At 58.0% G+C, this 278,400-nt stretch overlaps 4 protein-coding genes across 6 annotated transcripts in view; 2 read left to right on the top strand and 2 right to left on the bottom strand.

Moving 5' to 3' along the window:
• The first annotated feature begins 23,133 nt into the window (after nucleotides 1-23,133).
• On the top strand, nucleotides 23,134-200,531 carry ANK1 (ankyrin 1). 2 transcript variants are annotated; one of them, XM_062213779.1, is made up of 43 exons: nucleotides 23,134-23,259; nucleotides 126,713-126,814; nucleotides 148,031-148,129; nucleotides 149,218-149,316; nucleotides 149,437-149,535; nucleotides 150,056-150,241; nucleotides 150,897-150,995; nucleotides 151,338-151,436; nucleotides 151,615-151,713; nucleotides 153,709-153,906; nucleotides 155,032-155,130; nucleotides 155,522-155,620; nucleotides 156,050-156,148; nucleotides 157,698-157,895; nucleotides 158,098-158,196; nucleotides 158,527-158,625; nucleotides 161,959-162,156; nucleotides 162,807-162,905; nucleotides 163,775-163,873; nucleotides 164,035-164,133; nucleotides 164,780-164,872; nucleotides 165,077-165,149; nucleotides 166,058-166,081; nucleotides 166,881-166,977; nucleotides 167,924-168,002; nucleotides 169,904-170,001; nucleotides 170,101-170,325; nucleotides 170,915-171,069; nucleotides 171,310-171,521; nucleotides 171,922-172,126; nucleotides 172,392-172,488; nucleotides 172,661-172,889; nucleotides 174,668-174,793; nucleotides 174,893-175,012; nucleotides 176,272-176,347; nucleotides 176,611-176,685; nucleotides 178,204-178,335; nucleotides 178,639-178,785; nucleotides 189,687-190,224; nucleotides 192,513-192,759; nucleotides 194,902-194,985; nucleotides 195,441-195,506; nucleotides 199,586-200,531. In XM_062213779.1, the coding sequence occupies exons 1-43, from the start codon at nucleotides 23,134-23,136 to the stop codon at nucleotides 199,610-199,612; spliced, it is 5,619 nt and encodes a 1,872-aa protein (XP_062069763.1). In that variant the 3' UTR covers nucleotides 199,613-200,531. The 2 variants fall into 2 exon arrangements, with proteins under 2 accessions (XP_062069763.1, XP_062069764.1); XM_062213780.1 differs by lacking the exons at nucleotides 23,134-23,259; nucleotides 126,713-126,814; nucleotides 148,031-148,129; ... (35 more) ...; nucleotides 189,687-190,224; nucleotides 192,513-192,759 and adding an exon at nucleotides 194,304-194,531 and having other exon boundaries at nucleotides 195,441-195,581.
• Nucleotides 200,532-203,298: 2,767 nt separating this feature from the next.
• On the top strand, nucleotides 203,299-206,601 carry NKX6-3 (NK6 homeobox 3). Its single transcript, XM_062213701.1, has 3 exons — nucleotides 203,299-203,680; nucleotides 204,840-205,009; nucleotides 206,362-206,601. Exons 1-3 carry the CDS (start codon nucleotides 203,299-203,301, stop codon nucleotides 206,599-206,601), a joined length of 792 nt encoding a protein of 263 aa, XP_062069685.1.
• Nucleotides 206,602-216,452: 9,851 nt separating this feature from the next.
• GPAT4 (glycerol-3-phosphate acyltransferase 4) lies at nucleotides 216,453-248,691 on the bottom strand. 2 transcript variants are annotated; one of them, XM_062213755.1, is made up of 14 exons: nucleotides 248,587-248,691; nucleotides 234,547-234,729; nucleotides 233,766-234,412; nucleotides 223,484-223,553; nucleotides 222,969-223,269; nucleotides 221,976-222,050; nucleotides 221,342-221,431; nucleotides 221,119-221,212; nucleotides 220,691-220,806; nucleotides 219,620-219,675; nucleotides 219,340-219,425; nucleotides 218,066-218,194; nucleotides 217,889-217,968; nucleotides 216,453-217,099 (listed from the first exon to the last, which is right to left on the bottom strand). In XM_062213755.1, the coding sequence occupies exons 3-14, from the start codon at nucleotides 233,928-233,930 to the stop codon at nucleotides 216,991-216,993; spliced, it is 1,371 nt and encodes a 456-aa protein (XP_062069739.1). In that variant the 5' UTR covers nucleotides 233,931-234,412; nucleotides 234,547-234,729; nucleotides 248,587-248,691; the 3' UTR covers nucleotides 216,453-216,990. The 2 variants fall into 2 exon arrangements, with proteins under 2 accessions (XP_062069739.1, XP_062069740.1); XM_062213756.1 differs by lacking the exon at nucleotides 234,547-234,729 and having other exon boundaries at nucleotides 248,587-248,660.
• Nucleotides 248,692-270,222: 21,531 nt separating this feature from the next.
• Nucleotides 270,223-278,400, bottom strand: part of GINS4 (GINS complex subunit 4) — a 10,829-nt gene continuing 2,651 nt past the window's right edge. Inside the window, exons 3-8 of the mRNA XM_062213361.1 lie at nucleotides 276,670-276,756; nucleotides 275,528-275,641; nucleotides 273,050-273,147; nucleotides 272,863-272,951; nucleotides 271,097-271,187; nucleotides 270,223-271,014 (exon numbers count right to left, since the gene is read on the bottom strand). Coding sequence (XP_062069345.1) covers nucleotides 270,918-271,014; nucleotides 271,097-271,187; nucleotides 272,863-272,951; nucleotides 273,050-273,147; nucleotides 275,528-275,641; nucleotides 276,670-276,756 — 576 coding nt within the window. The 3' untranslated portion in view covers nucleotides 270,223-270,917. The remainder of the gene's footprint in view (nucleotides 271,015-271,096; nucleotides 271,188-272,862; nucleotides 272,952-273,049; nucleotides 273,148-275,527; nucleotides 275,642-276,669; nucleotides 276,757-278,400) is intronic.

Raw genomic sequence — 278,400 nt, forward strand, 5'->3', positions numbered from 1 at the left:
GCCTCCATCCTTGGCTGTTTTCAAACTGGCTTCCTGGGTGAGGAGTCTGCGTGGCCTTTGTTCTAAGCTCTCAAAGGTGAGAGTCACCTGTGTGGTCTTCAGAGAGCACCCTGCGTCCCCCCATGCACACCGCCAGGACACTGCGGTCGGCCGGGTCAGTGGCCGGCCTGAGCGCTTGCTTCGTAGAACACCTGTGTGGAGTGGCCCCGACACAGAGCCGTTGGGGTTTTTCTGCAGAGAGAACTGCCCAAGAACAGGTTGTGGGTGTGCAAGGCATTGCGCTGACGTTGGCATCTCCCCCCAAGGTCGATCAGCAGAGAAGCAGCAGTCCCACCCTCGTGGCATCTCGGGTGGTGCCCAGCTCCCTTCGCCCCTGGTGACAACCATGTGCGTGCACCAAGCAGCGATTCCTGGCTGTCTGCCTTACAGCTGGGGCAGGGGATGGACAAGAACTCCATCTGGGACAAGAACTCCTATGGGTGGCAGCGGCTCAAGCACTTGGGCCATCTTCTGCTGCCTTCCCAGGTGCATTAGCAGGGAGCTGGACTGGAAGCAGAGCAGCTGGGACTCAAACATGGTAAATGGAGGCTTAACCCATGGCACCACAGCACCAGCCCCCAGGTAACTGCTCTTGTTGCCAAAGCAGTATTTGCAGGACTGCCCGGGTGTATGCTTGGGGTGGCGTTCGGGAAAGCTCCACATCATTCCAGCAAAACGGTTCCATCAGCGAGCTCGCAAGACCACCGAGGGTAACCTCCTTCAACACTGGCAGACGTTTGCAAGTCTTGGGCACGGTCATCTGGACTAACAGCCAACAGACCCACACATTAGTCTCTGAGAAAGGACAGGACAGGTTTGTTACTGGAGCTGACTGTTGCATAGTGCAATGGCAGTCGGGTGGAGTTTCTCCCAGAGTGACAGCTGCTTTCGCGGAGGTCCCTTGCTTTGAAGGACCCTTATGGGGGGAGGGACAAGAAACTAGGCCTGGGCAAATATCAGGGGCTTCTTAAGAGGTTAGATGTTCCCCAGAGTCTAGCGGGCAGGACGTTCTCTGGGAAGGAAAAGTCCATCCCCTTCAGAGAACCTCTAGGCACGCCCGGAGCAGAACTGCCCCTCCCCTCCGGGAAACCTCTGGGTGCACCCAGAGCAGAGCTGCCCCTCCCCTCCGGGAAACCTCTAGGCGCGCCCAGAGCAGAGCTGCCCCTCCCCTTCGGAGAGTCTCTAGGCGCGCACTTATGATGTCACTGCGACCGGCCAATCCTGTAACACCTCAGCACTCTCCCTCAGTATTCTCCAGTATGCTAATTGTCCCTCCGAACCAGCCAATCCCGTGCCACCTCTGCATTCTTTTTTTTTTTTTTTTTACTTTTATTTAATGAATATAAATTTCCAAAGTACAGCTTATGGGTTACAATGGCTTCCCCCCTACCATAACTTCCCTCCTACCCGCAACCCTCCCCCCTCCCGCTCCCTTTCCCCTTCCATTCACATAAAGATTCATTTTCAATTCTCTATATACAGAAGATCAGGTTAGTACATATTAGGTAAAGATTTCAACAGTTTGCCCATATAGCAACAAAGTGAAAAAACTACCATTGGAGTACTAATTATAGCACTAAATAACAATGTACAGCACATTAAAGACAGAGATACTACATAATAGTTTTTTTTTTTTAATTAATTTTCTATGCCATTTCCAATTTAACACCAGGTTGTTTTTTTCATTTCCAATTCTCTTTATATACAGAAGATCAGTTCAGTATATAATTAGTGAAGACCTCATCAGTTTGTACCCACACAGAAACACAAAGTATAAAAATACTGTTTCAGTACTAGTTATAGCATCACTTCACATTAGACAACAAAATTCTCTACCAGCACTCTCCACCAGCATTCTTCGCCAGCGTTCTCCCATATGCTAATAGTCCCTCTGAACTGACCAATCCTACGCATGCGTATTAGGAATATGCTAATTCGTTGTCTATATAACCTGTGTGAAACTGCCGCTCAGGGCTCCTCACCACCTGAGGTGGGGGCCCGTTTGCGCAAACGTTCAATAAAAACCTCGTGCTTTTTGCATCAACTGGTCTGGAGTCTGGATCTTTGGGCGTCCTCCTGAGCAAGTGGGCATCTCTGCAACTGAGAGGTCCAACAGCTTTGTTCACATGGAGCCTAAATGCTGGCCTGCAGATTAGCTACAGGGGTGAAGAGGTGATAGCTGTCATTTCTGTCTAAGATACGCAAAACCGTGGGGTCTGCTGGGCTGCTGTTTGGAAGATCTTTGAAAAACAGCACAGAACGAGAACCACAGAGTGGCGGCTATATGCAAAGAAGCTTCCTACGTGTAGAATATACATTCTTGTTATTTCAAAGGGGAAAAAAACCCTAAAGTTGAACTCTTCACTAAATAGTCCCAAGGCCCTAGCAACCCATCTTCAAAGACAGATGTCAGGCCGGCGCCACGGCTCACTAGGCTAATCCTCCGCCTTGCGGCGCTGGCACACCGGGTTCTAGTCTCAGTCGGGGCACCGGATTCTGTCCTGGTTGCCCCTCTTCCAGGCCAGCTCTCTGCTATGGCCCGGGAGCGCAGTGGAGGATGGCCCAAGTGCTTGGGCTCTGCACCCACATGGGAGACCAGGAGAAGCACCTGGCTCCTGCCATCGGATCTGCGCGGTGCACTGGCAGCAGCGCGCCAACCGCGGCGGCCATTGGAGGGTGAACCAACGGCAAAGGAAGACCTTTCTCTCTGTCTCTCTCTCTCACTATCCACTCTGCCTGTCAAAACAAAAAACAAAAAAAAAAAAACAAAGACAGATGTCAACCAGTGGTGCTGTAGACATGTGCTGTAGAGCCCCCAAGCCCGGGTCTGCTCACGGGACACCCAGCGGCCCGAGCCCTTGTCTCGGCAAGATGCAGAGCAGGGAGCGTTGAATGACCTCTTGGCCCCCAGCCTCCTGTGCACTCTGCTCCGTGCAGGTCTCTGGCTGGCCTGTGGTGCTCAGCGACTGGCCAGTGAGAAGACAGCCATGGGGAGCTGCTGGGAATTTTCATGATGGCCAACGTGAGCGCTGGCTGCTCCAGCGACTGTGTGCAGCTGGCCTGTTGAACTGGGTACTCAGGACCTGGGCACCCATGTGGGCACCGCTCAAGTCCCGGCTGCTCCATTTCCTTTCCAGCTCCCTGCCAGTGTGCCTGGGAAGGAAGCAAAAGATGGCCCAAGTGCTTGGGCCCCTGCACCTGCATGGGAGACCCGGATGAGCTCCTGGCTCCTGGCTTTGGCCTGGCCCAGCCCCGGTCATTGTAGCCATTTAGGGAGTAAACCAGCAGATGGAAGATTCTCTCTCTCTCTCTAACTCTGCCTCTCAAATAAATAAATGAATAGACCTTTTTAAAAAGGGAAGGAAAAAAACTTGTTAGGTGCTCTGGTCCATGTACAAACAAATTTTAATTGTTTAATTGATGTGCTACATTTAATAAAATTGACTTAATCCAATTTTCTTTTGAAGACAGGAAGCCATTGTAGTTAATGATGACGAGGAGATTGATCATAGTTTTGCAAAAAAACTGCAAACCTTGGCAAGGAAGCAGGAATGAAGGCGTCATTCCCCGCAGGGAGCTTGTCCCTATTGCACGAAGTCACAGAGGCTTGTCTTAGCTCCTGCTTAGGAAAAATACCTAGAGCTGACTAGAACTTGTAGTTGATATCCTCAGAGGACATCTTGATTGAAAATTGTCAGTGATCAAGCTGAACACTGTGGATATTCTTTTTTTTTTTTTTTAAGATCTATTTTATTTATTTGAGACAGTTACAGAGAGAGGTAGAGACAGAGAAGTCTTCCATCCCCTGGTTGACTCCCAAATTGGCCTCAATGGCCAGAGCTGTGCTGATCCAAAACCAGGAGCTTCCTCCAGGTCTCCTATGCAGGTGCAGTAGCCCAAGGACTTGGGCCATCTTCTACTATTTTCCCAGGCCATAGCAGAGAGCTGGATTGGAAGTGGGATAGCCGGGACTTGAACCGGCGCCCATAGGGGGTGCGGACACTGCAGGCAACGGCTTTACCTACTGCGCCACAGCGCCAGCCTCAGCACTGGATTATTGCAAGAACAACTTTAAAGGGCCAAGGAAGTAACTCAAAAAATGCAAAGGAAAACAAGCCACAAATGGCCACATAGCCAGCTTATCAGTTATTGCTTAATTCATGGACAGTGCCTTTGTTGCATGAAAATATGTCAAAAAGGTCATGGAAATGGAATTAAAAGGGTTGGTTAAGTCGCTATTTGGGATTCCTGCATCTCATATTGTAGTGCCTGTTTTTTTTTTTTAAATGAGATTTTCTTTCTTTTTTTTTTTTTAATAGATATTTATTTATTTGAAAGGCAGAGATACAGAGAGGCAGAGGCAGAGAGAGAGAGGTCTTCTATCCACTGGTTCATTCCCCAAATGGCTGCAATGGCCAGAACTGAGCCGATCCAGAGCCAGGAGCCAGGAGCTTCTTCCAGGTCTCCCACGTGGTTGCAGGGGTCCAAACACTTGGGCCATCTTCCACTGCTTTCCCAGGTGCACTAGCAAGGAGCTGGATCAGAAGCGGAACAGCCGGGACTCGAACAGGTGCTCAAATGAGATGACGCGTAGCAGTGAGCAGCAGCTTAACCAACTGCACCACAGTGCTGGCCCCAATAAGTAACTTTGAGAAAGGTACGTTAATCTTCACGTAACAGCAGTGAAAGCCCTGTGTGTGTGTTCTGTGACGCACGCTTCCCAAGAACTGCCAGAGCTGGGATCCTCTGCTGTTCTCTTCCTATCTGGGAGTCATGGTTTCGCATGCTGCAGCGAGGCCGGCTGTGTTTGGATGTGGCTTGACATCCAGGGGTTCCCAGTGAGGCGGTGGGGAGGAGGGCTGGGAGCTTTGAGACTTGGGGCCCGGCGGAAGGAAGGGGAACCACTGAGGAGGGAGGGAGGGAGGGAGAGATAGAGATAGAGAGAGAGAGATGGTTCACTCTCCAAATACCTACAGTGGCCGGAGCTAAGGTCGAAGCTAGGATCCAGGCACTCAACCCAGGTCTCCCACGTGGCTGGCAGTGACGAAACTGTTGGAACCATCATCTGCTTCCTTCCGGGTTGAGCCCTGGCAGGAAGCTGGAGACAGGAGGCGGAAGCAGTACTGAAAACCAGGCCCTCTGATAGGGGATGTGGGCATCCAAACAGGGAGCTTAACCACTGGGCCGAACACTCGCCACCCCTGCCCACTGTTTCCCATGGGTTTGGCCATTTCTCCAGCACCATTTGCTGTAAAGGATATCTCATCTTCATCCGATTCACTTTGCTCCTTTGTCAAAGACCAGCGACAGTACGCGTGTGGGTCAGTTTCTGGACCCTCTGCTCCGGTCCATCTTTCTTTTTGTTTTGTTGTTGTTGTTGTTGTTGTTTTGTTTTGTTTTGTTTTTTAACCTATATGACACTCTCTTGATGACTGTTGCTTTCTAGAAGATTTTCTTTTAAGGTTTATTTATTTGAGAGAGTTACAGAGAGAGGTCTTCCATCTGCTGGCTCACTCCCCAGATGGCTACAACGGCCGAAGCTGCACCAATCTGAAGCCAGAAGCCTCGAGCCTCTTCTGAGTCTTCCACCCGGATACAGGAGCCCAGGGACTTGGGCCATCTTCCACTGCCTTCCCAGGCTATAGCAGAGAGAGGGATCGGAAGTGGAGCAGCCGGGACTTGAACCGGCACCCACATGGAATGCCAGACAGCAGATGGAGGTCTCAGCCTATAAACATTACAGTAACTTGCTGGCATTTTGACTGGGATTGTGTTGAATCTACAGATCAGGTTGGGGAGAACTGGCCTGGTGACCACATTGAGCCTTCCAATCCATGACATAGAATATCTCCCCATTTATTTAGCTCTTCCTTGATTTCTTTCCTTAGAGTTTTGTAGTTTTCCTCATGCGGGTCTTATAGGCATTTTGTTAATTTACTCATAGGTGTTTCATTTGGGGGGTTGCTAATTAAATAAAATGTGTATTTAATTTCAATTTCTGATTTTTCCTTGCTGTAAGAAAGCACCTAGTGGGAGGCTTTAGAAGTGAATGAGTGATAGAGTGAAAACCAGTCCTGATAGAGATGAACTGAACGAAACTCTCCTCGTTAAAACACAGAATATGCAGTATCTTTAAAAGTGAGTCGTCCACTAAGCAATAAAGTTTCGACAGTACCAGGTGGGCATGTGAGGTGGTGCCTACGACGTCGGTCGGGACTTCTGCATCCACGTTGGACTGCCTGGGTTCGAAGCCTGGCTCCGCTCCTGAATCGACATCGACATCCTGCTAATGCAGACTGCAAGGCAGCGGTGGGGGTGGCTTAGGCGTGTGGGGCCCTGCCTCTCACAGTGGAGACCTTGGGTGACAGGATCCTGGCTCCAGCCTGGTCCGGTCCCAGGTGTTACACAGGCCTTTGGGGGGGTGCACCAGTGCATGGGAGCTTTCTGTCTCTCCACCTTTTGAATAAGATAAATAAAACTGGTAAAAGCCACAGATGCAAAAAGATTGAAAGACAAAGAGTCAAGCCTCTGACTCACTCAAGCTGGAAATCTGTGACCCAAAGGTAATTAGATAGCTTCCAGATGTGAGGCAGTAGGAAATGCACTTGTTTTTAAAGATGTATTCATTTATTTATTTGAAAGTCAGAGGTACACAGAGAGAGAAGGAGGCAGAGAGAGAGGTCTTCCATCCGCTGGTTCACTCCCCAATTGGCCACAATGGCTGGAGCTGGGCCGATCTGAAGCCAGGAGCCAGGAGCTTCCTCCAGGTCTCCCACGCGGGTGCAGGGGCCCAAGGACTTGGGCCATCTTCCCCTGCTTTCCCAGGCCATAGCAGAGAGCTGAATCGGAGCAGCTGGGACTCGAACCGGCGCCCATATGAGATGCCGTTGCTTCAGGTTAACACCCGTTGCGCCACAGCGCCGGCCCCATGAGATTTGTTATTTTGAAGTACAATGGAATGATACTGCGGTGGTCTCTTTGGAAGATCCTTGTCTTTGGAGGGCAAATGCTGAGTGTGTATAGACGAAAGAACGCACCATGTGAGATTTGCTTTAAAATCATCCAGCGCGGGTAACACATGGCGTCACGTCACCAACGCGCTGGGCTTGCTGGAGCCAGGGAGGACATGGGGTTCGTTGTACTGTCTTCTTCCACTTCTGAATAAGTTAATTGTAATGATAAGATTTTTTTTTCTGTGTCTTTATTAAGAAGAGAGAGAGTGCTTCCAACTGCTGTTTTGCTCCCCAAATTCCTGCAGCTGCTGGGCTGGGCCGGCCAGGATCCGGATTCGGGACCCCCACGTGAGCGGCAGGGACCACCCAAGTACTTCAGCGCTCACCGCTGCCCTGCAGGCTCTTGCAAAGCCGGAAGGTGGAATCGCAGTCTGGGTCGGTGGCAAATGAACGAACAGGAGGCCTACGTGCAGGCAGACCAGGTGTATCGGGGCTCCTGTGTGAGCGCCACAGACAGCGCGGCAGGCACCGGCACCCTGACAGCCGCGGAGCGGGTGCTTCTGTGCGCGGGGGGAGGGGTGGCGGCTCCTGTTCTGCTCAGGAGACGTAGGTTTGCGCCCGCTCTGTGTCCAGACCTGGCACTGTTTGCGAACGACTGGCTCAAAAGGGCAGTGTTGCTCGCTGGCGCCACCTTGTGGGGGAGGTCACACATCAGTCACCCTGGGCTATGCGTGCAGGCTGGGGACATCGCCTGCACTTAGGATGTGGTGGCTCCTTGTTCCTGATTGGTTTGGAGCTGGAGATGGATGCATGTCAGATCCAGAGGGGCTGGATTTAATGAATCCTGTTTCTATCCCGTCTCAGGGTCAGGGTTAGAATCCCGGCCATAGGCGATGGGACACAGGCCTCTTTTTTATGTTTTTATTTTTTGGACAGGCAGATTTATACAGTGAGAGAGAGAGAGAGAAAGGTCTTCCTTTTTCCGTTGGTTCACTCCCCAAATGGCCGCTACTGCCGGTGCTGCGCCAATCTGAAGCCAGGAGCCAGGTGCTTCTCTTGGTCTCCCATGCAGGTGCAGGGCCCAAGCACTTGGGCCATCCTCCACTGCCTTCCCGGGCCACAGCAGAGAGCTGGACTGGAAGAGGGGCAACCGGGACAGAACCGGCACCCCAACTGGGACTGGCACTCGGGGTCCTGGCGCCGCAGGCGGAGGATTAGCCAAGTGAGCCGTGGCGCCGGCCGCAGGCCTCTTAACCACCAGGCTAAATGCCCGCCTCTCCACGAACCTTCAGAAGTCCCCTTGCATCTTCCTGCACACGTATGCGCCGTTCTCTCGTGCTTTATGCTCCTTCCTTCGTCTTGTTTGCACGTGTCCATCTCGGAGAGGTACTGTGTGTATCACCGTCATGGGCATCACCTGTGCTTAGAGCCCGCCCAGCGGTCCACGGCCAGGATGTACCACAATGCCTTCAGGCTGACTCAAACCGCTCCTCACTTCCTCCTGGGCTTCTTGTGGATGCTTGGAGTTCAGGGCCAGCTGCCACCTGTGGTTTGCTCGGCCCAGGACTGTGCATCGGGCGTGCCCTGCCAGCACTCAGATAGAACACGTGCCCCTGCCGCTGGTTCCTGTGGAAGCGCCTTGAATTCTCCGGGCCTGAGCAAAGTCCCCACTCTGGGTCTGCTTTTGTGCCGTGCCTTCTCGCTGAGAGATGAGAGCGCCGGCCTGTGAAATCTTTTGAACTCCATTCTGTGATAAGCCTTTCTCCCCGTTGCAACAGACATCAAAGGAAACTGTAAGGGACACTCGGGGGCCAGGGACAGAGTGTGTCCATGGGCCTAGGGGACACAGCGTTACATGTTTGCAGGGAAGACAACTCCCTTCCTTAAACCTTGCGTTCCCCCAAATCGCCACCCTGGTGCCCTCTGCTCACACAAAGCCTTGACTGCAAAACCAAGAGTCCCGAGCAGCAATTTAGAAAGTCTAGGTCAGCAAGCAGCTAGCCTGGCTGTTAAGGCACCCGCACCCCTTACTGCAGTGTGTGGGTTTGATACCCAGCTCTGGCTGCTGACTCCAGCTCCTGCGAACACGTACGCTGGGAGGCAGCAGTGGTGGCTCTAGTACTTGGGTTCCTGCCACCCACATGGGAGACCGGGGTTGAATTTCTGGCTCCCAATTTTCGCTTGGCCCAGTCCTAGATCTTGTGGGCCTATGGGGAGTGGGCCAGTACATGGGGGGTTTTATGACTGTCTTATGTCTCTGCCTCTCAAATGATGAATTTTTTTTAAAGATTTATTTATTTATTTGAAAGTTACACAGAGGAGAGGCAGAGAGAGAGAGAGAGAGGTCTTCCATCTGATGGTTCACTTGGCCGCAATGGCTGGAGCTGTGACAATCCGAAGCCAGGAGCCAGGAGCTTCTTCAGGGTCTCCCACGTGGGAGCAGGGGCCCAAGGACCTGGGCCATCTTCTACTGCTTTCCCAGGCCACAGCAGAGAGCTGGTTCGGAAATGGAGAGCCGGGTCTTGAACCAGCGCCCATATGGGATGCTGGCGCTTCAGGTCAGGGCCTGTTGTGCCACAGCACCGGCCCCCAGATGATGAATTTCTAAAAATTAGAAGAAATTTCAGGGCCAGTGCTGCTGCCTGTAGCACCAGCCTCCCATATATGCGTCAGTCCCAGCTGCTCCACTGCTGGTCCAGCTCCTTGCTACTGCACCTAGGAAAGCAGCAGAAGATGGCCCAATTGCTTGGGCCCCTGCACTCGCGTGGGAGACTAGCAAGAAGCCTCAGGCTGGCCCAGCCCCAGCTAATGCGAACATTTGGGGAGTAAACCAGCAGATGTCTCCCCCTCTCCCCCTCCCCCTCCCCCGCCCCTCCCCTCCCCCTCTCCCCTCCCCCTTCCCTCCCCCTCCCTTCCGCCTCCCCCTCTCCTCCCTCTCCCCCCTCTCCCTCCCTCCCTCCCCATCTCCCTTTCCCCCCTCCCCTCCCCCTCCCTCTCCCCCTCTCCTCCCTCTCCCCCCTCCCCCTCCCCCTCTCCTCCCTCCCCCTCTCCCCCCCTCCCCCTCTCCCCCTCTCCCCCTCTCCCCCTCTCCCTCCCCATTTCCCTTTCCCCCTCCCCTCCCCCTCTCTCCCCTCCCCCTCTCTCCCCTCCCCCTCCCCTTCCCTCTCCCCCTCTCCCTCCTCTGCCTCCACCTCTTCCCCTCCCTTCTCCCCCCTCCCCCTCTACCTCTCCCCCTCCCCTCCCCTCTCCCCCTTCCCCTCTCCCCCTCCCCTTCCCTTCCCCCTCTCCCTCCCCCTCCCCCCTGTTGCCCCTCCCCTCCCCCTCCCCTCCTCTCTCCCCTCCCCCTCCCCTCTCCTCCCTTTCCCTTTCCCTCTCCCTCTCCCTCTCCTTCCTCCCCTCCCCTCCCCCTCCCCCTCTCCCCTCAAACACAAGCAGAAAGGAGTAATTTCCAGTGTTCCACAGCACAGTTCACAATAACACATTTATTTAGACATATATGTGTGTACAAATAATAGTTTTTATTTATTTGAAAGGTAGAGTAAGAGAGACAGAGAGAGAGGTCTTCCAGTCACTGGTTCATCCCCAAAATGCATACATCAGCCAGGGCTGGGCCAGGCAGAAGCCAGGAGCTTCCTCCAGGTCTCCCACATGGGTGCAGGGGCCCAAGGACTTGGGCCATCTTCTGCTGCTTTCCCAGGCCACAGCAGAGAGCTGGATTGGAAGTGGAGCAGCGGGGACTCAAACCCGTGCCTCTATGGGATGCCGGCACTGCAGGCGGTGGCTTTACTTCCTACGCCACAACACAGGCCCTTCACTGAAAATCTTTCATAAAAATAATTAAACGGGCTGACGCTGTGGCATAGCAGGTAAAGCCACTGCCTGCAGTGCCAGCATCCTATATGGACGCCAGTTTCAGACCCGGTCGCTCCACTTCCGATCCAGCTCTCTGCGATGGCCTGGGAAGGCTGTAGAAGATGGCCCTGTTACTCAGCTACCTACACATGGAACATGTCCAGGAGGAGCCTGGAGCACCAGCTGGATCTCCTGGGCCAGCAGAAGCCCAGGTAATTGTCACTTGCCCAGGTGCATTAGCAGGGAGCTGGATCAGAAGTGGAGCAGCCGGGACTTGAACCAGCGCTCCCATACAGGATGCTGCAATGCAAGCTGCAGCTTAACCCACTGCACCCAAACACTGTTTTCTTCTGAGGCCTCTCTCCTTGGTTTCCACCTTCCTGCCCTGTCGGCACGGCCACCTCTCTGTGTGTCTCCATCCTAACCTCTTTTTCTTCTTTTTAATATTTATGCATTTGAGTTGAAAGGCACAGTTAGAGAGAGATCTTCCTTCTGTTGGTTCACTCTTCAGATGGCCTCAGTGGCTGGAACTGGCCCAATCCGAAGCCAGGAGCCCAAGCGTTTGGACTATCTTGCTTTCCAAGTGCATTAGCAGGGAGCTGGTTGGAAGTGGAGCAGCCAGGACTCGAACTGGTGCCCATATGGGATGCCGGTGCTGCAGGTGGCAGCTTTACCCACTACACCACAGCCCCGGCCCCCTTGTCTCTTCTTATAAAGCCACCAGTCAGGTGGGAGCAGTACCCTGATGGCCTCATTTTAACTTCTCTGCCTCTGTAAAGACCCTGTCTGCAAACACAGTGACACTCAGGAGCTGGGGTGAGGACCTCAGTGGGGGGGGGGGGCATGCCCCAGCCTTGACCCTCTTCCCTGCACAAACCCCAACCCCACCCACCCCTTCCCTGCTGCACCCGCCTGCTGTCCGTCACCCCGAGTGTCCTCGTTATGCAGGGGCTCTCTCCCCCTGCCCGCCTGGAATGGAAGCCCTGAGGGTTAGACTTTGTGCCTGTCTGGGTCACTGCTTTGTCCCCAGTGCCTCTGACACAGCAGACACCAAGCTCATGAGATCCGATGCCTGCACGTGCATTAGTTCATTAGTTAAGGCCACAGCTGCTTTCTGAAACTCCCAGAGCATCCCCAGTGCACGGGCGTGTTAACTTTCACTCTAGGTTCTTGTCTCACACACAGACAACACTGAGAGCAGATGTGTGTAAGGTGCACAGTGATGGCAAAGTTTACTCACGAGGTGAGGAAGAGAACACACACACACATACACACACACACACCCAGGATTTTGCTGGCTGTTGGCTTGGAGGGAGACAGAGGTGGATTCTCGGACAGCAGTCAGTGGGCTGTTAGGTGCTCCAGGTGCGTGCCGGATGGCGGCGGTGTGGGAAGGGTGCAGAGGGTGGAATTCCGGATGTAGTCTGAAGACCACGTGCACGGGACTGGCTGACAAGTTCACACGAGGGACGTGATTGCAAGAGAAGAGCTGAACGGCCGGCCAGCAATGGTTTCTGTTCTGAAAGATGAGGAAGGGATGGACAAGGTGAGACGAGCAGGTGTGGGGAGCAGGGGACTCCACCCTGCACACGGAGAAACCTGCCAGAATCCGGCAGGAGGGGTCAGGTCCACGGCTGGACACGGCACGTGGCTCCGTGGGAGCGTGAAGCTGTGGCTGCTGTCCAGTGGGCGTGTAAACCCCTGTGGCCCACGAGAGCACCCAGAGTGTGGGTGTGGGAGAGAACTGTGGTCCACGCCCCCCACGCATGCCCAGGGCACCCTGGACTGAAAGGCGGGAGGTGCACCCAGGCTGGCGTCGTGGCTGCACGGCCACAGGGATCCTGGACTGGAGGCGAGGACACCATTCCGCTCTGCTCCCCCCACTCCCGCCCCGTCCATGCTGCAGATGGGCCAGGAGCCACTGCTGGGGGAGGTGGTGGAGGCTGCCGGGGAATGGGAGGTGAGGAATTGGGCAGGAGCACCCAGCAAAAGGAGTAAGGGCAAAAGGCTGGAAAGCGAGAGGGGGCCTTTGAATGCAGGGATGGACTTCCTCTTCCCGCCCCCTCTCCACTGTGCTTTCTGGCAAGCGGAGAGGAGGGAGTGGCAGCGTGGCACCTGCCGCGCCCGGCCCTGCCTCTGTGTGTCTTCAGAGGAGCCACCTGACCCAGTTCTGCAGACAGAATCTGTCTGCTCTTTGAGCAGCCACCGCTCCTGGGCTCCTGCTGACTCATCCCTCCCCCCTCCTTCCCCTCCCCCCGGCTGGGGGCTGCTGTGGCCTCCCAGTCCCCTCCAGGCACAGGGCTGCTGGTGACACTGACACACCCTGTCAGAGGCCCATCCTGGCCTGGTGGCTCCTTTGTGCTGGTCACCCCGGTGTGTGCACTGTGGGTACCTGGGGACCAGCAAGGGTGCAATTTGAGCTGAACAGAGGGAGGTGCTCTCTCTGGGGTCAGGGAGGGCTCTCTGGATCCCGGACCTTCTTGGAGCAGCTGCCCTGCTGGGGCACTGAGTCTGACCTAGAGCTTGGGATCTGAGGACAGCAGTGAGGGGTACCAAGCAGGAGAGGGGGCCCTGGGAGCATCCCTGGGGGCCTTCCTGGAGCAGGGAAGCGAGTGGTGTAGCCCCAAAGATGCTGCTGTCCTAGCTCCCGGTAGCTGTGCATGTCAGCTAACGATGCACACAACACAGGAGCAGCTGGGTTATCCTCAATGGCCACAACAGCCAGTGCTGGGCCAGACCAAAGCCAGGAGCTGGGAACTCCACCTGGATCTCCATGTTGGGGGGCAGCAGACCCCACCCCAAGGACTAGGGCCATACTCCACTACCTTCCCCGTGCATTAGCAGGGAGCTGGATCGGAAGTGGAGCAGCTGGGACTCGAACCCGCACTCCAAACCAGCTGTGCCAGAATGCACAGCGTGACCGCTGCTCTAAAGGAAGTGGACACTTGGGTGGGGGACAGATGCCAGTTCAAGTCCTGGTTGCACCACTTCCCGTCTGGATTCCTGTTAACGCACCTAGGAAAGTAGAAGATGGCCCAAGTCCCTGGGCCCCCTGCCGCCCACTTGGGAGACCGAGATGGACTTCCAGGCTCCTGGCTTCAGCCTGGGCCAGACCTGGACGTGTTGCACCCATCTGGGGAGTGAACCAGAGGGTGGAAAAACATCTCGGTCTCTCCTCTCTGTGTAACACTGCCTTTAAAATACATAAATAAATGAATTTCAAAAACGTATTGACAAAATGAATCCGCATGCGTTTAGATGGCCTCAGTTTCCAGCCCCAGGCTGTAGAGCGCAGACCTGGTGAGGCAGCCTCCACAAAAGCCCCGAGCCCACAGGGGGTCCCGGAGCGCACAGACAGCTGGACACGTGGCATGGCGGAGGGTCCCGGAGCGCACAGACAGCTGGACACGTGCATGGCAGAGGGTCCTGAAGCGCACAGACAGCTGGACACGTGGCATGGCAGAGGGTCCCGGAGCACACAGACAGCTGGACACGTGCATGGCGGAGGGTCCCGGAGCGCACAGACAGCTGGACACATGCATGGCGGAGGGTCCTGGAGCGCACAGACAGCTGGACACGTGCATGGCGGAGGTCCCGGAGTGCACAGACAGCTGGACACGTGCGTGGCGGAGGGTCCCGGAGCGCACAGACAGCTGGACACGTGGCGTGGCGGAGGGTCCCGGAGCGCACAGACAGCTGGACACGTGGCATGGCAGAGGTCCCGGAGCGCACAGACAGCTGGACACGTGGCATGGCGGAGGGTCCCGGAGCACACAGACAGCTGGACACGTGCATGGCGGAGGGTCCTGGAGCACACAGACAGCTGGACACGTGCATGGTGGAGGTCCCGGAGCGCACAGACAGCTGGACACGTGGCATGGCGGAGGGTCCCGGAGCACACAGACAGCTGGACACGTACATGGCGGAGGGTCCCGGAGCGCACAGACAGCTGGACACGTGCATGGCGGAGGTCCCGGAGCGCACAGACAGCTGGACACGTGCATGGTGGAGGTCCCGGAGCGCACAGACAGCTGGACACGTGGCATGGCGGAGGGTCCCGGAGCACACAGACAGCTGGACACGTGGCATGGCAGGAGGGTCCCGGAGCGCACAGACAGCTGGACACGTGCATGGCGGAGGTCCCGGAGCGCACAGACAGCTGGACACGTGGCATGGCAGGAGGGTCCCGGAGCGCACAGACAGCTGGACACATAGCATGGCGGAGGGTCCCGGAGCGCACAGACAGCTGGACACGTGGCATGGCGGAGGGTCCCGGAGCGCACAGACAGCTGGACACGTGGCATGGCGGAGGGTCCCGGAGCGCAGACAGCTGGACACGTGGCGTGGCGGAGGGTCCCGGAGCACACAGACAGCTGGACACGTGCATGGCAGGAGGGTCCCGGAGCGCACAGACAGCTGGACACGTGCATGGCGGAGGGTCCCGGAGCGCACAGACAGCTGGACACGTGGCATGGCGGAGGGTCCCGGAGTGCACAGACAGCTGGACACGTGGCATGGCAGGAGGGTCCCGGAGCGCACAGACAGCTGGACACGTGGCATGGCGGAGGGTCCCGGAGCGCACAGACAGCTGGACACGTGCATGGCGGAGGGTCCCGGAGCGCACAGACAGCTGGACACGTGCATGGCAGAGGGTCCCGGAGCGCACAGACAGCTGGACACGTGGCATGGCGGAGGTCCCGGAGCGCACAGACAGCTGGACACGTGGCATGGCAGGAGGGTCCCGGAGCGCACAGACAGCTGGACACGTGCGTGGCGGAGGGTCCCGGAGCGCACAGACAGCTGGACACGTGCATGGCGGAGGGTCCCGGAGCGCACAGACAGCTGGACACGTGGCATGGCAGAGGTCCCGGAGCGCACAGACAGCTGGACACGTGGCATGGCGGAGGGTCCCGGAGTGCACAGACAGCTGAACACATGGCATGGCGGAGGTCCCGGAGCGCACAGACAGCTGGACACATAGCATGGCGGAGGGTCCCGGAGCACACAGACAGCTGGACACGTGCATGGCGGAGGGTCCTGGAGCACACAGACAGCTGGACACGTGCATGGTGGAGGTCCCGGAGCGCACAGACAGCTGGACACGTGGCATGGCGGAGGGTCCCGGAGCGCACAGACAGCTGGACACGTGCATGGCGGAGGGTCCTGGAGCACACAGACAGCTGGACACGTGCATGGTGGAGGTCCCGGAGCGCACAGACAGCTGGACACGTGGCATGGCAGAGGGTCCCGGAGCACACAGACAGCTGGACACGTACATGGCGGAGGGTCCCGGAGCGCACAGACAGCTGGACACGTGCATGGCGGAGGTCCCGGAGCGCACAGACAGCTGGACACGTGCATGGTGGAGGTCCCGGAGCGCACAGACAGCTGGACACGTGGCATGGCGGAGGGTCCCGGAGCACACAGACAGCTGGACACGTGGCATGGCAGGAGGGTCCTGGAGCGCACAGACAGCTGGACACGTGGCATGGCGGAGGTCCCGGAGCGCACAGACAGCTGGACACGTGGCATGGCAGGAGGGTCCCGGAGCGCACAGACAGCTGGACACATAGCATGGCGGAGGGTCCCGGAGCGCACAGACAGCTGGACACGTGGCATGGCAGGAAGGTCCCGGAGCGCACAGACAGCTGGACACGTGCATGGCGGAGGGTCCCGGAGCGCACAGACAGCTGGACACGTGCATGGCGGAGGGTCCCGGAGCGCACAGACAGCTGGACACGTGGCATGGCGGAGGTCCCGGAGCGCACAGACAGCTGGACACGTGGCATGGCAGGAGGGTCCCGGAGCGCACAGACAGCTGGACACGTGCGTGGCGGAGGGTCCCGGAGCGCACAGACAGCTGGACACGTGGCATGGCGGAGGGTCCCGGAGCACACAGACAGCTGGACACGTGCATGGCGGAGGGTCCCGGAGCGCACAGACAGCTGGACACGTGGCATGGCGGAGGTCCCGGAGCACACAGACAGCTGGACACGTGGCATGGCAGGAGGGTCCCGGAGCGCACAGACAGCTGGACACGTGCGTGGCGGAGGGTCCCGGAGCGCACAGACAGCTGGACACGTGGCATGGCGGAGGGTCCCGGAGCGCACAGACAGCTGGACACGTGGCATGGCAGGAGGGTCCTGGAGCGCAGACAGCTGGACACGTGCATGGCGGAGGTCCCGGAGCGCACAGACAGCTGGACACGTGCGTGGCGGAGGGTCCTGGAGTGCAGACAGCTGGACACGTGGCATGGCGGAGGGTCCCGGAGCAAACAGACAGCTGGACACGTGGCATGGCGGAGGTCCCGGAGCGCACAGACAGCTGGACACGTGGCATGGCGGAGGGTCCCGGAGCACACAGACAGCTGGACACGTGGCATGGCGGAGGGTCCCGGAGCGCACAGACAGCTGACACGTGCATGGCGGAGGGTCCCGGAGCGCACAGACAGCTGGACACGTGCATGGCGGAGGGTCCCGGAGCGCACAGACAGCTGGACACGTGGCATGGCAGGAGGGTCCCGGAGCGCACAGACAGCTGGACACATAGCATGGCGGAGGGTCCCGGAGCTCACAGACAGCTGGACACGTGCATGGCGGAGGTCCCGGAGCGCACAGACAGCTGGACACGTGGCGTGGCGGAGGGTCCCGGAGCGCACAGACAGCTGGACACGTGGCGTGGCGGAGGGTCCCGGAGCGCACAGACAGCTGGACACGTGCATGGCGGAGGGTCCCGGAGCGCACAGACAGCTGGACACGTTGCGTGGCGGAGGGTCCCGGAGTGCACAGACAGCTGGACACGTGCATGGCTGAGGGTCCCGGAGTGCACAGACAGCTGGACACGTGCGTGGCGGAGGGTCCCGGAGCGCACAGACAGCTGGACACGTGGCATGGCGGAGGGTCCCGGAGCGCACAGACAGCTGGACACGTGCATGGCGGAGGGTCCCGGAGCGCACAGACAGCTGGACACGTGGCATGGCAGGAAGGTCCCGGAGCGCACAGACAGCTGGACACGTGGCATGGCGGAGGGTCCCGGAGCGCACAGACAGCTGGACACGTGCATGGCGGAGGGTCCCGGAGCGCACAGACAGCTGGACACGTGCGTGGCAGAGGGTCCCGGAGCACACAGACAGCTGGACACGTGGCATGGCAGGAGGGTCCCGGAGCGCACAGACAGCTGGACACGTGGCATGGCGGAGGGTCCCGGAGCGCACAGACAGCTGGACACGTGCATGGCGGAGGGTCCCGGAGCACACAGACAGCTGGACACGTGGCATGGCAGGAGGGTCCTGGAGCGCAGACAGCTGGACACGTGCATGGCGGAGGTCCCGGAGCGCACAGACAGCTGGACACGTGCGTGGCGGAGGGTCCCGGAGTGCAGACAGCTGGACACGTGGCATGGCGGAGGGTCCCGGAGCACACAGACAGCTGGACACGTGGCATGGCGGAGGTCCCGGAGCGCACAGACAGCTGGACACGTGCATGGCAGAGGGTCCTGGAGCACACAGACAGCTGGACACGTGGCATGGCGGAGGGTCCCGGAGCACACAGACAGCTGGACACGTGCATGGCAGAGGGTCCCGGAGCACACAGACAGCTGGACACGTGCATGGCGGAGGGTCCCGGAGCACACAGACAGCTGGACACGTGGCATGGCAGGAAGGTCCCGGAGCGCAGACAGCTGGACACGTGGCATGGTGGAGGGTCCCGGAGCTCACAGACAGCTGGACACGTGCATGGTGGAGGGTCCCGGAGCGCACAGACAGCTGGACACGTGCATGGCTGAGGGTCCCGGAGTGCACAGACAGCTGGACACATAGCATGGCGGAGGGTCCCGGAGCGCACAGACAGCTGGACACGTGGCATGGCGGAGGGTCCCGGAGCGCACAGACAGCTGGACACGTGCATGGCGGAGGGTCCCGGAGCGCACAGACAGCTGGACATGTGGCATGTCAGGGAGGGGGAAGGTGGTGTGCCCTACGCCCCAGCCTGCACACTTTCTGTCTGCACCCTGAGTAGCGCCTTTTTAGTGGATGGCGAAGTGTTTCCCCCAGTGCCTGCCGTCTCTGAGCTGCTCACTGTAGCAACTTCAGCCCAGCCAGGGAGGCTGTGGGAACCCTGGCTCACAGCTTGTTGGTCGGAATCCCGGGCCACAGCCTGGCTTCTGTGCCTGGTGCCTGAAGTGGGGGGTGGAGGGGGCAGTCTTGGGGCCTGAGCCCCTAACTGTTCCTCTGGGGTCTGATGCCATCTCCAGGGAAACCTATTTCCAGGGTTGGATCGAGTCATAGGGCACCCACTGAGTGTCTACTAGCAAACTGAGTTTTGGGGAAGATTTATTTTATAGACTGGCCCCTAGAAAATTGATTTTTATGTGGGGAAAATCCCACCCTCACATCGCCCCCTCCCCCAGATTTATGTATTTGAAAGGCAGAGCAACAGTGAGTGTAAGAGAGAGAGAGATACAGACTGAGACAGATCTTGCAGCCACTGGCTTACTCCCCAAATGGCTACAACGGCGAGGTCTGAGCTAGGCTTAAGACAGGAGCCAGGAACTCCATCCCGGTCTTGGGGCTGAAGCACTTGGGCCATCCTCCGCTGCTTTCCCAGGCGCATTAGCAGGGAGCTGGGTTGGAAGTGGAGCAGCCGGGACTGGAGCTGGCGCTGTGGTACGGGATGCCGGCACGCAGGTGGCGCCAGCCTCATACCCACATATTTTGGTAACCAGAGTTGAAGCTTTGGGTCCAGTGGTGTGTGTGAGAGTAAGAGTAACCCTGATTCCCCTCCCTCCAACCGTTATCAGTGCAATGAAAAGACGGCTGAAAGACTGGAACAGACACTTCATTCATGAGGCATATTTCTAAAAATTAAATATTAAAATTAATTATATTGCACATTTTATTAATATTGAAAAGGGGAATGTTAAGAAGGCCAATGAACGTCTGAAAGAGTTGCCAGCTCACACTGCATTAAAGAGATGCCCGCACCACCACGTATATAGCAGCACCATTCTCAAAAGCCAAAGTCGGGACTCAGCCAAGGTGTCCATCATCACATACACAAAGGAAACTTAGTCTGTATACATGCATGGAAAACTATTACAGGGGCTGGCGCTGTGACACAGTGAGAAAAACCGCTGCCTGCAGTGCCGGCATCCCCTATGGGCGCTGGTTCGAGTCCTGGCTGCTCCACTTCCAACCCAGCTCTCTGCTATGGCCTGGGAAAGCACTAGAAGATGGCCCAAGTCCTTGGGCCCCTGCACCTGCATGGAAGACCCTGAAGAAGCTCCTGGATCCTGACTTCAGATCAGTGTAGCTCTGGCCATTGTGACCAAATAGGGAGTGAACCAGCAGATGGAAAACCTCTCTCTCTCTCTCTCTCTCTCGCTCTCGCTCTCGCTCTCCTTCTCTCTCTGTGTAACTCTTTCAAATAAATAAATAAATCTTTAAAAAAAAAACTATTCAGCATTATTGCACAGCAGGTGAAGCCACCAGCAATGCCTGCATCCCACATGGGCACCAGTTTGAGTCCCGGCTGCTCCACTTCCAATCCAACCCAGCTCCCTGCTAATGGCCTGGGAAATGCAGCAGAAGATGGCCCAAGTGCTTGGGCCCTGTCACCCATGTGGGAGACACGGGTGCATCCGCCCATAAGATGGGTGTTCTGGGAAGGGCGGTGCTGGTGGTGGGGCAGACCGGCCAGGGTGTAGCCCTCATCTGCAGACCCGGAACTTGCCTTTTCCAGAGCGATGACTTCAGTGCATGGCCTGGCTGGGGCGCTGGTCTGTGTGAAGAACCCCGAGGAGTGTGGTGAGGGTGGCTGGGTGACCGAAGATGCCATCACTGGGGACTCAGACAAGAGGGGACACTGATGACCATGTCTCCCTATGGCATTGTGCAGGGGGCCCCTGGCTCCACTCAGCTCCTCAATGAGGCCATAGGACAGTGAAAACCAGCTGTGTGGCCGCTCCCGTGGACACCAAGGCAAGAAAGAATGAACTGGCAATGGGTCCAGGGCCCACGTTGTCGTTGATTGATTGTTTGACATCCGCTTGCTTTATTTTAAAAGCATTACTTTCACGATTTTAACAGACCGCAGTAATTCTACTTATTTATGGAGCGCGTGGTGGTATTTGGATCCACATCCGTCAGCTCCAACATTCATCATGTCTTTGTGTTCAGAACATTCAAAATAGAAGTTTTTATTAATGAGCCCCTAAAAGAGAGCCTTGTGGAGGCAGGAGGAGAACCAGGGGGCCGTGGGGGTCTCGGCCGCCAGGAGAATGTGTGGGCCCCGGCTCTGAGGGCCAGCTCAGCCTCAGCAAACACATGAACTGCATTCTAGCACCTGCAAGACGAAGCCAAAAAATGTCTTCCTGGTTTTCTGCTTTCTCTCAACACCTCAGCTTGAATGCCCTTTAATCTCTTTCCATCCCACCCTGGATGTGCGAGAATTAACATGCCAGCAGGGTTGACCTTGGCTATGAACTCCTGACATTGCCACGGGGAAGCGCTCCCCGGCTGTTCGGCTGTTCGAAGGACTGCCTCACAGAGGAGGGCTGGGAGGCTGGAGGGTGAGCAGGTGCACAGGAGAGGGTGTGGGCTCCACGTGCAGAACCCAGGGTGGCCCCTCAGGGCAGGCTGCTGGCACCAGCTGGCCAGTGCATGGAGGGTAAGCAGAAGATCCCGCCGCGGGCTGGGGCGTGGACGGGCGAGTCTTCCTCACTGTGGGGTTGTGGGTGTCCCTCTGTGTTTCTGTTTCAGCCTCTCCATTCTTGCCTTCCAGAGCTTTCTGGGCTCACACTTGAACTCAGCACCCACTGGCTGTGGCACTGGGCAGAGTTACAGAGAGGGGAGAGGCAGAGAGAGAGAGTGCTGCTGTGTGAAGTGCACACCAAATTTTCGAAAATGCAGAGTAAAAGAAGGTAAAGCATCTCACTGACAGTTTTATATAGATTACATGTGGAAATGGCATTTTGGATCTTGAATTAAAATAGATTTATTAATTTATTAATTTTAGCAGTGCCTTAAATTTTTTTTAAAAATACAAATGAAAGCCAGCCTCGGACTCCGTGACTGGACATTCTGTACGGAGTGACAAGAGGACCCGGCCGCGGACAACGACAGGGTTCAAAGCCGAGGCAGGCGGCCCCTTGGAGGGGGATGTGGGCAGGAGGGGGCTCAGGCCGAGGAGGCGGTGCGGTGGGGAGGTGCGCCCCGGGCGGGCTCCACAGCAAGCCCTGTTCAGGCGGCAGAAGCACAACTCGGCCCACGGCTCCCTCCTGAGCCCTGCGTGGAAGCGGCACTCGGTCCCGCGGGATGGGTGGACAGCAGGGGCCGGCGCCACCAGGGACCAGGGCGGCTTGGCTGAGCCCGAGGCTCGCGGCGGCTCCCGCGGCTGCAGGCGGCCGGGGGCGCGGGGCCTGCAGGTGCACGGAGCCTCTCCCTTGATCTCGGGCGCGTTTTCTGTCTGAAACTGTGCATACACAGACGAAACGCCGCACACGCTTAGAAGCTGGCAAATCACGCCCGGAGCGGGGCTCCTCGCCGCAGCGGCCGCCGCCCGGGGGCGCCCCGAGCCCGGTCCTGGCCCGCTCCGCCGCGCCCCCTCTCGGGCGCCCACGACGCGGCCGGGAGCGCGGGTCCGCGAGGTCGCCGCAAGCCCCCAGTCCCTCCGGCGCGCCCCGCAGCGTGGGGGCGGCCGCCTTTGTTCTCCGCGGCCCGACGGCGCGGGCAGCGCGCGTGGCACCCTGAGGGACACCACCACCATCACCACCACCACCTCCCGCAACCCGTGAGGACCCCCGGCCGGCCCCTCGCGATGCGCCAGCTCGGCTGCCGGCGCGCCCACCTCCGTCCGGCCGCGGGGCCCGGCCCGCCAGCGGCCCGCGCGCCCTCCCGCGTTCCGGGCCGGGCCCGCCCCCTCCGCGGCCCGCTCGCCGCAGTACCAGCCGCCTCCCCGCCCCCGCCCCGCGCCGCCGCCGCCGCCGCCGCCGCCGCCGCAGGAGAGGCGGGGAGGACGGAGGGAGGAGGGCGGCAGCGCGGGGAGGCGGCGGGGCCGTGCCCAGAGCCCGTCCCGGGCGCCGGCGAGCGCGCTGCGGCCGCGGCGGGAGGCGCCATCCGCGGCCGCGGGAGCCGCCGCGCCTCGTCCTCCGCGCGCCCCGCGGCCGCCTCCCTGCGCCGGGGAGAAGCTCCCGCACTGCGGAGCGCGGGGACCCCTCTTCGTCCTGCTGCTCGCGACGGGGGTCGCCGCCAGGCTCGCCGAGCGCGGGGGCCGGAGCGCAGGGGCCCGCCATGGCTCAAGCGGCCAAACAGCTCAAGAAGATCAAAGACATCGAGGCGCAGGCCCTGCAGGAGCAGAAGGAGAAAGAGGAATCAAGCAGGAAGCGCAGGAACCGCTCCCGCGACCGAAAGAAGAAGGTAGGAGGGGGCCCGGCAGCCCGGGCGCGCGGGAGGGCGCGGGGCGAGCCGGGGCGCGGGGCGCGCGGGGCCGCTCAGCACCTTGGACAGAGGCCGGCGGCCGGCGCCGTTCCGGGACCAACTTTTCCCGGCGCCCCCGCGGGCGGCGGTGGGCTTGGCTGCGCGGCCCCTCGGGCTTTGCGGGGGAGCCGGTTGGCGCCGCTCCGCCGGGCACCTCGGCCGGTGAGCCCCCTCTTCCTCTCCGGCGCGGGAGCACCCTGCGCAGGTCGCTCCCGCCCAGGCGGTCGCTGCCCTTGCCTGACCGTTCCCCGACACCCCGGGGTCCCGCGACGAAAGGGAAGGCGCCCCCTCGCCGCATTGACAGCGTGTGGTGTTGCCGTCACTCTGCGAGGGCAGCCCATCGGCGCGCTGGGGACGCAACCAGGCACAGGTGCTGGCCGGCCTGGCCCGAGGGCCTGGGCAGAGGACAGTCCTGCCGGTGGGCAGGCGTCAGGCGTCGGTGAGGAAGGGCGCAGGGATGCAGACCCCCCCAAGCCACTGTTGCCGCTTTCTGCACTCCCTGTCTGGGTCTGGGGTCGTCTTCTACCCCCTGATGGAAACACCTCTGCTTAGAAGCACCCTTGGCTGTGCCCACAGGGAGGACAGTGAACAGGCCCAGGGCTCCAGCAAAGGGGTCCAGGGATGTCCCTGTGAGATCGGGGGATGGAGCTGAGCGCCGGCTCCCGGGAGCCACTGTGACCGGAGCAGGCATTGTCCTGGCTGCCAAGCTCCTTGACCAGGGCATGGACAGGGGCACAGGCCTTGGTTAAGAAGGAAGCAGGGTTGTTTTCCTCCTTCTTCTTTTTCTGAAATTGCCTCATTCTGAGAAAGAAGTTTGGAGCTGGCTGCCTGGCACAGAGCGTGGGTCCCACGCGGCTGGCCAGCAGGTGAGCACATCCAGCCATCTCCTGGAGCTGAGATGGAGGGGCAGGGCAGGACGCAGCCCCCCAGACGTGGCCGTGCGAGAGCCGCCTTGTATAAATAGTAGTTTGCAAAGGCACCGCTGCTTTTAGCAGGACCCACAGGAAGCCCCCCCCCCCAGCCCACCAGTGAATCAGACTTGGAGAGGGAACCTCCTGGCGGGCCCCTGCTGGGGTCTGCACTGCCAGGGCCACTCTGGGGCAGTGGGGGGGGCATGGGGTCTGTTCACTCGCTTCCTTGGTAGGGGTGTCAGCTTCCTGCTGGGACATGATTGCCTCCCTTGTCACCCAGGAGCCCAGGGGAGCCTCTCCAAACTGCTCACCCAGCGTTTTCCCTCCCACTCTCTCCAGTTTCCTCCTTGACGCTCTTGATCCAGTAGTCAAAACAGAACCACCCCTTCCTCCCCCTCAATGCCCTCTCCAAGTCTGTGCCCCTCCCTTCAACAGGACTGGGGATCCGACCGTCTCCAACACATGTATTAAAGGGGGCAATTTTGGTGTTCTTTTGGCTTCTTTGGTTTTTACCTGGGCGTTTTTGGTAAACGTGGTTTCCATTCCACGGTGCGGGGTGATGGCGTGCTCCCCTCTGCCCCAGTTGCGTTATTTTGTTTTAGTAGCAGGTCACAGCATACGTACTGCGCCAGTGACGTCCAGAACTCTTCCGTACAGGTTTTCAGTATTTCATGTAGCATCCTAGGTGCTGTGGTTGATACAGTCAGAAGGAAATCTTAATTCAAAGTGCGAGCCATGATGGCAAACTTGAAGACCGATTCTTTGGGTGTGGGGTGACCTGCTATGGGGAGGAGGGTGTTGGGACGCTTCCTATGTATTCGATCGTGATTGGGAGTCCTCAAAGCCATCGGGCTGGGCTGGAGAGCCATCTCGGAGGACAGAGTTCAAATTCGCAGCAAAATGTAAAGTCACAAGAAGGCAGAAGGCCCTCGGAGGGAATGTGGGGTGGGGGGAGGGCATTGCAGACGGGAGCAGTTGAAGTTCATGTGGGGATTGGTTGAGCAGAGCGCTGGGGGTTAACTTGAAGGTTCATGTGAGGTGAAGTCTAACTCAACCCAGTTTTCCTGGAGGAAGTCATTTCCCAAGGCAAAGCGTATTAAAAGCCAGCCCCGAGCAGTCGCGAGTGCGGAGGGGCTGCCGGGTCCTGCGCCTTTCCTGGGCCAGACCTGCAAACCAGCCTTCCGCTCCAGCTCCTGTGTGGCTGAGCCGGGGGCATGGTGGTGGCGGTGGGGGGCTGACCGAAAGCGAAGGCGTTTGTCCCGTGGGTAACCTCCTTAGTGGGGACTGACGGGCAGGAGCGTGTCCTCTGGTTTGTAGAAATCCTCGCGGTTGTAAGTTCCGCGGTGGCTGCGGTCTTTATAGCTGATGGTCTTGTGTGGGAAGGCGCTCGCTCCGGGCGCTGTGTGATGGCGGGGGCGGCAGTGGGGGAGTGGCAGAGGCTGATGTTGTGATGACACAGATAGAAGCCACCTCGACACAGGGACCCGAGCTGAAACTCTGGCGCTCTGGCAATGCTTGCATTCGTGTGGGCTCCATTCAGTTTTCCAGCTGGGGTAGTTCAGGTGCTTAGCATTGCAGCTGCAGCTTGAAGCAAAAACCAAAACCCAGCATCGGTGGCCGTGCTAAGTCCCCCTGCCTCTGAAGGTGGGCATGTTTGCAATAAGTAAGCCGCAGCCGCAGCGCGTGTGTAAAGCAGGCATTTGTATCCAGAATCGCAGCTTTCGAGAGCTGCGGAAGCCTTCGGCACAAGCATGTGTGTGCTTTTCATGTTCACCCGGAGCCGGGGTGAGGAATAAGGAGAGGAGGAGCGGGTGGTTGGAGAGAGCGTGAGGCAGAAGGTGGGAAGGGGGCAGAATTGAGGGCAGGAAGCAGCGGACCAAGGGGTGGGAGACACACAGGGAGAGGAGGGAGCTACCCACTTGGCCCCTCTTCCCCGGATGGCACCGAGCCGACCTGCCTCCTTGTCCACCTGCTTGGTCCTGTGGCCCAGGTGAAGGGAAAGGCCAGGTGTAGTGTGGACCCAACAGCGTCTGGCACACAAGCAACACGCGATGGATGCTTCTGGAATGAATGATTCCATGGGGTGACGAGTGTGGTCTTTGTTTCTGCTTGCCTGCCTGTTATTGGGGTGAACAGTGCACTCACTGGTTGACTTTTGGGGGCCCTGGAAGGAAGCCGACCTTCCTGTCTTTTCCCATCACTTGCGAAGCAGCCAGGACTGGAGGCGGGCAGTGGTTCTGTCTCATCTTCTGGTGCCGTGGATTCCACCACCAAGCGTGTGGCTGGGTCCTTGCAGGGTCTTCGGTTGTGCTAAATGTCAATCAGAATGCCTGTGGTGTTTGCACAGGCCCTGAGGGCCCAAGCCTTTACAACTAGGGATGGAGGAAGGGTGTGTGCCTGGGAGCCAGAGCCGGGGAGAGGAGGCGTGCCTTTGGCTGACCCAGTGATGGGGATCCCTGGGAGGAGATTTGGAGAGGACCTGCAGGAGCCTGGAGACCTCACAGCTGGGGCTGAGCACAAGGGCAGGGTGGAGGTGGGGGTGGGAGCAGGAGCAGGTGGAGGGTGGAGAGTTAAGCAGGACAGTCTTGTTGGTCTGCTGCTCCCGCATGCAAACGGCTTCTGCAGTGAATCCAGAGGGTGATCTAAGGAATACCGGGCAGGCTGAAAGAGAGCAGTGCTCCATCCGGCGTTCTCTCACCCCGGGGTCCTGTGTGTGCGGCACTGCTTGCTGATCTGTGCCACGGCATGAACTGCTGTTGGGATATGCGTGGCGTCATTATGCATAGCACACAAAGCATTAAAAGTTCAATGGACGACGCACAAGGCCCTAGGCATACCCCGCTGCCGGTGCCCTGCTCTGCTGTTTCTTCTTATTTCAGCACAGGGGAGCCTCCTGTCCAGCCCTGCCCCTCCCTCACCGCTGCAGACGTGGTGGCGGCTCGGGGAGCTGTACCCTGGGAGTTCCCGTCCCTGCCCAGCCACGAACGAGCCCAGGAGAGCCGAGGAGCTGTGACCCCTCATTTGTGCCTCTGCAGTTTGCACTGGGCGGCCCAGAACCACTGACCTCCCCGTGAAGGAACTGAGCCAGCCCCAGGCTCTCTCTGTCTCTCTGGCTCCCAGCGGCAAAAGCCTCTGGCTCACCAGTTCTGCACCGTTTCCTCTCCATAAGGTACTGATTTACTTGTGTGAGAGGCAGACAGACAGACAGACAGAGTGCCCAGCCAATGGTCATCTCCCCAAATGCCTCTTATGGCTGGGACTGGGCTAGGACTCAAGTCAGGAGTTGGAACTCAGTGAGGTCTCCCACGTCAAGGGCAAGAACCCCATTTCTTGAAGCTGCCACCTATTAGCAGGAAGCTGGATCAGCAGCGGAGCTGGGACTTGAACCCAAGCCCTCCGATCGGGCATGTGAGCAATGAACTTCTAGGCCAGATGTCAGCTCACAAGGCTGTATTTTCAACACCACTGGTGTTTTGTTCTCTTCCTTCCAATAAGCAGGAGCAGACACTAAGTGAACGGATGCCTAGTGCCGGGCATGCTGCGTGCATGCTGGCCCATCCCGTGTCTGTGTGTGTGTGTGTGTCTGTGGGATACCTCTGGATGTCCACTTTTTCTGTCTTCTGTGTCAAAGCCCATCGCGCTTTCTGGAAGGAAACCTTCTGACCGCCTCTCTGAACTTCTCGTCACTGCAGCCTTTGTCTTGTTGTGTTTGTCGCGTGTGTCCAGACTTCCTGTCCCATCTCTTCCAGTGGCATGCCAGCCCCTGGGAGCCCACGCTTGAGTCTCTGTGCATAGCCACTCAACACACGTGGGTGGCTCGAGTTGATCTAGAAGCCACCTTGACCTGGACCTTGAACTAGACCCTTTGGTCTTTCTGTTTGACTCTGGAAGAGTTGACCCTGAAGAATTGGTACCAACTCAACATGATGTTGCCCCCTTAGATTATTCTGGCTGAAGCAAAATCTGTTGCTGCCATCTGTGTTTGATTTTTGCGAGGGGCATGTAAGCTCGGCTTTGTGCCCTACCTCCATTTCTTGTTCTCTGAAGGCCCCAGGGTCTCCGTATACCAGAGTCCTGGGCCAGGAGCCGGATGCCCAGGTTCCGTCATCAGCAAAGTGTGCATGAATGAGCCTCTGGGTGAGCCAGTGGGTGGAAGCTTCCTTCTCTCTTCCCCGTTCCCTGCCCCAAATTGAAAGAAAAGGAAAAAGATGAAACTCCATGTATCTCAGGGGTTGTCACTGATAACCGGTTATTGTTAATCCAGCCAGTCATTCTGGTGAGTCCTGTGTCACAGCACGTGCCCGGGCTTGCAGCAGCAGGGTGAAAGGTCACCGTCGGCCCGGGAAGACCAACGCCTCATGACTTCAGTACTGGTAAATGAAAAGAGGCGACTTTACACCGGATCCTCATTTCAATTCCAGAAACGACGGGACCTTTCTCATCTGGCAGATCCATTGTCTCGGCTGTGCTCATCACCGGCCAAGCTGTGGGGTTGGGGACCGTCGGTCTTGGTTGACGTCCTGTGTGGCACGTGCAGCTGTGGAGAGGAAGGGGATGGAACAGCAGATTACAGATTGAGAACACCATCACGGTCCGGCCCTGGTCTGCCGGGCTGGAGTGGGTATTACAGGTGCTGGAACGCCTTCCGTTATGGCATCTCAGAGTGCAAACACAATGCAGTCTCCATGAGAGGGACAGATGTTCAGAGCTGGGCTGTGTGTGCCGTGAGCGTTGTTGGTGTGAATGCTCAGAGCTGGGCTGCGTGTGCCGTGAGCATTGCCTAGTGTGAGTGCTCAGAGCTGGGCTGTGTGTGCTGTGAGCATTGTTGATGTGAATGCTCAGAGCTGGGCTGCGTGTGCTGTGAGCATTGTTGGTGTGAGTGCTCAGAGCTGGGCTGCGTGTGCCGTGAGCATTGTTGATGTGAATGCTCATAGCTGGGCTGTGTGTGCCATGAGCATTGTTGGTGTGAATGCTCAGAGGTGGGCTGTGTGTGCTGTGAGTGTTGTCTGGTGTGAGTGCTCAGAGCTGGGCTGTGTTTGCCGTGAGCGTTGTCTGGTGTGATGCTCAGAGCTGGGCTGCGTGTGCCGTGAGCATTGTTGGTGTGAATACTCAGAGGTGGGCTGTGTGTACTGTGAGCATTGTTGGTTTGAATGCTCAGAGCTGGGCTGTGTATGCTGTGAGTGTTTTCTGGTGTGAGTGCTCAGAGCTGGGTGTGTGCGCCGTGAGCGTTGTCTGGTGTGAGTGCTCAGAGCTGGGTGTGTGTGTGTGCCATGAGCATTGCCTAGTGTGAGTGCTCAGAGCTGAGCTGCGTGTGCCGTGAGCATTGTTGGTGTGAATGCTCAGAGCTGGGCTGTGTGTGCTGTGAGTGTTGTCTGGTGTGAATGCTCAGAGCTGGGCTGTGTGTGCCGTGAGCATTGTCTGGTGTGAGTTCTCAGAGCTGAGCTGCGTGTGCCGTGAGCATTGTTGGTGTGAATGCTCAGAGCTGGGCTGTGTGTGCCATGAGCATTGTTGGTGTGAATGCTCAGAGCTGGGCTGTGTGCCGTGAGTGTTGTCTGGTGTGAGTGCTCAGAGCTGGGCTGTGTGTGCCGTGAGCATTGTTGGTGTGAATGCTCATAGCTGGGCTGTGTGTGCCGTGAGCATTGTTGGTGTGAATGCTCAGAGCTGGGCTGTGTGCCGTGAGTGTTGTCTGGTGTGAGTGCTCAGAGCTGGGCTGCGTGTGCCGTGAGCATTGTTGGTGTGAATGCTCATAGCTGGGCTGTGTGTGCCGTGAGCATTGTTGGTGTGAATGCTCAGAGCTGGGCTGTGTGTGCCGTGAGCGTTGTCTGGTGTGAGTGCTCAGAGCTGAGCTGCGTGTGCCGTGAGCATTGTTGGTGTGAATGCTCAGAGCTGGGCTGCGTGTGCCATGAGCATTGTTGGTGTGAGTGCTCATAGCTGGGCTATGTGTGTGCCGTGAGTGTTGTCTGGTGTGAATGCTCAGAGCTGGGCTGTGTGTGCTGTGAGTGTTGTCTGGTGTGAGTGCTTATAGCTGGGCTATGTGTGTGCCGTGAGCATTGTTGGTGTGAATGCTCAGAGCTGGGCTGTGTGTGCTGTGAGTGTTGTCTGGTGTGAGTGCTCATAGCTGGGCTATGTGTGCCGTGAGCATTGTTGGTGTGAATGCTCAGAGCTGGGCTGCGTGTGCTGTGAGTGTTGTCTGGTGTGAGTGCTCAGAGCTGGGTGTGTGTGTGCCGTGAGTGTTGTCTGGTGTGAGTGCTCAGAGCTGGGCTGTGTGTGCTGTGAGTGTTGTCTGGTGTGAGTGCTCAGAGCTGAGCTGCGTGTGCCGTGAGCATTGTTGGTGTGAATGCTCAGAGCTGGGTGTGTGTGCCGTGAGTGTTGTCTGGTGTGAGTGCTCAGAGCTGGGCTGTGTGTGCTGTGAGTGTTGTCTGGTGTGAGTGCTCAGAGCTGGGCTGCGTGTGCCGTGAGCATTGTTGGTGTGAGTGCTCAGAGCTGGGCTGTGTGTGTGCCGTGAGCATTGTTGGTGTGAATGCTCAGAGGTGGGCTGTGTGTGCTGTGAGTGTTGTCTGGTGTGAGTGCTCAGAGGTGGGCTGTGTGTGCTGTGAGCATTGTTGATGTGAATGCTCAGAGCTGGGTGTGTGTGCCGTGAGTGTTGTCTGGTGTGAGTGCTCAGAGCTGGCTGTGTGTGCCGTGAGCATTGTTGGTGTGAATCTCAGAGCTGGGTGTGTGTGCCGTGAGCATTGTTGGTGTGAGTGCTCATAGCTGGGCTATGTGTGCCGTGAGCATTGTTGGTGTGAATGCTCAGAGTTGGGCTGTGTGTGCCGTGAGCATTGTTGGTGTGAATCTCAGAGCTGGGTGTGTGTGCCGTGAGCATTGTTGGTGTGAGTGCTCAGAGCTGGGCTATGTGTGCCGTGAGCATTGTTGGTGTGAATGCTCAGAGCTGGGTGTGTGTGTGCCGTGAGTGTTGTCTGGTGTGAGTGCTCAGAGCTGGGCTGCATGTGTGCCGTCTCCACTCCTCCGCTGGTCCTGCACCAGCTCCGCCACCCCCCTGAAGACCTGGCTTTTGCACCTGCACTCAAGCCCCTTCTTGGCTGAAGGCAAGCTGACACCCAATCCACGGGGGAGCCTCTCCAGGCCCCGCCTCTCTGGGCCACGCCCCCTCCTAGGGCCACACCCCTCTCCAGGGCCATGCCCCTGGGCCAAGGCTCACTCTATGGATTTCTCCCCCTGCCCCGCTCACCTCTGCCCAACTCACCTGTCCCCAAAAGAATCAGACATCCCAGGTGAGCAGAGGAGCTCACTACGGGCACCAGCACATCATTAAAAAGGATTAGGTGTGGACACGACGCTGTAATGGACAGGCGCCCCCAAGACCGGACAGGAAGTGGAAATGAGCAGTCTGTGACACAGCCAGAGACAAGACGGCTATCCCGAGGCCTGAGCATCCACCCGGAGGCCATGGGCCTGGATAGCGACCTCAGCCAGGTCTCCCTGAACACCCAGCTCCACTCTCCGCCCAGGGCGGCTCTCCCCACAGCCTGTCAGTCATTCAGTTGTGACTGTGAACACCCAGCAGAGCTAGGGTTGTCCCACGGGGCTCCCAGGACCCAAAGAAGGCCGCCAAGTGCAGGGGTCCAGAGTAAGCTCTGCACTGGGCAGGTCCTGCTGGGAGCCCCAGGTCTATGTCACCCAACTACCAAGGCATTGATACGGCACACATGCAGCCTGGCCCCGAGTGGAGCTGGAGTGTGGTCCCGAGGAGTCTGGGCAGCTGGGTCTTGGCGTGCTAGGCCGTCTGTTGTCAACCAGCTTGAACATGTGCGTGTGTTGGGTCTGATACTCCGGTCTGCAGCCAGGGTGCGCGTCCAGAAATGCAAATCACATCTCCTGGAAGTCCTGCTGTGGCTTCTCCATTGCCCTTGAGTCAGGGCCAGGCTTGCTCCTCGGGTTTCCGGGGCAAGCCCTCCGGTCCACCCACGCTGCCTGCCGGTTTCTCTTCCTTCCCTCTGCACTGGGCTGGGCTGCACCCGGACTGTCTGATGCTTTGGGTGCGTGTGCCCTCACTTCTTTTTAAGTCTTCCTGTACGGGGGACTGACTGCTCATCAGAACTGCATTTAAAATATGTGTGTGTGTATATTAAATATGTATTTATTTGCTTGAGAGACTGAGTTACAGAGAGAGAGAGAGGAAAGGAGGGAGGGAGGGAGGGAGAGAGAGAGAGAGAGAGACAAGTCTAATCCACTGGTTCACTCTCCAAATGGCTTCAACGGCCAGAGCTGTGCTGATCTGAAGCCAGGAGCCAGGAGCTTCCTCCAGGTCTCCCATACAGGTGCAGGGGCCCAAGCACCTGGACCATCTTCCACTGCTTTCCCAGGCCATAGCAGAGAGCTGGGTTGGAAGAGGAGCAGCCAGGACTCGAACCGGCGCCCCATGGGATGCTGGCACCGCAGGCAGAAGATTGACCCACTGCGCCACAGCGCTGGCCCCCTAAATGAAGATTTTGAAAGAAAGGACTGCTGTAGGGAGCGAGAGGTTGGCCTGGTGGTGTTCCCCACTGCAGAGCCTCTGTCTAGTTCTCAGCTCCAGCTCCTGACCCAGCCCCTGCTGATGCACACAGTGGTGATGGTTTGAGAGCTTGGGTTCCTGCCACCCACGTGGGAGACCTGGATTGGGTTCCCAGATCCCAGCTTCTGCAAACCCTGACTGTTGCAGGCATTTGACGAGTGTGCCAGCAGCCGGGAGCTCTCTGTCTCTCGAATAAATAAGTCAGAACATTTAAACACATACATCAATATAGGCCCCCAAGTAAGACTTCGCAGGGGGAAGTCGGGTCCCTCTGGATGGCATTGTCGCCTTGTGTATGAGTTGAATGCAGTGAGCTCCTCTCCGTGGATGACAGAAGGTTGAGTTCAAGGTCAGCAGTGGTCATCCAGTGTTGCTGCTGGGTGAATTAGGAGATGTGAACCCGATGGCAGACTCCAGTTCAAGGGAAGAAAGCACGCTAGCTTCGCAGTCTAGAGCTGCACTGGGTTTACGGGGGTGTCAGAGGCACCTTGAGCCTGGAGACTTGGCGATTTCATTCTAATGCCATTTGAGAGAGCGGCGTTGGTGTCTGCCCTCGACAGCACTCTGGACGTGAGACAGCTTCCTGCTGATCGTGGGTCAGGTGGTGCTGTGGGTAGGGAGGCCCGTCCTCAGCTTGTCCAGCCTGAGAAGCCTTCTCTGAGAGGGGTTGGGGACCCAGTTCCTGCCTGTGAGGCTGAGCAGTGTTTTGGAAGATTGATTTATTGGGAAGGCAGAGAGACAGAAAGGGAGAGACAGAGAGCGAGGTCGTTAACCCACTGCTGGCCTGCAATGGCCAAGGCTGGGCCAGGCTGAAGCCAGGAGCCAGGAGCTCCATCCAGGTCTCCCACGTGGGTGGCAGGGGCCCGCGCCTTTGAGCCATCTCCCTCCTGCTTTCCCAGGTGCATTAGTTGGGAGCTGGATCGGAAGCGGAGCAGCCAGGACCTGACACAGGATGGTGGTGTGGCGGGTGGCGGTTTAACCCACCGGCCCCTCTTTTGAGTGCTCTTGAGCAGGTGCACCGTCTGCTTTAGGTTGGGCAAACCGTCATCAGTCTGTCTTCATTTTTTTTTTTTTTTTTGAGAGGTGGAAAGAGAACTCCTGCCTTTGGATCCACTCCCCCAAATACCCATCACAGTCAGGGCTGGGCTGGGCTGAAGCCAGGAGCTAGAAAGTCAGTCCTGGTCTCTCATACGGGTGGCAGGAGCCCAATTACTTTAGCCATCCTTGCTGCCTCCCAAAACCTGCATTAACAGGAAGCTGGAATCGGGAGCAGAGCCAGGACTGGAAACAGGCATTCTCTGTGTGGGACCCAGGCGGCGTAACCACGAGGCTGGACGCCTGCTCCTTGTGTGTTTACTTATTTAACAGTGTCTTCTTGGCTTCCCTTTGGACTGCATTCTTGAACAGGCAGTGTGGTTGCATTTGGGCACTGCAAACCCAGGTGTACGATGAGGCCGCCACCCGGGCTGGATGGCCAGGACGTTCCTGGAGGCTCTGGGCTACTGGGACAGCAGCGGCGCCACCTTCGGACTCTCCAGGAAGAGCTCATCCCTCTCCTCCCTCGTCGCTGGCTGTCAGTGCCGGCACAGCAGCCTCCTAAGAGCCAATCCAGCCTTCACCTTGCAGGCAGACTCCCTTTTTTTTCTTAAAGCGCAGATTTGATAGCTGTCACTTCCTGTCTGCTCAAACCCTCCGGGGAGAAGCCCGGCCTCTTTTCCTGCAGCCCCAGGACCCCCCTGCTCTGCTCTGGGTCTCTTCATCGCCCGCCCTGTGCTCCCAGGGATCGCTCCGGCTCTCGCCTCTGCACCTTGCCTGGCGGATCCCCCTGCGGAACCCAGCCCAGTCCTTTTTATTCTTCCTCTGGCTGCCTGCAGGGAGCTGTCCCCCGGCCTGGGTGCTGCCGAGATGGTGCCTGCCCTGAAGGAGGCTGGGAGCTACGTGGCCAGGACCCCTTTGCTCTCTGCGGCTGCGTGTCAGTCCAGGAGTGTCTCAAGCCTTACCACGAAGTCATAGCGCAGAATGACACCAGCGCGTTACCTGGCGCCTCTCCGCCAACTGAGCCTGCGTGAAATCTGGATTAAAGGGACCTGCTCCCCCTCCCACCCCCAGACTTGTGAGCATTGCCCATGTGCTGAGAGGATTGGAAGGACGAGCCCTGGAGCCACAAGGGCTGGTGTTCGGTTCCAATTCTCCTTACTCTCTTGTGTGGCTTGGGACGTCTCTCTGGGCCTCAGTTTTGCTAGCAAAGTGCTTTGCCAGGAGTTTGTTTGTTTGTTTAGGATTCAAATTTGAAAGGCAGAGTTAGAGAGAGAGAGAGAGAGAGAGAGAGAGAGAGAGACAGAGAGGTCTTCCATCTTCTGGTTCATTCCCTAAATGGCTGCAATGGCTGGGGCTGGGCCAGGCTGAAACCAGGAGCCAGGAGCTCCATCTGGGTCTCCCATGTGAGTGGCAGGGGCCCTAAGCACTTGGGCCATCCTCCACTGCTTTCCCAGGCACATTAGCAGGGAGCTGGATCAGCAGTGGAGCGGCTGGGACTTGAACTGGCGCCCGTATGGGATGCCGGCACTGCAGGGAGAGCTTTTAAGACTCCAGTTATGTGGGTTCTCAAGGCCACAGAGCAGAATGGTTTCCAGCCACCAGCTGGTCTGCCCTGGCCCCAGTGTGCGAGAAGGGGGCGACCTGAGTCGCGTCCAGCTCTGAGACGTGCCAGGCTGCAGGGTGTGTGGGTGACAGCAGTGCATGCAAGACCCTGTGTTCCACCCAGCGTCTCAGTGCCCCCCCACCGGCCCTGCTACGGGCAGAGAGAGGAGAGGAGAGTGTGGACGGGGCCCCCCGGGGGTGCATGTCGAAGGCTCCGCGTCTCGCGGAGCCAGTGTCATTGTCAGGCTCCTCGTGACTGCTGCAGGGGCCAAGGCCAGCCGGGGCCTCTTCGTTCTGTGTTTGCAACAAAGAAGGAGCCCCTGGGAAGGCACGCTGCACCTGTCTCAGGTGAACAGGGGTGCAGGAGGCAGAATGACTTCTATTTTCAGTGCAAGGTGACTGGATCTGTCACATGCTGGCTGTTGAATAGATTTCAAGGTCAGAAGCAGAAGGGGCCTCCCGTGCAGCTTGGCAGCCACAGGAGACTCTGGTTCCGACACAGGAGGGAGCCGGCGCCCCCGCCCCCGCCCAGGGCCAGGCAAGCCCACCACTCTGCAGAGTGCGAGCCGCACACAGGCCTGGCCGGCCGTGCGGGAGCTTGTCTTTCGGAGGCGAATGGGATCTTTTTTGGCAAATCCCAGTTCCCTCATTGACTGTTTTCGGGAGTGGTAAGGACTTCCGGGTCTCCCCCGTGGGTGCAGGGGCCCAAGGACTTGAGCCATCTTCCACTGCTTTCCCAGGCTATCGCAGAGCTGGATGGGAAGTGGAGCAGCCGGGACTCGAACCTGCGCTCATATGGGATGCTGGCACTGCAGGCGGCGGCTTTACCCGGCTACGTGACACCGGCTGCCTGGTTTTAAACTCCTCGCCTCACTGCTGCTGGGGCTATTTTGAGGATGACACGAAGCAGATGAAGCCTGGGAGGGGGTGGGGAGGTGAGGGGCAGGAGGCCAACACTTCCCACGGAGCCGTGAGCCTGCTGGGAGCCTGCAGGTTTCTATAGGTTCGACACCGTGCGCTCAGACCACTTGGGATGAAACTATTCAGAGAAAGGGTGGGCGTTTGGCACAATGCTTAAGACACCGCTTTGGGATGCCCACATTCCGAATGAGAGCGCCTGATTGGAGGCCCCCTTCTGCTTCCGATCCCAGCTTCCTGCACATACACACCCCGGGAGGCAGCAGCTCAAGGAGTTGGGTCCCTGCCACACAGAGGGGAGAACCCAATCGAGTTTGGACTCCTGGTTTCGGCCTGGCTGTCGCATGTGGCTGGTACAGACATTTGATTGCTGTGTGTGTGTGTGTGTGCACCAGCAGATGGAAAATCTCTCTCTCTCTCTCTCTCTCTCTCTGTCTCTCTGTAAAATAAAATTTTCAAATGTAGTGAAAACAAAAGCATCTGTTTTGAACATGTGCGGGCTTCCCCCCCCAACTTGTTGTTCCCCAAACAATCCAGTCTAACAGCTATTTCCATTGCATTAGTTATCATGGGTAAACAGAAGAACACAGGGGCACAGGGGACAAAGCGGGATATTGACAGCTCCAAAGACAGACACCCCCAATGAAGAGGTGGACACAGATAGAGGCTCGGACACTGGTATCGCTTGACCATGCTCTGGCCCCAAATTCATGCAGGTGTTTAAATCCCCAACTCCTGTGGCCTGGCATTATGGCATCAGCCTGTGATGCCAGCATCCCTTATGGGCACCTGTTCAAGTCCCAGCTGCTCTGCTTCCCATCCAGCTCCCTGCTAATGAGCTGGGAAATGCAGCGGAGGATGACCCAAGTGCTTGGGCTCCTGCCACCCAGGTGGGAGACCCGGATGAAGCTCCTGGCTCCTCACTTCGGATCAGCCCAGCTCCAACCAGTGTGGCCATTTGGGGAGTGAACCAGCAGATGCAAGATATCGCTCTCTCTCTCCAACTCTGCCTTTCAAAAAAAACCATAAATTTTAAAAAATAGAAATGCCCAGTGCCCAGTTCATGGTGCCGAGAGGAGTGGGGACTTCATCAAATCTTGGTGTTCAGCAGAAGGGCCTACGGGGGAGATCCTTGGGTCACTGGGCGGAGCCCTCCAAGGCAGTCCTTGCAAGAGGGTTGGCTGTTGAAGCCTGCAGCATTGGCCCAGTGCGGTGCCTACCGGCTGCTGTACCACGTGGCCCGCTCTCTGTCCGCAGGCTCCACCACGGCCCTCTGCTGTCCTCATCAGAGCCCAACAGAGCAGAGCCTTCCTCTTCGTAACAGAAAGCTGACTGATAGGGATGTGGACAGACGCACTGAGACACAGGCAGGGTGTGTGTGTGTGTGTGCACACGCAGATGTACAAGGCAGTACATGCACAGTGCCCTGGTCCTGCCTGTGCCTCTAAGAAAGCCCGCTTGCCCCCTCTGGGTCTCTGGGTCTCCCCTGTAGAATTCAGAGCCGGGCTAGAGAGGCAGCGTCGCGTCCTGGAAGATCTCACAGCCTGCTCTCCGCGGTCTGGAGGGAGGCAGTGACTTGTGCACATCACACAGCTATTTTGAGTGGCCCAGCCAGGTCTCCAGGCCCAACCCTTCTGTGTTCAGGTGAGAAATCCCGGCGGTGAGCCTGGGAGGGCAGGTGGGTGGGGGCACACGCTGTGAAAGGGCGGGAGGGGTGTTGTGCTCGCGCGCCACGTGGAATCAGGCCCACCGAGCAGAAGCACAGAACACGGCACCTGCAGAGATGCCTGTACCATGCTACCACGCTAAATTATTCAGGACCTGCCAGGTGGCGGTGCTGGGGAGAGGGCTGCCAGGGAGCTGGCGACTGGGTGCAGGAGCCTGAGCTCACGAGGGGGCCTGGTAGCAAGAAACGTGCCCTGGATAGATCATCCCACGTGGGTCCTCGTCACAGTGCCCTAATTAGTGCTCTTTGGTGCCGTGAGCCGCCTGGGCGTGGTCAGGGGCTGGTGTGCTGACAGCCGTGGCCTGGGCTACATACTCGCCTTGTTCTCTGTGTCTGGCCTGGGGCCCAGGCAGCATCGCAGGACACGACCTTGGGTCCCAAGTGCAACCTACCCATTCTGCAGGCCGGGAGACTGAGGCCCGGGGCAGGGGCTGCTACTTCTCCCAGGCTCACAAACGACCATCAGCACCAAGAAAAAAACTAAAAAAAGCCACCTCTTCTAGGTTGCCCTCCCAGAAGTAATCACACCCTCTTTTTATTTATTTATTTGAGAGACAGAGAGCGACCATCTGCGGGTTCACTCCCCCAATGCCTGCATCGGCTGAAGCCAAGAACCAGGAGTTTAATCTCCATCTCCCACCCAGCCACTTGAGCCACCAACTCCCACCTCCCAGAGCGCATGTTAACAGGAAGCTGGACTGGAGGAGCAGAGCCAGGATTTGAACCCAAGCCCTCCCATGTGGGATGTGGGCGTCTGACCCGCTGTGCCACACGCCCGCTTGGTGTTCCATTAGCACTGCTCACCTCCCAGCATCGTCCCCGCAGTTCTGTTTGTTCAAATCGGGGTCAGCAGACTCTCCCGGGGAGAACCAGACAGCGAATATTCCCGCTTCTCTTGCAAGTGCTCAGCGCGTGCCTCAGTGGTGTGGAAGCAGCCAGAGACAGCACCCAAATGAGCGTGACCGGGTTCCAATAAAACTTTATTTATAGACACGGAAGCTTCCAGTTCGTTTCATGGTCACACATTACACGATGTTATTTTTTTTTTCCCCTGCATCCATTAAAAAAAATGCTAACACCCTTCTAAGGCCATCCAAGACTGGCAGCAGGGTTTAGACCCGGCCTCTCGGGGACCATTTGCCATGCCCTGAGTTAAAAGCATGCTCACCTGGGGCTGCTGTTAAGGCGTAGAGGGTAAAACCGCCATCTGTGATGCCGGCATCCCATATGGGTTCGAGTCCTGGCTGCTCCACTTCTGATCCTGCTCCCTGCTAATGGCCTGGGAGAGCAGTGGAAGATGGCCCAAGTGCTTGGGCCCCTGCACCTGCATGGGAGACCCGGAAGAAGCTCCTGGCTCCTGGCTTCAGATCAGCCCAGCTTTGGCTGTTGTGGCCATTTGGGGAGTGAACCAGCAGATGGAAGACCTCTCTCTCTCTCTGTAACTCTGCCTTCTAAATAAATAAATAAAATCTTTAAAAACAAACATGTGTGCTCCTTGCTCTGTTGTGCACAGTTCCTGGGTCACGTCACCTCCCCAGAACTGATTGGTTGAGTGCGTGAATGCGGTCCCTGGCCTTAGACGCAGGCACACAGAACAGCCACCAGGAGCTCCTGCAGTCCCTCAGCCTTCCTTTGGGGGAAGCAGGCTGGCTAGGAGTCAGTGCTCCCATTTCCCAGGCAGGAAGACTGAGTCCCTTGCGTCCTGCTGGCGGGGGGCGGGAGGGCGCTCCAGGGGGCCGGGCCAGCGGGAAGCCGAAGCAGCAGTCCGGGGCGTGTCTTTGAGTGTGGAACTAGAACCCACCTGGTGCCTTGCCTGGGCTCAAGGCCTGTTCTTGCTGGCTCGGCTTCCTCCTTGCATCTCGCTGGCACGGTGGCGCTGCTCCGCCGGCCGAGAGTCTGTTCCGCTGGGAGGGATTGTTACACGTGGCTAAAATTAGATGTTTTGTTTGAATTATGCTAATGTGGCTTAATTGCCGGAGAATGTCGGTGTCTTCAGCACACCCGCGCGCTGGGGCTCGGTGAAGAGCGGTCTACCCCTGAGGCTGGTGCCGTGGCTCCGGGTGGGCGCCTTCCTTATCTCACTTGAGGTCTCCCAGCCGGCTCGGGGGCCTGCTCACCTTCCACGCTGCTCGCCCGTGCTGAATTTTAAGCACCTCGCACCTCTTTCTTTTACCCCCGCCTCCACCTGTGCACAGGGAGACCCCTGCCGGGGTCTGGGGGTCCTGAGCTTTTGCCTTTGCCTGTGACTTAGCGCCTGCGCAGACAGGAGTGCATCCTCTCGCCAGCACCACCTGTGCCTGCATCAGTCTGTGCGTGCTCTCCAGCCCCGGGCTGGGGCACAGCACGTGCTCTTAGTTTGTGTCATTTCTGTCTCACAACGCATTGACGGGAACGGGGCAGGGAGCCCTGTCCACGTCTAAAATGTTTCCGCGTGAGCTTTTTCCTTCACTGAGACCTGCATCAGCCACGCAGCCACACTGTGTGCCAGGCACACTGGCCGGCTCCCCTCAGTCTCTGCCCTCTGCCTTGGGCTCCCACAAGCCCTGCTGGCCTCCAACTTCCTGGGGCTTGCGTGTTTCACAGTAGCTCTGTCTTCCCTGCACCTGCCACGGGCTCGCTCACTGCGTCTCCAGTCTCAGCCTAAAATGTGGCACCCTCAGAAAAGAGTGCTTTTCCGAGTTTAGCCCGATGGTGCCCACCGAGCACCCATGCACCCGCACTCCCACATTCCAGAAATTTCCTTCCTGATCTGGGGCGACCAATGTTATTCCCGGTGCTGGGAGAGCAGGGACATGGCTAGCTCCCTCCCACTCTCTTTGCAGTGGTGCACAGTAGGGGCTTAGTGAGCCAATATGGAATGACGCGAATCCTTGGAGCTGCCATGCTAGTCTCATGTCACGTGGCTGAGGTCCTACAGCGCCGAAACAACTGTCCCAAGACGGCGCAGCTGGAAGGAGGGACTGGTCTTCCCCCCACCGCGCTTCTGCACCCACGGCCAGTGCTCACCAAGAGCCCGCTCCTTGTGCAGCCCGGAGCTCAGGCTGTGACAGGCGTCCGCCATCTGGCCTGGCCTTAGTTGCCCGTCCCATAGGACAAGTGACTGCTCTCCTGCACCCCTTCTCTAACTAAGGGGACACCCCCTAAAATAGCTCCTTGTTTGTCTAGAAACCGGCCACAGAAAACTTTGACTTGCAATGTTTAAATATTGTTCAGTAGCGTTGTGGATTGGCAGAGACATGGAGACAGAAAGAGAGCTTCCATCTGCTGGTTCACTCTCCAGATGCCCCCACCAGCGGGGGCCAGGGACTCATCCCGGGTCTCCCGCGTCGCTGGTGGGGGTCTCATTGCTTCAGCCATCACCACGGCCTCCCAGGATCTCTGCATTGCTGGGAAGCTGGAGTTGGCAGAGAACATGGGACTAGAATCCAGCCAGTGCGGGTGTGGGCGTCCCGAGGGGCCTGGCGAGGGATTCCAGAAGCTTCCTTCTGCAGTCCCCAGCGTTGAGTTGCAAGCCAGGCCTTTTGGTGGTGGGAAGGGCAGACCAGGGCTGCTCCTCACCGGCTGAGCCTCGGTGTTCTTAGCTGTAAAATGGGCCAGCATTTCTGTCTTCAGTCTTTCCCTGTGACTGAAGTTGGGAGGTTCTATTAAATCCACTCCCCCACCCCAGGTGCACGGTCGGGGGAGAGTCAGGGCCAGAGGCAAGGCTCAAGGTGCTTCGGGGCAGGAGGACATGTGTTGGGGGACAAGGAAGCGAGCCCTCGGGACAGGGGAGGCCCAGCCGGCACCAATGATGTCAGATGCTTCTTGGATGTCACGGAGACATCCACTCTGGAGCTGAGCCAGGGAGGGCCCCACTGCTGGGGCTCTGGGGAGAGGGAACCAGCGTACACACCCGGCAGGGGGCACGGGCTGGGAGCAGGCGACGCTCCTGTCCCTGCTGTGTGCTGGCTGCCAGCCCGCCAGCCCGTGTGGGTGGGTATGTGTCCTGCATCTCTGAGTGCACCTGTGCCCATATGTGTACTTGTGTACCTGTGTCCGTGCGATTGTGCATCCGTGTGCAGGTGTACCTGTGTGTTTGGGTACAGGCTCCGGCAGGTGCAGCAGCCACAGGTGTAACCCAAATCACGATGGAGGGGGAGGTGCCCCTTAACCTCCTTTCCCGTGCCCGCTGCCTCCCAACCCCTGAGCCTTGTAAGACCGGATCGCAGCGAAAAAGACGAAAGAAAAGAAGGCTGGGAGCACCGTGGCTGGGCGGGCACCCCGCATTCCTGGCCAGTGCCTTCTGACGCTTGGTCATTCCCCAGCATGGGGGCCAGAGGCTCCATCCCTTCCCTCGGCAGAGGAGGAACCCTGGCTGGCACAGCGAATGGGCTCACCATGCTGTGCAGCCTTGGTGTTGAGGCTGGGCCCACTGGGTGGCGCTGGGGCCTGGGGGTTGGATGACTAGTGGAAGTCAAGTCGGCTTCACTGCCTGGCACCTGGCTGAGCCACTTGTGACTTTTCTCTCCTCACCTTGGTGGTTCAAGTGCAGTTCGGCAAGGGACCATGGGTGGCTCCAGGCGCCGGAGACACCTGCCCCAGCAGTCCCGTTATGTGCACCTGTCCCCTCCTCTCGGAAAGACCCCCGCAGGGTCCGCTCCACGGGCTGCAGGAAGTGTCCATCGGTGCAGCCGGGCATTGGCGATGGAAATGAACCAGCCAGCTGTTCCGTCCCAGGGCCCGGCACAGCTCTCAGAAGAAACTCCGTAGAAGCCGGCAAGGATGGCAGTAGAAGTCAGATCCGAAATAGAGGCCTTTCCCGCTTACCTGTGGGGCCCTTCTCTGAAGGTCGCCTCACGGGCTCTGCGGCTGCGGCCGCTACAGGCCCAAGGGGTGGCCTCAGACAAGGGGCGGGTGCCAGCCCTCGGCCTAGTGCACTGGTGGCTACGGGATGCCCCTCTGTTTAGCTGGGCCCCGCTGCTCCTTGCTGTGGGCCTGGCCCTACAGGATAGTCTACCCCAGGCCATTGGCATAGCTGAGATGGGGCCAGGAGAGGTGTGGGGGGTGGCTGGGTTCCTTCTTCCTGCCCCTTGTGCCCCTGAAGTCCTTTGCGTCCTGCTCCACCAGGGCTCTGGCCCCCAACAGGCAGGGGCTCCTGCGTCTCTTCTCAGGGCCTTTGTGTGTGCACGTGTGTGCACGCGCGTGTGTGTGTGTGTGTGCAGGTGCTGATGCTGAGCTCACCTGGACGGTCTGGCTCCTGGAGGGACGTGTCTTCAGCCTCTCCTTGGTTCAGACACATCATGCTGGTGGCCAGGTCTCCCCAAGCCAGACACAAGGTGCTTAAGGAAAAGGCAGCCGTGGTTGGGGTGCGGGGCCTCAGAGGTGCAGGGCCGGCTGGATTTGAAGCGACAGGCACGAGGCTCCTGGTGCCCGGTCGGGGAGCCCCTGCAGGCCCCCAGACATGCCCGTGAACTCCAGCCTGGTTGGAGGGCCCCGGTGTGTGCTGTCTCTTGTGCTTCAATCTTGTGAGAGTGTGGCCATGCCAGCTGGGGTTTCGGAGTGGGGCCAACTCCGATGCAAATCCCAGCTCTGCTGCTTTGTAACCCCAGGCCAGTTAAATACCTTCAGCTTCAGTTTTCTTACCTGTAAAACGGGGAGAAGACTCCTTGACCAACCTGGATTTTACTGTGGTCACTGCACAGATGAGGCCTGGAGAAAGGAGGGTCCCAGAGAGAAGGGGAGCCTATCGGGGTTGCATGGGGGCGAACATGACGTCACCGACTTCCTGGGCCAGCACTGTGGTGCCTGCATCCCATATCTGAGCGCCGGTCCTACCACTGCGCCATTGCAGCCATTTGCGGACTAAGCCAGTGGACGGAAGATCTATCTCTCTCTCTTTCTAATTCTGACTTATTAATAAATAAAATAAATCTTTTTTTAAAAAAAGATATTTAAAATATTTATCTATTTGTACTTATTTGAAAGGCAGGGAGAGAGAGAGAGAGAGAATCTTCTGTCCACTGGGTCACTCCCTAAATGCAGCCTGCAGCCAGAGCCAGGAACCCCATCCTGGTCTCCCATGTAGGTGCAGGGGCCCAAGCACTGGGCCAGCTTCTGTTGCCTTTCCAGGCCATTAGCAGGGAGCTGGATTGGAAGTGGAGCAGCCAGGACTCGAACTGGTGCCCATATGGGAGGCTGGTGTCACAGGTGTGGGCTTGACCCGCTGTGCCGGGACTCCTGCCCCAGGAATTGAGTCCTGTGTTTCCATAAGCCACGTCGCCAGGTGTTCTGCTGTGAGGTCCCTGCCGCCAGAGACCTGGGCCCTTCAGACCCCAGGCTGGGAGCCATTTGGGGTGGGGGAGGAGGTGCTGGGCCAGAACTTTCAGAATACAAATCATCTTCCTTCCTTTCTACCCTTTAGTTCCCTTTATAATGCAGGTTGGGGTTATAGAGCCCAGGGCAGCTGGGTGTGCACCCAAGGGTGATGCTCCCTTGTATCTGAGGGCCCCCGATGCCTGGCCTCCACCCTCATGGCCACCTTCACCTCGTGTGGCCTCCCAGAAACACAGCTTATTCAGCAGGGAGAGACCGGGGCGTGGGCTGCTGGGATCGGAGCTGGCTGAGCTCAGACCGTACCCCGTGTGGCTCTGGCACGCTTTGCACCTGCGCTGTTGCTTTTCTGGGTCTGGAATGGAGGAAAAGCAACTTTGAAGGAGCCCATGGGGAGATGTGCAGAGAGCCTTGGCCCAGGGTGGCTATGGCCATGGGTCGTGATGGTGGCAGGAGGCTCGGGTGTGCAGCGTGGACGCTGGGTGCCGGCCTCACCCTCCAGGGACCCGACTGCTTCCTCCCCCGCCCCCTGCACAGCCCGCACGGTGCTGAGCTGCAGGTCGCCTGCACTGCCGTGTTTTGTGCAGTCAGCTCAGCAGCCCGAGGATCATCTGCTTCTGAAATATTAAAATCCTTCTGGACTGGGTTAGCGTGATGATGGCAGCTTATAAATAATAAACCTGCCGCAGAGTGCTGAGGTCCGGAGCCTCCCTTCTTCCTCTCGCCAGGGTGGAGGGGGTCTCCTCCCAAGCCAGGACCTGGCTTCTTCCAAGACTCCCACCCCCCACCCCTGAGTCTGAGCCCTGCCCGCTATGTGCTGACGGGCCATTGCAGCTCTGGAATTTCACAGACTGCAAACCATGTTTTTCCCTGGGGCTTGGTGCTGCGTGTAGCCTGCGCGGGGCTGCTGTGACAGCAGCCGCGAGGGGGGCTTAGCTCCCAGGAGTGTGCATCTCGAGGCTGCGGGAGCCGGCCACCCAAGGGAGGCTGTGGGGGACCATGGGGGAGAATGTTCTGGGCTGTCTCTGGGAGCCTCTGTTGTGCGCAGCCGCAGTTGCCTCAACCTGCCTGCTCTCTGTCATCACTCACCAGTGTCCGCCCAGCGTCTGCATCAACCAGAGCAGGGCCAGGCTGAAGCCAGGAGCCTGGAACTCCATCTGGGTCTCCCATGTGGGTGCAGGGGCCCAAGTGCTATGGCCGTCTTCCACTGCTTTCCCAGGCACATCAGCAGGGAGCTGGATTGGAAGTGGAGCAGCAGGGACTTGAACCCGTGTCCACGTGGAGTGCTGGTGTCGAAGGTGGAGGCTTAACTCACTGTGCCCCAAACATCCTCATTTGAGGATGGGATGGTCCAGGCCCAGAGCAGAGCTGGAGTTAGGGCTCCTGCTGGTCCCCTCTCCTGCCCTGGTGGAGTTCTTCTGCTGCTGTCTATCGACTGACTGGGAGTCAGGGAAGGAGGAGCAAGTCCCGGCAGCCAGGGTTCACAAGAGCCCAGAGCATAGCTCCAGCCCCCAGGCTCCATTTGGGAGGGTCGCCCACCGTGGCTTCTGATCCAGGCCGAGACAGATTCAGACTGGCAGGTGGGTCAGGGACCCAGGCAAGGGTCAGAGTAGACAGGCAGTGGTCTCCACAGATGCCCTGGGGAGGGGCGCTGCTTCCCCTGGGCGGGGGTGGGGCTGCAGAGAGGGCCCGCCCTCGAGGGCGTGGTCAGCGGGAGGGGTAGGGGCAGGGGCAGGCCATGCGTCCCTGCAGGAGTGTGTGTGTGGGGGGGTGGCTGGGGTAGTTCTGGGGCACAGAGACCTCAGCCGGCCCCACTCCTGGTTCCAGCTGTGTCCTTGCCCCATGCGTGACCCACAGCCATGCAGCCGTGCACGGAGCCTGCTGCTGAGGGGACGTGCGGGGGTCCTCCCTTCAGCTCGCCTCTGAGGGGCTCAGGACTCAGATCATTGTCCTTGTCCAGAACAGCGTCTCAGCAGCGGGCCCAGCTGTGCTCTCCCGCGGGCGGGGCCAGCGCTGCCCAGGCTGCTGGCAGCCTCCCCAGGACCTGTGATTCTGCCTGCGGGGGCTGGGGTTATGGAGCGGGGTTCAGAATCCCTTCGTCCCCGAGCACAGGGCATAGGCGGGTCCTTCAGGATGGAGCGACACATGTGCCCGGTAACCAGCAGCACAGGGCATGGCCATGAGCTCAGTACATGCGGTTTGAATGCATAAACTTGTGTGAGTGACAGGGAAGCCACCCTGCCGTGGACTCAGGAGCGGCTGGAGGGTGAATCTGCAGCCAAAGGGCATGCCAGACAGTTGGACCCGGCCGTGCGCCTCTTAGGATCACGTGTGAGAGACTGGCAGGTTTGCATGGGCTGGGGTCGCCCCTGATCTCCGGCTGTCATCCCCAGCTTCCTCCCCACTTTCACGTGAGGGACAAAGGCAGGGCCCCCCAAGCTCGTGCAGCTATGGCTGTGTGTGTGTGTTTTTTTAAGATTTATTTATTTATTTATTTAAAAGGCAGAGTTATAGAGAGGCAGATGCAGAGAGAGAGAGAGAGAGAGAGAGAGAGAGAGAGGTCTCCCATCTGCTGGTTCACTCCCCAATTGGCCGCAATGACCAGAGCTGAGCCGATCCAAAGCCAGGAGCCAGGAACTTCTTCTGGGTCTCCCATGCAGGTGCAGGGGCCCAAGGACTTGGGCCATCTTCTACTGCTCTCCCAGGCCATAGCAGAGAGCTGGATTGGAAGTGGAGCAGCCGGGATTCAAACCAGCGCCCATATGGGATGTAGGCACTGCAGGTGGTGCTACGCCACAGTGCCGGCCCCAGCTGTGCTTTTTAAAATAGATTATTTACTTGACAGGGAGGGGTGGGGGTGAAGCCAGGAGCCTGGAACTCAACCCAGGTCTCTCACATGGGTGGCGCTGCCTCCCAGGGTCATCTGCGTTGGCAGGAAGCTGGAGTCGGAGCCAGAGCCGGGAACTGAACCTGGGCACTCTGATGTGGAGTGTCTGCGTCTTAACCGCTGGGCTGGATGCCCACCTCTTGTGTTTGTGTTCTTTGTGTCCTGAATCCCAGCCCTCCAGAGCTTGTTAAAAGGGCAGCATCCTGGGGCCGGTGCTGTAGCACAGCGGGCAAAGCCTCCACCTGCTCCGTGAGGGTTAAGGAGCAGAGCCCCACCCTGCCATTCGGAGATCTCCATGCCAGCCCGGGGTTGTAGTGTGTGTGGTGTGTTCTCCCGGAGTGGCTCCTTCTCCCGGGGCTCCCACTGCGGGCTTGCGAGAGCAAGGAGACCCCTCTGCCGAGTTTGCCCCACGTCCGCACGAGAGCACGTTGCCCCTCCCACCCCGGCCCACGTCTCCAGGAAGAGGTGGTGCTCTTGGGTAGATGGTGCCCTGTGGTTCTCTCTGTGTGTTCTCTGGGATCTGGGATCCCGCGCAGTCCGGTGTTCCATCTGCTGGTTTATTCCTCAAATGACTGCACTGACCAGGGCAGGGCCAGGCTACTCCCTAAATGCCCACAACAGCCAGGGCTGGGCCAGGCGGAAGCCAGGATCCTGAAACTCCATCGGGTCTCCCACGTGGCTGCAGGGGCCCAAACACTTGGGCCATCCTCTGCTGCTTTCTCGGGCACATTAGCCGGGAGCTGAATCGGAAGTGGAGCAGGCAGGACTTGAACCAGCACCCATATGGGATACTGTGTGTTGCGGGCGGCGGCTTTACCCGCTGCCCCACAATGCCCTATCTTAGGACCTTGCCAATGCTTTTATTATCAAAACCTGCTTGGGTCCAGCATCGTGGCGTAGTGGGTGGAGCCGCTGCCTACAATGCCAACATCCCGTGTGAATCCCGGCTGCTCCTCTTCCGATCCAGCTCCCTGCTAATGCGCCTGGGAAAGCAGCAGAGGACAGCCCAGTTCTGGGGCCCCTGCACTCACATGGGAGACCTGGGATAAGCTCCTGGCTCTGGCTTTGGCCTAGCCTAGCCCTGGTCCTTGTTGCCATTTGGGGAGTGAACCAGCAGAAGGAAGATCTCTCTCTCTCTCTTAGGCAGCTGTGTGCCCGGCCCTGTGCTAGGGACTGGGGTGACTGAGAGACGCTGTCATTGCAGTGGCCAAGAGCGCAGCTGAGATGGGATGATGGGGCAGAAATGCAGGCGGCGTGCCGGGGGGTGTGCGATGGCTGCTTGGCCCCAGAGGGGCCCGGCCCGGGCAGCAGGAGGCCTTCCTAAGAGGGCAGTGCTTGAGGGACATCCCAGGCAGGGGCCATGGCGGGTTCATCCCACCTGGGAGCCCCAAGCCGTTCAGAGTGACGGGCGGGCAGAGCAGGTGCAGCTTTGGTCCTTAGGCATCTTAGGAGCTTTTTATTGATGGCAGATCTTCCACCTGCGCCCACATGGCTCGTTTGGGGAGGAAGAGTCCCCTCCCTTCTTGCCCCCTTCATCACCTGGACAGTGGATGGTGGGGGCCAGCCTTGCGCTCACCCTTCTCTCCGAGACTCCCATGGAGACTCCTGGAGCCGGGCTCGGGGTCAGCTGGTTGGGCGGTATAGAAGAGGGTGTGGAGGATCCTGGAGGAGGGCATGGCTGATACCCTAAGAAGAAAGGGAAACAGGCTGCGGGAGCGGCCCCTGTGTTTGGAAGGGAAGTGCAGGAGCAGAGAGGGCCGGCACCCGACCCCTCCCACGAGGCTGCGCGCTGTGACAGCCTTGTCTGCTGGCCACTCGGGGCGTGTGGACGTGTGGATGAGGGGAGGTGGAGGTCACAGCAGAGCCTTAGGCTTTCCGGGGTGGCTGCAGACAGTGGCTTTGAGGGAGGGCGCAGGGGAGAGAGCGTGGTGAGGAGGAGACCCGGGAAGTGAGGACGGCTAGGGGAGGAGCGTTGGATGAGGGGGCCAGGGAGCGAGGCGGCCCTGGGACTGCACCAGGGTTCAGGGAAAGGAAGCTGGACTCTGCGTGGGGTGGAGGAGAGGTGGGCAGGTGGCGGGGAGATGGCGTCCGGTTCTCTTCTCCCGTGGGCGTGGTCCACAGGGCCTGTGGGCGGGGGTTGGGTGGGTGGGTGGTGCGGAACTCGCCAGGAGGAGAAGGGCTGGGAGGTGTGAAGGTTTGGACCATGGCTGGAGCAGCCGGCGCGTGAGGCAGCCACATTTCACCCCACCATGAATACTCACTGCGAGCCCTGTGCTGGGCGTGGCGAGGAGCACATGGTTCGGGTGGGAGGAGCAAAGCCAGGCTCGGCCCAGCAGGGACCAGAGCAGTGACTTCAGGGAGCGCAGCTGCGCCAGGTCCTGGAGGTGGCTCCTGGGCTCCGTCAGGTGAGGCCAGTGTGCAGCCCCCGGGCAGGTCTGCAGCGGCGCCCTAAGGCACACTGTGGTTCCTGGAGGGGAGGAAGGGGAGGAGCTGGTGGAGCAGCTCCCGGCCAAGTGTTCAGTGCCGCGTGTCCCAGCGGCCGAGCATGGCCGGTGTCACTGGTGTGGTATGTGGTCGCACCGTGAGCTGTGTTTTTGCCAAAACCGAAAGTTTGCTTCAGTAACTCAGGCATTCGTGCCCCAGGGTGCCCACTTGCGGGGCGGTTCCAAGCCCTTGGATCCAAAGCTCAGTGTCCCTGGAGGCTCACAGAACCACCCCCACACACACCTGGGCTGGCAGGAACCCCGGCCCAAGCAGCCAGCAGAGGCTGCTGGAGGTGGCTGCTGGGTTCCCTCCTTGTCACCTGGCTCCCAGGCTGGGCGGGCCAGGGCTGGGAGCTGGAGGCTGACCCAGCCTCCCCTGGGGCTCCCACGGGCTCATTGCTGTCGTGAAACCCAGGTGTGGGCCGCCTGCCCACGTGGCACGAGGTGGGCTTGTGTCCTCAGCGCTCCGCGGGGTTTAACTCCCCCTGCGTCTTCTCACGCCTCTGCAATCACTCTGCGGTGGGTTGGTGTTACAAGCAAACAGTGTGCTTCTGTGCAGGGAGGTTTTTCCCTGCAAAGAGGGGTGCAGGGTGGGGGGGTCAGAGCCCTCCGATCCCCGCCAAGGGGACTGCCCCCCACCCCTGCAGCCAGGCAGACGCCAAAGCTCTCCATGCACGGTCCTATGTGGCCATCACAAAGTGTCCCGGCATTGAAATAAAGAAACATTATTATAGATTTTTTGTTTCATCTATAATCCTGTGGAAGAAGGAACATTGCACTTGGCACGGAGCAGGCTTTTGGAGGAAATGTGTCTTTGAATTTAAAGAAAGCGCTGGACCCAGGGCGGACTCAGAGCACCTCGGGTTACGGAATGAGAGCCCATAGGAAGGCTCCTTAGCTGGAGTTCAGTGCCAGGCTGCGGCCTGGGGAGGGCAACGTGAGCTCTCCCGGGGGGAGGAGCCTCTGTGGGCTCCTGCGTGGCCGTTGGCAAGGCGCCTGTGGGTCTCGGTTGCTTCATCTGCAAAGTGGGGTCAGAGAGCTCCCCGTGCGGGGTGATACGTGGAATGTTTCTCACGGGGTCCGGCTGAGGCTTGGCCAGCCGAATGCTAAGTCACGAGTGTTAGCAGAAACCCTCCGTGCTCAGTGTGTGCTGTAATGAGAAGGCCAGGGCATAGCAGATTCGTTGGAATCAAAAGTAGGTACGCCTGGCAGGGGACCGTGCCTGGTATTGAAATCGCTTTTAGCTGGTTAGATCATGATAGTTTTCCTTTCCTTTTTCTCTATTTTCATGTAAATTACAATTTCTTTGTAGTGAAAATGGACCGTTTTGTAATACCTACTGTAATGTTTAAATATGCATTTATTTGAGAAGCAGAGTGACAGAGAGAGAGAGAGAGAGAGAGAGAGAGAGAGAGAGAGAGAGAGAAAGGATCTTCCATCAGCTGGTTCACTCTCCAAATGGTTGCAACAGCCAGGGCTGGGCAGGGCTGAAGCCAGGAGCTAAGAACTCCTTCCTGGTTTCCCATGTGAGTGGGGGGGCCCAAGCCCCTGGGCCATCTTCTACTGCCTTCCCAGGTGCATTGGCAGCGGATGTGGCTGCACTTGAACTTGCGCTGTATTATGGGATGCGGGTGGCTTAACCTGGCATGCCACAGCTCTGGCCCTTAACATCTGTTGCAAATGCGGTGACGTGTAGTTTTGTGTATACTATGGGTCTTTTTTTCCTTTTTAGTTTTCAGGGATCTTTTCCTCCTGCACCTTGATCACAATTGGTTTAGTCTTTCCCCTTCCAGTTTCTGCTGGGTGCGTGTCTGGTTCCAGCTCTTCCCACGTCTCAGAGCTCACAGCTTCTGTGAACCAGGTCCTCTGGCATTGCGACCACCACCGTCGGCAGCAAGGCCTTGCCAGCCCGAGGCCTCGTTGCATTCCTGGGATCTGCTTCCGGGCACCGTGTTAAGCTTTGGCCTTGGTGGTCCTCAGCTGTCCCACTCCTTGGACAGGCTGACCCGCCCTCTCTATGGATTGGGGTGCTCTGGCCTGGGAGCCCCAGCTTGTGCAGCTGGCCTCGGCCAAGGCAAGGCTGCTGTGCTGTCCAGGGGGAGCGGGCCCGCCCAAGGCGGGGCATAAATCTTGAGCTATTCTGGGCCTGCAGAGACAATATTTTAATGATCTGGCTTCTCAGGCGGGGGTGATTTAGCAGAATTTTGAAATGTCCGTCTGGAACCCGGGCTCCCTCCCGCCCTGCCCTCCCCTCCCCCGATCCTCCTCTTCCAAGTCATAAATGTTTGAGCAGGTGCAGTCTGCAATCTGCTGTCTTGCTGATGGTGTTTGGGAGCGAGAGAGGGCCTTGCTCCAGTCCCTTCTCTCTGCCTGTCCACCTCCCTCCTCGCTCCCCGTCTTTGCTTCGAGCAAGCCCACGGTGACGGAGAGCAACAGGGCACTGGCGGCCTTCTAGAATCTGGATGGTGGGCGTGTCGATTGTCCTGGTGGCCCGGTGTCCTCTGCCGTGGTGGTCACCAAGGCGGTAGGCAGACAGCCCAGAACCCCGGCTTGAAACACTGCTCAGAGACTTTCATTCCTGGCAGTGTTAGCTAAGGAAGAAACCGATCCATCGATAGCTATCGATCCAGCACAGAGAAGCAGCTGTCAAGAAAAAGTGGCCACGACAGCAGGGTGGATTTCGAACGCTACGCTCCTGTCTGAGGGCCAGGGCCGGGGGACAGTCTTGAGGGGCCGTTGGCCTCGTGTCCTCCTCCTGCTGCCCAACCCCAAGCTGCAGGATCTCACGCTGCACCTGCGCACCTTGGAGACTCACAGTGGGACCAGCCAGGCCTGGCCCTGTCGTGTGGACAACCCCCAGGAGCTGATCCTGTTGGGTTCCCCCGCTCAGTGTCCCACTGCTTGCCTGGAGGCAGCTATGTCCCGTGCACAGGGAAAGCCAGACCCTGTGCCCGGCCGTCCACACAGCAACCCGCAGGCACGCCTTTATTGTTGCAATTTTTTTTTCCAGACAGAGAGGCTAAGACAAACCTGTTGTGTGTGTGTGTGTGTGTGTGTAGGGGCTTCTAAAACTTGGGGGTGTGGAGAGTTCAATTAAAAGGTAAATTTATTTTGGTGCAAAAAATATTTTGAGTGCATATACAGTTTTTCCATGCTACTTGTTTTCCACAAACCTTTAGAAGAAAGCCCTCCAAGACTTTTTTTTTTGTACCAGGATGAACGTTTGTCTGCACCAGGGTGAATGTTTATTCTGTAATTCCGTCTTCCACAAACTCCTTGAAGTCCTGCTAAGTGGAAGGACAGACTTTCAAACTCGAGCTCGTTCTGAGGTCAGGGCCCTGGCTGCTTTCATGCCGCCTGGTCATCGTGATGGCTCAGTTGGCACACAGCACCCCGGCTCTGTGTGCGGCAGTCTTTTGCATGCCTGTGTGTGTTTCTCCAGTGGACCCAAGGCAGCCAGGGCCACTACAGCGCCTCTCTCGGTGCTCACGTGTGAAAGCAAGCAGTGCACAAATGCTCCTGGCTGATACGTGCTTGGGTGTTACCCGTCTTGACCTAGTTGGGTGTTTGTTTTGATTTGTTTTGTTTTTGAGAGGCAGAAGGAGAGAGAAAAAGAGACGGCCACAGAACACTCCCATCTGCGGGTTCACTCCCAGAATTCCTACAACGGGCTGGGTCTGGCAGAATCCAGGGGCAGAGAATTCAATCAGGTCTCCCATGTGGGTGGCAGGAGCCCCACGTTGCTTGTGGTGCCACGGCTGCCTCCCGGGATCTGTGTTAGCGGGAAGCTGGAGTTGGAGCTGGGGATGGAACCCAGGGTGTCCTAACCAGTGGGCTGAACACCTGCCCACTTAGTTGGATTTTTAAAGGTTATTTATTTATTTGAAAGGCAGAGGTATGGGGAGAGAGATCTTCCACCTGCTGGTTCACTCCCCAAGTGACCACAGATCCAGGCAGGAGCCAGGAACTCCATCCGGTCCTCCCCACGTTGATGGCAAGGGCCCAAGCTCCTGGGCCATCTTCTGCTGCTTTAAAGCCCATTAGCAGGGAGCTGGACTGGAAGTGGAGCAGCCGGGATTCGAACCAGTGCCCAGAGGGGATGCTGGCGAAGTAGGTGCCTTTCACTGCCCATCTCATCTTCAGGTGAGGACTCGAGGCTCAGAGCCACCCAGAGGCTTGGTTAAGGCCCCGAGCCAGCCAGCGAAGACCTGGGACTGACACCCAGGTGTCTGACCAGTTTCTGCCCTGCCTCCTGCTTCTCTGGTTTCTAGGTCACGTGGAAGGGAAGCCTTGAAACAGCTGTCGCAGGGGTTAGCGTGAGTAGGAGACCAGAGCCATCACAACACTGGAGTCTCCGTTGGGCTTGTTCACCTCGAGTCTCTGGCCTGGAGATGACAAATGGCTCGCCAGAAGTTCCTTGAAATTGACCCTAAAAAGTGTGTTTCTGGGGCTGGCACTGTGGCGTAGTGGGTTAAGCTGCTGCCTGCAGTGCTGGCATCCTGTATGGGTGCCAGTTTGAGTCCTGGTTGCTCCACTTCCGATCTAGCTCCCTGGTAATGTGCCTGGGAAAGCAGTAGAATATGGCCAAGTCCTTGGGCCCCTGCACTCGCGTGGGAGACCCAGAAGAAGCTCCTGGCTCCTGGCTTCGGATCAGCCCAGCTCTGGCCGTTGTGGCCATCTGGGAGCGACCCAGCAGACAGGAGACCTCTCTCTCTGTCTCTCTCTCTCTGCAACTCTGACTGTCACATAAAGAAAATCTTTTTAAAACGTGTATTTGTGTGCATTTTCCTGGGCATGAGGAAGGAGCCTGTTTCCCGAAGGGGTTCCAAACTCGACCAAGGGTGAGGGGTTTCGACATGGAGGGGCAGGAAAGACCCCCTCTCCCCCCCAGCCCCAGGCTGTTGACATTGGCCTTGCATGTGCTGGGGGAGAGGGGACGTCAGTCACAGGACCCCTCACTGGCCCTCAGCCGCCCCAGACCCAGCGTCCTGGGCACTGCAGCTTCCAAGCCCGTCCCGCCCCGCGGTGATGGATTGGATGTGACAGAGGTGGGTGGTGCGGGAGCCAGGCGCTGCGAGATTTTTCCCCTTGGCCAGGGCAGGTTCTCTGTCAAACTCCGCCCTCTTGGGTCATTGCCTCCTGCATTCTTGCTGATGCCAGGGAAGGGAGGGGATGGGGGGGCGTGCAGACCGTGGAGCCCCCTCGGAGCCCAGCTCCCCCGTCCAGAGCATCGCGGGGGCTGTCATTGTCACCTTCGCTGGGCTGTCTCCCAGTGTTTCAGTCGGCAGTGAGGTCGAGACCCGGACATTGCACCTGCGACCCCGTAGTCCCTGCTCGCGGCTCCTTATAGCTGTGGAAAACGCTCTCCACGCCTGACCCAGGGATCCCAAGGGTGGGCCCGGGGCGAGGGGCGGATGTTCCAGAGGCGAGGGTTGGGGTTGGCCCTAAAACCGCTCTCTTCACCTCCACCTCGGAAATGGGAGGCACGGGGGGCCGCAGACCTCCTGGGTCCTGGCTGGCTCAGGTCTCTGCAGCCGAGGTCAGGCAGCATTTTTGGAATCCTGGTTCAACGCGTCTCCTTCATGGCTTCGGGTGCTCACGCATCTGTGTACGAGGGGGCTTCCGAAAGTTTGGCACAAGGGGGAATTAAGAGAAGTGTGTTTCGATGCCGTGAATTCTGAAACCTAGGCCTTCATCAACAAGGTCATGGAAGAATTTTAAGAAAAAGCTGGGGGCCGGTGCTGTGGAGTAGCTGGTAAAGCCACCGCCTACAGTGCCGGCATCCCATATGGGCGCCGGTTCGAATCCCGGCTTCTCCAGTTCAGATCCAGCTCTCTGCTATGGCCTGCGAAAGCAGCAGAAGATGGCTCAAGTGTTGGGCCCCTGCACCCACGTGGGAGACCTGGAAGAAGCTCTTAGATCCTGCTTCCACCTGGGCCAGCCCTGACCATTGTGGCCATCTGGGGAGTGAACCAGCAGATGGAAGATTTCTCCTTTCTCTCTCTGTCTCTGCCTCTCCTTTTTTGTAACTCTCACTTTCAAATACATAAATTAATCTTAAAAAAAAAGAGAAAAGAGAAAAAACTAAGCATGGGTTCCCCAAATTCCCACCACCAAAATACACTTAGTTTTCAATTCCATTTCCCATGAGCGTTTGAAGTCCCCTGGTATCTATCTGTCATATGTTCGATGCCACTCCTTGGCTATGAGCTGTCTCACCACAGCGAGATGGGGAGTGTGGAGACAAAGGTGCCCCGTCCTCTGAGCTCTGCCGACACCACCACAGGCTTTGGATTCGGCATGCCGGTGAGCCACCTGGGCATCTGTCAGAGCGTGTCCAACAGGAGGACCCTACATTCTGCATTTTCTTAACAAAAGATTTATTGTATTTTCAAGGCAGAGTTACAGAGAAAGAAGGAGAGACAGAGAGAGAGAATCTTCCATCTGCTGGTTACTCCCCAAATAGCAGCAACGGCTAAGGTTGGGCCAAGCCGAAGCCAGGAGCCAGGAGCTTCTTCCAGGTCCCCCACGAGGGTGCAGAGGCCCAAGCATTTGGGTCATCTTCTACTACTTTCCCAGGGAGCTGTGTTGTGAAGCAGAGCAGCCGGGGCTTGAACTGGGGGCTCTGAAATGGAATGTCGGGGCGTTACAACTGTCAGCTGCACCCCAAACACCCCCGCACCAAGCATGCTGCATTTTAAAAATGCTCGCAGGTGGTGGCGATGGCACTGGCGCAAGGACCACACTTTGAGGAGGGAGTGCCCCCCTCCCCTACCTCCTCGCAGTACTGTGAGGAGTCGGTGGACTGATGTGTGCAGTCACCAAGCTTTGTTCTTACAGAGCATGCTCCTTGGGATCATGACTAGCTGGGTGACATTGACATTGAGGCCATTTAGGTTTTTTTTATTTTTAAGATGTATTTATTCATTTGAAAGCAGAATTACAAAGGCAGAGGCAGAGAGAGAGAGAGAGAGGGCTTCCATCCACTGGCTCACTCCCCAGATGGCCACAACGGCTGGAGCTGCACCGATCCGAAGCCAGGAGCCAGGAGCGTCTTCAGAGTCTCCCATGTGGGTGCAGGGGCCCAAGGACTTGGGCCATCCTCCACTGCTTTCCCAGGCCATAGCAGAGAGCTGGATAGGAAGTGGAGCAGCCGGGACTCGAACTGGCACCCATATGGGATGCCGGAACTGCAGGTGACAGCTTTACCCTCATGCCACAGCACCGGCCCCTGGAGTTAACATCTTGTTGGCTGAGGAAAGGCGACTGTATTCCCACTGGGGACGGCCGGGCATTTGGCACAGGAGTTACGCCACTGCTTGGGTTACCTACACCCCACATGGGGCTGCTTGGGTTCGAGTCCCAGCTCTGCTCCTGAATCCAGCTTCCTGCTAGTGCACACTCTCAGAGGCCACAGTGATGCCTCGAGTACCTGGGTCCCTGCCCCCACCCACCCAGCACGTGGGAGGCCTGGTTGGAGCTGTGGGCCCCTGGCTTCAGCCTGGTCCAGTGCCACCTGTTGTAGGCATCTGGGGAGCAAACCAGCCGATGGAAGACCTCTCTCTGTCTTCCTTTTTTCAAATAAATAAAGTTTGACTCTTCAAAACTTCTTTGGCGTCAGAATAAGGGTACCTTTCTTTGCACCCTCATGTACCACAATCATTTTCCCAGACACGGCAGAGTGCTTTCTCCCTCTTGGGCTAACACAACACTCTCTCACTAGTTACTCTGGGGTTAAATACTGGGCTATTTATTACAGATTCAAAATTTGCCAAGCAGTCCACCAGCAAAATCGCACATCTCCCTGTAGAGCCCACTGATACCAGCTGGGCAGGGCTGGCCCAGGGCCCACTACATGGCAGGGACTTTGTGTCATCCCACAGGGGGCTGTGAGGGCACTGAACCTGGAGAAGAGAGAAAGCGGTTTGTTCTGGTCGCCTCTTTTTTTGTCACCTTCATGGTATAAAAATCAACAGACATTTGATTTTTAAAAAAATATTTTTAAATAGGTCAGAGTTACACACACAGAGAGGAGAGGCAGAGAGAGAGAGAGAGGGCTTCCATCCACTGGTTCACTCCCCAGTTGGCCACAACGGCCAGAGCTGCGCTAATCCAAAGTCAGGAGCCAGGAGCTTCTTCCAGGTCTTCCACACAGGTGCAGGGGCCCAAGGACTTGGGCCATCTTCCACTGCTTTCCCAGGCCATAGCAGAGAGCTGGATCGGAAGTGCAGCAGCCAGGACTCGAACCGGCACCCATATGGGATGCCAGCACTGCAGGCGGTGGCTTTACCCATTATGCCACAGCGTCAGCCTCGACATTTGATTTTTTTTTTTTTTTTGACAGGCAGAGTGGACAGTGAGAGAGAGAGAGACAGAGAGAAAGGTCTTCCTTTGCCGTTGGTTCACCCTCCAATGGCCGCTGCAACCAGCGCACCGCGCTGATCCGAAGCCAGGAGCCAGGTACTTCTTCTGGTCTCCCATGGGGTGCAGGGCCCAAGGACTTGGGCCATCCTCCACTGCACTCCCAGGCCATAGCAGAAAGCGGGACTGGAAGAGGGGCAACTGGGATAGAATCTGGTGCCCCAACCGGGACTAGAACCCTGTGTGCTGGCCCCGCAGGCAGAGGATTAGTCTAGTGCGCTGCGGCACCGGCCTGACATTTGATTTTTTTAAAGGAGCACTGTATGAAGATGACCCAATGCAAAAGCGCTGAACAGTCACCCAGGGGACAAGAGAGAGAGAGAGAGAGAGAGGCGCCTGGCATTCAGGTCCCAGGAGTAAGAAGTGTCTAAGATAGACTCCATGGCTCCTGTCTGCGTTTCTGAGGTTGCGCCTTCTCGCTCGCTGTTCTGCCTTTTCCTGGCAAACGTTCTGAGAGCTGAGCAGACTCTGCGCGAACTTGCCAGAAGGTTTCTGTGGAGGACAGCCTCTCCCAGCTCCCGGCTGGCAGTCGGTGTCAGAAGGCAGGCCAGCGGAGAGAGAGCGCTTTGTTCTCTGCCCAGTTGACAATAGCGTGTTCCTGAAAAGTTGAGTCAAATGAATTTTTAGAAATTGAGTCGCTCTCTTGAACGCGCCAGGGGAACCCCATGGATGTGCCTTTTGGGTCAGTGACCGCCTTCCCTCCTTCCCCGTCTCGCATTTAAAATCACTCTCTCTCTCTCTGTGTTTTGGGAGGTGCGGGCCACTGACAGTAGTGACCGGCTGTGCACAGAAAAAGGGAGGGAGGGGCCTCATCACAGTGACAGCTCTTTTTTTTTTTTTTTTAAATGTATTTGTTCATTTCAAAGGCAGAGTTACAAAGAGAAAGAGAGAGAGAGAGAAGGAGACAGAGACAAAGAGATCTTCCATCTACTGGCTCACTCGCAAGATGACTGCAACAGCCGGGGCTGGGCCAGGCCAAAGCCAGGAGCCTGGAACTCCATCTGGGTCTCCCATGTGGCTGGCAGGGACCCAAACACTTGGGCCATCTTCCACTGCTTTCCCAGGCCAGGGAGCTGGATCAGAAGTGGAGCAGCCGGGACTCGAACCAGCATCCATATGGGATGCCGGCCCCTCAAGGGGCTAATTTTATGAAAAAACAAAACAAAACAAAACAAAACAAAAAAACCTCCATTAGCTTCAGCTCTGAACATTCACTGCCCAGATGTGGTGGCCCCACTGGTCCAGCAGCTGGGGCTGGCATCTTGCTGGAGGGTCCAGGGGCCTCACAGTACGTCCCATGGAAAGACAGAGCACCTGTGTCTGTCTGTGCCCCTCCTAAAGCCGCAGGATTCCATCTTAGGACAAGCCGATCTAATCCAATCACTGCTGGGAGCCCCACCCTGGATCAACTTTCCAGGCCCTACTGTTCACATACGACGCTGGGTTCCAAGCCTTTAACTCTTGGGCCTGTGGGAGACACCCACACAGCAGAGAGGTTCTGGCAGATTTATGTATTTGTTTGAAACTCAGAGTTACACAGAGAGAGGAAAAGGCAGAGAGAGAGAGAGAGAGGTCTTCCATCTACTGAGTCACCTCCCAAGTGGCCACAATGGCCAGGGCTGAGCCAGGACTATGCCAGGAGCCAAGGAGCTACATCCAGGTCTCCCATGTAGGTGGCAGGGGCCCAGGGACTTGGGCCATCTGTTGCTGCTTTTCACAGGCAATTCAGCAGGGAACTGGACTGGAAGTGGAGCATCCGGGACGTGAACCAGCGCCCACGTGGGATGCCGGAGCCAGAGGCAGTGGCTTTACCTGCTGTGCCACAGCACCGGCGCCTGATCATTCGGCTTCTGACCCAGCTCCCTGCTAATGAGCCTGGGAGGGCAGTGACTGATGACCCAGGTACTTGGGCCCCTGCCATCCATGTGGGAGACCTGGAGGGAGTTCCAGGCTCCTGGCTTTGGCCTGGCCCAGTCCTGGCAAGTGTGGCCATTTGGGGGAGTGAATCAGTAGATAGAAGACCTCTCTCTCTCCCCCTCCTCTCTCTGTCTTTCCCTCTCTCTGTAACTCTGCCTTTTGAATACATAAAATTTTTTAAAGATTTATTTTTTATTTGAAGGGCAGAGTAATAGGGGGGGGAGAGAGAGAGAGAGAGAGAGAGAGAGAGAGAGCGCGAGAGGGAGAGGTCTTCCATCTGCTGGTTCACTTCCCAAATGGCCGCAATGGCTGGAGCTAGGCTGATCTGAAGCCAGGAGCCAGGAGCTTCTTCCAGGTCTCCCATGCAGGTTCAGGGGTCCAAGAACCCGGACCATCTTCTACTGCTTTCCCAGGCCATAGCAGAGAGCTGGATTGGAAGTGGAGCAGCCGGGACTTGAACCAGCGCCCATATGGGATGCCAGCACTGCAGGCAGTGGCTTTACCGGGTGTGCTATGCCACACCACCGGCCCCCCGAATACATAAATCTTAAAAAAAAAAAAGAAAAGAAAAGAAAAGACAAGAAACCACTGGGCAAATGCGTGTTTGTTGGCACTGGGTCCCTGGAAGGAGACTGTAGCCTGGGGACCAGAGCGATACATGTGGGACTCCCAGCTCCGTCACAAGAGGCTGCAGTGAGCCATACACAGTCCCTCCCCTCTGATAGGCTCCCTTACAAGGGGGCTGCTGCAAGGCGGAGACAAGATCACGCCCAGCCAATAGCAGATGCCCCATTGGGGGAGGGGGCCGGGGGCCTCTTGGGTGCAGAGCCCTCAGTCAAACCGTGGTGTCGCATGGCTTCTCCCAGCCTCTTCCCTGCATTCCTGCCCTGTTCAGTGCTGCGCTTACCTGCTGCCGGGGGAGCCGTTGCTATCCAGCAGGGCCCGGACAGTGCGTCCTCCCAGCTACAGGAGTGACGGGCGCCGCCACCAGCACGTCACCGTGGACGTGTGGGTTTTATAGCAAGCTCCACTCCCCGGCGTCTGCTCTGTGGCCGACGGCTCTGCCCTCTGTTTGGAGGTCCTCCAAAAAAGTTCATGGAAAAGTGGAGTGAAAAGATGTGTTTATTTTGGTGCCGAACAGTTGTGAAATCAGTGCATTTTTTAGGATGTATTTATTTGAAAGGCAGAGGAGCAGAGAGAGAGAGAGAGCGCGCGCCCTTCCATCTGCTGGTTCACTCCCCCAAAGGGCTACACTAGCCAGGGCTGGGCCAGTCTGGAGCCAGGAGCCTGGAACTCCATCCGGGTCTCCCACATGGGTGGCAGGGACTCACGCACTTGCTTTTGCAGGTGCATCGGCAGGGAGCTGGGGCAGAAGCGGAGCAGCCAGGACTCAACTGGCTCCCCGATGTGGGACACTGGCCTTGCAGGTGGCAGCTTAACCCGGGTGCCATAATGCCGGCCCTGTGTAGTTTTTTCACACTGTGCATTTTCTACAAACGTTTCAACACTTCTTGTCAGCTTATATTTGATTTATTTTTGCACGAACTTTTGCAGCCCCTGTGTACGGATCCCTCCTGCTCCTTCCCACCCTGGATGCTCTTTCTGGGCGTCCTGGGCCCCCCTGCTTTCCCTTAGAGGCTGAGAGCCCCTCACTTCTTTCCCCTTCCTTTCACAGAACATTCCCTGCCAGGCAGGTGTCCTGCCGTGTGCTGGGGTGGGGCTCTTTTGCATCCTGAAGAACCGGTTTCCTGGGCTGTGAAATGGGCGTGAAGGGGTCTGCAGGTGGACGCTGACGCGGCTCTGTCTTTGTGAGCCCATCCGAGCGCAGCCTGCTAAAGCTGATGCCGCAGCTGAGCCGGCTGTCAGTACACGGCACCTGCCTCCCTGGGGCCAGGCCCTGGGCGGGGGGCGGTGCTTCTGCATCACGGGAGTGGCCGGGGCTGCAGGCAGCACGTTTGGATCTGATTGGTGACCGGTTAAGGCTTCCGCAAGCCCATGCTCTGTTGCTTGTGTGCCAACGTCCTCCCTCAGGGCGCCTGAGAGAGGAAGAGGAAAGAAGTGAGCAGGAGAGGCGGAGAGGGAAGAGTTGAGTAAGCGGATGGCCACGCCGCGCTATTAATATTGATCGCGTTCTGTGAACTCTGCAGCTCCAGCATCGATCTGGCGGCGCTAACATGGGAGCCAGGAGTGCATCCTCTGGCAGGGGTGAGGGGTGCCGGGCCGCTCAGGTGCAGGGGAGGACACAGGTGGGCATTCTGGGCGGCGGCTTCATCCCTGGAGACCACGGCAGCACCCACTGGTCCCTGTTCTCTTTGGAGGAGGGGCAGGTGGCTTTACCTCAGGACTGCAAGGACCAAGGCAGAGCCAGGTCAAAGCCAGGATCCAGGAGCCAGGAGCTTCTCCCTTGGGCCATCTGCTGCTGCTTTTCCAGGCGCATTAGCAGGGAGCTGGATTGGAAGTGGAGCAGCCGGGACGTGAACCGGCGCCCATATGGGATGCTGGCATCGCATGCGGCAGCTTAACCCGCAGAGCCACAGCACCGGCCCCAGTTCAGTGATATTTTTTAGATCCTTTTTAGGTTCAGCTCAAGATTGAAGGTGCCCTGGAGTGGAAGCTGCATCAGCAAAGCCCCAGGAGGAACAGCTGTGCACTCAGGGCCATGGCCCCAGACCTGGCCCCTGGCCCTGGTCCCGGGCTCTCTGGAGCCTGCACAGCAGGCAGAGTCCGGCCCAGGCGAGGCCAAGGAGCTTTGCTTCCCAGCCTTGTGCAGTCTGTTCCCCAACAACACCAGGTTCTGCGTGGTAGGTGTGGTGACCCTCGGGGAAGGATGTGCCGCTGTTTGCGAGTTGGCGTGGTGTAGTCCACTTTCAAAAAGGGCGAGTTTGGGGCCGGCACGGTGGCATAGTAGGTTAAGACTCTTCCTGCGGTGCTGGTATCCTGTACGGGCACCAGTTCACGTCCCGGCTGCTCCACTTCTGATCCAGCTCCCTGCTAATGCACCTGGGAAAGCAGCAGAGGATGGCCCAAGTGCTTGAGCCCCTGCACCCATGTGGGAGACCTGGATGGAGTTCTGGGCTCCTGGCTTGGGATCGGCTCAGCTCCGGCCATTGCAGCCATTTGGGTAGCGAACCAGCGAATGGAAAACCTCTCTCTCTGGCTCTCAAATAAATGAATTAATCTTTTTTTTTTTTAAAGGGGAGGAGTATTTCCTTGACCTGCAAGGACCCTGTTTCATGGCTCAATTCTCTTGCAGGTTGCAACAGAGATTGTCCACACACCACAGGGGCTCGAGGCACCGCCGGGAGTGTCCCCAATCCCGGCAGCGGGCCGCAGCAGGTACTGGGGAAGCGCAGCCCCGTGCCGAGTCTCTGGCCTGGCTCTCCCAGGACAAAGGTGCTAAGTTAGGGTGAACGACTGTTGGTGCGATGGACGTGGATTTCCCTCCTGGGGGTGTCTGCGTTGTAGCTGGGACCCTCTGGGCACCGCAGCCTCTCCCGGAGGAAGTGCTCGGTGGCAGCGGGACCTTGGCAGGCTGGGCGATCCACAGGAAAGCAGCGCTGAGAAGGGTGCGCTGGGTCCTCGGGGCAGCCTCAGGTGTGTCGTACAGTTCCGTTTCTTATCTGAGAGGTGGGGAGGAGTGCTTCCTCTTCTCTGGTTTATTCTCCAAATGCCCCCACACGGCCTCTGGTAGCAGAGAACTCCATCCAGGTCTCCCACGTGGGTGGCAGGGACCCAGCTACTTGAGCCATCACCACTGCCTCCCCGGGTGCGCATGAGCAGGAGGCTGGTGTGGAGCTCTGTGGAGCTAACCCGGGCCCTCTGATGTAGGATCTTTGCCACCAGGCTATGGGCCCGCTCGCTGTACGGCTCTATTTTTAAAACCAAATGAGGGGCTGGCACTGTGGCGTAGCAGGTAAAGCCACCGCCTGCAGTGCCAGCATCCCTATGGGCACTGGTTAGAGTCCCGGCTGCTCCTCTTCTGATCCAGCTCTCTGCTATGGCCTGGGAAAGCAGTGGAAGACGGCCCAAGTGCTTGGGTCCCTGCACCCACGTGGGAGACCCGGAGGAAGCTCCCGGCTCCTGGCCACAGCTCTGGCCATCTCGGCCAATTGGGGAATGAACCAGCAGATGGAAGACCTCTCTCTCTCTCTCTCTCTCTCTCTCTCTCTCTCTCTCTCTCTCTGCCTCTCTGTAACTCTGCCTTTCAAATAAATAAACAAATCTTTTAAAAAAAATTGATAGGGAATCAGTCTGCTGGTTAAGGTGCCAGCTAAGACCTTAGCCTACATTCCACATTGGAGAGCCTGGGTTAGCTGCACACAGCTCCACTCCCGACTCCGACTCCGGCTTCCGCTAATGCAGACCCTGGGGAGACAGTGGTGATAGTTCAAGTACTTGGGTCCCTGCCACCCATGTGGGAGACCTGGATGGAGTTCCCAGCTTCTGGCTTTGATCCTGGCTCAGCGTCAGGCGTGTGGGGAGTGAACCAGCAATGGAAGCTTCCTCTGTCTGTCTGCCTCTCGATTACATAAACAAAACTGAAAGTCAAAAGAAACCTCTACATTCATTAAAAAAATAAAAGAAGACAGATCCCTTGGGTGGTCTCTGTGAGTGACACATGTCAGTCAGTGCCTGTACAGAGATTCTGGAAGGATGCCTGGCAGGTGGGGGCAGTGGCGAGTGTGAGGGATCTGGGTGGGAGGTTTCTCATCTCTGGGTGTTTTCACATCGCTCAGGAAGATTACACAGGGTGGGCGCTTGGCGGCAGAGAGCCAGGTCCTCAGTGGCTGTCGTGGGCACCGAATGGCGTGACGTTCCCAGCAACGAGGGGACGCTCACCTGCGCACCTGCTCTTCCTGGAAGGCCGTGTCCCCAGCCTCCCCTGCAGTTAGCAGCCCTGTGTCTGGTGTCCGCCAATGCAGGGAGTACGGAACAGGCTGATTTGGGGCTGGCGGCCAATGCACCTGCCCCATCCTCTTCACATGGCCCTAGCAAGTAGCGTTCCCCTCCGCAGGTAAACCTGGTAGGAGCCAGGCGAGTGGCGTGTGGAGCCGCCGGGACCTGACGACTGTGCGTTGTTCAGTGTGCAGCGTCTGAGTTACCCGGCCCTGTGTCCCCTCTGGGCTCCCTTCCGCCGTCTGCATCTCAGATTTGCCACTGAAAGCTGAGCGAGTGAGGCCCCAGGGCTCAGAGGGTTGTGCGTGAAGCCGCTGTGCTGGCTGCGGCAGGCAGAGCGTGCAGCTGGGCTCCCTCCAGCCCCTGGGCGGTGTCACAGGGACCAGTCTGAGCTGGCTGCGGTGGGCCTGGCCTGGGGCCCTGTGCGGGGTGTGGTGGCCGGGCCAGGGCTGGGGTGGGGGGGCTTCCTCAGCTTCCAGCTGCAAAGTTGTGGCTGGCAGCCGCTGCTGCGGCTTCTCCGATTACAACGGAATCCATGCCTCAAGCAAGGATCGATTGCCAGATCAATTAACTGCAGGCTGATAAGAGGCTCAGTGTGTGGGGGGTGCTGGCCGCTGCCCAGGCCAAAGCAGAAACTTGCTCGGTAAGCAGTAATTAAGAAGTGATTTGCCCTTGGCCCCTGTTCTCGGGACCCACGCCAGCCCCTGCCAGCCTCCGGGGCCACTCGGATGGGGCCAGGTGAGGCGCGGCTGCACGCCCGCAGCCTGCGCGGCCTTGGCAGGGATCCCCTCGCTGCGGGCCCATCTGCTGCCGCTTGGTGGGGTGGGCGCTGCGTGAAGGTGAGCCTGCACTTTGGGCCAGTCTTGCCAGCACAGCAGCTCCGCGTGTCGCGACACAGGCTCTGGGCTCGGAGGCAGGGGACCCGGCACACGGCTTCGTGAACCTGGCCACGTCCCCGTGATGCTCCCTGGCCCACAGGGCGGCACACACAGGCAGCATCCCTGCCTTCGTAGAGGGCCTCCGTCTTCTCCATCCCAGAATGCTCTTGGGATGGTCGTGTTCTGGGGGCGATGGACATCGATACCGGGAGCAGTCGGAATGACTTAGAGGCGATAAGCGGCTGTCTTGTGTGCTTCGTGTTGCCGAGACAGGGTACCTGCGTCTCCCGAAAACTATTGCTTGCAGTCTGCAAGGCTGCCCGGTGATGGGCCCGCATCCGTGGGGGCTTCTCGCTGTGCCATCCCGTGGCAGAAGGTGGAAAAGCAAGAGAGAGAGAGAGAGAGAGAGAGAGGGAGAGAGAGGGAGAGAGAGAGGGAGAGAGAGATGGGGACGACCTCACTTTGGCAACAGACTACTCACTTTCCTGGTAAGGGATCCACTCCTGGGAGAGACAGTCACCCGTCCCTGCCGCTCCGACCTCATGAACTGTTCAGGGTCCCAGCTCAGCCCTGGTGCCCTGGAGCGGGCGGTGGGTTTCCGGACCCGTGAGCCTTGGGAGCACACGCAGAGCACAGCGAGGGGACGAGGTGGGAGAAAGCACGACTTGCGGAGATGCCGAGGGGACACGCGGGGTCTGGGGATCTCAGCGCCACGTCGTGGGCAGCGACCTGTGCTTGCTGTATATGGGAGCTGTGGCGGGAGGGGGAGAGGCGAGACAGATGGAGAAGAGGAGGGGAAGACGCGCCTTCCCCTCTGCCTTCCCTGGTTCGTGGTCAGATGATGTCACGGGCAGGCGTGATGTATGCTATGCAGATGAGCTGGTTCCTCGAGTGGATCGCTCTGTGCCCACCAGCAGGAGTGGGTGACTGCAGCAGGAAGGCAGTGGCGCAGTCCCAGGCTCCCGCAGCCCCACACCCCGTCCCCGCAGGTGCCTGCCAGCCTCGGCCAGTCGGGGCCCTTGGCTGTGAAGTGGGTGCCCCGGCAGGGAGGCCCAGAGGGCAGCTGAAGGCGGGGCTCCAGAGGTGGCGAGCCTTCCTGCCCCGCCTGCCCCGCTGCTCTGTGTCTCTCCCACGAAGCGTGAAGTTGGCCATGGACTGAGCAAAGGCGCTGTGTAGGCAGCTGGTCCAGGGAGCCCATCCAGGCACCTGGGGCTCCTCACGCTTCCCCAGCTGTGTGCCCTCCCCCGCCTCTCTTTGTTGCCCTGCGCCACGGGGTCTGCAGCAGAGCTGGCTCCCTCGTGAAGAGCAGAAGCAGAGACCGGCCTGTGGCACAGCGGGTTAAGCCACCGCGGTGACACCGGCGTCTCTAATCCGAGTGCCCTTTCCAGTTCTGTCTGCTCCACTTTCGATCCACCTCCCTGTACTGGTTCAAGTCCCGGCTGCTCCTCTTCCAATCCAGCTCCCTACCGATGCTCCTGGGAAAGCAGCGGAAGATGGCCCAAGTGCTTGGGCCCCTGCACCCATGTGGGAGACCCAGATGGAGCTCCAGGCTCCTGGCTTTTCCTTGGTCCAACCCTGGCTGTTGCAGCCATTTAGGGAGTGAACCACTGGATGAAAGAATCCCTCTTCTCTCTGTCTCTCTCTCTTCTCTCTCTCTCCATTTCTCCTCCTCTTCCCATCTCTTCCTCTCTGTCTGATGTTCTGCCTTATGAATAAATAAATAAACAAATACATTGTTTAATAAAAAGCTGGGTTTGTCCTGGACAAACATACAGGAGCAGAAGCCTGCACCTCACAGAGCTCCCTGGGACCCTTTCTCCCTGGCTGTCCCTGCCTAATCTCCTTGGAGCCAGGTCTGTGCTCACTGCTGTGGGCACCCAGGCTCAGGGAGCGCCTGCTGGTGACAGGTGGCGAGCTGGGTGCTACTGCACGGCCCTGTGTGTGTGTGGTGGGGCAAGGCGAGAGAGAGGTGGGGGAGGGGCATCTCTGCGGGTCTGCCCACCGTTCTGAGCTGAATCTGCCTGTACACCTGCAGCCCCGCCCCACCCTGCTGGTCTGACTGACCAGTGGCTCCCCTGTGGACAGCCTTGGAGACGCTGGGGCATCTTCAGTCTCCGTGTCTTTCCTTAGTGACCCGTGTGTGACCTCCCGACGTGAGAGCTGCAGCCTGGCTCCTGGTCTACCTCGCCGAGACTTCTAGTAGCCTGTGCCATGTCCCAGATGAACAAGCTTCCTGCATTTCTAAGCTGCTGTAAACTTGTTCTGAGATCATTTCCTCCTGCCTGAGAGAGAGGGAGAGAGAGAGAGAGAGAGAGCAGCTCGCTCTGCTGGGGTGGGGTTGGCTGAAGAAGCTGGTGTCTGCCGGGACCTCGCGTGGGGCGTGGCTAGATTCCCGTCCTCATGATCTGCTCCTCTTTGGAAAGCCCAGGGTGAACTTCCTGTTGTCCCAGCCATGGCCTCTGCACCCTTGGCTGTGTGTACCCTGTGTGCCAGGGACAGGGCTGGCAGCATCGCTAAGTGGGCTTGCTTTGAGCCTTGTCTTTAGATGTTTTCATGTTTTTAAATGTTTATTTGAAAGGCAGAGTTATGGAGAAAAAAGGGGAGAGAGAGAGTGAGAGACATTGATTCTGATTTTCCATCCCCTGGTTCACTCCCCAATGGCCTCAATGACCAGAGCTGAGCCAGGCTGAAGCCAGGAGCCTCTTCTGGGTCTCCCACGTGGGTGCAGGGACCCAAGCACTTGGGCCACCCTCTGCTGCTTTCCCAGGAGCCTTTGCAGGGAGCTGGATCAGAAGTGGAGCAGCTGGGACTCGAGCCAGCGCCCACATGGGATGCTGGCATCCCAGGCAGCGGTTTAACCTGCTGCATCACCATATCTGGTTTTTTTTCTTTGCACTTGTTTAAGGTTTATAGAAAAGTTGCAAAGATATTCCAGAGAGTTCTCGTAAACCCCACGCCCAGTTTTCTGCTTTGTAACATCTTACATTGGTACTCTGCATTTGTTATGATTAATGAACTGCAGTTTCATTAGCTGTTACAGTTCATAAAACCGGGACAGTTTTATTATGAGAAGCCCATATTTTAATTCCAGTTTCCTTCGTTTTCTCCAGTGTCCTGTTTCCGCCCTGGGACCCCATCCAGGACTGTGTGTCACACATTGGTGTCGTGTCTCCTCGGGCCCTCGGGGCTTTGGGTGACTTCGCTGATCTTGAGAACGAGTAGCTATGGCTTTCTGGAGGGTGGCTTTGGTGACTGGCCATTTACCAGTCACAAGTGAAGGGGCCCCAGTTACGATGGTCAAAGCCAAGTGCTGGGGAGGTCCCATGTGGGAGTGGACTTGGGGTTAAACACACCACTCTGGTCATTGGGTGACTTTTGTATTTAAAAGGTTTTATTTTATTTGAGAGGCAGAGTTACAGAGAGAGAGAGAGAGAGAGAGAGAGAGAGAGAGAGAGATCTTCCATCTGCTGGTTCACTCTCCAAATGGCCACAATGGCCAGAGTTTGCCAATCCGAAGCCAGGAGCGAGGAGCTTCTTCCGGGTCTCCCATGCAGGTGCAGGGGCCCAAGCGCTTGGGCCATCTTCTACTGCTTTCCCAGGCCATAGCAGAGAGCTGGATTGGAAGAGGGGCAGCCGGGACTAGAACCGGCGCCCATATGGGATGCCACGCTGCAGGAGGAGGCTTAGCCTGCTCTGCCATGGTGCGGGCCTCCTGGGCGACATTTCCATCAAAGTCAGTCTCACCCCACTCACCCGCGTGTTCCAGAGGTAGATGAAGTCATTTCCAGGCCCAGTTGTCTTCTGTGTAACGCCGTTCAGCTCGGGTCTGGGGCCGAGGAGTCCTCTTCACTCGGGAGGTGGCTCTGGCAAAGGGTGGCTCTGGCACCAGCAGCCTGGCCTTCCTGCCCAGCTCTGCCACCTACAGCCCAGGCAGCCCAGGCCAAGAGACTCAGTGTCCTCACGGCAGTCAGAGCGAGAATGACCAGTGTAGACCAGGTGCTCAGAACAGGCCAGGCCTGGCGCGAACACGTCGCTGTCCCTTGCAGGTGACAGACACAGGAGATGGCCAAGGCCCTCTTTCTGCTGTGCGGCTCCCAACTGGTGCAGGTGGTTCTATTTTTAAGTCCTTTTAGGGGCCAGGGTTGCATGCTGCAGGTTAAGCCACCAGCATCCCATGTGGGCGCCAGTTCGAGTCCCGGCTGCTCTGCTTCCGATCCAGCTCCCTGCTAGCGCTCCTGGGAAAGCAGCATATGGTGGCCTCAAGTGCTTGGGCCCCTGACACTCACGTGGGAGTTCCTGGCTCCCGGATTCAGCCTGGCCCAGCCCCTGTCACTTATTTGGGGGAAGTGAACCAGAAGATGGAAGATCTCTCTCTGGCTTTCTAATAAATACAATTTTTAAAAAATCACTCTTAAGATAGCACTCTGGAGGGTGTGACACATGGGACTTGTTAATGGGGATGGCTTTGCTGGGCGTGGGGAGTGTTTTACAGCCCCCTCCTCCCCACCCCCTGGTTAACTGCCACCCCGACCTGCCCGTGTGATGAGCAGCCCGTGGGCTGTGCGCTCAGCTGCACTATTGTTGCAGTCTGGCTGTGCGATCGGGCACAACTGACCAAGCCTTCCCGGTGCCTCACCTTCCCCGTCTGTGCAGTGGGGATGACAAAGGGACCTTGCTTGTGCTGTGAAGATGGAGGAGGTGGTGGCGCCTGGGATGCAGTCAGCGCTCGGTAAGTGGCAGTGGTCATGCTGTGCTCGTATTTGTGAGTGCTGTCTCTGAGCAAGTTCCTGTTCGGGTCTCTGGGCGAGATCACAGCTGGTGTGGGGAGGGGGCGATGTCTGAGCCCTTGGCCTCGGTCTTTAAGGCCGGTTGTGCTGTTGCCTGCTCATGGGACTCCTCAGGGCGGCATGGGATCAGCATGATTTATTTATTTATTTATTTATTTATTTATTTATTTATTTTGACAGGCAGAGTGGACAGTGAGAGAGAGAGACAGAGAGAAAGGTCTTCCTTTGCCGTTGGTTCACCCTCCAATGGCTGCCACGGCCGGCGCACCGCGCTGATCCGAAGGCAGGAGCCAGGTGCTTCTCCTGGTCTTCCATGGGATGCAGGGCCCAAGCACTTGGGCCATCCTCCACTGCACTCCCAGGCCACAGCAGAGAGCTGGCCTGGAAGAGGAGCAACCGGGACAAAATCCGGCGCCCCGATGGGGACTTGAACCCGGGGTACCTGCACCGCAGGTGGAGGATTAGCCTGTTGAGCCACGGCGCCGGCCTAATCAACATTTTTTTTTAAAAAAAGTTTATTAGGGCCGGCGCTGTGGCATAGTAGGTAAAGCCGCTGCCTGCAGTGTCGGCATCCCATATGGGCACCGGCTGCTCCACTTCTGATCCAGCTCTCTGCTATGACCTGGGAAAGCAGTAGAAGATGGTCCAAGTCCCTGGACCCCTGCACCCATGTGGGAGACCTGGAAGAAGCTCCTGGCTCCTGGCTTCGGATTGGCCCAGCTCTGGCTGTTGCAGCCAATCGGGGAGTGAACCAGCAGATAGAAGTGCTCTCTCTCTCTCTCCTTCCCTCTATGTGTAACTCTGACTTTCAAATAAATAAATAAATCTTTTCCAAAAAAGTTTATTTATTTGAAAGGCAGAGAGAGAGAGAGAGATTGTTCATCTGCTGGTTCACTCCCCAAATGGCCACAACAGCCAGGCTGGACCAGGCAGAAGCCAGCAGCCAGGAGCTTCCTCCGGGTCTCCCACGTGGGTGCAGGGGCCCAAGGACCTGGGCCATCTTCTACTGCTTTCCCAGGCCACAGCAGAGAGCTGGAATGGAAGTGGAGGAGCCAGGACTTGAACAGGGTCCATATGGGATGTGGGTATCCCAAGTGGTGATCTTAGCCAGCTGCACCACAATGCCAGTCTCCCATGTTTAAAAACATTTGTTTATTTGGAAGGTGGAGAGTAGAGAAAGGGAAGGGGACAGTGATAGAGAGAGAGGTGGAGAAAGAAATAAGAGAGGGACAGCTTCTATCTGGTGGTGTATTCCCCAGATGCCTCCAACAGGCAGGGGCTGTGAGCCAGGCCGGAACCAGAGCCTGGAACTTAATCCAGGTCTCTCATGGGTGGCAGAGATCCGGGCACTTGAGCCATCACCTGCTGCCTCCCAAGGTGCACGTCAGCTGGAAGCTGGGTCAGAAACAGCACCTGGACTCGAGTCCAGGCACCCCGGTCTGTGGGATACTGGTGTCCCCAGCGGCGTTTTTTTTTTTTTTTTTTTTTTAATTTTTTATTTTGACAGGCAGAGTGGACAGTGAGAGAGAGAGAGACAGAGAGAAAGGTCTTCCTTTGCTGTTGGTTCACCCTCCAATGGCCGCTGCGACCAGCACATCACGCTGATCTGAAGCCAGGAGCCAGGTGCTTCTCCTGGTCTCCCATGGGGTGCAGGGCCCAAGGACTTGGGCCATCCTCCACTGCACTCCCAGGCCACAGCAGAGAGCTGTGGACTGGAAGAGGAGCAACCGGGACAGAATCCGGCGCCCTGACCGGGACTAGAACCCAGTATGCCGGCGCCGCAGGTGGAGGATTAGCCTATTGAGCCGCGGCGCTGGCCCCCAGTGGCGTTTTAACTCCGCACCTAGTGCCCACCCCTCTATAGAACATTCTGGAAGGCCTCCCGTGTGCACGGACCAGCGAAATGTTTCCACCTGTGTTCTTTCATTTTGTTCCATCGCACGGAGAGAGAGGCGAGGGTCCCACTAGCCAGCCCCAGGTCGTGCGGCTGTTGACCGCACAGGTCTCCTACATGGCACTGGGCTTTTGCTCCACGTGCTCAAGTAATCCAACGCCCGGTGTCTTAATCCTGGAAAGCAAACTTAGATGTTCACTTCCCTTGCGCCCCGGGGCCACGTCTCCAGGTGCTGGCCCAGTGAGCCTGTGATGGAGGAGGGGGCCGGGCCGTGGTGCTCTCTTGCTGACTTGGTCTGGTCCCCGCCTCGACACTGCTGTCTGAGAAAGGGGCTGACGAGGGCATCTCTGGCTGATAGGACAAAGCCACGTCAGGCGGAGTCAGGTTCATGGAGGACCTTGCAGGAAGGAAGCCTTCCTGGCTGGGATAGTGAGACTGAGGCCCGGCCCGGGCTGGCACACGGGCTGAGCTCACGGCACGGTGCCTGCTATGGTTCCATGGCCTGAGCTGCAGCCACAGGGCACCTGCTACTGTGGACAGGAGGCAGAGCTCGGAATCACCGGGGAGGCGAATGCTCGGCCACGTTTGTTCTCGTTATGAATAAGGGCGGGAACTTGACAATTCTTTGAAAAACATTTCTTTTTTCGGCTGCTACCAAAGAGCATGAACTGTCAGCAGGTTTTTATTTTTTTAAGACTTAGGTACTTATTTGAAAGAGTTACAGAGAAGCAGACACACACACACACACAGAGAGAGAGAGAGAGAGAGAGAGGGAGAGAGAGAGAGAGAGAAAGAGATCTTCTATCTGCTGGTGTTTCACTCCCCAAGTGGCCCCAACAGCCAGGGAGGAGCCAGGAGCTTCAGCTGGGTCTCCCATGTGGGTGCAGGGGCCCAAGCACTTGGGCCACCACCAGCTGTTTTCCAGGCACATTATCAGGGAGCTGGATCAGAAATGGAGCAGCCGGGACTCGAACCAGCGCCCAAATAGCTGTTGGTGTCACAGGCGGCTGCTTTACCCACGGTGCCACAGCGCCAGCCCTGTCAGCCAGACAAATCCTGGGAGTTGTGCTGGGCACAGGGAGACTTCCCGGCAAGTCGGGCCTGCCAGCACTGCTGAGGCATTGAGTGGCCGTGCGCCTGTGGAGCTCCAAGGTGAAGCGACAGCTCCCAGCCAGGACAGCGGCAGGGGACCAGGCCCAGCACAGGCTGGGGAGAGCCTGGCACACAGGCTGGGGGACCGGAGCCACGCCCTCCCAGCCCCTTTGGGTGGTGATGCTTCGTTCTGCGGGAGGAAGCCACGAGCTCCGTGGCAGGGTCCTCACGTGGTCCCGAGTCCTGAACCAGCAGGTGTCTCTGAGCAGCTGGACAGTAAAGGTGTTAGCTCTGTCACCTGTTCTCCTTTGGAATTTTGTGCCAACCTTGAAAACCCAAAGGCGTCATTCTTAGCACGAGCTGCTGTCGGGAACCAGCAGGGGCTGGCTCTGGCCTCAGGCCCTGACCCACCCCAGAGTCCTCCTCCTCAGATCCTGCCCCTTCCTGACTGGCTTCCCAACGGATCTCCTCACCCACTAGCTCCTGCGGATGCTCGTCCTGAGAGCCCTGCAGGGCTGCTGTGCCCTCATTCTGAGTCACCCTCCCCAGTGTCGGGAGGGCCAGGGGAGGCCGCCAGCTGTCGGCTGTGTGTCATGGCAGGAAGAGGACAGCAGGCGGCAGCACTGAGCTGCATTTGTCATTGGCTTCCCCGGTGGTTCCCTACCTGCAAACAGGCCCTGGATGGAGGACTGGGCTCTTCCCATACCCCTTGCTACGTAAGATGAAGATGCTGAGTCCCAGATTGGGGGCGGGGGAGGGCAGGTGCTCAGGACCCCCACTGGCAGCCGGCCACATCTGTGTGCTTGGATTGTCTCCTACCGCTCTGGCTGCACCCAGGCAGCTGTGGCCGAACGGAGGGGCAGAGGCTGGCCTTGTGAGTGGGCAGGACACGACTCGGGTGGTGGGACGGGGGCGCGTGTGCCAGGAACCGGCAAGAAGGGAGCCGCATGGGACTGCCCGTGCTGTCACAGCACCGTCATCTGCTCCAGCCACCCTGCCCAGAGCAGCCCCTCCTGCGTCAGCCCCGTGAGCCTCGCAGGTGTGCTGACCCATGGCACCCGGGCCACACCCAGTCTGCAGGCTCCCTGTCCAGCCCTCCTGCCCCCCCTCTGTGAGACAGTGGTGTCCAGGGACTTCAAAATGTTCTCGGAAAATGGAACGAAAGGTGTTTCTTCAGCTGGGCTGGGGGTTCAAGTCCCAGTTCTGCTCTCCCAGGCCAGCTTTCTGCTAATACAGGCTGCGGGGGGCAGTGGGGTGATGGAGCAAGTAATTGGGTCCCCGTCTCCCACGTGGGATACCAGGATGGAATTCTTGGCTCCCAGCTCTGACCTGGTCCATCCCCAGCCATTGCAGGCATTTGGGGGAGAGGGGCAAGGGGAGGGAGTGAACCAGAGAACGGGAGTTCTGTCTTGTCTGTGTATCTCTCTGTTTCCCAGATTAAAAAAAAAGGTTAATTCTGCGCAATGTATATTTTAGAGGAAGAGATTCCTTCTTTGGATGCAAGCACGCTTTGAAACGTATACTGTGCTTTTTCCTTGCACCTTGTGTGCATAGATTTCAAAAACATCTTTTTTTTTTTTTTTTTTTGCACCAAAATAAGCTCATCTTGTAATTGCATTTTCCGAGGGCTTCCCGAAGTGCGCTGGGGTTGTTGGCCTGAGGCTGCGGGGGCTGTCCCTGAGGCCGTGACCCCCCTTGAGTGCCAGGGCTACTGCATGTCTGTGTGTGACCAGAGCACTGACGCTGGGCCTGCAGCCCTGTGTGGCCCTTTGCCAGGCCCCTGGGGGATGCCCCGTCGTGGGCGGGGACCCCTGCCACCTTGGCCGCCTTTCTTTTCCCAGTAGCTAAGGTACCAACGTCTCTGCGGCTCTGGCCTAACCTTGCTCATCAACCTTGTAGCTAGAGAGCAGCTGCTTAGCTTTTCACATCAACTCTGGACAGCTTTTCCCCTTTAGTAGTGGCAAATTAAAAAGCCCCAGATGGGAGGTGGGGAGGGAGGAGGCTGTGGGTGGCACCACCTCTAGGCACCTGCTGTCCTTACAGGGTGCTTGGAAAGTGTGGCGTGCACTGGGAGTCACCCAGGGTGGCTGGGCTGCTTTACAAGGGAGCTGGCTTTTCTCTGCACCCCGATTGGCTTTGGGGCTGGGTTTCTCTAATCCCTGTGGACTGAGCAGGGGAACAGGAGGTGTGGGTGCGGGTTCCAGAGTGACTGGCATGGAGCAAGTTTCCTTCTGCTATGATGGGAGGCGGGCCCGCACCTGTGTGTGTGTGGCCCTGGGGCTGCCAGAGTCAGCAGGTGCAAGGCACGTAGGTGTTGCCCGGGACCTGCTGACACCAGCACAGTATGTGTTGCTTACCTGAAGTGCTGGGTGTCCTGTATTTTCTCTGGCCACCCTGGGGGACAAAAGGTCACCTGCCATGGGGGCGGGCCTTCTGTGTTGTCAGTCACTTGGGTGGGAGTAGCGGTTCTCACTCAGGTCAAAAGGTCTGGAGAGCTGGCCTTGGGGCCTCTTTTCAGACAGAGCCACCACGGCCCATCCCCTGGCGACCCCCCGAGTTGTGCTGGCCTCTTCCAGAAGGGCTTGTGAGCGGGATGGCACTGGGTTCTCCTCCCTCGCAGGCACACAGAGACCCTCCCAGCGCACGTGCTAGAGCCAGCCCGGCTCTCCTGTCACTCAGGACCCCATTTTTTTTCCTGTGTCTGGCAGCAAGCTCCTGCTGACCCTTCGGACGCACACGGAGCATCCTGCAGCCGTGGTTAAGGAACGTGGAGACCGAGCAGGATTTTTCTCCTGCCATCTTTTCAAGTGCCTCTGGCTTCCTGCGTGTCTCCTTGGGCGCCTGGCCCTGCCTCTCGCTCTGGTTCTGCTCCGACGGCCTGCCCTGTACCTGTGGCTTGGGATGTTGGTCCCGTCCCAGCTAGCCCTTCCTTTATTGGCTGCAAGCCGATACCATGGTAGCAGGTGCAATGCCCTCTGGGAATCCCTCCCCCACAGTTGCGCTTCTGAACACTGGATGGAGGATTAGTTGTTACTCACCCCTGCCCTGGTTATGAGGCCACGTTTTCTCTGCACTGCACTGATGGGATTTTATTATTGCCGGCAGCAGCCGCACCAGCATGGAGAACACTGTTGACTGATGATATAGTCTCGTGGGAGACCCGCATGCTTCTCTGGGGGCCTGTGGATTCTGTGAGATCTGCGTATTCGGAGAACAAGAGGGGGTGGGCTCTGACCGGCACGGGAGGTTTGACCTGGAAGCCGGGAGTGGGGCCGATGTCCTGCTCAGGGCTCTGATGTGGGCCGTGGCTAAGTGGCTGTTCTGTGGTTTCGGGGAGACTCAGTATTAGATTCAACCAACAGTTACTCTGTGCTAGAGGGGCGCCAGGCAGAGCATCTTAGTAGATTCCTTGCTGTTAACGGGGGGCTATCTAGGCACGGGCAGGAGACCCTCATTTATTTAAAAAAAATGAGTCCCCCTTGCCATGTCAGATGTCTTTTAAAAATGCAGCTAGTGGCTGACAGCCTTTTTTTTTTTTTTTTGGCTATTTATATACTTATTTATTTTTGAGAGGTAGAGTTACAGACAGGGAGAGAGACAGAGAGAGAGGGAGAGATTTTCCGTCCATTGGTTCACTCCCCAAAAGGCCGCAATGGCCAGAGCTGTGCCGATCCGAAGCCAGGAGCCAGGAGCTGCTTCTGGGTCTCCCACACGAGTGCAGGGGCCCAAGCACTTGGCCCATCTTCCACTGCTTTCCCAGTCGCCTTAGCAGGGAGCTGGGTTGGAAGTGGAACAGGCGGGACTTGAACTGCAGAGGGGCTGCAGCCTTTTTTAGACAGTGAGGTCCCGTCAGGCACCCCAAAAGGAGGATCCAGCAGTGCCAGCGGCTGTACCACAAGCTAGCGCAGGAGGAGGCTGAACACGGGGTGAGGAATGGGTCTCAGACTGCCCGGGTACAGATCCGCCTCCTCTCACCCCTGCTGAAGCCTTGAGCTGTTCCCGCCCCGTGTCTCTGCACCTCAGTGTGCGTGACTGCACAATGGGAGCAGGGATGGGCCCGCCCCCCGAGGTGACATCCCTTCCCCCCAGGCACCGGGCAGGTGATGCGAGTGGCAGTGAGACCGCGTTCCTTGGCCTTGGTGCCAGCCACGCCCACTGGGATCACCACGCCACAGGGAGGAGCCATGGGTAGATTTTTTTTTTCTAGGAAATGCCAAAATTGAGGTTTTCCTTTGAAGCTTGGTGGAGGAAGTGTCTGAGAACCAATGCTTGGACCGTGGAAAGGGCTTCCCAAGGTGTCTCCAGCGTCCACGCATGGCTCCCACCCGGGGCAGAGAGGGAGGGGACTCTAGCGACCGTGGCTGGCGGGCAGTGAGCGGGGCCTGGCTAGCCATTCTGAAAGCATCAGGGCTGGTTTCCTTTATTGATTTTATTTGAGAGGCACAGAGAGAGAGAGGGTGTGCACCCATCCAGTGGTTCACCCACCAAATCCTGGGAGCCAGGAACTCGCTCCTGGTCACCCATGTGGCTGGCAGGAACCCCAATGACTTGCGTCACCACTGCTGCCTCCTAGGGTCTGATTTAACAGGAAGCTGGAGTCAGGAGCCCGAGCTGGGACTCGAACCCAGGTACTCTTCCCATGTGGGGTGGGGGGAGCAGCTTAAAAAAGCAGCGAGTCTGCCCCAGGGCGAGGGCAGTGGAGCAGAACTGGCCCAGAGGGTGGCACAGCCTGCCGAGACCCTCCCCTCTCCTCCGTTCTGTGTTTTGCCATTTTCAAACTAGAAAATGCGCAGAATGACCCCACATCCTGCCTCGCTGCCCGCGTGTGTCTTCCAGGCATACGGGTGTTTGCTTCCAAGCGTGGCAGGTGTCAAATGAACCCCACTTGGGCTCGGGGTGGGGGAGGTCAGGGAGAAGGATGCCAAAAGCAGACTTAACTGGGCGCCCAGGGCTTTATTTCCCCAGCTGGGTGTGGTGGGTATGTGTTGTATTTTTTTTACCCTTTGTATGTCTTAAACATTGCATTTTAAAATACATGAAGCCACATTGAACAGAAATCTCCATGTTAGTAAGAGTGCTAAGTGAAGGAGCAGCGGCGGGCGGGCAGGTGGAGTGAATGCTGCCTGTTTGCTGAGCTGGGCGCCGGGCGACTTCATTCTGCCTTCCGTACAGAAAGATCGTGCACACGTGTGGGAGGGGCCCGGCATTTCTGAACACCAGCTGTGTGCTGAGTTATACACGTGTCCACACGCGGTCTACTTTGGTCCGACCAGCTGTCGACCTGGTGGCTGGTGGCACACATGTGTCAGGGTGCCTGGCAGGCTCTGGAGGCCAAGGAGGGGGGACTGGCTCACCTCTAGGTGAGCGCTGATCCCCAGTGGTGGGCGAGGAGGTGCCGGAAGAAGACTCTGGAACTTTGTCTGCACTAGGAAAAGCTCCACTTTGTACAATTTCTATTTTTTAAATTTATTTTATTTATTTGAAGGTCAGCGTTACAGAGAGAGAGAGGTCTTCCATCTGCTGGTTCACTCCTCAGTTGGCCGCAATGGCTGGAGCTGTGCTGATCAGGAGCCAGGAGCCAGGAGCCTCCTCCAGGTCTCCCACACGGGTGCAGGGGCCCAAGCACTTGAGCCATCTTCTACTGCTTTCCCAGGCCATAGCAGAGAGCTGGATAGGAATTGGAGCATCTGGGTCTCGAACTGGCGTCCATATGGGATGTGGGTGCTTCAGGCCAGGGCGTTAACCCACTGCACCACAGCGCTGGCCCCTACAATTTCTATTTTGTTTTGTGCTTATTGTGTATGTAACACCTTGGTATGGTAGTACACATATGTGATTTATACAGAAGTAAATACGCGTATATTGAAGAAACAGGCTCCGATTGTTTAAAAAAGGATTATTTATTTATTTATTTGAGAGGTAGAGCTACAGAGAGAGGGAGAGACAGAAAGGTCTTCCATCCGCTGGTTCACTCTCCAAATGACTGCAACAATAGGAGCTGAGCCAATCCGAAGCCAGGAACCAGGAGCTTCCTCCAGGTCTCCCACATGGGTGGCAGAGGCCCAAGCAATCAGACCACCCCCTGCTGCTTTTCTAGGCCCTAAGCAGAGAGCCAGATTGGAAGAGGAGCAGCGGAGACAGGAACCAGCACCCATATGGGATGTTGGCTTTGCAGGTGGAAGCCTAGTCTACTATGCCACATGCCAACCCCTAGGCTCCAATTTTTTTTAAGATAATTTATTTGAAAGGCAGAGTAACAGAGAGACACAGAGAGGTGTCTTCACAGCTGGGTCTGGGCCAGGCTCAACTCAGATGCCAGGAACTCCATCTGGGTCTCCCACATGGGTGGCAGGGATCCAAGCACTTGAGCCATCATCAGCTGTATTCCCAGGGACATTAGCTGGGAGCTGGGTCAGAAGCAGAGCACCAGGCACTCCGATCCGACACGTGGCAGCCTAACCCGCTACACCACAACACCGGCTCTATCGCACATATTTTTATTGCTAGGAGCATAAAGTTTTAAAAGTTCAGGAAGCACAGAGTCTACTCCCCGGAGCCAAACCCTGTCGCTCTGTCAGCTGTTGGCTCTCAGATGAGCAGTGGGCTGACGTCTAGCACAGAGCTGCTGCCCTTGCTTCCGGTGCTCACGTGGACCACTCACGTGCGGCCGCAATGACACTTGGGAATCCTGGTGAAACTGTGATGGACTGGCCAGGCAAGCTGGAGGCCGTTCCAAAGAGCGGATTTCACAAGGCCAAATTCCTGAAAAATGTTTAGCACTGATTACTAAACGGATGGTTCAGGATCAGTTCTGGGGAGCGAAGGGGGTCCCCGGCTGCTAGCGTGGGCGCTCCAGGAACAAGTCTCGGCCAGCTGGCTCCACCACGTCCTTTGTCACACTCAGCCGCCGGGCCCTTTGTTCTGGGCTCAGGAGCCCCTCGGCAGGTACTTACAGAGGATGAATTGTGTTCCACGTCCGTGATCAGATGCCACCTAGCGACGAATGTGTCGCCACCTCTGTCCCCTTTGGTAACAGCAGACACACGTGCCCACAAATCACCCTATCAAACCGTTAGCTCGGTATCCCAAAGTGATCCCAGTGGGAGCAGCCCAGGCAACAGGCAGACTCCCGCTAGCAAAAACCATCATCCATTTCTACAAGGGAGGAAACAGGCCTCGTGTGCCCTAGCTTAACATTTTATCTATGTGCGGAGTGTTTGCATTGACAAGGAGGGGGAGGGTCCCTGGGCGGGATGCAGGCTGCGGGGCGGCCTCTGCCTCCCCGCGGAAACCAGCCAGGGTGTGCACAAACCGGTGCCTTCCAGGGCCGGGACCAACGTGTGCACAAACCGGCGCCTTCCGCCTCGCTCTGACTGGAACTGCCGGTTGGCCGGTTGCTCAGCCGGATGTCTGGCGCTCCGCGGGGGAGACCCAGGTGAGGTCCCTGGCGCCTGGCTAGCTTAAACACCTCAGTAACTCTTACTGATACTAGCAACTGCGGGGTTGTGTGGAGTATTACATACTGGGTGCACGTCAGGGTGACCGCAGATTGCTGTATGCGTGTGCACGTCACCAGCGTGGGCTGTAAGATGAATGACTGCCCTTGGGTTGAAGGTTTTGGTATAAAGGTGGAGTATTGTGGACCCTCCAAGGATGGGCATAATTAGGTCCACAAATCTAGGCTGTCATGGCCATGTCATGGCCAAACCAGGTGATTCCGTCCTCAGCTCAGCAACGGATGGGGAGAACTCTAAGGAATTAGAGCAAAGTGGGTGGGGGAGGGCTCTCCAGCTCATGGCGCCCGGGGAAGTGCAGGTCCCGGAGTAAGCACCAGAGCGTGGTCAGCTGGATCTGGCCATCGTAGGCCAGACTGAGCCTGGAAGTTCAGAGCTGCTGGGTGAGTGGTGTGGGGTGGCAGTCCGACAGCAGAGGTTAGTACGTAGTAAGAACACATGTCCAGTGCTGCCCACATGTGGAGAAACAGTTGCACAAGTTTTCTGGAGGAAAATCCACGGCGCCTACCAAAACCTCAGAAATAGTGGCTGTCTGAAAATACGCGTGGGAAGGCCTCCGGGGAGCAGTCCCATGCAAAGGCACAAGATGTTAATTGGAGGGACTGGCACTGTGGCGTAGTGGGTTAAGCTGCCACCTGCAGTGCTGGCATCCCATATGGGCACCGGTTCAAGTCCGGGCTGCTCCTCTTCCAATCCAGCTCCCTGCTAATGTACCTTGAAAAGTACCAGAGAGGATGGGCTTAAGTGCTTGGGCCCCTACACCTACATGGGAGACCTGGAGGAAGCTCCTGGCTCCTGGCTTGAGCCTGGCCCAGCTGGCTGTGTGGCCACTTAGGGGACTGAACCAGTGGATGGAAGATCGCTCCCTCCCCACCCCCCATAACTCTTTTTAGAAAAGATATTAATTGGAACGCTGGTTTTTTAAAAAGAGATTTATTTATTTGAAAGGCAGAATGAGGGAATGAGGGAGAGAGGGAGATACAGAGAGAGAGATCTTCCATCCACTGATTCACTTCCAAATGGCTGCAACAGCCAGGGCTGGGCCAGGCAGAAGCCAGGAGCCTGGGACTGCCTCTGGGTACCCGTGTTGGGTGATAGGAGCCCAAGGATTTGGGTCATTTTCCAGTGCTTTCCCAGGTGCATTATCATGGAACTGCATCAGAAGACTAGCAGCTGGGTCTTGAACCGGTAAGTGCTGTCATATGAGATGCTGGTGTTGCAAGGAGAAGTTTAACCTGCAGTGCCACAACAATGGCCCATAACACTGTTTTCAATTAGCCAAATCATTTAGGAAGCACCTAGGTGTTTAGCAATAAGGGATGGGTTAAATGAACCAGCACACATTCTTAGGGCACTTTCTTCTGCACCCATTATAAACTCTGCTGCAGATGTATAGAGCACCATGGATCCTACTTTGGGAACCTTACATATGTTTATAGGCATATAATGTGCACTTTAAAAAATATTTAAGAAGCAGATTTAGAGAGAGAGAGTCTTCCATCCACTGGTTCATTCCCCAAATGGCTGTAATGGCCAAGGCTAGGGTAAGCCAAAGCCAGGAGCTTCTTCCAGGTCTTCCAGGTGGCTGCTGGGGCCCAAGGACGTGGGCCATCTTCCACTGTTTTCCCAGGCACAGTAGCAGGGACCCAGATCAGAAGTGGAGCAGCGAGACTCTAACTGGCGCCCCATATGAGATGCCAGCGCTGAAGGTGGTGGCTTAAACCCACTGTGCCACAACACCAGCCCAGTATATGTACATTTTTAAAGTCTGCAGGATGGGCCAGCACCGCAGCTCAATAGGCTAATCCTCTGCCTGTGGTGCCAGCACACTGGGTTCTAGTCCCAGTCAGGCCGCCGGATTCTGTCCCGGTTGTTCCTCTTCCAGTCCAGCTCTCTGCTGTGGCCCGGGAGTGCAGTGGAGGATGGCCCAAGTTCTTGGGCCCTGCACCCCATGGGAGACCAGGAAAAGCACTTGGCTCCTGGCTTTGGATCAGCATAGTGCGCCGGCCTCAGCACGCCAGCTGTAGCGGCCATTGGAGGGTGAACCAACGGAAAAAAAGGAAGACCTTTCTCTCTGTCTCTCTCTCACTGTCCCCTCTGCCTGTCAAAAAAAAAAATTAAAGTCTGCAGGATGTTCCCTAGAATAACAATGCCAGTGCTTGAGCACTCGCTATGGGTCAGGCCTGTGCACCCGGGCTATGCCAATTAGAGACAAGTATTTAATATTTGTACCTGATGGAGGAGGCAACCCAGGGGCCGAGAGGTGTTGGTAGACCTCAAGTTCTTTGGCTCACATGCGAAGAGAAATGGAGGAGGCTAAGATACAACCCAGACAAGGTATTCTGGGGGCTGATCTGGAGCCCAAGGAAGACAGCAGGTGCAAAGAGGTTCTGCGACTGGCTCCCCGGTGGGAGCTGCACGGATGCTTTTAGGGGGCTGGGGAGGCGTGGCAGTCCCTCTGGGCACACGGCACTTCGGTTTGCACCTGGCTCGGTGTTCTGCACAGGCGCTCTTGGTTTTGTTGCACACTATACGCTCAAAAAACCAGTGTTTCTCCCCAGGGCATCCCAGGAAGGTCGAATCTTAGCCACCCTGGGCTGTTCTGGGCATGCGTGCAGGTTGGAGCCATCCCTAACGGGGCTGGAAGAGGCCTTGGGTAGTTAGGGTCCTGGTTTGGAGCTGGAGCTGGATGCTTGTCAGAGTGAGTCCCGCTTGTACCCTGGCTCATTAGGAAAGCGCCCACCATCATGTGGCTGGGAAGTGGCAGCGCCAGGTGCATGCAACTCCAAAGCCATTGTCATGCAACCATGCAGGGACAACAGGAGTGATATTTGAGCTGTGGGATCAGGTGCCATTTCACCCCCCCCCCCCCCTTGTAATCTGAGTTTAAAAGACTTTTGAGTTTGCCTCGCCTGCATCTCTAATGAAATAGGGTGTTCCTCCGGGTGGGGCAGGGCAGGAGAGTAACTCGGGAAAAGCTGCGGATGCCAGAGGAGATGACAGCACCCGAGGACTGCAAAGCCACACGGCAGTAAAGGCGCATCCAGCCGTTAGGAGCAGGACCCCGAGACCGAGTCAGGCCAGGTCAGGTGTCACTCCTGAGGCAGTGTTTCCAGGAGCAGCCCTGGGCTGTGTCAGCCGATCACAATAAAGGGTTTTCACTTGTTGGGATCCTTTTAACCGTCCTGTGAGCAGGCAGAGGAGGGCTTTCACACCCATTTTATAGATGAGGACAACCGAGGCCATCTCACTCCCCAGTCTAGTGCTGTTTTCTTGATGAGGGGTTTTCAGGATGTTTGGGGACACGATTGAGCTCGCTGCAGCTAGGATTCCTCAAACTCCTGTATTTTACCCTCACATAGAAAACCGGGCGAATGCCCGGAGATAGCTCAGGACCTGTCCGAGCAGGGCGGAGCTGCCCTTCGGCCATCACCCTGTCCATGCCATGCTCTGGCCATCACCCTGTCACCCTGTCTGTGCCATGCTCTGGCCGCCACCCTGTCACCCTGTCTGTGCCATGCTGCGGCTGTCACCCTGTCCGTGCCATGCTCTGGCCATCACCCTGTCCGTGCCATGCTCTGGCCGCCACCCTGCCCCATCTCGTGAGCTCCCCCAACCCGAGAGCTTCCTCTCCACATCCTGGCATGGTGCCACCGCCATGTGGCCGCTCCCTGTATGAGGTTCCAGGGCTGGGTTTGCCGTCCACTGAAAGAAGGGGAAAGAGATCAAGAAGAAGGGGCAGTGAGGACTCCGTTTTCCAGGCTGGGCATCAGATCAGTGAGCTCCGGGTGACTCGGACTGCATGATGGTTGTGTAGAGCCAGAATCGGGTCCCCATCTGCTTGTGGCTCTGCTGCCTATGACCAGCAGGTAACAGGTGCTTATAATGATCAAGAACAAGGAGTGAATGAAGACAGAATCAGTGAATGAGTGCAGTCAAATGCTCTAACAGGGGCTGGCGCTGTGGCGCAGCAGGTTAAAGCCCCCGTCTGAAGCACTGGCATCCCATATGGGCGCCGGTTCAAGTCCTGGCTGCTCCACTTCCAATCCAGCTCTCTGCTGTGGCCTGGGAAAGCAGCAGAAGATGGCCCAAGTGCTTGGGCCCCTGCAGCCGTGTGGGAGGCCCAGAGGAAGCTCCTGGCTCCTGGCTTTGGATAGGCACAGCTCTGGCCTTTGTAGCCATCTGGAGAGTGAACCAGTGGATGGAAGACTCTCTCTTTCTCTCTCTCTCTCTCTCTCTCTCTCTCTGCCTCTGCCTCTCTGTAAATCTGCCTTTCAAATTAATAAATAAATCTTTAAAAAATGCTCTACCACCGAGCTGTACCCCCAAGTCTGTGAATGTGCGAACAATTGTGTACATGGCGAGTGCTTAGCAAGAGTTAACTGTTACTGTTAATGTCAACGTGTTTAATTCTTCTCTCCTACTTACAAGGGCAAAAAGTATAGTTTCACGGATTTGATTTTTTAAAAAGATTCATTTACTTATTTGAAAGGCACAGAGCTACAGAGAGAGAGAGAGAGAGAAAGAGATCTTCCATCCATTGGTTCACTCCCCCAATGGCAACAGACTAAGACTGGGCCAGGCCAAAGCCAGGAGTCAGGAGCTTCCTCCGGGTCTCCCCCACGGGTGGCAGGGACCCAAGCACTTGGGCCATCCTCCACTACCTTCCCAGGCGCCTTAGCAAAGAGCTGCCTGGGAAGTGTGGCAGCCGGGACTCGAACCGGCGCTCATACGGGATGCGGCCGTGCCGCGCCACGCCGCCAGCCCCCACTCATGTGATTTCTGTGTCTGCTTGTTCTCATGGAGGTTGGCAGCAAAGCTGAACTGTAAGAGAGCGGTCCGATGAGGGCCTGAAGCAGCGAGGAGTGTGCAGCCACGTGTGCCACTGAGGACGCTGAACACTGTATTGCTTCTTTGTATTCCTTTTTTTCTCTTTTTTTCTTCTTTTCTTTTTCCTTTTTTTTTTTTTCCTGTATCTTGCTCATCTTTTTTGCACCCAATAGTGGAAAGAGGAGGGGACTTAACTGTCATACCAAAGGCCTGCCTCCAAATACATAGTGGTAAAAACTCTCAGTTTAAATTTCTCATATGGTAAATATTGATGACTATAACCTGCATTTAAGAAAAACACTCTGGGACTGGCATTTTTTTTTCCAAAAAAGATGTATTTATTTACTTGAAAGGCAGAGTTAGAGAGAGAGAGAGAGAGAGAGAGAGGGAGAGAAAGAGAGAGAGAGAGAGGTCTCGCATCTGCTGGTTCATTCCCTAATTGGCTGCAATGGCCAGAGCTGCACCAATTGGAAGCCAGGAGCCAGGAGCTTCTGCATCTTCCATGTGGGTGCAGGAGCCCAAGGACTTGGACCATCCTCTGCTGCCTTCCCAGGAGCTGGTTGGGAAGTGAAACATCTGGGACTTGAACCGGTGCCCATATGGGATGCTGGCACCACAGGCGGTGACTTTACCCACTACGCCACAGCGCCGGGCCCTGGGGCTGGCATTGTGGTATAGCATATTAAGCCACTGCCTGTGACACTGGCATCCCATATGGAAACAGGTTCCTGTTACCACTGCTCCACTTCCAATCCAGCTCCCTGCTAATGCACCTAGGAAAGCAGTGGAAGATGGCCTAAGAGTGTGGGTCCCTGCACCCATGTGAGAGACCCGGATGAAGGTCCTGGTTCCTGTCTTCAGCCTGGCCCAGCCCTGGACTTTTGAAGCCAATTGGGGAGTGAACCAGCAGATGGAAGACCTCTCTCTCTCTCTCTCTCTCTGTCCCCCTCTCCCTCTCTCACTCTGTTTCTGTCTCGCTGTCTCTACCGTTCTCTCTGTAACTCTTCCTTTCAAATAAATAAATACATCTTTTAAAAAAGATTTATAAAATAAAGAAAAAGCTCTCTGGGCTCCTCTGTTGTTGCTGAGCGTGCAGACCAAGGACTGTGGGCAGCTTTGCCATAAACTTGCCAGTGTAAGTGGGAGTCCGCCGTTGGGTCGCTTTTTTTATTAGGTAATATATACTAGTTAATCTCTTCGGCCTTTTAGTTTCCCCAGCTCTGCAGGCTGAAATGCACGTTTTCCGTGGGGTTCGGCCTGGATAGAAGCGTCTTCCAGCAGCTCCAAGCCGGTGCTGAGCACATGGGGCTGGGAACGGCTTGGGAGACAGGAGTGAGGTTTCCAGAATCTGAAACGTGTTGTACAAATATTGATCTCAGCCCAAACTTGTAGCCCAGACACAGGCGGAGAATTAACTACAGCAAAGCAGCAGTCATCCCGCAGTGAGAAAGACACTCAGCCCTGACTGTTTCGTAGGTGACGAAAGTCACCCGTCTCGTCGCTAAGCCCTGCAGAGCTCAGAGGAGGCAGGCAGGCAGGCAGGCAGGCCAAGAGGAGGAAACCATACACGGGGTAGGGATTTGTCCAGATCCTTTGAGCCGCGTCCCTTGGCCAATGCCCTGCGCAGCGATGGGGCCCAGGGTGAGTGGTTCGCTTCCAGCAGAAATCACACTGTGACGTCAGAACTGGGTCTGAAGAGGCTCGTGGAGTTTCATCCAGGCCTCCTACGTGGGTGCAGGGACCCCAACACTTGGCCATCTCCTGCTGCTTTCCCAAGGCACATTAGCAAGGAGCTGGATCGGAAGTAGAGCGGCTGGGACTCGAACCAGCAGCAGTGTGGGATGCCGGCACTTGCAGGCGGTGGCTTTACCCATTACACCACAGCGCCAGCCCCTCAAATGAACTCTAAAAGTTATTTTTAAAAGCAACTAGGGGCCAATGCCGCAGCTCAATAGGCTAATCCTCCGCCGGCACCCTGGGTTCTAGTCCCAGTCGGGGCGCTGGATTCTGTCTTGGTCACTCCTCTTCCAGTCCAGCTCTCTGCGTGGCCTGGGAGGGCAGTGGAGGATGGCCCAAGTGCTTGGGCCCTGCACCTGCATGGGAGACCAGGAGAAGCACCTGGCTCCTGGCTTTGGATCAGTGCGGTGCGCCGGCCGTGGCGGCCATTGGAGGGTGAACCAATGGAAAAGGAAGACCTTTCTCTCTGTCTCTCTCTCTCTTACTGTCCACTCTGCCTGTCAAAAAACAAAACAAAACAACTAGGGGCAGGCATTTGGTACAATGGTTAAATTGCCAGTCTCGCTCTGCCTTTAAAATAAGATGAAAATAAACTAATTCATTAAAAATAGTATAAAAGTCTTACATTGGTCTTAAAACCATAAGATACCATGGAATAAACCTAATAGAAATGAGAAGATCATTTATGGTGAAAATGACGGATGCTATTGGAGGACAGCCATCTGGCCTAGTGGTTAAGTTGCCCTGCTTCCCACAGTGGAGCGCCCGGGTTCAGTTCCCAGCTCTGGCTGCTGCCGGCTTCCCACGGATGCAGACCAGAGAGACAGCGAGGCTGACTCCAGTAATGGGGTTGCTGCTGCCCGTGTTGGAGACCTGGGTGGAGCTCCTGGCCCCCAGCCTCCACCTGGCCCAGCCCTGGGCTATTGCAGGCATTTGGTGGAGGAACTAGGAGATAGTACCCCTTTGTCTCAATAATTAGTTTGTTTTAAAGAAGAAAGGAAACACATGGGCCTGATAAACACCACTTTATGGTGTAGGAGCTTTGATAGTATTTTTTTTAAAGATTTATTTATTAGAATGACAGAGTTACAGAGAGAGGTAGAGACAGAGAAAGAGAGATCCTTCATATGCTGGTTCACTCCCCCAAATGGCTACAATGGCCAGAGCTGGGCTGATCTGAAAGCAGCAGCCAGGAGCTTCTTCTGGGTCTCTGATGTGGGCGCAGGGGCCCAAGGACTTGGGTCCTCCGCTGCTTCCCCAGGAGCATTAGAAAGGAGCTGGATCAGAAATGGAGGAGCCAGGACCCGAACTGGCGTCCATATGGGATGCCGGCACTGCAGGCCCGGGCTTTAACTCCCTGCACCACAAGGCCAGCCCCTATTACGTTTTATTTCTTAAAAAAAAAAAAAAAAAAAAAAAAGCCTGAGTTGCAGCAGGATTTAATGAAGCTGGACTGTGGACACGGGGTGTTCCATACAGATGTTCTCTGTAATTTTCTCCTTGTTTAAAGTATTTCGTGAAAATATTCAAAGAAAAAGGTGTGACAGAGAGGCCGCAGGGAGCCGTAGCCGCTCTGGCCACACGGGGGCGCTGAGGGCTACGGAGGTGCGCGCAGCGCCCTCTGCCCTTGCAGGAGATCCCTGTCAGCCCGCCCGTCCTCCCCTGTCCTGAGGTCGTCCCCCTGTGGGTCCGCCCGTCCTCCCCTGTCCTGAGGGGGTCGTCCTCCTGTGGGTCTGCCCGTCCTCCCGGGTGGCTTGCCACGGAGGGTGTGCAGAGACAAGAGCGCACAGGTGCCTCAGGGAGTCTCAGTTCCAGCGTTAGTAAGGCGAGTGCGCAGGCAGCTGAGCTCCAGAAGCCGGGCGGGGGGGCGTGGCCCCGGGGCGGGGGCGGTGGGGGGGCTCTGTCCCAGCTGCCTGGGTTGGAATCCCGGCTGTGTTCCTGAGTGGATTTCCTTTCTCTCTCTCTTTTTTTGAACAGATCGACTTTTTAAATTTTTTATTCATTTGAGAGGTAGAGTTCCAGGCAGAGAGAGGTCTTCCATCCGCTGGTTCACTCTCAATGGTCACAACCAGAATTGGGCCGATCCGAAGCCAGGAGCCAGGAGCTTCTTGCACATCTCCCATGTGGGTACAGGGGCCCAAGGACTTGGCCATCTTCTACTGCTTTCCCAGGCCACAGCAGAAAGCTGGATCGGAAGTGGAGCAGCGGGGACTCGAACCAGCAGTCATGTGGGATGTCCACACTGCAGCCGGTGGCTTTCCCCACTGGGGCGGGACACCAGTCTCTTGAGTGGACTTCTTGATTTCCGTGTGCGTCCGTTTTCCTCGTGGTCACTGAGTCCACGTGCTGGTGAGGATGCTGTTAAGATCCCGATCAGCCAGTGCTCGGAACAGTGCCGGGGCCCCTTTGAAGCAGCCAGGACTCGAATCAGCGCCTATATGGGTTGCCGGCACCGCAGGCGGCGGCTTTACCTGCTACGCCAGGGCGCCGGGCCCCCCCCCCCCCCCCCGCGTTCTCTCTATGCAGTCATTGGTGGGTGGGCTCTGAGGTGGTTTCCATTTCTTGGCTCCTGCGAACAGTCCTGCCAGAGACACGGCCATACAGGTGCCTCTTGGGTAGATTTCGTTGTCCTTGGACATGCACCCCGGAGTGGGATTGCTGGGTCGCGCGGTCATTTTATTTTTGATCTTTTGGGGGAGCCTCTCCCACACTGTTTTTCTGCAATAGCAAAAAATAATCTGTACCCCATCAACCCATGGGGCACGCCCTGGCCAGCGCGGGCTGCCTTTTGTCTCATTGATCATAGCGCTTGGCAGTGGAGTGAGGCCATAGGGATTTCCTCTAGGGTTTGACTTGCATTCCCTGCCTCCCCCCACCCCTGGCGTTTTCCGTGCACCTGTCGGCCATCTGTGTGCCTGGCCCTTCTTCCCCCTCGGGATGTGCCCGCAGGAGTGCAGCCCTGTGTAGCCTTAGGGGGCTTAGTCCTTGAGTTCCATTCCTTGTTGGTGACACAGCTCCCAGCCCCCTTTGGGGTCTTTGCTAGTGTGGGGACTGCAGAGCAAATGATCGTCTCCCTCTTTCCGGCTTCCTGCTCTCCACCCCCTCTGGGGGCAACCATGAGTTAAACCCACAAATCCCTGCTGTGCACCTGCTAGGGACCCAAGCCTCTGCTACTCACACTCATCCCCCTGCCTGAGAGGAGCCCAGGCCGGCAGCTTCCCACGGCCCACGGCAAGGCGGCCCAGCCTTTTAGTCGTTGCCAGATCAGACCATCTGCTGGTGCTGGAGCTGTTGGGACTCGCGTCTACCACAGCCTACTGCTTTTACGTTTTTAGCTTTCTGCCCCCTCAAAAAAAAAAAAAAAAAAATGCCACTGTTTTGGGTCCAGTGCTTCAAAAAAAAAAAAAAAGTGCTGTGTGGTTATTGTTAATCTTGATTGGACCCCTCCCCCATCAGTCCCTTCAAGTGCTTGTCTGCCCTGAGCCGCCCCGGCCCGTGGCGGGACAGCGGGGTCACAGTGCTGCCCTCCGGGGCATCTCCGCGCAGCCGCTGTGCCTTCCTGGCAGGGCCTGTTTGGGTTCTGCGAGAAAACCACAGAGCAGATGGCTGCCCCGTCAGGGGGCCCTGGAGCGGCTCAGCCTGGCGGGAGGGGGCCGCCGAGACCCTTCTGGGGAAGGCCTGGACCCCGCGGCTGCCCTTGGCCTCCAGGAAGGGAAACAGTGGAGCCATCCCCCCCAGGCAGCAGCCCCATCTGTCTGAGGCCACCCCGCCCCGGGCTCCAGGCCTCCCAGTCTAGTTCCTTTGGGTCATCTGTCCCCCTGCCAACCCTCAGCTGCTCTTCCCGGAGATGAGGCCACTCTGGGCAGATGCCACCTCGTCCCATGGTCACGTGCACGGAGCTTGCCAGAGAGCCCTGCCCAGGCCAGGCCTGCAGGAGGAGCTTGGCCTAGGGTGGACCCAGCCTGGGCAGCCCGGGCGGCCTCGGGAGCTGCTGCCGGGACCCCCCTTTCCACCGGCCGCTGTGTGCTGGTGACTCACCTCTGGTTCCCAGGAACCTTGTTATTTTTGGCCCTGCTGTTATTAAGAGTGTGCCCAGATCCCTGCAAAGCGACACTTAAGCCTCATGCCCCCCCCCCCCACACCAGGAAGACACGGAGGGCCACAGCCCTGTGGCATGGAGGGCCCTGGCCTGTGTCGCCAGTCAGCTCTGCAGGGCTCCTGTGCTCAAGATGTGCCCGTAAGCTTCCCGCTCCCGAGGGGCCCAGGCTCTCGGGTAATCTGCCAGCCCCAGGTGGGCAACGCCCTCGGGAGCTGGAGAGATAGGGCGGCCTCGGCAGATAAGGCAGGGGCCGCAGATGCACTGGGCCAGGCCCGGGCAGATGCGCTGGGCCAGGCCCGGGCTGCGGTACGTGCAGCAGCCTCGGCCGCTTCTCCGGCAGAGCCCGGCTGTCCCCCAGCGGGACCCTGGCTAAGGACAGAAGCATGCCCTGCCCCCTGGGCTTCGGCAGAGTGAGTACTGGGGCGGGGGGGGGGGGGGGGGAGGCGCACCTGGCCAGAGACGCCCACCTCCTCGTGTCACGGCTGTGGCCCCCCGGGGGGCCCCTCCTGCACTCTCGCTGAAGGGAGCAGGTGGTCTCTGTCCTGCAGTTCCTGTAAGTGCAGCCGGGGCCGTGTGGTGCCCCAGAGTTCTGCCTGCTTGAATCTCTGATGACGCTCAGTCTGCATTTGGGACTTGGGACGGGGAAAGGTGATCTTGGGTTCTAAACCAAAGGGGGTGAGCACAGCTGTGCAAGTGGCCACAGGGTTACACAGGTACCTGTTCAAGTGGCCACAAAATAAGACAGGCACCTGTGCTGTGTGTGAGTGTGTGTGAGAGTGTGTGAGTGTGTGAGTGTGTGTGTGAGTGTGTGTGTGAGGGGTGGGGGCATCCTCATTTGGAAGGGGACTTGCATGTGTTTCGTCGGAGACCCACCAGGGCCGGTCGCCTCCTGGTCCCTTCTCAGGGAGGCGCGGAAGGAAGGGGAGAGCGCACGCCGAGTGGCCCCGGGAGATAGGGTCTGGGGTGCAGCACAGAAGAGAAGGTGGGTGTGACGGAGGCCACCTGCCCGCCCTTCCCCCCCCAACCCGGTCCCCGCGCTTCCCGCTCAGATAGAGCTATCGGCAGTGCGCAGCGCCCTGTGCCCGGGAAGGTGCTGGCTTTGCGGGTGGATTCATAGCACCAGGCTGGCCGCGCTCCGGGGCCAGGGGGTGAGAGGGCCTCCTGGCTGAGTCCCGGACGGCGCGGGCAAACCGGGTGAGGCGGGGTTTCTCTTCAGTGGTTTGGCATCCTGGCCGTTTGCCTCTCCTGGTCGATTGTTGGCGCTCCCGCAGAGCATGGAGGAGGACGCTGGCCAGCGGCACGTACCGTCCGGTTGAGCCCCGTCTTTTCCCTTGGCCCAGCTGCCGGAGGCCGTGGGCTTGTAGTCAGGCTTGGCTGCCTGCTCTTGACAGGCCTCGGGAAACAGGGGAAGGGGCTGTGGGTGCTGCGGGGGCCGTGTGAACTGTCTCAGACCCCGATACCGACCACAAGCCCCACGCTCTGCGGGAATTAGGGACAGCGGATGGACAGTGGGTTTAAAGCTGGCATGGTACTCCCACCGGCCAACGAGCCTCGGTTTACTCGTCTGGGGAGTGGGCCTGCTGTGGGGCTGCAGTGAGACACTGGGCTCCGCAAACGTCCGGAAAGCGAGCAAGAAGCTTAGAGTGGTTTATAATCATGGTCACAAAGGCTGATACACTCAGCTGACCCCTGACCTTATGGGTAAACGGAAATGACATTTTTTTAAATTTATCGATTTGAAAGGCAGAGTTACATAGAGTAGGAGAGACAGAAAGATCTTCCATCTGCTGGTTCAGTCTCCAAATTTTGGTCACAACCGTCTGGACTGGGCCAGGCCAGGTCTCCCACGTAGGTGGGGGCCCAAGCACTTGGCCATCTTCTGCTGCCTTCCCAGGCCATTAGCAGAGAGCTGGAGTGGAAGTGGAGCAGCCAGGACTCAAACGGGGGCACTCATATGGGATGCCGGCCCTGATAATGGCTCCTTATTTATTTACTAAAGATGTATTTACTTATTTGAAAGGCAGAGTTACAGAGAGGCAGAGGCAGAGAGAGGTGTTAAATCTGCTGGTTCACTCCCCAAATGGTGACAGCAGCTGGAGCTGGGCTGATCCGAAGTCAGGAGCCAGGAGCTTCCTCCAGGTCTCCCATGTGGGTGCAGGGCCCAAGGACTTGGGCCATCCTCCACTGCCTTCCTGGGCCACAGCAGAGAGTGGATCAGGAGTGGAGCAGCTGGGACTTGAATCGGTGCCTATATGGGATGCCGGCACTGCAGGCAGCGGCTTTACCCACTGCGCCACAGCGCCGGTCCGGATAATGACTCTTTAAACCTCAGTTTCTGCCCCTCATCCCTGTGGAATATTTTGAGGTCACTCTAAGGAAACGTACCTAGAAAGACAGGGTTTGTTGTTGCTGCTGACAAGCATGAGGGAACGAGAGAGATCGGGGTGCTAACCGAAGCCAGGCGCCCCCGAGCACCTGCTGGGTTCCAGTCCTGGGGACAGAGCAGGGAGCCCAACAGAGGAGAACCCAGGGTCCAGAGCACGGGCAGGAGGCAGATGGCAAGGAGGAGGGGAAAGGCACTCCTGGGAGGGGAGTCAGAGGGGGTGTGGGGCTCTGCAATGGGGAAGCCTCAGGAGGGCTCAGAGAAGGAGCCTGGCTCGTGCAGAGGTCTGAGGCAGGTGTGTGAGACTAGCAGGAGGCCAGTGTGGCTGGGGCAGAGGAGGAGGGGCGAGCAGGAGGAGCTGAGGTCCAGGGGTTGGGGGCAGGGTAGGGCACAGGTGCAGGAAACGTGGGGCCTTTGTGCTTCGTGGTGAGGAGTTTGCTTTTACCTTGAGTGAGGCTAGAAGCAGTGGCTGGTTTGGGTGGCAGAGAGACAATTGGTGGGATTTGACCTCTACCATAGCCTTTGACACCACACTCCTAGGAATGGGAGCAGGTGACACAGTGGGGCAGGCAGTGTTCTCCCTGGGTCCTAGTGCTCACTCTCAGCCTTTTCCCTCCGGGATGTACAGGGCTGGGGGTTGGCACGGTTGCGTATGCTTCTATGCTGAAATCCCCTTGTGTCTTACACTCTAAGGACAAAACAGTCCGTACAGCGGAAGCCCCACTGAGGAAGCTATCCTTGGGGGAGGGTTGCCGTAGCAGTTCGGACACCTGTTCACGCCCACATCCCACATGACCTGGACTCAAAGCCCAGCCGCACTCCTGAACCCAGCTCCCAGCCGGTGCAGAGCCAGGGAGGCAGCAGTGGGTCAGCTCAAGTCATTGGCTCCCTGCCATCTGTGTGTGAGTGGGAGACCCGGATGAAGTTCCCAATTCCTGGCTCTGGCCCAGGGCCCTGGCCACTGTGGGTGCTGGGAGAATGAACCGGTGAAGGGAGGGAGCTCTCTGTCAAATACGTAAATGAGTTTTTAAAAGAAACTGAAAAGGAGACAGGGCCCTAAAGGTCAGGGTCACGTGCGGGGGGGGGGGGTCCACACAGCCCCTGCTGATCCTCCCGCAGTGCCTGCTCCAGGAACCCCAGCACCGAGACAGCGGGCAGGGCTGAGGGCACAGCTGCCGTGCAGGAGCGCCCCATGCCGTGTGTGGGTGGGGGTTGGGCTGGGTTGTGTTCCCTGTGGTATCCTTGGCATGCGCCTCCTGCCTGGTGCACAGTAGGCGCTTTCTCAGAGGGGCAGGGAGTGGTTTGCACAGCACCCACAGAGTGATGGCTGCTCCCTCGTTCGGCTGCAGACCTGCAGTTGAAAGCTGCTCAGGGTGTCTGTGTGGGCTCTGCAGGTGCTCTGCCGTTAGGACGGTTAAAGTTCCTAAGGCAGTTTCCCCTTCCTCCCATCTCACTGCCTTCGCCCGGAGCTCCATTCCCACCGGCCCGTTTCCCACACTTTTGGGCTTTTTGACATAAATCCCGCCCCCAGCATAGTGACTCAGCGTTGAGTCACTTCCTCCTCTCCTTCCCTCCCCGCCTCCTGCCGCTAACGTGGGAATGTCTTGAACTTGGGGCTGGAAAAAAACGAGTGCTAAATGAATGAACTTGAAACCCAGGAGTGGATGTGAGGCCTGCTTCTACGTGTGAGACAGATGAACTTCAAACCAGGAGTCCGTGTGAGCCTGCTCCGGCCCCGCATGCCAGATCCTGAGCGGTGACCGGCAGGAAGGGGGCACGCGGGCCCTGGGCAGGAGTGGACCTGGAAGGTCGCGGGCGGCTGAGCTCCTCCCCGCGGCTACTGTCTTGGCCGCAGCCTGCAGAAGCTGCTCTGGGTTTGTCATGCCTCTCCAGGGGGCGTGACAACCAGTGAGGGATCTGGGGAGAAGCGGTGGAGCCTTGCCCCTCGCCCGTCTCCCGCGCCCTCCCCCTGTGTTTCCCTGTCGTCCCCACAGGCTAGGCTGATTGATGTCTCCAAGAAAGAAGTGCAGTCAGGGTGGGAGGCGGCTTGTCGCTTCAGGATCCATTCCTGCAGGGGGAGGTGGCGGGGAGTGCGGCCAGGCTGTGTTGCCCTCGATGGCAGATTACTCAAACCCAACATGCAGAGGTTTCCGTTCCTGAGAAGCCCGGTCCCCGGCCTGTACCGGGCCATGTGAGGCCAGGCTGGCTGCAGACGGAAGGCGGTTCAGCTTTCTGCAGAAGCTGGAAGTGATGCAGTGCCCGGGGACCTCAGAAAGTTCCTGGGAAATGGGCTCATATTGTCGTGGTGCCCGGAAAATGTTCATTCTGTGTTCCGTGGGCTTTTGGAAGAGAGCACCTGGCTCCAGTGTCTATCAGAAATGCTGAAAAGACGCCGGCTTTGGGCCAGCTCTCCTTGGTCCCGGGTGGCCCAGCACCAGGGGCTGACCCGCGGCCACGCAGATGACCACCCGCAGCGGCCAGAGCCGGCTGGTGCGCCTGCCTTCCTGTGCTCACTACAGCGTCCTCTCCCCTGGGTGGGGATGAGCTGGGGGGCGGTCTCCTGTGTGCTGGTGGTTTCCTGGGGGAGGAGGGGTTTCTTCGTCCCCTCCCAGTCACTCCCAAGACTGGCTTGTGCTCAGTCCCCGTGGTGTGACCTACAGGCAACACAATTCCCTGGTCCTCGGACACTTCGTTTTCCCTCTGCCAGGAAGCCTCAGGTTCCACTGCAGGGGCTCTTAGGGGGTTGGCGCAAAGTATCTTCTGTTTGTCGCATCCGTTTTAATCTTCACCACAGGATCTCCAGTGGTCCAGATGCACAGCACTGGTTCTCAGTGGGCTCAGCTGAGATTTGGGACAAAGCGAGGCGTGGGATTCAGGGCTGTGAGCGAGGAATGAGGAGGAGCGGGTGTACGGTGAGGGAGAGGAAATCTTTTCCCCTGCTTGGGACATCCGGGCTTCAGATCACACACACACACACACACACACCCAGCTCCTGCACACACACACACCCAGCTCCTGCACACACACACACACACCCAGCTCCTGCACATACATACACACACACACCCAGCTCCTGCACACACACACAGCTCCTGCACACACACAGTTCCTGCACACACATACACACAGCTCCTACATGCACACACACAGCTCCTGTACACACACAGTTCCTACATGCACACACATACACACACACCCAGCTCCTGCACACACACATACACACACCCAGCTCCTGCACAGACACACACACATACCCAGCTCCTGTACACACACACACACCCAGCTCCTGTACACACACATACACACATACCCAGTTCCTGCACACACACACATACACACCCAGCTCCTGTACACACACACACCCAGCTCCTACACACACATACACACACACCCAGCTCCTGCATGCACGCACACACCCAGCTCCTGCACACACACACACAGAGCCTGCTCCTGCATATACATCCTTCCTGGACATTTATACCTCCTAGGGACTGGGTTCCAGGCTGCCTGGTTGTCGCCCAGATGGTCATGTGAACTAAAGGTGGAGTGGTTGAACTTAGAAGGGGCCATTGCTGGACTGGTGCTCTCTGGTGTGAATCGCCCAGGGTTGAGGCCAAGGACTGGCAGTTCCTCTGGGCCTGTGTTGCCCCTGGGGGTTCTCCCTTGCCCCTCTGCTAGCATCGTGGAATAACATCATTTTGCATGAGAGCGGGCACGGTACCTTCTTTACCGCTTTGTTTGGATGTGACACTCGAACCGTGAGCCTGGCGGGGGCGTCCTCGCTTTCCACACCAGCACACACAGCCTGAGCTGTCAGTGGAACTGCCCAGGCCCCCAGCCGCTCCCCTGCCTGCTGTCTGTCTCCTCCACACCACGCATTCTGGTCGTGCCTGGTTCCTGAAGTGGGCAGTGTGGGTGGCCTTGCCCGGGCAGGACAGAGGGGACCAGCCTGGGGCTCCACCACGAACAGAGCGCCTGGGTGTGAATCCTGGCTCTGCCACTTTTTGGTTGTCCTTGAGCCCGACAGACAAGGGGGCTTCAAAAAAAGTTCCTGGAAAATGGAATTAAAAAGACTCGTGTACTTGGGTGCCCCCAAAAATGTGCCCATCCATGCATATGCAGGGTCTTTACATGGTTCATGGAAAATGCATGTTAGGAAAAGATTATGCGTGGATGTCAGCATTTTTTGCACCAAAACAGACTGATCTTTAATTGCATTTTCATGCATTTGTCTGAGTACAGCCTCTCCACACCTGTCTTCACTCGCTGCCTGTCAGCTGAAGGTGGTGGAGACTGCTGTGGCGTCTGGGGCGGGCGCCCGTCATTTCAGGAGACGCTCGTTGGCATCATTAGTGGGGTCTTTGTGTGGGGGCTGGGAAATCACAAGTTCGCCTCTGAATCAATAGCTTTCCACATTTTAAGAACTTTGGAAATTTAACACTGAGAAAAATTTAATTGATTTTACTTATGTGAAAGGCAAAGAGAGACAGAGAGAGAGAGAGAGAGAGAGAGAGAGAGAGAGAGAGATCTCTGTCTGCTGATTCACTCCCCAGATGCCCACAACAGCCAAAGTTGGGTCAGACTGAAGCCAGGAGCCAGGCACTCAACCAGTCCAGGTCTCCCAAGTAGGGGGCAGGCATCCAAGTACTTGCGACCTCCCTCGGTGCACATTTGCTGGAAGCTGGAATTAGGAGTGGAGCTGAACTTGAACTCATCTCGAGGCATCTCGAGGGACGGCTTAAAGTTGCACCGGACGCCAACCGAGAATTTTTGGAAATTTAGAAAAGTTCTTCCCACGTCTAAGGTGCCTTCGATTCAGGTCAGCAGTGCTAGTGGAGTAGGGAGTGACAATAAACCTCGCAGGAGTGGCGACTCTCCATGAGCGGGCTGAAGCTGAGCTAGGGAGCCATTGAGTCTGCTGACAGGAGGATGAGGGGGTTTTTCAGGGAGCCTCATGGAATTTCACAGCAGAGAAAGCACACGAAAGGGATGGGCAGTGTAGAAGGTGTGGGGGCGCACAGTCCAGGGTTTGGGGGTGGTCAGTGGTGTGTGGTGACAGGGCACGGGGATGAAGCGACAGGCAGGTGGCGGTGTTGTGGCACAGTGGATTAACAGCCCCTGTGACACAGGCATCCCACACTGGAGCACTAGTTTGAGCCCTGGCTGCTCCACTTCCCAGCCAGCTCCCTGCTAATGTGCCTTGGGCTCCTGCCACCCATATGGGAGACCCAGATGGAGCTCTGACTCCTGAGTTCAGCCTGGCCCAGTCCTGACCATCACAACCATTTGAGGGTGAAAGATCTCTCTCTCTCTCTCTCTCTCTCTCTCTCTCTCTCTCTCTCTCTGTAACTCTGCTAGCATAAGACTTTGGACTTTGTCTTAAAGGTGCTGGGGGGCCAGCAGAGGGGTTGGAGCAGGAAAAAATGTCAAGTCACATTTGCACTTGAGCAAGAGTTAGGACAACACTGCCCCTCCCCAGGGAGGACCGGTGAGGCTGGCACTCACGGTGGGGGTGGGAGAGAGCTCTGAGCACCAGCTGCGATGCTGCATGAGTTGAGTGTCCCAGACATCCCAGGGTAAGATAGTCCTGCCATGCCACAGATAAGCAGGCCAAGTCTTCCTGCAGTGAGGAAGGGTGAGGAAGGAGGGTTGCTACCTAGGATGCCGCCTGGCTCTCGGCACAGGCGCCCCCGGTGTGGGAGCTGGCCCCTGTGGACCTGCCACGGCTAGCCTGGAGTCCATAGCTGCCATCTGCAGCGAGAGCTGGCCTCCTGTGGTCCATGGTGTGCTGGCAGCGAGCTCCACCCATCGGGACGGCCAGCACGGCTGGGCAGCGTCCAGGTGAGCGTGCAAGCAGAAATCGGAGGCGCGGAGATCTGGACGAGTACGTCATCACGGCTGATGCGTCATTCATGCCCACAGCCGATGGCATCGCGTGTCTTAGAAATCGCTGATTACACAACACTGGAGTAGAAAACCAGTCTCCTCGCCCGAGGTCAGTGCCAGCTGCCTGGGGGTGCTGTGTGGAGGGAGACCCCGAGACATGTGTAAAAGGGCTACAATAACAGCAACTTGGCTGGGGAACCTGGTGGAGCAGGTGCACGGGGGGCGGGGCGGGCGCATCGCTGGGAGATTAGAGCAGCCGTCGTTGTTTCTCTGGCCTGCTCCTTTCGGTCTCCCTGCCTTTTTCTAAGTTCACTTTATTTACTTGGAAGACGGAGTTTCAGAGGGAGAGAGGGAGAGACAGAGGGTGGGGTCTTCCATCCGTTGCTTCATTCCCCAAAGGTCCGTAATGGCTGGGGTTGGACCAGATCAAAGCTGGGAGCCAAGGGCTTCTTCTGGGTCTCCCACGTGGGTGCAGGGGTCCAAGCGCTTGGACCATCTTCTGCTGCTTTCCCAGGTCATAGCAGAGAGCTGGATCAGAAGTGGAGCAGCCGGGATTGGAACCGGCGCCCATAGGTAATGCTGGTGCTGCGGACAGCTCTTAACCTGCTGTGCCACAGCACCAGCCCCTGTCTTCCTGCTTTTCAGGGTGGCCCGACTCAGCGGAGCCACGTCCTGACTGTTTATTTGAGAGACATCCATCTTTCCAGAGTGTCCCAAGCTAACCCTTGGGCTGCACCCCTGTTTCGCTGGCTCACTTCTCAAAAGGTCACATGTTGTCCCGTTCCTTGTCCATCCCAGCTCCCACCATGAGGTTCCAGGGGGTTGGGTGCAGGTCAGAGAGCCTACTTGGCAGGGTCTCTGGTCCCACCTTGGCCTGTGCCATGCCAGACCAAGGCCAAGTGTGTGTGAACGGCCACCGAGTGTCGTCCATCAGCCAGCGTGGAGATTTCTGACCCTGCTTGCCCAGGCTTTGGGTGTGACCACCAGCAGGGCAGGCCTTGACTCTGTGTGCAATGCTTGCCCATCCCTCTCTGGCCGAGCGGGCCCGCCCTCCTCTCCAGCTCTCACCTCTCCCCATTCCCTGGCCCCCAGACCGCCACAGCCCTCAGCCAGCGGTTAATCTGCCCCTGCCTTGGCCTGTGTCTGGCACTCAGCACATACTTGTGGGGTTCTAAAGGGGGTGACCGCCAAGCCCCGACTCTGGCTTCCTGCTGTCCAGGTGGTTGCCCCAAATGCCTCGTTGTTCGGTGGAACGTGCTGCATCATCACCTTTCCTCCTGTCTTTGTGGAATCCCCCCTGGGGAAAAAAAGAGCCCATTTTTAGAACCGCAGCCAGGGCTGGTGCCGTGGCTCACTTGGCTAATCCTCCGCCTGCAGCGCCGGCACCCCGGGTTCTAGTCCCGGTTGGGGCTCTGGGTTCTAGTCCTGGTTGCTCCTCTTCCAGTCCAGCTCTCTGCTGTGGCCTGGGAGGGCAACGGAGGATGGCCCAAGTGCTTGGGCCCTGCACCCACATGGGAGACCGGGAGGAAGCACCCGGCTCCTGGCTTCGGATCGGTGCAGCACCGGCCATAGCGGCCATTAGGGGAGTAAACCAATGGAAGGAAGACGGTTCTCTCTTTTTCACTGTCTAACTCTGCCTGGCAAAAAAAAAAAAAGGAGATGAGAGGGGAGGGGAGGGGAGGGGAGGGGAGGGGAGGAGAGGACCACAGCCATTCTCATATCGAACTCAGGAACATCTGTGGAGGGAGTGACAAGTGATGAGGGAGGAGGTCTGGCTCTCTCCCTCTCCGTTGAGCTTGTCTTCCTGTGACATTCTGACAGATTACTTTTCAACGTCCTTGGTTCTGCTTCTGAAAAACGCAGATCCTGGTCCCCCGGTGGCACTGGCTGCCACACAGGGGCCAGGCTTCCAGCGCTCCGCTGGTCTGAGCACATTGTTCGGAAGGTCTCGGGCACAAAGGGTTGTGTGGGTAGACGGCCCAGGGCTGGGGACGCAGTCCCGGGCACTTTCTCTCTGTTCCGGTGGGCGTGTTAGGAGCTTCTGCCTCCCACTGTCGGATAAGGCTGCTGTGTTCAGAGCCAGGAGTGCACGGGCAGCCCCTGGTGGCGGTGCAGAGCCTCTGCCTGTTTGCATCTAATTCCGCACCCACAGTCCCCGTGAACTTGGTGCGTGAGTCTCCTCCCGGGCCGTTTCTCAGGGTGGTGCAGGGTGGTCCCTGGCCTCGGTCTGTTCCTGCCTTCCACTTGGCGAGGCCTCGCCCTCTGGAGTCTCCCTGCCTCCCTGGTCCCCACGGGGACTCTCGTGCTCACGCCCATCCCCGCAGAGGCCTGCTCCCTGCCCAGGAGCGGCGCTGAGCAAGTCTGCTGAGGCTCCAGGGACTCGGCCAGCAAACAGCACTCAGAGCTGGGGGGGAGGGGAGGAGGGGAGGGAGGGAGGGGAGGGAAGGCGGTGCCCACGCCAGGCTGGTCCAGTGAGGGAGGGACCCCTGGGGGTGCAGGCTGTGTGACCTCAGGAGACAAACCCAGGGAGACAGCAGCTCCAAGTGGGCTGGGGGGGTGACCCCAGGGGAACAGGCTGTCGAGACAGAGGGAAGGGAGAGGGCGAGATTCCCCATGGGGAGAGGACCAGGCCAGGCATACACGCAGACCAGCTGCAGGCATGGGACCTGGAGGATACAGACAGGCTGGGAGCCATGGCTGTAAGTGGACTGGAGGGAGCTGGCCAGGGTGCGTGGGGTCTGGAAAGCAGGTCGGAGCAGGGCTGTGGTCAGATCTCCCCGTCTCCGCCTCTCTCTGTGTCACTCTGCCTTTCAAATGAATGAAACAGATCCCTTTGTTGTTTACAAAGGAAGGAACCGACACTGCAGTTAGCTATTGCATTGAAGTTCATGGTTTTCTTGTCATTCATCCTGCAGGCCAGAGGCCTGGGGGGCTCGGTGGGGGTGGGGCCCCCAGTGTTACACAGTTGAGCAGCTGGAGAACTGTCACAGGTGAGGGTGACCAGCCTTTCCCGAGTGGGTGATGTGGGGAAGCGCAGGAATGTGAGTAAAATACTCCAGATTTGCTCAGAGCTGTAACACGTGTCCTGGTTTTGCAACTCTCTAAGGACAAGACTTGCAGTTTCTACATCTGTGTTTCTTAAGATTTACATATTTATTTGAAAGAGAGACCTCTTCCATCTCTGGTCCTGGTTCGCTCCCCAAATGGATGCAATAGCTAGGGCCGGGCCAGGAACTCCTCTAGGTCTCCCACGTGTGTGCAGGGGCCCAAGCACTTGGGCCGTCTTCCACTGCTTTCCCAGGTGCATTAGCAGGGAGCTGGATCAGAAGCAGAACTGGCGCTCCAGTATGGGATGCTGGCATTGCCAATGGTGGCTTAACCCGCTACACCACAGCGCCCGCCCCTCTGCACATTGATTTACCCAGCATGCTCTTCAGGTTAGAGTGAGGGACACTGCACAGAGGCGCTGCTCCTGGGGACGCGCTTTGGGAAACGTGGCATGCTCCACGAGGAGGGCGCGTTCGCATTTCCATTTAGAAGGGCTGTTGATCACTGAGGCATGTATGTGAGCCAGGGAGGGCTCTGGGACCGTGGCTTGGAGGAACCAGCAAGGCACAGAGGGAAAGAGGCTGAAGAACCGTCCCTAGCTGTCACCGAGTTGCCACCAGCAGGGGCCGAGACTTCACTGCAGGCCTGGGTCCCAGGATAGCTGATCCCAGCCCACTTTAGATGAGAACGAATTTTCCAAGCATTTGATCCTCAGAGCCCTGTCAGGGGGTTTTGTTTGTTTGTGAGAGGTAGAGGCAGACAGACCAGACAGAGAAAGCTCCCCTGTGCTGGTTCACTCCCCAAAAGCCTGCAACAGCCAGGGCTGGGCCAGGCTTACGCCAAGAGCCAGGAGCTCCATCCGGGTCTTTTTACGTGAATGGCAGCGACCAGCCTCCTTCCAGGGAGTGCAGTATCAGGAAACTGGGATCGGGAGCTAACACCAGAACTTGAACCCAGGCACTCTGATACGGGATGTGGGCGACCTAACCAGCCGGCAGCTTGACGCCAGGAGTTTTGAACCAAGGACAGTTGTGTGGGCCAGGAGTAGGACTTGGGTGACCTTAAGTGTCCTGGTTACCAGGCAGACAGCTCGGGGAGGAAGTCGCTCCATGTTCGCTTCGCTGGGGACTGACCGCTCCGCACGCCGGCTGCTTGCTTTCTCCTGCCCGGAGATGGGCCGCGTGCTGGGGTTAAGAGCTCTCTCCGGAAATGAGAAAACCATTCAATCAGCGAAAATGGACTTAGATGGGCCCTGGAGCTCGTTCTGAGTGGGTGTTTTAGAGGCGCCCGTGCCACTTGGATGGAGAAGTGAGAAGTCTCAGAACTTTGCCATCAGCGGCCGCCCAGTGACCCGATCGGTGACGGGCTGTGTAGGAGGGGGCTCTGCCACCGCGTTTGGGACCCAGATTTGCTGGCAAGTCTATCAAAGTCGATGGCGCTGTCCCATGTGCTGGGTCACAGATGTCGATGCCACCAGAATGCTCAGAGTTGGAGGCGGCCTCTGTTCTCGGGGGGCAGGAAGGGCGTCGTGTAGGGGACTCAGCCCCCTCCGTGCCCCAGGCTCTTGGCCTTGGAGCCCTGCTGGCCCCCTACTCCCTCCAGGACCCTGAGTCTGGGCACTGGGGGCGGAGCCTGTGCCCCCCTCCCTGCTCCTTTGCCCCCATCCCTGCGTCCTCAGCTCTGTCCCCTCCCCTCCGAGGCAGGAGAAGGAGCCGCGGGTGTGCAGACCACAGGGCTGGGGCGTGGAAGGTGCTGGCTAGAAGGCAGCAGACTCCATCTCTCCATCTTCCGCCGTGGTGTTGGGGTCAGCAATGACTGCAGGCTTGTTGTCCGTAGGCGGCTCCGGAGGCTGCGTGGGCGGCAGCAAGGAGGGCAGGCAAGGGAGCGGACGTGGTGAGATGTGCGCCGGCAGGCTGGGCTCGGCTCGGGCGGAGAGCCCGAGAGCACGACCCCTGTGTCCCCGCACGCCCGGCCGGCGGTGGCTCCCAGGAGCTGGGCTCCTTGTCCAGCCGCTGGTCGGGGCGCGGGCAGAAGTTGAGGGCATGTTCCGTCTGCAGACAGCTTTTACGCTGTCTCGTGGGATTAAAGACCGCGGGGGGCTTCCAGCTGAGGCAAGGCTGCGGGGCAGGGGGTGCAGGCCCGTGAACTTGCCCAAGGTGCAGAGTATCTACAAGGGCCAGGAAGGCGGAGGGTCCGGGGAGGCCGAGCACCGAGCGGCCTTCCTGGCAACCCCCCGCAGGCTTGTCCTCTCCTGGCTCTGTGCTCCCACGCGGAGCCCCAGGGTCCCGTTTTGTTTGCAGAGGGAGACTTGCCAGGAGCGTGGGCGAGCAGGCAGAGGCGTTGCCGCTCGGTGCTCCGGCAGGGATTCCCCTCGCTTTCTAGGGAGAGGAGAAGTGGAAGGCCAGAGCCACTCTGTGTGGGGGTTCTTGTGTGCATTCTCTGCCCGCCCCTAAGTGCGCGATTGCCAAACCACAAACGCGTCCGCCTGCAGACCGGACGGCGGCCGCGGCAGCCCTCTGCCCCAGAGTGGGGCCTGACCCCTTCCAGCACGGTCTTGCTAGGGTTGTCTGGCGCTTCCCAGGCCAGAGGCGTGCACACACATGTAAACACACACGCATAGCAAGCTCACGCACTCCCTCTGAGTCGGGGGGTGGGGCTGGGTGGTTTGGGGCCACCCTGGGGGTCCCGGAAGGAGCGCAGTGGCAGAGGAAAGCTCTGCCCACGCCTCTCCCGGTGTCCGTGGGAGGACCGCTTCATCCCCGGCGGGGGAAGCAGGAGCTATAATAACCGTGAGTCACCCAGGTTCCCTCAACAAACTCCCACGGGCATTTGGGAAGTGAGAATGCTCCTTATGAATTCGGGCCCAGGCCACGAGCGAGTCACGGAGAACGTTCTCAGTAAAAAATCGAGAGGGGTGGTCTGGCCATCCAGCCGTGTTAGGCCAGTGGCCGGGGGGAGGCAGGCCCAGGAGCACGCCGCCTGCAGCTGCCTCCGACCTGGGCATCCCCGGCTGGCCCCAGGCCAGATACGCACTTGGCAAACGCTGCCTCGTCGTTAGAGCGAGTGGCCTGGACGGTGCCCCGGGCCGCGGGCGGGCAGCAGAGGGCTTCCCTCGCCTCCCTCTGCGCTCGCGCTCACTGCTGCCTTAGCCTGAGCTGCCCGCCGCTGTGCGGGCCCCCTGGTCACCACTGCGGGCTGCTGTGTGACCTTGCACCCAACTCGGAACCCCTCGGAGCCTGTAGTCACTGTGGGGGCAGAAGAGCTCGCACTGGGAGAGCCCTGGGAACAGGCCTAGCACCCCCAGAGTGTTACCTGCGGCTGGCCTGGCTCCACCCTGCTGCCCTCCACCCTGTGCGTCTGACCTCTCCTCCCCTGGACATGCAAAGCCGTGGACTCTGCAGGTCCCAGGAGGGCGTTCCAGACCAAGAGGGGCGTGTCTTGGCGATGGGCGGAGGGGACCAGATACCGCCACTACCTGGCATAGCCACACGCTGTTGGTTTGTCCCCTGGGCTCTGTCCCATGTCACCCTGTCCCTGTCCCATGTCACCCTGTCCCTGTCCCGTGTCACCCTGTCCCTGTCCCTGTCCCATGTCACTCTGTCCCTGTCCCATGTCACCCTGTCCCTGTCCCTGTCCCATGTCACCCTGACCCTGTCCCATTCACTCTGTCCCTGTCTCATGTCACCCTGTCCCTGTCCCGTGTCACCCTGTCCCTGTCCCATGTCACCCTGTCCCTGTCCCTGTCCCGTGTCACTCTGTCCCTGTCCCATGTCACCCTGTCCCTGTCCCTGTCCCATGTCACCCTGACCTGTCCCATTCACTCTGTCCCTGTCCCATGTCACCCTGTCCCGTGTCACCCTGTCCCTGTCCCATGTCACTCTGTACCCTGTCCTGTCCCATGTCACCCTGTCCCTGTCCCGTGTCACCCTGTCCCTGTCCCATGTCACTCTGTACCCTGTCCTGTCCCATGTCACCCTGTCCCTGTCCCGTGTCACCCTGTCCCTGTCCCATGTCACTCTGTACCCTGTCCTGTCCCATGTCACCTTGTCCCTGTCCCATGTCACTCTGTGCCTGTCCCTGTCCCATGTCACTCTGTACCCTGTCCCATGTCACTCTGTGCCTGTCCCTGTCCCATGTCACTCTGTCCCTGTCCCATGTCACTCTGTCCCTGTCCTGTCCCATGTCACCCTGTCCCTGTCCCATGTCACTCTGTCCCTGTCCCGTGTCACCCTGTCCCTGTCCCATGTCACTCTGTCCCTGTCCTGTCCTATGTCACTCTGTCCCTGTCCTGTCCCATGTCACCCTGTCCCTGTCCCATGTCACTCTGTCCCTGTCCCTGTCCCATGTCACCCTGTCCCTGTCCCATGTCACTCTGTCCCTGTCCTGTCCCATGTCACTCTGTGCTCATGCCTCTGTTTGATCTTCCCATTTCAGCCCTTGCCACTTTTCTCAGGACCTGGGCAGTCTTTTGTGTCTGCTACCCCCTCCCCGATGAGTCCAAGTCTCCCACATGGGTGCAGGTGCCCTAGGACTTGGGCCATCTTCCACTGTCTTCTCAGGCGCATTAGTAGGGAGCTGAATCAGAAGTGGAGCAGCCAGGACTTGAACTGGCACTCATATGGGATGCCAGCACCACAGGCAGTTGATTTAACCCCACTGTGCCACAATGGCTGCCCCATCTTTGTTTTTTGGTTTTTGAATCTTTTTTATTCATTGAAAGGCAGAAAGAGACCAACAGAAAGTGAGAGTGCTTCCAGCTGCTGGCTTACCCCTCGAAGGCCTACAATGGCGAGATTGGGTGGGGCTGCAGCAGGAGCTGGTAACTCAATCCGTGTGGTGTCCCCGGTGGGTGGGTGGCAGGGACCCAGGCATTGGAGCCGGCACCACGGCCTCCCAGGGCCGGCATTGGCAGGCAGCTGGAATGGGAAGCGGAGCCAGGTTCCTGAACCCAGGCGCTCCAGTGTGGGAGGTGGGCTTTTAAATCCCACTCCACCCCCGATTTTTACGTTTTAAATGAGTGTGTGACTCTGCCACTCCTCCTGTCATTGTCCTCCTTGTGTGGCATCTCTGTGTGACACATGGAACGTCCCTTCAGCCTCAGCATGGGAGGCACTTGAAGCTTCAACAGCTGCACTGTCCTTAGGGGGGCAATGTCTTCGCGGAAGGGCCACACGTGTCCCTAGAGCAGATATTTCACCCCTGCTTGTGTGCAGGTGTTTCTGCATCTGTGTGCTCCGTCCAGGGGTCAGGAAACAGGCATGCCCCCTGGTTTTCTTCTAGAACTAAACACTGGGAGGGCTGTGGTGTTGACATGGATCCCACGACTTCCTAAAACCAGCAGTCCTCGAGGGTTCTGGTCACGTCACTCATACTCCCCCGCTACCCAGCCACTGAGTGCTGTGGCCTGCCTGGTCCCAGCCCCGCTTTGAGCCCCTGGTGCCTGCCGCCGGGGCCTCTCCTTCAGAACCTGTTTGCACTCTAGCACGGGGCCGCTCTTGAACTGTTGGCTCACTGAGTGCCTAGCTACTTACAGTTCTACTTTTCCATGTGCGTGTCGGGGGCGGGGCCTAGTTCAAAAAGCTCATGGAGGAACAGGCATTGGGTGCAGGGGTTAAGACGCTGCCTGGGACCATGCCACATCCCATGTCAGAATGCCGGGGTTCAAGTCTCACTTCTGCTTCCGATCCATCTTCTTGCTAAGGTGCAAGCCGGGAGGCAGCAGATGATGGCTCCACGTGGGAGGCCTGCACTGAGTTCCAGGGCTCCTGGCCTTGCCCTGGCCCCGCCCTGGCCTTTAGCAAGCGTTTGTGGGAGTGAACCAGCAGCTGAAATCTCTCTCTCTCTCTCCTCTCTGCCTCTGTCTTTATCACTCTGCCTTTTAAATAACAAAAAAAAAATTTTTTTAAAGTTCATAGAAAAGTGGAATTAAGATGAGCTTATTTTGATACAGAAAAGAAAACCCAAGCCTAGTTTTGTTCACAGTCCGCACTTTCCATGCATGTTTTGGAGCCCCCGCGTGCCTGCGCGTTTCACTTCTCCATGTCGCCTGTCTCCCCAGGGAGGGGAAGCGCAGGATACATTCCTTCTTCCTTCTCTGGGTCCTCAGCCGCGCACAGCCGATGAGTGAGGAGGAGCACAGCTCTCACTGCCGCCAACTCTGATGGCGATGGTGTCGCTGTTACTCCCACGTGGAAGCGTTGGGCGTGGGTGTTGGTTTCCTTTGGAAACGTGGGCTGGCATCCAAGTGTCTTGTTTCAGAAGTCCCGGAAGTGTCCCAGCGACCGAAGCCCAGCTCAGTCATTCCAGAAGCAACAACGGTTGCTTGGTGCTGTCGATCCTGTATGTGACAGCCCTTTGTCTGGGCGCTCAAGGTCATGGGTGCTAGGAAAGGTTATTTTTTAAAAAATTATTTGTTTATTTGAAGGGCAGAGTGACAGAGAGAATGGGAGACACAGAGGAAAAAGAGAGAGGTCTTCCAACTGCTGGTTCACTCCCCAGATGACTGCTGGAGGAGTCAGGAGCTTCCTCCGAATCTCCCACGTGGGTGCAGGGGCCCAAGCACTTGAGCCATCTTCCGCTGCTTTCCCAGGAGCCCCAGCAGGGAGCTGGATCGGAAGTGGAACAGCTGGGATTCGAACCAGCGCCCCTAGGGGATGCCGGCGTTGCAGGTGACAGCTTGGCCTGCTGTACCACAGTGCCAGCCCTGGCAAGGTCATTTTGAAAAGCAGGTGGTGAAAGTGGACTTCAGGATGGAAACTGAGGGTGCTGTTTGACAAGCAGGTTGACACCGGTGGGGTGCGTGCGTCCCGTGGTGCAGGGCCTGGGTTTGACGCTCAGCCCCTGACCCAGCTTCTCTGCCAGGCCCTGGGAGGCAGCCCTGATGGCTCGGATGGTTGGATTCCCAGCTTCTGGCTCCCACCTGGCCCAGTCACAGCCCTTGAGGGCACTCCGGGCACGGGTTGGTGAGAGGGAGTTCTCTTCGTGTCTGTCAGTCTGTCTGTGTTTCTGCTTCTCGGATAGATAAGACGTGAACAGGAGATTGACTGTAGAGTAGAGAGAAGGCCTTCAGGTCAGCATGGCATAGGCCTTTGGAGATGGGAGAAACCTCAGGACAGCTGTAACCTCTCAGACCTCTCGAGAGACACGGAGCCAGGGTTTCCTAAAGGGACCATCCAGACCTCATCGTGGTGCTGGTCAGAGATGCCCAGACTGGTAACACCCCTTGGGGTCACCTGGTATGTCTGGGGTTTCCTGCAGAAGAGCAGCTTGGAGCGAAATGCAGGTGTGGCTGCCGATTCATAGCCGATTTCCCCACCATTTAATGGAAACAGTTATTAAACGCGTGCTGGAAATACTCTCTCTCTAAAAAAAAAAAAAAAGATGCTGGCCGAGAAGCCAGCTGGAGTTCACAGGAGCACTGAAGAGAGAGCTAATGGTCTGAGTGCCGTTAAGAAGAATGACACGAGCCCGGTGGGAGCTAGCCTCGGCTGCAGAGAGACGCCCGTCCAGGACGGCGAAGGCAGGCGAGCCAAGGTGTTTGTCCGTGGCAGCTGCTGAGAGCCCGTGGAGGGGGGCTTAAGAGGATGTGGGAGGGCAGAGCCTTCTTCCCGGGAAGTTGAGAAAATGGCAGCGCTCAAGAGCGGAGAGAGAGAGGCCGCTTAACAGTTTAATTTGGCTTAATTGCTTCACGGTGCGTCGGCTTTGGGAGGGCAGAGGATGGCGTGGGGCTGGCGTGCCTCCCCGCCCGCGGGAAGGGAAGGAGAGGGCTGCACAGCTCGGGGCCCGCGGGCCCCGCGGCCTCCGTATCCCTCCCCCGGGCTGCTGGGAGAGCTTAGCACCTGCTTCCTGCAGTGTCTTCCCAGAAGGCTGGGCGGCTGACGTGCCGGGGAGGACGCTCTTGTCCTGTTCCAGAGAACCGGCCTGGACTAGGTCTGGGATCAAACCCGGCCTTCTTGTTCCAAGACTTCCTGTCCCCATTGCTATCGGCAAGGATAGACTTGGGTCAGTCACCTCTCCTCACACCCATGAGGCCCTAGGTTCGCAGAAATAGTTCTTTTTGCTGTTGTTGTTAAAGACTTATTTATTTATTTGAAAGGCAGAGTTATACACACACACACACACACTCTGCCATCCCGCTGGTTCACTCCCCAAATGGCCACAATGGCTGGAGCTGGGCCAGGCCAAAACCAGGAGCCAGGAGCTTTATCCGGGTCTCCCACCTGGGTGGCAGCGGGGTCCAAACACCTGGGTCATCTTCTAGCTGCTTTTCCAGGCACATCAGCAGGGAGCTGGATCGCAAGTGGAGCAGCCAGGACACAAACCAGCACCCATACGGGATGCAAGCGTCACAGGTGGTGGCATTACCCACTATGCCCAATGCCAGCCCCATCGCGAAAATATTTCTGCTTTGAAGGTGCCTCTGCTCTGTGCTGGGGCCTTATCTGGTGAGAGAGAATGACCACGTTAATGAGGAGGCCCTGGTGGCCCTGTCTGACTCTCCCACGTTACAGCTCCTCAGGCTCATCGGCTCCGGCTCGGATACAGAGCCGCTGCTTTCCCTCGGCTGCGCGCCGAGGGGCTTTGGGCAGGTGACGTCATGTGCTGGTGCCTCAGCTCACTGCTCTGTAGAATGAGACTGATGACAGGAGCTGTCTCCCAGGGTGGCTGGGAGGAGCAGATGTGTTCAGACGTCTAAGCTGCTTAGAACAATGTTTGGCTCACACATCTTAACTGCTATTCTTTTCTCTAAGGTTCATTTATTTATTTGAAAGGCTGTCTTATAGAGAGAGAAGGAGAGACAGAGAGAGATCTTGGTTCATTCCCCAGATGGCCACAGCGGGCAGGGCTGGGTCAGGTCTAAGCCGGGAGCCAGAGGCTTCCCACGTGGGTGCAGGAGCCTCAATACTTGGGCCACTGCCTGCTGCCTTCCCTGGCCTTTAGCAGGGAGCTGGGTTGGAAGTGGGACAGCCAGGACTTGAACTGGCGCCTGTATGGAATGCTGGCATCACAGGCTGCGGCTTAACCTGCTGTGCCCAGCAGCGACCCCTTGCTGCTGTCGTTTTCAAACCCTTTTTCCCTTCCTGCACATCTTCCCTGTGGTGAACTGTCATGGGCCAGAAGCCGTGGCAGGGGTCCCACAGGGGTCCCACCAGCCTGCTGGGCATGGTGACCAGCGCGGCCCTCCCAGGCCCAATTCCTTCTGTATAGAGACTGGACACAGCCCCCTGGGACTCTCAGGCAGGTCTCCCGGTGCCTGGCAAAGGGGCCACCCATCCCGGCTGTGTCCCTCCAGCACGAGGTGTTCAAATAAAGGAGAGACCCGAGCGGACCCACTGGTCAGCCGCGCCTAGAGGCAAGACTGTGTTTGTCAGTAACAGCAGGACGCTGGGTGCCACAGTTGGCAGCCAGACGCTCAAGCCTGCTTAGCAATTTGGGGGGCGGGGTGGGGGAAGCCCCACAGTTGGCACATCGGCCACGTCCAAGTGGGTTTGATCTTGCAGCTTCGCCAGCGCCAGCCGCTGCTCTTCCCGTAGCAGCAGGCTGCCGAGGGAGCTCTCCATAATGTTTGGAAACACTGGAGGCCGCTCACTGAAACGGGGGCCGCTCTGCTTTCCAAGACGCGTGCAGTATCCGCTCCAGTCAGCAGCACGTTGTCAAGCGGCGGTGCTAAATGTGGCCAGTGGGGAGAAGGAGGCCCGGCGGGGGCGAGGCACAGTGGCCTGGCTGCCGATGCCTGCGGAGCTGGGCGTGTGCACCGCCTGCCACCCCCACCTCGTCTCACCCCCAGCCTGCAGGCGGCATCTGTGGGGGAGCCGTCTGCTCTGTAGCACTGGGAGTCGCTCTGATGGGCCCGACAGAAGGCTATGGGGTACGGACAGGGTGCTGGGGCCTAATCTAGGTGCAGTGTGGCCCCGGGATGAATGGGAAGTGCCTGCAACCACCACTCCCCTCCCCAGGAAGGGATGCTTCCACTGGGGCCGTAGCAGCTCCTGGGAAAATGAACAATTGAGTTAACCAGCCCCAAACATTTGATTTCTCCCCTCCCCCAACTTGATGTGGCTCGTTGAAAAACCTGCCTTAGCTTGGATTCCAACTCAGCCAACAGGTATCCTGGAGCCGCTGGCGTGCGGACTCCCAGGCATGGGCACCAGAGGACACCCCATCTCATCCTCACCGCTCTGCCCAAGGTGTCCCGGGTGACCCCAGAGCCACCCCACGGAAGCGTTGCTTGTCCCCGAGGCTGGAATTCCAGTTCTGTCTCTCAGCCACCAAGCAGTATTAGACCTGAAGCCTGCTGGGGCGTCTAACACTCTGCTCTCTGTCCGACGAGGGAGTGACTGATGCCGGTGTGCTTCTCACTACTGGGAAAAGAATCCCGTCCCTGCAGACTCCGTGCCAGGGCCAGGCCGCACCCTGCTGTCCAGCTCAGGGCCTGGGTTTCCGGCCTGCTGGCCACAGTGACCATCTGGGAGCTCAGGTTAGACTTGGAACTTCCTGCTGCCAACCTCTTGGCTGTAGGCTCTGCAGTGCTGCAGGGGGCGGGGGTCCCAGATATGTGATTTGGAAACAGGCAGAGGAGGGTTCCAGTCCCAATTGCTCTACTCCCAATTCTGCTCACGGGCCTAGGAAAGCAGTAGAAGTTGGACCAAGTGCTTGAGCCCCTGCACCCACCTGGGAGACCCGGATGAAGTTCCAGCTTCTGGCTTTGGACTGGCCCAGCCCTGGCCATTGTGGCCATTTGGTGAGCCAACCAGAAGGGAGACCTATCTATTTCTCCCCCCCCCCCACCTTTTTTAAAGATTTATTGATTTGAAAGAATTAGAGAGAGAAAGAGAGGCAGAGAGAGAGAGAGGTTTTCCATTCGCTGGTTCACTCCCCAATTGGCCACAACAGCCGGAGCTTCGCCAATCTGAAGCCAGGAGCCAGGATCCCAGGGGCCAAGAGCTTCTTCCTGGTCTCCCACGTGGGTGTAGGGGCCCAAGGCCTTGGGTCATCTTCTATTACTTTCCCAGGCCACAGAAGAGAGCTGGATCGGAAGTGGAGCAGCCGGAACTCAAACCGCGGCCTTACCCGTTGTGCCACGGTGCTGGCCTCCCTCTCTTTCTCTCTCTCTCTCCCCTCCTTTCAGGAAGAATACATAAATCTTTAAATAAAGAAAAGAGGGGTTTGTGGCAGGTGTCTTTGCACATTGGATTTTCCCAGTGGGACCAGGTCGGAGTGGGATGGGGGGAGGGGGACCAAACAAAAATATCTCAATAGTGAAAAACAGCCCCAGTGTGAAAAACCATTTTACAACTCAGGCGCTCCTTAGGAGTCAGATTCCACTGAGGCTGTGCCAAAGACTGGGCCTGCAACCCAGGGGATGCCTGGGCTGGGGGATGGCAGGGCGGGGGAGGTGTGGGGGACAGGAGCCAGGGGAGCCCCGATGTGTGACGAGAAAAGCCCAGGGTGCCGGCCCCTGCGGCTGCCTCCCGGAGCCTCGGGTTTAATGCTGGCCTTCTTCGGGCCCCACACTGCACCTCTCTCACTCATGGGTTTAAAAATAGAGACCAGGGCTGCCAACCCTCTTAAAAGGAACAGAGCGGAGACCGAAGCCAGCACCGGGAACTGACACCGGCTCTAGTCACCTCCCTAAATAGACCCCCTGCATGCACGCGCCTCCCTCTGCCCAGCTGGGTTACCCGACTGGCCACTGCGAGGTCACCACGCACAGACTTCCTGTGCGGCCCGCCTTGCTCCCCTCACTGCCATAGAGAAGCAGTCACAGGGTGTGTGTGGGGGGGGGGGGTCCAGGCAGTGCCTGTAGGGAACATTCTGGAAGGATTCTCCCTGACTCGCTGGGCAGGGGGTAGAGAAGGTGTGACTACAAGAAGTAACAGCTCCCCCCTGGCCCGGCTGCGGATGGCCACACACTCCCCAGGGTGGTTCTCGCCTGGCTCCCAGCTGGAGATAAACTGGCCTGCGTTTCTCAGAAAAGGATGGGTGGTGTTGGGGGGGGGAGTGGAGTTCCCTGGCACCCCCTTATCGGTAGTGCCCAGAGACTCGAGGGGGCTGAGACGCCTCCCTGCTTGGGTGAGGGACTCGGCAGATAGAGGAAGGGGGCTGGCAGCAGAGCTGTGCCTGTCAGCAGGCTGCCGCGCCGGCGGGCAGCTGTGCGGCTGCAGGAGCTTCCGCCGGGGGCTCAGGCACAGCTTCTGCTGTGTGTGCAGCTTGGGCACCGCTGCGTCACGACGGAGAAAATGGAAACTGAAAACATGCAGTAGAAGCCCAAGAAGCCGGGCTGCTACGGCCGCGCTCTGGGCACGCTGGCGGTCCTGTTCTCGGCCATGGGTCTCTGACCTTGCCTGGACCCTAACTTTCCAGTGCAGAAGCAAGGGCGGCACCCCAGACCTCTGCGTGTATGTGTGGGGGCTGGGGGATCACCTAGACAGAAGCTTTAGTTGACAGAGAAGGGAGGGAGGAAGGAGGGAGAGAGGGAGGGAGGGAGGGGCGGGGAGAGGGAGGGAGGGAAAGGACCGGCTGTCACTGATTGAGCACCGACTGTGTACCAGAAGCAGCATGAGGGGTTTGCACATTGTTCCCACAACACAAGGGCACTTCCAAAAAGGTTGTGGGAACTGGAATTAAAAGATACGTTCATTTTGGTGCCAAACGCTGAGGTCCACGCATAAGAGAGCTTCAAAAAGCCCATGGAAAATGTGTATTATGAAAAAAGTAGGCATGGATTTCTTTTTTTTTTTTTTTTTTTGACAGGCAGACAGGCAGAGTGGACAGTGAGAGAGAGAGACAGAGAGAAAGGTCTTCCTTTTTGCCGTTGGTTCACCCTCCAATGGCTGCCACTGCCGGCGCGCTGCGGCCAGCACACCGCACTGATCCAAAGGCAGGAGCCAGGTGCTTATCCTGGTCTCCCATGGGGTGCAGGGCCCAAGCACTTAGGCCATCCTCCACTGCACTCCTGGGCCACAGCAGAGAGCTGGCCTGGAAGAGGGGCAACCGGGACAGAATCCGGCGCCCCGACCGGGACTAGAACCCGGTGTGCTGGTGCCACAAGGTGGAGGATTAGCCTATTGAGCCGCAGCGCCGGCCAGGCATGGATTCCAAGGTGTTTTTTTTTTTTTTTTTTGCATCAAAATTAATGTATCTTTCCATTGCATTTTTCACGAGCATTTTGGAGGACCCGTGTACTGCCTTTTGTATATCTGGCATTCGGCCAATGACAAAGCAGTGCTCAGAAAAGTCACTTCCCGCATCCACAGTTCGGACTGGCGGAGGCTGCCCCATCGGAACGCACGGCCCAGGTGCGCGCTCTGTGAGAGGGCCACAGGTGCACATCCTTGCCACAGGGCCCGAGCTGCCAGGACAACCTTCTCTAGACTCCTGGGTCTGCCCTGAATCTCAGCTATGGGGTCCCTTGTGTCCCAGGCCGGCCATGGCATGAAGCATCTGGGAGACAGGTCATCTGGGAATCCGACTCATTTGGGATTCTTGGCTTTAGGCTTTTTTTGTGGAGGTGGGGGCATGGATGGGAAACACGTTCTCCTAGCTTAGGGTTCGTAGCCATCATGGTCACGGTCTTGGGTCCCCACACCTCCTGGGCACCAGCTGAAGCGAGCTGGGGATTCTGCGTGGTGAATCATGAATGTCTTGCCTTCTTCCTCCTGCCATGCTCCACCCCTGCCTGGAAGTCAGCCCGTGCCAGCCCCAGCCCCAACCTCCAGCACCCCCTGCTGCGCTTGCCCACCCAGGGAACTGCAGTAACATCCTTAGCAGGACTGGACAGCAGATCCCGTGACGCTGCAGGAGGGAGCCGGCGGCCTGGGGTCTCTGCCCAGAGCCTGTGGCTTTTCTGCAGCCCCTGTCTCCTTCTGTCTCTGTTCGTCTCGGTGTCAGTCACTCCTAACTGGCGGCCCTCCTGGGCACATTGGATCCCTGCTTTGGAAAGTGCAGGCTGGAAGAAGGACCGAAACAGGAGATGGCGGAGGAGGAGCCGGCTGATGATTTGTGATCTTCCAGGGTGTGGTCGTGGGTGCAGTCACGTACTGGGGGAAAGAATAAACGCTTATCTTTCTGAAACCCCGGGGCCTAAAGAGGCCTCCCCAGCTGCTTCTGTTTGCCCTAGCAAATGGGCAGTGGCCCTTCTTGGCCATCTCAGCAGACTCCCACCTTTCAGAGGAAGGAGCTGGGAAGTCCTTCCCGGCTGATCTAAATCTCTACATAAACTGAGTCCTAAGCCTTACAGTGGCCCTATGACTCATGGACATGGGAAACGTGTCATCCTTAGTGTTGTGCCGGCCAGTGGGGTGCTGGGAGATGGAATGGGACGCAGAACAGGAGAGTGAGGCTGATTCTGTCCAGGAGGTGTGGGTCGGTCTTGGTGCCAGGCCGGGGCAGGGCGCCGTGGGATCACGCCACGGTGGCCTCTGGTGCCGGAGAAGTTACGTCGCTGGGGGCTCCCTCCTTCAGCCCCGTCTGTCTCTCCTCCCTTCAACCTGAGGCCTTTGCGAGCAGATGGCCACATTTCTGTCTCTTCCTTCTCGTCTCTGGCCTTTACTGACTCTGGGCATCTGCAAGTTTGGAAGCCCCCGCTCTAAGGAGGTCATGGCTAATGTCAAGAGCTCTCGTCACCCTGAGAGTGGTCGTGCCCTAGCGTCTCCCCGCTGTGCCTCTCTCTCTTCTTCTTCGATTACTTGTATATGGCATGTAGCACTGAACTCACAGCACTCAGACGACACTGGCTTAGGAGTTCCAAGAACCGGGAAATGGCACTGGCCTGGGAACTTTCTCCTTGCTACTGATCTTTAATATTTCACAGCGTCTCACACCCTTGAGACAGATTGTCTATATGTCAGGAAACTCTGAGAACTCAATAATAAGGGAAGCAGCAATCCAATTTAAAATCGGATACAAGGTTGAGCAGGTACGTCAGCAAAGAGGGTGCGTAGGTGGCGATGAAGGAAGTGGAACGGCCAGGGAAATGCAAATCAAGCTCACACCGAGACACCACTGCCGGGCTGCCGGGCTGCCCGGCTGACCTCCTGAGATGGCGGCCTGACCCGGGGCGGGGGACTCTAGCAGAGGGGACTGACATGTTCACTCCTGGGCGGTGATGCTTCCACGGAGGCAAACGCGTGTCAAAACGTAGCAGGCTGTGTCTCAAACGTGCAGATCATCGCGTGTCAATGTCGTCTCAAATGGCTGCGGGAATAGTCTGCTTTTCAGTTCACCGCATGACTCAATCGTATCAGTGTTTTTGAAAGTGTTACACACATTCACCCATCTGAGTAGGGCTTTCTCTCTCTCTCTCTCTCTCTCTCTCTCTCTCTCTCTCTCAATATTAATGTAGGAACAGAGCTTTAGGATCCCCTGAGATGTTCCACTGGGCAATCATCAGGGCTGTTCCAGTAGCCATAATTTATTAATTGAAGTGCACTGTGTACAGGATTCTAGCAACTCTGGGAGGCAGTCCCGAGAGGCCTTGCAGAGTGACAAGTGTTGTCATAATGGGTGCACCGTCACTGCCCACCTACAGACACCGCCTGCGTTTGGGACAGCACTGGGGACATTTGCCAGCTGCCTCGCAGGGCTGGTCTGCCCTGAGGCTCAGCCTCCAGGGCTGTGAGGGTCTCAGGACCCAGAAAATTCTGATGTGGCTGTCGCGGCAACATCCACGTGGGGAGCAGTGAATTGTTTTTTTTGTTTGTTTGTTTGTTTGTTTGTTTTTTTGCCTTCTCAGCAACATTCTGGTCTTTCCTCTTGCTCTTTAATGATCTCACGTTTGGAGGACTCCCCCCACCCCCCATAGCTGCAGGTCTTCACAGAGCACCGTACTTTGCAAGGTGCGTCCCTACCTTCTCAAGGTGAGCCGCCCCACGCGCACGCTGGCTCCCCCGGCACTCCTGCTAGGAGCCCTGCCGGGGCAGGGAGTGCACGCGGTGCAGGTTTGGCTTTGTGCCAGCTGGACCCACGGGTTACTCACAGTGACCTTGTCCTGACTCGCCACCTCTGGGGGTGCAGCTTCTCCATTCACACACCCGCAGTGGCACTGCCTACCTTCCAGCCCACGGGCTCACCCACACACGAGACGGGGAGCGACGGTGGGAATGAGTGCCGGGCACTGCATCCAGACTCTTCTTTGGAGACCGCGTGAAGCCGGCCTCGTGACACAGAAGCACCTTCGTGACTGGAACAAGCGGCTGTGCCCGGAGCCCCTGCACGGACTCTGCTGAGCGTTTGTCACCACTCAGGGTTGAACCTTCTCTTAACTGGTCCCTGGTGTCACCTCTAAGACTTTGCCAGCCCCCACCTGCTTTCAACTGCCACCCCTGAAACGACCCCATGAAAAGGAGGATGGCCCCAGAGTCCCCCACCTCCGCCCCAGGGACCCTGGCCAGGGACCACAGGAGGGCCAGCCAGGTGGCAAGCACAGGTCTGTGTGCCTCTCGCTGCTCCTCGGCTGCATTCCGCCCGGCGGCTCCCTGGCAGGAGCTGGAACCGGCTGATTAACTGGCATCTGGGGACACCACACAAGAGCTCCAAACCTGCCGATTGGCTAACGGAGCGTCCATAGACCGTGCTGAGCTCACCCTGCGCCGGGGGCCCATTCACCCGGGCGGCCGGCGGCGCAGGCAGGCGGGAGGCCATGCAGCTTGGAGCTCCTCACCTCCATTGGACGTGCGCGCCTCTCCTCTGCAGCCGCAGGACGCTCGCCCCGCGCCCGGGGCCGGCCGGCACCTGCAGCTCGGGCCGCGCCCCCGCCCCTGGGCTGGGCAGCAGGTGCCCTCCGCCGCCGGGAGCCGGCCTCGCGCGCACTTTCCCCGCGCCCCGCTAATGGCGAGACGATGAGGAGACCCCGTTAGCGGCCGGCGGCGGGTTGGCGGCGGGCGGGCGGGCGCAGGGGCCGAGCGCAGGGAGCCAGTATTTTTAGCCCGATGCCGCGTAACTCGCCGGCGCTCCCCGCGCCACCCAGCAGATAACCGGGGAGGGGGAGCCGGAGCCGGGCTCGGATTTCAGCGCGGGCGCCGGACGATGGCAGCGAGACAGGGCAGGTCCGGTCCAGACCCTGCGGTGAGTGGATGAGCGGCCGCCCGCGGCGCGCGGAGCCTGGGGGCCGCTGTGCGGGGCGCGGGGCGCGCGGGCTGCGGCTCCCCGTGCCGGCTCCGAGCGCCAACTTCCTCCCCCCGCTCCCGGGAGGGTGCGGGGCCGCGCCGGGGCAGCCCTCCTGCGGCCTCGCGCCGGGCGCCCGGGCTTCTAGCACGATCCAGAGGAAAATTCCGCTGGCCCCGGAGGCTGCGGCCGCGACGGGACCCGGGCCGGGCAGGCGCCCGAGCGGAGGCCGGCCTCGGGGTGGGCGGCCCGGGCGGCAGCCAGCGCGGGGTCGCCTCTGGGGCGCCCCTCACCCCGGGAAGGGAGTCCCGCCCGCCAGGCTCGCCGTAGCGGGTGGCCGTGGCCTTGGTCGTGGCCTTGGCCTTGGCGGGAGCCTCGGCCGTCTGGCCCTGGGCACGCCTGACCCCTACGCCGAAGAAGCCGCAGCGGCCCGGAGGAGGTCTGGGGGCGGCGGGAAATGAATGGGGCCAGCAGAAGGCAGGCCCGCCGCGAGCCGAGCGCCTGCGCCCGAGTTTCCGTAGCGTGCGCTTTGGGGCGCGCAGCCGGCGGCCCCTCATTAGCGAAGGTGAAATCGGGGTTTGGGAACTTGGCCGAGTCCGCAGCATCAAGTGGCAGGGCTGACCCCATGCATCCATCGTGGGCCTGCAAGGCAGGTGGCAGACAGCACAGGCGGTGGCCAGGCCCCTGCACACGTGTTAGGGTGTGCAAGGGAAGCCGGCCTGGCTCAGAGATGGCTTCCCCAATGATACCTTTAGTTTGCTGGTGTGCTCTCTCCCAGGGGTCTGAGTGGGGAGGCCCGAGACTCTGGTGTGTGTGTGTGTAGCTTTAACAGCATAGGCGCCCTGGCCTGGGGCTCATGTCCATTTCCCCATAATGGAAGACACAGATGTGCTGGCTGGGGCCTGGAGGGACAGGCCAAGAGCTCCCAGCAGGCAGCTCCACAGGGTCCCTTCCTGACTTGCATGTGGCACAAACGAGCCGCCACCATGGGGACTGGAGACGGGCTCCGGCGCATGGCTGGCCACGGGAGTGGGTATTAGCTCAGTTGCCATGCATCTTCCCCCGAAAGCCCTTGAGAAAGCAAGTCCTGGGGACAAGCCCCAGGGGAACGTGTGCAGAGGCCCTGGGGCCTGCTCCCCGGGCTGGCCTGGCGTTGGGTAGGCTTGGCGGCCAGCTTCCGGCTTCTTCCGTGAGCCCCTCTGTTGCTCATCCATGGCTATATTAGTATCACCCCACTCAGGAAGTGCAAGTTTAATAATAGTCCGAGTGTCTCAGGTAGCCAGGGCTCACGTCCCCGCCACAGCAGTCCCAGTAGAACTTGAGCCCCAGAGAGAATCCTGTCCCCTTCCTTCCCCTTCCGTTTCTTCCCTCCTGGAGTGGGCGCAACCTCCCTGCAGCCAGGGCTGACCTCCAGAGTCGCCTTACGAGCTGGGGAAAAGGATTGGCCTGCCAGGCCGTATCACCCACTGGCTAAGGGAAAGACCCTGCTGAGGCCAGGCTAAGTGGGTCGGAATCCTGGCCCAGCCACACACTCGCAGTGTGACGTGGGACAAGTCCCTTAACTTCTCTGTGCGTCAGCCCTGCTTCTGATCAGGGGGCTCATCAGAGTAGCTACTTCACGGGATTATTCCAAGGCGCCAGTGCGCTAACTCACGTCAGTGCTCCAAACATAGGCAGAGCTTTATCAGAGCAAACGTACTGTGCTTTGTGTCAAAGGAAATTCAGGTACATCACATGGATGTGAGTTATCACAGAGGCAGGGGCCAGGAACACAAGATGTATGCTGTGTGCGCCACCACCCCTACACACACCCCCACACACACATACACAGGTAATGGTACATTCAAGTGGCACTCAGAGGGCTGGCTTTGTGGCACAGCGGGTTAAACCACTGCCTGCCATGCCAGGATCCCATACTGGAATGCTGGTTCAAGTCTGGGTTGCTCGGCTTCCGATCCAGCTCCCTGGTAACGCCCCTGGGAAAGCAGCGCAAGATGCTGCGAGTGCTTGGGCCCCTGTGCTTGGGCCTCACAGGAGAGCCCAGATGGAGCTCTGGGCTCTTGGCTTCGGCCTGGACCAGCCCCAGCTGTTTGCAGGCATCTGGGGAGTGAACCAGTGGATAGAAGATCTTTCTTTGGCTGGCGCCGCGGCTCACTAGGCTAATCCTCTGCCTGCGGCGCCGGCACACCGGTTCTAGTCCCGGTTGAGGCGCTGGGTACTAGTCCCGGTTGCTCATCTTCCAGTCCAGCTCTCTGCTGTGGCCCAGGAGGGCAGTGGAGGATGGCCCAAGTGCTTGGGCCCTGCACCCGCATGGGAGACCGGGAGGAAGCACCCGGCTCCTGGCTTCGGATCGACGCAGCACACCAGCCGTAGTAGCCATTTGGGTAGTGAACCAACGGAAGGAAGACCTTTCTCTCTGTCTCTCTCTCTCACTGTCTGTAACTCTCTGTCTCTCTCTCTCTCACTGTCTAACTCTGCCTGACAAAAAAAAAAAAAAAAAAAAACCTTTGTGTGTATGTGTGTGTGTGTGTGCGCACCTCTCTCTCTTCTCTCTGCTTTTCAAATAAATATTTTTTAAATGACATCCCATGTTGGCCTCTCTGAGCCCTGGCAGCGAGAGGGCAGACAGTGGATGGGACAGGGAGGGACCAGCAGATGAGCTCCAGTTTCTCCCAGCCCAGAGAAAGAGTCAGGTTCGTATTTTGCTGTCTTTCTGTTGAGAGTCTACTCAGGAAGTGTTTTTAAGGAGCCTTTTGGATTCTACAACACCCTTTCGGCCCCGCTGGATTCCAGGTTCCCCGGGCGCCTGGGACAGCTCAGGTTGGACAGGGGTTGGCGGATCGCATAGACAGGGAGTAGGGGGGACAAAGGGACGACGAGGGGTCTCACGTGCCAGCCAGGGCTGTGTGGCCGAGCTGTGGCCTGGCGCCGTGAATGGCCGCACCCGTGAGCCCTGTGGAGCCCAATCATTTTATTGCCAACTCACGAGGGCAGGGACCTATATTCCGAGTTCCTGTTCTCTCTCGCTCGGCCCTACCGGGATCCTGGGCCTGAAATAGGCCCTCCGTCAATCCGCTGTAGAATTAAACCGAAGCCGTCGCCAGCGGGGTGACATCATTCTTTGCAGCTCACCTCTAAGACACCCTGAAGATGCCACGCGTGTGTGCCCTGACCACCTGCCTGCCAAGGGCCAAGAGGACGGTGGCAGCGGCCTCGCCCGCCCCTCCCTGTCCAGAGACCTCACACAAACCCTGCTCTGTGTCACTGACAGGAAGGCCAAGAGCTCCACGGGGCAGGGCTCGGGGACAGGGCTGGGGGCCTTTCCTCTACCGTGGATAACTGACAAAGGCACGGAGCCCCGTGCCCAGCCCTGCTCTCTTGGTTTGAAATGGCTGAGAAGTTGGCCTTCCAACCCTCAGTTTTATCATCTCAGAAGTGGGTACAACAATGACGGTGACACACTTGGCCGGCTGACTGGTGTCGTTGCTTCGATATTTCATTTGCGAAGCCGCAGAAAGCATCCTGTCGGCCTCCGTCCAGTCTGGGGTGGGCTCCCCGGCCCTCGATCGCCCTGCATGTCTGAAATACTCGCTCTGTTCCCTAGACTCGGTGTTGTCTTCAACATGCTGCCTACTTGTGTCCAGCCAATCTCGGGGTTTCATCCCAAGCCCCACTGTTGTGCTACGAGCGGTAAATAGTGGGAGCCATGTCCGTTTAACAGCCTGATTCTTGGCAAATAACCCAGCAGGTGTCTGGTCGTGGGATCCAGGCAGACTGTCCTATCAGAGGCCTCAGCAGACGCGTGTCTGAGACACGAACCCGGATCCCGTTTCCCCGACGCACGCCTGGGGCTCTGGCAGCCCCGCCCTGGGTTCCGAATCGTTTCTTTCACCGATAGACACCTTGAGAAGGGGTGCCGGGGCCGAGGGAAGTGCCAGCCCAGCTGATCCTGCCGCGGGAGGGCCAAGACTTGCATAAGTGACACAGCCAGAGGAAGGTGTATTTGAAATGCTTTGTAAAAGCCAGCTTCTTTCTGGTGGTTCCCAGATTTGCAGACTGCAAATCCTGTGCGACCAAGGACAGGCATCAGACAGGAGAAAGGGGAGGTTGGAACTGGCAAACAGGAAGGAGAGCTGGGGGCCGGGGGATTCCAGGGTGCAGCCAGGAGGTGGACGGAGTTGGGAGAGGGGAGGGCAGGGGGTCCTCCTGCCACCTCGGGGTGGGGGGCAGTGAGATCTGAGCGTTCCTCTATTTGAACCTAATTGGGGCCCCCTGTGGGAGCACTGGCCGGAACTCAGGCTGTAGGGCTGGTCAGCTGGGCGGGGCTGGAGGGGGTTGGCTGGGGTGCCAGCTGTGTGTGTGAGGTTGCAACGAGCTGGTGCTGACGGCTCCTCCCGCCAGGGACCCCCCCCCCCCGTTAAGTGGTGAAGCCGCAGAACCCCACATTGAGGGCAGGGTAGTCATCAGAGCTCCCTGGCATTGCTGGCTGTAGATCCCTGGCCGTCTGAGTTCAGGGACGACGGGATCAGCATGAGCTGTGGCCACGGCGTAGCATGCATGCGAAGGTGTCCTCACAGTTCCCAGCCAGACGTCTGAGGGCCAGCTCGCTCTGGCTCGTCACCTCGCCCGCTGCCTGCTGCCCTGGCTTCGTCTGCTTCTGCTCGTCTGAGGACATTGAACAGCAGCGTTTGGGCTTGCCCCAGGTCACCCAGATGATCCCATAGCGAGATCCGTGACATCACCAATCTGTAGAGGCCCTTCTCCCGCCCCAACCTGCCGGGATGGGTGTGTGGGCACAGCTTGATGGTGGTGGTGGGGACTCCACACAGCACGCTGTGTAAGGAGGGTGCGTGGAGGCAGCGTAGGTTTGTCATCTCTTGCTCTCTGTCTGTCGTCCATCTTTACTGCAAACAAGTGTTCCCGGCACAGGGTCTGGCGGTGCGTGGGGCAGGCAGCTGAACAACAGCTAATGAACCGAAGTGTTCACTCTCGCACGCGACACCCGGCTGGGGGCACCCAGCTTAAGCGGCCAGCAGAGCTGGGAGGTGGCGCCTGGGCATCTCAGGGCCACACTGCCTGCCGCTGGGTCTTGGTCATGCTGCTTACCTGCTGTGCAGCCCTGCAGAAGTCACCTGAGCTCCCTGCCTCAGCTCTCTCATCTGTGAAATGGGCCTGCGATGGGGCGTGCCTCTGAGGTTTTGAAATGAGGATTAAATGCATATTTATGGGTGTGCGTGTGTGGCTACTTCAAAAAGTTCATGGAAAAATTAAATGAAGAGATGCATTTGTTTTGGTATGAGGAATTCTTGAAATCTGTGCGTAGGTTTTGCAGAATAAAATTTTCCATCAACTTTTTTGTTTTCTTATCTTTAAGAAGCGTGGAGACAGGGAGAGGCAGACAGACAGACAGACAGAGCTCCTATCTGCTGGTTCACTCCCCAGATGCCGGTGGTGGCCGGAGCGGCTTGGAGGCCAAAGCTGGGAGCCTGGAAAGCTATCCAGGTCTCCTACATGAGGGCAGGGACCCAATTCCTTGAGCCATCACCGATGTCTGCCAGGGCCTGTGTTAGCAGGAAGCTGAAGTCGGGAGTTGGAGCCGGGACTCAAACCCAGGAGCCCCAGTGCGGGACATCGGCTTAACTGCTGGACCCAATGCCAGCTCCTCTGTGAGCTTTATGAAGACCTTTCATATGCATGAGTTGAAAGTTTTTTTGTACTAAAATCAACTTCTTTCGATTCAATTTTCCACAAACTTTTAAGAGTCCTTTCATTTTCTATGTAAAGTGCTAATAATGGTTCTTTTTCATAAAGAAAAAATTTTGAAAGGCAGAGCGACAGAGAGAGAGACAGAAAGAGAGGTCTTCCATCCGCTGGTTCACTCACCAAATGGGCACAACAGCCAGGAGGAGCCAGGAGCTTCATCCTGATCTCTCACATGGGTCAGGGGCCCAAGCACTTGGCCCTCCTCTGCTGCTTTCCCAGCTGCATTAGCAGGGAGCCGGATCAGAAGCAGAGCAGCTGGGACTTGAACAGGCGCCCATATGGGATGCGCGTATCACAAGCTTTACCCACTGCGCCACAACACAGGCCCCAGTAGCACTTAGAAAGTGCTCAGGAGAAAAACAGAAGCACAGAAAGAAGCACAGAAGAGCACGCGCTTGCGTTCTTGGTGCCTGCACTCTGGACTCCCGGGGGCTGGCGGCCTGTGTGTGGTCACAGGCCCATCTGTGAGGCTGTACAGTGAGTCGCTGGCATGGGTCGCTGGCATGGGGCTCCCTGCCTGTCGGCCCTGGTCCCGGAGGGGGGCTCGGTCCAGGGCAGCCTCCCCCTGTGCCACAGCGAGGGGCCGTCTCCGATGGGCGCAGTGGCCACAGCCCCGCCCTGACCTCGGCCCCTCTGCTGAGCACTGGGCTTGGCGGGGACAGGGAAGCCGACTGCCACCCGAGGCCACTCACGTCCCTTTGTTTGTCCTCACAGGCCGACGCTGCCACCAGCTTTCTGAGAGCAGCCAGATCGGGTAACTTGGACAAGGCCTTGGACCACCTGCGGAATGGGGTAGACGTGAACACCTGTAACCAGGTAAGCAGGACGGGGCGGGCGCGTTGCCTCTGATGCTGGCCCTTGCCTGGTGAGCTTGGCAACTTCCCCACTGAGCCTGTTTCCCAGTGGCTTCAGAAAGCCTGAATTCCGTGCTCGCCTCCCCTGCGGGCCCCTGCCGCTGACTCGGGCTGTGTGGTGTTTGAGAGTGGGTAGCAGGAAAGGCCTTTGAAGGCTTCTGTGCCGGGAGCCCTGGGGTCACCTTTGTTCCCCCGGGCAGCCTTTGTGGCCTCCGGGCCGGGTGAGTGCCTGCGGCGTCCGCGGCTGGCTCCGGAGGGCTGTGGAGCGGAGCGAGCGGCCAGCGCTCGGTTCCAGGAGGGGCTGTGGGGATGCGCGGCAGGGCAGAGGTCTGGGAACTTCAGGGGGAAAGAAGAAAGCTCCATGGAGGTGCCAGGTGTGTGGCTTGCGTTTGGAGGTCGGTAGCTCGCTATGTGGCTTTTGTCTGTCGGTGTTTGCCAGCCTGTACCAATTAGGACTGTGTTTCCCTCCTCACCGCCTCTACTGTTCCAAAAACTGCTCCTCGTTGGAGTGACTGTGAGGAGGAGGCCTCGCAAAGTTGGTGGGAAAACGGAACTAAATGAATGCAGATTTTCTGTGAGCTTCTATTTTTTTAAAGTTGTATTTATTTACTTGAAAGGCAGAATTACAGAGAGAGAGAGAGAGAGACAGAGAAGGATCTTCTGTCTGCTGGCTTACCCCCCGAAATGGCCACAGTGGCCAGGGCTGGGCCAAGCCAAAGCCAGGAGTCAAGAGTTTTATCCGGGTCTCGCACGTGGGTGCAGGGCCCAAGCACTTGGGCCATCCTCCCCTGCTTTTCCCAGGCCATAGCAGAGAGCTGGATCAGAAGCAGAGCAGCCGGGACTTGAACTGGCGCCCACAGGGGATGCTGGCACTGCAGGCGGTGGCTTTACCCACAACGCCACAGCATGGCCGCCTCCCACAGCTTCTGAAGCTCCCTCAGCGCACAGCGCATGCAGTGGAGCGTCGTGTCCATTGTTACGTGTCCAGCTCTGGAGCACCAGGTGGTGCAGCCACGGCCGCTGCCCGTCCCCAGAACTGCTCCTTGGCGAAACCACAGCCCCGCCCAGGATCGGTGGCCCTCACTGTCCCCACCCCTGACGGCCAGCCTTCCTTTGCCAGTCCCTGGATCTCAGCCTACATCCTCTCCTCCCTGCCCCGACTCAGTTTCAAGCGCCCAGTGCCAAGACTCCACTCAGATGCGGGTGGTTTCGTGGTGGCAGACCTTGGCAGCCAGAGGAGCAGAGAGGATGGAGGCCAGAGGAGGTGACAGGAGGCGGAAGGAAGTGTGTGATACGATGCAAAGCCCCTAGCGGTGACCTTCTCCGGGCTGGGGGTGCCCACTGTGTGAGAAGCCCGCCTCCCCCCACCCCGCCCCTGCCCGGCATCCCCTGCACCCGGAAGTGCCAGCCCCAGCAGGATTCCAGCAGGCATCCCAGCTGGCTTGGGCAGCAGGTGGGCACTCAGCTTCCTTCTTTGGTGGTCAGAGGAGGAGGGGGCAAAGTTCTGGGGCTCCGTCCGCTAGCCCCGCCCCCACCTGCGCCCATGGGTAGGGGCTGCTCTGGCTGCTCTGGCACCCACAGATGCCAATGCCATGATTTTGGTTGGTGCTGGGGCTGCATCGCCCCGTGTGGGGCGGCTGTCACAGGAGCCCGTTTTGCCAACATGGGTATGACGGAACGTTCCTAGGATTGCGCCCGGCGCGATTTCTGTGTGAGATGCGAAGGTTGGGAAGCGGCCTGTCTCGCCTGGCCTCCCAGTGGCAAGACCTCGGCCCTCTCTCCCCATCACTGCTGGCTGCGCCCCAGGCCCCATGGCACTGGGCGCTGCTTTGCTGACATCATTGCCGGTGGGCTCAGCGCCAGTGACGGTGCAGCGCCCCTGCTGGAGACAGCTGGGGCTGCAGGCTCTCTCCGAGAAACGCAGGTGTGGGAGGAAGGCAGGCAGGACAGGACGCATCACAGGGCAAGGCCACGGCTGCCGGCTTGTTCCTGTGGCCGCTTCATCCCCAGATCTTGGGCCCTGTTGACCCGTGCCTCGTGATCTGTGACTGCGCTGTGACAGGTAGCTGCAGATGAGGACTGTTCACAGCGGCCCGAGCCTCGTTCTGGTTGTGTAGGGCACTTCTGTAGGGTGCTTCTGATTGCATAGGATGCTCTGGTTGTACAGGGCGCTTCTATAGGATGCTTCTGGTTGTATAGAGTGCTTCTATAGGATGCTTCTGGTTGTATAGAGTGCTTCTATAGGGTGCCCCTACTTCTAGAGGGTGCTTATTGTTGTGTGGGGTGCTTCTATAGGGCACTTCTGGTTGTATAGGGCACTTCTATAGGATGCTTCTGGTTGTATAGAGTGCTTCTATAGGGTGCCCCTACTTCTTGAGGGTGCTTATTGTTGTATAGGGCGCTTCTATAGGATGCTTCTGGTTGTATAGGGCACTTCTATAGGGTGCCCCTACTTCTAGAGGGTGCTTATTGTTGTATAGGGCACTTCTATAGGATGCTTCTGGTTGTATAGGGCACTTCTATAGGATGCTTCTGGTTGTATAGGGTGCTTCTATAGGGTGCCCCTACTTCTAGAGGGTGCTTATTGTTGTATAGGGCACTTCTATAGGATGCTTCTGGTTGTATAGGGCACTTCTATAGGGTGCCCCTACTTCTAGAGGGTGCTTATTGTTGTGTGGGGTGCTTCTATAGGGCACTTCTGGTTGTATAGGGCACTTCTATAGGATGCTTCTGGTTGTATAGAGTGCTTCTATAGGGTGCCCCTACTTCTTGAGGGTGCTTATTGTTGTATAGGGCGCTTCTATAGGATGCTTCTGGTTGTATAGGGCACTTCTATAGGGTGCCCCTACTTCTAGAGGGTGCTTATTGTTGTATAGGGCACTTCTATAGGATGCTTCTGGTTGTAAGGGTGCTTCTATAGTGTGTCCCTATTTCTAGAGGGTGCTTATTGTTGTGTGGGGTGCTTCTATAGGGCACTTCTGGTTGTATAGGGTACCCCTACTTCTATAGGGTGCTTCTGGTTGTATAGGGTGCTTCTATAGGATGCATCTGGTATATAGAGTGCCCCTACTTCTATAGGGTGCTTATTGTTGTGTAGGATGTTTCTATAGGGTGCCCTGGTTGCATAGGGTACTTCTGGTTGCATAGGGTGCTTCTATAGCATGCGTCCAGTTGTATAGGGTACTTCTATGGGGTGCTTACTGTTATATAGCTGTTTCTATAGGGCTCTTCTGGTTGCATAGGGTGCCCCTGGTTGCATAGGGTGCTTCTGTAAGATGCTTCGGGTTGCATAGGGTGCCCTGGTTTCACTCCTGAAGGGGAGAGTGGATGGAGGGCCGCAGTGGCCAAGCCCCTCCCTCCTCAGGCTTGGTAGCGCACCCTGGGACAACACTGCTTCTTTGCAGCCTTGCAGCGCTGGGCTCCTAATGGCACTGGCACGTCCCTTCCTCACAGCTGCCTTCATTGTGCTGAGATAAAAACGGGCTCTTGCCCCGGGGTCCCGGCTTCAGCCTTGGCCGTGACCTGCAGCTCTGAGCGGATGGACTGTGGCGGGGCGATGCAGCAAGCGCTCGTCCTTACATAAGCAGCACGCTCTCGGGGTGTGTGTTTTGTGGGAAAGAGCGTGCTGCTGGCCGTAACAGGAAGAAGTGAGTCTCCGTAGCGTGCAAAGACGCACTCTGGGCTTATGTAAGAGGCATCTGAGTATTCAGGGCAGTTCCTGGCCTGCTCATTTTCATCAGCATCAGCATCATTCGTTTAATAGGGAGGAAGACATCCATAGCTAAGAGCACACACGCACACATGCGCGCACAGTGTCTTTGCAGGAAAGCCGGTTCTCACACTTGTTCCAGCGCCGCTCGCGCCTCAGACCCCTGCCTCCCGCGTCTTCCTGTCCATGCCGCCTGTCTTGGGAGGCTGGGCTGCAGGGTCGCGGCAGGAGAGAGAAAATGGCAGAGTCCGCATCTCTCTGAGCCGCCGCCTGCCGGCAGCGACACCTGCTAATCAGCTAATGCGCACCAAAGCCCAGTGTTGGGAACCACGGAGGGCGGAAGGGAAGGCCGGGCGTGAGAGGCCTGGCCTGGGGTTGGAGGTCGGAGCACAGCAAAGGCCCGGGGGCAGGGGACAGGGTGGCGCGTTCAGGGCGAGCCGGAGAGGAGGACTTCAGAGAGCAGGGAGGGAACAGATGAGACACAGCGGGGCTGCACCGGAACCTACAGAGGTCAGAGCCACGACAAGGACGGCGTGTGTGTGTGTGTGCGTGTGCGCGCTCCAGCTATGCCAGACGTTAACCCCGTAGCTGCTTGTGGCTAAGAGGGGACGTGGGGCAGGGGACAGAGTGGCCGGAGCAGCAGAGGTGAGAGGGAGGTGCTGCAGGAGCCTGCAGCCATGGCCGTGGCCCGGGAGGAATGGAGGTCTTTGGCTGTTGAGCAACCTGTGCCACCGTATTAGTACATCCTGGCCGAGCTACTGGTGGAGGCCAGATCACCCCGGATTCGCACACTGCGTCAGAGATGTGCAGGAGACAGAGGTCAGAGGGGGCTGCGGGCAGTGGCGAGTGGGGGGGGCTGTGGAGCTGGAGCAGGAAAGGCTAGTCCTGAGTGATGGAGAGGGTGAGGAAGGGGACTTTGGCCACGAGCCCCGGGCCTGGCTCTGGAGGCGGGAGTGTGGGAGCAGCCTCTGCGTGTGGGCAGGGTGAGGGGTCGGGGGTGGAGCTGGAAGGAGGCCCTGCTAAGGAGCCCGGCCCTCGGGAACATGTCACGGAGGCATCCGGGTATCTGGGCCTGGAGCGCAGATAAGAGGTCCAGCCCAAAGATAGATATTTGGACGCCACTCAGCATTCGAGGAAATCAAATGCTGGCGCCGGCCGACGGGGCAGGGGTGAGTGGTGTGGTGAGTACAACCCGGGGGTCAGTGCACGCATCCATCACACGCCTGCCTTGTGCCCAGGAACGTTCCCAGCACTAAACAAGGCTGACAAGAGCCAAGAAAATGAACGCGGTCTGGGACATCAGCTGATGGGAGGCTCCACATAGGAGAAACAGGCAGAGGGGCCTCTGAGGAGGGCACGTCTGTGAGTGAGAATTCTGCGGCTTCTGGGGAACAGCATCCCTGGGAGAGGGAAGTCTGTGCAAAGGTCCTGGGGTAGCAGTCAGCTTGGTTGCTTTGGTGAAGGGCTTTGTGGGCCCTGTTGACGACTTTGAGGGTTTTGCCCATGCATGAGGGTGGGGAGCCCCTGGAAGGTGTTACAGAGGCACACTGTGGTTTAGGGTGTTGGGGAAGTGCCCCAGCTGCTGTGTGGAGGACGGACTTGAGGCGCCACGGTGGGGAGATTGGGTAGGGGTTGCCATGGTGGACCAGCCCTGGGTGTGGTGACGTCAGCTCCTGTAGCTGTGGCATAGGCCTGGGTCTCAGCCCAACAGACGCTGTGTGTGTCCTGGTCCCCAGAGCGCAAAGGAATCTCTGTTGAGGACAGCCCACCCGTGGTCCTGCCACATGGCACAGACATGGGGTGTGTGTCTTTTTTTTTTAAGATTTGTTTATTTATTTGAGAGGCAGAGTTACAGACAGTGAGAGGAGAGACAGAGAGAGAGGTCTTCCATCTGCTGGTTCACTCCCCAAATGGCCGCAATGGCTGGAGCTGAGCCGATCGGAAGCCAGGAGCCAGGAGCTTCTTCCGGGTCTCCCACGTGGGTGCAGGGGCCCAAAGATTTGGGCCATCTTGTACTGCTTTCCCAGGCACATTAGCAGAGAGCTGGATCGGAAGAGGAGCAGCCGGGACTCGAGGCAGCATCCATATGGGATGCTGGCACCTCCACTATGCACAGCACCGGCCCCAGGGGTGTGTGTCTTCCTTCCCCTGATGGACGCTACGCTAGGCGAAAGCCAGGTCCACGAGCCGTTTCCCTTTCTTTCCCCACAGCCGCTGGCGTGGTGTGGGTTGCGCATCAGACGCTCTGATTTGTTGGATGAAATGGCTACACACGCATTGCCGATGTTAGCTTCTGATGTTCAGTTTCCAGAGTAAATGCTAGATTGGATATTTATATCCAATCAAAATATTTGATGATGGAGACTGCAGTCGTCGGGAAAAAAAAAAAAAAGAAAGAAAGAAAAGGAAAGAAAAAAAAAAAAGGACCTTCTGGGATGACGCGTTCGCCAGATTTAAAAAAAAGGGGGGGGCCGCGTCTCCGTCCTCCAGAACCCCCAGAATTGATGGGATTGCGGGGGCAGATGGCCCCAGGCTCTGTTTCCTGTCCGGCTGTGGGAGAGGAGGTTCTGGGGACCCCGCTGAGGACTCCCCTCGTCTCCCTGCCTGCGCAGGCATTGCTGTGTGCAGGCACCCGGGGGGGCGGGGACCTCGTCCCCTGTCTCTTGGGCTCCTGCTTGGCACGTGGCAGGTGCAGCTGGACGCAGGCATGGGAAGTAGACCAAGCCCGCCCCCGCACCCAGGCACTGTGTCAGGGTGCGAGTGAGGGATTTCCCCACCCCCGCCCCCGGCCGCTGCAGGCCTGGGCCCCCCAGTCCGGAACGTGGCAGTGTTTGCTGCAGTGGCCGGAAGCTGGACCGTCTCAGGGGTCACAGGTGACGCACAGGCACAGCCCAGGAAAGCGTGGGGAAGCAGGCCGTTCCCACCGGTGCTCCCCACTCCGCCATGCCCGGCGTCCTCGGGTTGCACAGTCGCCGCTGCAGTCAAATGCCAGCGTGTGCTGCCCGGGCTCTGCTGACCTCTGGTGATTTTGGAAATGGCGACCTTTCCGAGTTGTGGGACCTTGGAGCTTACAGGGGATCGTGGCGTTCGACCTTCATCTTCTTTATCCTTGGTCCAGGAAACCAAGGTGCAGGGCGACTTCTGCGTGCCTTTGCAGTTGGCCAGATGGGCTGGTTCATGTATTCCACAGACGTGCACCGAGAGCCCGCAGCGGGGGACCCATGCGCCCTGCCAGAGACCAGGGCTGGCCGAGATGGCGAGGTCACGCCTGTCTCAGCCCAGAGGCAGGCAAGGAAGTCTGGCCTGCAGATAGGACTTGCCAGTTCGGAGTTCTGGGTGGCGTCCACATGCTCATCATTCATTCATCCCTTCATTCCTTCAGCAGAGACTGGCGGGGGAGGGGAGTGAGTCCCACTGGCTGCTCTCATGCTGTTTTAGTCTCCGGTGATGGCTCACATGCCGTGAGTCAGAGGAAGATCTGCAGTGGAGAACAGGTGTCTCCAGGTGGACAGTCAGGAGTTGGGATTGCAGTGTAGACTCCACCCCCCCCCCCCTCCAGCCTCCCAGGCACAGGGAGTGAAATGAGAGGGAGTGAGGCTGGTAAGCAGTCAAGCCAGGGAGGGGACGTCCAGGTCAGGGTAGGGACACTGCCTGTCCCTTCTCTCTGTCACCACCTTTTCCCCGGGAGCTCGGGCAGGCACAGAGACAGGGCTCAACTGTGCAGCTCCCTCACTCTGCCTGTGTCCTCCATCCTCACACACACAGCCTTCTGGATACGACAGCGTGGTGGTTTCAAGCCTTCTATAGTTTTTAAAAGATTTATTTTTTTGAAAGGCAGAGTGTCAGAGAGCAGGTGATGGAGGGAGAGAGAGAGGGAGGGAGAGAGAGAGAGAATCTTCCATCTGCTGGTTTGCTCCCCAAATGGAGCTGGGGCTGATCCAGGCCACAGCTGGGAGCCTGGAAATCCATCCCGGTCTCCCATGTGGGTGGCAGGGGCTCAAGTACTTGGGCCATCCTCCACCGCTTTCCCAGGCACGTCAGCAGAAGCAGAGCAGCCGAGACTCAAACTGGCACTCAGATGCGCGATGCCGGCATTGCAGGCAGCAGCGTAGCTCACTGGGCCGATGACGCTGGCCCCGTACACGAAGCCCGGCCTGGGGCTGCTCTGCTCTGATGAGGAAGACAGGATCGGCCCCACCTAGGCAAGCGCTGACCTGTGTTACACGGCGTCCCAGGCCCCGAATCTGGAGCCAGGGGCGCCAGTGCACTTCCCCACTAGGGAAAGATGTGTGTGAACCCAGCGGGCCCTGAGAGCCTGTCCTCCTGAGCTGTTCAGACCAGTGTCTGTCTTCTGCACCTTGGCTGGTAAGGAGCCATCCGACGCTCTGTAACCGGAGGCCCCTTTGACAGTTGTAAAGCGCGTGATGACGTGACACGCGTCAGCGTGATCGGGGGTTAATCATCACAGATGACGGTTGTACAGTGCCTCCGCTGTCCTCAGGCCTTCCCTGGAAATGAAGAGAGAGAGAGAGAGGAATCTCCCATCTCCTGGTTTGCGCCCTAAACACCGGCATTGGTCAGAACTGGCCTGCGCCCAAGCCAGGAGCTCAGTCCAGGTCCCCCATGTGGGTGGCCGAGACCCAACTCCTCGAGCCATCCCCACTGCCTCCCAGAAGCTGGAACTGGAAGCAGGAGGTGGTTACTCTAATGTGAGATGCAGATGTCTTAAGTGCTGGGACAAACGTACGCCCCCAAGGCTCCTTTTTTTTTCATTTTTAAGATTTATTTATTTATTTGAAAGTCAGCATTAAAGGGAAAGACACACACAGAAAGAGATCTTCCATCCACTGTTCACTCCCCAGATGGCTGCACAGCTAGGGCTAGGTCAGGCTGAAGCCAGGAGCCAGGAGCCAGGAGCCTCTTCCTGGTCTCCCACGCGGGTGGGCCATCTTCTACTGCTTTCCCAGGCCAAAGCAGAGAGCTGGATCAGAAGTGGAGCAGCCGGGACGCAAACCAGTGCCCACATGGAATGCCGGCACTGCAGGCACAGCTCAACCCACTGAGCCACAGCGCCAGCCCATCCCATGAACTTTTTTGAAGCTCCCTTGTACACAGTGCTGGTCTGAACATCCACGCTCTGCAGACAGACATAGACAAAGTCTGAAAGCTTCCCCGGGACCACTATGAACACTCGGTCTGACCCTTGTCCGCTCTGCTCTGTCCACACACGACATGGATGTTAACTTGTTCCTGCAAGCTGCCTCGTTGCTTTCGTTTTATGATTGTGGAGTGGAGAGGAAGTTGGGTGATCAGGCGGGGACTGAGACGTGGGGAGGTGACAGGTGGGACAGGCTAGAGACCTCACTCCCTCACCCACTGCCCTTCCTCGTGAGAGCTGCCTCTGAGTTTGGGACCTGGTTCTCATGTGCAGGAGCTATTCTTAGCTACCGCGCTCGGTGCCAGCAGCCCATCCGCTCATTAACCTGCGCTCAGCATCCTCTCCCCGCCCCCAGGGCTGCGCTGTAGCTGCGGGGCCTCGGGGTTGCCGGGCCCTGGGACTGCTGTGGGGCCCTGCAGCCCCGGAGTGGGGAGAAGGTGAGCTGAGGTGGCCCCGTCTGCCCGCAGGGCTCAGAACCGACTGTGGCTTCTTTTTTTTCCCCTCCTGGATAATGAGAAGGGATGTGAGTGTTTTTCCTTCTGATGAGCATCTAGTGAAGAATGAGTCTTAGCGCTCCCTGGGCAGGCGAGCTAAATTTAGAAGGCAATAAAGCAAAGGAGGAGAGAGGCTTAGGGCCAGGCGCAGGCCTTTCCGCCACGCAGCCTCGCTCTGAGGATGTAGGATCCTGGCTTCTCTTCGGCCACCTTCCCGACCCTGGATGAGGGTGGGCCTGCTTGGAGACAGGCGCAGAGAGCGCTGGCTCCTGGCGCATCCAGGTCCCAGATCCTGTAGCCAGGTCTGACCTCTCCCGCCACGTGGACTCAGGGGAGCCATAGGCTACCTGGGCTGGAAAGAGGCTATGGGTGGGGAGGCTCCCGGCCCGCAGCGCCCACGCGAGACTGAGGGCTACTCCCTGTTAGCCTGCTTGCAAGGCACTCTGGGCTCCTCCTGGAACGACAGGAAAACTCAGGTCAAGGTCACTCCTCAGGGTCCTTTCTATTTTAAAAAAGATTTATTTTATTCATTTGAAAGTCTGAGTTAGAGAGAGAGAAAGAGAGAGAGAGAGAGGTCTTCCATCCACTGGTTCGCTCCCCAGATGGCCGCAATGGCCAGAGCTGGGCCGATCCGCAGCAGGAGCCAGGAGCTTCTTCCAGGTCTCCCACATGGGTTCAGGGTCCCAAGCACTTGGGCCATCTTCTACTGCTTTCCCAGGACATAGCAGAGAGCTAGATCAGAAGTGGAGCACTGAGGACTTGAACTGGTGTCCATATGGGATGCTGGCACTGCAGGTGGAGGCTTAGCCTATGTGCCACAGCACCGGCCCCAGGGTCTTTAACGATAGGACAGGTGGATGTGGCCACTCTTCATGGGAGCTTCAGTTCCCCAGAATTGCCTCTTCAACACTTCCCAGCCTTCCTCCCTATTACCCATTCCTTTGCGGGCATTTTAAATGTCTCAAACCTAGAGAAAGTTGCAGGAATGGTACAAAGGACCCCTGCTCCCTACCCCCCACACACTGCACCTGTGTGTTCTTCCCACCCCCACCACCCATGCCCCGCCCCTCTACCTCTGCATCTGTCAGAGGAGGGGACTCTGTAATGCCCACGGGAAATGGAATTGAAACACACACAAATTAAAACCGTAAGCGTTGTTTCTCACCCTAAGCTCCACCAAGTTCACGACGCTTCTGTGAGCAAGCTGCCTGGGCCATCCCCAGAGAACTGAGCTTGCTGGAGCTTGGACGTTATTGCACTGCAGAGAAACCAGTGCTCCTGAAAGACTGTGAGATTAGGAAAGGAAAAGAAGTCGGAAGGAGCCGAATGAGGACCCTGGTCGGGTGCTGTCTCTTGATGTACCCCAGAACCTCGGGCAGGGTTGTCATGGTTGTGTAGGGGAGGAGCAGGAGCTTCGTCGTGCTGAGGAAGGGCTCTGTGGGGCAGCTTCCCCCGCGGGATTGTTTTGCTAAAGCTTTGGTGCTCTCACGGCAGGCAAACGGTGGCATCCTTTTGCAGGATGACAGAAAGCCCACTAGCAGACTCCCCTGCACGTCCCAGAGAGCTCTGCCAGGACCTGCCACTCCTGCCGTGCTGGACCACGTCCACCTCGTGGCCGTCCCTGCTCCCATAGTGCTTTGTCTCCAGGCTTGGCTGGGACTGGCAAACCTGGTGTCCACTTCTGATGCCGTTCTTGGAAGAAACGCCTCCGGATCTCCATCCCGCTCACTGAAAATGCCGTTCACCGCGCCGCTGTTGTCTGGAGCCCGTCTGGGAAGCCCGGGCTGGGCACCCAGCGAGCAGAAAGTTCGCTGCCCTTGGACCATTCAGCCAGGACAGTGTGGCTGTCTCAGCTGTTGGCTCTTCCTTCCGCTGCTGATCCTGGGTCCTCCCCTGTGACAGGGGCCCTGCCCCTGAGGACTTCCGTTCAGGGTCTCCTCTCTTTCTAAACAGGCCATCTGTTTGCAAGCCTGCAGATTTGTTTGGGGGGCATCGACACATGTCAGCACACAAAAAGTTGTCTGGAGTTACATAATTTTACACAATATGCTTTTTCATGGATTTTTGAAGACCCTTTGTTTATGATATAATTCTCCAACACCTCTAAACATTATGGTGTTACCCCAAAACAGGACTCTTTGCAACATAACTACTACAAATGCCTTCCAACCAGGAAACCATACAACATAACCTCCCATCCACCCGCGGCATTACAGTGTCCAGTAGTTCCTTCCTCTCACACCTCCCTCCCTTCCCTGCCTCCATCCCTCCCCTCTCCCTTCAACCTCCCCCCCCCATCTCTTTCTCTGTCACTCTGTTTCTTCCATACCTTTTTTTTTCTCTCTTTCTCTTCTGGAGTCACTAGAGGAAACAGAATTTAAAACTTTTATTTTGATGCAAATTTTTAAATCCATGCATAGTTTCTTTTTTATGCAAAAATATTTATTTGTTTACTTGAAATGCAGTAACAAAGTGGGGGAGGGGGAGAGAGCTCTTCCCTCTGTTGGTTCTCTCCCCAAATGGCTGCAGCAGCTAGGGCTGGGTCAGACTGAAGCCAGGAGGCAGGAACTCCATCCGGGTCTCCCATGTGGGTGCAGAGACTTAAGTCCTTGGGTATCGACTGCTGTTCCACAGAGTGTGCGTCCACAGGGAGCTGTGACTAGAAGTGCAGCAGGACTCAAAGCCAAGCACTCTGGTACGGGCTGTGGGAGTCCCAAGCGCTGATTTAACTGCTGTGCCAAACGCCCACCCCACACAGTATGTCATATACTCACACTTCAGGTTAAGCTGCCGCCTGTGCTGCCGGCATCCCACATCAGAATGCTGGTTTGAGACCCAGCTGCCGCACTTCTGATCCAGCTCCCTGCTAATGTGCCTGGGAAAGCAGTGGAGGAGGGCCCTGGATCCCCCTGGGACACTCAGATGAAATTCCTGGCTCCTGGCTCCTGGCTCCTGGCTCTTGGCTTTGGCCTGGCCCAGCCCTGGTCATGGCAGTCATAAATAATATATGGCTAATATATTACTAATATAACACTAACATTTCTTAAACTTTTATTTTAGAGTCTTTTTAAAGATGTATTTATTTGGGGCCAGCCCCATGGCACAGTAGGTTAATCCTCCGCCTGTGGTGCCCGCATCCCATATAGGCGCCGGTTCTAGTCCCACCTGCCCCTCTTCCGATCCAGCTCTCTGCTATGGCCTGGGGAAACAGTAGAAGATGGCTCAAGTCCTTGGGCCCCTGCACTCGCTTGGGAGACCAGGAAGACCTGGCTCCTGGCTTCGGATCGGCGCAGCTCTGGCCATTGCGGCCATCTGGGGAGTGAACCAGCAGAAGGAAGACCTCTCTCTCTCTCTGTCTCTCATTGTCTGTAACTCTACCTCTCAAATTAAAAAAAAAAAAAAGATGTATTTATTTATTTGAAAGGCAGAACTGCAGAGAGAGAAGGAGAGACACAGAGGGAGAAAGATCTTCCATCTGCTGGTTCATTTCCCAGAGGGCCACAACGTCAGCCCCTCGTGAAGTTTTCAAAGACCCCAAATAAACTTCACCTTTGAACTCCATCTTCCAGGAACTTCCTTGGTCCCCCACACCTAGCACTTGGCTCCCTTCTGTCTCCTCCAGGAGATCCTACCTCAGCTGTGGCTTTCCCCGTGCTGCAGACTCTGTCCTGCGGTTGTACTCTCTCTTCCTTCCAGCCAGCCTTGCGGGCAGGAAAACGTGAGATCCCGCTCCCTACCCGCCCGGGGCACGCCCACCCCATCCCCAGGCACCACTGTGTCTGCCCCACTTCTCCACTTCGAGATCATTGATCGTTCTCTTTGTGGTTGATCAATATTTTGCCAAGGGAGGAAGATGTGCAGGCCGAATGCCAATTTCATTGCTCATCTGACTCCCAGCCTCGCTGTCCATCCACTGATGCCCTCTGCCTCGCTCCGTCCACTGCCCAGTGATGGTTTCTCAGACTGAGACTCCATTTCCATCATTTCTTCGACATTTGTTAGCCGGCTTCCCTGAAGGATAAGTGTGTCCTTCTCCCTCCATTGTTTGGCTTTTCTTTGTTTGCTTGTGCCTATGCTGGCTCATAGATTTCTGTTCCTTGCAATGGGTTTATTTATCTGATGCTCTCATGATAATGCTCAAGTGGCCAATAAGACCCCTGTCCATCACCCGGCTTATTTGTTCTAACCATGGCCCCATTGTTCTTTGTGTTATTTCCTTACTATCCGGCACAAGTTGCCCCAGGCTCATCTGTCCTTTCCCCACCCTCACCAGGGACCAGTCACTTCTCCAAGGATCCTTGGTTCCTGGTAGTGTGGGAATTTAGGCACCAAGCTCTGGTTGCTTGCTGTACCCATTGCTACTCATTGTGCGTCTGTGTACATTTGTGCACACACACCCATCTCTACCTACAACAGAACCTCAAAAGCTCATGGCACAAGGGCTTAAGCCGCTGCCTATGACACTAGCATCCCACGTGGGTGCCAGTTTGTGTCCTGGCTGCCCTACTCCTGTTCCAGCTCCCTGATAATGTGCCCAGGAAAGCAGCAGAAGACGGCCCAAGTGCTTGGGTCCCTACTACCCACATGGGAGACCCGGATGAAGCTCCTGGCTGTGGCCTGGCCCGGTCTGATTGTTGTGACCATTTAGGGAGCGAGCCATCAGATGGAATGTGTCTTTGTCTTCTCCCCCAACCCCAACTACCAAATAAATTAGTAAAATCTTAAAGAAAAAAGAAAAAGAATTCATGGAAGAACGTGGGACTACAATGTGCGGTTACTCTGTTGCAAGAAGTTTTGAAATCCATGCAGATGAGGGGTCTTTGGAAAGTCTAGAGAAAAGTGTAATACGAAAAAAAGGATGCTTCAGTTTCAAAAACGGTCTGGCCCCAAGACCAACTTGCTTTAAGTCCATTTTCTATGTGAACTTCTTTCAGGTCCCATGTGTTAGGGAGGTCCCCTGAGCCCTCTGGGAACACAGGGCCTGGCTCAAAGGAAGGGACAGAGGAGGTCCCTGCCTGTCCAGCGGAGTCCGGGGAGGGAGGCGGAAGCAGGTGCATCCCCCTCCAGGTGTCCCTGCAGTGTCCCGAGAGAGAGGAGAGGAGCAGAGCCCCGTTCCCTGGGACGGGTCCTCTCTACTCGTGCACTTGGAGATGAACTCCTGTAACCGGGGCGATCAGAGGAGCCGCTGGAGGGCTAATTTCCTGAGAACAGAAGTCTGGGATTGAGCATTTTGCAATGGAACTTCTCCCAGTCGGCACCAGAAAACACTCCACAGTAAAGCCTGAGTGTGGTTTGTTCTTCTTCATACAAACGCCAAAGGGCGGCACAGCTGGCTGCCGTCCACCCACCCCCATAGAGTCCTCCCCAGAGGCGTTCTCTGCGTTGACGTTTTACCTGGAAGTGAGCAAAGGCCGGGGAAGAGCTCCAGCTGTGTGTGGGTGGCTTTTTTAAAAAAATATATTTTATTTATTTATATGAAGGAGTTCCAGAGAGAGAGAGAGAGACCCTCCATCTGCTAGTTCACTCCCCAGATGGCCTCAATGGCTAAAGCTGAGCCAAGCCAAAGCCAGGAGCCAGGAGCTTCATCCAGATCTCCTGCGTGGAAAGCAGGGGCCCACGCACTTGGGCCATCCTCCACTACATTTCCCAGGTCATTAGCAGGGAGCTGGATCGGAAGTGGAGCAGCTGAGACACCAGCCAGCACCCACATAAGATGCCAGCCTTGCAGGCAATAGCTTCACCCGCTGTGCCACAAATACTGGCCCCAGGGTGAATATTTTTGCAAAAGGAGCCTTGAGACGCTCTCTCAGGGCCTCCATCATGTGGCAGTGGGTTAAGCAGCTGCCTGTGACGCTGACATCATTTGAGTCCTGGCTGCTCCACTTCTGATCCAGCTCCCTGCTAAGATGCACCTGGGAAAGCAGCAGAAGGTGGCCCAAGTACTTGGGCCACTGCACCCACATGGGAGACCCGGATGGAATTCCAGGCTTGTGGCTTTGGCCTGGCTGAGCCCCCACCATTGCAGCCATCTGGGGAATGAACCAGCAGATAGAAGATCTCTTTCCCTCTGTGTGTGTGTCTCCTTCTCTCTGCCTTTCAAATAAACACATACATCTTTCTTTTTTTTTTTTTTTTTAAGTTATCTTCTGTTTGAGGACCAGGTAGAACAAGATCATGGGGGTAAAGAATGTGCAAGAACAAAGAACAGTGAACATTGCTTGGAGAGCATCGCCGCCCCACCCATGAGAAGGAGCTGGGGGAGGCACGGGCTTTGCCTCCAGCCCCAGTCTCATAGCTTGTGGGACGCAGAAAGGAGCCCTCGCTCCTTCAGGGAGGCGTAGAAGCAGGCTGCCTGTGCCCCTGGGGAAGGGCAGGCAACCTGCTCCTGCAGGAACGGTGCAGGCAAACCCCTGTGCTTCTGGCGGAGACAGGCCCGGGGCCCAGATCCTGCACCTGCATAGGCAGAGGTCTGCCATGCTACAGGGCCTGCAGGACACTGTGCCCCAAGACCAGTGCAGCAAAGGCATTTTAAAAAAAGTCTGACCTTAGAGGGCTGGATGCACCAGGCCTACCTGAGAGTGAATCTGCACCAGGACAACAGAGAGCCGTGGAAGCAGTGGTGAGCATGCCCACTGTACAGGGACCAGGGCCTGGGGGAGTGCGCACACTTGAGGCACAGGCGAGCAGGGAGGGAGCAGGATCGCAGAAGACTCCAGCTCCTGCTCAGAGCTCAGGACAGCAGCAGCCATGCTGTAGAGGACGGGGAAGGGTGTGGCGTGCTGGAGGTCCCAGCGGGACTCACGCTCGGGTCAGCTCCCGATGGGGTGGGCTCAGCCTCCTCCCCACTCACCAGGCCGGCAGCTCCACTCCTAGCCTTAAACACCACTGACTGTTGGCCTCAGTGTCTGCTGCTCTTGGGTGTATGATGTCTGGCATCCAGTTGAATTATAACAGAGAGAGGGAGAGAGAGCCAGAGAGAGAGAGAGAGAGCTAGAGAGAGAGAGAGAGCCAGAGAGAGAGAGAGAGAGCTAGAGAGAGAGAGAGAGCCAGAGAGAGAGAGAGCGAGAGCCAGAGAGAGAGAGAGAGATGAACCGTGTCAAGAGACAAAACAACTGACAGAATCAGACCCAGAGATCACTCTGATTGAGATGTGAAAGGAGTGGGGAAGGTGGATCACAAGAGGAACAGGTGGAAAATGTAGCAGAAAAATGGATACACTAACAAAGCGCCAGATGCCAGGCTGGGAATGAAAACACTTGCTCAGCCGCGAAGTTTCTTCTTCAATAGGCTCATGGCGCACTGGACACAGCTGAGGACACAATCGAACTTGAGGAGGAAGCGATAGGAATGATTGACGTTCAAACAGAAGATAAAGAAGAGTTGTGTGCGGGGGTGGGGGGGATTGGGGAAACAGACCAGCCAAGATCTGAGGATAGTGATGCTGACTGGCCGCACACTCGTGCCACTGTGTCCGGCAGGGGGAGACTGCAGGAAGCAGGAGTCTAGTGAGCTGGTGTTGACCTGGGGGAAGCCCGGAGACTGACAAATAGCCTCAGGTAGTCACTGCTTTGCTCCACTGCTTCCATTTTAGCATGAAGTGCCTGTTCTCCTATGCCTCCATGTCCCCTTTGTGATCTCCTAAACCCTATTAGTTGGGGGAGAAATTATGGGGTTCATCCTCCCATCATCCCCCTTGAGAGTCTGCTTGCCAGTCAGCCTCAAAGAAAGGGACTTTGAAAGTCAGCTGGAGGGGCCGGCGCTGTGGCGTAGTGGATGAAGCCACTGCCTACAATGCCCGCATCTCATATGGGTGCCAGTTCTAGTCCCAGCTACTCCACTTCCAATCCAGCTCTCTGCTATGGCCTGGGAAAGCAGTAGAAGATGGCCCAAGTCCTTGGACCCCTGCACCTGTGTGGAAGACCCAGAAGAAGCTCCTGGCTCTTGGCTTCGGATCAGCACAGCTCTGGCTGTTGCTGCCAATTGGGGGAAGATCTCTCTCTCTCTCTCTCTCTCTCTCTCTCTCTCTCTCTGCCTCTCCTTCTCTCTGACTTCTAACTCTGGCTTTCAAATAAATAAACAAATCTTTTTTAAAAATTTTAAAAATAAAGTCAGCTGAGGCAGCTGGAAAGAGCTGGGTCCCAGCTATCCGCCTTTCACTTTCCACGACCAACTTAGGCTTGATTGAACTAGAACACAACACAGAGGTACTGGTTCTTTAAGGATCGTTCATTTGCAAGGCTACGAGAGCTCCCATCCTCTGCCTTACCCCGCAAATGCTCACAATAGCTGGGACTGGGCCAGGCCAAAGCTCAGAACTGAAAACCCAACCCAAGTCTCCCTCGTGGGTGGGCAGGGATCCAGTGACTGACGCCAGCAGCCCGGCTTCCCCGGATCTGCATTGGCAGGGAGCGGGAACTGGCAGCGGAAGCCAGGAACTGAACCTAGGTACCCTGGTGTGGGGTGTGAGCGTCTTAGCTGGCTTTTTATCCGCTGGCTTCTGGTGTTGGGGTGGAAAGTGACAGTTTACCTCGCTCTAGACTGGTAGCTAGAGCAAGCAGCACACGATCCTACGCCTCCTCTCACTGCTCATTTGAGCAGTAACAAGCATGCGCAAAAGAAAGAGAGTATCGGTTGTGGCACCTGTCCATGGGACACCGGTGAGGTATCCGAAGGGCCCTGCTGTAGAACCAGTCGTGCACGGCCTCAGGGCGTGTGTGCAGGAAATCTGCCTTTGGGTACACAGTGCTGAGTGGTCGCCACCGACCGTGTTACCCAGGTCGCCAGGCTGGAGATGCATCACGAGAGGCAGAGGAGGGCACTCGGTGAGAAGAAGCCAGCTGGGTGCCCATGGGAATACATCCAGACATCATGGGAAACAGAATTCAAAGATAAGCTTATTTTGGTGGGAAAAAATTGAAATCTATGCGTAAACAGGGCCTTCAAAACATTCATGGAAAATACGTATCATGAAAAAAAAAAATTCATGGATTTCAAAAATTTTTTGCACCAAAATTAACTCACCTCTTAATTCCATTTTTCCCATGAACTTGCTGAGGTTTCTCTTTTTTTTAAGGTTTATTTTTTATTTATTTATTATCTATTTGAAAGGCAGAGTTACAGAGAGACGGGGAGAGAGAGAATGAGAGAGATCTTCCATCAGCTCATTCACTCCCCAAGTGGTCACAACAGCTGGAGTTGGGCTGATCCAAAGCCAGGAGGTAGGAGCTTCATCTGGGTCCCCTGCATGGGTGGCAGGGACCCAGGTGCTTGGGCCGTCTTCCACTGCTTTCCCAGGTGCATTAGCAGGGAGCTGGATGGGAAGTGGAGCATCCAGGACTGGGCTGCCCATCTCTGATACTGGTGCCGAAATTGGCTTTACCTGCTACATCAGAATGCCAGCCCCTGTGGTTTCTTAAGGTTAGCTTCTGGGTCTAGAATTTAAACTCAGACACAGTTTGTCATTCTGTCACCGTTTCCTTTGTGTGTCCGTTTCCCCCACCAAACTGAGTTTTTCGGGGTAAGGGTGACTGGGGCCACTTCGAGCCCCATGGGGTGGCGCCAGCGACGGTAACTATAGCTGAGACAAATGCTTTCTGTGGTCCTGTTCCCCAGGCGGTCCCTGCACACCTGCGCCAAAGGGCATCGGGAAACCACCCCGGCTGCCTCCACAGCCTCCCATCACCCCCTGCCTGCCCTCACCAGCACACACCCTGGCCAGGCTGGCTGTTCCAGTGGGCAAGGAGTGACCAGTGGCAATCGTGGGCTCTGGGCCTGATCTAAACAGGGTACAAGGTTCATGTGGCACCTGCTCTCTCTTCTCTCACACCCAAGGCTCTACCTGCTATACAAGGGGTCTTCAAGAAGTTTGTGGAACATAAATATTATGGAAATGTTATGCATGGACCTCAAATTTTTTTCTTTTGCACCAAAACAAGCTTAGCTTTTCATTGCATTTCCCAGGAACATTTTTTAAAAAGATGTATTTACTTTGTTTGAAAGGCAGAGTTACAGAGAGGAAAAAAGAGAAAGAGAGAGAGAGAGAGACCCTCCATCCACTGGTTCACTCCCCAGATGGCTGCAGTGGCCAGGGCTGGGTCAAGCCAAAGACAGATGTTTCTTCCAGGTCTCCTGTGTGGATGACAGGGGCCCAAGCACTTGGGCCATCTTCCACTGCTTTGTCGGGTGCACTGGCAGGGAGTGGGGCATCCTATCCCATATGGGATGTGGGATCACAGGTGGTGGTCTGACCCGCTACGCCAGCACCTACCCCTCCAGGGACGTTTTAAAGTCCCCTCATTGTCACCCTGGCCACACATCTTCCACCCTCTCCCCCTGTTTCCGGGTGGCTTTCTTCCAGCTGGCCACAGCAAAGCCATTAGCGAATCAGGGCGCAACCCCGGGCGCACTGGTGGGTCAGCAGGAGTCTCCTGAGAAGAGTGTCAGACACAAGGGGGTGGAAATTTCTGGAACCCGAGGGGTGTGGTCTGCAGAGATATTAAGGGATGGGAGACCCAGGAACCCCCTCATCCTTTTCCCCACCTTGGGAGCCAAGCCCTTCATCTTGTTTGTAGGGGAGTCGTCTTTGTTAGCCAGGAACGTGCTAGAACACTGCTGATCAAAATGAGAGAGGGGAGGGGCGTGGAGGAGAGGGGAGACTTGTGGGTGGGGGAGGTGGGAGAGGGGAACACAGGGAGGGCAGAGGCCCAGCCTCTGCCTGGAGCTGAAATTGTTCCCTGGTGAGAATGACTTTTCACTCCCTCGTGTCCTGAGAATCACTGGTGGCTTGAAGCCGCCCCGACGGCAGAGTTTGCCGGAAGCTTTCAAAACCTCTCATTGCCGGTGTGAGCGGGCTGAGTCCCAGCTGGGCTGCTGTGGGCATGGCCGGAGCTGGAGGTGGCTGTGGGGGTGGGCGGTGCGGGGTCTGCCTTTGTGGGCCTGGAAAATGAGCTTGGTTCTCGTGCGGTTTTCCTGCAGCTCAGCTGTCGGCCTTGTGTGGTCACCGCTGAGACGGTGGGATGCAGAGGAGCTCTTGCGCACTGGGTTCTGTGTTGAAGTCTGATGTGGGGGTGACAGGTGGCAGCTGGCGTGTGACCCCACCTGACTACGCGCAAGTGGCTCCTGCTCCGCCGGTGACTGCTCGCTGTTAATTCTCCTTTGCTTTTCTGAACCTGCTGTGAAGGTCACCGGAGAGTTGAACCTCTAGCTTCTTATTTACCTAAGAGAGATCTTTTGTCTGCTGGGTCACTCCCCCACATGCCCATGATGGCCAGGCTGAGCCGGGCTGAACCAGGAACACACACGCCAGGTCCCCGACATGGGTGGCAGGGACCCAGTCCCTTGAGCCACCACCCCTCTGCCTCCTGGAGTCTACACCGGCAGGAAGCTGGAGTCAACAGCCAGAGCCAGGAATCGAACTCAGGCGCTCTCAAGTGGGGTGGTGGGGTCTCCACAGCTAGGCTAAACACCTTCTTCTAACTCTACCATTTTGGTGAAGTGGGATGCCTAACGTCGCCAAGGTCGGAACGTCCGGGTTGCTCGTTGGTGTGGGGGCGCCTCCACACACTTCGTTGTTCTCGGGAGCTGGGGATCTTGGTGTCACCCCACTGGCCTGGCTCCTGCCGCTCCCACACGAGAGGTGCAAAGGGGGCTGGGGTGGCTCAGCTCCGTGCCACCCACCTCTTACCACTCAGAGTCCCCTGCAAGTTCTTCCCTGCCGCTCCTTCACACGCCCCGGGGCTGGTCCACGCCACGCCACGTGGACCCGCCGAGCACCCAGCCGGCTAACAACGGCCCTTCCTGTGTCTCCACTCTCTCTAGAACGGGCTCAACGGCTTGCATCTGGCTTCCAAAGAAGGCCACGTGAAAATGGTGGTTGAACTGCTGCACAAAGAGATCATTCTAGAAACGACGACCAAGGTAGGTTGAAGATCAACACAGTTGGTCCCCAGCTCGTCCCCAGCCCGGGCTCCAAAACTTCCACGAGAGAAACCCAAGCTCAGCCTTTCCATCGCCCCCTGACGCCACCTGGAAAAACCCAGGGCCTGATTTCCAGAAAGTTCCAGGGGTCTCCAGAAAGTCCCAGGGGCCTCTGCTCTAGTCTCATCACTGGGTTTCATCTAAAACGGGGACCCCATCCCGGTGGCCTCCTGCGTTCCCAGGGCAGTGGCCTCTGCCTGGGTTCCTGGCCCAGCCGGCCTGTGGCCAAGGCTCAGGTTTGCCAGCTGTAGGATGGGTGCAGTTGTAGGACAGGTTGGGCATCAAGTCAGAGGGCAGGCGGGGAGGGATCGGTGGGGTGGGAGACAGAGCCCAGGCTGCTCTGACCCCTCCTTCGTGTTCAGCCCCCCCGCCCCCAGACTCTCTGTGTTCCGAGCAGGCACTTGGTGCAGTGGATGCCACACACGTCTCACAGCCGTGTGCTTCTCTCCGTGCCCTCAGATTATCAGCGCCAGTGACTCAAGTCCACGAACACTGCAGTCAGGACACGGATCTGTCTGTAGACTGCGAAATAAGTTTTGGTTCTTGCCTGCACCTGTCTTATTGTTAAACAGGATGCAGCCAGCGTTTAGGAATAAAAGTAAACCAAAACGTCATCCCCTGTACTCGTTCAAGTACTAGCCAATTCCTTTTAAAAAAAATTTTTAGAGATGTATTTATTTATTCAAAAGGTCAGAGCGACAGAGAGAGAGAACAAGAGACACAGAGAGATCCTCTATCCACTAGTTCTTGCCCCAAATGCTGCAATGGTCAGGGCCGGGCCAGGCTGAAGCCAGGAGCTCAGAACTCCATGCAGGTCTCCCACGTGGGTGGCAGGGACCCAAGCACCTGGGGCATCTTGCGTTGCTTTCCCAGGTGCACCAGCAGGGAACTGGATGGGAAGTGGAGCAGCCAGGACTTGACCCGGTGCTCCTAGGGTGCCGGCGTCCACACCCTTCTGATGGCCCCGTGTGCAGGCACAGGCCGGGTGGGCAAGCCCCTCCCTCCTTCCTCGGGCACGTGTCTTTCAGAAAGGGAACACGGCCCTGCACATCGCTGCCCTGGCGGGTCAGGACGAGGTGGTCCGCGAACTGGTCAACTATGGCGCCAACGTCAACGCCCAGTCACAGGTAACGAGCGGCTCCGGGTGTCCCGGCTGCCACGGCGGCTGCGTGGCCGGCTAATTCCCTGCTGATTCCCGTGCACCTGCTGCGGCTCCGTCTGCATCTGACGGCGTGCTCGGTTCACAGAAAGGCTTCACACCCCTCTACATGGCCGCTCAGGAGAACCATCTGGAAGTGGTGAAGTTTTTATTGGAAAATGGAGCCAACCAGAATGTGGCCACAGAAGTAAGTGCCCCCACCCCAGGGAAAATGCTCACCGCTGGGCACCTCCCTAGCCAGGCGCCCTCCACCCCCGCCTGGCAGCAGTGAGAGCTCTGGACCCGTCGCATCCCCTGTGGGCCTGAGTTTGGCGTCAGTGAAGTGGTCAAGCTGCCTGGCCTGTGTCCAGCCTTCTCTGGACTATAAACCCAGTGACTCCATGACTTTGTCAGGGTCCTGGGCGGAGGGAGGGAGGGGCGGTTCAGCCAGTGGCTCACGGTCAGGCCTCAGGGTCTGGCATGGTTTCTAGAAGGTTCTGGCACAGGCAGCTGGGGTGGGAGGGAGCACAGGAAGGCTGGCAAAAGGCTGTGTCCGACAGGGGGTTAAGTAAGTGCTAAGGCCAAGCCACAGTGAGATCTGAGATTACAGAAGTGGCAGCAAGCAGGGCTTCAGGGAGGAGGTGAGGGGATCAGCAGGAAGTCCATGCTGAGTGCAGGGGGTAGGAGAGAGGCACAGCACACCCCGTGTCCCTCTGTCCCCTGGCCAGGACGGCTTCACCCCCCTGGCCGTGGCGCTGCAGCAGGGCCACGAGAACGTGGTGGCCCACCTCATCAACTACGGCACCAAGGGCAAGGTGCGCCTGCCCGCCCTGCACATCGCCGCCCGCAACGACGACACCCGCACGGCCGCCGTGCTCCTGCAGAACGACCCCAACCCCGACGTGCTCTCCAAGGTGAGGGCGCCCGGGCCAGGAGGCTGCCCACTGTGCCCCTGGGGTCCCTAGCGCGAGCCGCCCAGCGTGCGCCTGCTGGGCTCATTGAGGTCCCAGCTCCAGGCCAGGAGGGCCTCTGGGCAGGGTGGAAGGGGCATCTGGGGTCTTCTGGATTCTTTGTCTGCCCCTTTCCCTCTCCTTCGGGGGGAGGGAGGCAGTGTCCCCTCTGGCAGAGGGGCTGGCCGAGGAGGAGGAGAAGGGGTGGGGAGCGAGGCAGTGGTCACCTGGACACACGGCCCCCAGCTGCTGGCTGAGCGGCCAGGCCGTGGCAGCCCCCACCCTGCCCAGCCCCTGGAGCTGCCTTGGGGGCAGTGGGAGGCGCTGGGACAGAAGGATGGAACAGAGTGATGACCAGGACCCAGCAGGGGTGGGGAGTCAGCCTGCGGGCAGCCAGCAGAGCCAGCAGACCCTTCAGGAGCAGAAGCGGCCCCTTAGCCTTTGTCATTCATTCATGCATGCACTCACACCTCTCCCTGAGTGACCTGGGGCCTGCCTGCGCTGGGGCGTGTCCATGGCACTCCGGCTGGGAGCTGCCCTTTGCCCGGATGCTGCCGACGTCACCACCTGTCAGAATCCGTCTGACCGTGCCCCCACCCCCACCTCTGCTGTGTTCCAGACGGGCTTCACCCCCCTCCACATCGCAGCCCACTACGAGAACCTCAACGTGGCCCAGTTACTCCTCAGCAGGGGGGCCAGCGTCAACTTCACTCCCCAGGTAACTCTGGGCCCAGCGTCTCCACGTGCTGTCTGCAGAGCCTTGGGGGAGGCGCCCCTGCCTCTGGGCTCTGCACGGCGGGTGTCCCCTGACTGCAGCCCCGTGTCCGGCAGGTGCCTGACCACCCGCGTCTCGTGTGCGCCTGCGACATTGGCCCTGGAGACTTGGCCAGGGCGACGGGGTTAGCAGGCTCACACTTGGAGGGGTTTGGGTCTTTCTCCTGGGAGAAAGGCCTAAGGCAGGGGGGAGGCTGCACTGTGGGCGGGGCGGTGGACCAGGGCAGGCCCGGAGCAGACGAAGGAAGCCGCGCCCGACCGCTCCCTCTTCCTCCCACCCCCGCAGAACGGCATCACGCCACTGCACATCGCCTCCCGCAGGGGGAACGTTATCATGGTGCGGCTCCTGCTGGACCGCGGAGCCCAGATAGAAACCAGGACCAAGGTGGGTGCCCGCAAGCTCCTCGGCCCGCCCAGGCCAGCGGGGGGCGCCGCGCCAGGGCTGTGCCGAAGCCAGGGTGGTCCCGCGGCACCACCGCCGCTGCCGCTGTGGGGCAGCCTCCTCTCCAGACGGCCTCTGACAGCTCCCTTTGGGGCCTTGTGTTTCTGACTCTGTCCTAAAGGATGAATTGACACCTCTCCACTGTGCAGCTCGCAACGGGCACGTGCGTATCTCAGAGATCCTGCTGGACCACGGGGCGCCCATCCAAGCCAAAACCAAGGTGCGTGCCTCCTTCCCGCGCCAGGGAGCATCTGTTGTGGATCTGGGTCAGGCCGCCTGGGAGCGGATCCGGGCTCTGTGAGCCGCAGGTGCTGACGCTGCTCAGTGAGCGCGTGCGATGCTCGCCCGGAACAGGCACTCATTGCAGCCTGGGTCAGGGTCAGCGGCTGTTTCTCATCCAGAGGACCGGGTCCGAAACGTTCCTGGGCCTTGTGGGCCTTGCTGTATGCTGCGGTAGCAGAAGCGCAGGCAGAGGCGGTTCCGCCAACTCACAGCCCAGTGCCGGGGAGGCCGTGTTTACCTGCACAGGCGCTGGTGACGGTGGTCGGCCTGCTACTGCCCTAGCCAGTACCTGGCTCTCTCATCCTCACTGCAGAAGACAGAAAGGAAGCGCTCTGTGGAGGCCTCGGGGCCTGTGCCCAACTGCAGCAAAGTTTCTTGTGCTTCTAAATATTTATTTGAAAGAGACAGACAGACACACACACACACACAGATCTTCCATCTGCTGGTTCACTCCCCAAATGGCCACAACAGCCAGGGCTGGGCCAGGCCAAAGCCAGGAGCCAGGAGCTCCATCCAGGTCTCCCACGTGGGTGCAGGGGCCCAAGTCTTCTGATGCCTTCTCAGGCACATTAGCAGGGAGCTGGATCGGAAGTGGAACAGGCGGGACTTGAACTGGCGCCCCTATGGGATGGTGGCATCACAGGTGGCAGCTCACCCTGCAGCGCCACACCGCCGGCCCTGTGGGGCAACTTCAGACGGAGTGGCACCAGGGAGCCAGGCGGAAGCCAGGCCTGTTCACAGTGCCACAGCTGGGTTTCTGTGAGTGGTGAGTAGGCGTCCTGTTGAGCTGCTTTCAGCTTGGGGTGTGTGGCTGGACAGAAGCCTGTCTTGCCGTAACAGTTCACCTCCCACGCCTGCCTTCAGCTATGTGACTTCGGCTGTGTCTCTCGTGCCACTCGGTGCTTTCCTTATTTGGGGAGCCCCGCCCCTCTGTGCCAGGGTCGTTGGGTGACCACTTGAGATGCATCTTCCAAAGGACCCATAAAAGCAAAAGCCTGAGACAAGAGAGAGTTCGTGGAGAAAAAAAGAGAAGTTTGTGTTGGTGCCAAACCATTGGACACCCCTGCCTGGTTTGTTTGTTTGTTTGTTTGTTTTCCCACAGTGCACAGTGTCTGTGATCTCTTTGGAGACCTCTCATCTGTGGATGTCAAAACATCGTGCCCCAAAATAGCTTTAACTTTTTTAAAAAATTTATGTTATTTGAGTGGTAGAGTGACAGACAGAGAGGTCTTCCACCCGCTGTTCACTCCCCAGATGGCTGCAACAGCCAGAGTTGCGCCGATCTGAAGTCAGGAGCCAAGAGCTTCTTCTGGGTCCCCCGCGTGGGTTCAGGAGCCCAAGGACTTGGCCATCTTCTACTGCTTTCCCAGGCCATCAGCAGGGAGCTGTATCAGAAGTGGAGTAGCCGGGACTTGAACCGGTGCCCATATGGGATGGCGGTGCTGCAGGCTGGGGCTTAAATGCTACACCACAGCACCTGCCCCAGCAGAATATATTTTAACTACAGCGCATTGGGTAGGGGCAATGAGCAGAGATACTGAGACCCAAGTTCTGCTTTGCCTTCCCTGGTGCTGCCCGGACTCCACCCACGCGAGACGGTTACTGTCTGAGTCGAGTCCTTGCACTGGGCTCCGTGGGGGCATTTCAGAAACAGGAGGCAGTCACTGCTCGCGAGGAGGTTATAAGCAAGGGGAGAAGTTAGCTCTCACTGTGACTTGGCAAAGACCAGAGTGAGGCCAGCTGGTCAGGGAAGGCTTCATGCGAGTTGTAGGCATGGCAGAAAGGGCTTGAGATTTTGGCCACGTGGAAAGGGTGGAGCCTGTGCTCAGAGCCCCGGAGCAGCCTGGTCACTCAGGCGCTTGGTGCCAGTGTCACGGGCAGGGACCGTGGAATGGTCGCCCTGAGTGCCCCGTCCTCTCCCACCTCCCCCCAGAACGGCTTGTCCCCGATTCACATGGCGGCTCAGGGAGACCACCTCGACTGTGTCCGACTCTTATTGCAATACAACGCAGAGATCGATGACATCACCCTGGACCACCTGACCCCACTGCACGTGGCAGCCCACTGCGGCCACCACCGCGTGGCCAAGGTCCTTTTGGATAAAGGTGCCAAACCCAACTCCAGAGCCCTGGTGAGTGGGAGGCCAGCGGAGAAGGTGCCGGGAAGGGTGGCTGGTGCGGGTATCGGGGCAGGACAAGAGCCACGTGGCCGAGCTTGCTGGGAGGGGCAGCAGCAGGTGCCTGGAGCCACTGCCGAGATCTGGGGCCCTGGGCAGCATCAGGGCTCAGTGCGCAGGCAGGATGGGCGCCCACCCACGCCAGCCACCTCCAGCTGGGTGTCACCTCCCGCACCTGCCAACGGGCCAAGGGCAGGGGTGGGTTTGGGCCCGGGTTCGTGGGTTGGGGGTGCTACTGCAGCCCGGATGTGTTAGAGATGCTGGCTTGCTGGCTCGCTATGGGGACACTGCACGGCGCACCCTCAGGGGCTCGTGTAGTGGCAAGTTCAGGCCTGGAGCAGATTCTTGCTGTGTGGCCCTGGTTCCTATCCGCCCAGTCGGGGTCACAGGGTGCTGCATCTCTACCTGGAGCGCAGAAGGGGGCAGGTGTCCTCCAGGGGTGGCACAGGATGGCTCATTCATTCATTCACAGGAGCCTTCCTTGCCACGCTCAGGCCTGGGCCATCTGGGGGGCTTTGTCGTCCTGTGCATGGGAGTAGGCATAGCTCATCCTGGGCCTCTCGCCACCGGGCCTTCATAGCTCCTCCCCCCTGCTGTGACACTAAGCATGGAGACGTTGCCTCTTGATAACCACAGCCCCGGGGCACAGATCACGCAAACAGCAGACAGCCGTGGGCACAAAACCCAGGCCCTCACTGCGTCTGCGGTCCACCCCGTCACACTTGGGAGCCCAGCTCCACTTCCCTTCAAAGGAGCCCTGGTTGCAGGGAACAGAGACCGTGACTCGCCCGACAACATTACCCTTAGGGGAGCCTTACACAGCAGGCTCTTTCAATGCATCCAAAAGTATGACGACATGCTTAGCAAGAGGTTTGCAAACACGTTCCGGAACACCCCTGTCGCCCACCGCCTTTCTCTCATGCGGTTTGCATGACAGCAGCCGGCCCGGTGCTCATCCGTGGATGCAAACTCAGAGCCTCTTGTTGGTCTCTGGGGATCTGCCGCAGGCCGGAAGGGCGAGGTGGCGCTCCGGGTGTCCGCGGCTGGCGTGCAAGCCAACTGCGTGTCTGTCTCCCACAGAATGGCTTTACCCCCTTACACATCGCCTGCAAGAAGAGCCACATCCGCGTCATGGAGCTGCTGCTGAAGACGGGCGCCTCCATCGACGCCGTCACCGAGGTGCGCAGGCTCTGCCGGGCCCCACCAGCCCCCTCCCCTGGGCGCCGTTCTTGGTGACTCCAGGCGGCCGCGTGCGCACGTGAGAGCTCACACAAGTCTGCACTGTTGGAGGGAATGAGCCCTGGCTCGTGGTGGGGACAAGAGACCCCCACGCCAGGCCTCGGAGCTTTCCAAGATCAGTGGTACTTGTGAGAGGGGGCGGGGTTGCCCAGGGTGACGGCTCCCCCTCCCCCGCCCCGCCACCCCAGCCATTTTTCCTGGCGGCAAAGGCACCTTGTTTAACTCCCTTTCCATGGAGACCCTAAAGGCAGCAGCGCCCGTGCCATCAGGCACTCTGGTTTTTGGGGCAGCAGGACAACCGCGCCGTCTCACCCACCCTTGTGTGTTCCAGTCTGGCCTCACGCCTCTCCACGTGGCCTCCTTCATGGGCCACCTGCCCATCGTGAAGACTCTCCTGCAGCGGGGGGCGTCGCCCAACGTCTCCAACGTGGTGAGAGTGCGGGGAGGGGGCAGTGCCGGGGCCCTCCCTCTGCAGCCAGGGCTGGGGGCGGGGCGGCGGGTGCCGGGCCGAGCTGCCCGTTTCTTCTCTGGGGACGCACGCAGGCAGGATCCCCAGTTCCATTTGTCACATGTCTACACACTTTGCTTGTGGACGATGTCTGGGAACTTCTCTAAGTGTGAGCTGGAAAAGCGCTTAAGCATTCTCGACTGCTCATTAGCCCTGGGGTTTGCTTTAAGTATAGCCTGGGTGTGGACAGGCATGCACACGCCTGCACTCACAGAGCTGCTTGCCGTGGCAGTCGTGCCTCTTGGGCAGGAACCCACCCAGCCAGCTGCTCCCAGTGGGCGCTTTGGTGCTGTCCGTGTCCTTGTGCGCCCCGCATGCCTGAACAGTTTCTGTCATTTTCTCACCACACAGAAAGTGGAGACCCCACTACACATGGCAGCCAGAGCAGGACACACAGAAGTAGCCAAATATTTGCTCCAGAACAAAGCCAAAGTCAACGCCAAGGCCAAGGTGGGCTGTGGGGGCAGGGAGGGCGGGGCGGTGGGGTGCGAGCGGGCCGGACACTGGGAGGAGAATCCACCCGGGTCACAGGCCGCAGTGGACAGGCCCCGAGATCACTGCCCCTTGAGTAGCTGGTGCTGGACGCTCAGATCCTGCCCTGTGGGGGTTTGAGGAGGCCAAAGGGTTTTTTAATATTTATTTACTTATCTATGTGAAAGGCAGAGTTACACAGAGAGAGGGAAAGAGAGATCTTCCATCCGCTGGTTCACTCCCCAGATAGCCACAATCGCTGGGGCTGGGCCAGGCCAAAGCCAGGAGCCTAGAGCTCCATCTGGGTCTCCCACTTCAGTGCAGGGGCCCAAGCACTTGGGCCATCTTCTGCTGCTTTCCCAGGAGCATTAGCAGGGAGGGATGGGAAGTGGAGCAGCCGGGACTCGAACCAGTGCTGGTGTGGAGGCTGACATCGCAGGCAGCTGCTTAAGCCACAATGCCAGTGCCTCAGAGTTTTTGCTACAAAACGGCAAAAGTAGCAAAGAACTACCAGTGTAGTTCTCTCTTTTTTTAAACGGCACTTCATGTGAAAGGCAGAGAAAAAGAGAGAGACAGAGGTCTTACAACTGCTGGTTGATATCCCAGACGCCCGCTATAGCCAGGAAGCAGGGACTCAATCCAGGCTTCCCACATGGGTAGCAGGAATCCAGGTTTCTGAGCCATCACCTGTCTCCAGCAGCCTCCTAAGCCGGGCTTGAGCAGGGAGCGGAGCCAGGGCTCGGACCCAGGCACTCCAGTGTGGGATGCAGGTGTCCCCAAAGGCACCTTTTTTTTATTTTTATTTATTTGAAAGTTCAAGTTACACACACACACACACACACACAGGTCTTCCATCCACTGGTTCACTCCCCAAATGGCCACAGCAGCCAGAGCTGGACCAGGCTGAAGCCAGGAGCCAGGAGCTCCATCCGGGTCTCCCAGGTACTTGGGCCATCCTCCAGTGCCTTCTTAGGCGCATCAGCACGTTAGTTTTTGTGACCCAGAGACTCAGCTGTAGTCCCGGCCTGTGCTAGCCGTGTGACCTTGAGGAGGTCACCCAGCCTGTCTGGCCCCCACGGGCCTTCTCAGTGGAGCAAACAGCTGGATTTGGTGATGCTCGCGTCTCCTGTTCTTGGGGTGGGCTTTTGGTGCAGCGGCAGCCCATGTCCCCAGGACTCCCACGTCCCGTGTCAGAGTGCCCGGGACTCCCACGACCCGTGTCAGAGTGCCCGGGACTCCCACGTCCCGTGTCAGAGTGCCCGAGACTCCCACGTCCCGTGTCAGAGTGCCCGGGACTCCCACATCCCATATCAGAGTGCCCGGGTTTGCGTCCCGGCCTTGGCTTCAGATTCCAGCATCCCGCGGCAGCTCGCCCTGGGAGGCAGCAGGTGTTGCCTCGCGTCGGTCCCACTGACACGCACGTGGGAGACCTAGGTTGCGTTCCTGGCGCCGGCTTCGATCGGGACTCTGTGTGTCTGAACTAAGGACCATCCTTGGTGAAAGCCGCTCCTGTCGCCTTGTCTCCCAGGATGACCAGACCCCGCTCCACTGTGCAGCTCGCATCGGCCACACAAGCATGGTGAAGCTCCTGCTGGAGCACAACGCCAGCCCCAACCTGGCCACCACTGCCGGCCACACCCCTTTGCACATTGCAGCCCGGGAGGGCCACGTGGAGACAGCCGTGGCCCTGCTGGAGAAGGAGGCCTCACAGGCCTGCATGACCAAGGTGCGTTCTCAGCTGGGGGTCCCTGGCCGCCCCCTTGGTGGCCTTGCTGCTTGGGGAGGGGACCCCCCCCACCCAGAGAGGAGCTGCCGGGCCTTTGCTTTGTCGGGACTCTGGGTACCCCCTCTGCCATGGGCCCTTCCCGGAGGGTGGGGGGCGCACGGCTCTGGCTCCCGCAGGTCCTGATGGTGCTGTTTGTCCTCAGAAAGGATTTACCCCCCTGCACGTCGCGGCCAAGTACGGGAAGGTTCGGGTGGCAGAGCTGCTGTTGGAGCGGGACGCGCATCCCAACGCGGCCGGAAAAGTGAGTGCGGCCCCGCCCACATGCACGCTGACGTCCACACAGCTGGCCCACTGCCGAGCCCTGCTGCTTGCCTGCTCGGTTCTGGCTGGGATAGTGGCTTCGGAAAGCCCCGCGGTCAGGAGCACGGGGCGGGGGTGGGGGCGGCCCCAGGCGCCCCGGTCCTGTCATTCAGGGGCTGCAGGCCAGGACCGGCTTTGGGTGGGTCTGTAGCCAGATCTTGGCGGCAGAACCCAAGTGCTGTCAATGCCACGACCAAGGCCCCTGGGCCTAACGGGAGAGAGAGCGCACCGGGGTGAGAGCTGCCCTCCTGTGTCTGCCCTGTCCCTGCAGAACGGCCTGACTCCCCTGCACGTGGCTGTCCATCACAACAACCTGGACATCGTCAAGCTGCTGCTGCCCCGGGGCGGCTCCCCGCACAGCCCCGCCTGGGTAAGGCCAGGCCCCGCCCCCGGGGGTGGGGCGCACAGCGGCAGGGGGCGGGGGGCTTGTAGCAGTGGGTTTCCTCGCAGCGTGGGGCCTCCACGTGTTCCGCAGATAGCCGCTCGTCCCTGAGTTGTGTATGCTGGCCGTGGAGGGTCAGGGCGGCCCAGGCCTCCAGGGAACGGTGACCCCCGGGCCTCAGGGACGCGGCTCACGGGCAGGTGCCACAGGGCCCATGTGATGCCAGGGAAGGTGTCCAGGCCAGGGCCCGGAGGAAGGACGCTCGGGGTGTCAGCGGCCGCCCTCACATGCGCCTCCTGCCTGCGTTCTGGCTTTCGGACGGCGGCTTTTTGTACAGAGAGGCCCCGCCGCAAACGGCTCACGGAAATGCAGTGAAAAGCTAACCTGGTCTTGGTGAAAGCTGTCCCTGTACTTTGTGCCAACCCCTTGAATGCATGGAGTTCACCATTTTTTGGCAGCCAAGTACGAGCCTTTTGCAGTCCGCTCGTGTGTTACACAGTAGACACCCATGTAGGGCGCCGGCCCCCCAGCCCAGAGAACCTTGGCCTCCAAGAGGAGCCAGGTGAAGGTGGTGGCAGCAGGTGTCAGGAAGACCAAGGCCAGGGGGAGGCGTCAGGATGGAACCAGCCCCTGCAGGGCCATTTTGGGAAGAGGCTGCCCCCTACAGGTAGGAGATGGTACTGCAGCCCTGCTGACGCAGCTAGCCTGGACCCAGCCATGCACAGGGAGGCGAGAGCTGCAGCCAGGCGTGGGTGACCCCAGGGCACGGCCCTGCAGGGACAGTCAGCATGCAGTCCCTCAGCCTCACCGTATCCGTATGCCGCACACACAGCACCTCCCAGATGCCCTGGGCTCCCGAGTTTGGGTGCCTGCGGCTGCTGTCCCCAAAAAAGCAGCCCAGGGACCCCCCTTCCTCTGACAACCTTCCTCTGAAACCAGAACCAGGTCCCCGATGTTTCAGGGGAGCAAAATCCAAGCGCAGACACCCTCCCCCCACCCCGTGCAGATGTGTCTTGCTTCCGTGGGGAAAAGCAGTCTCCCGGGTAGGCTGGCAATTCTGTAGCATTTCACGTGCAGGTCCGCCTGCCCCCAAACCAGCCTTCTCTGTTCCAGGTTGGATGTCAGTGTGGTCTCTCCGTGAGGAGGGGGAGCTTCTGGGGAGGGGCAGTGGTGGCCTGTGCCTTCTGCAGGCGAGCTCGCCCCAGAGCTCACCCCAGTGCTCGCTGCTCGCACACAGCCGCCCCTGGCCGGACTGCCCAGCCCAGTGCCCTTGGCCTGCTGTCCATCCTGTCTCTGCCTTACCCGGGGCTCCATGGCAGCCTGTGCCCCTCCAGGCCAGCATACCCTCGGCCAGGGCCGGCTGCTCTCCCTGCCAGTGTAGCCGCCCACAGCCACCCTCGTGGCGAGGAACTCAGGCTGAATGATGTAAATGGATTCCGGGTTGCTCAAGTGACTGTCTTCGGCCATGGCAAGAAGTCCTCGTAATCGCTGTCACCTCCTGACAGCAGCGACCCGGGCAGGAGTGCTACACCCGCAGCTTGGTTGTGGGTTCGCCACTCGAGCCAGCCCCACGCTGCAGGCCTGACCCAGTGAACCACACCTTCCGTGCTCTGCTCCCTCTCCCCACGGTGCGGAAACCATTGTGTCTAGTTACTGTGTTATCATCGGAATGCTACTCTTTTTTTTAAGTATTTCATTTATTTATTTGACAGGTAGAGTTCAGACAGTGAGAGGGAGAGACAGAGAGAAAGGTCTTCCTTCTGTTGGTTCACCCCCCAAAATGGCCACAATGGCCGGACTGCACCAATCTGAAGCCAGGAGCCAGGTGCTTCTCCTGGTCTCCCATGTGGGTGCAGGGACCCAAGCACTTGGGCCATCCTCCACTGCCCTCCCGGGCCACAGCAGAGAGCTGGACTGGAAGAGGAGCAACCGGGACTAGAACCTGGCACCCATATGGGATGCTGGTGCCGCAGGTGGAGGATTAACCTAGTGTGCCACTGAGCCAGCTACTTTTGCTTTCGATCACAACCCACAAAGAACCCGCAAGGGACACGAAGAACAGTGTAGTATTTTTCTCATAACCTCATCCAGTGAGGATGAGTGCTGGCATAATGCCTCTTACGTAATTGTTCATAGAAAATGCCTTTTGGAAAGACATATGTATTTATTTGAAGGGAGAGAGAGAAAGAGAGAGAGCGAGAGAGAGAGAGAGAGGTCTTCCATCTTCTGGTTCACTCTCCAGATGGCTGCAATGGCCAGGGCTGGTCCGGGCTGAAGCCAGGATCCAGGGACGTCATCCAGGTCTCCCACGTGGGTACAGGGCTCCAAGCACTTGGGCCATCTTCTGCTGCTTTCCCAGGTGCATTAGCAGGAAGCTGGGTCAGAAGTGGAGCAGCTGGGACTCAAACCCGCAGCCACATGGGATGCCGGCATCACAGGCAGTGGCTTAACCCCTGCACCACAAGGCCTGCCCCCAGCACCTGCATTTTAATAAGGTTCCAAGTGATATGCACAAAGTGGAAGTTTGAGATGCAGGCTCCGGACGCTTTCTGCACTGTCCAGCTTGCTCCGTGGCGCTGTACAGGGCACTTAGCCTCTCTTTACCTAGGAAATGGGTGATTGGAGAAATGCCTGCCGCCGTGCCTTCCACGCTTGGGTGAAACCACAGACTGCCACCACACTGCCACCTATCTGCAGGCTGCGGAATGGCAGCCTCTGCGCTGCCAGCCCTGTCAACCTGGCAAGGTGGCATGGTGGGTACCCTGGCCAAGCTCCTTTACCTTGTCTGGGAGTTCCGGGGCCTCCCACACCAGAGCACTGCAAAACAACATGGAGGATTCTCACTCCTGCACTGTGATTTCGGAGAGCTCTTCCACGAAATTATCTGATGTCACACACCTAGGGACTCTGAGGAATGGACCAGGTCAATGTGATTATCCACGTTTAACAGTGTTTGGAAGACGCACAGGGAAGCCTGGGTCACTGACCGCCCCTCACACACACACACACACACACATGCTGATGGCTTGTGGACAGTGGACCAAGGACCAGCTCCCCAGGGCCCTGAAACATCTTGAATCTCCATTCCAGTCGTGGGAAGGAGGTAGCGGCAGTCTGTAGGCTGTCTGGGCTTTGGCAGGTGACAGCGCTGCCCGCTCAGCTGTTGGCCAGGGCTCAGTAACAGGAAGCAGAGGGTAGAAGAAGGCAGAGGCATGCTGGCTGCACAGTGTGTGTGTGTGTGTGTCCACTCACACTGCCCCCCCAGGGGGGCCGTCAGCTCAGCGTGGCTGTGACCCGGCCCCCCGGCAACTTCCCTTGCAGAACGGCTACACCCCTGTGCACATGGCCGCCAAGCAGAACCAGATGGAGGTGGCCCGCAGCCTGCTACAGTACGGGGGCTCGGCGAACGCCGAGTCTGTGCAAGGCGTGACCCCCCTGCACCTGGCCGCCCAGGAGGGCCACACAGACATGGTGGCCCTGCTCCTGTCCAAGCAAGCCAACGGCAACCTGGGCAACAAGGTAGGCTGTCCCTGGGCCTTGCCCGGTGGCCTTGCTGTGCGTCGGCGTCAGCTGATGCCGAGCGAGATCTGCAGAGTTGCTGGGGTGGGAGTGTGTGTGATGGCAGAGCGCAGAGCAACGAGCTGGGGGGCTATCGCTTAACTCCCGGGCTCCCCGAGGAGTTGGGGGCGGTTCTTACAGATGGAGTTGGAGCTGAGAGGTGCATGATCAGCTAGTGTCCAGTTCCTGATTGGTCAGTGGCGCTCGTGCCTTCCTCTGATTGGGCAGCGATGCCAGGCAGTTCAGGGAAGTTTTATGGTGGCAGGGTGGGCTCCAGTTGGTCAGGGGGAGGGGTTACGTGTAAGTGGTGGCTACCCAGAATTCCCCTGCCTGGACTGGAGTTCCCTGAACAAACCCCTCTGGACAGCACCGGCCCTGCAGGGTTTTATCTACGGGAGAAACAAAGGACTCACTGAGCCTGGATCCAGCCGTCCACTCCCACAACCCAGCAGATTCCCTCTGGTCCAGGACAGACAAGGACACCCCAGGCTAAAGGGGATGCAGAGGAGGCTGGGTCCCGCCTTCCCGTCCCAGGCAGAGGCTGCGGAGTCTGCCCCCCCGGCGCCCACCGTCTTTGCAGCCGAGAGCTGTGAACGCCTTTTTCTTTCCAGAGTGGACTCACACCCCTCCATCTGGTGGCACAGGAAGGCCACGTGCCGGTGGCAGACGTGCTGATCAAACACGGTGTCCTGGTCGACGCCACCACCCGGGTAAGGCAGGTGGCCCCGGGCTCCAACGCCCCACCTTGCATGCCTGGGTGGGCGTGGTCTGTCCCAGTGGTCACCTCCCTCCCCTGCAGAGCGTCCCTTGCAGGAAGCTTTGGGTCCCCCACAGGACCCTCGGGGGCACTTTCTGCTCTGCCGCCTCCTAGGGCTGGCAGGGGGAACTGCAAGACACCAGTCCCGATCGTGTCCCATCCCAGTTGGGAATTTAAGGACCTTTGGCAGGACCGCTGAGGATCCCAGAGCCGTCCATTGCACGAGGTGCGGCTTGCGGGGCCCATGTTAAGTCTGTGCCTGGAGTCCGGCGCCAGCTCCCCAGGGGCGCCTGGGGCCAAAGAGCTCCTGAGCCCTGGCTTGTCAGCCCCCAGAGGCTGCGTGAAAACACTCAGCAGGACCGGCTCCTGGGACGTTGGCTCCCCTACAGCCACGCGGGCGGATACACGCCACGCCCGCGCTGGAGCAGGTGGTGCAAACTGCTCCCCTGGCCTCACACCTGGAGCTTCAGGCTGCTCCTGGGGTCAGCCGCCCATCCCCATCTCAGGGCCTGGCCGCTGCCCTTCCTGGGTTCCGGACCACCGCGCTCCTGGGTCCGCTCCGAGTGTGGCCGTGGTCTCAGGCCCCTCCGTGTTCCCTCTCTGCTGTACGTGGATGGCCTCACTCACCTGCAAGGCCTCCCGCTGACCCTGGTGCTGATGGCCCCAGTCGCTCACACGCCCCTCAGCCTGTGCAGCCTGAAGCCCCCGCCCCCGCCCCTCCCGGGCCAGGGCATCCGGCCGGCTCCAGCTCCAGCTGTCACCTCGGAGAGCTGCTCACTCACAGGGCTCTCCCGCCCGTGGCTCCCCTCCCCTGCCTTCCAGATGGGGTACACCCCTCTCCACGTGGCCAGTCACTACGGAAACATCAAGCTGGTGAAATTCCTGCTGCAGCACCAGGCAGATGTCAACGCCAAGACCAAGGTGGGCCATGGGCGCCGCTGTGGCTTTTCAGGCCTTGGCTCTGAGGGAGGAGACGGGGGGGGGGGGGGTAGGACACGTGTGCTCCTGCGACCCGTGGTAGACCAGCAGGCCGCAGGGTCTGGGCGGCTCCCTCTGTAACCAAACGCCACACCGTGTTACAGCTGGGATACAGCCCCTTGCACCAGGCGGCCCAGCAAGGACACACAGACATCGTGACTCTGCTGCTAAAGCATGGAGCTTCCCCCAACGAGGTCAGCTCGGTGAGTGCCGTCCGAGGCGTCCCTTGGGTGCCCCAGGGTGGGCGCTGTGGCGAGCTGCTGTTTCCCCCCGGCTGCTGTGTGTTTCTGTCTCGGGCACATGGAGCAGGTCTCGGTACGGTAATGCAGGGCTCGGGTGGACCTGGGTGGTGAAGGCGCAAGTGCAGGTTCAGGTTAGATGTCTCCATGGGGCTTGGGTGGCCACACCCACTGGGCTGTGTCTGCCGGGAGCCCAAGGGCACATCCTGCACACGGAAATATGAAAAAAGCCTCCGTGTCCACCAGAGTGGGAAATACGCTGCCGCCCGCTGCCTGGTGACCGGTGGCCACTGAGGGCCTGAGCGGAGCTCGCTCGATGTGTGGATTACAGCGGCTCTTGTGCTCCGTGGCCGGCATCCACAGGACGGGCACTGGGAGCAGTGAGCCCCACCTGCCCTCACGCTCTTGGGATCACACTGGATGGCAGAGGTCTCCCTGGCCTGGCCCAGTGTCCCCGCCCCCTCGTCCCCAGGCCACACCCCAGGCTGCAGGTGCAGTCCCACCCCCACGTCCAGTCTCAGATGCACATCATGCTCTTGGCAGCGGCACCCAGGGCGGGCGCTCCTGGAAGGCGCACGGTGCCCTGAGCCGGCTCTGCCCTTCCTCCCAGAACGGAACCACTCCTCTGGCGATAGCCAAGCGCCTGGGCTACATCTCCGTGACAGACGTGCTGAAGGTGGTTACGGACGAGACGAGCGTGGTGGTACGTCCACGGCCCCGGCGCCGCTCCACGCGTGCAGGGCTCCCCGGGGCGGGGGGACAGGGAAGGGCTGGGCCACTGGGGGGGGGGGGGGCAGGTTGGCTTTCCTTGCCCGCTCCTGTCCTCACAGGGGCCAGGCAGCTGCTGGGCTGGTGCATCGGGTCCCTGCCCGGTTTGGGCTGACTTCCCTGCTTTCTCTCGGTGCAGCTGGTTGGTGACAAGCATCGGATGAGTTTCCCGGAGACGGTGGATGAGGTCCTGGACGTGTCTGAAGATGAAGGTGAAGTGTGGGCGGGACTTCCTGCTGTCCCCACCCCAGAGTCCTGCAGAGACTCTGCTTTGTGCAAACAGCTGTTGTCAAGTGAGAGAGAAAGAGAGAGAGAGAAAGAGAGGTGTCTTCCATCTGCTGGCTCACTCCCCAGATGGCTGCAACAACCAGAGCTGGGCTGATCCGAAGCCAGGAGCCAGGAGCTTCTTCTGGGTCTACACGTGGGTGCAGGGGCCCAAGGACTTGGGCCATCTTCTGCTGTTTTCCCAGGCCATCAGCAGGGAGCGAGATGGGAAGTGGAGCAGCCGGGACTCAAACCTGTGCCCATATGGGATGCCCGTGCCGCAGGCGGAGCCTTAGCAGGCTGCACCAGAGCACTGGCCCCCAGATGTGTTCCTGTAGTATAGCCCAGAGAGGGAAGTTTAAAATCAAGTGCGGTTTTGAAAACGTGTACCTGTGTATCACGCGTGTGGTTCAAATCGGAACACCAGCGATCTGGGAGGAGCTATTGTAAAATTCTGCCAGGTGCTGTCCGAACGCTTTGAGTAGATCTTCGGCGGGCCACTAAGAGCCTGTGAGACTGAATGCCTTTTAGTCAGTGGCTGTTCTGACACCGCCTCGGGGGCCACTATTACGCCTCCGCTGTAGTTCCCACTTCTACCAGCTGTCCCGTGCTCCGGGGTTCCTCCTGCCCCCAGTAAGCCTTATTTCCCTGCTTCAGTTTGTGGGGAGCCCTCATGGTGTGGGGGGGAGGGGCGGCTGGACCGATGAGCCCCCGCCCAGCCCCGCCCCCGTGTGGGCAACTTTGCCACCTCCGCCTTCCTTGCGTCCCCCTGTGATAGTGGATGAGGTCCCTCTGGGTTGAACCAACGTCCGCGCTGTCTGTCCTTGCTTCAACTTGGCTCTTCTTTGCTTTCCAGGCACTGCTCACATATCTATAATGGGTATGAAATGTTTTCTGTTCCCTGTGAGCTTCCTCACCAGAGCGCATTTCACCCCAAGCCCTCACTAACCCACCCCTGCTTCCCATCCCCCTCGAGCCGGGACCCTGGGCCACGCCGGAAGTCCCTCCCAGGAGCGCCACGCCCTGTCCATGTCTGTCTGTGCCCATGCCGCCGTGTCTGTGACCATAACTGCATGAGCTGTCCTGGTTCCATTGTCAGCTCCAGATCACAAAGCCGGGCTCTGGCTGCCCAGTGGCAGCAGGTGATAGGCTCAAGGTCAAGGGCTCCGGGTCATCCCAGGAGAGGGACACAGAGAGGCAGTCTGGGGGCAGGCAGCTGACTGCACCTGTGGCTTGAACCTCTTTGTAATGAGCTTTGGAAATAATGAGGTTTCGGCTACCATGGTTACCGAAAACAGAAACACAACTCGTGGCAGCCCTTCCAAAGGAGTGGGTTCAAATGCAGTGTCGCTCACTCACCCCTGCAGAGCGCGGGGGGGGGGGCGCTGAAAAGGGGAACCATGGCCCCTTCTGTGGTGTCGCCCCCACCCCGAAAGGGCTGCCTGGCAGTGCAATTGTGAAGTGGGGAAAGCGCTGGCTGGCTCCTACAAAGCCTAAGATGTTGGAGGCTGGGCTGCCCCGGTGGGAGGAAGGGGACTGGTGGTCCCCGTGGGGCCCCAGGCACTTCCTCCCCTCCTCAGGAGCAAGCAGGTGCGATTTGGAGCAGGAAGAGCGCTTGCTCAGAGGCGACAGGAACGCTGTCTCCGCCTGGTGGCTCACGGAACCTTGGGTCTTTCCAGGGGAAGAGCTTGGGGGCTCCAAGGCCGAGAAGCCGGATGCCAGGGAGTTGGATGAGGAGAAGGAGCTGCTGGACTTCGTGCCAAAGCTCGACCAAGTGTAAGAGGGGTCACCCGGGCGCGGTGTGGGCGCGAGGGCCGAGGGGCCGCCTTGGAATCCAGAGCAGAGAGCCAGGGTGCTGGGCACCAGTCCCGAGCAGGCCAGGCCGCGCCGACAGAGACAGGGGCTGAGTCGCACGTTTCCCGGGCCAGAGTGGGGCTCCATCTGCCCACGAGGGTTGTCAAGTTACAGAGGAGAGGCAGCAAGAGTGGGGGGCACTTGGTAAGGGGAGCAGGTCCCTCGGCCAAGCTGCAAGGTCATGGGCGCCCAGAGGCAAGAGGACAGAAGGGCTTCGAGGGCAGCTCCAGGGCACCCGCACAGGGGCCAGAGCAGTGAGGGCCGTGACGGGGCAGGCGCACAGGGGCCAGAGCAGCGAGGGCCGTGACGGGGCAGGCGCGCAGGGGCCAGGCACAGCGAGGGCCGTGACGGGGCAGGCGCGCAGGGGCCAGAGCAGCGAGGGCCGTGACGGGGCAGGCGCTCAGGGGCCAGGCACAGCGAGGGCCGTGACGGGGCAGGCGCGCAGGGGCCAGAGCAGCGAGGGCCATGACAGGGCAGGCGCGCAGGGGCCAGAGCAGCGAGGGCCGTGACGGGGTAGGCGCGCAGGGGCCAGAGCAGCGAGGGCCGTGACGGGGCAGGCGCGCAGGGGCCAGAGCAGCGAGGGCCATGACAGGGCAGGCGCGCAGGGGCCAGAGCAGCGAGGGCCGTGACGGGGCAGGCGCGCAGGGGCCAGAGCAGCGAGGGCCGTGATGGGGCAGGCGCGCAGGGGCCAGAGCAGCGAGGGCCATGACAGGGCATGCATGCAGGGGACCAGGCGCAGTGAGGGCCGTGATGGGGCACGTGCACAGGGGCCAGAGCAGCAAGGGCCATGACAGGGCACGCATGCAGGGGACCAGGCGCAGCGAGGGCCGTGATAGGGCTCACGAGGAGCCACCTCCTTTGCTGGCAGGGTGGAGTCTCCAGCCATCCCCAGGATCCCGTGTGTCACGCCGGAGACCGTGGTGATCCGTTCGGAGGAGCCAGAGCAGGTAAGAAGGAAGGTCCCAGCCTCCGATGTCCTCCTAGCCCGGGCAAGGGAGCCCCGGGATGTGGGCAGCTGTGAGCCGAGCCGCAGGGGCCTGGGAAGGGCTCCCGGCATGCGCAGAGCACCTCGGCCACCATGCTGGCCGTCGCAGGTCAACCATATGGGTCTGGGGGCACGTGTGGTATGACAGACGCCCAGCGCTGAGCGTGGCTGAGTTCTCGCGCCACAGCTCCGGCTCCACCGGCCACAGCCCACGGCACGCACACTGCTGGACCCAAGGTGGCCGTAGGGGAGCTGCACAGGGCCCTGTGCCCCTTTGCATTGCCGTCTGCAGAAGCGGGAGAGTTTCATCTCAGCTTCCGCAACGGCACGTTGGAAGCTGGAAAGCCAACACACAGGGGGCGCGCCTGCCACGGAGCCCCGTGCGCCCCAGCAGCTGCCTTTGGAGCTTCCTGAATTTGTGCCCCCCCCCCCCAGAAAAGTAGGACGGGGTGGTTTAGAACAATGTAACACCGCCTAGCTTCCTTAAGCACTTTGTTCCAGGGCGAGGGAATTTTCCAGAAAAGCAGTGCAGGGCTTGAGGCTGAGCACGGCCACCCAAGGCTCTGTTTCCTTGCAAAGCCGGTGGCTGCCCTCTGGTGCAAAGCAGCACCGTAGCCAGGGCTGGCCAGCTGTGCCGCTGTCCCTCGTCCTACTCGCTGGGGTCTCTCTGTGACCATGGGATGCTGGGGTGTCTGAGAGAAGGCGGTGTGGCTGTGTTCCTGCTGGGGCGTACTCCTGGGATACGAGAGAGAACCAGCCCTGACAGCTGTGTCTGGCTGTTCTTCAACCAACTTTTTCTCCCTCTCTTTTTTAAAGCTTTATTTGAGAGAGAGAGAGAGAGAGAGAGAGAGAGAGAGAGAGAGAGAGAACTTTTTCTCCCTCTCTTTTTTAAAGCTTTATTTGAGAGAGAGAGAGAGAGAGAGAGAGAGAGAGAGAGATCTTCCATCTGCTGGTCCTCTCCCCAAATGGCCGCAACAGCCAGAGCTGGGCCAGACCAAAACCGGAACCTGGAACTCCATCCGGGTCTCCCATGAGGCTGCAGGGGCCCAAGCACTTGGGCCATCCTCTGCTGCTTTCCCTGGTACATTAGCAGGAAGCTGGATCAGAAGTAGAGCAGCCGGGACTCGAACCAGCGCCCAACATGGGATACCAGCATTGTAGGCAGCAGCTTCACCTGCTGCACCACAGCACCGGGCTGGGCTTGGCCAAGCACTCAAGCCAGCAGGTGCCTCCTGGACTCCTGCCGGGGGCCAGCAGTGGCAGGACCAGCTGGCAAGAGCAGGCTCGGTCACGGGAGGCCAGTTAGCACAGAACGCAGAAAGGGCCAGGAGCCGGGTGCACCCTTGCCTGATGTGGGTTTTCCCGGAGTGACTTGGACCAGCAGAGGCTTCTTGGAGGTGGCAAGACCTGAGAAAGGGGTAGGGTTGGACCAACAAAGGAGAGAAGCAAGGCCTCATGGGCCCCGGGAAAGCCTGAGAGAGAGCAGAACCAAGAGTCGATGCAGAGGCTCTGAGGTCAGACTGATGCCCGAGGCAGCCTGTGTCTGTGTGGCTGCGATGCTCCATGGGAAGCCCTGAAGAGCACTCTGCTCCCGTGTCCCAGATGCCTCCGGGGCAGGGAGGCTCTCGGTGATGGAGCAAGGGACCAGGGCCAGCCTGCCCCACAGGGAGCGCCCCCACTGGGCAGAGCCGGGGCATGTACAAGGGCGTCGGTCCCTGAGCCAGGCTGCAGAGTGGGCTCCTGCTCTGTCCCTTCCCAAGCTCTAGCCAGGACTTGCTCCTGGACTCCGGGAACGCCGTGGGCTGGGGTCTGGCAGGCCGGGGTGTGGCGGCCCCTCCCACAGGCCTTTCCTCCTCTCGCCAGGCCTCTAAAGAGTATGATGAAGACTCACTCATCCCCAGCAGCCCAGCCACAGAGACCTCAGACAACATCAGCCCCGTGGCCAGTCCGGTCCACACAGGGTGAGTGGCGCAGGACCCCAGGGCCTCCTCCTGCTCTCCCCGTCCCTGGGAGGGGTGTGGACGCCCAACACGCACCTGCTCGCTCGCTCGCACCCCCAGGTTCCTGGTGAGCTTCATGGTGGACGCCCGGGGGGGCTCGATGAGGGGCAGTCGCCACAACGGACTCAGAGTGGTTATCCCGCCGCGCACGTGCGCCGCCCCCACGCGCATCACCTGCCGCCTGGTGAAGCCCCAGAAGCTGAGCACGCCGCCGCCGCTGGCCGAGGAGGAGGGCCTGGCCAGCAGGATCATCGCCCTGGGGCCCACAGGGGCCCAGTTCTTGAGGTGAGGAGCCTCCGGGGTCCCCGCCCCGCTCCTCCATCTCACAGTCGCCGCCCCCAGAGATGATGTGGTGCCCGGGTCTTGGCTGACGCAGACCGGGGTGTCTCCTTCAGGCACTGGAGGGTGGGGGAGACGTGGGATAGCCCGTGGCCTCCCACCGCTGTGCCCCATCCGGGTTCTCACTGCCGTGGGCAGAGCAGCTTGCAGTGGGCGGTGGGCGGCATCCTTGGTTCTCTCTCAAGGGGGCCCAGAGGACGGGCTTGATGGCTGCAGACGGGGGCCCTGGGCACAGACGGGTAGGGGTGTATGTCTGGGGGTGTCAGGTGGGGTCTCAGTGTTAGCCATGGGGGCCGCCCACAAGAGAGCCCCCTGTGAAATGAGACTGGGCCAGAGTTGGCCAGAGGGTAGGGGGAGCCGTGGAGCCCAGGGCAGGCCTGTCCACTGTCGTACCTGCTGCCCACAGAGGCCTGCGCCGGGGCCGTGGGACCCCCTTCTCCCTGCGGCAGGGCCCATCCCGCTGCCATCCCCTCCAGTGGCCCCCGAGCCGGGGCGCAGTGAGCGCCTTGTCCACCGCCCGCTGTCCCCGCCGCAGCCCTGTGATCGTGGAGATCCCCCACTTCGCCTCGCACGGCCGCGGGGACCGGGAGCTCGTGGTTCTGAGGAGCGAGAACGGCTCAGTGTGGAAGGAGCACAAGAGCCGCTACGGAGAGAGCTACCTGGACCAGATCCTCAGTGGCGTGGACGAAGGTACCAGGGCCCAGGATCCATCCCGGAGCGGCGGCGTGTGGGGGTGGGGGTCGGGCTGTAAGGGCCCCTTGAGTTTGGGGAGGCGCAGATCCCAGGACCTGTGCGTGGTGCTCGGTCCCCGCCCGCAGCCCGCATCTCCTGGCTGGGCCCTGTGCTCCTCCGGCACCTGGGAGGAGACGGCGGCCCGGCTGTGCCCGCTGTGCCCGCTGTGCCTGGCGTGACGAGCGTGTGTGGCCACAGAGCTGGGCAGCCTGGAGGAGCTGGAGAAGAAGCGCGTGTGCCGCATCATCACCACCGACTTCCCGCTGTACTTCGTGATCATGTCGCGGCTGTGCCAGGACTACGACACCATCGGCCCCGAGGGCGGGGCCCTCCAGAGCAGGCTGGTGCCCCTGGTGCAGGCCACCTTCCCGGAGAACGCCGTCACCAAGAGGGTGAAGCTGGCTCTGCAGGTGACGCCCCCGGCGGGGAGGGCAGAACAAGCGGGGGCAGGGACCCCCCCAGTAGACCCCCACCCCTCCCTACCGTCACCGAGGGTGAAGCTGGCTCTGCAGGTGACGCCCCCCGGCCGGGGGCAGGACCAGAACAGGCGAGAGCTGCCCCCCCCCGGGACCTCCCTACCACCTCCCTGCAATGCCGCACAGGGCCCAGGTTGGAGCTTCAGGCTCCGAAGTTGGATGGGGAGCAAGACCCTGAGTCCTGGAACCACACTGATGTCTGGAATGAGATGCACAGGACAAGGGGCGAGAAGGGGCTGGAAGGGGCTGGGCCGCCAACGAGCCGTGTGGTCAGCAGTGGCGGTGCCACCTCTGCTGAGTGGGGCTGAGCCTCCTTGCCTCTGGCTGCTCGCAGGCCCAGCCCGTCCCCGATGAACTGGTCACCAAACTCCTGGGCAACCAGGCCACCTTCAGCCCCATTGTCACCGTGGAGCCCAGGCGCCGGAAGTTCCACCGCCCCATCGGGCTGCGGATCCCGCTGCCACCTTCCTGGACGGACAACCCCAGGGACAGCGGAGAGGGAGACACCACCAGCCTGCGCCTGCTCTGCAGCGTCATCGGTGAGTGGCGCCCCCTGGCGTCCGTCTTATTTTCCCCGGCAGCAGGAGGCAGGGAGACCTGAAGCTTTGTTGGCTTCCCCGGGTGAGCGTGCTCCTCCGAGGGAGGACCCCCCCCCAGGAGGAGGAGCAGAGAACTGGCCCGCGTGGTCCGCACTGCAGGCCAGACACGCCACCTCTGCCCTGCTCGCCAGGGCCTGCGTTGGGGTGGGCTCCGCGCTCCAGCCCCCCCCAGCCCCTCCCCAGCCCGTTTGCGCTGCTGTTGCAGGAGGAACGGACCAAGCCCAGTGGGAAGATATAACAGGAACAACCAAGCTCGTATATGCCAACGAGTGTGCCAACTTCACCACCAACGTGTCGGCCAGGTGGGCCTCGGCCCCGCGCCTGCAGGGTGCCATCCTCCTGCCCCGCCCCCCCTGCCCGTGCTCACTGGGTGGGAGGGTGGTGGGTGGAGGGTGTCCTGTGTCTGCACCTGCGCCTAGAGCGCCAGGCGGTGGCACCCAGGCTGGTCCCACACATCCTGGCCTCCGTCCGCAGGTTCTGGCTGTCGGACTGTCCTCGGACGGCCGAGGCCGTGAACTTCGCCACCATGCTGTACAAGGAGCTCACCGCCGTGCCCTACATGGCCAAGTTCGTCATCTTCGCCAAGATGAACGAGCCGCGGGAAGGGCGGCTGCGCTGCTACTGCATGACGGACGACAAGGTGGACAAGACCCTCGAGCAGCACGAGAACTTCGTGGAGGTGGCCCGGAGCAGGGACATAGAGGTACAGCCTGCAGGGCCCTGTGTGCCCTCCCAGGACAGTGGCTCTGGAAAGCCAAGGCCCAGGGCAGCCAGGAAATCCCTCGTCTTGGGATTGATTGATTGGTTTGAAAGGTGGAGTGACAGAGGGGGCCAAAGAGAGAATCTTCCATTTGCTGGTTCACTCCCCAGATGGCCACAATGTCCAGGGTTGGGCCAGGCGGAAGCCAGGAGCCTGGAGCTCCATCCAGGTCTCCCACGTGGGTGCAGGGGCCCAAGCACTTGGGCCATCTTCAGCTTCCTTCCCAGGTGCATTAGCAGGGAGCTGGATCGGAAGTGGAGGAGCTGGGAACCAGACAGGTGCTCTCCTATCAGATGCCGGCACTGAAGGGGGTGGCCCAACGCACTGTGCCACAGCTCTAGCCCTGGGAGTGGGTGTTTATTGCTCTCCTTGAGGCCAGGCGTGACCGAGGGTGCTCCCCCTGCATAATGTCACCTAGCTGTGTGTGTGTGTGTGTATGTGTGTGTGAATCCCCAGTGTGCAAGCAGACAGGGCCTGATGGGTGATTCAGGGACTAGCCCAAGGCCGCACAGCTGAGCGAACGGCGGAGACAGGGTCAGCGTCAGGAGTCGGGCCCCGGAGGCTGCGCTGTGGGTCCCAGGTGGGGAAGCCGGGGGAGGGCTGGATGAGCTACCTGAGCAGCCAAGGGATGTGGCCCCATGCTGACACAGTCACAGAGGCTGGCGGCAGGGTCTGTGCAGGGTCTTCCTGGGGATGGCTGAGGCCCAGGAAAAGAGAGAGGGGCTGGACCCTCTGCAGGTCCCGTCTGGTCCTGCCCCAGGCACTGAGGGGGAAGCAAGTACGAGGGTGGCTCAGCAAGTCGGCAGCGAACAGAATTTAAAGATAAGTTTGGGGCAGGCATTTTGGCCTCGTGGTTAAGGTGCCCAGGTTTGAATCCCAGCTCCAGCTTCCTGCAGAGCCTGGGACGGCTCAAGTAGCGGTGTTCCTGCCATCCACGTGGAGACCTGGGCTGAGTTCCCCGCTCCCAGCTTCGGCCCCCCGACGTTGCAAGCATTTGGGAAGTGAACTGGCAGATGGCAGTGCGTGCTTTCTCTCTTTCAAATAAATAAATAAGCAAATATTTTTAGAGAGAAGTTTATTTTCGTACACAAAAAAATTCAAGTTTATTTTGGTACGAAAAATATTTAACACTATGCATATTTTTTTCATAATATGCATGTTCCATGAATTTTTTTGAGAGGCAGAGAGATGGATAGTGGGGGGGGGGGGTGTGTGTGAGAGAGAGAGAGAGATATCTTCCATCTGCAGGTTCACTCCCCGAGTGGCTTCAACAGCCGGGGCTGGGCCAGGCTGAATCAGGAGCCAGGAGCTTCATCTGGGTCTCCCACGTGGGCGCCGGGGGGCCCAGGGACTTGGGCCCTCCTCCACTGCTTTTCCAGACACATTAGCAGGGAGCTAGATCAGAAATGGAATAGCTGGGACTCGAACCAGCGCTCCTAGGGGATGCCAGCGTCCCAAGCAGCAGCTTAACCCGCTGCACCGCGGTGCCGGTACCGGCCCCAGGTTAAACATTTCTGGACGGCGGCGTTAAGCCAGGTTCAGGTTTTCTCAGGAGCCGCGTGGAATCCTGGCGGTGTTCTGGCTCGGTCAGCTCCCCAGGCTCTCACAGATTCCTGCTGGCTTCCCCAGAGCCTAGTGGGCGTCTTAGGACAGGGCCCCAGGCCGCGCAGCCGGGTGCTGGGCACCCCCCTCTGACGCCAGGTCTGCCTCTCGCCCTGCAGGTCTTGGAGGGGACGCCCCTGTTCGCAGAGCTCTCTGGGAACCTGGTGCCCGTCAAAAAGGCCGCACAGCAGCGCAGCTTCCTCTTCCAGTCCTTCCGCGAGAACCGGCTGGCCATCCCCGTGAAGGTGCCCACGCCAGCGCCGTTGCCCGCCTCTGCCCGGGGCTGGGACGTGTGGGAGGCCGCGGCCCCATCCCTGACGCCCCCTCTCGTGTGCTCGGGTTAGGTGCGCGACAGCAGTCGGGAGCCGGGAGGGTCCCTGTTGTTCCTGCGCAAGGCCATGAAGTACGAGGACGCCCAGCACATCCTCTGCCACCTCAACATCACCATGCCCCCCTGCACCAAGGTGGGCGCCCGCGCCTCCCGCTGCCGTGCGCTCCCCAGCCGGGGGGGGACGCTGCTCTTCCAGGACCTTAGCCTGAGGCCTTGGCAGGAAAGCAGGGGCCTTAGCCTGGGGCCTTGGCAGGGAAGCAGGCCCCGTGTTGTGCAGGCTGGTGAGCTCTCCCAGAGGTAAAGGAACCCTGCTGGCATCCCCCTGCGTGCCCTGGACAAGAGGCCCGCGAGGCGTGCGTGTGTGGTCAGGCTGGGCAAGGGCTCCCGGCCAGAGACCCCCTCGCCACCAGACCACCACTCCCCTGCTTATCTGGGGCCTGAAGGAAAGGTCCCCAGTGTCTCCAGCCACGGCCGGCACCCAGGGCTTTGAGCTCGGCCAAGGCTCGTGGCCATGTGGGATCACTCGGTGGGTACCTGTGAGTGCATGTCAGCGGGGCCCTGGCCGTGGCCGTGTCCCCAAATGTCCCCGGTTCTTGTGGTCTTCCTACCTTGGCTGCTAAGCCAGAAAAGAAGCAAGGTTGCTTCGTACGCCCACGGCTCTTTGCTCTTCTTTTTGGGGATGAGAGCGAACCTGTCTCCCTTAGAGGGAGGATTTCTCTCTCTCTCTCTCTCTCTCTCTCTCTCTCTCTCTCTCTCTCTCTCTTTAAGATTTATTCATTTATTTGAGAGGCAGAGTCACAGAGAGAGAGAAAGACAGAAAGAGAGAGGTCTTCCATCCGCATTCACTCCCCAGATGGCTGCAATGGCTGGAGCCAAGCCAATGTGAAGCCAGGAGCCAAAGGCCCCTCCGGGTCTCCCATGTGGGTGCAGGGTCCCAAGCACTTGGGCCATCTTCCACTGCTTTCCCAGGCGCACTAGCAGGGAGCTAGATTGGAAGTGGAGCAGGCAGGACTCGAACTGGTGCCCATATGGGATTCTGGCACAACAGCTGGAGGCCTAACCTGCTACGCCACAGCACTGGCCCCTAGAGGATTTCTTTCGCACGGCCTCCAGCCAGCGTCTGGTGCCCTTCGGCAGGGTCCCAGCACCCAGCCTTAGGCCAGTGTTCGGATTAATTCAAGAAAGGAAAAACTCCAGCCCTGCTGTTCCTCGGTGTGCCCGTCAGTGAAATGGGACTGATAAGAGCACCCGCCTCGGGCGCTGTGGGGACGCGTGAAACAGGGCCTCACACACGGCAGGGATGAGTGAGGAAGTGTGGGGTCTCATCCTCTTCCTCCCCTCGTCCCTCTCCCTCGCCCCCTCCCCCATGGCATGCTTTGTCTTCCTCTGCAGGGGGGCGGAGGTGAGGACAGGAGGAGGACCTTGACCCCGCTGGCCCTGAGATACAGCATCCTCAGTGAGACTCCAGGTAGGAGCTCAGTGCCACCCCACCTGCCACCTGGCCTGGGCGTGCCCAGCCAGCTCACTCCCTGCTTCCTGGCCAGGACCCTGGGGCCGCCGACGCAGTGGACGGAGCCCGGCTGGGAGAGCCTTGGACTCGGGCCTGCCCCGGCCAGGCCAGGCTCCGCCCTCAAGCCAGCGACCTGAGCATCCGTCCACCGAGGGGTGGGGAGGGAGTTGCACCTGGCCCGGCTGGCTGCTGACGGAGGGCTCATCTACCCCGTCCCCCAGGCTTTCTCAGTGGCACAGAGCGAGCAGACATGAAGATGGCTGTTATTTCCGAGCACCTGGGCCTCAGCTGGGCAGGTGAGCAGTGCCTGTATCTCTGTGAGCGGCAGTGTCTCTCCCTCTCCCTCTCTCCCCCTCTCCATTAGCCGTCGTGTGTCTGGCACGTGACCCCTTTCTATGGGTCTGTGGTCCCAGCCACACCACTGGGCACCAAGGGATGGGACAGGGAGCGCGCCCTCCCTCCTCCATTTTTTCTGCTGGTTTTCCGTAGTTAGGAAGAACCGTGTTTGGGGGTTACACGAGGTCTTGGGATGTGTCTAATTCACTCCTGGGAAGACAGGACTACCCGATGGAGCGACCCTGCCATGCAGCTCGTGAACAGAGCCCAGAGACGCCAGCCACTGAACACGTGTGTGCTGGCAGCCTGCACGCGGCTTCCTGTACCTCTCACGCTGCCCGTCCTCCAAGGCCAGCTCTGAGGGGGAGAGGGGCGGGAGAAGGGCTGGTCTCTCGCCTCTGGCCGAATCCTGCCGACAGTGGACGTGGAACCTCTTGGAAGACAGGCGGCAGGCGCAGAAAGCGGAAGCCGGACATGTTCGGTTCCTCTTTCTTTCTGTCTTAAGATTTTTTAAGGCTCAGTGGGCTAATCCTCCGCCTGCGGCGCCAGCACCCTGGGTTCTAGTCCTGGTCGGGGCGCTGGATTCTGTCCCAGGTGCTCCTCTTCCAGGCCAGCTCTCTGCTGTGGTCCGGGAGGGCAGTGGAGGATGGTCCAGGTCCTTGGGCCCTGCACCTGCATGGGAGACCAGGAGGAAGCACCTGGCTCCTGGCTTCGGATCGGCAAGGTGCGCCAGCCGCAGCGCGCCGGCCGCAGCGGCCACTGGGGGGTGAACCAACGGAAAAGGAAGACCTTTCTCTCTCTCACTGTCCACTCTGCCTGTCAAAAAAAAAAAAATTTACTTATTTGAAAGGTAGAGTGACAAACAGAAGGAAAGACAGAGAGGGAGAGAGACACCTTCCATTTGCTGGTTCACTCCCCGAATGGCTGCAACAGCCAGGGCTGGACCAGGCTGAAGCCAGGAGCTTCTTCCGGGTCTCCCACGTGGGTGCAGGGGCCCAAGGACTCGGGCCATCTTCTGCTGCTTTCCCAGGCCACAGCGGAGAGCTGGATTGGAAGTGGCGCAGCCGGACTTGAACTGGCACCCATACGGGATGCCAGTGCTGCAGGCCACAGCTTAGCCCGCTGTGCCACAGCGCCGGCCCCTGAAAATGCGTTTTACTCAGCCGCAGACCCTGCGGCCGAATTCCCTCGCTCCTTCCTTTCATGTCTTTGACGACTGGACTTGTTTCAGCCGCTAACCCCGCGGAGCAGAGCGCTTGAGTGGAGCTTCTGTCCTGCAGGCACATGTGTGTGTGTACGTCTTTTCCATGCGGCCACTCAGTATCTCCTTATGGAGCCCGTGTTCTGGGTGCTTGGTTTCTCCAGGGAGTGCCAAGTGCCAGGGGAGACGGGGCCGTAAGCCAGCGTCGCAGCGCCCCTTGAGGGCCCGGCTCAGCTTACGGCAGGGCCCAGCGTCTGTCTCCCCGCTTCGCCTGCAGAGTTGGCTCGGGAGCTGCAGTTCAGCGTGGAAGACATCAACAGGATCCGCGTGGAGAACCCCAACTCCCTGCTGGAGCAGAGCGCGGCCTTGCTGAACCTCTGGGCCTTCCGTGAAGGCAAAGACGCAAAAAGTCAGTACCCGGGGCCGGGGGCACCCTTCCCTCCCACAGCCACCCTGGCCCTCCTCCGGACACATGGCTCCTCCTGGGCTCCCGGCCAGGCTGGAGTCAGCACCTCCCCCACCCCCAACCCCTCCCTGTGTCACTCACACACACAGAGTTCCGGGCAGGGCCTGGCCAAGGCGGCCCCTCCCCCTGGAGCACCTGCTCTCCCCAGCCGCACCCCCACCCCGATCCACTGTGTGTGTCTGGAACCCACTGCAGGGACGCACAGCTCCTCACGCCTCCCCTTCCCCCCACCCCTCCCCGCCACAGTGGAGAACCTGTACGCCGCCCTGCGCAGCATCGACCGCGGCGAGATCCTGAACCTGCTGGAAGGTTCCGGCAGACAGAGCCGCCACCTGAAGCCGGACCGGCGGCACGCAGACCGGGACTACTCGGTGTCGCCCTCGCAGATGAATGGTGAGCCAGGGGCCTGCACGCCACACGAGACGCCTCGTGCGGGTGGGAGCTGTGCTTGGAGGGCCAGCAGCCCCTCTTCCCGGGCAGAGCAGAGGGGAGTGAGCGACACACGGGCCTGGCCCCTGGGACCCTGTGCAGACCCTGGCCCGATCCTCAGTGCCGTGCTCCACAAAGCCCCTCCAGGGCGGGGGCCCTCTTGGGGCCTCCCCGAGGATCAAGAAGCAGAGGGGTAGAGTCTGGCCCTGGGGGGGCTTCGCTGGAGAGCAGGGCGGGGGGCTGGGGGTTGCCAGCACCCTGCTCTAGCCCGGCCTCTCTCCTCCCATCTCTTGTCTCTTACTCCCTCTGATCCGGCTCAGCGTGGCAGGGCAAACCACCGCCCCCACGCCACCGCCGTGCAGTGTGACCCAGTCCAAGAGAGGGTCCTGACCCTGGGAGGCCTAACCCTTGCCCCAGTCCCCAAGGCTGCTGTCCTGATCCGCAGTGCGGGGGACGGCCACTGGCGCGAGGGCGCAGAGCCTGGGACTCTCCACGCCACTCCTTTGTCTGCCAGGGCCCCCCAGACAGGCGGAGGCCACGCCAGCCTCAGCCCAGAGTGTGGGTCAGGGGTCTGCTTGCTGGCTCCGGGGGGTGCCTTCCTTCAAAGTCGGTACGTTTCGTGGGTTCCACCTTGAAAGGTGCTCTCATGCTGTGAGGAAGCTCCTGTGGTGCCTGGTGCGGCTCCCTGGACCGTGCCACGCCGCTGTCTGAGCCCCCCAAGCTGGTTTCAGCGCTGTCCCTGGACATGCTCGTTGGGTGGCATCTAGGGCAACGGGCACAGTGAGGACAGCAGCGGCAGTGGCTGAGCTGCAGGCTGGGCCGGGCCCCAGGCCACCCGCTGCTCGCCCCTGCTCTCCTGCCCACCTCCCCGCCTCCTAAGGCCGCCCGGGGGCGCCGTGGCCTGTTGCTCACGAGCTGTCACCTCTCTCTTCTGCCTCTGACCTCTGGTTCACTCCTTCTCTCTCCACTGTGGCCTCCACAGATGCATGTCATGAAAGCCCCACCCCTGGCTGTCTGCGTGGGCACGTGCGTGGGCGTGGTGTGTGTCCCGGTCGTGGCTGCTGCTGCTGCGTGCTCTGATCTCATCCAGTGCGTCCAGGGGTGTCGCCTCTCCCCGCCGCCACGGGGCCTGGCCCAGAGCTTGCAGGGCCGCTCAGCGGGCTGCTGCCGCCCCAGAGGACAAAGGGACAGCAGCTAAGGGATGGCCATTAGACCCCAGTGGCCCCCTTCTGCCCTCCTGGGTGGCAGCAGGTCCCGTGCTGTCCTCCTTAATGTCCCCCGTGCTGTTTCAGTTGAGTCGGATCAGCAGGGTCCCGGTTCCAGTGCCCCAGGAACATCCCTACGGGGCAGGGTCCTTAAAATCCAGTGCCACGGGCGGGCAGTAGACGCAGGAGCGAGCGGTGTGTGTGACACGCAGGGTCGCAGCGCCCCCCACGGTCCACATGCAGGGTCGGGGAGCCTGGGCTGAACCCAGGGAGCAAAGGCCGCTTTGTTCTGCACAGGAGGGGACTGCCATAGGCCCTTGGGACAAATGGAGGAAAAAGGTGCCTAAAAAGCAAAAACTCAGCATGGTTGTGACACTACAACAGATGTCCCCCATGGAAGCACGGAGCGGGCCCCCCTGCCTGTGTCTGCGACATTCGGCTCGCTAAACTGCGCATTTATTAACGCCCACTTCCGATCAGCTGCTTTCAACTTTTTTTTGGTTAAAGACTTACTTATTTGAGATAGAGACAGAAAGAGAGAGAAAGGAATCTTCCTTCTACTGGTTCACTTCCCAAATGGCTGCAACAGCCAGGGCTGGGCCAGACAGAAGCCAGGAGCCGGGAATCCATCCGGGTCCTCCTTGTGGACGGCAGGGCCCCAAGCACTTGGGCCATCCTCTGCTGCCTTCCCAGGTGCATTAGCAGGGAGCTGGATAGGAAGTGGAGCAGCCAGGACTCGAACTCACGCTCTGATACAGGATGCTGGTGTCCCGGGGGCAGCTTAGCTCACTGTGCCTCAGCACCGGCTCCCTCTAACACTCTTAGTAAATGCAGCTGGTGCAGCGTGGCCCCTGTCCAAGGCCAGGCTGTCTGTTGGCCCTGCTTGTCCAGCTCGCTGCTAACACTCAACCGATGGATGATTATTTCTCTGGGTTAGCAGAGAGCCAGGGTGACAGCCCGAGGTGAGGAGGGGCCACATGATTGTGCTGCGCCCCACTTGCTCTAACCGGAGCTCCCGAGGGGCCTCCAGTTGGAGGAGTGGGCTAATGAGATTGCCTGCGAGAGGCTACTTCTGGAAGTCAGGTGCGGGGCACAGCAGAGCCCCTCTGTGGTCAGGTCCAGCCTAGACCTTGCAGATGTGCACACGCGGATGCACTCGCACCAACCCACTAGTGAAGCCCAGGGCGGGAGTGGCCGCCTGCAGCCTGCGATCTGAGACCGTGCAGGTGGGAGGGGGCAGCCAGGTGTGCCCCCTGCTGGCCAGGACCAGGGGAAGACAGTCAGGGAGCTGCGGTCCCAGGGTGTGCTTGCACGGCCTTCCCCCGCTCTTTTCCACGTGGGTGAAATTCCATCAGGGTCTACACCACGGTGGGAGAGTCGCAGAGCGTGCCCGGGGAGGGATGCAGAGCCGCGCTCGCCAGGTGCCCTCACGGCGCTCTGACATGCGCGGCAGAGGCAGCATGCCCCCACACCTGCGTCCCAGGGGCTGGCTCAGACGCACGCCACGTCTGACCAAGATGGGACCTGGATAACTCTTCCTGCGTGACCCTGAATGGGCAAAGCACACAAAACATCAAGACAGCGGGAACCAGCAGCAAAGGTCGTGACCCGTGAGGCGCGGGAGACAAGCAGGTGAGGCCACCGGCTCTCCAGGGACATTCTCTGAGACAAGAAGTTGCTGAGAGCCGGGGAGAGCAGAGCGGCCGGAGTTTTCCAAGACAGAGGACCAGAGAGGAGACAGCTGCCCAGACCGGAAACAGCCCAGTAGCACATCTGCCCTTAGTGTCAGCTGACTGTCACCCAGCTGCTCCGAGCGGTCAGACTGGCCACCCACCAGACCGGGGTCTTTGTTCAGAAGTGGGGATCATGCAGCCCCGGTCCAGTCCTGCCTGGTGCATCTTGGAAGCCGCGTACAAGAGGGTCAAACTGCTTCCAGATAACTGTGTAACAGAGAAAAGCTCAGGAACATTTGCGGGGCTCCAGACACATCCAGCACAGTGAGAATCACCCAGTGTGGAACCCCGCGAAAGACGCCCAGACACACCAAGAGCCAGGGAAGCACCGTCCTCCGGAAGGGGACACCAGTGCGCCGACACTGACCCAGAGCTGGCGTCTGTGGCGCAGTCAACACACGAGGACCTAGTGCTGCTGTGTCTGCATTTCAGGTGCTCAGAAAGGGGGGGGGGAGAAACATGGAGGATGTTAAAAAAAAAAACAAAAACCTGAACAAAGCTTCCACAGATGAAGCTCTACGGTGTGTGGGATGGAAAAGACACTGGAGGGAGGTAGACACTGCAGAAGGAAATGTTGGCACAACACAGCAGTTAAAAAAAAAAACTCCAAAATGAAATAAAGAAAGAACAGAAAACCCTCAGTGAGCTACGGGGAAATTTCCAGTGCAATTAGAGCTCTCAACAGAGAAGGCAGAAAATTCTTGACGAAATAAAGGTCGGTGAAAGGTTTTTTTTTTTTTTTTTTTTTTTTTTTTTTGACAGGCAGAGTGGATAGTGAGAGAGAGACAGAGAGAAAGGTCTTCCTTTTTGCCGCTGGTTCAGCCTCCATTGGCTGCCGCGGCCGGCGCATCACGCTGATCCGAAGGCAGGAGCCAGGTGCTTCTCCTGGTCTCCCATGCGGGTGCAGGGCCCAAGGACCTGGGCCATCCTCCACTGCCTTCCCGGGCCATAGCAGAGAGCTGGCCTGGAAGAGGGGCAACCAGGATAGAATCCGGCGCCCCAACCAGGACTAGAACCCGGTGTGCCGGCGCCGCAAGGCAGAGGATTAGCCTGTTAAGCCACGGCGCCAGCCGGTGAAAATGTTAAAAACATGGACCCACCAAGTTCAGTGACCTCAGCCCAGCCACGCCCAGGTGTGTGATCACCACGTGGTCAAAACCAGTGGTACAGAGACCGCCGTAGAAACAGCCAGGGGAAGTGTGTGAACACCACATCTGTGTGTCTATCCGTCTACACACACGAGCAGCAAACAGGATGGCCTGGGGTTTCTTCCTGGGGACAGTGCGGGTGAGAAGGAGGGGAGAGACATCTTTAAAGAGGAGCTGAGCGTCTGTGAAGCCGCCTAGGCTTCTACACCCAGCAGCAGCAGCTTCCAAAGTTGACGTGAAATGAAGACCTCTCCAGGCACACGAAAGCTGGAAGGCTTGGTCGCCGGGAGACTGCGCGCTGTCAGCAGTGTCTACAGAAGACACAGGAGTCCTCCAGGCCAGAGGGAGATGACCAGACAGAAACGCGGATCTGTGTGGCGGATGAACCGTGCCAGAAACAACCATGGGATAACCACAGGAGGCTTATTTTCTCATTTAAATCTAAGGCGGAGTCAGCAGAAACTGAAAACTATACTAGGTTCATAGCACACATAAAAGGAAAGTGCTACAACAGTAGCAGAACAGTCAGGAGGAAAAAACTGGAACATAAGCCCTAAACTAGGGGCCGGAGCTGTGGTATAATGGGTTAAGCCGCCACCTGCAAGGCTGGTATCCTCTATGGACACCGGTTCGAGTCCCCACTGCTCCACTTCTGATCCAGCTACCTGCCAATGCACCTGGGAAAGCAGTGGAGGATGGCCCAAGTGCTTTAGCCCCTGCAGCCACCCTGGAGACCCAGATGGAGTTCCTGGCTCCTAGGGGAAAGAAAAAAATAAATAAAGTAACCACTGCAACTAAAAAAAAATTATGGGGACTAAGCCATTAAAATAGATTAAACAGGTCTTTTTTTTTTTTTTTTTTTTTTTTTTTTTTTTTTACAGGCAGAGTGGACAGTGAGAGAGAGAGAGACAGAGAGAAAGGTCTTCCTTTTGCCGTTGGTTCACCCTCCAATGGCCACCGCGGTAGCGCGCTGGGGCTGGCGCACCGCGCTGTTCCGATGGCAGGAACCAGGTGCTTATCCTGGTCTCCCATGGGGTGCAGGGCCCAAGCACTTGGGCCATCCTCCACTGCACTCCCTGGCCACAGCAGAGAGCTGGCCTGGAAGAGGGGCAACCGGGACAGAATCTGGTGCCCCAACCAGGACTAGAACCCAGTGTGCCGGCGCCACAAGGCGGAGGATTAGCCTAGTGAGCTGCGGCACCGGCCCTAAACAGGTCTTGAGTCCAAAAGGGTTCAAGTCCTACAAGTGAGTTCTCTGGCCACAATGTAATTGAATTAGAAATCAATAATAGACTAGAAAGTACTAGGAACTAAATAATTCACTGTTAAACAGCATGTGGGTCAGTGAAGCAAACTAGGAGATGTTTGGAACCGAGTGAGAATAAAGACACAGATAGCAAAATGTCTGGGATGCCGCTGAGACAGTAGTTAGGGGAAATCTAAAGAGTGGGCAGTCTCGAGGGGTGGGAAGTGCGCTCAGATCAGTGGCCTCCCTTTCCACCTTAGGAAACTAGAAAAAGCAGAGCAAACCAGACCCAGAGAGAGTAGAAAAGAAATAATAAAGGTCAGAATGGAAATCAACGAAGACAAAGGCAAAAAAAACACTGGAGAAACTCAGGAGAACCCATGGGTGATGCTTTGAAGACAATCAGAGTGGCCACCAAAAAAAAGACAAAAGTTGCCATCGTCAGGAAGAAGAGAAGTGACATCACTACAGAATCTGCAGGAAGTGAACGGGTCGTTCCGGGGTTTCTGCCAACAACTGAGAACAGAAGATTCCTCGAAGTATCCAAACCATCACGGCCTGCGTAGGAAGAAATGGAGAACTGGAACCTTACTGAGGAAGAAATTGGTGGCCCCACAGAAATAAAATAAATTGGATTTACAGTTAAAAATAGTCCCACAAAGCAAACTGCAAGTCTGCATGGCTTCACTGGTGAGTTCCCCCAAGCAGAAGTAATAATAGGTTTAGGAAACTGAAAAGGAGCTAATACTTCCCAACTCATTCTGTGAGGCCAGAATTACCCCAATGTTGAAAACAAAGACGCAACAAGAAACAGAACCATAGACCCATGTCCTTGGTGAACATTCATGCAAAAAACGCAAACTAAAATGAACTTTGATTCATTGCATTGTAACAAAAGTTAGCTTGGAAGGGAGCATTGCTTAGATGTAAAATCTAAAACTATAAAACTTCCAGAAGAAACTTTAGGAGCCAGTGTCGTGATGCAGTGAGTCCGGCTGCCACTGTGACACCGTGATCTTTTGTCAGAATGCTGGTTCAAGTCCCAGCTCTGCACTTCCGATCCAGCGTCCTGGGAGGCAGCAAAGTGTGTCAAGTGCCTGGGCCCTTGCCATCCACATGGGAGACCCACGGAGTTTTAGGCTCCTGGATTCAGCCTGGCTCAATCAACCCTGGCTGTTATGGCCATTTGGAGAATAAACCAGTGGATGGATGATTTCTGTCTATTTCAAATGAATACAATTAGAGAGTCAAATAAAGCAAAGATTTCTTGGATCCAATGCCAAAAACACATCCATGAAAGATAAAATGGACTTCATCAAAATTTTTAAATTCTGCTCTTCGAAATGGAAATGCGCAGCCACAGACTAGGAGTAGATGCTGTGAATAACCATCTGACACAGGATGCATCCAGAACATGCAAGGAACGCTCAGCAGTCATAATGAGGCACTAGCCCGATGTTCAGAGTGGAGAAAAGCTACGCAGAGAGATTTAACCTAGAATATGTACAGATGGTGGTGAATGAGCACACGAAAACACGTTCAGCAGCCTTTGTCATCGGGGAGATACAAATCAAAGCTATAAGGGGACGCCACTGTATGCAAACCAAAAACAGCGACCACCAAGTGGTGGTGAGGATGTGGACGACCTGGGGTGGGAACACACAATGATTCAGCCACTTGGCCGTCACTCCTGTTGCGTCTTCCGAAGTCACACATCCACCTGCCATCTGTCTGGCCCCGTTGTCCCACCCCTGAGTCTTCACCCAAGAGGAAAGAGAGCATTGTCCATGCGGACTCCCGGCGAGATCTCTCAGCCCCAGCGGCCCACACACCCACGAGCAGGTAGACAGGCCGCACACTGCAGTGTGTCCACCCCGCGGGAGAGAGCTCAGTGTTGCCATGGGAGCACCGATGGATGAAGCCCAAGGAACTGGGCTGGGAGGGAAGGAAGTGGGACCCAGAGGAGTCCATGCTCTGTGATTCTACTTAATTCTAGGAAATGCAAAGTCGCGTATGGTGCTGGAGAGCTGGTGGGTGGTGGCCCCAGGAAGGGTTGGGGGGGGAGGGGCAGAGAGAGAGGGAGAGATCACCAAGAAACAACCGCAGAACTTCCCAGAATGGTGACCCCCCCCCCCGTTCTGGTGATGACGTCACTGCTGCTCAAGGGCTAATTCAAGGAGTTCGTGGAAAATGAAATTTAAAAAAAGTTTCTTTTGGTTGGTGCAGAAATCTTAAAATCCAGGCCTGAGAGGTTCTTCAAAGAATTCATGGGATACACACATTGTGAAAAAAAATGCACATTTCCAAAAATTTTGCACCAAAATAAACGTACCTTTTAATTTCTTTTTTCCATGAACTTTTTGAAGTATCCTGATACACATACGTCACAGTATACCAGATTATCTGCTTTGGATGTGTACGTTTATTATGTGGCAACTACACCACAGTGAAGCTATATTTTTTTTTAATTTGAGAGGAGGTAGAGTTACAGACAGAGAGAGGGAGAGAGACAGAGAGAGAGGTCTTCCATCTGCTGGTTCACTCCCCAGATGGCCACAACAGAAGCCAGGAGCTTCTTCCAAGTCTCCCACGTGGGTGCAGGGCCCAAGGACTTGGGCCATCCTCCACTGCTTTCCCAGGCCATAGCAGAGAGTTTGATCGGAAGTGGAGCAGCCAGGATTCAAACTGGCTCCCCTATGGGCTGTGGGCGCCGCAGGCAGAGGCTTAGCCTGCTACGTCACAGCGCCGGCCCCAGGAAAGCTATTCTTAGAAGAGATGAAGAGCGAAAATCTAATGCAAAGACTGCGCTTGCTGGCTGTGTGATCTTAAGTGGTTTCTAGCTTCCTAACCTGTAAGGTAGGAGTAACATCACTTTCCTTATAGGATGGTTGTGACAGTAGCAATAGATACTCAACAGTGATTAAATAATGTAGTAATACTTGCAAGGACAATAAGGAAAATAATACTGACTTGACTCTGAGCTGTTCCGCTCCCTACGAGGCTGTTTCCAAAGGGTTGTGGAAAACAGAATTAAAAGATGAGCTTATTCTGCCGCAAGAGAAGCTTTGAAGCCCACGTACACTGGAGGTCTTCAAAAAATGGGAAAAAAAAAAAAAACTATGCATGACTTTTGACTTTTCTTTGCATGAGTTTGTCTTTCAATTCTGTTTGTCTGTGAACCTTCGGAAGGACCCCGGTGTAACCGGAGAGACTTCTGGGGATGGTTGGAGGCCACAGTTTCACGAGCCGTGACACCCACCTGCCTCCTGGCTGCTGCTGCTATTTGGCCACAGCTAAGAGGGCGTTCCCTCGGCCTCTGCCCCCAGCCACCCCACCACCTCATGGTCTCTCCCTCCTCCCCTCATCTTGTATGTATTCAAAAGGCAGAGACAGAGAAAGAGACAGACAGACGAGCGCTTCCATTTTGCTGGTTCATGCCTCAAACGCCACAATAGCCGGGGCTGGGCCAGGCTAAAGCCAAGAGCCTACAACTCAATCCAGGTCTCCCACAGCATACCCACAGCCACGTGGCACGGCTGCTGGCCCAGGCACCCAGAGGTGCATGTTAGCCATGGAGCTGTCAGGAAATGTAAGTGTGGCCGCTCTGCTCTGGCCACATCCCTCCCACGAGTGGGCAGCCCTGCAGTAGCCACTGGGGTCAGTGGGTTTTCCTGCTCTAGGCAAGTGAGAAGAGGTGGGCGTCGTCCTTGTCCTCAAAGTGTTTCCGGTGTGGAGCCAGCTCAGTGGGGCCAGGGACAGGTTCCGTGATGGGGTGGGGGGTAGGTTGTGGCAGGAATCAAAGAGACCCCGGGCCACCGTGCGAAAGAAGACAGAGAGCGCCTGTCTTACTCGTCAGCAGCCCCCAGCCGTTTGCACAGTGCCCGGCGTGCAATCAGACCTCAGCATCGAGTGGCTGGGCCAGTGAGCAGTGAGGAGCAATGGAGATTGTCCAATGGAGAGAGGCCGAGGAGCACACCAACCCTGGCGAAAGGAAAGAGAGTCGAGGCTGAGCCCCCGAGGCCCTGGAGGTGGGGCGCGGTGGGCGAGAGGTGATGGCAGGATGACGCTGACGTTTGGTCGGTTTCCGGAGACTGCAGGGTCTCCTCGCGTCTGCTGGTTCTTCAGCCCCTGTAGGCTGGTCCCCAGACAAGCAGAGCCCAGCGGAGAATCTCGTCTCCTGGTCCCGGCTCCCACCCAGGAACCCCAGCTGCTGGCTGCAGGGGCGCCGAAGAGCCTCTGTTGGAACACGGACAGCGGCGCACACCCTAAGTGCCCCACTCAGTTTCATAGTGGTCCTTGAACGTCTGGGAGCCCTGTAACAAAGCCCCGTCAGGGACTCTTCACCAAACCGGGGAGCAAGGGACAGGTGCTTGGAGAGCGCCGTGTGTGCTCCGATCCAGCCACGTCGGTGCTGCCCTGGAGCTGGGATGAGGTCCGTGGGGTAGATGTGCATGGCTCCCCGCTGCAGCCCTCTGACCTGGCCCCTGTTTTTGAACCTGGAGCACCCTGGCCTGGGCCACCGTAGATCATTCAGAGTTCCTGGAACCAGTGTCAGTGCCAAAGCAGAAGCCCATTTCCCGTTGACCGATGCCCTGGGGTCTGTGGATGTCCACAGTTCCCCCTGAGACACCCCCTGCCCCCAGATGGCAGCCTGTCTCGGGCTGGTCTCTCGGCCCCTCCAGGGACTGATAGATCTGAGCTAGAGCGGAGCTGTGAGCAGAGGAGAGAGCAGCGTGTCTTCTGCCCAGCCGTGGCCAGCTGGGGCTTGCGTGTGAACCCTGGGCAGATCAGTGCGTGCCTCCTGCTAGAAGTTCTTCACTGCCCAGCAAAGGAGCACCCCTCTTCTCCACCCCGGCTGCCCCTGCCCCGTGCCCCCCGACTCAGAGCCTTGCTTCTCTTGCCTGGGTGTCCCCGGGCAGCAGACACAGGCCTGAGTGCGGGACTTTGAGCTTGCAAAGTCCTCTGCCCCGAATGTCGCATGCTTCTCCATGGCTGCGCCCGTGTGTGCATCAGTGTGTGTACATGCATGTGTGCATGCGTGTTCGTGTGTGTGCGTGTGTGCGCGCATGTGTTTGTGTGTGTGCATGTGTGTGTAGATGTGTGTATGTGTGTGCATGCGCGCGCGCGTGTGTGTGTGTGTGTGGCCGGGACCGCGGCTGGAGCATGTCGCCCTCTGTGTGTGTGTGTGTGTGTGGCCGGGACCGCGGCTGGAGCATGTCACCCTCTGTGTGTGTGAGTGTGTGTGTGTGGCCGGGACCGCGGCTGGAGCATGTCACCCTCTGTGTGTGTGTGTGTGAGTGTGTGTGTGTGGCCGGGACCGCGGCTGGAGCATGTCGCTCTCTGTGTGTGTGTGAGTGTGTGTGTGTGTGTGTGTGGCCGGGACCGCGGCTGGAGCATGTCGCCCTCTGTGTGTGAGTGTGTGTGTGTGCGGCCAGGACCGCGGCTGGAGCATGTCGCCCTCTGTGTGTGTGTGAGTGTGTGTGTGCGGCCAGGACCGCGGCTGGAGCATGTCGCCCTCTGTCTGCCCATGCAGGTTACTCTTCGCTGCAGGATGAGCTGCTGTCCCCCGCCTCCCTGCACTTCGCTCTCCCCTCTCCGCTGCGTGCAGACCAGTACTGGAGCGAGGTGGCCGTCCCAGACGCCATCCCCTTGGCGGCCACGGAGCATGACGCCATACTGGAGATGTCTGACATGCAGGTGTGGTCGGCGGACCTCACGCCCTCCCTGGTCACTGCTGAGGACTCCTCTCTGGAGTACAGCAAGGCCGAGGACTCTGACGCCACCGGCCACGAGTGGAAGTTGGAGGGGGTGCTCTCGGAGGAGCCGCGGGGCCCCGAGCTGGGCTCCCTGGACCTCGTGGAGGACGACACGGTGGACTCAGACGCCACCAATGGCCTTATCGATTTGCTTGACCAGGAGGAAGGTCAGAGGTCAGACGAGAAGCCGCCAGGCTCCCAGAGGCAGGACTCAGAGAGTGAAGTGTCTCTTGTTTCAGGCCAGCAGAGGAGGGCGCAAGCTCGAGTCACAGACTCACCCTCCGTGAGTCAGGTGCTGGAGAGGAGCCAGGACAGGTAAGGGCGTGGCTTCGCGTGGGCGGATCCAGGCGGTGCTCAGGCCGGGGAAGCCACCCGGCTCCCTGGGAGGAGTGGGCTGGCGGCAGCAGGGCCGCCCAGAGGAGCTGGAACAGGGAGAGAGCGAGCTGCAGGCTAGGAAGCTGGGCTCAGTGCCGGGCTGCACCCAGCCTCGAGACAGCTGGCAGCGGATCCTCTGGGACACGGCACGGAGCTTCCACCGCGAAGCAGCGCCGTGCCTCTGGCCAGGCCACCCCTGCAGAGGAGGCAAGGGCCCCGTGCCAATGGGCGACACTGATGGGCCAGGCACAGGGGACCTCCGGCCTCGGAGCTCTCTCAGCGTCTGTGTGGTGCCCGCTGAGGGCGGAACAGGGCTCGAGTGCAGTAGTTCCCCCCAAGGTGCAGAGAGACAGGGCGGAGGGGGCAGAGGCCCTTCTTCCACGTGGCCTTGCTGCTTTCCCAAACCTTCCTGGAAGCAAGGGACAGTGCACCTGCTTCCAACCATGGTTCTGGCCAGGCCACCCCCCAAGGCCTGTGTGTGTGTGTGGGGGGGGAGAGAGAGAGAGAGAGAGGGAGGGAGGGAGAGGGAGAGGAGAGAGAGAGAGAGGAGAGAGAGGCTGAGAAGCCGAGACAGCCAGGAGCTCACTTTGCTTCCTAAAGACACCCTTTGCCTCGTGGGGAGACTGGGCAGACTAAGCCTGCAGATTCCAAGTGTGACCATGGCCTTCCAGTGCGAGCCCACGACGGCCTGTATCCGGCTGCCACGGACCCCGAGCGCCCGGATGTGCAGGGCCTGTGAGCAGGCCCTCGGAAGGCCTGGGTTCTAGTTGCAGGCTCCGTGACCTTGGCCAGCCTTCCAGGGGGAACACAAGAATTCACTCGCGAGCTCAGCAGTCCTCAGGGAGCACGTGCAGTGGGCCAGGCACTAGCGTAGCTAGCTGGGGGCTGGGCGGGCGGCACTGAACCCAGCACACAGGGAGCAAGATTATGTGGATGAAATTAGAAGCAACTCAGATGGGAACACGGCAGCATGACAAGTGCGAGAAAGATAGAGACAGCAGGGGGAGGGGCCGCGGGGGAGGCCTGGGGAAGTGGCAGTGAGCAAAGACTTCAGGCGGGGACCAGGGTCAAGTGTGGTCGCCGAGCAGGCCGAGGCTCTGTATGCAGGAGGCCCTGGCTGGCCAAGGTGGGAAAGAGGCCTGCAGGGGAGGGGCCGAGGTCCTTGAAGGCCTTGGCAGTGGTGAGAGAGGGACCGAGCCAGGCCCTGGCCTTCACCGGGCCCTGCACAGACACAGGTGCGGCCACAGCCTCAGTGAAGATGGCAGGTTCAGCGTGGCTGTGGATCTGAGCGCTGTGTCCTGGCCCGTCTGTTGGAGGCCCCGGGTGCCCAGGAGTGGGAGGCCTCATGTGGTCGGGACTGACACACACGTGCGTGGCTCAGGAAGCTCTCAGAGCTGGAGACACGGCTGGGCGTCTGGAGGGGGGAGCCGTGGTTGAGGCGCTCACTCGGGACGTGGTTGCAGACCGAGAGCAACCGGGACACTGTGATGCTCAGAGGACCGAGAAGAAAGGGCAGGGGAATGCCACAGGAGAATGTGTCTCAAATTTTTATTTTATTTATTTGTAAGGCAGAATTGCAAAGAGAGAGGGAGAGACAGAGAGAGAGAGGTCTTCCATCCTCTGGTTCACTCCCCCAAATGGGCATAACGGCTAGGGCTAGGCCAGCCTGAAGCCAGGAGCCAGGAGCTTCTTCCAGGTCTCCCACGTGGGTGCAGGGGCCCAAGCACTAGGGCCATCCTCTGCTGCTTTCCCAGGTGCACTAGCAGGGAGCTGGATCAGAAGCAGAGCAGCCGGGACTAGAACCCACTCTCATATCAGATACCAACGTTGCAGCCTATGGCTTTACCAGCTCTGCCACAGCACCAGCCCGGGAGAAAGCATTTAGATGGGGAGGGAGTGACTACCTTGTCAGATGAGCTGTGGGAGTGGCCTGGAGGGCAGGGTGAGCTGACAGGTGTGCAGACCCTGTTTCGTCACAGCAAGCGCAGAGCCCAGTGGAGGAGCTGTTGTCTCAGAGGGTGGGGACTGTCCATCTGGATGGCCTGCGTGGGCCACGGGTGGCTCCGTGGAGAGAGACAGTGGGCTGGGAGATTTGCTCGTACCCTCTGGGACCCTCTGGGACCCTCTGGGACCCTGTGTCCCGGGGTGGGAAGATGCGAGAGAGACCAGAGATGACTGGGTGGCCTTGTTCTCTCCCTGGCTGTCACCACCTCTCCCGGAACCCCCAGACTGCAAGACTGGGACAGGGAAGGCTCCATCAGCTCCTACCTGCAAGAAGCTGCACAGATGTCCTGGCCAGAGGAGCTCCCGCCCGGCCTGCATGCGTCCCCCAGGACGACGTCCACCTCCACGGGCGTGGAAGATGAGAAGGCGCCAGTATCTGTGAGCGAGGCCCCGGCCGACAGGGAGCGCAGCAGGCACGGCCACAGAGAGTGGGCGCCAGGGGCCGAGGGCACCTTCTCCCAGCAGGCACAGGTGAGAGGCGCCCCCGGCAGCCCCGGGCCAGGCACAATTCCCGTCTGCAGGGCACGGTGGCCACTGGACTTCCTCTCGAAGCAAGGACACAAGGGCAGGGTCTCCCCTTCCGCCTCCTGGACCCCTGCTGGGAGGAGGGCGGGGCCCGCTCATCAGCCATGAGGCTGTCACCCGTGTCCTGGCACCTGCGTGTGGCCACTGGTCCCTGCAGCTGGCTGGGGGCCGGGGTCCCGCCAGGGGTTTTGTTGGTCCCTGAGACCACGCTGGACACCTGCTTTTCCTCCGTGGTAAATGTAAATGACAGAGTGACCGGGACATTGCCAGAGTTCCACGGCCCCTGGAATTCTGGGACTTAGGAGCCGGGCTCGAGCTCCTCCTGCCCTCGTTGGGGCTCGCCCTGGCGGCCTCCCTCCCCGCCCCGTCCGGCTCTGCCGTGGGCTGGGCCACTGGTGGCTGTGACAGGCGGCTGGGAGCTGAATGGGGTTTTGTTGGGACGAGTGTGTGTGCCCGCACAGGACAGCAGCTGTGGCCACCCGTGCACCTGCTCTGCCTCTGGGCCGCTCTTTGGCAGCCTCCTCGGTTGCTCCCAGGGACCAAGCTTGTCCTGAGGCACAGGGGATCGCCACGGAGTCCCTAGGGAAGAAAAGAAAAAATGAAAAAGGCCCGCTCCTCTGCCATGAGCCCGGGGAGAGCACTGGGCAGCCTCAGACCCAGAGCAGGTGCCCCTGGTCACACCGGCCAGGCCCCACCCCGACTGTGATGCCCAGAGGGGCCCTGTGTGTTCTCCTGGATCACACAGCAAACCCACATCAGAACTGCGGGAGCCAGATCTACTGTCTCCCAGTCCTGAGTTCTTACGGGGCAACAGGGCCTGCTTGGGGAGGGAGGGGTGGGCACCCGTGTCCAGGGTCCTGGCTCCTCCTCCAGGCTGGGCAGCCTGGTCCAGGGCGTGGTCACGTGTGGGCAGCGGGGAGGGGGAGAGCCCCTGGGGCCAGGCCTTAAGTAGACACAGCCTCCTGTGGAGGGGCCTGTAGGCCTGCCAGGGACCCCTGCTCTGCTCACACGGCCAGTCCCGAGCACATCCCTCCCCCACTTTTGAAACCAGTCCAGCGTGGTAGACAGTGCCAGCAGGCACCCCACCCCGGTCGCTGTGCCAGCCCAGGGCCCACACTATTGGGACGGCTGCTTCTGTGGGGCCCCTGGGCGAGGACCGGGCCAGGCAGCCAGGCAGACGGAGGAGGGGGCAGGGTGGGGGCGCGCGGCTGCTGCTCCCTCGGTGACTTTGATGCCCGCTGTCAGTGCCCGGGCCGCTGCACCTGCCAGCTTCCTTCTAGCCCAGTTGGACAGCACCCCCCACCCCGCCCCGGCCCCCGGCAGCTGGTTGGGAGCTAAAATTACAGCAGGCTGACATCACAGGGGACTGCTGGGCAGGAGGGCAGGCGGGCCGGCTGCTCCCGCAGACACGGGGGTGGGGGGGGGCAGAATGGACGAGGTCACAGAGGGGCTCGGGAGCCCCCGAGGGGCGTGAGGGCGGGTGGGCCGGCGCGGCGAGGATGTGGACCTTCATCACCCAGCTCGCGGTCACCCTGGTGCTGCTGGGCTTCTTCCTGGTCAGCTGCCAGAACGTGCTGCACATTGTCAGGAGCTCCCTGCGGTTTGTGCTGAAACACGTCCGCCAGGAGCTAGACAAGGAGCTGGGGGAGGGCGAGGGCCTGGGGGACGACGAGGAGACCGTCTCCACCAGGGTGGTCCGGCGCCGGCTCCTCCTAAAGGTACCGGGCCAGCCAGCGGGCAGGGCAGCAGCCGCGGGCCCGGGGGCGAGGGCGGGGGAGCAGGGGCAGAGCCAGGCGAGGGCCAGGCTCTGGGATCAGGCAGGGCGGCCGTGTCTGTGAAGGTGCCCGGCGCTGGGGGAGCCTGGAACGGGGGCCTCCCTTCCTCTCCCGTGGCCTCCTCCATCAGACTTGGTGTGACGGCCCCCTGTTGGCCTGTCCAGGGCTGTTCGCATGCACACAGTGCCCCCAGCTGTCCCCAGGCCGCGTGGTTCTACAGGGAGCCAGCGACTTGCCAAGCTGGAGTTTCCTGCCACGGTGGGGACCTACGGGCCTCCCCCACCCCGACGTGGCTCCCTTCCTCTCGCTGCAGGGGAGTGAGCTTCAGAATATTCCAGGGGAGCAGGTGACAGAGGAACAATTCACAGATGCCCAGGGCAACATTGTCACCAAGAAGGTGAGTGCAGAGTGCCCCAGGGCTGGGGAGAGCCCGGCGCTAGGAGCTCAGTGGCGCTCGGCCCTGTGCTGCACACATGGTGGTCCTCATAGCCCCTCTGCCCATCCAGCCTCTCGAGCCCCAACCCTGCCCAGAGAACAGAGCCCTGGGGTCGTCCCCAGCCTAACCCTGGGCCTCCCCACCTCATAGGGTGGCAGGAATCGGTTGAGTTGGTAGAGGATCCTGATTGGGTAGACGGGGCACCACGGGCAAAGTGGGGAGAAGCAGGGCTAGGGTCGGGCCTGAGCCACGGTGGGAGCCAGCCACATGTCCTCCCCTCCCAGGCCGCCGTGAGCTGCTCGAGGGCTGCACCCGGTGCCCATGCCCATGGTGCGTTCCCTCCTGTCCCACCCCTGGGCACTTGCTGTGTCCTGACTGTGCGACCCACCCTGTCTCTTTCTCCCTGGCTCTTCTAGATCATTCGCAAAGTTGTTCGGCAGATCGACTCGACCGAGGCCGGGGACCCCCAGGAGCACGAGGAGGTGATTGCTGGGAGGCCCCTGGAGGGCGCTAGTGAGCTGGAACCCGACATCGATTACTTAACAAAACTCGCCAAGGTACTGAGGCGGCCACGGCTCCGAGCCGGCGGCCCCAGCACCCTCCCCGCACCGGTCGCCCTCCTGGCACGGGGCCGGTGCAGCCTCTCCTTCCTCCAGACCCCTGCTTCCTTGGCCTCTGCACACCCCCCCTCCTGCCGCCGCCTCTCTCTGCCCGCCTGTCTGGGTGATCCTCTGCTCTCTGTCCCCGCTGCCCGTGCCAGGTGGAGCTGAGAGGGAGTGGCCTACAGCCAGACCTGCTGGAGGCCAGGAAAGGGGCTCAGATAGTGAAACGGGCCAGCCTGAAGAGGGGCAAGCAGTGATGCGCAGCTGCTGTCCCCTTGGACTAGCCTCTTGGGAGGTAACCGTCTCTCTCAGCCTTTCTGCATGGCCTGGGCCCACCGAGGGGGGCTCACTTCCCCGCCCCCGCCCCCCGCTTCTCTGCATGCCACAGGAGGGGCACGTGCCTGCTGTGCCCCCCACCCCGAGGCACTGTCCGTGCCTTGGAGCCTTGAGGTCCCCGGGGTAGGACGCAGTCGGGGCCACCTGCTCGACTCAGCTCTTAGGGCTGACTTGAACACAGTGCCCAGGGCGGGAGCAGCCTTGGAGCCCAGGTCCCTGCAGGTGCGGGGGTGGGGGGTGTGTGAGCTGCCAATGTAAGTGCACGTGCTCCCTGGAAAGGAACCCCTCCCAACACACACACACACAGAGCCTGGGGTGGGTGGCTTTCTCCTGCAAGCCAGGGCGAAGGTGCATGGTGCACGTGAACGGGCGGCAGGAGGCTCTCGCGGCTCCGCAGCCGGCTCTGACCATCGCGGCCTCCCTGAGGGACCCTGTACTGAGCTGCCCTGAGGCCCTTGCCTGCGCCCAGCTCGGGGCAGCTCAGTACAGGATGCATCGGGGTGGGAGTCAGCGGGAACGGAGGAAGCCCGTGGCCCCGGGGGCCCTGCGCGCTCAGCGGATGGTTCCGTTCCAGCCCCCAGGGTTTGGCCAGCCTGCCTGCTCTGCGTGAGGCAGAGAGCAGGCCTGCCGCCTCCTGGGCCTTCAGAAATGCTGACTTGGGCCTTCCCAACATATCTCAGCACTCGGGCAAAAAAAAGGGGGGGGGGGGGACTGGTGCGGGGATAAAATTAGACCTGAAGGCTCAGCAGCTTAAGGAGGCCAGAGCGTTAACCCCAGCACTGCCGGGGCCCCCCACAACCAGGCTGCTGGCGTGGAGGACAGCCACTGGCTGCCGATGGCACCAGAAATAACCCACAGGGGTAGCGAGAAGGCAGCAGGGCACGCCCAGGCCTCACTTTTCTCACGGTAGCAATAGCAGCGGCTGTAGATGCGCACTTCTGTCCGGCTCCGGTCCTGCCGCTGTCCCTGACCAGGAGAGGGGCTGGAGGAAGGGTGGGAGCCTGGAATTTGTAATGAGATCTGCACAGTGGCTGGGCCTCCAGACCACATGAGCTGTGTGTGTGTGTGTGTGTGTGTAACTGGGAGCAGCCTGGGACAGGCCAGGACTGGGAGCCAGGGAAAGGCAAAAATGCAAAGGCAAAGGCATTAGCTGTAGCGGCAGGGGGCAGAGACGGCTCCTTAGCACTGACCTCCCGCCTTGCTCGCTCACTTGCACATCCGCCTGGTGGCGGCCCCAAGCCTAGCACCTGCCACACTTTGGCTGTCATCACTGATGGGCACGGGGAGGGGGGGGGAGTTGGGGGAGCAGGACGGTTGGAGCCACGGAGCCAGGCGACACCTGCCTTTCTGTGCGCTGAACAAGTGTCCCTTTTGTGTGGCCCAGGAGTGCGGCTTTCTTCTGCTTTGTGGGGGAGATGCTGTGGTCTCAGCTGGTGGTTCCGGCCGGCCAGCCGGGGCTTGCCGCCTTGCAGGAGGCTGTGGCGCAGAAGGCAGGGCTTAGCCGGGTGCCGAGGGCGGTGCTAAGGAGTCAGCTCTACCTGGAAGGTGCACCAAGGCAGGGCAGCGTCCTGGGAACCCCGGGAGCGCAGCTAAATCGGCGTGGATCCACAGTACTTGACAGATAGGGGCACGGGTTGGCGAGAGCCCGCTGGATCTATTTCAGAGAGGGAGAGCTGGGGCCTGGCTCCCGCATCCAGCGTGCGTGACCTTCAGTCCCAAGCTCCAAGAATGCCGGCTCGTCTGAACGGGTGCTACCGGCAGTAAAATCTTGAGAACCAGAGGCACCACCCAGTAAGCCCCCAAACCCCGTCCCCGGGGACCCCGGGGCTGGGGCCATCGAGAGCAAGTCAGCTGACTTCCTACACTCCAGCTCCTCACGGGACTGGCACGCCTTCCGAAGCCCAAGAGTTAGACTGACTCCTCCGGGCTCTCCCGCCCACACCCCCTAGCAGACATGTGGCACAGGCGCCGCTCTGGGGTGAATGACGGCTACAGCTCGTCCTGGGTGAGCACGGGTGGGCCTCATTCTGATCCCCCCTCCTCAAGTCACTGCCAGTACCAGGAAGGCTTTGCACCTGCGGCCGGGTGACTTGAAGAGACACTTCCCCATTCAGGCGCTGTGGCTGCGAGCCTCACCTTTGCTGCAACAGTGGGATAGTTTACTACAGATAAAAATGGCGTGTGATCTCTGTGGGGTGGCGGGCAGGCAAGGGACGTTCTTACTCGTAAGTTAAAGCCCCAGTGCCGGCGCCTTGCAGGTGTGCATTTGTGGGAGCACAGAGCCACAGCAGCAGGAGGTGGTGGGGACAGGTGTGGCACAGACAGAATGAGGGCAGAGCCTGCTGTGCAGCTCTTGAGAGAGGAAGGGGGCTACTTGCTCTCTCTTCTCTCCTCCCCCCCCCCTTTCCTGGTCCCTTCTCTCTTCTTTCTCCTCCCTTTCTCCTTATCATTTTTTAAAAATTATTTATGTGCTAGACAGATAGAGCTCCCATCCACTAGTTCACTCCCTAAATGCCCAGGCAGCGGGCATGCAATCCACGTCTCCCACGCGGGTGGCAGGGATCCATCACCTGCTGCCTCCCAGGGTGCACAGCGGCAAGGACCCCGGCATCTTACTCTGTGTCAAATACCCACTGTGGGAGAGGGCTATGTTCGCAGAGGGGGACCACACAGTGCAATCCAGGGGGCAGCAAGGAGGTGGTGTCACCCTACCCCTGCCAGGGCTGCCTGCTGTGGAGAAACCCCCCTCTCTCCCCAAGCGCTCTGATTTGAGGGGTGCTCAGCACCAGGGACCCCGGGAAGCTGCTCCCCTCCACACAGTGTTTAGAATCCAGCGAGGGACTGGAGGCAGACACGCAATGGAATCTGCAGGCAGGGGGGCAGGTCGGGCCACTGCCCGCCGTCTAGAACAGAGGAAACTCGTCATGGAGTGGGGAAGTGACCTGGCCAGGGTCAGGCGGCAGGGGACAGGGCACTGCGCTCCCCTCCCCGGGAGCCCCCTGGTCACCGGTCGGGCCCAAGACGGCTCCCGGACTGGAGGTGGCTGTGCCTTTCTGTGTCGCATCCTGCGGTGCTCATCCGCCTTCTGTAGCTGAAGGCTACTTAGCGCTCAGTTTCGGGACTGAGGCCCAACTTTAACCCTCAACTTAAAACTCTGGGGGAGCGAGCCCCTAACGCATCTGGGGATGCCAAAGCGTTTCAAACCATAACCCCCCCAGGAGACTGTCAGCTCCTCCTACGCAAGGGTTCTCCTTTTGTGCCGGGGGCCAGGGTCCCTGCAGACAGAATGGCCGCTCCTGAAAACACACGGTCTGCACACTCCGGCTGCCCAGGCAAAGCTGCTGTCTCCCAGCCTGAGACATCTATCCCAGGGTGAAGGTCCACCCACGGGGCATGGGGCCTGCGGGTCACGGCGGGGCAGGGGCTGCCACCCCCTCGGGACGCGTGCACACGGCGGGAGGTGCCACGGCCCGGCTCGGCACCTGCCTTGGCGCAAGCCCCCCCACCCGAGGGCAATCACGGGCTCCGGGCTCTTCTCCCTGGGTCGGGTCTGCGCCCCCCGCGCCTGCCTTCCGGGGTCTTGGGCCTCGACGTGACCCCGGCTCTCTGTGTGTGTCCCCCAGGATCTCACGTCGACACCCAACCCCTGAACTCCACACACCCTGCCCTGCACACCGGGAGGAGCGCCGGAGCGGACCGCGACCCGTGACCGTGCCCCGTGCCGAGGGCCTCCGTCGGCGTCAGGGCGAGGGCGAGGGCGGCGAGGCTGGGCGACGGGGGCGGGCGCGCAGCACACGCGGACACACAAGGGCTCCTTCGCGGCCGCCGAGGGCCCCGGGCGTTTCCATCTTGACTTCGTACAGGGTACTTTCTTTTCCAGCTTCCTCCGCGAGAAATCCACCACGGCTTCCCGGAAGGGTGCAAGGGCGAGGGCGCGGGGACGGCAGCCGAGAGCTAGGCCCGGAGCCCGCCGAGCCCCTGGGCCCCGCGTCCCCACGCGCCCCGGACGGCGGCGGGCCCCGGAGCGCGTGCGCAGACGTAGGCACGCACACGCACGCGCATGCGCACGCCACACTCGCACAGCGACGCACGCCTCCTTCCGCCCGGAACTCACGCCGGCGTTGCTGTGACGGCGAAGCCGCGTGGAAGTTCCTGCGTGTGGGTCGCCGGGGAAGTTTTACCTGTCTCTCCCCCTCTGTCTCCCCTTCACCTCCTCTCTGTCTGCCAGTTTCAGTAGCAATCATCTTCCGACGGGAAGCCCTTGCCCTCGAGGCTGTGTTCAGGGTCCCTCGCGGTGGGGCCTTCCGGGGTGGCGGGCAGGGACCCCGCTCCCCACCCCAGGGGGGGGCGTCTCTCTCCTCCGAGCCGGGGCAGGGCCGGGGTCGCACCAGCATGCCCGCCAGGGAAGAGGCGATTCTGACTCTCGCAGCGCGGATGGCGTCGCCCGCGTCCCGGGCGTGCCGGGCCACAGCCCTCGGCCGTGCGCGCACCGAACTCAATCACTACTATGCAAAGCGGGCGGCCCCGCGTCCGCGGCGGCGGGCGGCGGGGCGGGGCGGGGCGCGGGCGGACGCGCGCGGGCGGGCACGCGCGGGGCGGCGGGCGCACCCTCGCCCCCTCGGGCGCCATCAGGGAAGAGCCTTAAGCCCCCCCACCGCCCCGCCGCGCGCCTCCGGCGAGAGGGAGGCCCCAATCAGCAGCACAAAGCCGGCCCCCGCCGGGCTCCCGCCCTCCGCAGAGGCGCGGCTGCGGGCCGCTGCGGGACACACTCCACCTTCCAAGTAGCACACACGCGCGCCGCGCGCGCCCGACGCGGCGACGGCCCGAGGAAGGCCCCGGCCCCGGCCCTTCCTCCCGACCCCGGGAGCCCCCCGCTAGCGCCGCGCGCGGGCCCGGCTCCAGCTCCGCTTTGGCACCTTGCGCTCCGCCTGGCATGGCTGCTTGGTCCACCCCGATGCTAGTAGGAGCTGTCCGGGGCTGGGGGGGAGTAGCTCGGGGTCTCCACACGATGCCTAGAGAATGCTGCAGTCTGCACATTAGACGCTTTTTAGAAGTTTTGAAATGACCTGGAATTTTTTTTTAATTGTTATGATAAACAAATCAGTTCTGGACTCCCTCCCACATGCTGTTACCGGGAGAGAGTCCCCCTCGCCCTCACTATGATGTATAGACCACTCTCCCTACACCAGCTGAACAAACGTCCAACTTAATAAAGAAATGGACCCACAGCGCGGGGCTGCGGCTTCCTTCCTGGCTCGCCTTGGGGGAGTGGGGGAGGACAGGGGCGGGGCTGTCCGCAGGGAGGCCTGCACCCTGGGGAGGGGTCTTATTAGGGCCACCCACCAGGAGATGCCCCCGAGGGGGCTGCCCGCTGGCTACCGCAAGGCAGGGGGCTCTCCACAGCATGACGGGTGCCCACCGATGGGGCCCCCGGCACCCCCCGGGATGAGAGTGCTTGGTTTTATCAATACCACTCCAAGCTCAAGAAATCGCTCCTGTCCCCAGCTCCACCTGGCGTGTTTTAAAAACTCTCGTCCTATTTGAAAAGCAGAGAGACAGAGCTATCCACTGGTTCACTCCCCAAATGCCCACATCGGCCAGGATGGACCAGGCCGAGTCTGGGAGCCAGGAACTCAGATGACAGATCCAAGGGCTTCAGCCCTCACCTGCTGCCTCTCGGGCCGTGCGTTAATTAGCAGGAAGTTAGCTCGAAAGCGCAGGAGCCAGGACTGCACCCGGGTACTGACAAGGGAGGCGGCTGTCCTAACCACTGTGCCACACACCCACCCGTCCTCATTCCCTTACCTGTCCAGGGGGGCGGTGGACTAAGTGGTTGCCGAAAAGGTGCTTCAGCCCGTCGGGCGGGAGTCCCAGACTTGTGTCCAGCTCGCATTAGATGAGAATTAAGGACTGGACCGCTGGCCACAGCTCCTCCTTTACAGGAGTTCCCATTGTTGGGAGAGTAAGGGGTTGCAGGCTCAGGTTCCCCGGGCACCCTCGCCCCCAGCCCACTCCGGGCGCCTCTCCCAGAATCTGAAAGGCCTCCCAGGCCAATGGCTGCTCTCTTTAAACACATCGTGCTCTGGGTGAAAGAACCGTCCCGCCCCGGGCATCAACTACAACAGCTCGTGGACAATGGAATTGAAAGATGAGCAAGAAAAAAAGTTGAACTCTGTGCATGGTGTTTTTCAGAAAGCTTGTTTCCCATGATCCTTTAAAAGACCCCTCGTTACGCATGCATTTCACACACTTTTTGAAGTGCCTGATGAGGGCCCCACCCCTCGCTCAGCCGAGCAGGGAAACCTACACACCAAGGCAGGCGGAATGTGGCCATGGCTCAGAGATGGCACAAATGAGGAAAAGACAGAGGCAGAGGTGAGGGCCCCAGGCTCAGCAGTCCCTGTGCGCCTCAGTGGACGGGAAAATGCACACATCCGCCACTCCCCGCCCTGCCTCACTGCCCGGCACAGACCCAGTCAGCTCAGAGGGTCTCAAGCAGGTGGCAGGCATTTGCAAACCCCCCCTCCCCAACCCAACCCGAGAGCAGGTGCTGTCCAGCCTCCCCACTTACCCCTCCTGGCACCGGGAGGAAGACGATGCACTACGGGGCCGGACAGCTCAGAGCAGTGGCCTCCGACCTCAGTCCCCTCTGCGTCGGGGGAGCAGCAGCAGGAGCTGCGACTCCCAGAGCCCCCAGACCCACCCCACCCCCAACCTGTCCCAAGATGCTGGATTGCAGGGGAGCAGGGAGCCCCTCTAAGCTTCTGGCTTCTCTCTCTCGCTCGCTTTCTCTCTCACACACACACACACCCTGGCTGATTCTACAGTCAATCTTTCAAAGTACAATTTGTCTAAGGAAAGCCACTGCCAGGCCCGTGTGTGTGTGTGTGTGTGTGTGTGTGTGTGTTCCAACCAATGGCTGCGCGCCTCCTGCAGCTCAGCCAATCCCTGCGCTGTATTCTAATGGGCCATAGCTTTATCAGGGTAATGTTCCTTCTCTGAACTTCCAACTTCTCAAGGAGGGTCCCCAGACTCACAGGGGTCTCAGCTGAGGGTGAGGGTCCGGGGCGAGGCGGGCGCCAGGAGCGCTCCGGAAGCCCCTCACCTGCCCGGGGAGCACCTGACTCCCGAGTAGCTGACGTGGGTGCCTGGGTGCCTGGGTGGGGACTGGGCCGTGTGCTGTAGGTGGGGAGGGCAGTGGGGGTGGGGGTGGGGCCTGGGTGGGTTCTGACCCTCCAACCCTGCCATGAGACTTGGGGCTGGAGCGTGGGGTCTCGGGCATTAGGGTCCTGGACGGGGGCTGCTCACCGGCTGCCCTGTCCCCGGGCTGGACGCCATGGAGTCCAACCTGCAGGGGACGTTCCTGCTGAACAACACGCCGCTGGCTCAGTTCTCGGAGATGAAGGCCCCGGTGTGCCAGTACTCGGTGCAGAACTCCTTCTACAAGCTCAGCCCGCCGGGGCTGGGCCCCCAGCTGGCCGCCGGGACCCCCCACGGGATCACGGACATCCTGAGCAGGCCGTTGGCCACGCCGAACAGCAGCCTCCTCTCCAGCTACCCCCACGTGGCGGGCTTTGGTGGACTCGGCTCCCAGGGGGTCTACTACGGCCCCCAGGTGGGCAATTTCTCCAAGGCCGCCAGCGAGTATCCAGCCCGGACCCGGAACTGCTGGGCGGACACGGGCCAGGACTGGCGAGGCGGGCGGCAGTGCAGTAACCGTGAGTATGGGGCGGGCCTCTGCCTGACCCGGCACCACCCAGCCCAGGCGCAGCGGCAGGGGGACCACCACGACACAGCCCAGCTCGGAGCCCTGGGTCCCTCTGCCTCGCTGAGCGCAGAAACCAAGCTCCACCCTCGCCCCGTTCCTTTCCCCGGCTCTGCTGGCGCGCAGGTTTCCGGCCGCCCCAGTGCCCTCCTGGGCAACCCGGGAGCTCCAGTTCTAGCCGAGGCCACGCAGCCCACACATGTGCCCCGTGGGAGGCCCGGCCAGCAGCCACCTACCTGACTTCCTCTGCCCAGAGCCCACGCACCACTTCTGCACCCAAGCCTGGCTCAAGGGTCACCGCAGGGAGGAGAATTCGCCACTGCGTCATCTTCCCCGAGAGCCCGCTCATGCTCCAGGATCAGCCAGAGGCACAGCCCACACGCTGAGCCCGTCCAGGTCCCCGCTGCGAGTGGGGAGGGGTCTCCCTCCTCCCTCCCTAGGGCTTCTGTCGCCTGCCGCAGTGACCCCTGCCCGGCTTCTGGGGACAGCTGCTAAGTCAAGTGAACTCGGGCCGGGCTGTGACAGGGGCTCGCCCTTTCTGTCCCGAAGCCTTGGTTTTCCGGAAACTGTCCGGGGTTGTGGGGGGGGGGGGGGTCCACAATGCCAGTCAGGGACCAGAGGAGGTGGCAGGATGTGTACAGGCAGGTGAGGCTCACCTGGGAGGCAAGGAGCATGGCCGTGGCTTCAGGTGTCACACCTGGTCACCAGGGCCCTAACCAGGTTGAGCCAGGGCAGAGCAGGAGGGAACCCTGGGCTCCCCGCCCTACACTAGGGGGTTGGCGCCTGCACGCCCCGCCTCACAGTGTGTGAGCAGCTTAGGGGCTGGAGGCTTGCCCTCTCCTGGGTTACCCCGAGAGCAAGCAAGCAGCAGCAGGAGGTCCCTTGTCCCTGGAGCACGGAGAAGGTGACCTGCTGAGAGAACAGGCACTGTTGACCCAGGGAAGCCAGCCCCTGTGAGCAGCGAGAACATTCCAGGGAGAGCCTCCAGTTCCAAGCCCCTGCTGCCCCCAAGTAGCCATAAGCCAGGGCAGCTTCCCTCCCGGGCCCCCTGCACGGCCAGACAAGGCACAGGTCCCCAGATCCCACTCATCTTGCTAACCTCTCTCCCCCAGCCTCAGACCCCCTGAGTGACAGCATCCATAAGAAGAAACACACCCGGCCCACCTTCACGGGGCACCAGATCTTTGCCTTGGAGAAAACCTTTGAGCAGACCAAGTACCTGGCTGGCCCAGAGAGGGCACGGCTGGCCTACTCACTGGGAATGACCGAATCCCAGGTCAAGGTGAGTGGGAGCAGGGAGGGGAGGCTGCAGGCACACAGGGCAGAACGCCACGCGTGTCCCCAGCTCCTCAGAGGGAGGCTGTCCTGGGTTGGGGCACTGCCTGCCCGCTGCATCCCAAAGGGGTCAGGATGAAGCCCACCCACAAGTGGCTGCTGCACCCTGTTCCAAGAGCCACCCGGGGACCCGACGCCATCCCGTGAGGAACAGTCCCAGTGGGGGTCTCGTGCTCATGGCCACCAGGCTGGCAAAGGCAGAGGCGGGAGGTGGGACACCAGCCTCAGTCTGTGTGACTGGAGCCTCCCCCCACCCACTTCTCTGCTGGCTCAGCCAGAAATTTCCAAGCATCAGGGGCCCAGCCCAGGGACTGGATTGGAACCCCGGGCGTAGGCTCGGTCCATGGGCCAGCAAGTGCACCTGGCCTTGGCTCACTGATCTGTAAAATGGAGTTAATGCCACGTCTGACCCTGTCCACTCAAGGAAAGGCAGGTTGGGGACCAACAGACTCCCGCTCTCATGCCAAAAAAAAAAAAAAAATAGTAATAAAAAATAAAAAACCTGGACCCAGGGAGCCAGAAATGGCCAAGAGGCCTCTGAAAATCTATTTCTGCCTCCTTGGGCTCCTGGGGGCAGCTCTTCCAACTCCCACTAGAGTAGGACGCTCCAAGCTTGGCCCAGCTCAGGGGGGTGGCGACAGGTTGAAGGAGGCCCGGGGGCCCGGGGTCTCCAGCAAGCTGCCATCCTTTGCAGCCAAACACGGGTTTTCCACACGTGCCTGGGAAGGTGTGGGCCCTGGGAAACGCATACATGGATGTCTGAATGTGCTGCTGAGACGGACTCTGCCCCATCTTCCACGGCCTCTTGGAAAGCCCCCCGTTTTCACCCGGCTGGAGCCAGCGGGAGATGGGGTGGCCCCTCTCGCCTGTTTTTCTGCTTCTTTGGGTGCTCGTCTGCACTCCTTGGCTATCTCAAACCCTCAGCTCCCCAAGCGCAACAGAGGGCAAAAGGAGAGGAGAGGGCGTTGGCGAGGCGCCCCCGCCGCCCCCGGGAGGCCCAGGGCCAAGCTGGCCATCTTTGATGATTCCATGCCCCCGGGGGTGCTGTGAACAAGGGCTGGAGCAGCGGGCCGAGCCACCAGGCCTCGGGCATGCATGTGTGTGCTCTGCGTGCGTGTATCTGTGTGCTGTGTGCGTGTGCCCGGGTGCGTGTTGTGCGCATACACGTGCTGTGTGCACTGCTATGCCTGTGTGCGCGTGCTGTGTGCCTATGCGTGCACCTGTGTGCTCCGCACGCGTCCTGCGCGCAGTGCCGTGAGTGCGCGCGCGCCGGCGACCCTCGCGCTGCTTCCCGCCCAGGTGTGGTTCCAGAACCGGAGAACCAAGTGGCGCAAGAAGAGCGCCCTGGAGCCCTCGTCCTCCACGCCCCGCGGCCCCGGCGGCGCGGGCGCGGGCGGGGACCGCGCGGCCTCGGAGACCGAGGACGACGAGTACAACAAGCCGCTCGACCCGGACTCGGACGACGAGAAGATCCGCCTGCTACTCCGCAAGCACCGCGCCGCCTTCTCCGTGCTCAGCCTGGGCGCGCACGGCGTCTGACGCCGCCGGCCCCGCCCCCGGCCCGCCCCTCACCCCTTCCCCGGGGAAGCTGCGGGACCCGGGCAGTGGGAGGAGGAGGAGGGGGCGGGCAGGAGCGAGAAGACGCAGGAAGGGCAGCCGGAGGGGGACGGGGAGGAGGGGGAGGAGGAGGAGGAGGAGGAGGAGGAGGAGGAGGAGGCGGGGCCAGGCCAGCTGGGGAGGAGGGGGGCGGAGGGCCACGCGCCGCTTCCTGGGTTCTGCAAACCTCACGCCATCCTGCCCTGCAGGGCCCGCCGTGGACAGGGGTCCTAAGTGGCCAGGCTCGGCAGCTGGCCCCTGCATGGGGGGGCCTTCCCTCCACCTCCCCCCGCCCCGGGGACAGCACAGGGCAGGGTGTTCGGGCCACAGCAGCTGCTGCAGGCTGCGGAAGAAACAGGTGGAGGCGGTGGGCCCCAGGTGGTCCTAAGCCAAAGGGCAGCATGGCGGGGGCGGGGCTGGGGCAACGGGGTGAGGCTGGCCGCGGGGAGGGGGTGTCGCAGCCCAGGGGGAGAGTTTGCACATGCGCAACGGCTTTTTTTTTTTTTTTAACTAAAAATTAAACAAGTCGCAGAAGCCTCGTGATGATTTGTGTGGTTCTTGCGGAGGGAAGCGACCGACGTGGGGCCGCAGGGCGGGGGTCAGGTGGAAAGGCCACGGGCACTGTCGCAGTTGCTTCTGAGAGCTGACAGCCAGAGGAACTCACAGCCCGGTGGAGAATTCGGTTCTGTAAGATGAGCAGTGGAGGAGCCTCCGCAGAGCCCAGGTGAACGGAGCACCTGCTGGTTTCTGCCAGGCGAAATACCCAGATGAGCCCCACTTGCCCCCACGGGAAACCCAGGAGACAGGGATCGTGAGAATACGGCAGAACGCCCTAGAAAATGCAATGAAGAGAGAACCTTATTTTGCTGCAAGCAAAAAAAAAAAAAAATCCATGCATCCTTTTTATTTCATCCTAGCCATTTGCAGGATCGTGTGGAGGTCCCTGCTCTGCTCGCAAGTGGAACATTGGTTGCACCGGGCGGAGGTGGGAGAGGAGGACCACCTTCGGGGGGGGGGGGAGGGCAGGCTGGGGACCTCTTTGGGATGTGAGGGGCTGGACCTGGGTGGGCGTGCTCTATCTCCAGGCCTTTGTGCCAACACCAGGATCCAGGAGCCGCAGGTGGCCTGCCCCATTGCTGTCATTTTTTTAAAAAAGATTTATTTATTTTATTTGAAAGACAGAGTTACAGAGAGAGGTAGAGCCAGAGAGAGAGGTCTTCCATCCGCTGGTTCACTCCCCAGATGACCGCAACGGCCGGAGCTGTGCTGATCCGAAGCCAGGAGCCAGGAGCTTCTTCTGGGTCTCCCATGCAGGTGCAGGGGCCCAAGGACTTGGTCCATCTTCCATTGCTTTCCCAGGCCGTAGCAGAGAGCTGGATCGGAAGTGGAGCAGCCGGGACTGGTACCGGCGCCCATATGGGATGCCGGCACTGCAGACTGGGGCTTTAACCCGCTGTGTCACAGCGCTGGTCCCCTTTGCTGTATTAGCAAGCCCTTGAGCAAGTCCTGTGGGCCCAAGGAATGAAGAGGCTGAGGGCGGGTCCCTTGCTAGGTGGTCCTGACAGGGGTCCATGGTCTCAGCACAGACGGGGGACATGCACCAGGTGGGGTGGGGGCCGTCACAGCCTCAGCGCAGAGTTGGAGCAAGACACCAGGGACATAAACAAGACCATGGCAATCCTAACAACCCCAGTGACAGTTCTCACATGTCTGAGTTAAGTCGTTTGGGGTCAGAGTTAAACCAAGCCTTGGAAACTTTTTGCCTGGGGAGACATTTATTTGCTGAGCTAAACCAAACCTCCGGTAATCTCCAAGTTCTGGGACTCCTGCCACCGGAACCTTGGGTGAAAAGGCTCCAGCCTCCCCTGCCGCCTGTTCCAGCTCCTCTGCCCGGAACTGCCTGCCCCTCCCCCCTCCCCAGGGCCAGGCTGGGCAGAGGCGCTGTCTCGGTCTCGCTCACCTCTCCCCGCTGCTGGGCCCCGCTCAGTAGCGGGGCGGGGGGTGAGGTGGGTGACTGCCAGGCACAGCAAGGCCATATCTTTGATGGCGACAATCAAAGAGGAGCCCCAGCACCGAGGCCGTACCTGAACACAGGCTGCTCCGCCTGCAGCGCGCTCGCAGGGCTGTGGTCAGCTGGAGGAGGCTCCAGCCCGAGCCCCCGCACCCTCTGTTATGGGCCCGCTGAGCCTCCGTCAGTTCATCTGCAAAGTGGGAGCAATTGTGCATGCCCGCAGGGTTTCTGGGAGGTTAGAACTGAGGCGTGTGCCTGGTCCACACCGACGGCACTTCGATGCTCTGTGGTGCTCAAAGCAGGCTTTGGGGTTGCTGTGGTTTGAATGTTTGCAGCCTAGCCCCCAAAGGGACAGGATGGAGAGGTGACGAGCGACCTTCTGAGAGGGCTGCAGGTTTGAGCTGGCAGTGGGGATGCCAGCTAGGATGCCCGCGTCCCATACCAGAGTGCCTGCTTCCAGGCCTGGCTCTGGCTCCCAACTCCAGCTTCCTGCTACTGCTAAGAAGCTGGGTCCCTGCCATCTACATGGGGGACCCGGATTAAGTTCCCAGCTCCCAGCTCCGGCTCTAGCCCAGCCCTGGCCATCTGTGGGAATTTGGAAAGTGACCCAGTGCTTGGAAGATCTGTCTGTCTGTCTCTACTGTTGCCCAGTCTCAGCCTGAACTCGGAGACCTGGAGGCCTCGTGCAAATCCCCAACGCCATCCGGAAGTAGCCCGGATCACCATGGCCAAGTTCGCTTGTCAGAAGCCCGTGTGACCCCTCGTGTGTCAGGTGAGGCATGGCTGGCAAGAGAGTGGGTGCAGGACCACACGAATTAGAGTGTGGTACGGGCCCTCCCCCCCCCCCCCCCACCAGTAAGGGCAGGCAGCTACGGAACAAGCAGGTGCACAGTAGCCGGTGCACAGGGACAGGTGTGTGAGCCCGGCAGGTCAGCTGCTGCTCTCTGGGTTCTGGGCCCAGAAAGAGCAGATTATTTTCCTGCACACCCCTCTCCCACCCCGCCCCGCCCCGCCCCAAGGGGATCGGGCTCCAGGGCAGAGACCTGAACCAGGTGCCTACCGGCACCGTGGGATTTCATAGAAAGTACAGCTTGCTTTTGTGCTGCGTGAGCCTGGCCCACGGAGTGACCTGCTGCATTCCTCGGGCCCAGCACCCAGGCCCCACATGGCCCTGGCCCCGGGAGGCACCTGGGTCTGTACCTCCTGGGTCCCTGTGGACATGGCCGTGCAAGGAGACCAGGGTAGGTTGGACTGTGTGGGTGGCACCCCCTGTTCTCAGAGCACTCGTGAAGGGCTCAGGGCAGACCTGGAGCACGGAGGGGGCTGGGCACAGGTGAACCTCCAGCACCTGTGACTGTGTGACACAGCTGAAACCCAGCAGTGAGCAGAGCACGGCCCCCGAGCAGGTGCCAGGCTAGACTGTCACAGGCCAACAGCCAGGACACACGGTGGCCACGGCCAGCAGCTCCAGACAGGGAGCCAGGGAGAAAGGAATTCAGGGGGCTGGCACTTTGGCACAGCGGGTTAAGCCACTGTCTGCAGTGCCAGCATCCCATATGGGTGCTGGTTTGAGTCCTGGCTGCTCCACTTCCCTTCCAGCTCTCTGCTACAGCCTGGGAAAGCAGTAGAAGATGGCCCAAGTCCTTGGGCCCCTGCACCCACGTGGGAGACCTGGAAGAAGCTCCTGGCTCCTGGCTTCAGATCGGCCCAGCTCTGGCCATAGTGGCCATCTGGAGAGTGAACCCCAGATGTCTACAATAGCTGGAGCGAGCAGGCTTGAGACATCCGGTGGGCAGGTTCCCAGACTGGAAGAACAATGGGACTGGGTACTCTGCTAGGTGGCGGGGGAGGGGGCGGCACTGGAGGAGGTGGGGGTGGCCCTGGGGCACTGACCATGTCTGTACCCACGGAGACCCCTGGGTTTCAGGTCTCCCAGCACCCTCTGGAGCTGTCCACACATAGGGGCCAAAGCCAAGTCCAGTGCTTTCCCTGCCTTCCGGGTGACAAGGACAGGAATGGCCCCCCTAGGGAGCGGGGTAGAGGGGGAGATGGACAGACGCCAGGGCCCTCGGTGCCGAGATGGACAGATGCCAGCGCCCTCGGGTGCCCTGCTCACACACATCAGCCCAGGGGCTGTGAGTCGGCTCCTGGGTTGGTTAAGGTTTGATTGTTTTTCCTCCGAGAGGCCTCGGCTGGCCGGAGTTCCTGGCGGCTGTTCTGTGTTCAGAACAGAAGGCAGCGCTGGGCTGGCAATTCTTGGCTAAGGGCCAGGCTGCTTCCTGACGGTGGGCACGGGGTTGTAGCCGCCGGCCCTGGCAGCATCCTGCTGGCGTCCCAGCCCCTCTCAAGGCCCCCAGAGCCTCCCCATGATCTGACCCACAAGTCCCACTGATCGGTGGCGGGGGGGGGGTGTCTCTGGCCACAGGGAGCTCCCCCCCGCCCCGTTGCTGTAGCAGGCTCTCTCGCCCCGTCTCCCCTGGCGCCAGGCTGGGAGCAGCGGGGGCGGTGGGAAGGGGCACCCCCGAGGGCTTGGGGCCCCTCAAGTCCCTCATTAGGCCTCTCCGGGCTGCAAACAAACACCATCAATCGTGCAAAGTGAGTGGACGCACATTCAGCTGTCCAAACCCAGAATTAATGTGTGTCAATAGGAAATCAGTGTTTACCTCTGGCTCGCCCTCGCCCCATCGAGGACAAAAAGCCAGGGGCGGGGACCTGGACGGCAGGGGCTGCGGGCTGTGCAGGGGACGGAGGCCCTGGGGGGGACACTGGGGGGTGCATGCACACCCAAGGGCGCGCTCCAGGCACACCACATCCCTCAGGCTGCCCAAGCACCACCAAGCGGCCGCACTGTGTGTGGACCAGCACACAATCGCTAAGCGGCTCACACATAGGCTGTGCAACCTCCTCTCAGGTGAGGAAGACACAGCACCCAGCAGGCCGGCATCCAGGCCACACAGGGAGGAGGAGGACTTGAACTCGGGCCTGGGTTTCCCCAGTGATCACACACACACACACATGCACACACAGGTACACATGCATGCATACATACATAACGAACGTGTGCGTGCTCATACATGCAGCCATGTGCACTCATATCCCATACAATGCACACATATGTGCACATATGTGCACACACGTGCAATATATGTACATGTATATGCACATACGCACGTATATACATATAACACATACATAGGCGTGTGTGCACAAATATACGTGTGTATGCACATTCACACTTATGCGTATATTCACACACATGTACACATATGTGCGCATACACACATTACATATATACATCTACACACATGTATACACCCATACACACACACAACATATACACACATAGAAATACACACACATGCACCCCAGCAAGGGGTCCAGTGTGGAGAAAGCCCTTCTGGGTCAGCAGTCTTGGCCCCCAGGCCCTGGGAGCACGGGTGGAGGGAGTGGGGGGGCCGGTGGCCTGCACGTTAGGGAGTGTGCATGCCCGTGTGCCCCAGGAAAAGAAACCAAACAGGCCCGATAAGACCTGGTTTCCAGAGCAAAGCACCAATTAAACACCAGGCAGATGTGAGCAAACAGAGCTGAGGCGTCAGGAGGGAAAATCGATACCAGATTATGCATCCTGGCCCAATCATATCCCGATTAATACGCCGCGGGTGGGGCCCGAGATAAGTCGGGGCGGCCCCGCCCCTCCACGGCCCCGCCCGCTCCAGCTCGCCTTCCTGGGAGGGGCTGGGGTCCCTGGGGCCTGGGGGAGGCGGACTGGCAGTGGGTGTGGACGGAAGCAGGGGAGGTGGCGGCCGTTGGTGGTGGTGGGGGAGCAGGCTGCTTGGCAGTTAATCCCCCCCAGAAAACAGTCAGGGGCTCTCTCTGCCGGAGCTACCCCCACCCTGAGCCCCTGGCCGCTCTGTCCCTGTTGGATTCCATGCAGGAGGGACAACCAAGCAACTCCTAGCTGCTTTTCCTGGGGGCACAGGAGACAAGGGAACAGGCGGGTGAGGTGGTGGGAGGGGCCGTCCAGAATGTTCTGTGGGGGAGGCTGCGGGCCGCAGGCTGGGGTGCAAGGATTAGGCTGGGGGCCGTCTAAGTTCAGTCCCCCCCTGGGGTGGGGGGGCAGGGGGAACATCACGCTGGCCGTGGCACTGTCTGGTTGCGTGTGGCTCAAGGCTGGCTGTGAGCCTGGGCACGGGGCTCAGATGCGAGGTGCAGAGCAAGCTGGGAATTCCCACAAAATTCCCAAGACCCTCTGGGACAGGGAGAGGAGCAGACCCCAACGTGGAAGGGAAGGGTGTCCTTGACCCCCCGCCCCTGACCCCTGGCCACAACTCCCGCTGTGATGCACCTGCACATTCTAGAAGCAGGAGCCCCCCCCCCTTCTTCACCCCCCGCGCGCGTAGCGGGCAGAGGAGGGTTCCACGAGAAACGAAATTTGCTAGCCGAATATTTTTTAGACATTTTGCAAGATGCACAGCCTCTTTGACAATTTTTAATGTACTAACTGCCTGGTCCAGTGAGCTGATTAATTGGTGCTGCGGAGATCAATAAAAAACAGAAAATTAAAACAATTTTAAAGTGATTAAGTAGTTTAACACCTGTCTCCCGTCACGTCAGCGCAGGAAGAAAAATAAAGCAGGTGTCGAAGGGGCCTCGTGCAGCGGGAGAAATCAGCGCCCGACTCGGGGCGATGACAAATCGCAGCTGCGGATCAATCGGAGCGTGGGGTGGCCCTGCCGCAGGGCTGAGCGCCGACTCCGTGGCCAGGGAGGAGCCAGGTCTGTCTCGGGGTAGGCGAGAGGGAGCCGGGCCGGGCCCGCAGTGTAGTTGGGCAGTCGGGCAGAGGGCTGGGGTCGGGTAGGAGGGCGGGGACAGCTGCGGCCCCGGGCTGAGCGTGCAGGGTGCTGTCCCACGTGCAGGGGGGTAACAGCTGTCCTGGACCCCAGCTCCTCTGTTCTGGAAGCTTCCTGTCCCACGGATGAAGGCCCCGGCGCCCCTTCTGACTCCTATGCCACCCTCACGCCACACCCCGGTCCCCACTCCTGCCCCCAGCAGCTGCAAGGGATTTGGGGGCAATGGAAGGGGGTCCAGATGACACCTCTCCAGGGCCCCCACCCCCATCCTCCGGCCAGCAGGTGCTGGGGGATGAACCCAGAAAGCTGTGCCCCCGGCCCCCAAGAGTGCCCCGGGCTGAGAACTCCCGGTCTGGGTTCCGTGTTCGGGCTGCTCCACATCAGAGCACCCGTCCGGGGCCGCGTGAGTCCCAGGGGGAAGGCTGTCAAGCTCTTCACAGCAAATCTTATGTGAGGACGCGGCCAGGCCTTCAGCCACCGGCTGCGCTGGTTAGAACCAAGCATCCCTAGGGCAGAGGCTGCTCGGGCAGCAAGGCGGGCTGACGGGTCCCCGGGGTGCCGGCACACAGAGGGCTCCGGGCAGTACACCTGCAGGTCCCCGCCACAGCGCCCCATGCCGAGGAACCCCGGGGAGGAGGGTGCTGACAGAGACAAACTTCCCCAAGTCGGCTGTTTTTGTTTCTGTTAAAACACAATTGTTTATCCCCCCCACCACCCATCGGCAGCGTGCGGTGCCGGCCTGAGTCAGGAAGATGTATGGAAAGCCCGGCTTCAATTCGGCATCCCTTTTCTCCCAGACAAACACGGTCGGATTTTAATAAATCAAAGAGCCACGCTGTTTAATAAAAATTTATTGACTTACAAGTGATTATTTATCAAAAGACCATTAATAGCGGCTCCCGAGATGATGTGGTACTGGGTGGTGCTGAGAGACTAATAGGAAATCGATGCGACTGGTGGGCAAGGATGCATGAGTAGCCCACCCCTGGCCAGCGGCCGGTGCGAGCTCACCCAGCAAGCTCACCAGACGCTGGTCCCCGGTGCAGGGAAAAGCCCCCCACCTCTTTATTTATCGTTTACAAATGAAATGATCAATACTTTTAATCTAGAGCAAAATTTATTAACTTTCCCATCGGAGAGAGATGTTATTGACTGGGTGGGGGGAGGGGGGAGGGGAGCCGGCCTGTGCGTGCAATGGAAGACGGATGGCTGCTCCGTGATCTCTTCACCTGGCCGGCAGTCGGTGTGCATGCAAGCTGCCCCTCCGGCCAGGACCTCCCAGGCTGCCTGGCCACCCTCCAGGGACACGAGCCAAGCTCCCCACATGTCGAGGGACAGCGCAGGTGCGGATGGCCAGGCCCCCCACGGTGTGCAGCAGGTGCCCCAAGGACCTGGTCACTGGGGCTCTGTGGCACACTGCCCTCCCCCCACCCGCCCGGCACAAGGCCTTTTTAACCTGTGCAGGCAGTGGAGGTGGGCGGATGGGAACTTTTCCAAGCCTTAATCTAAAGTTCCTTTTCTAACGGGCTGGTTTGTACAAGCTCCAACAGGGACCTGCACCCAAGGGGATATCCTCCCGTGGTCGTTCTACCAGCCCCGACGTCTCAGACAGAAGCCGTGGATTCCAAACCGACGGTTCTGGGGATGACAGAATCCCCAGGGGTGGATGTGTGGCCTAGTGGTTAACTCAGCACTCCAGACACCCCAGTCGGGTGCCTAGGTTCAACACCCGGCTGGGGCTCTGAGGCAGACCCTGGTGGGCTGATGTATTGAAATCTCTGCCACCCACGTGGGAGACCTGGGTTGAGTTTCTGCGGCCCCCACCCCCGCTTCAGCCCTGGCCCAGCCTCAGCTGCCAATGGCAATGAATTATCAGAGGGGAGCTCTACCTCTCACGTAGAAAAAAATACTTAAGATTTATTTGCTTATTGGAAAGGCAAGAGTTAAAGAGAGAAGGAGAGACAGAGGTCTTCCATCTGCTGGTTCACTCCCCAGATGGCCACAACGGCTGGAGCTGCGCTGATCTGAAGCCAGGAGCCAGGAGCTTCTTCCAAGTCTACCTGAGTGACAGCGGGGCCATCTTCCGCTGCTTTCCCAGGCCACAGCAGAGAGCCGGATCGGAAGTGGAGCTGCCGGGACTTGAACTGGCACCCATGTGGGATGCCAGGGCTGCAGGGGGTGGCATAATCTACTGCACTACAGCATTGGCCCCTCAGATAAAGTTTAAGCCAGAATGAAAATGAGGCACTTCAGAGGTGGGAGGGGCCCTCTCACCGAGCCCACGTACTTATTTATGAATCAGGAAGCAGACGCGGGGGTGTGGAAGTGGCTCCAGGCCCACCAGCACCCCCTGCTGGCAGCTCAAGAGCGGGCACGCGGTGTGGCTCCAAGTGCCAGGGGTCTCTGCATAGGACCAACTCAAAGCAGTCCATCAGGGCGTGGGAGCAGCTTCGTGGGAGGGTCGGGGGCACCCCACCCCCCTTTAGGATCACACTGCAGTCAGCACCCGAATACCAGACCGCCACCTCCTAGGCTAGACCAGAGTCACTTTACCCGGAGCTCTCCACGGAGGGGTGGGCTCCTCTCAGGGCAGGCCCCGGGGGCGACCTGCAGGCTTGAGGGGACAGGCGGGGCGTGGTGGGTCATCGGGGGCTGGGCTCGGAAGCAGGTGGCCCCCAGAAGCCTTTAGTGCCGGAAGTGCCAGCGACCACAAGGGGAGCAGAGGCCCACCCGTACAGCCCGCGCCGCCCCCGCCTTGCTCTCGCGGCCCCCTTCCAGGCCCCTCGCTGTTTCCCACGGTGGGTGCTCGCGGCGGTGGGCGGCCCCTGCCGTCACCCAGCCTCATCCCGAGGACCCCGTGAGAAGCTAGGGGCTCCCACAGCGCAGAGCAGCGCGCCCGACCGGAGCAAAGCAGAGGAGGCCACGCGAAGGCCCTCAGTTCATTCGCCTTCCGACTTTATTGACCGATAAAAACAGATCGGCAGGCCCGTGCGGCAGCCCGGCCTCAGCGCGCCCCCACGCCCCACAGACCTGCCTCCGACACGGCCGCGCCAGCGTCCCCACAACAACCCTGTGAGGTAGGTATCACCGCCCTCCCCCTCTGGGCCTGCGCGCAGGCGGGGAAACCGAGGCACACTGGCCAGAGGCAGGTCACACGGGCAGCCCAGGTGGGCTGCAGTCCGAGCACGCACGGCTCCGGCCCGCAGTCCTGCGGGGCCCTCCGTCCGCCCACAGCGGCACAGGGCGAGAGCCCCCGCGGCCCCCAGTGTTCTGATGGCGTCCTCGGCGCTCGTGGGCGGGGCGGGGCTGAGGCTGGGGTGGGGGCGGCCCCAGCCCCGCCCCCGCGCGGCCGCACCACACGCGCAGGTGGAGAGCTGACTTTAATGGCATTTGTCCCGGCACTGGTCGTCAGGCGTGCGCAGCGCGGCCGGGGCCCAGCGCCCCCGCAGGGGAGCTGGGCGGCTGCGGCTCTCAGGAGCGGCTCCTGTCCTCCTGGTTGCCCACGATCATCTTGCTATACAGCTTCTGCTGCTCCTCCTTGAAGGTGTCCTTCACCTTCTCCCTCTTCAGGCCGCCGTCCCTGCACAGGGAGAGGGGGGCTGCCGTCAGAGCCCCCGGGGCACCACGGAGAACATGGACAGGGCGGGCAGGTGCAGCGGCGCCCCTGGCAGCGCCCCACGTCCCGCTGCAGCCCGCGGAGCCCGCCCTGGCCTCAGCGCTGAGAACATGGACACAGCGGGAGGTGGCCCAAGCGGGAGCCCAGAGGGAGCTCCTGGCTCTGGCCTGGCCCAGCCCTGGGGAGGGTTCCCCTCTCTGCTCTGCCCTTCAGGCAGATGAAAGCACATTTCAGAAACCCACGAGTGAGCAGGCAAGACGCACGTGCTCCCGCGCGGGACAGACCCAGAGCCCCGGGCTCGGCACAAGAATCTTCGGCTGTGGGCCTGTGCCTTCGCGGCCCACCCCGGCGCCGGCGGAAAACTTGCGCTGCAGGCAACATCCGCGAGACGCAGCGGGGAGCAGCAGGCCCATTCCCGAGCCCGGAAGCCACGGGCCTCGCTGCAGCTGCGCCTGCGAGTCTGAGTCTCCTGCAGGCTGCCCGGGCACCCCCGGCTGCACCCCGCGCCTGGCGGCTTCCTGGAACCAGCCTCCTTCCCCGCCACCTCCTGTGGTTGATGGGACAAGGGCCGGGGCACCTGTGGCTCCGGCGCCATCAGAGCAGCGTTAGGGCCAATGACGAGACCAGAGGGAGCCCAGAGGGAGCCCGTGTTCGGAGAGGCGCCCCCGCAGGGGTGCGGGCTGGGCTGGCGTCGGGGCCCACCCGGCGCATGCTCGGGGAACCCGCGGTCCCCCAGGCCCATGGCGCACTCACCATAGCAGGTCCACAAGGCCTCCCTGCCGGGCAATGGCGGACTTCACCCTGTTCGCAAACTGGACGGCATCCTCATCTGCCTGTGGGGAGGCGGGGGCGGCTGAGTGCAGGCCCGGGGTGGGGCCTGGCGGGCCGGGGCGGGGCGGGGCGGGGCGGGGCGGGGCGGGCGCGGCGCACCTCCCGGGTCATGGGCGGCAGGTACCACACGCTGCACACAATGGCCCAGCTGGTCATCATCCTGAGCAGGTAGGTCACCATCCCGTACTTGCTGCTGTTCCAGAAGGCGTCCCCGAACTGAGGGTCGTACTGCAAGGTGCAAGGCGCCGGAGAGCGGGTGTGGGTGCCAGTGTGGGAACGCACGGACCCACCAGGCACCGCTGGAGCTGCCCGCTCCGGCCTCAGCCCCCACGCAGGCCCTGGGTGGCCCCTCGGGCAGACCCCCCGGGTCAGCTCTGCGGCCAGCGGCTCTGGCTGGGCGAGCCCGTGCTGCAGCTGCCGGGGAGGCTCCCGACGGCCCTCCACAGACAGCCTTTCCTCCTCGGCTTCACGCTGACCCAGGTGCGGGCGGAGATTATATAACGTTTCCAAACAGCCAGAGCCAGGGAGAGCTGTGCCCCGGCTCCACCACACCCACAGCTGCTCCCTCCCAGCCTCCCTCTCACACCCACACAGAGGCCTGAAGACCTCCCCAGCCCAGCCCAGATCCGGGCGGCACTCGGGGCTCTGGACTCCAGCCTGGCCCAGCTCTGGCTCTGTGGGCATTTGGGCGAGCGAGCCAGCAGACGGAAGCTGTCTCTCAAAATAAATTAAAATTTCACAATCAGTAGATAAAGCAAACAGCTGGGCCTCCCAGCGGGCAACCACATGAGAGAGAACGTGAGGAGTCCTCCCACAGGCCGGGAAGGGCCTGGCCACGGCAGGCCTGGGCGCCCCGCCCCGACACCAGACAGGCTGGCTTTGAACCACTTGGTTTTCTAGGCCCCGCCTCCGGTGTCTCAAAGTACACCCTGGTAAACACCTGGGAAAGGAGAACATCGCGGTTTGGGAGAGGAGCGGCGGCGTTCAGGCGATCTGCAGAAAGCTTAGTGAGTTTACCCCGACAGCCAAACAACATGGGCAGTGAGCTTTCGGCCAGGCTCCCGGGCGTTACCGGCAAAGTGCCGCTGGACGCAGCAGGGGCCGGCAGGGCGAGAGCTCGCGCCCATGAGCCGGGCGCCCTGGGCTGAGGCCGAGGCTCTGCTCTGCTCCTTGCAGGCCGCAAACAGGCAGCAGCTCGGACCTCCCGATGCCCTCACGGATCGGAGGGAGCACGCGAGCGGCCTCCGCTGCCGGGGTTCCCGACGAGGGCCTTGGACGCCCGGAGGAGCAGCCAGGGAGCTTGGGAGAGGCAGTGGGGTGCGGGCACGGACCGGCCAGAGACACGAGCTCCCCCCGCCCCCGTGGCCTCCTACCTTGATGGCGACGGGGTAGACCGTGGCTCCGATTTCAAAGCTGCCCTTCTTGAACATCATCACCGACGTGTTATTGATGCAGGTCCCTGAGAGGCGGGCACAGACAGTGTGACGCCGCTCTCTGGGATTTCAGGAGCAGCCCAGGCAGGACGGGTCTGCCCCCACCCAGAACAAGGGCTGTGCGACTCGCCCCTCCCCCGCAGGTGGGGCCAGGGGGGCGCAGCAGCCAGCTCGCGCCGCCATGCTGTGGCGGGGGGCGGGGGGGTTCACACCGTCTCACCTTCCGGGAAAATGAGGATAGGCAGCTTGCTTTTATCCTGCACGTGTTCAGTCAGCCTGGAGAGAAGACAAAGGAAACCAAACGCGTTTACAAATAACCTGTTTATACACGGCCCTCCTTACAACTGCACAAGCTAAAGCCCATGAGCAGTGGGCCTGTAAGGGCGGGGACCGTCAGATGACACAGGGCAGGTGCTGGCATGGCAGCTACGGCGCTGCTCGGGACACCGGCACCCCACGTGGGACTGCCTGGGTTCAACCCCGGCTCCAGCTCCTGACTCCAGCGTCCTCGGAAGTGCACCTTGGGAGGCAGCAGGGATGGCTCGAGGCCTTGGGCCCCAGCCCCAGCCCCAGCCCCAGGCTGGGAGACTCACTGAGGTCTCAGCTCCTGGCCTCAGCCTGGCCCAGCACTGGCTGGTGCAGACATTAAACCAGCAGAATGGAAGATCTCTCTGTCTCTCTACCGTAAGAATAAAACTGTTAAAAAAAAAAAAAAAAAAAAAAAACCAGCAAGCCAGCAAGGGTGCAGGAGAGCACAGCACGAGTGACAAGAACAGGCTGTGGACCTGCAAGGCCTGTGGTGCTGGCGCACTCCACGCCCACCCACTCGCCAGGCTGTGAGGCTGCCGAGGCCCTGGGCACGTGTGGACTCCCCACCAAAGCACCTGCACCCTGTGCATCTCCTGGGCTCTGGCACAGGCAGCATCGGCCCAGCGCTCCACCCCACGAGCAGAGAAGGCCCGCGGGGCAGACATGTCTGTCCCTGCATGGGGGGGGGGGGGTCTCAGCGCCTGCGGCCCCTCCGCCCACCCAGTCTCTGCCTCACTCACACCAGACCCCCGTCACTCAGAGCCTGAAAACAGGGCGGGGCTCTACTGTCCATTGCCTTAGGGCTATTCCATTCTGTTGAATGGAGACGGTTAAGACGCATTCCTAACAGGGTGAATGCCACCGAGGTTTTACGTTCCACACCTGCTAAGGAGCTGGGACACTGCAGCTCCGCCGTGGAGTAACCTCCCCGACACCTAGATCTCCCCCACTGGAACCGGGAACCAACCATCCGCCCACTCACCTCTTGGCCACCAGGTGGCGGTCTTTGACTTCGGAGCGCTCAAACCAGACGTGCGGGCAGGCCTTCACCATGGCTCTCTGAATGACGCCCATGAGGCCACCGTGCACCTGGCCCACCTGCCGCGGCCAGAGGAAGCGTCAGCAACGCGCGTCCTCAGACAGCTCCCCACCCTCCCACCTTCCTGCTAGCTACAGCCTCCTCACTGTTGAGCAACCACGCCTAACCCTCCCCTGACCTTTCTCCTCTTATCAGTCAACACCAGGGACGTGCAGCTAAAAACAGCCAAAACCACGAAGCTGAAACGCCCCACCCCCACCCCCGCCCGGAACAGCCAAGGCACGGTCGCCCGCCCCTCTATCCAGGTGCCCGGGAGCCCCAGCGTGCGCGTGTGTGTATGAGCCCAGCTCCGCCGGGCACCAAAGCCTTACCATGGCGTAGTAGCCATCACTGGCCAAAATGATCACATCGATAGGAGACGTGTGATTGGCCACACAGATGCCACCGTTTCGTGGTCTGTTTTTCCTGGGTTAAAAACATACACAAGGTCACAAGGACTCACGTGAAATGATTCACGTGGAGCCTGGCCACGCCTCAGCGGCAGCGGCAGCTCTCACCCCGGCGCGGGAGAGCTCCCACGGGGCTGGGCCTCACCTGTCGTGGTAGGTGATGATGGCTGTGAGGGCGCGCACGCAGATCCGGTAACACATCAGGTGCACGTGCTTACTCAAGAACTCCTTGAGCCTGCAAGGACGGGACACGGGCTCTGGGTTTGCTCCAGAGAGGCTCAGGACAGACACTGACTCCAGCGCTTTCCCGCAGAGCGCCTTCCTACGTCACCAGCACACGCGGCGTCCCTGACTGCAGGCTGACACAGGAGGACGCAGAGCAACCACGCGCTCCCGCACCAATGGGGGCAACTCACACCCCGCAAGGCCCGCTCCTCCCGCACCCTGCCACAAGGCCCCGCGGCCCCCCCAGCTGCGCAAGGAGCTGCCCAGGGGAAACTACCTGCGTCTCAGGTCTGCTTTTCAAATCTGATTCTCTCACTGACCTATCCGCACAAGGGAACACTCCAGCACCCGCCACCATCTGCCTCCTGTCCTAGGGAAGCGTGGGGCTGGCGGGCAGTGGGGACCCAGCGCAGCACAGTGCACAGGGCCACGAGGAGCAGCAGGTGAACACTAGCGCTGCCAGCGGCATTACCACTGGGTTCCGGGGCCTGGCCTTCCACCCAAGCCGCCATGCCCAGAGCGCCCTCGGACGTGGCAGCGTGCACTGCACTCACCACCCGTTTGGCAGGTATCCCACAAGAGTCGTGCCCACCACCAGAAGGCCAATCCCGGTGAAAGCAAGGGCGACCCTGTAAGAAGACAAAAGTTAAATCAGCAAACAAACCCTCGCACCAAGTTTAGGACTCACTGTGTACAAACGGAAGTTGGGGGCCGTTGTCATGGCTCAACATGCAAAGCCACTGCCCACAACGCCTGCATCCCATATGGGCGCTGGTTCGAGTCCCGGCTGCTCCACTTCCGATCCAGCTCCCTGCTAATATGCCTAGGAAAGCGCAGAGGATGGCCCAAGGGCGTGGGCCCCTGCACAAGGAAGAGGGAGACCCAGGAGTTTCTGGTTCCTGGCTTTGGCCTGACCCAGCACTGGTCGTTGCAGCCATTTGGCCAGTGAACCACAGATGGAAGACCTCTCTGTCTCTAACACTGCCTTTCATGCAAATACAATCAGTCTTTAAAAAAACCCACAACAGCAAAGTCGACCTCCTGAGAAACAGTCCTGGGCCTGAAGCCCTAAGCGCCAGAGCCAGCTCCATCTGGAAAGGTGAGCAGGCCTGGCGGGGGCACACATAGCCGTGACTCCACACTGACGGTGACAGTGGCCTCTGCGGCGCTCAGCGGACACCGTCTCCACAGCTGCAGGCCGCGGGGGGGGGGGGGGGGGGGGGGGGGAGACGGGGACGGAAAGCACTGAGGCTGGCCGTTCTGCCCCCCGGCGCCCACGTACCCGCTCTGGGAAGCACCGGGAGGTGGAGCCTGAGGGACCCGGCGTCTGGACAGCCTACCCAGAATGGCACGAGGCACAGAGGAACCAGAGGCTGCAGTTGGGAAGGCGTGGGCCAGGCCCGGGGAGGAGCAGCCAGAAGCGCAGTGTTCCCGCCCCGCCCCGGGGTTCACTCCAGGCAGGTGAGCAGAGGCTGAGGGCCTGCAGGGGAGCCACATGGTACCCCCTCCCCCCCGACAGGGCAGCCCCAGGAAGAGGCCCGCCTCACCTGAGCGGAAGGAGGAAGCAGTAGCGGACGAGCACCCCGAGCCCCCAGAGCACGGTGAGCCGCAGGCTGATGTACTGGAAGTTGTAGTTGGTCCTGCTCAGCAGGTTCCAGGACTCCAGCTCCTCCGCCGAGAACCGCTTCGTCACCTCATCGTCCATGATGGTCTCCATCCCCTTGCGGCAGAAGTAGAAAATGTCCGAGAGCTCAAACTCCGGCGTGTTGTCCAGGGCCTTGCTGCTGCCACTCCGCCGGATCTCCTTGATCTCTTCCTCCAGCGACGTGGGGTCTTTTGCAATGATTCCTGCAAAACAGGGTTCCGACCTGCTCTCCTGCTCCCTCCCTTGCCATGCTGTGACACAGCCAGGGGGCCCTCACTGGTGCCAGCACCGTGCTGTCTGGACTTCCCAGCCACCGGCACCGTGAGCTCTCTCTAAAGGACCCCGCTCAGAGGAGGACAGCCCTCAGGGCGTGTGCTCCAAAGGCGCCCTCCAGGCCGAGGGTGGGGGCCGCCTTACCGTTGGTGTAGGGCTTGTACAACTGGTGGTTCTTCTCTTTGGCTCCTCGCTCCATCCTCAAGGTGGCCCACTGGGGAGGGGCAGAACACAAGGCAAAGAGTGAGATCCCCTGCAGTGAGCAAACACCTCATTCCACGGTCCCCTTCTGTGGAAGCCGAGCCGGGAAGCCAGCCCCTCCTCCCGCAGCAGTGCCAGGGGTGAGCTGCCGCGCCAAGCCCCACGTCTCTGGGCTGATACTCCGCGCACCTCCCAAGCCCCTTCTTCCCCGTCACACAGCACTACCCACAAGAACAAACCCAACACGCTTCAAACCCTGCCCGCCACCCCACTGTCCCAGGGCAGCAACACTTCCGCAGTTCTCAAAGACAAAGGACTTCAACGACACAAACGCTTGGATGCCCACCAACAGGGGCAATCGTCTAACAGGAGACGCCCACAACTGAACGCAGGAGGGGAAAAGGACACGACTGGCAGACTTAAATCTAGTTCAGTTCCCGAGGTGAACAGGCACTAGCTATGCTCCCTGAACACCTCATTCCAACTCTGCATCCTGGCTTCACTGTGTTAGAACAGGACGGAGGCCAGCTCAGCGTCCCACACCACGTGGTCACGAAGGTCAAGGGAGCCCAGCAGGAGACACACTGGGGACGCAGGCCCCTCAGTGTGCTCGGGGATGCCCAGTGCATGGATGCCCGAAGACAGCCCGAGGCGGGGTCTCCACCAGCAGAGGCGCTCCTGCCCCGCTGCCCGGGGCAGCCAGGTCCGCAGAGAAAAGGTGTCTCTGCAGGCTGGCAAAGACGCGGCACCACGCAGCCGGCCCAAAGCCCGTGCTGACGCAGGCGGAGCCTCGGACGCCAGCAAGACGCTCTGCTGCTCCAGCCAGGCCACAAGCAGGGCATCGGCCCTCACCTGGAGACTGTGTAGGACAAGAGGTGGCTTCCAGAACCATCCACAGGAACGAAGGGCCGCGGCAAGGAAATCATTAACTCATTTTCTAGTTCAGATATTTGGCCATGGAGGCTTTTTGGTTCTATTCAAGGATGATGTTTTCTAGAAGAAAATGTTGCTGTAATTCCTAAAATGGAAGAAGGTGTGGCTTCCTGGGACTAGGGACTAGGTGACACAGGGCAACAGAGCTTGCAACATCTTCAATTTTGACCAGAACTGTGCGTCAGTATCTAAAGAATATTCAGAATTAAAAAACCGCTCTCCTTATGCAAACCCACGACAGCTGTGGGCTGACTGGAAAGGTATCTGTTCACTGAGATTCTGCACCTCTTGGCCCTACTACCTGCTGAGGGGTAAACATCCCCTTGGCCTTCTGCTGCTGAAACCACAGAACTTGAGAAAATGCTAGTGTTCAGAAAACAGTCGTCCAAAGGCCCAAGGGTAGCGGTGCAGAGGGGCAGGCTGGGAAGCACAGCTGTGCCCTGGGAACACACTCTGACACCAGATGTGTGTGTGGGGAGGGGACAAGAAGGGGTCTCCCCCACACCAAGCAAACCTTCTGAGGCTCCGCCTGGCCGCCATGCAACTCAACCCACCCGACACCACCTACCTGCAGGCAGCGTCAAGACCCCACAGGTTAGTGGGGTCTTCAGATGCCAGTCACAAGCCCCCAGCTCATGACCTGTGCTAGAAAGGGGGGTCCCCCGCCCCAGGTGCCATCAATTTTCTAGAGCAACTCACAGAACCCAGGGAGATGTTTTACTTTCACCTACAGCGTGTTATTACAAAGGACACAGACCAAGAAGAGATGCAGAGAGAAGGCTGGGGGCGGGGGCTCATCGAGTCCTGTCCCAGAGTGTTTAGGCACCAGATGGTTTCCTTTCCAGCTGCCCCGCCCAGGGGCCAGTGGGCGGGGCGAAGGTTCCAACCCTCTCACCACTTGGTCTCTGCGTGACCAGGGCCCCATCCCTTGATACCTCGTCAGCTCAGACTCAGGCGCCAGGCTTCCATGACTCCACAAAGTCCTGGAGGTTTAGGAGCTCTGTGACAGGAACCAGGACGAGGACCAAGTCTATCTCATCAATTTTCTTTTATGCTACTTGTTTGCAAGGCGGAGGGAGAGGGAGAAGGAAAGAGTGCCAAGAAAGCACACTCATCCATGGGGTTCACTCTCCACAAGCCCACCACGGCCGGGGCTGGACGGGCCAGACCCAGAGTCTCCTGACAGCAGGAGGAGCCATCACCTGCTGCCTCCCAGGGCTGGAAGGGGGATGAAACCAGGACTGAGCCCCGGCTCTGGGATACGGGGGTCCCACGTGGGAAGTAACGGCTGTGCTAAATGCCCACCCCCATAAACCCCCTTCCCCACCGGCCAGGGCACCACAGCCACGTCTGATGCCCACACAGCTGGGCTCCCTGAGCTCTCGCTGGAAGAATCGGTGTTTTCAGGGTGGACGGGTGGGCATCCTGGGGAGCCCACATCCCACGTCGGAATGCCTGGTTCCAGTCCCAGCCCCTCTGCTTCCAATCCAGCTTCCTCCTGCCCATGTGTGCTCTGTGAGGCAGCACTGTTGACAGTTCAAGTGCCTGGGCCCCTGTTCCCCATGTGGGACACCAGGACGGAGTTCCAGCCTGGCTTCAGCCTGGACCAGCAACAGGCTGCTGTGGACATTTGGGGAGTAAACCGGCAGATGGGAGGTTTCTGTCTCTCTGTGTCTCTTTCAAATAAAAACATATATTTTAAATTTTAATATAAAAAGAAGTATCATTTTCAGATGTCTGGAGGCAAATTAAAACCCTAAACCCAGAGCTCAGGTCGCTGTGTAAACCACACCCTCCCCTGGATGTGCGACTGGCTCTCACATTACTCAAGTACCCCTCGCCAGCTCCTCCCAGACAGGAGAGGCACTTCAGAGGCACTGAAAGCACTGTGCTCTTGGGCGACGTGACCCCGGAGAGCCGGCGTGGCACCGGCTTCCGTGGTGCTTCTCTGCTCACTTGCTGGGCCCACCGCGACAGCGCAGGCGCCCTCGCCTCATTGTAGAGGCGGCGACTGTCACAGCCACAGGCTCACCTCTGCAGCCCCCACACACGCACCCCCTGCCCTGCCAAGCTGCGACCTGCAGTGGCCTCCTGGCAAAACAACAACCTCATTCTGGCAAAACGACATCCTCATTCAGGCCGCGGGGAGGCGCCAGTCACACGTGCCGAGGCGTCAGGCAGTGCACCTCCCCGGCCCCGCCTCATTCCCAGTCCTGCGGCTGGGGTTACCAGCGGCTCTCAGGCTTCCAGGGCTGGGGTTACCAGCGGCTCTCAGGCTTCCCAGGGCTCGTCACAGCCCAGCCTGCTATGCGGAAAAGGGCGCTCTCCTGCACAGCTGCTCCTGGCCTCACGTCCACTCCCTTGCTCTCCAGCCCGCCCCAGTACAGCAGCTATGGAACTGATTCCCTCTTTCCCTCCCAATCCACCCACACCCAGGCGGCCAGCATCTGCGCGTGGCATCTTCTTGCTCAATAACTGGCCAAGGCCTAAAGAAATGTTCGGGGGCCAGTGCCGTGGCTCACTTGGTTAATCCTCAGCCTGTGGCACCGGCATCCCATACGGGCACCGGGTTCTAGTTCCAGTTGCTCCTCTTCCAGTCCAACTCTGCTGTGGCCCAGGAGGGCAGTGGAGGATGGCCCAAGTGCTTGGGACCTGTACCTGCGTGGGAGACCAGGAGGAAGCACCTGGCTCCTGGCTTTGGATCGGTATAGTTCCGGCCGCAGTGGCCATTTGGGGGGTGAACTAACGGAAGGAAGACCTTTCTCTCTGTCTCTCTCTCTCTCTCACTGTCTAACTCTGTCAAATAAAAAAAAAAAAAAAAGAAATGTTCAGGACTGGAGCCCATATCATTCCTCTTCTAAGCACAAAGGTTCTTGCTCTGTGGAGCGGTGTGCTGCCGCTAAGCAGGGTCACACTTTTTCATCTTACCTACTGTGCTTCTAGAATGCTCTATCCTTTCCCTGTTTAGGATCCGGTGCGGGGGGTGGGGGGGCACTGTGGTGCAGCGGGTGAAGCTGCATCTACATCTGCACCCCATACTGGAGCTGGAGTTCCGCTCGCTGTTTCTGATCCAGCTTCCTTGCAAATGCACCCTGAGGGGCAGCAGGCAATAGCTTAAGTGCTTGAGGCCCCAACACCCGTGGGAGACCTGGCTGGGAGTTCTGGGCTCCTGGCTTCAGCCTGGTCCAGGTATAACTGTTGCAGCCATTTGGGAGTGAACCAGGGAATGGAAGATCCCTCTCCCTTTTCAGTAGATGAAAAATAAATATGTTAACATTTAAAAAAGATCCATTTCAAATGCCAAATATTTCACGAAATGTTCCCTGCCCAATTCCTGCAATCACAATTAGTTTGTGCCTGCTTATGTTACTGGCATCACATTCGGAGTTAGCTATTACACATTTTTAAAAGATTCACTGACTTGCTTATTTGAAAGGCAGTGTGACAGACAGACAGCTTTGATCTGCTGGTTCGCTCCCTAAATGGCACCTATGGCCTGGGCTGGCCAGGTCGAAGCCAGGAGCCTAAATTCCATCTGCATCTCCCGCGTGGGTGGCAGCGGCCCAAGCACTTGGGCCGTCTTCCACTGCTTTCCCAGGAGCATCGGCAGGGAGCTGGACTGGAGGTGGAGCAGCAGGGACTCAGCTGGTGCTGTGACTTGGGTTGCAGGTGTCCCACACAGAGATTTAACGTGCTGTGCCACGACGCCAGCCCTGCACACACACTCACGCTGCCAGACGGCAAGCCCCCTGGGGGCAGGAGCCAGGCCTCCTCCGCCTGTGCGTTCCAGCACGGTCTGACAGGGCACCTTGCACTCAGTGCCAGGGCAAGACAGGCGGTGAGGCTGCATCTAATTCCTCATCCAATAATTTCACTTCCCTGAGGTATCTACATGCAAACAGACCTGAAACAAAACTTAAAAGCACTTCCTATCATCTTTCCTGACCCAAACAATCCCCTCCTGCAGTCTGTCCTCTCACAAGGCTACGTGAAGATCACACTGCCAAACGACCTGCTCCCCTGCGACCACGTGACGCGGGCATCCCTGCAAGCTCAATGACGCAGCTCAGGTTTCGGCACCCAAGTTAGGGCTGCCTAATCCCAACCCATCACGGCCCGTTCCCGCCTCTTCGCCAGTCCTGGCAACACTGATCAGGCCACAGCAGGCCTCTCTTCTCTGACACGACCAGCCCCGTCATCAGGCAAACCCAGGCCACTTCTGTTCACCTTTCCCCTCTCCTCTCCAGCTCACTAGCATCCGAAGCACAGACAAGCAGGCTGTTCTCTGCACACACAGGTCTCCAGGGACTCAGCAGTCACAGGGCACCGCGGAGCCAGGCGTCCCAGACAGGGAGCACAAGAGACCTTGACCCCCATGGTGGGTTCACAGTATCCAGCCAGCTTCCTTCACGCAGGGTGAAGCAATCCTGGGACACTGCTGGCAAGCAGGGCCTCCCCAGCTCTGCCGGGAGCTGGCCGGCTGTAACGGGCTCTCCGAAGGTCATCTAGTACAATGTGAAAACGGCCACAGAGGCAGGAACACACTCAAACCACCGCAGCCCCGAGTGTGTGCTGCCAGACGTGCTGTGGGACACGGGGAACCTTCCCTCCAGCGCTAGGTCAGCTGTTTACCTACTGCTGTGTTATGTTGCTATCACCCCTAACCGCTGGTGACTCCACTCCGGACCTCCGGCTTTGGGCGGCTTGATGCCAGGGGCTGCAATCCTTGGAAGCGTCTGCTCGCTCCCAGGTCGGGCAGCTCATACAGGCCGTCAGAGCCTTCCGGAGCTGGGAGCCGAACACCTACCTGTGGCCTGGATTCCTCGCAGCGCGGTGAGAGAGAGAGATCACGTGTCCACTGGCTCTCTCCCCAAACACCTACCACGGCCATGGGGCGGGAACTCAATCCAGGTCTCCCGTGGGGGTGGCAGGAACCCAATCAGTCAAGCCATCAGCACTGCTCCCCACCCCCGCCCCAGCATGCATCAGCGGGAAGCTAGTTAGGAGATGGAGCCTGGAATGGAACCCAGGCACTCCAGCGTGGGGTGCAGCGCCACGAGCAGCATCTTAACCGCGAGGCCAAATGCCCAGCCCCGTAAGTCTGTATTTGTACAATATACAGTCACGGGGAGAGTCACGGCATTAGGATGATCTCCAAGGGGCCGGCATTGTGGCACAGTGGGTTAGACACTGGCATCCCACACCAGCAGCCCTGCTTCTGATCCAGCTTCCTGGGAAGCCCAAGTGCTTGGGCCCCTGTCACCCACGTGGGAAGAGATCCCGATGGCATTCAGGCTCCTGGCTTTGGCCTGGGCCAGCCCTGGCTACTGCTGAACCAGGGGAAGTGAACCAGGGGGTGGAAGATTGATCTTTGAGCTTTCTTCCAGCTCTGAAATTATGAATAGTGCCCCAGTGTAGAAAGGAGTGAAGAAGCAAAGACAGAGAGTCTCTCTGCTGCAGACTGTGTGTCTGTGTCTCCCCCAGGTGGGATGCGGAGCGTTGTAGTGTTCCGAGGTGAGGTCTCGGGGAGGTGATATGGTGTGAAGGCAGCATGCTCACGTGTGGATCAGAGCTCCGACAAGCTCCTTCACCCCTCACCCCTCCCACAGCACGAGGGCACAGCAAGAAGAGATGGCTATGAGTCACACAGGTTCCCAACCCACCGTGTCCTAACGGTGGGCTTCCGGGCCTCTAAACTGGCGAATAAATGTGTCTCACAGCACCCCCCCACCCCAGTCTACAGCTGTTACAGCAGCCCCCACTGAAAAACAGTCCACACAAACAGCCACAGGCACAGGTGTGGCTGAGATGCACACACGGAGACACAGATGGGCACTTTCCAAGGCCGGACACCAGCCTGGCCAAATCCAGCTTACACATAACACCACCTTGGTCACACAGCATTCTGGTCCCTCTGGCCACTGCGAGCCAGGCAGAGCAGAGAGAGGATGAAGGCCTGACCCTCCTCCGGGGACACCGTGCCCCTGCTGACAGCGGTGGCCCTCTCCTCTCTGCAGCACAGGGCCCGGCCGTCACAGCCAGGAACCTCTGAGTGCCTGGACATTCCTCTGGGAAGAAGATGCATGAACCTCCGTTCTGGAATTCTAAATCTCAAGGTCCCCAATGTATTCATGCTATGCCCATCCCACTTATAAATCCTGGTGGCCCAGATCAGTGCTTTTCAAGACATGGCTTCAAACAGTCTCTGATGGCTCAGGCTGACACATCCCACAGACCGGCCCACACTACACACTTAACGAATCTCCTGCTGTGTAACTGCCATCTACACTGCCAGTCACCGAACGGACATCCTAGATACACAGTCTGACCAGAAGGAGGTACTTGGCTATAAACTCTAAAATGCTACTTGTGGGGGACAATTTCAAGGTGGAGTAAGGACTACACATGGATCCTGGGCCTCTGTCCTGCCCAAAGTCAGCCAAGTGAAGCTTTAACTACAGCAGGAGCCCTGGGCTCATCATTCTTAAAAAAGTCAACTGCCACAGCCCGTGAAAGTGGCACTTGCTCACACAGTGACCGCAAAGGCAGGCGCCACTGTCATGTCTGAAAGGCCTGCTCGACCTCCACCTACTGCAGGTCCTCTCCGGCGGCACAGGGCCTGGGCAGTGATCCCGGGTTCCACTAAAGACTTTTTCAGAGAACTGAATTCAAATAAGCACAGTACGTGCAGGCATCCCATGTCAGACTGCCTGGGTTCGAGTTCCAGCTCTGGCTCGCATTTCCTGCTTCCTGACAATGCAGACTTGGGAAGCAGTGGAGATGACTCAAGCCACTGGGCTCCAGCCAACCTACGGGAAGCTTGGATTGGGTTCTGGGCTTCTGGTTTGAGTTCGGCCTGGTTCTGGCCACTGCGGGCATTTGGTATGTAAATCTCTCAAAGTGAAAATAAACAAACATTCCACATTAGCAAAATAGACAATCCAAAAGACTGGATCACTACTTCTCAAATTTTTTTCAAATTTATTTATTTATTTGAAAGAGTGAAAGAGAGAGATGGGAAGACACAGAGATACTCCATCCACTGGTTCACCCCGCAAAAGGCTAAAACAACCAGGTATGGGCCAGGCCAAAGCCAGAAACCCTATCCAATTCTCCCCTGTGGGAGGCGGAGACCCAGGTATCTGGGCCATGTTCTGCGCTTTCCCAGGTGCATTAGCAGGGAGCTGGGTCAGAAGTAGAGCAGCTGCGACTCAAACTGGCACCCCACTATGGGATGGGGCTTAACCTTCTGTGCCACAACGCGAGGCCACTTCTCAGTTCCCGCGGGCTTATGAATCACCTATATCTTGAACCGCAGCCTTTAACGTGGCAGCGCTGAGATCCCCACACTAACCAGCTCCCAGGACACTCGTGCTGCCCATCTGTAGCCCACTCGAAGCAGCCCGGGATGAGCACAGGGTGGAATACCTGCAGCCCGTATCAGAGGATCTGGTTTGTGTGCTGGCTCAGCCTGAGAGTCCAGCTTCCTGCCAACACACCAGACCCCTGCCGGCAACACCAGAGACTCAGATTCAATTCCGAGTTCCTGGCTTCGGTCTGACCAGGACCATTTCGGGCGTTTGGGGAGTCAATCACCAGATGGAAGCTCTGTCTTTCAAATAAATAATAATAAATATATGATACTGATAATCCTGAAAAAAATACTCAAATATACAGAGGTGGCAGTGGTTCTACACTGTGAACAGTGGACAACAGTGGAGCTGCTTACTTTCACCTCAAGGTTTCACAGTGTAACAGAAATCATATTCTTGAGGCCCGTGTTGTGGTGTAGCGGGTAAAACTGCCGCCTGGAGTGCTGGCATCCCATATGAGTGCCCGTTCAAGTCCCGGCTGCTCCACTTCCTTTTATTTATTTATTTATTTGAAAGTCAGAGTTAAACAGAGAGAGGAGAGGCAGAGAGAGAGAGAGAGAGGTCTTTCAGCCACTGGTTCACTCTCCAATTGTCCGCAACGACCAGAGCTGAGCGATCCAAAGTCAGGAGCCAGGAGCTTCTTCCAGGTCTCCCACGTGGGTACAGGGGCCCAAGGACTTGGGCCATCTTCTACTGCTTTCCCAGGCCATAGCAGACAGCTAGATAAGAAGTGGCGCAGCCGGCAGCTTTACCCACTACACCACAGCGCCGGCCCCTGCTCTACCTCTGATCCAGCTCCCTGCTACGGCCTGGGGAAGCAGAATATGATAGCCCAAGTCCTTGGGCCCCTGCACCCATGTGGGAGACCTGGAAGAAGCTCCTGGCTCTATATCGGCGCAGCTCCGCTGTTGCGGCCAATTGACGAGTGAACCAGCGGATGGAAGACCTCTCTCTCTCTCTCTCTCTCTCTGCTTCTTCTTCTCTCTCTGTGTAATTCTGTCTTTCAAACAAACAAATTAATTTTTTCTAAAAAAGAAATCATGTTCTTGTAAGGATATTAAATGCCAAAAAGATAGAACTCATGATTCAATGATGCTCACAGACACACTTCCCACTGTAAAGTAACACTGCCTACGGCTCCCTTAATCGGGGCCTCCTTGTTCACTGAAATACAGGTATTTATTCTGCCTACTAGAGTTATAAGGAAGCAGAGGAAAATGAAAAAAATTAGTCCATAAGCCATAAGATAGCACATGAACAAACACACTGTGCTATTTTTACCATCGTGAGTGTGTTTCTCACATTCTACCAGGTCTTGGTGGGTGGCTACTGAAAACAGACGTTGGAACCGTGCCATCCACTCTCTGGACAGCTGCACAGACCCCTTCCAGGAAACTGCCTGCTTTGCAACGTGACCAGTCCTGCTCCAGGGTGCACTCCGGGAAGTCCTGACACACGTCGAGAAACTCACTATCCTTTCCCTTCATTTTTAAGAAAACCAAACAACCTACAGCACCCCCCCCCCCATTCATTCTTCTGGTCTGAAATGCAAGAACCTCCTTCAGATGAATGCTTGGGAGAGAAAAGGCCCTCCGGCGCCAGCCAGGGAGGGGATTGGGGCAGCAGGTGCGCCGCCACAGCCACCTAAGAGGGGCAGAGTCTCGTAAGCTTCTGTCCGTAACCCTAAGCCCCACTGTCTTTGCGGTCAACAGGCAGGCGTGGTTAGCACCGCATGAATCCCACACACTGGGCGCTGAGCTCCAGAAGACAGACTGGCGAAGGCTTGAGAGGCACATGTTTCGTTAACTCTCTCTCCTCAAAACGCCGCTGCCCGTCCCCCCACCTCTCTCCGAAGCCGACAGCGCTCACAGCCAGCCAGCTAAGAAAACGCACGCTCGCCTGGGAAGCAGCCTACTCACCGCGAAGATTTTCAACAGCGTTTTCATGTAGAGCTTCCGGATGCCAAAGGAGACTCCAAAAACGGCCGGGACGATGATGAACACGAGCAGCAGGGTGAAGAGGACGGTCAGGGAGAGGCCCAGCAGGCTGACGATCAGGCTATCAAAAGGCAGCAGCAGGAGCATGGTGGAGGCCCCGCAAGGCTGGCGCCCCACCACGCACACAGCACAGGTTTCAGAGGGTCCTTCCCGACAGCGCCGGCCGGCGACAGCGAGCACGTCCCTGGCGGGGGGCACACTCCATTCCACGGCTCACATGGCTCGCCGGCCCGGGCAGACGGCGGGGGCGGGGAGCGACAGCAGGGAAGGGCCGCAGGAGGCAGCCTGGGAGTGCCGGGTCTCCCCCGAACAGACGGGCCGAGGAGGTGACCAAGGCAGGGAGATGCATGCGAGGCCAGGCTGAGCGTCCGTGCGAGCGAGGGGCCTCTGTGCCGCTAGCCCGCTGCTGCTTCCAGAGGTGTGTTTTTCCTGTCCAAGAGCATCTAGCAGCTAAATCTGTCCTGCAGGTCTGTCGGTGCCAGAAGTACCAAGAAGAAAGATCCTGATCACTTCTGAGGAGGTGGCGTGACTGCTGGCACTTCACACAGAAGGCTTTTGAACTTGAGTATCTGGAAATTAAATAATCATTTTACTTCAAAGTTCCTCCGCAGGCTGTGAATCATGTCCACCGCGGAGCATTCACATCTGGCCGTGCTCCCCTCTGGAGCGGCTCTTGGCGCTGTGGCTCCCAGGACCCTCCTACCTGGAGAGCTACAGTCTGAGCCAGCAGGACGCAGAGGCTGGCACACAGTGGCGCATGCTGCCCGCGGCGAGCGAGACGCCGGTCGCGTCTGGCATTGGCTCCCTCTCGACAGTCTTCTCCCTAAGGCCCCTGCACAGCGGTGACCTGGGCTCTTGGCAAAAAGGTGCTTACATGCTGCCAAAGCTGGAGGTGGAAAGAGAGACAGCGTCAGTCACGCCGGCCAGAGGGAGAACCATCAGGACACTGGGGGGCAGGTGCGGGGAGCCTGCCTCAGGGCCGGCGTGTCCGGTCACCAAGGTCAGGGGACCAAGCCGGCACAGACCGCACACACACACACGGTGCGGTTTTCAGCTCTAATGATAGAATATGCGGTCACCCACGCTTTAAAATAGAAATGACGTGTGTGAAAGGCCGGCACCGCGGCTCAATAGGCTAATCCTCTGCCTGCGGCGCCGGCACCCGAGGTTCTAGTCCCGGTTGGGGTGCCGGATTCTGTCCCAGTTGCTCCTCTTCCAGGCCAGCTCTCTGCTGTGGCCCAGGAGGGCAGTGGAGGATGGCCCAAGTGCTTGGGCCCTGCACCCGCATGGGAGACCAGGAGGGGGCACCTGGCTCCTGGCTTCAGATCAGTGCAGTGCAACGGCCATAGCGGCCATTTGGGGGGTGAACCAACGGAAGGAAGACCTTTCTCTCTCTCTTTCTCACTGTCAAAAAAAGATAAAAAGGTATACTCCGAACAGCAAATCTCCCTCCCTCCCGTTTCCAGAGCTTGCCACAGCCACAGCCACAGCCACAGCCACAGCCACACTGCCAGGCCGGTGGCTCTCCCCGGGCGGTGCATAGGCTCACACACACAGGAACCCACGCATGCCCTCCCACCCGCCTGGCAACACTGCTCTTCACCTCGTTTCTAGTGTGCTGTGGCTGAGTGCCTGTCTTTGGGGGTGGGGCGAGGGGCGGTCCATCAGCACACACCACCCTCACTTTTGAAAGCTGTGGTTTCAGCCGGACCACCGTAACTAACTTCGTGAGTCAGTCTCCGAAGGCTGCACACTTCACTGTTACACATAGCGTGGCATGAGTAACTGGTGCACACGGGATTTAGCACACAAAATGCACACAGGAAATACACGTCCAGGGCAAGTTCCTGGAAACAGAATTGCGAGGGATAAGAAATACGCGTTGTGACTTTTCCAAGACACAGTCGCACTTTCTATCTGGAGATTAAATCCCTCCAGCCTACCTGACTGCACCGGCTGCTCATTTTTAAATCCCACTATTTCAAATATCTCACACAAGTATCTCAGTGTTACGTTACTAACTCCAGATCACAAGTGACCAACACACACAAGTGCTGACCGTGGAGTACCCTGTCCAGTCTCCGGCTGCACGTCCATCACTGCAAGCAGCTGTTATTGAGGTCAAGACCCTGAACAGATCAACGGGTACTGACCTCATGCAGTCTCCCCAGTGCTGTGCAGAACTCAAACCTTCCACACGGCACCTCATCTGGTTATCCCACACATCAGGAGGCTGAGCGAGAGGCAGACACAGACCCAGCCCTCTCCCCCGCGCCCCCCCGCTCCACGTCCCGCAGCCAGTAATCCAGTGCCCCCCAAGGACACGACATTTCGGTGGCCCTGAGTCACACACGCTAGTTCCTATTTCTGATCCTGTACTTCTTCCACTCTCACGCGACTATTGCTAAGTTACCGCCTGCCTGCACGACAGGCGCTAAGCTAACAGGCGGCGTACACATCCTATCCACTTACTTCTCACAACTGTCCCGGGGAGGGCCTGTCATCACTGCTACTGACAGAGAGGCTCAGAAGCTTAAGACACCCCCAGGGCCACGCAGCCATAGTGGTGCGGCAGGAACCAGGACGAGCCCCGGGTCTCAGCGCCCCGGCTCCTTCACACCTATGCTGTCCCGCAGCCCAAACCACCCTGAAATAAAGGACACTTCCCCCGTGCCCTGCCTGCTCCACCGCGCTTCCCTCCCCGTGACCGGAGGAAAACCACATGGCAGATCTGATTCTTGCATCAGATTCTGCTGTTCTCGGAATCCAGGGGACAGAGGCGCGCTCCACTGTTACAAACTGTCCACCCGGCTGACTGCTTCCGCCAGGTGTGAAGCCATGCTCCTGCACTCCTTCCGCCTGTCCGGTCCCAGCCTAAGCCCAGGGCCACACCAACCTACTTTCCCCTCCCAGACCCCCGGCTTCCGAGGGAGAGGCAGCAGGAGCCCTCTGGCCCACTGCTCAAGGTCACCACGAGTCCCATGTGCCCAGTGACCGACACTAGGCCCCCGTGCCTCCCCCACCCCAACTCCGGCTTAGACTGCTTTTTTTTGGATCACAATCAACTGAGAATTCCCAAGGTGATTCTGGGGTCATGTCCCCAAAACATTAACTAAACACATGTAGCAAGAAACTCATTTCTTCACCTAGTCCAGGGGTTGGCAAAACATTGCCAGGAGCTAAATCTGGCTACGGCCTTTTTCACAAGGCTCACAAGCTAGAGCAGCTTTCAGGTCTTTAAAGGCATGGGAAGGAGGTGTGACAAACCGGCGAAGCGAAGCCTGAAGCCTGAATGTTTACTCTCTGGCCCTCTACAGAGGAAGTGACTGCTCCACTTGCTGCCCCCACCCCAGCTCTTGTCACTGAGTGCAGCCTCTGGAACGGGGAACAAGTGAAGTAGCCAAACGAGGTATCCCGCCAGCACTCAACAACCTTCCCGTAGATTCTCAGAAGTAGAGGAAACAGCAAGCGAACTGTGGACAAGAAAGTTCTCCGGGGCCGGTGCCGTGGCTCACTTGGTTAATCCTCCGCCTGCAGCGCCGGCATCCCATATGGGCGCCGGATTCTAGTCCCAGTTGCTCCTCTTCCAAGCCAGCTCTCTGCTGTGGCCCAGGAAGGCAGTGGAGGATGGCCCAAGTGCTTGGGCCCTGCACCCGCATGGGAGACCAGGAGAAGCACCTGGCTCCTGGCTTCGGATCAGCACGATATGCCAGCTGCAGTGGCCATTGGAGGGTGAACCAATGGCAAAAAGGAAGACCTTTCTCTCTGTCTCTCTCTCTCACTATCCACTCTGCCTTTTAAAAAAGAAAGAAAGAAAGAAAGAAAGAAAGAAAGAAAGAAAGAAAGAAAGAAAGAAAGAAAGAAAGAAAATAAGTTAGTTCTCCACCATCTTGCCGGGATTGGTGAGAAATCATTAAGGCTTGGGGCAACTGGTGCCGTAAGGCCCCCTTTGACACAGACTTCCACATCTATGAGGTGCGTTTGTGTGTGTGCATATCTGGCCCTGCCACACCAAATCCACCAATCTCTAACTCAATCAATGGTTAGCAGGCCATTTTCTAAGCTGCTAACTCCATGTGGCCCAGGAATGACGTCAGAGACACCCTAATGGCCCATGGCAGCCGAGAGGTGCTGAGGCCCATCGAGGCGCCATTTCCAGGTAACTGCTGGCTCAGCAGAGCTCCGCCTTGCTTCAAGTAAACACAGCTACGACCCCTTCCAGAGCGCAAGGTGGGGCAGCCTTGTCCTTCGACCTTGCCCAGCCTGATGCCAGACCAGAGCTCCCCAAGAGCCCGGACGTTCTGAGAAAAACAGAAGCAGCCAGCCAGTTCTGAGCCTTTGAGGAAGCCTTCACCCTAGGAAGCAACGGAGCCCCTGCTGGGTGAACTCAGCCCCCCAGCCCACGCAAGGGCAGACAACCACAGGCAGACAGTATGTGCTGGACACTGCTGGGTGTCAGTTATTTAGCAGGGAACAAACATGCCTAGAGACGAGCATTAAACAAAAGCATACCTCCCAAACTTTGATGACGGCTACCAAAGAAAAAATGGGAGAAAAAAATGACAGAGGGAAGTCAATTCAAATGGAGCAGCAAGGCCAGTTCTGAGCTGATGGCGAGGCAGCTGCTTTCAGCTGGCTGCTTGCGACACATCCCAGTCAGGGGACACAACTGTCAGAATCTGGCTAGAGATGACACACGCCGACCCCAAAGGTAAGACGTGCTGCATAACCACGCAGGATACATGCCTATGGAAAGCACACCCGGCACAGCCTCACACCCCGGGACCCCAGGAAGTGCTGCCGTCTGCCACTTCATTAGATCACAAGAAACCCAGGGGACTGCCAACAACTCTAGGTACCAAACTGTAAGGATGACGTGAGCCCTCGAGCCCCAAAGCAGTAAGCGCCCGGATAAAGGAGGACTCAGAATTCCAATTACAGTGAGACGGCCAAAAAGTTCTGGTAAACTACTGCAGTGGAGAACGGGAAAACCCTCAAACAGCGCTGCCTGTAAGAAAAACAACGTACATAAGCTTAGCTCCAGCAAGCCTGCACACTGAAATGTATCCCCGATCGGGGGCAGGTGCCGGCCGCCTGGGGAACAGGTGGCAGTGTCTGCAGATGTATCTGGTTGTGACAATTCGGGCTGGGAGCATCACTGGCACGGGCGCACAGATGACGTTCAACGTCCCATAATGTACAGGATAGCTATCATGACGCAGGGACATTTTCCCCAAGTGTCAACAGGACCAAGCATGAGAAATTCGGTGCTACTTTTACACTACATGCACAATGACAGTATGTGCTAGGTTACTGAGTGCAGCACCATAACACCAAAAAAATAAAAACCACTGTCCATCAACTGAGGACACAATGGAATACTGTCACCTGTTAGTAAGACCCATTCACACACACTGATCAGAAACAGCACTGTTCCCAACAGCACCGCCTGCAAGGGAGGGGGGGAAGGAGAAACCCACAGGTTACAGGTATTTGTGAAGTGTCTCTGGGGAGACACAGGACACAGGCTCCCACTGCTGCCTCCACGTTTCTCCTTTCGGAATCTTTAAGGACCTGCAGTAATCCTTCTGAATGGGCATTGCATTCTCCTGGCTCAGAAACCAGAAGAAATACAGCAGGGTTTGAATCCTGGCTCCTTGCTTAACTAGTAACGCAGCGTGACTTCGGGTAAATCGCTGGATCTGAGCTTCTTTAGCAACGTCTGCTGAGAGCACCGTTGGAACCCTTACAAGAGATGTAAAGCTCTCTTCACACAGTGCCCGGGAAAGGTAGAGCCTAAGACGCGTGGGCTGTTACTAGTACTGTGCTGGGCCCTGGTCACGGGGAAGAGGATGCTTCCCGAGAAGGAATGACAACACCGGAAGGAGAAATCTCTTCCAACTACCGCGCGACAGAGCTGACAATCCTCAACAGCTGGGCTGCGCCGATCCCGCCCGGAAACTGCACGTGGCCTGACCTGCAGACAAACAGAGCCACAGCCAGTCTGAACAGCCCGGTGTAGGAACCCAGGGAAAGACAGCGCACTGCGCGAATGCCAGCAGTCAGAAGGCAGTCCCTGACTCCAGGAGGCAGGGGGAGGGCAGCGGGCCCACAGAAGGCACCAATTCTCCACCTGGAAAGGCCCTGAGGGCTGGGAGAGGCGGGGGGAGGTACTGAGACCACCACCAACCTCCTATCTGATCACAAGTAACACGCATGCTGTTCTCTAACTGAAAGCAGTGGGGGAGGGGGCAGGCATTCAGCCCAGCAGTAAGACCCCGGTCAGGAAGTCTGGCATCCCACTTCAGACCTCCCAGGTTTGTGCCCTAGCTCAGCTTCTAACTCCAGCTTCCCGCCAATGCACACCCCAGGAGGCGGTGGTGAGGGCTCAAGCGGCTGGGTTCCTATCATGCACATCAAAGACCTGTACTGAGCACCCAGCTCCTGGCCTTGGCTGGCCCGTGTTCAGCCACTGTGGGCATCTGGGAGGGAGCCTGCTCTGTAATTAAAAGGCAGGGGCAGGGTGGTGGAGGACTACAGACAGAGGCACAGCAGAGCTGAGAGGACCTCCGGCGACAGGAAGATGGGAGCTGGCAGAAGCCGATCAGTCCCAGAGAGCACTCGGGCAGATCAAGCCGGCAAAAGCAGATTTGCTTGGGACACCTGCTACGGTTTAAAGACTTGTCCCCAAAGTCTTAGGTTCACTCAGGTGGAAGAGGCTGCAAACATAATCCTATTATAGTGTCCGGAGGCGGGACTTTGGACTGGACTGAGTCAGTGCCACTCCATGACTGGGTCCTGAGAGCTTCACATGGGACCAGACCGACACAGACCACGCCGTGAGGAACAGATGCATGCCTCAGCACAGACCACCTGCACAACACCATCCTGAGTGAAAGCAGCCAGTCACAAAGGATCACTCTTTCTGTAACACATTTACATGAAGCGGGCAATGCAGCGACAGAAAGTGGCTCAGTGGCAGAGATAAGGGACTGATAGCTACAGGGCATGGTTTCTTTTCCAGATGATAAAAGCCTTCTATGATGCACCTGGTGACAGCTGCAAATATCTAGAAATAAACACCAGTGAACTGTAGCTTCAGGTGAGATATATAGTGTGTGAACCGTACCTCCACAAAGTTAGAAAAAATAACGTAGGACTGAGTGACATTCAAAAGCAGGCTGCTTGGGTCGGCGCCGTGGCTTAACAGGCTAATCCTCCGCCTTGAGGCGCCGGCACACCGGGTTCTAGTCCTGGTTGGGGTGCCAGATTCTATCTCGGTTGCCCCTCTTCCAGGCCAGCTCTCTGCTATGGCCCAGGAAGGCAGTGGAGGATGGTCCAAGTCCTTGGGCCCTGCACCCGCATGGGAGACCAGGAGAAGCACCTGGTTCCTGGCTTTGGATCAGCACGATGCACCGGCCGCTGGAGGGTGAACCAACGGCAAGAAAAAAGGAAGACCTTTCTCTCTCTCTCTCACTATCCACTCTGCCTGTCAAAAAAAAAAAACAAAAAAAAAAACAAAAAAAAACAGGCTGCTTAGGGACAGGCCTTGTGGTGCAGCACGTTAAGCCCATGCTGGGGACACACCCATCCCACAGGACAGAATGCCACCTTGAGTGTTGGCTGCTCTCCCATCCAGCTCCCTGCTAAAGCACGTGGGGAGGCAGCAGAAGATGGCCCAAGTGCCTGAACCCCTGTCACCCTCGTGGGAGACCCGGATGGAGTTCCTGGCTCTGGGCTTCAGACTGGCACAGCCCCGGCTGTTGTGGCCATCTGGGGCGTGAACCAGCCAAGAGAAGATATTCTCTGTCTTCTCTCACTCACTTGCTCACTCTCTCTCCCTTTCTGTGTTTATGACAAAAATCTATCTTTTTCCAAAAAGCAGGCTCTCTCGGGAGACACTCCCTTGAGCTGGACTCTGCAGGACGGCAGGCAGATGATGGGGACGCCCTCTCTGAAGAAGAGCGCCAGCCGTGTCTTCCCTTGCAGCTGTGGCCCTGGCGTGCATCTGGCACACCGGTTAAGACGCCCCCTGCTGCTGTGCTCGGGCCTTGCAACCTGGCTGCCAGCAGATGTGCACGCTGGGAGGCAGCTCGATCCCTGCCACCCGTGAGACCTGGACTGAGCCCCCAGCTCCCGGCTTCAACTTCATTCAGCCTCTGGCCTGAAGCCACCATGGGCATTTTGGGAAGTGAGTCAGTGGCTGGGAGCCGTCTCACAAGTAAATAAATAATTAAATAAATGCATCTTTGCATTGTGGACTTAGTAAAGCACACAGACACCTGAAAAGGCTACTAGCAAAACTAGCCCTTGTCTCTTCAGAGCTTTGTCATCTCAGGCAGACAATGTTCCACCTTCCGGTCTTCTCATCTGTACAATGGGGTTATGCATCCCACGGTAGTGCTGTGAAGGTGAACTGGCACTGTGGCACATGGAGCCATCAGTGTAGTAGCAGCTGGCACAAGTGTTCAATAAACAGACGCTGCTGTTAATCACCACTCTACAGCTGGTGGCAGGAATAATAAAATGACGACAAGCCACAATTTTCTTACTGCTTGACCACTGGAAATTCTAGTCCAACCTCCTCATTTTATGGCTCAAGTAACTGAGCCTTGGAAGGGTTACATGAGTGGGACAGGTTAAGAACTGGCTAGTCACAGAGGCAGGGCTGTAATCAGCTCTGATCCCGGGCTAGGGGTCTCTGCTCCCCAGGCTCACCCCTTGTTTGCTTTGGGTTAATACTGCAGAGAAAACCCAACCATGTCTCCTGTTTTACTCAGAGCCAAATGTTCCCCCACTGGGACACGCACACACAGACACAAAGGAAAGGTATGCTGGGCTAACCTGACAGCCAAGGGTATCAGCTGTAATGGAACCTAGGAAACCTGCTTTGGGGCTGGTGCTGTGGTAGGTTTAGCTGCCATCTACAGTGACGGCATCCCATATGGCCACCAGTTCGAGTCTCGGCTGCTCCATTTCCGATCCAGCTCCCTACTAATGGCCTGGGAAAGCATCAAAAGATGGCCAAAGTGCATCCACGTGGGAGACCTGGAAGAAGCTCCTGGCTCTGGCTTGACCCAGCCCTAGCTGTTACGGCCATTTGGGGAGTGAATCAGAGGATGGGAGATCAATCGCTCGATCTCTCACTCTCTTTTTCCCTGTCTCTGTTAACTCTGCCTTTCAAATAAATACATTTAAGGGGGATGGAGTTAAAAAATTAAAAAGGAAAACAAATTAATTTGCTTCAACAGGATCCTGCTGCTGTGTGGGGAAAGCACTCATGTTTCCAGGACGACAGGGCAGCACACAGAACTGCTAGGCTGAAGTGAACCTTAAGTGCTGAAAACCAAGAACACACACACTGCTGCCATCGAAGCTAGATGAAATAAATCAGCCAACACAAAGCCAGGATAGGAGAGGCCAGAGGACGGATGACTCAACTCACCAGGGAGAGGGAGAAAACAATCAGTTTCAGGGTCTCAGTCTTATCTGAGGTCACTGTGACCTCCACGAGTTACCACTGGATAATAAGTAACCCGGTGCCAAGCTGACCCCGAAGCAACCTAACAGTCCCTGAAAGCTGGCAAAACAAGAAGACAAGGGCTATTCGGATACTCAGGGCCGTTCAGCGGCTTAGGAGAGCACAATTTGATTTGCTGGGGCTTTAAGATCCAAGACATTTCATTACTCAACCTGACCACTGCTGATTGTTCAATTTCAAAATTGCCGTTTGGGAACCTGCACTGTGGCATAATGAGTAAAGCCACCACCTGCAGTGCCAGGATCCCGTATGGGCACCGGTTCGAGACCCGGTGCTCCACTTCTGATCCAGCTCTCTGCTATGGCCTGGGAAAGCAGCGGAAGATGGCCCAAGTCCATGGGCCATCTGCGTGGACCCAGAAGAAGCTCCTGGCTCCTGGCTTTGATCGGCCCAGCTCCAGCCAGTGTGGCCAATTGAGGAGTGAACCACTGAATGGAAGACCTCTCTCTCTGTCTCTCCCTCTCTCTGTAACTGTCTTTCAAATAAATAAAATAAATCTTTTTTAAAAAGTCTTTTTGTGTAGCTTACTTTCCCCAGCAATGATGGTTCTGAGAATCATTCCCGTCATTGTGCCCCCAGCACCCCCCTTCTACCGCTCAGCAGCACTCCGTTTCCTGGCCGTACCACAGCTGTTTCACCTGCTCACTGACGGCAGGCGTGTTTAGGTTGTTACAAACATAGCTGCCGTGCCGAGTCTTCAGGAGGACACAGGCTTTCACTCCTTGAGTAAACAGCTGGGACTGGGATGACTACTAATGGTGAGGTGGGGGGTGCTCGGGTTTTACGGTTGCACCGACATGTGTTCCCACCATCAGCAGACCTCCACCTGCACTCCGTGGGCAGTCTTTCATGCAGACACACATAGGATCCTAAGTGCTATCTTTGATTTTTGATTTGCATTTCCTTAGTGCCTATTGATACTGGTGTTCTTTCATGTGTTTAGTTGCCATTCACAGCTCCACTTCAAGTCCAAATCTTTTGCCGATTTCTTGCGAGGTTATTTTATTACTGAGTTTATTACTAGTTATCTTAAAAAGTCAAGCTGTTTCTACCCAATGACTGGGCGGTATTATTTAAAATGAGAAGTAATACCACTGAATCGTACACTTAAAAAATGTTCAGATGGTTAAACAAAAAAAAAAAAAAGAGAGAGAGAGAGATTGATTCCCCACACACACAAACTGAGAAAGCATTTTCACCACAGATACAAAATTTCTGACATCAGACCTGAGTTCAACTCTGTAAATCACTAACACATTAAAAAACAAAAAACAAAAAAAAAACAAAAACCACTGACCACAACCACAAATTCTAACCTCAGAACTGAACATTACCAAAATGCTTCTTCATCCTACGTTCTGCTGACAGTGATTCTGTGCTGTCCACAAGAGCAGGCACTACCCACACGTGACCCTGGAGTGCTCGAAACGTGCCGCCAAGGTGAAACACACCCCGCAGTCCCATGTCTTAGTAAGAAAAACAGCACGTGAAGAGGCCTCATCTGGAATCTTTTCATTACACTAAGAGTTTTATTTTATTAGTCAAGAGGCAGAGAGGGGCAGACAGCTCTCTTACCCGCGGAGGTTCACTCCCAAATGCGCAGACTGACCGATGTTGGGCCAGGCCAGAGCCGGGGGTGCAGTTCAGGGCCTCCACCGAGTGGCAGGGCCCAGTCACTCCGAGTCTGCAGTAGTCAGGGCTGGAGTCGGGAGCCAGAGCCTGGGATCAAAGCCTGACGACCTGATACGTGATGTAGCTGTCTTAACCAGGAGGCCAAATGCCCGCTTATACTTCTTATCAGTATACTTCTTATACTGATTACATCCTGAAGTGCCATTCCAGACAAACAGGTCAATATATTACTTTCACTTGCTTTAGAAAGCAAGTAACAACTGTATACAACTGTGTGGTACCATGTGATATTCTGACACACACATACACTGTGGAATGACTAAACCAATATAATTAACCCATCACTTTACTTTTTCCTAAAGGAGCCACTACATTTGAAACTACACGTGGCTTACGTTGTTTCTCTATGGGCAGCTCTGATTAAAAACTTTTTCAAGTAAAAGCTTGAAAATCATGTCTCTCCAAGTGCTAAGAACAAAGCACGCGCGTGAACACCACCTTCCCTGCACTGTTCTCTGAGTGGTGAGGCGAGCCGCGCAGTGAGCAGGGGCTCAGAGGCACTGGGAGTCTTCAGGTCTAGGTGACCACCCACGGGCTTCCTGCACTACAACTGTGCTCAATGTTTTTTAACTGAAAAAGTCAACAGCAAGGTACTCTGCTCCTACTTGTTACAAAGCGTTTTTCTAGTACCACAGGTGCTCAAAACCTGAACAACACAGAGAGGTTCTTCAAAGGTAGCCAATTTATTTGGGAAGGCCACTGCCACCCAGAACACCAACACCACGCCACAGTCAACTGGGGGTGTATTCAAGCAGGCTGAGGCAAGGGAAAGTTCTTAAAGGCAAAAGGAGAGCATCACATGAATTATTTTTAAATAACAACCCTTGGCTTGGCCAGGTCAGTCACAAGAGCGGTGTCAGGCCAAGACCACGCAGGCAGCTTGGGGGCAGGCACCCTGCAGAGGTTAATTGGTTCTGACAGGAAACTGAGTTCCTGGCAGAGTATCCTGTGACGGGTCTTGCTAGCACAGATAGGTGCACGGAATCCCACGCCACACGGTCGCCCCGCCTGGCTTTACTTTGCTACTGGCAGAGTTTGACAAAAGTGACTCCATTTTCATTCTGACAGCTTGCACAAGCTCCTGAGCCTCGAGTTAACAGGCGTAATCCAAACGTCCTAACTACTATACGAGGCAAAAATAAAGAAGGCCCTAGGAAAGGAGCCAAGCCCCTGTGACGGCATAGCAGGTGCATGTCTCAGGAGAAAGAGCGGCCGGGAGACTCCCAACACTCACAGCCGGGACACAGCCGGGCTGGGTGCTGCTCGGCCAGGCTGTCCCCACCAACAGGGATGGGACAAGAAGCAAACAACAGGCCCCAACTCTGCAGCACGGCTCAAGTTTAGCCAGGCCCCCCAAAAAATCTCCAGAAAGCAAGGGACTTTTCTTTAACAATAACCGCTTGTAAGACACACAGTGGGGGAAAGCGGTGCACTGTTTAGTGGAAACCACGTCGCAAGCTAGGCTGGAATCCGGACAGATGCAAAATAAACACACAGAACACACTGCCCACGCCTTCCGCTGCCCCCCACATTCAGGGGTAATGACACCCGGATGCTGCTATGTCAAGGGGTATTTCCATAAACTGGATGTGCATGATAATTCCTACGTGATCACAAGTTCACGAATGTCCCTTCTAAAAATGCATTTGCAATGATGCTACAGCGTATGAAGAACCTGAACTTACAATGCAAACTCAAACAAGTCTGCCCACCAGGAGTCACTGGCTCACAGCATTCCTTGGAGAGAAAGGTTACCCCCATTTGAAGGGGGATGAGAAAACTGGGGGCTGGCATCGGAGCGCAGCGGTTAAGGTGCCACTTACAAAGCCAGCATCCCAGATCAGGGTGGTTCAAGCCCTGTCTGCTCCGCTTCTGACCCAGCTCTCTGCTAATGCGCCTGGGAGAGTAGCAGAAGACGGCCCAAGAGCTGGGGCCCCTGCCACTCATGTGGGAGGCTTGGGACCGCTGGGCAGTGTGAACAGTGACCAAGTAGATGGAAGATCTGTTTGTTCCCACCTCTCTGTCACTCTTTCAGGTAAATAAACCTTTAAAGAAAAAAAAGGGTAAGAAAATTGAGGAACAAATTCCTGAGACAACAACAACAAAAAAAGCACAAGCCGTGGTCCCCTGGCACCTTTTATTAATATTCCCTCAGCTTTCAAGAGGAAAAGACCAGGGCCGGCGCTGTGGCGCAGCGGGTTAACGCCCTGGCCCAAGCGCCAGCATCCCATATGGGCGCCTGTTCAAGTCCCGGCTGCTCCACTTCCGATCCAGCTCTGTGCTATGACCTGGGAAAGCAGAAGATGGCCCAAGTGCCTGGGCCCCTGCACCCGCATGGGAGATCTGGAAAAAGCTCCTGGCTCCTGGTTCGGATCGGTGTAGCTCCGGCTGTTGCGGCCAACTGTGGAGTGAACCAGCGGATGGAAGCCCTCTCTCTCTCTCCCTCCCCCTCTCCTCTGTGTAATTCTGACTTTCAAATAAATAAATCTTTTTTTTTTTTTTTTTTTTTTAAGAAAGGACCGGGGAACCCTTTTATCAAATAGGTCTGAATGTTACCCAGATCTCCTATAGCTTGTTCTTATTCTCAATGTGGCAGACCGTTTCTGAGGTCAGAAATTCCCCACGCCGCCTCAAAACTGCCTAGAGCTCGTCGTCCGCCCCACGTTTGGCTAAGTGACGGCGGCACACTCCCCAGTTCTATGGCTCTGCGTGCATCCAGCCCCTTCTAGAACCGGAGTGTGGGGTCCCAGCCCTCCTGTGCCTTTCTCTCCCCCCGGAGGAAACCTCGCGAGGGGCGGGCACTGTGGCAGAGAAGGCTGGACGCCCACCTGTGGATCCCGACAGGCCAAGGCATCTCGGTAACCCAGGGGCCCCTGGAAGAGTTGGTGAGGGCGACCTGAAAATCCTGGGGCAGATCTGAGACGACTTCCGGTTAACCCTGTCCCCCACCCACCCCACCCGCGGCAGGTGCACCGCCAACTCCACCTGTCACCCGGAGGAGGGCTCACCCCGGGAAAAAGGACCGACAGGCCAGCCTCGGCTGAGGCTCGCTCTCCCACGGAATCCTCCACAATGCCAAGTCCGCTCCGGGGGAGAGGCGCCGCCCGCCCGAGTGGCATCCACCACGGCAGCATCTCCCGCGGACACGGCCCTGCGCGGACGCTCTCGGGGTGGGGGGCTCGGCTAGAACCCGGGGACACCGCGCGGGGCCCCCCGAGCCCCTCGGCCGCGGTGGAGGCTGCGCACCGCGGGAGCCGCCCGGGGCCGGCCTCTCCCCGGCCACGCCGCCGCGGTGGGGAGGCCGGCAGAGCCCGCGGCGCTGGGACGCCCCCACCCAGGCCGCAGGACCGCGCGCCCTGAGGGCCGCCGGGGCCCGGCGAGGCGGCGGCGAGTCCGGACCGCAGGCCCGCGCGCGGCGGCCGACCCCGCACCCCGCGCCCCCTCAGCTTCCCGGACCCAAGGCCCCCGGGCCGCCCACCTCCCAGAAAGGCCAGGCTCCCGCCTACTCACCGACCGCCGGGCGCCTCCGCGGGACGCTGCCTCCCGCCCAAGCCGCCGCCGCCGGCAGAGAGGCGTGCGTGAGGACGTGCGCGCGCCCGCCTTTGTCTACGCCGCTTTGACGTGACCCGGCGCGTCCCGGCGCGCGCCCGGGGCCGCCTAATCTCCCGCGGCACTCGCTCGGGGCGGGGCCTGGAGCAGGGGGCGGGCCCGGGAGGGGCCGCGGGGCGGGGCCTGGGGCGTGGTCGAGACGGCCGTCCCTCCCCGCCCCCGCCCGGGCCGTGCGGGCGGATGCTCCGCGGGCGGCGCCTGCTGGAGTCTGGGCGGGGAGGTCCGCCGTGGCCGGCGAGGAGGGGCAGCGGTCACCGCCGCACGGTGCGGTCGGGGCTGCTTGTGTGCGGCGAGCTTGCGCACGCAGGGCCCGGCACCCTCCAGCTCCAGCTCCCCAGAGAGGCGTCCCAAGTCCAGCCTTGGCGCGTGTCCGCCCCTCTGCGTGGCCTGCTCCCGCTGCCTTCCCGCCTGCAGAGCCCAGGAGCAGCTCGAGCACTCGCTGGCCTTTACACGCTGTGGCACAGGTTCTCACAGTGATGCTTGAGATTAAAGAGTGGCTCGCGTGTTGACGGGCTCCCCAAAAATGGCACTGATCCATCCTTTGCCCACCCGGATGGCAGGCTTGGTTGTTGGATGTCAACGCACATTGTGAGGCTGTGCACACAGCACTGGCACATGCCGCTATTTTTTTGTTTGTTTGTTTTTAAAGATTTATGGTATTTATTTGAAAGGCAGAGCTGCAGAGAGAGAATGGGAGAAAGAGAGAGATGGACCCATCTTCCATCCACTGGTTCACTCCCAAATGGCACAATGGCCAGGGCTGGCCCAAGCCAGGAGCCAGGAGGTTCTTCCAGGTCTCCCACGCAGGTGCAGGGGCCCAAGGACTTGGACCATCTTCCACTGTTTTCCCAGGCCATAGCAGGGAGCTGTATCGGAAGTGGAGCAGCCGGGAGTTGAACCTGTGCCCATATGGGATGCGGCATTGCAGGCGGTGGCTTTATCCACTGTGCCACAGCCCCAGCCTCTGACATGGAGCTTCCTTAGTGCTGAAGAGGAAGCCGACTTGAACCAACACGAATGGGTGCTCAGCCTGGCGGCTGAGACCCTGCCTCCCACATCAGAGCCACGTGACTTCCACTCTCAGCACGGTTCCTGACAGCAGCTGCCTGCCACCGCACACACCCCGGGGACGGCGCAGGTGGACGGGTCCCTGCCGCTCACCTGGGAGAGCCGGATTGCACCCTGCCCCTTGGCCCGTTGTGGGCATGAACGGGTGCGCCAGTGGCTGAGCGCTCGCTCTTGTCTACCTCCAGATTTTGCCAGGCAGATCTTTGTCAGGTTCATTTCTGGGTGTGAGGAGTGTAGCACGACAGGTGAATTGGACTGGAAATGCCAGAAAAAGCTAGCCGCAGAGCGCCTGCTCCTACGGGACAAGGCCTCCTGCTCATGGCGCGGCCAGGCTCGTGTCCAACACTAAATTTCTTGTCACTGTGAACTGGGATAGAAACTCGCTTCTTTCCCGCAGAACGCTGTGGACAGCTGGGAAAATCCGATGACGAACAGTCCTTAAAAGAAGGGAATCACAGGATCTAGTGCCGAACCCCTACCCCGTTGTGCCTCTGCGCTCACTTCCCAAAAGGCACCCACGATCCCTGTGCATGCCGTGTGTGTGGACAGCACGCACGAAGCGGCAAAGACAGGTGCTCCTGCCGCAGGGGAGTGTGGCACACCTGTGCTGTACCACGTGCCTCCTTCCGCAGCTACCCCAGCAGTCTCTGGGGCGCACAAAGGGGCAACTCGATTGCTTGCTGCACGACCAGCGACTTCCGGGCACCTTTCTAAGCACCAAGAGAAAAAGTCAAATAAGAATGAATGAATGTTCTTGTTGGGGGGGAGGGGGAGAAGTTAAAGCGGTAACGCACATAAAAATATACCACCTCACTGATTTCTAAATGTTCATTGTATTCACATTGATGTGACTCTTCAGAACTTTTTCATCTCAAAAATGAGAGCTATGGAGGCTGCGTTGTGGCATAGCGGGCTAAGCCTCCACCTATGCCCCATAGGGACGCCAGTTCGAGTCCTGGTTGCTCCACTTCCCATCCAGCTCCCCACTAATGCACCTGAGAAAGCAGTTAAGATGACCCAAGTGCTTGGGCCCCTGCCACACACATGGGAGACTCGGAAGAAGCTCCTGGCTTCGGATCAGCGCAGATCCAGTCATTGTGGCCATCTGGGGAGTGGACCAGCGGATATAAGACCTCTCTCTCTCTCTCTCTGCCTCTCTGTAACTCTGCCTCTCAAGTAAGTAAATAATAAATCTTTTTTTTTTTTTTAAAGAGAACTCTGTACTCTGTAAACGGAAGCTCTCCTTCTCCCCTTTCCCAGGCCCGAGAAATCACCGGTCCACTGTGCATTAATATGAATTTGGTGGCTCTAAATACCTCCTCCAAGTGAAGTCAGGGTTCGTCTTGCTGAGACTGGATCATTTTGTGTAGCTCCTAAGGTTATCCATATTACTGCCCGTGTCAGAACTTTCTCCTTTTTAAAATAATTAATTAATTAATTTTTCCCAAAGAAACCTTTTATTTAAGGAATACCAACTTCATGCATTTCATCAGTACAACTTTAGGAATATAGTGATTCTTCCCACCTTACCCACTCTCCCACTCATACTCCCACCCCTCCTCCTCCTCCCTCTCCCATTCCCAGTCCCTTCTCCACTAAGATCCATTTTCAATTAACTTTATACACAGAAGACCAACTCTATACTAAGGCTTCAACAATTTGCACATACACACACACACACAGTTCCTCAACAGTTGAGACAAGGGCTGTTCAAAGTCATTGCATCTTGAAGTTCGTGTCATTTTTTTTTTTTTGAAACTTAATTAACTTTAAAGAAGCACCCAAGAATGATACATCTTTTGCTAGCACTTAGACATAATTATAATACAACTCTTTGAGGACAGAGGTTCTGAGTGGGAAGTTAGTGCACAGAGACTCCTGTTGTTAATTTAAGAATTAACATTCTTGGGCTGGCGCCGTGGCTCAACAGGCTAATCCTCCGCCTTGCGGCACCGGCACACCGGGTTCTAGTCCCGGTCAGGGCACCGATCCTGTCCCGGTTGCCCCTCTTCCAGGCCAGCTCTCTGCTGTGGCCAGGGAGTGCAGTGGAGGATGGCCCAAGTGCTTGGGCCCTGCATCCCATGGGAGACCAGGAGAAGCACCTGGCTCCTGGCTTTGGATCAGCGCGGTGCGCCGGCCGCAGCACGCTGGTCACGGCGGCCATTGGAGGGTGAACCAATGGCAAAGGAAGACCTTTCTCTCTGTCCACTCTGCCTGTCAAAAAAAAAAAAAGAAGAAGAAGAAGAATTAACACTCTTATGTATGACATCAGTGACCACCCAAGGCTCTTGACATGAGCTGCCTAGGCTGTGGAAGCCTTTTGAGTTCCCAAACTCTGTCAGTATTTAGACGGGGCCATAAGCAAAGTGGAAGTTCTCTCCTTCCCGCAGAGAAAAGTACATCCTTCTTTGATGGCCTCTTCTTTCCACTGAGGTCTCACAGAACTTACTTCTTTTTTCTTTTTCTTCTCTTTTTTTTTAATTTTTAATTTTTTTTAAGATTTATTTATTTATTTGAAAGGCAGAGTTACAGAGAGGCAGAGGGAGGGAGAGAGAGAGAGAGAGAGAAAGAGAGAGAAAGAGAGAGAGGTCTTCCATCTGCTGGTTCACTCTCCAAATGGCTTCAATGGCTGGAGCTGGACTGATCCAAAGTCAGGAGCCAGGAGCTTCTTCTAGGTCTCCTACGCAGGTACAGGGGCCCAAGGACTTGGGCCATCCTCTACTGCTTTCCCAGGCCATAGCAGAGAGCTGGATGGGAAGTGGAGCAGCCGGGACTCGACCTGCCCTTCTTATTAACACCTAATAAGTATGATATATTTGTCATAACTAATGAATCGCGCCCAACTTGCCTTGCAGATTTTATCCACACTCCTATCTCCCTGCCCCTCCCACCCTCTAGTAATCAATATTCTGTATTCAGATGGATTTCTTTTCTTTTTAGTGCCCACATACTGGGGGAACAGGTGGCATTTGTCTTTTTCTGTGTCTGGTTTGTTTCACTCAACATCATGTCTTCCAGTTCCATCTATTTTGCTGCAAAAGACAGAATTTCACTCTTTTTTGTTTGTTTGCTTAAACTGAATAGCATTCCATTGTGAATATATACAACAGTTTCTTTTTTTTTTTTAAAGATTTATTTATTTGAAAGTCAGAGTTACACAGAGAGAGGAGAGGCAGAGAGAGAGAGAGAGCGAGAGCGGTCTTCCATCCGATGGTTCATTCCCCAGATGGCCGCAATGGCCGGAGCTGTGCCAATCCGAAGCCAGGAGCCAGGAGTTTCTTCCTGGTCTCCCATGCGGGTGCAAGGGTCCAAGGACTTGGGCCATCCTCCACTGCTTTCCCAGGCCATAGCAGAGAGCTGGACAGGAAGTGGAGCAGACGGGTCTCGAACCAGTGCCCATATGGGATGCTGGAGCTTCAGGCCAGGGCGTTAACCCACTGTGCCACAGCGCCAGCCCCATACCACAGTTTCTTTATCCGTGTATCTGTTGATGGACCTCTTGGCCGATGCTGTATCTTGGCAATAGTGAACAGTACTATGACATAGTAGGCTGGGGAAATCTTTGATACTGCGAGTTCTTGTGGAATTGCTGAAGTATAGCACAAATAGATTTCCAGTGTTTAAAGAAATCTCCATACTGTTTTACACAGTGGCTGCACTAATTCACATTCCCTCCAACAGAGCGCAGAGTTCTCTTCCCTCCACATACTCGCCAGGATTTCTTGCTTTCCCTCTTTTGGATGGTAGCCATCCTGACAGGGGTTTTGATTTGCATTTCCCTGATACCTAGGGACATGGAACACGTTGTCAAATAGTTGATGGCCATTTGTATTTCTTGTTTTGAGAACTGTCTGTTTAGGTCCTTCCCCATTTCCGGTTTGTTGTGAGTGTTTTGGTTGCTGGTGTATTCTGAATATTAGCCCTTTGTCAAGGAAGTAGCTTGCAAACATTTTCTCCCATTCTCTCGGATGGATGTCTCTTCACTCTTCATCATCTTCTTTTCCTGTGCGGGAGCTTTGAGCTTGATACAGTCCCACTCATCTAGTTTTGCTTCTGTTGCCTGCACTTGTCGGGGGTCTTATCCAAGCAATCATTGCCTAATCCAATGTCTTCAAGTATTTATTTCCCTATATTTTTTCTAGCAGTTTCGTAGTTTCAGGTGTCACAGTTATGTCTTTGATGCCTCCTGAGTTGATTTTTTTATATGGTGAGAAGCAGGGGTCTAATTTCATTCTTCTACATATCCAGTTTGTTTGTTTGTTTGTTTGTTTTTTCTTGACAGGCAGAGTGGACAGTGAGAGAGAGAGACAGAGAGAAAGGTCTTCCTTTGCTGTTGCTGCGGCCGGCGCACCACGCTGATCCAAAGGCAGGAATCAGGTGCTTCACCTGGTCTCCCATTGGGTGCAGGGCCCAAGCACTTGGGCCATCCTCCACTGCACCCCCTGGCCACAGCAGAGAGCTGGCCTGGAAGAGGGGCAACCGGGACAGAATCCGGTGCCCCGACTAGGACTAGAACTGGTGTGCCGGCGCCGCAAGGCGGAGGATTAGCCTAGTGAGCTGCGGCGCTGGCCTACATATCCAGTTTTGCCACCACCATTTGTCAGGGTCTCAAGCCCAATGCTAGCCCCTGACCAGCAGGGGCAGGCTGGTCAGGCTCCCCAACAAGGCGAACGGGAAGAGTAAGGTTGATGGGTCAAAAACACACCACAAGCACCCATGAGTTCTGTCGAAGCAGGAACTGCTTTATTGAAGAAGTGTGCAGGCTTATAAAGCTTACAAAGGACATGCGCAGTAGGGAGCCAATCAGCGAAAAGGTCACGCAGGCATGGGTGGACCACACACAGGGGCACTTTAAGTAAAGTATAGGGATCACGCACTGTCCACCTGTTCAGAACTAAAGCGGACCTATCCCTGCCGGTGGTCTGTTCTTACATAGCTCGGCCGGGGCAGCCACAGTCATGCCTCTGGAACATCCGCCAGGCGCCATATTGTAATGGAGATTTTAGGCAATGCCCAACAACCATTTATCAAAAAGACTACATATCCAATGTACGTTCCTGGCACTTTTGTCAAAAATCACTTGTATGTGGGTTAATTTCTGGGTTCTCTATTCTGTTCCATTGATCTGTGTGGCAGCTTTTATGCCAGTACCATGCTGTTTTAATTACTGTAGCTTTTTTTTTCTTTTTTTCTTTTTTTTGACAGGCAGAGTGGATAGTGAGAGAGAGAGAGACAGAGAGAAAGGTCTTCCTTTTTGCCGCTGGTTCACCCTCCAATGGCCGCTGCGGCTGGTGCATCTTGCTGATCCAAAGCCAGGAGCCAGGTGCTTCTCCTGGTCTCCCATGGGGTGCAGGGCCCAAGCACTTGGGCCATCCTCCACTGCCTTCCCGGGCCATAGCAGAGAACTGGCCTGGAAGAGGGGCAACTGGGACAGGATCCGGCGCCCCGGCCAGGACTAGAACCCGGTGTGCCGGTGCCGCAAGGCGGAGGATTAGCCTGTTAAGCCACGGTGCCAGCCTAATTATTGTAGCTGTGAAGTAAGCTTTGAAATCAGGTATCATGATGCCTCCAGCTTGATTTTTCTCAGTCACAGTGGATCTGACTGTTCTTGCTCTTTGGCAATGCTGTACGAGTTTTAAATTTGTTTCCAGTTCTGTAAAGAATGTCGTTGGTATTTTGATAAAGATGGCAATGAATCCGTAGATTTCTTTAGGTAGTATGGGCATTTTAACAGTACCAATTCTTCTAATCCATAACCAAAGAATATCTGTCCTTTGTGCACGTGTGTGTGTCTGTGCGTGTGTCTGTGCATGTCTGTATTCTTCAGAATTTGTTTCATCAGTGTTTTATAATTTTCATTGTAGAGATATTTCATTTCTTTGGTTACAATTATTCCTAAATATTTAAAATTTTGTAGCTATTGTAATGAGAATTCTCTTTTTTAAAAAAATATTTGGCCGGCGCCGCGGCTCACTAGGCTAATCCTCCACCTTGCGGCGCCGGTACACCGGGTTCTAGTCCCGGTTGGGGTGCCGGATTCTGTCCCGGTTGCCCCTCTTCCAGGCCAGCTCTCTGCTGTGGCCAGGGAGTGCAGTGGAGGATGGCCCAAGTGCTTGGGTCCTGCACCCCATGGGAGACCAGGATAAGCCCCTGGCTCCTGCCATCGGATCAGCGTGGTGCGCCGGCCGCAGCGCGCCAACCGTGGCGGCCATTGGAGGGTGAACCAATGGCAAAAGGAAGACCTTTCTCTCTGTCTCTCTCTCTCACTGTTCACTCTGCCTGTCAAAAAAAAAATTATTTTATTTATTTGAAAGACACAGTTACAGAGAGAGGTAGAGACAGAGAGGGAGGTCTTCTCTCTGCTGGTTCACTCCCCAGATGGCTGCAATGGCTGGAACTGTGCTTATCTGAAGCCAAGAGCCAGGAGCTTCTTCCAGGTCTCCCAGGCGGGTGCAGGGGCCCAAGGACTTGGGCCATCTTCTACTGCTTTCCCAGGTCATAGCAGAGAGCTGGATTGAAAGTGGAACAGCCAGGACTTGAACCGGCACCCACATGGGATGCCAGCCCTGCAGGCAGCGGTCCCACCTGCTAAGCCACAGCACTAGCCTCCCTAATTGCTCTCACTAATACTTCCAATACCATATTGAATTAAAGAGTAGACATCCTTGTCGGCTTCATTTCATGGCTTACTGACCACTGGTTTATAACTAGGAGGTATGTTCCTTTTATACCTAATTTGTGGAGGTTTTTTTTTTTTTTAATCATGAAGAGGTGTTGATTCTTATCAAATGCTCTCTCTGCATCTATTGAGCTGATCATATGTCAATGTGATTTGTGACACTGATTTGCAAATGTCGGACCTTCCTCAGATCTCTGGGATAAATCCGATTGGATGGTGATGCGTGGTTTTTTGATGCAGTGTTGGATTTGCTTTGCTGATACTATTGAGAATTTTTGCATCCATGTTCATCAAGAATGTTGGTCTATAGTTTTCAGTTTTGGGGTTGTGTCTTGGCTTGATTTTGGTATCAGAGTACTGCTGGCCTCATAAGAAGAGTTGGCAGAGTTCCACATTTTCCATATTTTCACTAGTTTGAAAAGTATTGGACCAGCCGTTGCAGCCATTGGGGGAGTGAACCAACAGACGGAAGACCTCTCTCTGTGTTTCTCCCTCTCACTGTAACTCTACCTCTCAAGTAAATAAATAAAACCTTTAAAAAAAAAAAAAAGAAAAGTACTGGAGTTTGTTCCTCTTTAAGTGTAGAGCTCAATTGTAAAACTGCTGGGTCCTGGATTTTCTCTGATGGGAGAATTTTCATTACTGCTTCAGTCTTGGTGTTTGTAATGGGTCAGTTTAGATTTTCTGTCTTCTTGATTTAATCTTGACAGGTTGTATGTATCCAGGAATTGATCCATTTCTTTAAGGTGTTCCAATCTGTTACCATATAATTATTCATAGTAGTTCCTTATGATTCTCTATATTTCCATGGTATCAGCTGTAATGTCCAATTTTTTATCTCTAATTTTGTTTATTTGAATTTTCTCTCTCTTTGTTAGTCTGGCTAAAAGTTTACCTATTTTGTTTATCTTTTCATAAACCAGTTTTTTGCTTTTGTTTTGTATTTTTGCTTCATTTCAACTTTACTTATTTCTACTCTTTTTAAGATTTTATTTATTTGAGAGGTAGAGTTACACACAGAGAGAAGGAGAGGCAGAGAGAGAGGTCTTCCATCCACTGGTTCACTCCCAACTGGCTGCAACGGCCAGAGCTAGACTGATCCGAAGCCAGTAGCTTCTTCCAGGTCTCCCACGCAGGTGTAGGGACCCAAGGACTTGGGCCATCTTCTACTGCTTTCTCAGGCCACAGCAGAGAGCTGGATTGGAAGTGGAGCAGCCAGGACTAGAACCGGCGCCCATATGGGATGCTGGCACTGCAGGCGGCAGCTTTATCCATTATGCCACAGCACTGGCCACTATCTCTACTCTTTGATTCTTATTGTTTCTTGTCTCCTGCTAAAATTTGGTGTTTGGTTTGTTCTTGTTTTTCTTAGTCCTTGAGATGCAACATCAGATTACTTGAGAACTTTTTCTTTTTAAAAGTGAGCACTTTCTGCTATAAACTTCCCTTTTAAAGCTGTTTTTGTTGTATTCCATACATTTTTATATGCTGTTTTAATTTTCATTTGTTTCAAGAAATTTGTTAAACTTTCTTTTCAATTTCCTCAGTAACCCACGGAACTGGGTCATTCAGGACCATGTTGGTCCACTTCCATGTGTCTGTAAATTTTCTGTTGTTCTTGTTGTTGCTTTCTAATGTAATTCATTTGCGGTCTGAGAAGATACATGGTATGATTTTTTGTAAGATTTATTTATTTATTTGAAAGGCAGAGTTACACACAGAGAGAGGAAAGGCAGAGAGAGAGAGAGGGACAGAGAGAGAGAGAGAGAGAGAGAGGAGAGAGAGAGGTCTTCCATTTGCTGGTTCACTCCCCAATTGGCTGCAATGGCCAGAGCTGGGCCAATCTGAAGCCACGAGCCAGGAGCTTCTTCTGGGTCTCTCACGTGGGTGCAGGGGCCCAGGGACTTGAGCCATCTTCTGCTGCTTTCCCAGGCCATAGCAGAGAGCTAGATTGGAAGTGGAGCAGCCAGGAATTGAACTAGCGCCCATATGGGAAGCCGGTGCTGCAGACCAGGGCTTTAACCCACTACGCCACAGTGCTGGCCCCTAATGTCTGTTTCATCTGAGTATACCAATTCTAGCTTATTTTTGGTTTGCATTTCATGGTTTGTCTTTTCCAGTCCATGTGTACCTTCATCTATTAAACATGTTTCAGCAGCATGTAGGCAGCATGGAGTTGGGTGTTTTTTTTTTTTTTTTTTTAATCCATCTAGCCAACATGAGTCTTTTGACTTGGAATGAATTCCATTTATGTCTGAGGTTAGTATTTGGTAGGTAACAGCTAACTCCTGTCAGTTTGTTGATAGGTTATTGATTGTGAGCACTGTTAGTGAATTTTGTGCTGTCATTTAAAAAAAATATTTTTTTTATTTGAAAGAGACAGAGGGAAAGTGAGGTCTTCCATCCCCTGGTTCACTCCCCAGGTGGCTGCAATGGCCAGAGCTGCACCTGTCCGAAGCCAGGAGCCAGGAGCTTCCGCCAGGTCTCCCATGTGGGTGCAGGAGCCCAAGCACTTGGGCCATCCTCTTCTGCTTTCCCAGGCCACAGCAGAGGGCTGGACAGGAAGTGGAGCAGCCGGGACTCAAACCGGCGCCCATATGGGATGCCGGTGTTGCAGGCCAAGGCTTTACCCGCTACGCCACAGCGGCAGCCCCTGTTGTGTGTTGTCATGATGATTACGTCCAATGTAGGACTCTCTTCAGAGTTTCTTACAAGGCTGGTCGTGTTGTGATGAGTTCTAGTTACTGCTTGTCTGGGAAACACTTTTTTTCTGCTTCACTCCCAAAGGAAAGCTTTGCTGGATATAATGTTCTTGGTTGGAAGTTTTCCTTCAGAATCTTGGCTCCATCATCCCATAATCTTCGGGCTTTTTGGTTTTCTGCTAAGAAGTCTGCTGTTAGTCTGATTCAGGAATGGGGAAACGTTTTTTTCTGCCAAGGGCCATTCGGACCTTCATAACGTCATTCGCTGGCCATACAAAATTATCAACTCCCATCTGTGATTGCCTTGGCAGGGCGAGAGCAAATGACTTCACAGGCCTTATCTGGCCCGTGGGCCAGACAGTCCCCACCCCTGGTCTAATTGGTTTTCCTGGATCTGTGACTTGCCCTTAACTGTTGGCAATTTGACTACAATGTGCCTGAAGAATGTCTTTTTTTTTAATTGAATCTGATGGGAGTTCTTTGAGCTTCATATGCCTGGTTGTCCATATCCCTGCACCCCCCCCCCCTTTTTTTTCATTTATTTGAAAGTCAGAGTTACACAGAGAGGAGAGGCAGACAGAGAGAGAGAGAGAAAGAGAGAGAGAGAGAGAGAGAGAGGTCTTCCATCGCTGGTTCACTCCCCAGTTGACCACAACGGCCAGAGCTGCACTGATCTGAAGCCAGGAGCCAGGAGCCTCTTCCAGGTGTCCCACGTGGGTGCAGGGGCCCAAGCACTTGGCCATATTCTGCTGCTTTCCCAGGCCATAGCAGAGAGCTGGATGGGAAGTGGAGCAGCCAGGTCTCGAACTGGAGCCCATATGGGATGCCGCACTTCAGGCCAGGGCTTTAACCCTCTGTGCCACAGCGCCGGCCCTGTCCATGTCCCTTTGACAAATATACCAATGGAAGTCATTGCCAATAGGGGAAGTGGAGTGGGGGAGTATGTGGGATCTCTGTACATTTTGTCTTTGTTTTGTAAATTTGAAACTACTCTGAGGGGCCTTTTTCCCACAGGTAACCAAAAACGTCTTAATGGTTAATGTTTAGACATTATCTAGCAGTGTGGGCTTATCCAGATGAGCTTATCCAGGCACACTTCGACGCACACTATTGAATGTTACAGTTTCTGTACTGAAATATGTAAAGACATCTGCAAACTAGTAGCTAGGAATGGAGACATACATCACAAATATACACGTTCTAGACTTGATAAGGTAAATGCAAACAGATGCTGAAACTCTGTCCAAACAGAAATCCCACAAGACCAAAAAGAGAGCAGATTGGCTCCCTATAATTGAATGTGCAAAGTTAAAGCATGGTAAGCTGATATTTACATAAATATCAAACCAACAATTAGTTTATACATTGTCAGTGACCTTCTAGGCTATGTCATGAGTGGTTCAATGAATGTTTGTTTTCAGTGGAAAAGGTGGTATTCAGAGGTTAAATTCCAACACTTTAAAATGACACATATGATAGTCCTTATCTGTTGGAGCACTACCTCAAGTGTGTGAGACATGATTTTACAAGAAGCAGTATATTACTTTTAAACAAGCGGTTCTAACAAAGTTTTAGATTCTAAGCAGAAAAAAAATTATAAAGGCTATTAGATTTACATTTTTAAGATTTATTTATTTATTTGAAAGGCAGAGTTACACAGAGAGAGAAGGAGAGGCAGAAGCAGAGGGAGGGAGAGAGGTCTTCCATCCACTGGTTCACTCCCTAAATGGCTGCAATGGCCAGAGCTGCACTGATCCAAAGCCAGGAGCCAGGAGCTTCTTCCAGGTCTCCCATGTGGGTGCAGGGGCCCAAGGACTTGGGCCATCTTCTACTGCTTTCCCAGGCCACAGCAGAGAGCTGGGTCAGAAGCGGAGCAGCCGGGACTCAAACCGGCACCCACATGGGATGCCGGCACTGCAGGTGGCGGCTTTACACACTATGCCACAGCCCCTCAGATACATTTCTTAAAGGAAAGCAAGGATATAGATTGCTAATCCATGGCAGGATGACTTGGATTCTGGAGCCTCAACCTACCAGAGACACTGATAAACAGAGAATCCTGTTGATTCATTTAGGTGGGTGAGAATGTCAAGTTCACCGACACAAAGCAATCCACAGGGGAACCAAGCCAGCAGCAGGAGGTTGTGCACTGTAAAGTTCTAGAAGGTAAAAGAGCGCATGTGTGGCTCCGCAGCTCCGGCCGCGCATCAGACCTGCAGTTTCTATCTGCCACGCAGTTGGCAACAGCTGGCTGAGCAGGTGTCCCCTGGGATGACTATGGGAAAGCCGCCTCTCCACCCAGCTCTCCAACCTGTCAACACTCACGCCCACCCGCCATGATCACCTGGAACACAGTGGCTGCCGTCCCGGGCCTCTCAAGGAAAGGACAGGGGAGCAGCCTTGGGGGCCAGTGTTCTAGTTCAGCAGGTTAAGCCGCTGTCTGTGATGCCGGCATCCGGTGTGAGCATCCACTTCCAATATGCCTCTTCTGCTTCCGGTCCAGCTCCTTGTTAATGCACCTGGGGAGGCAGCAGAAGATGGCCCAGTGCTTGGGCCCCTGCACCTGTGTGGGAGACCGGATGGAGCTCCTGGCTCCTGGCTTCAGTCTGGCCCAGCCCTGGCTGTTGCAGCCATTTGGGGAGTGAACCAGCAGATGGAAGATCTCTCTCTCTCTCTGCCTCTCCTCTCTCTGTGTGACTCTTTCAAATAATAATAATAATAAAGCGTTCAAGGGTCAGTACCTGTATATATTTCCAAAATGAACCTTTTATACAGAAAAAGGGGCAGTAAGCACAGATTACAAACTAAAGCTTTATAAAAATATCAAAACACTAAGGAAGTGCGTAGCAGGCAATGCAGTCTGGTGATGGAAACGTGGAGTTCCCAGGTGAACAGTGAGCGGCATCTGTTTGCAGAGCAGGGCCGGGCCTCTGGCCAGCAGTTAAGAGGCTGGCTAAGACATCTGTGTCCCCGTCGGAGTGCCTGGGTTCCACTCCCAGCGCCGGATCCCTGACTCCAGCTTCCTGCTCACTGCGGACCTTGGCAGGCTGGCTGGGCAGGCCCCTGAGAGGCAGAAATCGAGGAAATAACGGGAGTGTAGTTAGCGCAGCCACTCTGCACCCATCCTCACAGGAACCAGCCCGAGGGGCCATGCACGCTTCCTTGACAGAGAATTTTAAGGCTTTTACTCAAAATCTGAGAAGATGCAAAAGCGCTGAAGGTCCCCCTGTGTCTGGAGTTCTTAGAATATTCTAGAACATTCTAACTCACAGCTGCATGTGCACGTGGCACATACACATGTGGGAAGGGGTGGCCAGCCTGCCCAGTCCCCGGGCAGGCAGGGGAGGGCGGCAAACAGCCCAGGAGTCACACTCACTGTGGGGTAACCTGGCTGTTGTGGACGTTTGGGGAGTGAACAGAGGATCGATCTCCCTCTCTCCCTCCCTCCCTCCCTCTCTCTACTATTCAAAGGAAACAATTTAAAAACCAGTAATACATTTACAAAGCATAAGGAAGACTCATAGGAGAGTGTTTGCAGGATCGGGGGATGAGAGAATTTCTGTACGGCCAGAGATCATAAACTAAATCAACGGACAAACAGAAAGTTGGGAAAGTGCTGTCTGTGAAATGTTTGCCCAACAGACAGGGTGTTACTGCTTCCAGAGTCGGTTTTGCCGGATCCTATTTTCTTAGAAAACGATCCCTTGCTTCTAAATTTTAAATGTCACTACAGCTGTGTTTATTTCTCTATCACCCACTTCTCCATGGTTTTAACTGTGGTTACCGGGCGGGGGGACAGAAAGTCGCTAGACTGTGTTTCTCTAAAGTTTTGTTCTCCCCTCTCCTTCTCGGCACTTTCCATCAGGCTGCGATTGCATCAGAGTTGTTTTCCTTGTTCACGTTGGCTGCTGCCAAGCATCTACTCTGGAATGACCCTGGTGTTAATGTCAAGGTTAACACAGACTCAGAGCAGCTGCAAAAAACAATCCTTTAAAAATTATAATTATTATGTCTTTATTTTTCAACTCCCAAATAAGAAACACTTTTACATAAAGTGTAGGGTGCAACTATCGGGATCCAAAAGAAGTCAACGTGGGATTCAATTATCATGTTGTGAACTAAAGCTTTCAAAGTGTTAGCAGGGACATGCTATAAATTCTACATGTCTAAAAATGCTACCTTGGATTAAAATTACCTCTATTTGTCAGGTGGGAGAGATTAAGAGTTAGGTTGAGGTAGGAAGATTTCAAAATTTTTGCATGTGAGTAAGAATTATTATTATTATCATTATTTTTTTAATAATGGAATCTTTAATTCCATGAAAGCACCATGAATTTCCAACAGAACAGAAGCATACAAATCCAAGGCACATGCAGGTAAATAAAATGTTGTATTGAAACAATATTCACGAATCTCTTTAAAGTTTTAGAAGCACTTATGATATTAAGGAAAAAGGTGCATACATAAGGGAGAGAACTGTTGCCATCAGGGCTGTGTGCATCCATCCTGCGCAGCCACACCGTGGCTGAGGTCTCACACACAACGCGGGGACGCTTACGTAGACCTTTCACCCACAAACAGCCCTGCAGCTGGAAGAACGCAGTCACCAGCCAAAGTTAGAACCGCAAACGGTCTACCGAGCAAGCTGACTGTTAACACACTTGGGAGCGGGCCATCGGGCAGTGCCCTCGGGGAGGTCAAGGCCAGCGTGTCTTTGTGCTGGACACATGCTGTGGGGTCAGGGGGACATAGCTGAGTTGGAGTCCTGATGGCCTCAGTTGGCCACGCTGCCCGCTGGTGCTCTGGGAAAGCTGAAGCATCGATGCAGCATTCCACGTAGATAAAGACAGGAGGAAGCTGACCATTCACTCACAGGTGTACAGGACTCACGTTTTAGGGGCTGGCGATGTGGCGTAGCAGGTAAAGCCACCACCTGCAGGGCCACCATCCCATATGGGCACTGGTTTGAGACCCGGCTGCTCTACTTCCGATCCAGCTCTCTGCTATAGCCTGGGAAAGCAGTAGAAGATGGCCCAAGTCCTTGGGCCCCTGCACCCGCGTGGGAACCCAGGAAGAAGCTCCTGGCTCCTAGCTTTGGATTGACCCAGCTCTGGCCATTGCAGCCATTTGGGGAGTGGACTAACGGGTGGAAGAACCCACCCCCCTGCCTCTCCTCTCTCTGTGTAACTCTGACTTTCAAATAAATAAATAAATCTTTAAAAAAAAAAAAAAAAGGACTCACATTTTAGAGTTCATAAAAATCTTTTAAACCTGACTCACTTTTTCCTGACTCACGCCAACATAGTCTTGGTATTATTATCATTCTCCTTATCATCGTTTTACAGATTAGGAAGGAATTTCTCCAAGGTCCCTGCAGCACTAAAGATGCAGAATCTGGACTTGAGGCTCCTTTCCTTTCCTGACTCTAGCCCCTGGTCTTGTCACCACATCCTTCTCTTGGAGAAAACATTTTGGAAAACAAAGGCACCGATTTTGTGGAAGAGGCAGGCCTTGCAACCCTGCATAAACCCACGGAAGATGGCTGGGCAGGCTTTGCAACCCTGCATAAACCCACGGAAGATGGCTGGGCAGATTTCAAACTGGAAGGAAACTTGAAAGATTTTCCTGGTTCCAGCATTTGCAAATTTTAAGAAAGCAGCTGTTGAAACCTTCGGGATACTAAAAAAAAAATCTATTCGCCCCCCCCCCCCTTTTTTTGGGTGTTTCTAACACCGTGGCTTTTTTTTTTTTTTTTTTAAGATTTTATTTATTTACTTGAGAGGTAGAATTACAGACAGTGAGAGGGAGAGACAGAGAGAGAGGTCTTCCATCCACTGGTTCACTCCCCAAATGGCCAAAAAGGCTGGAGCTGCGCTGATCCGAAGCCAGGAGCCAGGAGCTTCTTCCGGGTCTCCCATGTGGGTGCAGGGGCCCAAGCACTTGGGCCATCTTCCACTGCTTTCCCAGGCCACAACAGAGAGCTGGTTTGGAAGTGGAGCAGCCATATAGGATGCCAGTCCAACAGGTAGAGGATTAACCTACTGTGCCACAATGCCTCCCCAAAGACTATGGCTTTTAAAAGCAGCTTTTATCAGCTTCTTTGATGGCCCATGCTCTTCATGATGCAATACAGGTGTCTTTTTTCATAAACAATTCTATTCATACCACCCTGAACCTGCCTGATCTCATCTGGTCTCGGAAGCCAAGCCGGGTCGGGCCTGGTTAGTACTTGGATGGGAGACTGCCTGGAAATGACAGGTGCTGTAGACTTAAAAATTGTTTTTGGTTTTCTCTGTCACTTTTCTGCTTGGTCCTTGTATCCTGGGTACGCTTACACTTAGGAAAGTAGTTTGGGAGGGGGTGTTGAGCCTGGTGGTTAAGATGGCCACCTCTCAGGTCGGTGTGCCTGGGGTTCAATCCCCGCCTCTGGCTCCTGACTCTGGTTTCCTGCCAGTGCAGACTGTGGGAGGCAGCGGGGACAGCTCAGCTTGTCAGCTTCCTCCCATGTGAGAGACTCGTTGTCTTCCCAGCTGGCCCAGCCGTGCTGCTGTGGGACTGGAGAGTGAGCCCATGGATGGGGATACACTTTCTCTGTCTCAGTCTCTCAAATACATTTTAAAAAAGTTATCAGGAAGTAGGGGCAGGTGTTGTGGTGCCCCGGGTTAAGGCACTGCTTGGGACACCCACGTTCCGTATCAGAGTGCTGGTTTGAGTCCCAGCTTCACATCGAGCTCCGTGCCAGGGCACATGCAAGCAGCGGAAGGTGGCCCCAACTCCTTGGCCCCCTGCACCCACGTGGGAGACCCGCATGGAGCTCCAAGCTCCTGGCTTCAGCCTGGCATAGCCCTGGCTGTTGCGGCCATTTGGGGAGTGAGCCATTTGGGAGATAATCTCTCTCTCTCTCTGCCTTTCATTTAAATAAATCTTTTTAAAAAAGAGTACTTTGGCAGAACTCAATCCAAGTCTCTCACACAGGTAGCAAACACTTGGGCCATCATTTGCTGCCTCCCAGCATGCACAGTAGCAGGAAGCTGGATTGGAAATGGAGCAGCATGGGGCTGCTGCCTGCAGCGCCAGCATCCCATATGGGCGCCGGTTCAAGGCCCAGCTGCTCCACTTCCGATCCAGCTGCTATGGCCTGGGCAAGCAGCAGAAGATGGCTCAAGTCCCTGGGCCCCTGCACCCACATGGGAGACCAGGAGGAAGCTCTTGGCTCCTGGCTTCGGATCAGCGCAACTCCGGCTGTTGTGACCAGTTGGGGAGTGAACCAGCGGATGGAAGATCTCTCTCTCTCTCTGCCTCTCCTTCTCTCTCTGTGTAACTCTGACTTGCAAATAAATAAATAAATCTTTAAAAAAAATTTATAATGACATATATGTATATGTGCCATAAATATACAATAGTTATGTAAAGTTAAGATTAAAATGTCCAGCAATGCAAGTAGCATGATTTTTGACCTAGCACAAACTAACAGGCTAATGAGAAAGAAAGACACACATCCAGAACTGACCAATGTTAAAGATCAAGGAGAGAGACCGGTGTTGTGGCACAGCGGGTGAAGCCGCCGCCTAGGAGGCCAGCATCCTCTATGAGTTCCTGTTTGAGTCCCGGCTGCTCCATTTCCAATACAGCTCCCTGCTAAGGGAGCAGAAGATGCCACAAGTGCTTGGGCTCCTGCCACCACGTGGGCTCCTGGCTCTTGACTCTGGCCATTGTGGCCACTTGGAGAGTGAGCTGGCAGATGGGAGATTCTCTCTCTCTGTTGCTCCCTCTGTCTGTAACTGGGACTTTCAAATAAATAAATAAATAAATAAATAAATAAATCTTTGAAAAAAAAAGTCAGGTGGAAATAGAGTACAGTATTCTCCCTTTTTCCATGGTTTCACTTCCTGTTCTCAGTCGACCACAGTCTGAAAACATGGAAAATTCCAGAAATAAGCCATCATAAGTTAAAAAAATTTTTTTTTTAACATTTAAGATGTAGAGACAGACAAAGATTGTCCGTCTCCTGGTTCATGCCCTAGATTCCTACACTAGCTGGGGTGGGCTTGGGGCAGAGCCAAGAGCTAAGAACTCAACAGGTCTCTGCTGTGTGCGGCAGGGACCATCAGCACTGCTGCCCAGCGTCTGCATTAGATGGAAGCGGGGTGCATGTGTGTGTGCGTGTGTGTGCGTGGCATAGTAGGCTAAGCCTCCGCCTGCAACACTGGCACCCCACAGGGGCGCCAGTTCAAGACCCAGCTGTTCCACTTCTTAAAAAATTATTTATTTATTCTAAAGGCAAAGTTACAGAGGGAGAGGGAAAGGGAGAGAGAGGCGAAGGTGGGGGAGGAGAGGGAAGGGGATGGGGAGGGGGAGGGAGATCTTTCATTCACTGTTTCACTCCCCAGATGGCCGCAATGGCCAGAGCTGGGCCGATCCAAAGCCAAGAGCTTCTTCTGGGTCTCCCACGCGGGTACAGGGGCTCAAGGACTTGGGCCATCTTCTACTGCTTTCCCAGGCCATAGCAGAGTGCTGGATCAGAAGCAGAGGAGCCGAGACTCGAACCAGTGCCCATATGGGATGCCGGCACTGCAGGCGGTGGCTTTACCTGCTCTGCCACAGCGCCGGATCCAGAACTGTAGGTTTAAAAAGGAGATCAGAAACCCTTTGGCGAGAGAGAAAGCTAACCTGACCAGCAGGCCTGGGTGTGATAGAGTGCCTACCTGTGGGAGTGCCTATTTGTGGGGAGCGAACGAAGTAAACTGATGGAGAGTAATGTGTCCACTGCCCAGAACACAGGTGCTCAATAAAACACCAAGCTTCCTTCACGCCTTCCTCTTCTGCAGGTAGAGAGCAAACACTGAGGCTTTTTTTTTTTTTTTGACAGGCAGAGTGGATAGTGAGAGAGACAGAGAGAAAGGTCTTCCTTTTTGCCGTTGGTTCACCCTCCAATGGCCGCTGCGGCCAGCTCATCGTGCTGATCCGAAGCCAGGAGCCAGGTGCTTCTCCTGGTCTCCCATGCGGGTGCAGGGCCCAAGGACTTCAGCCATCCTCCACTGCACTCCTGGGCCACAGCAGAGAGCTGGCCTGGAAGAGGGGCAACCGGGATAGAATCCGGCGCCCCGACCAGGACTAGAACCCAGTGTGCCGGCACCGCAAGGCGGAGGATTAGCCTGTTAAGCCACGGCGCCGGCAACACTGAGGCTTGTTAAGAGGCAATGAAAAGTCAGAAATACCGCTGAGAAAAACGACAGGGTCAGAGACACCAAAAGCAGTAACTTGGAAGTTTAAATCTTTATATTCGAGCCAGGAACAACTTGGAGTCCCAAGGTGTACCTCCCTTAGGAGGCTTAAAACAGTCTCTCCTGGGGCCGGCGCTGTGCCGCAGCGGGTAAAGCCACCACCTGCAGTGCCGGCATCCCATATGGGCGCTGGTTCAAGTCCCGGCTGCTCCTCTTCCAACCCAGCTCTCTGCTGTGGCCTGGGAAAGCAGCAGAAGATGGACCAAGTCCTTGGGCTCTGCACCCACGTGGGAGACCCTGAAGAAGCTCCTGGCTGCTGGTTTTGGATCAGCACAACTCTGGCTGTTGCGGCCATGTGGGGAGTGAACCAGCAGATGGAAGACCTCTCTCTCTCTCTGCCTCTCCTTTGTGTAACTCTGACTTTCATTAAATAAAAAAAAAATAGAGGCCAGATTTGTTAAACCACAATATACTGACTTGGCTTTTTTTTTTTTTTTTTTTTTTTTGGAACAGGCAGAGTTAGATAGAGAGAGAGAAAGGTCTTCCTTCCGTTGGTTCACCCCCTCCAATGGTCATCACGGCCAGTGCGCTGTGCCGATCTGAAGCCAGGAGCCGGGTGCTTCCTCCTGGTCTCCCATGTGGGCACAGGGCCCAAGCCCTTGGGCCATCCTCCACTGGACTTGGCTATATTTTTAAAAAATGAAATTTTTTTTGACACTTTAGGGATATTTTTACAGCTAGTTGATCAGATACAGTAAAAAAAAAAAAAAATCAATCCTTGAATTCTAAATGGGAATGTTTAGCTTCCCAAGACAAATTGCTTAAGGAACATCCTGTGAAGAATCGGTATATAATGTTGCGTAAAAATTCACTCTGCAAGCTTTACGGCCAACTCCGCGTGTCATCACGCAGGGACGAGCCTGATGTGGGCCCGGAAAGCAGCGCTGTGGCCAGGGAGGTGTGACCGCGGCTGCCGCAGTTCCCGGATGGCAATGCTGTCGTGCTGCCCACGGTGCGGCAACGGCCGAGCCACACGGCGCGAGCTGAGGGCTGAAAGCAGCCAGCCAGACACAGCATCTGCCGCTTCACGTGGCTTTGAAACGCAGGTTCCCCTTCATGCAACAACGAAGCACACAGCCAGGAGTGAACAGGAAACAGCCACTCACTGCGGCGTGGGCAGGTGCCGCCTGCGTACCCCAACACAGGCTAGGGACGTGGGGACGGAATGCCCAGCACCCACACGGAGCTTCCTGGACCAGCAGCGACTCCCAGCCTGGGGGTTCCCCAGAATCAGGGCATCTGGGCCCACGCGAGTCACGACCTACAGTGGAACATGGCCTCTGGGTGATGGCCGGGCACGTGACGCTGAGGACGGCGCAGGCCTTTCCTGGCTGCTTGGTGCCACACCGGAGACCTGGGTTCCAATCTCAGACTTGGCATTAAGTATCTCCTGTTTCCCGGCTGTTACACAGCCCCAGCCAAGACACAGCTACGTCTCAGGACTGCTGTGAGGACCAAGCACGATCCTTGGTTGTCCAAGTCCTGCCCGGCGTGGGCCCTGCTGGCCAGAGCTCGCTTCTGCCCCAGGGCCTTTGCACAGCAGTCTTCGCCTGAAACGCCTCCCTTGGTGATCTCTGCATGCCCAGCCCCTGCATTCCGATCCTGCACTGAACGCTACCGGAGAGGTAAGACCCTCCTGGGCCACCCAGCTCTAGAAGCTTCCTGGGGAGTCCCCTGAGACACTGCCTGCCCAGAGCCTGTGGCTGTCTTACCCTGGGTTGTGACCTGTGCACGTCCAGCTCCCTCTGCCGGGCACACGTTTGTGTTTGATGAACAGATGAACCGGATAAAGGCACTGGTCGTCCCAAGGCACCGCAGGAATATCAACATGTTTATTAGTGAACAACACCTTTGCTCTCCTCGAGGTTTGTCTTGGCAGTAAGCGCCATATTCCCCAGACACCCCCCACACCTCTGTCTCAGGAAATGAACATGACTCCGGCAGGCAAGAGAGGGGCAAGCGGGGGCTCTCCGCCACGCTCCACAGACTCGTCCCTGCTCACTGTCCACAGGCGCTGCGAGACTCCCGTGAGACGGCGAAGGGCTGCCGAGGTGCGCACGCGGGAGCCTGCGGATGGCCAGATAGCCCCGCAGCCGGGGGTGGAGGGCTCAGCGAAGGCCATAGGTCGCAGGCCGGCGGGGAGCGCACGCTGCCGCACCCGGGGCCTCCTGCTGCACACCTGAGGCTCCCTGGGGTCAGGCAGCCTCCGCCCGTTTCCCTGCGCCCTGAGCGCTGCAGAGGGAAAGGCGCATGACACGGAGCAAGGGCCCCATCTGCTGGTCCTGGCCGGAATGGCAGGCAGGCAGGCAGGCAGGCAGGCAGGCGGGCAGGCGGCCGCGGCAGTATTCCGGGGCCTGTCTTCAACGCCCAGGACAGACAGGGCACCGCTGAGAAGTCTGGGGAATTCTGTCACTACGGTCCCCGGGCACAGAGTGAGATGAGGGCTCCTGCTGTTCCCTCGCCCAGGCCCCACGGCGCCACGCTCGTTGACTTCCGGTTTTAAATGAGCTGCACGGCTCCAGAAGCGACCAGAGGCGCGATGGTTTTGTATCGGATCAGGTGCTGCGAGCCTTCCTCCAGGTCGATGACGTAGTCCCTGGAAGAGGCGGGACAGCGGTCACCCCCAGAGCCGGCTGCTCCCCGGGGAGGCCCCTCCCCGCTGCCGGAGTGGCGCTCACCTCTGCTCATCGGTTTCGGGCTCTACCAGGATGTTCTCCTGTCGCTCCTTCACTCTCAGAAACACGTACGAATCTAGGTCAGGCTTGGGAACTGCCGGAGACAAGGCAGTGAGCGGAGGACGCCTGGCTGGCACGGCCCACACCGCGAGAGCCGCTGCGGTCAGGGCGGCGAGCGTGCAGGGACCCTGGATAATGCCACAGCATCCGGCTCCAGAGAGTTCACACAGCACTCAGCACGTGCGCGGGATCTTGCTAGTCACCCCTCTCCAGCCAAGGTGCACATAGCCGAGACCCCCGAGTGGATGCCTGCAGCTGTGGGCAGTACAGACCCCATGTATACCACCTAGACACTCATACCTACAACAAAGCTTAACTGATGAACAGCTACAGTGGGAGACTGACCACCGCAAGAACACGGTGTAACAGTTGTAACAATACAGCACAATACAAGTGAGGTCTCTAAGTATACTCTCAACATGTCTCACTGTAACTGCACGCACATTCTAGTCATGATGTCATCCCGGGTCGGAGATGGCCTGCTGGGACATGGGACAGGCCTGGCCTCCTGAGGGCAGGCTCGTCTCAACGCGCAGCTTCCTAGGAGCCTGGACAAGGGGCGCATGGGCTTCAGTGCTGGGGCCAAGGACCCAGGGATGCACAGGCCTGCTCCTCATCTGACTGACTCCGTGGGCGAGACAGCAGTGCGAAGGGTTAAGCTACCTGCTCCGCTCCCAGCCCCTAAGGAATGAACTGCGCATGGCTGGCCTTTAGGTCCCACCTGTGGGGCTCTGGCCTGCTCCCTGGGACGGCTAACACGCGTCCCCTGAAGTGGCCTCAACGCCCAGGACCTCAGACTGGGAGGGTATCTCTGGAGACAAGGCTTAAAGGGGTAATGAAGCCAGATTGAGGCTGTCAGGGTGGGGGCCCAGTGCGTGACGACCGTGTCCCGAGGAGCACGCAGCCCTGTCACAGGGGAGCAGGTGTGCCTCTCCCCTACTGCTGCCCGAGGACACACGGAAGCTGTCACCGTCCCAGGGACACAGACACCGAGTCCGCGGGCACCTGATCATGGACCCAAGATGCTGCTCCTGGCCACAGGGGGCCACCGCCTCCCCCCACACCAGGATGGGCAGCGAGCAACCCCAGATCTCAGTGGTAACCCCGAACTTGTGAACAGAGAGGATCCTGGTGTCTGAGAGTTCCGCCGGATGTGGTCTGGTGAGGTCTTGCTCGGACATGGAAGTTGGTAAAAGACGGGGTATGGGCTTCAGCCTGCAGGCCACCCGGCCCTGGCTGGCTGCTCCAAGGTCAGGGCTCCTCCCACAACTCCCTTCCTCAGCCGGGGGACTCCAGAAGGGCCCGAGGCAGAGGCCTGGCCACGTCCCCTCTCTCCTCCCACACTCAGTCCTGCTCCCTCTTCCCTGCTGAGAGGAAAATCTCCCAAGAGATGGGGAGTCATTGCTACTAGAGGTGACGGGGACCCCCTGAAGGTTCCCACGGTCCCCGCGTGTCCAGCAGTCTGAGAAGGCAGCCAAGCCCTGGGGAGCAGAGGCCACACAGGACCCTTCGCATCTCTGTAGCGCCCAGAGCAGGTGCGGGAGGGGTGAACGGCAAACAGCGGCGGTCACAGGGGCGCACCCCAAGCGCAGGGACACAACGCCCGGTGTTTCTGACAGAAGCGCCCCTCTCCTCTTCTCTGCTGACCCCCATCCTTGCGTCCACGTGTGACAGAGCAACCAGCGGCACCCTCCCCCCGCCCCGCTCACCTGCCCTCAGGAGGTCCACCTTCTGTAGGTTGGGCGGCATATGCTTTAAGGCGACGTTTCTGAGGTAGGCCTCTGTGTTAGCCAGGTACCTGCAACACACGGCCGGCCGCAGGAGGCCCGGGGCTGTCAGTCCCGGGGCGGGGGCCCTGGGCCTCCCGGGAAGGGAGCGCCCGCCCTGCTCACTCACTCTTTGGCGAAGACCAGCTCCTCCAGAGACAGGCTGGACGGCTGCCCCTCGGGCCGCGTCTGCTCCTTCTCCAGGACGTGGGGGAAGAACTTCTCTATCTGTGAGGACAAACGGAGGGCCTCGTGGAAGTACCTGTCAGGACGCCAGGTCAGAGACGCTGGCGTTCCGAACGAGGCCGAGGCCATCCTCAAAGTGGCCCATCCCCAGGGCCACAGCGCTCCCCCAGGAGCAGGACCTGCGACTGAGAAGGCAGGGTCCCCGGGCCCGGAGGAAAGACAAGACCCCAGAAGGGGCCCGGGAAAGCAACACCTGCAAGCACAGCCGGACGAGGTGGTGGGGGAAGACAAGGGATTTTTAGACTTGGCCGGGTGCTCTTCTAGGTGCTGAACACACACAAATGCTGGCAGACGAACACGGGATACACAAGCGCACGTGATAATGACCTTGGTCGAGGAGATGAGAACCAGCAAAGGTGAAGCTTAGCATGAGAGGAGGCTCATGAGAAAAACGCTCAGCACTACCAGAAAACCCCACGTGGCAAAGTAAAAGCCAAAAAGAGATGGGTTTGGAGGAACCGGGAAGGGCTTGGCCTGTGGCGTCAGCGCTGTCTGCCAAGGGCGGTGTCCCTAGGAAGGGAGGAAATGACGGCAGCAGGCAGAACTGAGGGCCACACAGAGCGGCACCTGTTTGAAAGGAGTGTTAAGTCTCTGACATGGACCAATCCCATCAACATCTGTGCGAAGCGTTCAGTTTATGTAACAGCGCTTTCTCTTGTTGTATGTACATTGCTCCGGCTCATCGTCCCCAGGGAGCGTTACCAAGTTTGGCAAAGGTCTGAAAGCTCAGCCAATTTCCTGCCTTTCAAGACTGGAGTGGAGGGGCTGGTGCCGTGGCATAGTGGGTTAAAGCCCTGGCCTGCAGTGCCAGCACCCCATACAGGCGCTGGTTTGAGTCCTGACTGCTCTACTTCCGATCCAGCTCTCTGCTATGGCCTGGGAAAGCAGTGGAGGAAGGCCCAAGTCCTTGGCCCTGCACCTACGTGGGAGACCCAGAAGCTCCTGGCTTCAGATCGGCACAGCTCTGGCTGTTGTGACCAACTGGAGAGTGAACCAGTGGATGGAAGACTACCCCCCCCCCCCCGCCTCACCTCTCCTTCTCTCTCTGTGTAACTCTGAGTTTCAAATAAATCTTTAAAAAACAAAACACATGCCTTTGTGACAGGCTTGTGGACAAACCGTAAACCTGGGGCTGGGTGGTGTATGTAACCAAGAAGACTCCTAAACGGCTGAACAAGAACATCTGTCGGAGGACAGGTGTCTATCTGCAGGGAAGTGTCTGGTGAACACCTGTACCACGGCTCGTATGGACAGTGCTGAGGACAAAGTATTAAGAGATGGCTGACAGTACGTGACAGGATCAGGATCCAGAAACCAGGTGGCCCAGTTCACTAAGATGAAATTTAAGAGATGAAGTTTATTTTTATTTTTTAAACAATTTATTTTATTTGAAAGGAAGAGGCAGAGAGAGAGGAAACCTTCCATCTGTCAGTTAACCCCCAAATGGCTGCAACAGCCAGAGCTGCGCCGATCTGAAGCCAGGAGCCAGGAGCCAGGAGCCAGGAGCCTCCTCCAGGTCTCCCACGCGGGTGCAGGGCCCAAGGACTTGGGCCATCCTCCACTGCCTTCCCAGGCCACAGCAGAGAGCTGGATTGGAAGAGGAGCAGCCGGGACTCAAACCGGCACCCATATGGGATGCTGGCACTGCAGGTGGCAGCTTTACCTCTATGCCAGAGCACCAGCCCCAGCTGCCCCACTTCTTATCCAGCTCCCTACTGTGCCTGGGAGAGCAGCAGAGGATGGCCCAAGTGCCTGGGCCTCTGCCGGCCACGCTGGAGACCTGGGTGAAGTTCTAGGCTCTTGGATTTGACCTGGCCCAGCCCCAGTTGCTGTGGCCAGTTTGGGAGTGAGCCAATGGATGGAAGATCTCTCTAACTCTTCCTTCCAAATAAATAAATCTTAAAAAAAAAAAAAAAAAAAAAAAAAAACACTCATGAATTCATTTTTGTAAGTTACACGGCCACAGAGCTGTGGCAGAATATCAAGTTATCATGGCCCATGACCCTGACATTGTCCATCGGACGGAGGTGAGACGATGTTTAAAACTAGGTCTCCTCTGGCCAGTATTCCCTGCGTAACCAGTGCACACTCTGCCCCGCACTGCGGCTCTAGAGGGCAGCACTCACCTTTCAGATACACGGCCTGCAGACGTGGACGGTGCCCCCAGAGTTGTGTTAACACACACATACCACCTAGGCTGCCCACATCAACCTCCCGTCCCCCTGCCTCCTTAGCCACCCCGACAGGGGCCTCTCAGCAACATCTCCAGGCCCTGGACGCTCCCAGCCAACTTCTCCCCAGGACATATGCAGTCCACGCAGACGGCACCTGCCCAGACAGCCTGGGCGGCCCCAGGCCCCACCTTCATGAGTCGGCACCGCAGATAGCTGCTGAGGACGTAGCGGATCCGCTCCAGCTCCATCCGATGGATGCTAACCTTCAGGTCCCCCTTTGGGGCTCTCCTGAGATTGCTTTCCTGTGCAAAGAGAAGCCGACGTTCGTAAGAAACACAACGTTGAAGTCCAAGGGCCGAATCGTCGGCAGTGCGGCAGGCTCGAGGGTTCTGAGTCCAAGGCAAGCCAGAAACTCTTGCAGGAGTTCTCATTTCCTGTTGACGTCGTAATCGCACAAAGAACACAGGACTGAGCTGCTCTCAGGATGCTGCCTCCCAGACTGGAGTACCTGGGACCAAGTCTCCCCTCTGCTGATATAGCACCTGGGACGCAGGTGGTGGCCAAAGTGCCTGGCTCCCTGCCTCCCATGCAGGAGACCTGGAAGAACTGCCTGGCTCCTGGGCTGGCCCTGGCTCTTGCAGGCATTTGGGGAGTGACCCAGTAGATGGAGGTCTCTTTCTCTCGCTCTGTCACTTTGCCTTCCAAATAGATAAGAATAAATTCCCCCCAACGTATGAAGTTCAAGAAATACTCATTTGCTGTTCTAAAATGACTGCTTGCCTTTCAATCGTAAGGATAATGTAGCACACTGCAGGGGACGTCTAAGGACCCGAAACAGCAGCCTTACATACCAGCTGAGAGGGGCGGCGCTGCGGCCAGGTAAGCCCCCTCCTGCGATGCTGGCGTCCCATACGGGCCCCAGCTCAAGGCCTGGTTGCTCCATTCCAATCTAGCTTCCTGCTAATGTGCCTGGGAGAGCAACAGAAGACGGCCCAAGTCCTTGGGCCCCTGCAGCCAAGTGGGAGACCTGGACGAAGTTCTGGGATCCTGGCTTGGGTCTAGTCCAGCCCTGGCCATTTGGAGTGAACAGCGGGTGGGAGACCTCTCTCACCCCCTCTCTCTGTAACTCTGCCTTTTAAATAAATAAATCTTCAAACCAACCAACTGACCGACCCGTCGGAACATCACGAAGCACTCTGTGGCTGCTAGCGAGCGACGCCCAGGCCCATGGTGGCCTCACCCGCTCAGGCAGGGCTGTGGGGCTGGGGTGGCGGGTGGCGGGGGTCTAGACCTCGCAGCTTTCTGCTCCGGCACCGCCCCCGGGGCTTACCATGTGGTCCAGCTGCTCCATGATGCACTCCACGATCTCACACTTGCTCTCCAGCAGCTCAGGGGCAAACTTCTCATTCATCCAGGCCTGGCAAGGACCAGCGGGGCAAGTGAGCGGCGCTCTCACCAGGCAGCGGAGTGCCCAGTGTGCAAGTCAGGAGCACCCCGCAGGAACCACCGCCGCTCGCACGAAGGGACCTGGCTGCCTGCCCGCCTGCCGGGGGTCCTGGAGGCGCTCTGCCCACTAACGAGGCCTCACCATGGCTTCTCCATCTTGCCCTCTCTCAGCGGGAGGCCGGACGCAGCCCCCAGTAAAAAGGAGTCCCTGTGTACTTAACTCCACCTGGTGGCAGGGCCACACCCCACCTCCCTCACCGGTGCTGCCCACCAGGGGGCGCTGCACCATTTCTAATTCCTACTCAGGTAACACAGCAGGACTCCAAGGGGCCCCCTATTCCTGACCATGACACGTGCCACGCAAGGCACACGGCTGTCCTGCCTCTGCAGGACAAAGGACGTCACCCACTGCGCGGAGTTGGAGCAAGAGACCACAGCGCTCCTTGACTGTTCAGGGCCCGAGTTCCCTCCCAGTGACAGGAAGTCTAGTTTTAGCAGAGGGGACCAGGCTCGGCCCGTTTTTCCCCACCTCCTCGACTCCCTGCTTCCCGGCTGTTACCCTCAAGACAACATTATTAAATCCTGGGGCTGTTGCTGTTCTAAGCATGTGTGAGGTACTGGGCCACCTGCCACGGTGTAGCAGGTACACCAAACTAACCAGGCGTAACCAACGAGAAAGGCCAGACATCCTGCAGGGTTTATAAACGGGGCTTTCATTTTAACAGCGGATTAAATGTTACCCATGTAAAAAGTATTCATGAATTACAGATCAAACATGGACACGGATAAAAACACACGCGTGGCTCCGGCCGGCACTGTGGCTTGGCGGTTCAGCCGCTGCCTGGGGCAGAAGCAGCCTAGAGAAGAGTGTGCCAGTTGAGGCCCCAGCTCCCTGCTGATGCGCCTGGAGAAGCAGTGAAGAATCGCTCAGGTATGTGGGCCCCTGCCACCCATACGGGAGACCCAGATGGCGTGCCAGGCTCCTGGCTTTGGCCTCGCCCAGTCCTGGCCGTTGTGCCATCTGGGGAATGAACCCTCGTGAGTGCAGGGGCCCAAGCATGGGGGCCATCTTCCACTGCTTTCCCAGGCCATAGCAGAGAGCTGGATTGGAAGTGGAGCAGCCAGGACCTGAACCAGTGCCCACATGGGCCGTAGCCCAACCTGCTGCACCTCAGCGCCAAATGTTAAAAAAAAAAAAAAAACCTGCGTGCACACAATTTCATTCAAGAACACTATGATTACTTTGAGAGTCCTGTGTGTGTCCCTCCCTCCTCAGAGGCCACCACGAGCCTCAATTTTGTGCTTAGCCATCTTCACAGTTTCATGACATCTGTTGGTGTTTCAACACAGCACTTCCCAACCTTTTCCTGATGGGACATCCGGACACTTTCAGATAGAAGCTTCTCGAAATTTTCAGTGAGAAATGTGTCTAAATCCATGGTCTTGGGGCTGGTGACACAGAAAGCAGCAGATGTTGGCCCAAGTGCCTCGGGGCCCTGCCTCCCACGCCGGAGACCAGGAAGGAGTTCCTGGCTCCTGACTTCAGCCTGGCCCAAGCCCTAGCTGTTGGCAGGTGTCTGGGGAGTGAAATCAGCACATGGAACATCCTTCTCTC

The sequence above is a fragment of the Lepus europaeus genome, chromosome 16, assembly GCF_033115175.1.
Source record: "Lepus europaeus isolate LE1 chromosome 16, mLepTim1.pri, whole genome shotgun sequence".
Taxonomy (NCBI): domain Eukaryota; kingdom Metazoa; phylum Chordata; class Mammalia; order Lagomorpha; family Leporidae; genus Lepus; species Lepus europaeus.

Coding starts and splice junctions, on each gene's coding strand:
- ANK1 (XM_062213779.1), top strand. CDS start 23,134: ATGGCTCAAGCGGCCAAACAGCTCAAGAAGATCAAAGACATCGAGGCG. Junction 166,978..167,923: donor GTGCCAAAGCTCGACCAAGT/GTAAGAGGGGTC, acceptor CTTTGCTGGCAG/GGTGGAGTCTCCAGCCATCC. Junction 178,786..189,686: donor GTCGCCCTCGCAGATGAATG/GTGAGCCAGGGG, acceptor CTGCCCATGCAG/GTTACTCTTCGCTGCAGGAT.
- NKX6-3 (XM_062213701.1), top strand. CDS start 203,299: ATGGAGTCCAACCTGCAGGGGACGTTCCTGCTGAACAACACGCCGCTG. Junction 203,681..204,839: donor CGGGCGGCAGTGCAGTAACC/GTGAGTATGGGG, acceptor TCTCTCCCCCAG/CCTCAGACCCCCTGAGTGAC. Junction 205,010..206,361: donor TGACCGAATCCCAGGTCAAG/GTGAGTGGGAGC, acceptor CTTCCCGCCCAG/GTGTGGTTCCAGAACCGGAG.
- GPAT4 (XM_062213755.1), bottom strand. CDS start 233,930: ATGCTCCTGCTGCTGCCTTTTGATAGCCTGATCGTCAGCCTGCTGGGC. Junction 221,432..221,975: donor GGATACCTGCCAAACGGGTG/GTGAGTGCAGTG, acceptor CCGTCCTTGCAG/GCTCAAGGAGTTCTTGAGTA. Junction 218,195..219,339: donor TCTACCCCGTCGCCATCAAG/GTAGGAGGCCAC, acceptor TGCACCTTGCAG/TACGACCCTCAGTTCGGGGA.